Source organism: Dicentrarchus labrax, unplaced genomic scaffold (assembly GCF_905237075.1).
Source record: "Dicentrarchus labrax unplaced genomic scaffold, dlabrax2021, whole genome shotgun sequence".
NCBI lineage: Eukaryota > Metazoa > Chordata > Actinopteri > Moronidae > Dicentrarchus > Dicentrarchus labrax.
The window spans coordinates 23076920-23320712 of record NW_026136718.1 but is presented as its reverse complement, the minus strand read 5'-3'; the positions used below and the strand labels follow the sequence as shown (position 1 = coordinate 23320712).

The 243793-nt window shown below is 41.7% G+C and overlaps 6 protein-coding genes and 1 long non-coding RNA gene across 10 annotated transcripts; 4 read left to right on the top strand and 3 right to left on the bottom strand.

The window, feature by feature from the left end:
* The first annotated feature begins 309 nt into the window (after positions 1-309).
* Positions 310-2742, top strand: rasl11b (RAS-like, family 11, member B). Its single transcript, XM_051376310.1, has 4 exons — positions 310-641; positions 765-821; positions 938-1014; positions 1534-2742. The coding sequence occupies exons 1-4, from the start codon at positions 527-529 to the stop codon at positions 2029-2031; spliced, it is 747 nt and encodes a 248-aa protein (XP_051232270.1). The 5' UTR covers positions 310-526; the 3' UTR covers positions 2032-2742.
* A 953-nt stretch (positions 2743-3695) lies between these two features.
* scfd2 (sec1 family domain containing 2) lies at positions 3696-87204 on the bottom strand. Its single transcript, XM_051376289.1, has 9 exons — positions 86282-87204; positions 85868-86036; positions 77538-77665; positions 72296-72471; positions 48771-49065; positions 16101-16246; positions 11152-11286; positions 7259-7378; positions 3696-4108 (listed from the first exon to the last, which is right to left on the bottom strand). The coding sequence occupies exons 1-9, from the start codon at positions 87093-87095 to the stop codon at positions 4016-4018; spliced, it is 2076 nt and encodes a 691-aa protein (XP_051232249.1). The 5' UTR covers positions 87096-87204; the 3' UTR covers positions 3696-4015.
* LOC127350078 (uncharacterized) lies at positions 56316-58481 on the bottom strand. The gene is made up of 2 exons (XR_007880515.1): positions 57302-58481; positions 56316-57172 (listed from the first exon to the last, which is right to left on the bottom strand). It is a non-coding gene; the product is annotated as an uncharacterized LOC127350078 (long non-coding RNA).
* fip1l1a (FIP1 like 1a (S. cerevisiae)) lies at positions 87194-111760 on the top strand. Its single transcript, XM_051376299.1, has 13 exons — positions 87194-87826; positions 87951-88014; positions 89955-90010; positions 90498-90584; positions 90728-90843; positions 91008-91078; positions 93030-93132; positions 93237-93333; positions 97173-97227; positions 100077-100132; positions 100638-100824; positions 111272-111418; positions 111513-111760. Exons 1-13 carry the CDS (start codon positions 87751-87753, stop codon positions 111595-111597), a joined length of 1200 nt encoding a protein of 399 aa, XP_051232259.1. The 5' UTR covers positions 87194-87750; the 3' UTR covers positions 111598-111760.
* An 87-nt stretch (positions 111761-111847) lies between these two features.
* On the bottom strand, positions 111848-144642 carry lnx1 (ligand of numb-protein X 1). 4 transcript variants are annotated; one of them, XM_051376285.1, is made up of 11 exons: positions 144362-144642; positions 139749-140268; positions 122751-123004; positions 120894-121049; positions 118647-118855; positions 118138-118563; positions 116964-117098; positions 115250-115427; positions 113900-114146; positions 113035-113193; positions 111848-112869 (listed from the first exon to the last, which is right to left on the bottom strand). In XM_051376285.1, the coding sequence occupies exons 2-11, from the start codon at positions 140204-140206 to the stop codon at positions 112734-112736; spliced, it is 2358 nt and encodes a 785-aa protein (XP_051232245.1). In that variant the 5' UTR covers positions 140207-140268; positions 144362-144642; the 3' UTR covers positions 111848-112733. The 4 variants fall into 4 exon arrangements, with proteins under 4 accessions (XP_051232245.1, XP_051232246.1, XP_051232247.1 ...); XM_051376286.1 differs by having other exon boundaries at positions 122757-123004; positions 144362-144641; XM_051376287.1 differs by lacking the exons at positions 139749-140268; positions 144362-144642 and adding an exon at positions 133333-133504.
* A 67311-nt stretch (positions 144643-211953) lies between these two features.
* gsx2 (GS homeobox 2) lies at positions 211954-213715 on the top strand. Its single transcript, XM_051376312.1, has 2 exons — positions 211954-212692; positions 212929-213715. Exons 1-2 carry the CDS (start codon positions 212317-212319, stop codon positions 213267-213269), a joined length of 717 nt encoding a protein of 238 aa, XP_051232272.1. The 5' UTR covers positions 211954-212316; the 3' UTR covers positions 213270-213715.
* A 4184-nt stretch (positions 213716-217899) lies between these two features.
* On the top strand, positions 217900-236097 carry pdgfra (platelet-derived growth factor receptor, alpha polypeptide). The gene is made up of 29 exons (XM_051376282.1): positions 217900-218081; positions 220363-220438; positions 220520-220810; positions 221243-221503; positions 222008-222147; positions 223054-223216; positions 223897-224089; positions 224586-224701; positions 224881-225177; positions 225280-225546; positions 225690-225820; positions 225970-226138; positions 226270-226459; positions 226622-226737; positions 226889-227015; positions 227133-227329; positions 227978-228072; positions 228430-228562; positions 228866-228970; positions 229851-229961; positions 230329-230485; positions 231175-231335; positions 231643-231758; positions 232310-232432; positions 232528-232639; positions 232726-232825; positions 233035-233140; positions 233892-234127; positions 234220-236097. Exons 2-29 carry the CDS (start codon positions 220381-220383, stop codon positions 234365-234367), a joined length of 4419 nt encoding a protein of 1472 aa, XP_051232242.1. The 5' UTR covers positions 217900-218081; positions 220363-220380; the 3' UTR covers positions 234368-236097.
* The last annotated feature ends 7696 nt before the right edge of the window (positions 236098-243793 follow it).

Genomic DNA, 243793 nt, shown 5'->3' with positions numbered 1-243793 from the left:
GTTTACATGTGGGGAGACGTGTTGTAATGTTTCACTGTAAAATAAGGTTAATTATTGTGACATTTATGTTACAATAAAACTGTAAGACAACAGTGAAGTCGCTGTAAAGCAAAAAAACCCACATTTTTCCCTCTTCCTAAAGAAAGGCTGTTTTGTCAGGACACCCAGCTAGAGGTCCACCTGTTGCAGGAGCACTTCTTGCCTATGTGTGTAGCTCCACGTGTAGGCGGGGGCGCACGAGGAAGGGCGATCACCAGCGTCCAATCAGATGGGACCATCGCTCGAGCGCTATAAAAGCCGTGTGCGCCTCTCTCTGCAGCAGCATTCAGTCAGTGCGCTGTGTCTGTCGGCTGACTCTCACTACTGCGAGTTTATTTTACCTCTGCTGAGCCACTCGGGGAGTCATATAGGATTATCTTCGTCCTCCGTATCTGAAGACTTTGTCCGTGAGCCTGGCAAGAGTTTGGACAAGAAAAATAATCTCCATTTTATCTTCTTCGGACGGAATTGACAAACGGAGAAAAAAATGCGTCTCATCCACAACATGACGACCATTGCGGAGTATCCAGCGTCTGAATACTCGGCGCCCAACCGGGTTATTAAAATGGCTGTGATAGGAGCCAGCGGAGTTGGGAAAACAGGTGAGAAAACGAGTTAAATCCGCACTTTGCAGTGTACTCGCACAGCGTGGCGGTAGTGATTTATTTTCGCATTATTCTGTCATGTCACTGTGCTTACGTTGTTATCGCTTTTCTTCATTTCAGCGCTCGTGGTGAGATTCCTAACGAGGCGCTTCATCGGAGACTACGAGAGAAACGCTGGTGAGTAACTGCGCAGCACAGTGTTTGAAGATGATGAAATGGGTTTAACTGGCTCTGAAAGGATGAAACTCTGGGTGTTAAAGACTCGTTTTGTTTCCTCTTCTGTGTGTGTGCAGGTAATCTATACTCCAGAGAAGTCCAGGTGGATGGAGAGCAAGTCACCATCCAGGTTCAAGACACTCCCGGTGTGGAGGTAAGATCCTCAGACAGAAGACAGACACATTACAGTACTTTTCCTCTGCACTGACTGTCAGGCAAACTGAGCCGACAGGGTTCAACACATGAGAATCTGTTGTACTCCAGCAAAAAGATGATATAATCTAATTCACTGTCTGGCTGTTAAGGTCATCTAAGCCTCTCTCAACTGGGCACCGGTCCAAAGCCAAAGATGTGTGTGTTTTTCTCCTGAAGTAGAGCCCCCTAGTCTGGCTGTCTAATCTCCCATTTAGGCTAATGGATGTCTGAGGCCAGGGTAAATGATATCCTGATCTTGATCCAGACTCCTCAATCACCCACACCTCTCTGTTCTGGAGGAGTAACCCTATAGCTCTTGTCTGCCTCAGTCAGCATTCCAGTCATGACTAAAGATCAGTTACAGCCAGGGAGCGTTTAATCTGGTCTGAATTCGGCTTCTCTTTAGTTAAAAACATTAAATGTTTCTGAGTGTGAAGGCTTGTGTTTTAATCAGTCTCCCTTTCTCTTTCCTTCCTAGATGACAGATAATAGCATCAGTATACCTGACCATGTGACCTGCTCCATCCAATGGGCTGATGCAGTGGTGCTGGTGTACTCTGTGACCGACCGCCGCAGCTTCGATTTGATCGATCAGTTGCACCAGCTGATCGTTCGTACAGGCGGCGCCAATATGCCTCCAATAATCCTGCTGGCCAATAAGGCAGACCTGCTGCACCTGAGGTGCGTCGACTCCCAGCAGGGCCCTTTGCTGGCGGGCACACTGGGCTGTTCTTTCTACGAAGTATCTGCTAGCGAGGACTACAGCCAGGTGCACCAGGCTTTCCACAGGCTGTGCTGCCAGCTAGCCAAGCAGCCGCCTGCCACCTCCAACTCCACACACAACTCTGCCAGCACCGCCACGGAGAAGAGGCGCTCGCCCCTCATCCCCCGGCCAAAGTCTCCCAACATGCAGGACCTGAAGAGGCGCTTCAAGCAAGCGCTGTCTGCGAAAGTCAGGACTGTCACCTCTGTGTGAGGAGTTGAAGCTGAAAGTGGTCCAGAGTGGCCAGAGAGAAAGAAAGCATTGGAGGTGAAAGAAGACAGAAGATTTATGCTTCTACACTGAAGTCCTGTATCAGTCTGGCTGAAGAAGGCAGATGTGAAATGAACAGTTGTAGGTTCTAAATAGCCGGACGGGGATGAATCTTTACAGAGGTGATGACCTCTTAGTGGGCCGGTCTGTCCTGTCAGATACCTTGTGTGAGGAGAAGCAACGAAAAGGTTCAGGACTAGAAACCACACCTGAGGACACAGAGGCAGCCGTATGAGGCTGGCTGAGCCCCAGACTGCATATAAAACAAACTAAATCCAGCTCTCCTGGGAACAGCAGCTCTGAAGGACTCCACTGCTTATTTTTAGCTGCGTTGCCAATTGCGATGGGTCTTTATTCAGACTGCCACTACATGGCACCGCTAAATGCTGGCATTATTATAGCAGCTACTTGAGCCAGGACTCTGCAGCCGTGTGTGTCAATACATGCAGTATATTTTGTTTAACAGCATCCAGAACCATCTTTGTGCATGATCGAATGATGTGGGGAGGGGGGTTGTAGTGGGGAAGCAGACACATTATGTAGCATGTGGAGGTTATTATCACTGATGCACTTTATTAAAAGGAATAATCCAAAGGGCCTATTTGTTTGTTACAAATGCAGTTTCTGTTCACAATAAAATGATGAATTTGACAATGTCTATGGTTTCTCTTTTGTTTTCCGTGTGTATTTGAGGGCAGAAACAAACACACATGCAGACAGCACACTTTCCTTTCTTCAGTCTGTGTGATGCCCTTGGCTTCATGAGACTGAGATATCTCTGCTATTGTGAGGAAGATGACTCAGACAGAAAAAGGCAGTCCGACTTGATGAATAAACCCCTTCATACAAAATGCTTTGAAACAACATTGATGAATAGCCTTGATTCAACAATAGAGGCATGACTGTACAGTCATGAGAGGTCGATATAAAAACCAGTGCAGTCTTTCACCCCAGAAAATCAATTTAACAAATCTGTTGAAATGGTCCGAGCCGACAGCGCTGGCACAGTTCCTGTTTATATTGGGGACTCTTCTGAGAATCACAAGCTCCAAAAAGATGAGAAAATGATATCGAGCACATTCCCAATAAAACCTGATGTGTGCGTCATTTAGCGATCTGTACATTTACAATCCAGAACCAAATTAGTGAATCCTGAATACCCTGCTCCGATCTCTCTCAAGTACCTCAAAATACAGGATTTACTGAATTACCACACTTCCTGACCTCTGACAAAATGTGGGGGAATCTTCAGGTGTGCAGGTGGGTGAAATTACTGAGCTCTGGCTGAGGTGATTCATGTTGGAGAGAATAAAAGAAAGTAGGGAGAGTGTGGGGGGGTTGGGCCCACGAAGGTGTAGGCGAGTTTTAAGTGTGAGCAAATTATTGGGTTTAGCAGACAGTGTGAAACGACTGGTTAATTATTCTGCTCTTATTTGACACCATATGATGTGGCGAAGTGTGAACGGCTGCTAACAGAGTGTGTATTCTCTCCACCACAACAGCGCGCCTTCCCTCAGTTCACACGTATGGCCTGCAGTTAACGCCGCCTGGTCGAAACCGCTAACAACCGAGCATGATGGACAGAAAAATACTGCATCACAAGGCTGTGTGTGTGAAAAGATTTTATTTTTATTGACATTTGATACAAGCAGTACCTGAGTGTAATTTTACACATCTCACTTAAGTGGCTTTGGACAAAGTTCTGTTTGGGGGCAGAAGAGCGATATTGTCAGTCACACACAAAAATGTACATTTTCTTTACTGTCTCTCAGAGAAATAAACAGGATAGGAATGTTGCTTTGTTTGCGGATCATCTCCTTGATTTCCACTTGCATCTCATTTCTCGAGCGCGACTCACACCTGACGAGGTGTTGCGGCGCACATGCCCTTCCACGTGTGCATGCGTGCGTTTCCACGTGACGGCCTTTTAGAAACCGATATCAGGCAGCAGTCTTTGGGTGGTGAAGAGCATCTCTGGGATATCAGTCGGCCTCAGTAATCTCGTGGACAGAACCAGCACCTGGAACAAAGCACAACACACCCATTAAGGTTAAAATAGGTCACAGTGTGTAACTCGACACTTATAAATGAAGCAGACATGAACGTCAGGGTGAGTAATGTGCAGATTGGCATTCAACAAGGTGCATGAATCAGGTGCCTTGGCAGCTGCTTTATTGTCTCAATTTGATTTAATTACTTCCGCCAAGGAGGTTCTGCTTTGACCCTGCATGCTTTCATTGTTTGACTGTTCAGGTGGCGTGTTACCTCAAAAAGAACTGTTTTTTTTTAGAACAAAATCACACTTTTCAGTGTGAAACTATTTTAAATTAATAAATTATGTATTTGCCCAATTTTGGAGACTGTTTTAAAAAACTGCCACTAATCTCTTTTCAAACATGATATACACAATATTTCTGGCTTCATCTATCTATTAAAACGATGGCTTTTTTTTCATTCAGACACAGTTGTGTGTCGGTTATTGACATGACAGGGCCGTTATGAGAAGAACCACAATGCCGCCAATGTTGGGAAACAGCAGTGAGTTAAAAACCAATGACATGAAGGAAGAGCAGTTTTCCCAGCTCTCTCACAGGCTGCATCACTGATGGATTTTAAAAACTTATTTTGCTGTTAATGCCTTACATTTTGCCCCCAAAACCCCCCAAATAAATAAATAATTTATTATACTAGTTTCAACACTGCTTTCCAGGAAGTCCTTGGTACTGATGTTGGAAACAAACAATAAAAGAATGTAGAAGTGACTTTTACACATTTACATTTACACAATAAGGTGCATGTCTGAAAAGGCCTCTAGAATGCATTTGTGACCACTGTGAATTCAAGCTGTGCAGTCTCTTTTCTATGTAAAAGAGAAAACTACTGGCACAAACTTTTAACATTCACCTGTCAGGTCAACAGGGGGCGAGGGTTTGACACTACAAAGATTTTATCACTTAAAATTTCAATGAAAATAGGTGGAATGCTCTGCAATGCTCCCTTAACTTTGACTGACTGACCTTCTGTGCATGTGTCATTCTACCCGCTAGATAATATAATTTTCATAATCCACTCAGGTTATGAAAAATCGACAGAAATCCTAGCATTTTTTTCCTCGGAATAAATAAAACAGCGATTTTATATTTAAAAAATAAATAAAAATGCCTATAAAGATATGGTGGGCCAACTTTGGCCTGTGCACCCCAATTTGGGCATCCCTGCTTCAATTTGCCCACTTTGAATGCTTTCTAGTTTGAACAAGAAACCCAGTCCTGTCATGTTGTATAACAGAGAAGCTCTGTTCCCCTGCAGCCGTGTTGATTTAACTCTGGGTCAGCACCTAAAGTTGGCAATAGACCTGTTTGTAGTGGCAGGGACGGTATGTTTCAGAGGAATGTTGTCCGAGCGCGAGACCAAAACTTGTTTTCACTGTAACTCTTTAACAAGGTCTGCTCCACAGTCACCTACTTGCTTGTATACAGTATGTTGTGCATGTATGTGCTAATGTTGGTATGCTGGGGTCAGTCTGTGTGTCGGCCAAAGGGTTATTGCATAAGCTCGTCTTTATTCAGTTCTCCTGATTACAGATGGAAGGCTTTGATCCTCGCCAGGCCTTTCATTGCCTCTGGCCTCTTTCTCGAAGGCTTTTATTAAGACAAACCAAAATTACCCGGCCTGATCTCGCTCTTCTCCTTCCTCGTGCTCCTCAGAGAGAAAACATATTAATCTGCATGTCACTGTGGTCTGCATATATAATCAGCACTTAAACCACCCAAACACACAGGCAGGCAGACAGACATATCATCCCATGTATGCAATTACTGTGTGAATGCGTGTAAAAATCAGATGACGCTCTCACCTCTACACCTGATCTGAGCCAACTGCCTATGTAGGTCAGTGTTTATGTTCGTTCCCTCAGCCTGAAATCAGTCTGAAGGGGGTCAGTTCGTAAACCTGCCCCACGGGGGGTCACCTTGTGTGCCAGCAACAGAGTCTCTCCTCATCTTTATCTCTGAATTTTTTTTTTTAAAGGAACATATATGTTGTTGGAGTACATCTTAATGAGTCATCAGCAGCAACACGTGCCTTCATACAGACTGTGATAGAATAAAGGTTTATGTTATGGATGTTGATGATTCCTATACACATAATCTATATCTGCAATGTGTTTGATTGACTAACTAATAATACATCTTCAAGTTTAAGATGTATTATTAGTTTAAGAGTTTTTATTCATTTGAATTTCAAAGTCCGGCAAAAGCTTTAAGATCTAGCGTATTTGTTTATTTTTTTGCGTTTTTGGGGCTTTTTTGTCCTTATTGACAGGACAGCTCAAGATAAACACGAAAGGGAGGAAGAGAGAGAGGGGATCAAAGGGCCTCAGGTCGGACTCGAACTCATAGCCGCTGCAGCGAGGACCTTGGTACATTGGGCACCTTTAATATTACTGATGCATTAACATGTAGGCTGCATTTTAATGTTGCAGTTGTTCATAGTGGTGCTAATTAAGTGATCATATGTTAAAAAGGTGCGTAAAATCTAAAACGATCAAGGAACTAATAACTATATTTATCAAATAAATGCAGTAAAATATAATATTCCTATCTGAAATCGTAATTAAGTAAAGTGCGGCCTTTTGCAACTTGAGACGGCAACGACACAGTACAAGCAGGGCTAAGCAATATTAAAATACATCTAGTTTCAGTTTTGATATTTGTGCACTAAGCTGCATTAAAACTTAGAAGTAAGCAGTTCAATTGTAACATGAAGCAAGATTACTTTATAGTTCATATATGTTTTCAGTATTATGAGTCTGTCAAAAAGAGAAGAGACATTCTGTCAATTCTACTTTTAGTGCTCATTTCTGAGCTGACTACACCCTGATGTCTTGTCCATGTGCAGTTTAATCCAAAATGATCCATTAAATGCTTTCAGAGGAAGCTAAAACAAGAAAGTTACAGTGAGGTCTTGAACACATTCAGTAAAATTGCTCTTGCGCTTAGTTTCTTCCCTTACATCAAGCCCACAGGCCTTTTAATATGCTCAGTATTTATTTGTATTGGAGGAGTGAGAGAATATGCCAAGGGAAACTAAATCACAGCTGAACATTACAGAACAGAACGGGACTCAAACTCAGCCACGATTAAGCAGAAATGTACTCCCGTCCACTCACCTGGGTCCCCGGTTTGTGTGCGCTAACAATCTCTTTGATGAGGCGAAGCTCTGAGGGCGTGACTCCACCAACCAGGAAGAGGAAGAGCAGAGGGTTGTCGCTGGGATGTGGACGACTCACCTGCAGTTAAGACGGGACATTGTGATTGGTCAGTGTTGATTGATGTGTTGATTCTGTTCCTAATTATAGAACAGTCTGTGATAAACAACCCACTTTGTCCAGGGAACACTTAATCATTTCCTCTTCAAATTATTATCTGTGGCTCTCCATGCGCCTCCATGTTGAGTCACTGCTCAGCTGGAGACCTGTGATATTGTGGTGATTCTAATGATGGTGGACTCTGGACACAGGTTGCTACTACTCCAAACAGTGGAGGGACAGTCTTCTCACCATGGTGTTAGGATCGCTGACACGTGGACATATAACCAGGTGTACACTCACACACACACACACACACACACACACACACACACACACACACACACACACACACACACACACACACACACACACACACACACACACACACACACACACACTCATACAACACATGCAGAAATACAAACAACATGTCTCACATCACCTGTGTCAGAAAGCTCTCACACACCTCAGACTGGCACAGCAAAAACATTGTAAACTGTCACTTAAAGATAAATTTAACAGCAGGGTAGAGCCTCTGTCTTTCTGTTGAGCGTGATTGGCCGTTGGGGGAATAATGGCTTGGCACTATTGGTCGGCGAGCTGCAGTCAGGTCCCATCTGCCGCCTGTGAATGCTAACTGAGCAATCAGAGCTGCAGGGGGCGGACCCGAGGCAAGGGTGGCTGTACACGTGAAGCACCAGCAGGCTGGGGAGGAGCGTGTCAAGGATGATTCGACATGTGTTTTACGAAAAAATGTGAGAACAAATGTTTTCTAGTGTATTCTGCTCATGTTAAATTTTGTATTTTCAGATTCAGATTCAGATTCATCGCCAACGCACCGATTCCATGTGCATGATTGCTGGATCCGAAGACACAATGCAGCTACGAGTGTCTGAACCATGTGTACTGCCATGGGACAGACAGGGAGGAAGGGGCTTATGAAAGTGTGTAGAGATGAGGTGTGAAATGTGCCTCTAGGTGTAAGTGAGGAAAAGAAAAAGGTGATGTCCTGATGATAAAATACATTAACAGGTCTTCTTAGAGACACAGTTTTTTTAAAATATCAAGCTGTTAGTGAGCAACCTTTGTCTTATGCAAGACACTCACTGTACCACTGTTTCTTAACTGCTCTAGCCACAGGGTGCAGATTTTCTCTTAGACATCAGGTCACCCTCGTCAGTGGATTGAAACCCAGAACCTTCTTGCTTAACACATAAAATCACTTGAAATATAGTGGATTTCTGGAGCAACTATTTTATTTTAGTATTTTTTAGTAATGTTTACTATACTGAAAATAATAGTAATTAAACACACTACATTTCTTTACACTACAAGTTTTTTTTTTGACAAAGTTAACCTACTTGCTTACAACTAACTCAGAACAGACTGCTGGGTCACGGTTGGATTGGGACCCACAAGTTGAGAACCATTGCTGGTCTATCTGATATCACAGCTGATTTTAGGTGCCTCAGACAGATTAGAACATCTGGTTGTTGCCAGTGATGCTCACATAGTGTGAGAAGGTCATCTGATGTTGAACATTCCAATAATTTTCAAACATTTCATCATTGCTCGTAAATTATGAGATTACAAAGCAATGTGCCACAGTTTCTGTTGCACAAACATGCCTTCACAAGACCTTATTGAGCTATTAATCATAGTAAAAAAAGTGCTCCGTAAATGTGAGATATCCTGTGACTTTAGGACTTAAAATTTATATTTGGTTGCCGGCGTTACTCAGACAGAGCAACTGCAGTTGCATTTATTCATAAAGGAGCAGGAGCCAGATCTCCCATACAACTGTGGCTGTCTAAACAAAGACTAAACATAGGACACCAGACACAAACTCACACTCACTTGGTCATAATCCAGACTGCGGGGTCCAGTGTGTTTAATGACACAAACTCTAGAGTACACAGTGTTAAAAATAGAAGTTTAATTGGGTTGTTTTATTGCATAAAGGGTGTGCACTGCACTCCTATAGAATGCTCCAAGTTCAGGTTTATAGGTTTAGTCTGTCTGAGTTGGTGGTTCGTGGGCCAAGTTTCTTAATTTGTGTAAAACCAGGCCACAGTTACACAACCTGTCTAATTCCTCCCCCTGGGTAATCATGAGTTTAAGCAGGCCCAGATGTGGGATAATCAGACTGTGGATAGTGATCTGCTCTGCGGAGGATATACATTACCCACAAACCTTACATGTCTGTTGGAGGAAAACATTTGGCCAAAATATTAACATAATCCATAAATTCAGCCCTTTGTCTTCCTCTGATGCTCTCCAAACTTAGAAAAACTACACTGCAGAGGGATGAATGAATGAATAACTACACGAATGACAGAAAGAAAGCAAATCCCACTGCATTGTTCTGAAAGGTGAAATTTGGGTGTTTCTTATTATTGAAATACAATTGCAGACTGTCTGGCCACTGAGAGTATTTCTTTCTTTTCCAGTAATGTTTGTGCTCCTCAAGTACCTGGACCACATTGGTATTTAAAGCAATGACCTGGTATAATGTTTAAATGCATTAAATTATTGTGAATCACTTTGATTACAATTTACATTTGTTTAGCAGATACACTTTTGTAAGTATCTTAATATTTACAACTCAAAATTGTGCAAATGGAAAAAGTTGGATTTTATATAATTTTATATATATATATATATATATATATATATATATATATATTTAATATTGCACCCCTAATGAAATGTATTTGTCTGATTACTCCTTTGCCTTTCATAACTTTCCCATGTTAAAACTTTAGGCTTTTGCTGCTTCATAGTTCTGTTACTTCAGTAGTTAGATGTGCTCACACTGAAGGTGCCAACAAATCTATTGTTATCTGTTTTCCGAGTTATGCCACTTCTTTGACATGTAACCCACCCTGCAGTTTTGAAACAACCTTTACCAAACATCGATCGAACATATCGGCCACACCTATTCGGTCCTGGGAAAGAATTCCATCATTTTGAATAAAACACCTTTTTCACTCGGTGTCCTACATATTTCTAATATAATCTAATCTTCCCCAAACTGGGTATATATCATATGTAATTGGTAATTGGATGTAATTGGTTACCAGCGTGATGCAGATGAAAAAGCTGTTGGCCATAACTGCAGGGATCTATTTCTAGCTGCCATTATTTTTGACCAGACACCCAATTTAAGTAATTTTAGGTGGAAAGACAGCAAGAGATTATATTTTTGTCACTGCTGTATAGGCTCCAACTAGTTGGCAAAATGGGTAAAGCGCGGGAGCAAACTGTGTAAATGTGACATCAAATGCAGCTTGTGACTCCATGTGGAGACACATGGCTGTTTGACCTATAAAATGTGATCCTGGTGGAAATGGTCCCTGTATTGTGTTTCTTTTATCTCCTGACTGAAGAAAAACAAACTGTATCAGGTGAGCAAAAAATTCTAGGCTTTTGATCTATTGGTCATATTACTATAAGCAGTGCTATACATCAAAATCTCTGTGTCTAAGATTAGAACTGTGGTTAAGGAGAATTAAAAAATGATGGGTAAATACAAGATTAATTGACCCATTAGGGCAAACCCTAAACATCTGCAGACATGAGAGGCTTACTCAGCAAATTGTCAAATCAGGTCAACTTCAAACAATGGAAGACGGCACTTTATTGCCCACAGTGGGTAGTTGGCAAAGGTGGGGTTAAGAGGAAGTGACAGAGCTTACCCCATTACATAAAAACATTTGTGTGTGTGTGTGTGATTGTGAGCGATATCTGACCTTCATGAACATGCTGAAGCCGGTCTTGAGCAGGTCTGTGAGGCCTCCGGACATATGCTCAATGTCAGGACACTCAAGTCTGTCAGGGTGGAAGACTTCTTCCAGGATCTGCTGCAGGAATGGACGATAGGTAGCCTGCGAAACACAAACATAATAACACACTTGCACATGATGTTAACACCCAAAATCACCCACACTGACAACGCAGTTTTATTTTTATATATATAGATGTGGCAAGTGTGATATTTTACAGTAAACAATGTGTATATGAATGTGTGTGTGTGTGTGTGTGTGTATAAATATGATTGAAGAGCTGTTGGCGTCTGTGTATTTTCCACCGAGAGCCCTTCTTTTAGCCTCTGCGTGTTTTGTGTGAATGGACGGGGGTGTGAGAGACAGTGGAGTTATAAACAGCACTGGTCGACCAAATGGGCCGCTAACTCATGAGTCAGTTCAGGAAGAGGAGCTTGAACACTTCTGCAATGAGGATGAACAAATCTGCACTGTTGGATGTGGCTAAAAACAACACTTTGGTCTATTATGAGCGAGTGTTAAAGTGGATCAAACAAAGCAGGAATCAACATCTTTGATTTGAAATCCTGAAAACATTTATATAATTCAAATATAACTCTAGATAGTTTCAGTTCTTATAAACCCATCAACTTGTATTCATTGTTTTTAGCTCTAGGGAAGATAATGTCTGTCAGCTGGTTTTTCTGATAATGTATCCTACTGACTTTTCCCCTACAGCCACAATGAGGGTTGTTGTTGTCTTTTTTGTTTGTTCTAAGACATGCATATTGTTTTGTGTGTTTTTATCTGTGTTTTTATTTTTATTTATTGAGCTAGGAGTACATGCTGTGCACCCTTTATGTGTATAGTCTAAAGTATGTGAATTTATGAAGGAATACGGTTTACCATGTGCCTGAACCTTGTACTTATTTTGTGCTTAACATGCTGAAATGAGATGGTGAACATGGTTAACATTATACCTGCTAAACATTTGCATATTAGCATCGTCCCTGCAAGTATGTTGACGTTAGCATTTAGCACACAGCGTCCTTGTGCCCGAGTACAGCCTCACAGAGCAGCTAACATGGCAACAGAAGATAGTAGGATTGCATTGACCTTTGAGAAAAACACATTTGAATGTAGGAGGTCAGCCATATTTCATCTAATTTTTGATTAAACAGAGTGTGTTTGTGCTGAAAAACAGTCATAGTTTTTCTTATTAAGATAAACATATTGACACCATCATATGACATACCCCGCTTCTCCCAAAAACAGTCAACAGCACCTGGCTCACTTTTCCATAGTTATGAGCTGCCTCGTTTTCACAAGCACAATATTTCATCACTATTTCAGGTCGTATTGACAGTGAAAAGCTGGAGTTTCAATAAAATGCTGATGTCCTTGAAGGAGCTGAACTGCAGAGCCTCAACTAAAGCTTCAGAAATTCCTTCTGATATTCTTATAAGGAACGTTCCATGAAAAAAAAGAAAAAAACTCTTCAACAGTAACAGGGACTCAGCTTTTTCTGCCCAGCTCCACAGGACAGAGCACACCATTTATAGACCTCAAACCTAGCAGATCAAGAATTCAAGGCAGATTTTTTTCCATGGGAGTGAAGTTAGCTGTTTCAGAGAACAATAAAGACCCAGATAAGACTTGGCAAAGCTTTAATTGAGCACTAGCCTTAAAATAGACAGGCTGAATATCTTCCAGTAGTGGATAACTTCCTCAGGCTAGAGTTAGTAACACATCAAGGCTGTATACCAAAAATGTGAGCGAGGTAAAACATAACTTTTCCTTTGGATGTTTTCAAAAGAACATCTGAACACTCAGCAAAGACTCAATTTACCAAACTGTTGATTCAAGCCTTACACACATACACACGTGCGCACGCACGCACGCACGCACGCACGCACGCACACGCACACGCCATGCTGTCCAAATGCTAATGCATTTAGGTGTTTCTGCCCACAGCCATTTACCTAAATATGGAGTATCAGTATGTATCATTCTCAACTGATGCCTTACAGCCTCCCACTCCTCTAGTCCCTGAGGAGCAGCCAAATTAGGCCTGAGGAAATCCTGCTATCCACGATGTATAAATCATGAATTATATAAACTAATATTTACCTCTACCAACATGACTTTGCTGCATGGGTCTGCCTCCACAAACAAAGCTGGGAGTAAACACAATAATGATTCACCTTTGGCTAAATAACGCTCACACACACACATACACAACCATAGCATTGTGGGTATAAACAACCAGGCCAACCCACAGTCACGCACACTCCATTTTCATCTGCTATCCAAAAAAAAATAAAAGCAATACCATTAAATCACCACCACAAACACCCACATGATGAAAACAATATTAGAATTAGTCATATGAGAATGCCAGCGCTTACATATTCGTCTGTACACACAAACATGTGCACACACATACACACACACGCACATGTGAGTATCCATGTGAGTATCAGTTTTCCTCATGGATTTTCTTGGCATAGAGGTGGATGAACACATTAATGTTCCAAAAGAACAAGGTGACAACATCAAAAACACACACAGAGCACAAAACAGAACGGACTGGAATGTCTTTGGAACTAATGTGGTCAAAATTATAAGGACGTTGTACTATGCATCTCATTTAAATCCCTTAAAAACACACAGTGCTAAATGTAAATCAGCACATGCACTGTATTAAAAAAAGAGAGAAAAAAAACAATGGTGCACATGCTGTGTGTGTTCTCCTCTAAAGCTTTGGTGTAATGGCCATTGGAAAAATCCTAACCCTAACTCACACTGGTTGATCAAAACATACATTAAGGTTTTACCTGTGTGTGACATTCGGAGGAACATAAGTATATGCTGAGTCACTGTTGACATGTAATTATACCTCACTGACCCGAGCACAATACGTCACACAGCTGAATGTATAGAGCCATAGGTGTGTATGCCCATGTGCCATCAGTGTAAGACTTGGATGAATTATTTTCTTGTTATAATGGCTTCTGATTGGTTGTGTAACTCTCCTCTCCAGCTGTTACAGGATCCATCACTCAGACTTCACTGATGTATCTTTTCCAAGAAATTCTATAGTGTTCAGTTACTCACAGCGGGACGTGCTCAGGAAATGCACAGTTTTCACGCAGCTCTTCAACGAGTATACACGTGACAGTAACGCCATACGAGCGCTGCTGTCTGCTGGTCTGATGAATTATGACTGAAATTAACAGAGCGTGATTAGAGCCACTGAAGAAACTGTGATGTTCTCATTTATATTACTAAATCCATTTGGTATTGTCAATATAATTCTCCACTAAAATGAACAGTGAAAGCTTAATTACCGAAACTAATAGCAGACCGTGCTCAGTGGTACCGGTACATGCTGGGATGATAACCTATGCTCCCATTGACCCAGTGCAGGGCTGACGGTCTTATTTTAGGCTTTGTGAGAAAAATAAAACCAGGAAGTTAAATGACTTACAGTAAAAAAAAAACACAAGCAGTTCTGAACCATGTCACAACCTCTCACTTATGTGTGTCAGGTGAGCTCTGCACCTCAAGACCGCAAGTTTTCAATGAGAGGAGGACATCTTGACCGACAGGTATTGGCTTCACTGGTAAAGAGGAGGCGTGCTGAGAGAGGCTGATGGATTTCTGAGGTTTTTCAAAAACAGCAAGTAGCTGGCATATATCATGCTGTTCTCCTTTTATATGAAATCATTTTCATAATTCAGCTGGAGAGGGGACAGAGTGTTCTGTCCTAGTAGAAACACACTGCTGCTCACATGCATGCGCCAACACCCGTACAGTCACAGACAAAAATATTGACAAAGATGTCAAATGACACTTCAAATTTTTTTCTCCAGCAGACACCCTGGTCCCAGTCTCGGAGCTAAGCTAAGTTAGCTGGTTGCTATCTTCCCGTTTCGCATGCAAACAGATTGATATCAATCGTCTCGTGTACCACTCAACAAAAAAGTTTATACAAGTATTTCCCAAAATGTAGAACTTTTACTTTAAGGATGAATACATAGTGCCAATTGTATAAATGTAATATATGTGGCTAAAATGTTTGAAATAGCAAGAAAATTGATAAAAAAAAAAAAAAATGAATACAGTTCAAACATTTTATCTAACAATCCTGCTGAACACGAGAGATAACTCCTCCAATGAAAGAAAGGCTTTGCACCTCATGGCTTTGTGATGATTTACATAAGAATTGTAAAAAGAAAGCCTCAGTCAACACATTTCAAAGGAGGTACAAGAGATACAAGCAATAAGTACACAAAGAGAAGCACATAGAAGTCTGCAATTGAAAGCTTTTATTCAAGCTCAACTAAAGCTTTCTTTCATTTATGTCCATGTATGTGGATAAGAAAATAATTACAACCTCTAAAGAAAAACGCGGTGTCTTGAACTTTCATCAACTAACCTTTATTCTCCTGACCTATGATTCTCAGAAAAAGCTACCCAATCACAGCGAAGGACAACGGCAGTGAGGCTGCACTGTTGACTGTCCATAAGAAAAGGTAGGAGCGTAAGTTATGTAAGCCTTAAGAAACAGACAGTTTATGAAGAGGCTCTTACAGTTTACTCCTTCCCTGTGCTGTGTGTGACGCAGGCTTGAGAGGGACAAAAGCAACGAAGGCCAGTGGTCCCTTGCTAAATCTGTGCCTGTGTTACTGCCACAGAAAGAAAAATAGGTAGATAAACTATCAGGGATGGTACACTGTGTGTAATGAACAATGTTAACTAGATAGTTTGGCATACTTACGTATGCTGGGGAATGTTTTTGGAGCTGTTTGGTGGATTGCCCTTGATGTGTGTGTGATGTGAATAGACATGTTGAATTAGTCCACGAAGAGGCCACCACCCTGTTACACCCTGTGTGTTTTGATGTTGACAGTCTGTGTTTGTGTGTTTTTGACCTGGTGAACTCCATCGCTGGCGGTGTAGACGGAGCGCAGCTGCTTCAGGTGGTCTCTGGTGTGGCTTAAACCTCGGAGGGTCTCGAACATCTCCTCCACAGCAGTATGGGCTCGCTCTGTTGTCAGCTCTTCTGGGTTTGCACAACCTAGCAACGCACACATGAATGCAGGCTCTTACTAAATGAAAAGATTGTTGTAGAATCATATATTAATGTCTAGAGTATGACTTGCAGAGGAAAATCTGTGAGCAATTGTTGCACGTTCCTTCAAAACTGACCAGAGGAGAAAGCTAAACATGCAAGAAAACATTTGCATCTGCAAAAAATGGTGTGCAAGATGTAAGATGTTTTGCAGGTAATTTTCTCAGCTGGGTATGCATTGAAACCAATTATCAAGGTAAACGCATGGCAGCGAGAGGACAAGAGCTCCTTTATTCGAGCAGAAAACACTGCTGTCTAATCAAAAGCTAATGTTCCCTCATTTCTAAAGAAGTGCGTAGGGAAGCAAAAACCTGCTGTGAAATAAACCCCAAATGACAGAGCATAAAACAGAAGGACAGAAACAGAGAGGCTGTGAAAGAAGGAGAATTGTGTGTGTGTGTGGGGGGTGAGATGACTGAAAAAGTGTGAAGGAAGAAAAAGGAGGATGGTAGCCAAGCAGGCAGTTTATAGTGCTTTTGGCAAAGTAGGTCGACTCGCATATTCACTTCCCCCTTGTGCTGCTCAGGAATGTAGCTGCCTTCTGTTAACAAGACGGTCAGCTGTTTTATAAAAGATATAAAAGCAAACCTGAAGACTGTATCAGCACAGCTAACTCTGAGAGGCTCATTACAGCTAACAAGGACATTGATGACTCCACCATCAGCGCTGCAAATCAGCAAATTTATATAAGATGGTGTTGTTTTTTTGTTTTTTTTACACAGCAATATATTGTGTTTGAAAAGGGTAATTCCATATTCTCAATTTAAGCTCCCACTTCCTCCCAGTCAGACGCTGTGAACTGTGTGCTGGGATAAGAAGATTAAGCTACAGGAGCCGCTTCATGTCTTCTTCCTCTCATGGCTCTGTTGGTCCACTCTGTGATATAATAAAATACCTCTGTACATTGGCCTATATGTTTTATCTCTTTGTATGGGGCTGTGCACAACATCAAACATCTGGATGTATTGCAGCAGAATTATCAAAGAAAATTCATATTGGCAGTTCCTTGGAAGGTCACAAACATGGTATAGGTCATGCACATCATCACAAAACTTAAATTATATTATATAAACATGAAACGAATGTTAAGCTAATTAAAAACCATCAATAATAATAAAAACAGCCTGCAGCAATGCTAGCAGCTCTAATTCCGCTAATGTCAGCAGGGTACCGTGCTGATGTCTGTCAGGTCATTTTGACCATACTCACTTTAGTGTCTTAGCATGCTAACATTAGCTAATTAGCACTAAACACAATGTACAGCTGAAACTAAAATGTTGTCAATTTTGCAGGTATTGGAGAAATAAGAGTTTGGACCTGATGTTGCTGTTTGGACGGTTATGTCATCACTTAAAGGACCAGTGTGCTGGATTTAGTGGCATCTGATGGTGAACCATTTGAATACAGCTCAGCCTCCCAAGCGTATAGGAGAAACCACAGTGACCGCAAAACTTGTGAAAAATATGAAAGGCCCTAGAGCCAGTGTCAGTTTCTCCAACATGCTTGCTCGGTTGGTTTCAATCTGCAATTTACCACTAGATGCAATTACAAAAATGACAGAAGCCAAAATACAGGAATATATTGTAAACCATAGATTATAAGAAAATCTCCAGTAACAAATCTCCAATAACTATATGTTTTACTCTCAGTAAAAGGTAACTAGAATTGCCAATGCTAATGACTAATCAGTCTCGACTCAAAAGCTTATGCATGACTTCAGCCGCCATGAGGTTTCCACCAAACCCTGGAAACTCAATTAAAGCTCTTACTTCAAGATTATATAACAACGTATGAGCTCACTTATTATACAGCCCTACTTTGGAAATGAAAGCAAAGGCAGACACATAATATGTGAGTGTTTCAGATAAGATCTAACATTTATAGAACGTGGTAAAAAGATCCCTTCATGCACACTGATACACTGACCTTACCTGGAACATATTGTGAATTAATAAGATGTAAGAGAAGCTATGTCACTGCCAACCCATCCTTCTCTTAGCATAAAGACAAGATAACTTTCATAAGGCTGAAAAGTGAACATAAATACTTGCTTCATTTTATTTGGCACATAACATATGTTGAGGAATACATCAACGTCAGCATGGTTAGATAACGCACACCGAACAGCTCAACTTTGTCAGGCTTTAATCTCTGTTAGCTCATTTTCCTTTCCTTATAGACAATATCAAATTTAGCACGGCAAGTCTTTGTTTTGTGTTACCGTCTTGAGGAATGTAAAGTGTCTGGCCCGGTGGTTTGTTCTCCTGCGCTGCCCAGGCTAAGACGTAAACTCTTTAGAAAAACAGCAGGGCTATTTGATGGAGCTGAGCGTGAAGACTCAGAAAGATGTGGGTCTTATCTTTCCAGACACCCGCAGTGGAGATAGGCAAAACAAACTACAACTGATGTTTGTCTCTGAGCATTTATACTGTCAAAGAACCCAAATACACAAGAATATGGTAAAATACAAACTGCAAATAGGCTTAAAATCTATTTACAGTAACGCACATTTGGTGTGTTTGTGGCAGGAGTGCTCTGGAATGGCCGTGGGTTGGATATATTATAAGGTCTAGGTAGGAGGAGATGTGTAAATCTGTTCGAGTGCTTACGTGTCTGCTGCCGTGAGAGAGCTGGTTGACTTGCTGCCAAAGCATACAGTGCAGGCCCACGGCAAGGTCTAGGTCTGTGGCAGGCTGTTGGATGCAGGCCCCCAACTCACCCACCCAAACACACACCCACACCCGAGGGTATCTGTGGTTTAGATGTTGATCGTGGCACTGCAGATCCTGACGAGGAGCAGGACCAGGTGCTGATCCGGGAACATCCAGCTTGGCTATGAGGCTGAACACCTGTGTCTGAATTCATGTCACGCGACGCTGCCACGCCACCAACCATAACGGCACCACACCACATTTACAACACCACACACTGTCTGATGTCTCTCACGCAATATGTGAGGTGAATTCCGGTTTGTTCAAATCGAGTGCATAAGAAATGCTCTTTTAATAGCCACCTGACTGTCTTGTAGCATCATTTCTTGTCTTTGTATGATTACACCTCTTGTACAACTGATGGGAAATGGTGAGTAAGTACATGTCATTTAAGCAGCTTCGCATTCGTCTGATCCCAAATGCCATCTACGTCTATTTACTTCCCGAAACACCTCAGTTTAACACCTAGTTTGGAAAATTACAAAGTAATTTCTAAGACTGACTCATCATTGTGCTGCTAAGAGAGAGATAAGGGAGACAGAGAAAGTGGGGAGAGAATGTTGTTTGTTAGAAGACCAATAAGAGTCCAGGCAGGAAATGGTTGATTGAGGGTTTTCTTAATGAGATCTAACGGAGCCGGAGGTGAGCAATAAGAGTGGAACCGACCAAACAGAGAAGCACAGAGGAATGTATCACTAATGAATGGAGGTGGACGGGGATTAAAACAAATAACAACATAAAGAACTGCAGAGAGAGAAGTGATGCAAACAAAGACCAAGTTGAAGACTTAATGTTGTTTAAAGGTTGACTTGAATGTCTCATAACCAGCAATCTTCAGTGTGGAAAGGTGGATCTGAACAGGAAGTTTTGCCTTTAAAGGAAAAGGCTGGTGTCATTCTACATTTTGTTCCTGTTAACAAATTCCATGAAAAGATCAAAACCAACGATCTGTTACTCCGTCTGTCAGTACTTCCCATCTGTGGCCCTGAGTCCCTACTGAAGATGAAAGTAATTAAAAATCAATCAAAAGTATATGCTTTCATTTAAAAAACCATTTCCTATAACAACTGGGCATTGTAGCAAATGTAAGCGCACACCAAATGTGTGAGTATTTACGGCAGCAGGACGGCGTATGTGCTAATGCTCATGCTAAAGAAGAAACCTGTTTTTAAGACAGAATGTTGCCACCTTTATCTTTCAATGCTGAGATTAAAAGTGGTTGAAAGGCTGAAAAGAAATGTTCACTCTAGCATATCGTATTACACAACAATTAAGCCAACAATGAAAAAAAACAATCAAAGAAATGTGGAAGTAAGAAGGCATTTATGTTCATTACCACTGCCACACTGAAATATGGCCTCTGCTAAAGAGCACAGGGAACATTAGATTAGAAAAACACAGTCTGTTTCCTCAACAACCCTCAACAGACTGCAACAGCTCACCATCTATGCCTGACACCACAATCAAAACCAATCACTCTGTACTTAAGAGTGGAATGTAGACAACAAGACTACTTATAAATATCTCGGGCTTATTTTGAAACCTGATCAAATATTCTATTCTGGCCTGAGAAAAGAATGAGAGTACGTGATTTTTGAAGGAGAGAGAGAGAGAGAGAGAGAGAGAGAGAGAGCAAGTCTGTATGATCCTGTATGGACTGCTGCAGGAAAATCGCTCTGCTACTGTATTTCAGGATGAAAGAGGAGAGGCAGAAGTGGTGGGTTTTTCAGAGCTACATGCTTGTCATGCCCCTTTTCCCTTACGTGATGCTTGCTGTCACCATGGCAACCATGTCAGTACTAGGTCAGGAGGAAGTCACTTCCGCGTGGTGCTATCATGAGAATGACATAAGTAACGCACAGCTGTACTGAGGAAATATGCACATATAGGGTCATAAGGAGCTACACTGCAGTTACCTTTAGCTATTCTACTTAGGCTCAAGAACCAAAGAAGTAAATGGAAGAAAAAAAAATAAACATTGTGTGTTGTGTTGCAATGTTTATCCTCAGATGGATTAAACTACAGGAGGATGACATAACCCTTTCATTCTCCCCAACAAGCAGCCTTACCCAACATCAGACCAATAATTTAACAAATAATATTTAATTTACAAGTTTAAGATCAATATAAATAATATAAGCTCTAAATATGATATTTATTAAAACATATTACATTTGTTTGCACTTTTCAAAGCTGAGATGTGATGATTTGGAATTAAGAATTGTCCCATTAGATCATTTATGAGAACCTAATGATTACCTTTACACCATGAAGACCTCAAACAGCTAGCAGTGAAAGTCTGACTTATCAAACACCTTGTATTGCCTCATCTCTTCTGTTAAAAGTTGCATTTAAACACTTCACAAAGGCAAATTCAGCCTTCATGAAAAAAAAAAGAATTAGTCTGTATTCATATTCCACAAAACAGTGCGGAAACAGAAAAACATGTGCCTACTATTTTCTTTCCCCCTGGGATTCTGATTCAAACATTTCCTCTTATGCTCAGAATACAAACTGAGAACATGTCTGATAAAATGTTGCAACTAATACTATTATGCTGATATCATTTGTTACACAGATTTAGTCCAAGATGGAACCATTTTTGACCATAAGAGTCCCAACTTTCCAGCCATACTGGGGTCCCCAAACAGAATTGCATAAATTGGTTATGAAGTTCTGTTTAGAGACCCCAGTATGCAGAAATATTCAAATACATTAGGAAAAAACATGTTCTTTTTAATTTACTCTAGCTTTAAAACTGAGCCTGCTGCAGCCTCTGAAGCACAGTAATGTTGACCAAAGTTTGCACAGAGTGGAAGACAGAGCTGTGTCAAGTCTGATAAATTGCCTCAGGTGACGTCACTTACGTCAGCATCAGTTGGACAATTGAAAATAAAATCTCAACATTAACAACATTAGCTGCTACTACCATAACACAGCCAATCTCTGACAAAACTGTCAGCGGTCAAGTTGGGTAATTTAGGCAGCAGGTTTTGACAAGGTAGAAGCATAGGTGGAATAAAAAGAGACAATATCTCTGGTTCTGCTGCATCGATACTTTTTAAATAACTACTGTAAGTCTGACAATGTTACAGGAGTGCAACGATAAACTGAAGAAAAATAATAAGAATAGACGAAGCAGCGGTGAAAAATAATTGCAATAAATGGGAGAAACCACTGGTTCACTAGACTGAACAGCCTGTTGAACAGCTCCTTCTTAAAGACACCAAAGCTTATGACAACCGCTCAACATGTTCTATTGGCCAAAAGTGCCACTGATAAGGACCAACTAGTGCCAAAGGTGCCAGACACTCACTACAGGCAAATGGCAGCCGATGGTCAGCTCGCTGTGTCAGAGCCCTACAAGTTGTGACCGTGGTTGTCTGAATTCCGGTGTTAAGCCTTAATCCTCTCCAGAGTGGTCTGCTTGAGAGAAAACACAAGACCTGTTAATCTGGGCTGCTCCATAGACTATTTAGGAAGTGCAGAACAATGCTTCTCAAACTGATTTACACACACACATACACAGACACACACAAACACATACACGCCTCAGGCCCTCTAACCTAAACTCCAACCTCCTCCACTGATATGAGACCTCACAGAGGCCCACAGTGAACACAATGTGGGGCCAAGTGTGGATGTGTGTTTCATCACAGAATGAAGACAAGAGAAAATGTAAAGTGAGAAGGGCACACGCGGTAGCCACAGCATGCCAGGATCCTAAGCTTTCCCTGCTGCAGGAACCTGTGTATTCACAGTAGATGTGATTAATCACATGCTGGGGAGGGTGTGGTCTCAGCCCTGCCACTTATGAGGAAAACCTTTCATGAGGGATCGGCATGTCAGCTGGGTGGTTATTTTAGTGGATGGGTATGTGGGCTGCACAGTGGTTTGGCACCATGGTCCTCAGATATAGTCCTGTCTGAGTAAGGAGATCAAACAGCAGGCATGTAGGCCTCACCCACTAACGGGGAAACACCTTGTCACTGCCAAAGGGGATTTCTTCCTGTGTGCGTGGGTACGATAAATGAGAATGAGGGTACACGTGTGTATTGCTCTAAGTGGATCAGGGAGCTCTACATGTGTGTTTAAGTGTATGTGTGTGTTAAAAAGAGAGGAAGGTGGAGACAGTGGCTTGAATCACAGGGCAATGATCTGCTCAATTAGAGAGTGGCAGCTGCTAATTTACCCAGCTGACTTAAGGTCTTTTATAGCAGATTAGGTGGTAGGCTCACACACAAATACACTCACACTCGCATTCGTACAGACACAGTCATTTGTGTGAACAAAGTTGCAAACAAACCAAATCAAATTTGCTCAAATCTTGACACTTCTACAGATTTGAAAGAATTTCTGATCATCGTAATAAAGATGGATCTGATGTGAGGCAAACTAATCTTAACTAACCTTGGCTAACTAAGGAGTCACATTTTTCCCTTTTTCCTTTCAATGACCTAGATTCTCCCAGACAATAGCTGATTCATGACTGCAGTATTAACTGTAGAATTGAAAACTTTCACTATAAAAGAGAACTGTGCGTCTTGATGCTAACCCAGGGTTCACTCTTTGATATCGTTCCTCATGATTTGTATTTCACCTTGCTGTCGTCTACCATTAGTTGGCCTATCAGACCTGCTGAATTTCACTTTGATCCTCTGTAATTACAGTGCTGTGTGTTTCTGAGTGTGTATCTGTGTGTGCTGGGAATGGTGGTGTGTATCATAATCACGGTGGTTACAGTGTTTCAAGCATGGTTTTGAGATAAATCAGTGAAATCTGGCAAGGCGCGGAGAATGCCACTGACTCCAGACAAAGACAAAATTACAACCCTGCACGCAATGCAACATGAGTCCCCTCCTTCACATGGCATGATGAGGGGGAGCAGAGTGGAGGAGTGTGTAGGTGTAACAGTGTCTATAATGAGGGGGATGTTAAACAAACCCCTTCTCCACATCAGTTCTATTGTTGCTGTCTGGCTGAATGGTATGTTAGCTCTACTGTCTAATAAATTTCCCAGTACTTACATAACTGCATCCCAGTGGAACACCATGTGCTTATCCACACGTCTACAGCAAAATATTCTTCAGCAGATTGATTAGATACAAGGACACAAGTCATGCATACAAATGTAACACTCATTCTATGTGTGTGTGCGTATTTAAAAAAAACAAAAGATGGTCTGAATGTTCATCACCATGGAGATGCTTGGGGTAGGTACGTGAATATAAACACGGCTCTTCTCAGAATCCTTGTGTGTGATGGTGATATCAGTGAAAAACAAGAGTCTACAGCCATGTTAGCGGCTCTGTGAAGCTGCACTTAGGCACAACTGCGCTTTGAGAAAAATACTAATGTCATTAGTCATCCAGATCCATCATTCTAACATGCTGACGCGACAATACTGTAATCTGTACCATGATCACTATCTTAGCGAACCGTGTTAGCATGCAAATTTTAGCTAATTAGCACATAACAGAAAATACAGCTTGGTCATAAACCAAGAATTAGACCAAATAAAGTTTTGACCTCATGACGGCGCTAGATGAAAAGTGAAAGGATTACCAGATTATGAATGGGGGAATGGTGCATGAATGGCAACCATCCAATATTCACAAAAAGTCAAAAATGTTGAAATGTTGCTCTCACGCACCCAGCAGGCGTGAGAGCAAAAGTTAGGGCATCACCAAAGTCAGTAGGCTTCAACCTCTGGGAACCGTGAATGTCTGTATAGAATATAACAGCAAATCATCATAGCCAAATAATATGTTTGTTGTTTCTGCTGTTTTTCTATAGCTACATAAAGCTTAAACGGAGGGGGAAAAATACAACTGAGAGGGCTAAGAACCCTTAAGACCCCTCCTGGCGCCGGGCCCGCATATCTTATTAAGTTGTTATGGCAAACGTGTAAGCAAACACTTAACAACATTGTCATTCTTTTGGGGTATGGGACTGACTTTTAGTCCCTGGCGAGAGCTTTGTGAAATAAAAGGCTGCAGACAGACGCCAAGCTGGCTTTCTTGCTGTTGGACTAGTTAGTTATATTAGCTGGCTTGCTATGTCTTATGTTAATGCACTTGCTTGATGTTTGGTTGTGTTAGAGAAGTGGTTGACATGCTAGTTTTTGATTATAAGTAATGTAATCATAACAAATGCATGTGTACAGCAGTGTTCCACTCTGAAACTGGGTGCGCCGAATCATACATAGTGTTGCTTTAAGATTGCTTAAATATAATTTATTCATAATTGAATTTAATGTTGCTTTTACATGAAGATATTGGTTACAGCAGCTATAAAAGGCCATCATCATTAAGAGGCAATGCAGTACTTTAAATACTGTGTATTTGTATCAATGCAACTAAAATGCAATATAAGTAACCTGATAACAGGAAAGATTCAGCCTGAGATCAGAAACTGTGGCAAGCACTCATTAGTGCTCATGAAAGCGTAAAGAGCACATGTTTTGTTGGTAAAGTCCTTTAAGCAAAGCTCTGACAAGTGTATGTGCTCATGTGTACTTAGGGTGTCTGAGTTCATATAGTGTGTCACAAGGTGCTTATCTGGCCAGTCTACAGGATTTATGTTTCTGTGGTTGAGAACGTAGTTGGCATGGCAACCCAATGCCTTCACATAGACTGAAAAGACTGCTTGCACTGAATAAGCACAATATAGCTCATAAAATCTCAGGGTTTCTCTCTCTGAGTGTCTGTGTGCATTAGAATGTGTTTGTATTTGGGATACCTGTGCCTAAACACACATGAAGATACACATGTGTGTATGAACATCTGGCATGTATTTATTTATGGCAATGGGTTTTCCTGCAATGTGAAATAAGCAAGCTTTAATTACCGGTAACAATGAACATTCAGGGAGATTTGATAACATTTTAGGAGCCAATAGTATTTTATCATACAGTTGGAAGGCGATTAAACTGTTACGTAATGAAATGAACACCTCTTTATACAGCAATTCTTACATAAGTATGAAAGAATGAAATAACACAGCTTAAAGTGATCTTATCTGCAAAAACGTCAAGAAAACCTCAAGGGATATATAAGAATATGTTAAACATCAATTTCCTCTTCTTTGAGAAATCCATTGTGTAAGTGTAAAAGTGTCAGTTCCATTACAGCCACAAAGCCACAATGTTGTGAGGACGTCAGAGAAAACTACTGAGTTTCTTCAGTTTAATCTTCAGTTTAATCTATTGATGACCTCATCAAATAACATAACTCATTTTTATATTCATACATGTTGTAAACATCAAAAAACCATGCAACCATGCTCTCTCCAGTAGGTCAGGCACACTGAACCCAGCTGAACCTGCAGAGTGTTGCTCCCCAATCATACCTGCATGCATGTGAAAGAATGTCATTAGCACTGTGATGACTGAGTGTGTGTATGGGCCAAGCCAGGACAGAGAGTGCGTTTTTTAATTTGGCAGAATATGCTGCGGTGGTGTGTGCACGCACGATTAAGCTGTGTGCACAGTCCAACACTAGTGTGAATGTGTGCGTCTGTGTGTGTCTTAACCGGTAAGGGACAGTTTTCATCACTCCTCAATTCGCGATCATTCCTGAGGCCAGGCGTCAGCTGCTGCAGACAACAGGCCATTCCACAGAAACCGTGCTCACAGGGAGGCAATCGTGCTGAGTTGATGACCAGCTCCCTCTGCTACCCAAAGAAAGGCGGTGGGGCCATTCAGGGCTTTTGGCCAACTTAAGAAGACACACTGTGAAGCAAAGTAGGGTTATTCTGCCCCCTAAAGGACAACAGTCACATTACAGACTACTTGCAGCACAGCCTATGAGATTAGTAAATGTTATTTCCACTGACAGAGAGCCCTCTGTTGGTCAAAGGCAGACCAGCACACAAAGGCTCAGTCTTATCTGCCATTGTACAATCATAACCAAACATAAGGGACGATTTAATGTGTGCGTAGGGGAACTGTAGTTCAGGTTGTAGAGCCATTAATTCCTTCTGTCCGCATGTTGCTCCGTCCATGAGCAAGAACCTCTTGTCTGTGACCAAAAGCACTGAATGTACTATGTCTTTGGTGTAATGATGACCTTTCAAGTAAGTAACTCATGCTCACACAAAGTTTAAAATCAGTTTTGATCAATGTATGCTGGCACAACCATAGCAAAACCGTAATCATTGTCATACATCCACCTGCAATTAAATGCCAAACAAGCACTAAAAACAACTGCATCAGGTCAGAGATGCTGTATTATTCTGCCACTGAAAGTTGTCAGGTTGTACCTGGTTGACAAAGCCAATGTAGTCAGTTCTGTTTCTGCCACCACAAGCAGAAAAATGATTGACACAATGTCTGAATTTTCACAAATTCCCACCATCAACAGCACACCTTGCAATGGCAACACCATCTTAATTATCGTAAATAAGTCATTAACATTTAAATACCGCCATTGCATGACGAGACCGAATGCAAGATTGAGAGTAAAAAAAACTCCTTTATAGTCCTATACTCCTTTATAGTGATATAAATTATTTTACAGCACATTTATGGAAATAGTTAGGAGTTGTTAGGAGTTGTGTATGACTCCTATGCATAACTGTTGCTAAATATTTGAAGTTCTCTTATGTTTAACATGATTGATTCATAAAAATTCTTAATCCTACATTATGTAATCATTAAAAAAAGAAAAGATGCTCAGACACCTGCACTGATGTCATAAAGCTGTGTTTCTGTCCTAGCGTGTGAACAGAGTGAAAATTGAGTTTTGGTTTTCTTTCAGACGTCATCTTGAGATAATGAGATTACAAACAGTTGCCAGTTTTTTTTTTCCAAATGTTTCAATCTGTATCAACGTGTTCAAAATAAACATGGTGGTAACCGGTTCTGAACAGTTTCTGAACCAACGCAACTTCAATAGCACAATGTCTACGGGGTCAACAAGCCTAAAGAAAAGGGAGGTCAGAAACAAGGTTAAATATGAGTAAACAATGACTTCCTCCCTGAGGGTCAAATCTGCACCTGGGCTTCTCATTACTGCTGCGCTCTGAGCCTGCTCAGCACCAATGTGCACATGTGGCCCAGAGGAAACAAGCTCATAGCTAGTCTCCAACATTGCATCAAAAACACACACACACACACACACACACACATTATTGGAAAATGTACCGGCCAATAGGGGTTCAATGGACCACCTCCCCAGCTTTCATGAGTAACCATTGTGGCATTGCTTTCTGTTTAAGTATTGAGAGTCTTAGCAAAATCCAATCCAATCCAATCCAATCCAATCCACACACACACACACACACACACACACACACACACACACACACACACTGACAGAGGAGGTAGCTGGTTGTATTGTGTATTGTGTCATCGAGCTGTCTCACAATGTTGTGAGAATCAGTGTAATAGAACGTCCGCTCCATCTATCCACAGGGAGGGACCAGGATTTATTTATGACTCACTGACACTTTGATCTTCTCCAATTTCACAGCTCAAACAGCTTGTTGGCTGGCTTCCCTTCTGCTCCAACTCTGACACATCCATCTCTTACAATCAGCGCTGGTACAGATGACTCGCCTTTTCTGTGCCAGTATGCACTTTCATTTTATGTCTTCAGCTCACATTGCGCCTTAATGTGCAAGACCAATGTATGAGTCAGGTTAAAATAACCCATATTATCATTATTATAAAGCCGAAAGATATGAATGAAGGGTATCTGGCTTATAAGGTGCAAAAAAGCCAACAGTTTGGCACTGATTCTTCATGCGTTTCTCTTCTTTTCCTCCATTCGTGTCTCCCTTAGGTCTTCACCTGGGGCCCTGTGAGGCCCTGAGGAGCTCAGTCAACACTATGGGGAGCAAGACATTAATCAAAGGTAGAGCAGAAGGAGGTAGAGCAGAAGGAGAAGAAGAGGGTGGCAGGGAGGTCTTGCTCTCCCACCATGTTTTCTCCAATCCCTCCCTCAGTTTTAAGGATTTTAAATCTCTCACAGGCTGAGGAATCATCACCCTCAAAGTCCCTCCCTTGTGCTCCACAAGAGTAATGGATGGCCCAGACACATGTACAAACATACATAAAAACAGAACGCGGAGGAGACTAAACCGTATATATCCAAAAGCAGGTACAAAACATCCTGTGAAACATTTTTTAAGAGAGAAAGAGAGCAAGTAGTGATCTGCATGTGAATAAGAGAGTTACTGTTAGAGGAGAGGTCCAAAGGGGGCCCAGCTCTTATTTTGACAGTCCCTCTGTCCTGGAGAAAATGGCCTCTGTTCTGTTTGTTTTCCAAGGAGAAACATCTGAACATCTGTGGTGTTCCATGGAGCAACAAGCTGGGCTAGAGTTACAAGCTGCACCGGTGCACAAAAACGCATAAACACATGTGCACAGTCGGACACATAGAGATGCACACGCGCGCACGCGCACACACAGACACAGACAGACAGACAGACAGACAGACAGACAGACAGACACACACACACACACACACACACACACAAACATAAGGAGTGAAACATACACTAATGTAAGGATAATGGTAATCTGAAGATGACGTATTGTATCTCAACAGTAGCATATCATTTTTAAGTAATGTAAAATGTTGTTATCAGATGCTTTGTAAATATCACAAAACTTAAAAGGCAGCCTGAGGAATGTCGCCTAACGCCAGGACCTCTGGCACTCTAAATGTGAACATGTCTGTAAGTGTGTATGGCAGACATAGGCTCAAGTCCACCAACAGCTGGATGGACAACATCATTGTCTTCTGGCTGTGGCTGCAGTTTTTGTTGTATTACTACCAAAAAATTCAAGGCTCCAAAACAACTCTTAAGCAAATATTGTGTAAGGGTTAACATATTTAACTTGGCAAGAACATCTGGACTTCGTCACAGTCCTCCATTTCCAATAAAACAAATGTAGGCTTTAGGCTCTTTTTGCTGTGAGAAGTGTTAAGAGTTCAGAGATGATGGTGTTCAAAGAACTTCACGGCAGCCGTGGAGGCAAATGTGTTCTCTGAGAAAGACTTTGATCACTGAGAGGAGCTTATCTGCAGTCTATTCAGTTTCACACAAAACAGTGCAGTTATCAATGTTGTCACTAGGGTGCACTGTTACACTGCTCACTGAACCCTAACACACATAAAGACACACACATCAGCCTCCACTCCTAAACACTCTGCTGCCACGACTGAGCTGTTTTCTCTCGTTCTCCTGTTCTCCTGAGGGAGATCGACGTCTTTTTTTTTTTGGTCCAACTTCTCCATCTCAGATAATATAGCGAGGTTGTGGCCCAGATGTGAGGCACCAACTCTAAACCTACTAAAAAAACACAGCCACTTTCCCTCCTCCTCTGATCTGAACTTGTTTTCTTGTCCATTTTTAACTTCAACGTCTTCTCCTGTTCAGTGGTCCTCCTCTGCTGTGTTTTGAACTCAATCACTTATTGAAATAACCACAAAAACAGAAGTTAAACATTGTGTCTAAGTACACACAGTCAACATGCACACAGTAGACATGCATGTATAAATGACTGCAATATATGTTGTAATAGAGAAAACAAAGTACAATAGACCTAAGGCAACCCATCGACTACAATCATATAATTTCAGTGTTTCACATTAATGGGCAGAAAACAATGTACAATGATTGTCTTTAACCTCCTGAGTCTCCTCTTTTATTAAACCAGACTTTTGCATATTGTCTTTAAAACCACTACTCCAGGGACAATTTACACTGGTCCAATACTTGGGTGTGACATGTAGGGTTGTCAAAGTACAGCATTTTTCTAACCACATCTGGGAGGTGCTGCGCCTCACATAGAAATTGTGACCTGTAAACTGGCAATGATGGTTTAAAATAGAGGCTTGTCCTGCTTTGCAATAGCAGACACAGTACTAATAGACTATCATAGTGGACACAGGTTGACATTTGAGGGAGACACTGAGGCATAACAGCTGGACCCAACCCTTTGAGATAAAGACAAGGTACAGGAATTCTTAGAAAACATAATATGTAGGATTAAAGGCAACTGCCACGCTGTTACACAGATTCAAAATGTGAATATAAATGTTTCAACTTACTGGATTTTCTATTAGTTGTTTTATCAGGGTGAAAAAAGGTGGCATCTCATACATTTTAAAAGGTACCCTGTAGAGTTTTTGACCACTAGTAGAGCAATGTTTTTATTAGTGAGTCCCTGTGTAGTTTACGTTGTGCTCAGCAGCTGCAAAGAAATGCAGCAAGAAGAGGAGAAGTCCAGCGAAAGACAACAAGCTGGCAAACATGGATGTTAACGATGCACAATTTCAACTGTTTGAAACATCTGATTTGCAAAATTGAAGGCACCTTTGAAGGAAATGCGCTTATTTGGTTTGTCGCCAAGAATTATACGAGTAGATTAATAACTTGATCTTGTGGAAATACTATAAATATGTAGCTAACGCCAGCAGCTAGGTAGCTTAGCTTAGCATGAAGACTGGAAACACAGGTACGCAGCTGAGACTCTGCAGAGCTACTGGTCCCAGCCAAGAAATATTCCCCAACAAGACAACAAATTGTAATTTTTACATGAAACAACAAACCTCCAAGTCTGCGCAATTTACTTTTATTTAATCAGACGTGTACTATCAAGAGACATAATTAAAACAGAGCTGCAAAATATACTAATCCAACATATGGTTGAGCCGGAGGAGCGGTTGGCATGTCACTGAAAGTAATAATTTTTAACAGAAAAAATAAGCAGTTATCCACAGAAGAGTAGGATTTGTAGCATCCTCCGGCAGGAGAACATGGATAAAACTCAATGATTAGGTTCTATATATAGTTTCAGTCTGGATTGTTTTGTTAAATTGACTAAATTGTTACATAAATATTAGTGTTTTAAAGAAATATGTGTGTCTCAATTTCTAAGAGACATACATTTAACTGGATTCTGAACACTGACAAGGTCGTTATTCTAAAAAAGTAAAGATACATCAAATAAAACTTACACTAAATGTGTACAGTAAATTCATCGAAACGTGGCAAACTGACAAGGTCTGACCCAACATATTTTACTCTACAGCATACTGTTTGCTGTTAGTCTTTGCTGTTTGCTTGACATACTTTACATTAATCTGCCATTTAAAAAATATTCCAGTGAAAAGTGGAAACTGAATGTCCAACTAGACTCATGCTGCTTTATTTATGAAACTATAATAATGTCAGTTCCAAAGTCATCAAAAGCACTACAAGTGTGTGTCAGATCAGTGGGTGGAAGTGCTTAAGAAGCCTGATGGCAAATGTTCAATCCCACACACCAGGAAGCATGATAATGTGATAATGTGCATGGCAGCCCTGACTGCCCTGAGTATAGCCTGGCTTCTCCAAGCCCACGCCACCATGCTGATGAAGAGCTGGATGAGAGGCACGGCTCTAGGCCAACCTCACGGCTGGGGTTATCATTAATGAACTATGGAGCAAGGGTGCCATAATTTACGGCAGAATATCATTTCCTTTGCCAAGCCGGATTGTTTTCCAATGAATATCAACCGGATGCACTGAGAAACCCCCATACGACAAACAATCGTAAATGTAACTGTGGTATGTATGCATGATATCGGTCAAGAGTGATATGTAGACTCTGAGCACAAGATGTCTATGATAACTAAAATAAAAAAAGAATGAAGCGAATGTGGGATAAAATGCAGTTATTTGTTAAACTCAAATTCCATTTTTAATACATTAAAATCAAATCTTTTAATAATAAAGTCTCTTGATTAATGGCTACACTGCTAGAATGAATTTGTTAACATACTTCATTGCATACTCTCAACTCCTTCCCCAATAATGCATAATTTATTTAATTTGTTTTCACAAACCCACTGCCTGAAGTGCTGATCTGGAAACTTATGCATGGAGGAATATTTATAAATATCAACTCGTGAATTGAGATAATTATGATGTTTGAAAATGTCATGACTGTCATGAGAGAAGTGCAGCAAAGGCAAGGCACAAATAAAATCAAGAATGCCAAATACTAACTCATATTTACGCCATTAATTAAGAACACAATGAGTTTTCAGGGGTCACTGGTCTGGCTGCAGGATCACACCATTTTCAGAGAAAACCGCTTCATTTACCATCATATACTAAAAGAATATGGGCCTTGAATATCATACACTGGTTTTGAACACTGCAGTTCTTCACAGCCATTTTGTGCTTCCAGAAAACTCCATTTGAGGGTGCAGGAGAGGGTTTTCTGTAAATGTATACCTCCTGAATGAATAAGCACTTCCTGTTTCAGTCAGGGTTGGGGTTCACGCAGGGGGGTTAAACTCTGAAATCTCCCGTTCACTCCCTCGCTCTCTTTCCCAACTCTAAGAAAAACAAAAAACTACTCAAACAGTCGAGAGCAGGATTTTCAGTTCACTTGCAGACTCTTAAACACGCAGCTAAAATCTCACATACTTATCAAATTATAGAAAGGCTCTATTACACAGACTTTATTGGAGCGTACATCAAATTAATAGCCAATTTTACAACTACAAAAGAAACACTTGGTTCGCATTAAATCAGCAAATGTAAACAGAGAAATTTTGTTTCATAGGAAAAAAGAACATCCAGGAGATGGAGAGAGATAGAATAAAACAATAGAAGAGGAGGACAGGGCTGTTTATTTACCGCGTGCAAGCAACAAAAAGCTTGCTTTCAAAGTGTCCACTCACTAGTGAGGACAGAATTGCTCACACAACCGCAGACAAACGTCTGCTCGTACACATGTACACACAACCACACGCACGCACGCACGCACGCACGCACGCACGCACGCACGCACGCACGCACGCACGCACGCACACACACACACACACACACACACACACACACACACACACACACACACACACACACACACACACACACACACACACACACACACACACACACACACACACACACACACACACACACACATTAGACAGGAGGATAGATAGAGGAGAGGGTGGTGCAGCTGATGAAAAGACATGATTAACCTTTGATCTTCACTCTGTATCATGTGCGCATGTGTGTGTGCGTGCACGCAGGCATGTCTTGGAGGGTATGAGCGAGAGTGTGAGAAGACAAGAGAGAAGAGAGAGAGAGAGAGAGAGAGAGAGAGAGAGAGTGTGTGTGTGTGTGTGTGTGTGTGTGTGTGTGTGTGTGTGTGTGTGTGTGTGTGTGTGTGTGTGTTTGCCGAGTGATAACTGTGATATGTGCTAGACTGCTCCCCATGGGAGACGCAGATAGATAATGTTTGACGCTGTTCAGATCCTTTGATAATGGCTGCAGGGATGGAGCGGGGAGGAGGAGGAGGAGGGGGAGGAGGAGGAGGAGGAGGAGGAGAAGGCTGGTGGTGGTGGCTGGGTGTGTTTGCGTAAGAGTGTGTGTGTGTGTGTGTGTGTGTGTGTGTGTGCGTTTGATGGGTGGGTGACATGTTGGTTGGGGTGGTTGTGTAGCCTCTACCCTCTGGTGGTCCTTGGGTGCTGCTGGTCTGAATTACACGCTGAGGGGACAGAGGGGCGGACAGGAGAATTTGTGTTTGACAACAAAGCTGACCTGGGCCAATGCATGGGAACGCAGTAGCCTTGTATATGTACATATGTAGTGTGTAAGAAAAAGTGAGCAAAGATGGGAAAAAATACAGACAATGTGAGTGTGTGTGTGGGAAAATCTGAAAAAAGAGATTAGTTTCTATACGTGGTGGACAATGAGTTGTGTATTTGTGTGAACAAGTTCATGCATGACTGTTTATTGACTCTACAAAGCTATTACTGCATGGGCCGACCGAGCGAATACACACTGTGATTGTGAGACAGAGTTGCGGGTTTCATTTGATACCTGAAAGGCAAATAAATAACTTAGGCCTGCCAGATCCGAACCCAGACCAATAAACCGATATCTGAGACTCTGAGTCTGTTTACTGGTTCATCAGTCAGCACACAGCACAAGGGCATATTCACACCGACACATCTCAACCTGGACGCTCTTACAGTGATCTTTCCTATAAGATCTGATTATTTTGCTGTAGAAATATCTAGAGGACAAACTGAATGTGAGACCCAGAAAGAAATTACTTGTTTTCAACCACGAAGACATCTTCAATGGTCACAAGTCTCTGTGAAGGGTAAAAGAGGGGTGGGACGCAACAGAAAACAGAGATTGAAGCCACATGTTGAGGCACAGTACACACACACACACACACACACACACACACACACACACACACACACACACACACACACACACACACACACACACACACACACACACACGGATTGATTGATTAATCCGGAATGTTTTTTCTTTTCCCTTTTCTTTTTCCATAGACAGAGATGAGTTTTACTGAGAGGTAAAGGGGAAGAGTGAAAGATATTACAGGTTGTGACGGGAATCATGGGAACTGAAAACACAGCGGCATAACCCAGTCACACTTCTGAAAACATAAAAATTGCCACGGCAGACACCGTGAACAGTTTTTTTTATAGTTACTATCTTTTTGGTAGAATTAATTTTGTGTTGTTTTTTTTTTTTTCCAGAGTCACTAGGACATTGGTTCTGGAAAGAGAGTGCCTTTCGCTTCTCATTTCACTTCACCTTTTCATAGAGATCATAGGTTTAAAGGGGCATCATGGGAACTAAAAACAGGGAAGTAAAAACCCTATGGCATATTCAGGTGCACTCGTGAAAATATAAAAATTGCCACAGAACACACTATGAACAAGGACCATTTCCTAGAATGGAGTTCCAATGAAATATGTTCTGTGGTTTTCCAGAGTAATGGGGGCACACTGACTGTGTACATTCAGCTTTCTGCAGTAAACATCATGGCTACTAAAACCTAGTTTCTGAAGTAGAGGTAGAGAATTACAGGAATCCGACTTGAGCAGTAAGAGCTCTCCTGGGGAAAGCTGATTTCTTGGCCATGTATACACGTAACCAGGCGTCTCATTGGCCTTATATATATATATAAGTACAGTACCAGCACAACAAATTCTTAATACTCACTGGTGAGATGGCGTGGTGACACGTATCCAGGCGAAGAAGAGTCTTTGGATGCTAATACAGCTAGCACAAGCATGAACACGCAAGACTATTTAACAGTTTATCCAGCCACAACTCGGCGAGGTCTAAGGCAATCACGGCAGAAAGTCTATTTTTGGTCTGTGTTTATCTGAAAAACAATAAACACAATGATAGGTAATCCTGAAATGATACATTTTCTTTAACATGCCATAAAGTAAGAAAATACTTGGGATTCCCTGGTATTTTATAAAATGTATGAATTTGAAGGTTAGCAATGTCACTTTCATAGAATTGGCTTATTTTAATTTAGATTTGGAAATACATGTCTACATTAAACAAATGTTACCTTTCATCTTAAAAGTATTAACTGTGGCCATGAAAACTATATTACTGAACTGAAATGACAGAACTAAACCATCAATAAACCATGGACTCAATTTGTTATCAGATCATGCAAACCTAGAAAAGCTCACATCAACCCTGAAAGACCATCTGATTCCATTTCATAACAGTCTCCTTTCCTTGCAGTTCATCCAGTCCTCTACACACCATCTACACACCATCTACACACCACCTCTCCCACTCAGATCTTCTCAACCTCATTATTATTTTTCTTTTATGTTTGTGCATTTTACCCAGGTCCTCATGTACCTGTATTTCTGTTGTTGTTTTGCAGATTCTTTGGTTTTGTAAATACTGTTATCCACTTGTGTTAAATAAAAATATCGTATCACATTGCAGCGAATTGTTCCATATTAAAATGCATTGTGCTTGAATCTTATCTTATAATCATAGCCCATGCATCCAGATGCGTATCGGATCGTCCTTGAAGGGAGAGAAGCACGAATGTATCAACTGCTAAAAGTCACTTAAACTTAATCACTTAATTGTCCTTATTATCTGTTTTCTCCGATGTACCTCCTCTATCAGCAGCATTTCTGCTTTTGTTTTTGATCCCCATTTTGCCAGGCTCCCATAAATTCATCCCTTTTCATATATCATAAATATGTTAGATTGCTGTTGATATCACAGCACTCTAATTGTTTTCACAGAATAACATGAGATAAGAGAATGAACAGTATGGCAGACCAAAGGGAAAATCCTTTTCTTTGATTGGCTATCCCTGCTCAGAGCAAATTGATTAATCATGCGGTCACTTGAGAGGTGCTCCTAAAAGTTGTAAGTAACAGTTACTTAAAACGTTACTTAACACGGAAATATGTTATTCTTCACACTCTGAAGATGTTCTTTAGTCCTTGGTTGACTCTTTAGAGCATTATTAAGTGTAACTTCTTGTGTGCATGTAGGCGTTCTGATTCTGATATCTTGATTCTAAAAATATATTGCTGCACCACAAATTAAATTAAATTTACTTCTGTGGTACTGGAGTGCAAGCAGAGGCAGTAAGCTGTAAATAATGAGAACTGATGTTTTTCCCTGGAAATAAACCTGTGGCACAAACAGCTGGTGTATACGGGCATCAGTGAATGGACTGTAAGAGAAGGTAATCATTGCCATATAGAGCAAGGGGAGGGTGAGATAAGGTGGAGAGTCCCATAGACACAGAGGAAGCCTCCTATCACAGGAAGCTCCTCTTGCAAATGTCAGATCCTCCTAATCGCCCGCTCTACTTCCTGTTTCAGTCCCCTGAGCTGGACAACATCACACTCACACTCACACGGATACCCACAACCGAACGGGATCATACATATACTTACCCGTCCGGGCAGGCATCCTACACAAACATCACATCCTGGTGGGGTTAAGGTCCACATCAAAGTGGATTATAGGGTGGATGAAGCCATTGCTACAGTGAGAGCTAGCAGACATACCACTTATTATTTCTGACCTCGATATGTTGACCCCACCCATGGGCTAGGGAACATCTCCAAACTGCCAAATTCTCTTTTTCACTTTTGTGAAATATATAAAAAACATGAGATCTATTTAACAGTTGTTTTACAAGTTCCTGACGTCTTAATAATGTTATCATGGCTTTTAATTGAGGAATCTCTCTCTCTCTCTCTCTCTGTGTGTGTGTGTGTGTGTGTGTCATATTCCTGGCCTGAGGGCAGACAGTGTGCCCACAATAACCTCTGCCGAAAAGATGCACTGCTTTCAAAAATTGGGTTAGCATAACACAAATAACACACTGCACTCCTAATAACACACACTCTATCATACACACCAGCCCTATAGGCCCACACAAACTTCATAATCCCGTCATTCAAAATACACAACGGGCTAATCCGCTCCCACACATTGCAATGGAGGGCAGTCACGGATGGGTCGGGAACAGCGGCACCGTGTATCACAACGGAAAACATTTGGACTATAAAGCTTGCTAGTTTTAGAATTATTTAGATCAAGTTGAAGTGAAAGTGTGAGGCAGCTGCCGATGTGTGTGTATATGTGTGTGTGTGTGTGATCAGCCTCTTGACTGGTGCACTGATGCAAGGAGGCCTACCAGAGGGTGGCTGCTCCCACCTGAGAGACAGATGTCGGTGTTAAGCGTGCATGTGTGTGTGGGAGTCCATGTGTCTACACAGGCAGACAGTAGAGGCCTAGACCTGCCACAGTCATGCCATAAAATGCACATTAGTGTGTCTAATAGCACTTCAGTGAAACATAACATTCCACACACACTTATATATTCTGATTATGTGATAATTTAAAACATAATTCATTCATAATTCAACAGGTTGTGTTTTGTTTAAGCTCAGTTCTCAGTATGTTTAACACACTGTGTGATCCATTACCAAGATCTAAATCAGACAACAATAGCACCAATGTCGCTTTGTCAACATTCGGTCATAAATAAGAGAGTGTTTCATTAAAGGAGAGAGGTTGTGTGAAACTCTGGAAGCAATGTTACTAAGAAACTGTGAACAGTTCCAGCAGCAATATGTGAGCATAGTCTAAAGAGGGAAATGGGAGGCATGGAGGAGAGAACAGGAAAAGAAGAAAATGAAAACCATACATCCCATCTTGGAAATAACACATCCCCTACAGTGGATTTTCTTAGGATTTGCTATCACTACAGTACAGAGAGGGAAATTAAAGCATGGCCAAAAATAGTGTGTGTTATCAATTTGAAGACTTGAGTTTGTGTGTTCTGGTTCAGGGACGATAGAAAAGGAGCTGCCATAATACTGGGGGAGTATACATTAGAGGCGTGGCGAAGGGGCTCTGGCCTTAGGGTAAGGGGCGACAGTTATAAGGGAGGTGTGTGTGTGTGTATATGCGTGTGTTCTAATGTGTTTATTTTTGGGGGGGCTGAGTTTACACTGGCCTCACTACAGCAGCCCTTGCTGCAGACAGTCATTATCACCGTATATACACCCACGCCATGTGGATAGTGGTGATAACGGCAGCCGACGGCCAAAATGTTTCTCACCATCTGCGATACCGCAGAGGAAATGTTACAACAGCCGGTTCATTCATCCCTCCATCTCGGCCCATCAGAGAGAGACGTTTACCTGGACTGAGAGTGGGCTGAGTCGGATGTGATAGTGCTGAGCTCACAGACGCAGTGCAGACGGCGAGCAGCTGTCAGCATCAAAGCCCAGTGGAGTGTGTGTGTGATTGAGGGAGAGAGAGAGAGAGAGAGAGAACCAAGAAGATAAGATGAAATGATGGAGACACGGACAGAAAATGTGATGGAGAAATAGGTTCTGGTGATAGTAGGATTTAAATGATAACGTCTGTCTTCCTGCAACAGAAAGTTTATCGGACTGACTCAACTCACCTCAGCACAGCGAGAACCCTCATCTACCATGTGGACAGACTAACACCTTACATTTAGGGCCAGGTAACCTCTGCTGCCAGCATTCTGTTCAGGAAAAGTTCTTGTGAGACTGCTTACTGTCAAGAGAGTTAAGACATTCAGGACTTGTTAAATAAAGGAAATCGTTTTGTAAAAAGGCAGGTTTATATTCCTCAAAATACAGTGCTTAAAAAACTATTTTACGTTTTATTTTTTATTTTTATAAAACATTCTTATTGGCTAAGGCAAGTTTCAAACAATACCGATACTGATTGTAAAAATGCAGTTCAACACATTTGCCTCATTTCTGATGCTGTAGTTATGTGTTATTAAGTGAAAACATCTTTGTAATCGTGAGATACACAAAGATCTACTGCAGTTTCAATAGAGCCAGAACATTTTAAAATTCACAAAGACTGTATTATTTGGAAGCCTGCTGCACTATACTGTAGAAGTATTTCTTAAGGGCTGACAATGGCTTTGTATTTATTATGCAGTCACTTGTTTACTGGCGTTAAACTTGGTACTGTATGTGTAATGCACATCAGGTAGGTGCAAGGTTAGCATCAATGAAAACAGTAACACCTGCACACTAACTCTAACCCACAAAATCTATTCAAAAACATTTCAATGGATATCTTTGTTCACTTCCTGTCCTGAATCTGACAACAATCTTTAAAAGTATGATGGAACAATCATTGTGACTTGGAGACAGTTTGCAGGTGTTTCTTTTTAAAGGTGGTTTGCATTAACGTTTTGATTACCTGGAAATGAGAGATTCGACTTAAAAGTTCTTCCTTCTAAAGAATAATGATAATTGTCCATTGTGAATGATGATAAAAACAAAAACCCAGACATTTTAGATTGTGTGTTTGTAGCAAGCCCCCAAGACAGACGCTAGGCTGTAAAGAAATATAAGTGTAGTGGGTATTACAAGTTCCAGGATCATCATGTGAAGCAAAATGACCCAAAAAGCATTTTTCCGATTTACAATCATTGGAAAAGAACCAGCTGTAAAACAGTGGATAAATTCTTCTGAGTGTCGCAACCCCCTCAAAATAACTCTTTATTATCAGAATTTGATGCATTTGGGTTCTATAACATTTGGAAAGTCTGAAAGAACTGTGTGATTACATTAATCTATCCCATTCATGTGTGCGAGGAGCCAACAGGAAGTCAGAAAGCTCGGCCTGTGGAAGTCTTGGATGCTTGCATGCGCTCAACAGGCTCGGCTGGAGAAGGACTCTGGTACTCCTACTCTATTGGCCCAAGCGCGAGGAAGCCTGAAGAGCCATTTTTGAGGTATGCGTCCAGTAAGCACCAGTCATAGGAATAAATGGCATGGAACAGTCTCTAGAGCAATGATACCGGAGACCTGAAATCAGGGGTGCTGAGGGGCGCTAGCAGTCGCTTGCTTTCCTAGGTGCTTTTTTTGCTAATCAGTTCTGAGATCTGTTGTTTCTCTGCTGTTTCACTAATAGAAAATTGAGATTTATTTGAAGAATTAACCATTAGTTTCTGATAGAACTTACTTTTTCTTGGACCTCTATTGCAGGAGAAAGAAATCGTTTCCAAAAACAGCCATAGTTTGGACGGTTCGTGGTAATCAAAGTTAAATCACAAATCTGATGATACAGCAACAGCGAAAACCAAAAACTGACGAAAATATTATGTTTTCATGCCAAAGTAATCCAAGCATGAGTCTGAGTCTCATAGTGTTTTTCATACATTGCTTAGCTGAATTTTCTCTAACTGAATTATGTTTTTTATGCATCAACCAGAAACTAGGGTGCATGTCCAGAACCTGAAAGTATGTAAATGTCCCTGGGGAAACACCACAGCTCAGGCAATGTTTTACCATTGAACACTAGAGATGAGGCACGTAGACCATTAAGTGATTAAGAAATACATAGCAGGAGAACTAAGTCCAAACATTCCCTCTGAATGTGCCCCCCCCCCTTCAGTTTGTAGGCCTGTGTTTGGTCAGTGTGGAGGTCAGCTGAGGAGGAGGAGCAAGGAGATAACCCTAACTCTCACTGTGTCCATCACACTACAGGAGATACTAACAGACACAACAGAAAGTGACCAGACACCAGACCGCAAGTAAAGAAAGACTCCTTTCTCCTCATTCCTTACTATCTCCTTTTATCTATTGACTGGACCTGCAGTCCTCCGTAGGGACACTTTGATAACACACCATTACCTCCTCATGATTTACAACCACCTAAAGACCCTCAGAGTGGAGTATGACATGTACTAAACAAAGCAGAGTTACGGTATGGAAAAACAAAAGAACAGAAACTAAAGGGGGAAATGGGGGAGGAGAGAAAAATGTGTATTTCTTTGTCTCTCTGCTAGATGGGGGGGGGTTAAGAGGAGAGGGGTTGTAAAAAAAAATAAAAATAAAATAAAAGGAGGAGGAGGTAGAGGAATAGGGGGCGTTGCCGCTGGCTCAGGCCTTGATTAACACCAGGCCTCCTGACAGGAAATGACCCGGCCAGCTCAGAGCGCCAGGAGAGCTTCCATCTGGTGTCGAGGCCGTGGAGGAATTCTCCACCCAGGAGAAGTCAGAACCGAACAGAAGAACTTCAAACTGAATGAACACGTTTCACTTCCAGGAGTGCTAGATAAGTCCCTGTTCGTGCTCCTACAGGATGCTAATGCAGAAAGCATCGTTCTGTTCTAGTTGTTGTTTGAGGGCGTAGTCGCCGGAAAGCAGTGTAGAGCTGCAGCCATTTCCTCTACAAAATCATGACCACATCACAAGATTTTATTGACAGTCGATACCGCCAAAAGTTTACAGCTGGACGTCCATTGAGGAGTATGAGGGGAGTGTTCCTCAGATTCAATGAATGGAGGAAATTGCTCTAGTTGGGTGGGAGGGGGTGGAGAGAGAGCGAGGGGACAGTTTGGGGAGGAAAGCGGGTAAATTAGGACAGGTCATCTTTCACTGCTGGCTGGAATCCTAAACGTAAACAAGTTCTTCCGCACAAACAGATAAAACGCAGATATACTGTAAAACCAAGTGGCTCTGGTAAGAAACAGACACACGCACATAGTCAATCTCATACACTTATTCATGAATGTTGCTTGAGCCAAGACATTTGTTTCTACGGCCATCAGACTATAGAAAAAGCACACACAGAGAGGCCTACACATATACATAGAGACCTTCTTGAAATTATTTTTCTCTCAATCTAAGCCCTGCACAGCCTGTAAAGCAGGAACTTGTGTATGCAGATCTAAAAGGATGTCTTTCCAGAAAAGCCAGGGAGTGTCCCTGCAGAAGACGAGAGAGGCGAGCGGGTGGGATGGACTCCTCCGCTGACCCTTTTTCAAAGGGTCACAGACTGACCCCCGCCTGCACTGACGCGTGTGCAGGGGCCAGGGGCCGCTGTCTCGGTTTAGAGTCCCTCTGGAGCCTGGCTGTATGTGTGTCTGGTATGTATTTCTGCCTTCGCTTTGTTTGAATGAGTGTGCGTGCTTATCTGTTTGCAATTTTGTGTGGGATTGTGATAGTGTCCTTCATTCTACAAGCCTAATTCCCAGCAGAGATATAAGTGCTTACGAGTCTTTTATGATCTGCATTTCCTGTCATAAATAAGAAGCAGAGGAATTCTCAGCTGAGCGCTAACACACTCCATAAAACAAACAGAGGTGTAAACTACACTCTGGGCCAGATCTGTGAAATCTACCCGACAAACCATGGCTACTACTGACTGCACAATTTTGACAGAGATGATGTGAGTCTGAGTTATAGTAGTACAGGTATCATTTGTCATTAAATGGATGGTGAATGGACTGCACATACAGTATAGTCTTCTAACCACTCAAAGCGCTTTACACTACATTTCACATTCACCCATTCCCACACACAGCACACAGCATCAGGAGCAATTTCTCAAGGACACGTCGGCATGCATTGAGAGGACCCTGGTATCGAACCGCCAACCTTGTGTTTAGTTGACAACCTGCTCAACCACCTAAGCCACAGCCAACTAATACTGCATACAATGCAACAACAGTCTCTGGACAAAAATTTGTTTAAAACTATAAATGCAAATTTATCCATTCCAATGATTTACTATTTCACTGACAAATAAAAATGAAATTATCCACCAAGTTGCAAAGTTAAAGGCTTCATGAGTTCTGCCTCAGCTTTTCAAATGCATTTGCCAGTTTATCTATATCGCTACTTTGCTAAATTCTAGCCATTTGTTTCCTTGCCTCCCTGTTACCTGCTACCAAAACTGTCCCACCATCCTGTGGGTCTACATCAGTATAAGCCAGAGAAGAAGAAAGTAGAAAGTGTGATGGATACAAAGAAACAAGAGACCCAGTATAGAGACCCAACCACAGTGCTGACTTGGGAGCAGACTTGGCGGGGTGTGAGTCTGGGGGTCTGATCGTGAGTCTGTGTGTGGGCCTGCCTGTTAACCAGGCCTGTCTGGCCCGGCAGTGAGGAGCTGATGAGCCTCTGTTAATTAAAGCCTGAGCTCCATGTCATCAGCTTATCTGATGAAGTGAACAAAAAGAGAACAACGCCACTGGCTGCTTTGTTCACCCTGGGGTCTACAGTTTTCACCTCATACATGTATGTGTGTGTATGTGTCTTTGTGTGTTTGTGTAACAGAGGAGGAAGTATAGAAAGACCACCAATTAAAAATAATTGGGACTAATTTCATAAACACAGTGCAACAGGGGGAAATATATTTAATCAGGCGCGATCATTAGGCTAACTTATGCGCCACTTCCCCCTGCAACCAGGCGGGTGCTTTAGGGCCTCAGAGAGAGGGAAGGAGGAAGAAAAACAGGGTGGTAAAAAGGGAGAAAGAGGGAGAAATGGAAAAGGAAATTAAAAAAACAAAGAGAAGAAAAAGTTTAAAAAGTAGGCAGACGGAGAGTTGGTGGCCAGAGTTATGTGTGATCCCTTTCATGTCCCTTGACTGGCCCGTGTTGCCGTGCCAACCCAAACAGCGGCGTTGGGGAGGTCCGACTCTCCCACTGCTCCCCTCTTCCTTGCCCTGTGCACACCCCACTGACAGGATGAATAACAAACCCAATGTGTGTCTGAGGCAGAGAGAGAGGAACATGACATGAAACCACTGCAATTCCAGTTAAAATTCAAATCTCACATAAAAAGTTATTTTGCAACCTTCTTCCCTTCTCCTGTCACTGCTGCCACTAAATCACCATCATCACCATCTGGGGACTGGGATTTCACATTCTCACTACTGGAACTGCACACCCACACACTGACATAAGTGCAGACAAACTATGATCCATCAGCTAACTAGATGTCCTAGGGTGAAGAATTAGGAACATTTGGATTGGCCTGCTTTCTTTCTTGGCCCACTGTACCCCAATTCTGAGAGAAGAGAAGAAAAAATGAGACAGAAGAGGGAGGAGGTTTGATTCTGTACCAAAGAAAGACAAAATCCACCAAGGCTGACAGGAAACAAATCGAATGAAGAAGTCTGAGAAACACAAATTTTTTACTCTCTTACCAGCATCAATGTCATCTTTGCCACAACTAAATGAGAGATTAACAGTAATTGCTTGGAGCTATTTACAACCTGCACACATCACACACACCACCCATGTACACCACGGACTGTCTGGCAGCAGCCAATCAGACTCCAGGTTTCAGAAGAGCAGTGGTTTCCTTATCCAATCAAACTGTTTGTTCTCCATTCGCAGCGTTGCCCATGACCAATCCAGCTCTTTCCACATGTGGTGTTGGCTGTGGAGCGTTTGGTTTAAGAGCTCATTTCCCAGCCTCCAATAAGCGGAACCATTTTCTTGTATAAATACTGTTCAAGCCTTTAATCAAAGCCATATCCGAAGACAATAATGCAGACATACTGCACTGTATTGTATAGTACCAATGTTCTTTTCACATGCATTTCACACAGTGATGGGAAAGTTGCATTGTGTAAATAAATGCAGACATACAGACATAGCAAAACTCAACACGTCATATTGTGTCGAGCTGCAAGATGAAGGAATGTGGTGATATGTAATTTAAAGGGTTATTCTGTGATATTCTATATTTTTCTCATTGTCAATAAATCCAATGAAAATACCAAAACAAACAATGAATGAATCCTTCTAACAAGTACTGCCTGTGTAGCCAATGCCTGCTATAGCCAAGAGCTCTATTGTCCAAAAACTACACATGAAACACTTTAATGGGTACAATTGTTGTTAAGAGTGGCATGCTCCTTTATTGCCACCAACATGGCCACTGTAGTTTATTTTGAGTCAAGCCCAAATAAACCACCCTGATGGCCTAAATCCACACTAAGCACTGAATCTGCTGCTGAAAATAGTCCCCAGCAAATACATTATTTACTCCTGTTTGAGTCATTTTTGCTGTTTCAGAAAATGATATAGCCTTTTCAAAAAGATATGACTGTATATATTTGCGTCCCATTTTAAAAGATTTACATCTTTAGTAGGAACCAATGGGCTTGGATCTCAGTCACAAGCAAGGTAAAGAAGTCAGGAAGTTGTAAAAGACAGACTAACAAATTGTTGATTTGGGCATTTTATGGGATTTGTTGACAATAATGAAAATAGTGTGTATCATCTAAAGGCCTGGGTAAACAGGAATGTGGCACAGTGAAATTAGTCTGTAAGAAACATAAATTAAATATTTGGATATTTGGTTCTCAAGCTTTTCTCTGTTTTAACTGTTTTGTTCTGTTTACTCCCTTGTGGTATTTTGTTGTGCACCATTTTGTTCAATAAAAAGTTATTGAAGAGGGAAAATAAAACTCTCTGAGCTAACAAGCTTGATCATTGGCAATTAGCGAACTCGTTAGCTCAGTTTTGAGAACTAATGGAACGGAAGTCCACACTGTTTATTCAAAAGTTCTATTTCTACCATCGACTCCAGTCTCACAACTGTCTGCAAAGCATTGTGTCTCTTTGTACCACCTCTTTTGTGAAGCAGTTTATACTCTGACAGAGAGGGTCACATAAAATTGAATAATCTACAAAAGCTACCTCCATTTTGGACCCTTCAGCTCTCTGTTCCCTTAAATGTCAGCACTGTCAAGATGGCTCGCTATTCGTTACTGTTGTGAACTGCCAGGTCCAAATTTCAGTCAAAATAAACACAGAAAATGTACTTTTCCCCATGAGCAAATCCACTGGGCAGATTGCTGAAATTCCTCTGCATTGAACTGATTTTACCATGAAATTTTGCTGTCTTAAATGCCCATGGGACTTTATCCTTAAAATATCCTTCAAAATGAAGGTAAATGTCCATGTGATGGATTATGCAACAAACCAAACCAGCTGTCTGCTTTATTGTAAAAATGTGTTCATGGAAGTTTGATGCTGCACCACAGAACGTCACCAGGGCTGACAGGAAACATAGAACAGACAACAAATATACAGTACACAGTAGTCTGAGGAGCACCATTTCCTGAAGATGCTCTTTAATTAAGTTCGCAGAAGGAGGTATTTAGTAGGGTCGGGGTGTGTTGCATTAGCTTGTCCTGCGTCCTGTTCTCAAGAACTCACTCGTTCTTATTTCTTCTCTTTGGTTCTGGCATTCTTGTGTGTGTATATTGTTCTTGTGTTTCTGCACCCTGTTTGTACATGCACTGTAGCCAAGGAACAAAATAGAAGAATTTGTAAAAACATTGTTCTCATGGCGACCAGGTTTCATTCAACGTCTGGTTTCCATTTGAGTCCTTTAATTGGGGAGAATGTCACAATCAGTGTTTTGCTCTGGATGCAGAGAGACGACCTCCCGCCTCATGTTACCCCAGCCAAGCACTTCATCGACTGCCATAAAAACTCGCACACAGACACTTGCGCACGCACATACACACACTCAAATTTAAAAGCAGGGTGCACACACTACTGAATTCCTCTGAATAGGCAAGACATGCCCAGTTGTGCGCACACACACAGTTTTCTTTCTGTCTAAAACACACCTGGCACACTATGACAGGGTAATTTCCAATGAAGTGTTTATAACAGAGAGTCAGGTTTTTAACATGAGCCACATCTCTCAGCCTGTGCCTGCCAAGAGGCCCCTCAATTCCAAGCTGCACTTAGCCAAGTAGAACAGGAAGAGAGAGAGACAGAGTAAAAAGAGCAAGAGGGATCAACAATCTTTATTAGTGCCTTACATAGATTTACCAACCCTATATATAATATATGAGCCTATGTGTGATATGAGATGAAAACCCTAACAGCAGTGTATTATTTCAGGGTGTGTGCTAAGGTACGGAGCCGGCCGAAACTAAAAGTAGCTCTAATTATGAAGTATGTGGCAGGGGAGGAGGCCGTGTGTGTACAGGCTCAAGGTTAAAGACGCTATTACTCTGGGAGGTACAGCTAGCTGTGGTGCGGAGGTAGACGATTAATTCATCTTAAAGGCTGGCCTTGATTTGCTCTACCACAGTTACCAGCTCAGCCAAACCAGTCAAGACTGTAATGCTTCACAGAAGAACCAAAGAAACCAGTAGACATACACATGCTGGTGCCTATTGAAAACTTTGAACCACAAATAAAAAGTTTTCCTATCTGTATGCTGTACGGGTAAATATCATTGTCATGGAAGAGGGGCAGTAGATGATAAAATGAAGGATAATTTCTCTCACACACCTATGCACAAGCAAGTTCACACATTCCCACCCTCCAGTATTTGCATGGCTGCAGAATGTGTGTGTGTGTGTGTGTGTGTGTGTGTGTGTGTGTGTGTGTGTGTGTGTGTGTGTGTGTGTGCAAGCAAGTTCAATGCAAAGATAGAAGGAGAGGGATGGGGTGTGAAGACTTTGATAAAAATCCTCCCATTAACAGCACTGGAGGCTGACAGAGAACATAAACAATCAGCTGTTACCACTCTCCTTCTTCAATTTCTCTCTTCTTGGACCATCAGCAAATTTGGCAAACTGTGCACGCTCCTGGAAGTAATTATGAAACTGTGAACACATTAACTCTCTCTCACCTGTGAGTTTCTGGAGCAAGGGGCTGAGTTGGGGCTCTAGGGTGATGACCAGGGTGAGCGCTCCTATCAGCTCCCTCTCCAGCTTCTCCAGCTCCTCTTCCTCAGTATCCTGGTCTGTGGGCTGCGCCTCGTCAGCCAGGGAGTACAGGTAAGTCAGCAGGAGGATCAGCTCGTCAGGCCCGCATTCATCGTCCCTGGACCTCGACCCCGAGGCCGCGCTGTCCTCGCCTCCACAGGGCTTCATCAAGGGCAACAGCTGCCTTAGCACAGCAGGGAAATCAGAGTCTCCAAGAGCCTGTGACCAGCACATAACACACAGACATACATGGAAAACAGGCAGTTAGTAAGAAGACAGCAATTTTTGTACCTTCTCCTTTACTGACACGTAAAAGTGCAACAAGCTAGATTGTTACTGAACAAAATGACCAGGGGCCTGATATGGATGTTGATGTTGACCGATTTTACACACCAATGTCTGTTTACCAATGTCTGGTGTTGGCGAGTACTACTGCATATGTGAAAAAAAAGTTTTACAGCTTCAGAGAGAACTTTGCAAAGTCTGATTACATTTAAGAAAGAGATAAATCGGGAGGTGGGGAGTTGAAGAAGAAGTGAGTTTACCAGACCTCTGTAGCCCGCTTCTCATCTCTGCTTAAGGTTAGATAGATAGATAGATAGATAGATAGATAGATAGATAGATAGATAGATAGATAGATAGATAGATAGATAGATAGATAGATAGATAGATAGATAGATAGATAGATAGATAGATAGATAGATAGATAGATAGATAGATAGATAGATAGATAGATAGATAGATAGTAAGTAAATTGGGTCATCGTAGCAGCCAGGTACATTAAAATACAATAAAATACAATAGAATAAAATACAACAACAGAAAAGATTAAAAAAGATAAATAGGTAGGTAAGGTGCAAAGTGGCTTGAGGCTAGATTAGCCACTACTAGCATAACACAACCGAATCTTTGACTCAAGGGTCAGCAGTCGAGTTGCACTGTGGGTAAGCAGCCGCTTAGCTTAGCTTAGCATAACTACTGGAAACAAGGGGACACAGCTAATGCATGTTTGATATTGTTTGTTTAGTCAAAAACCGACCTGTAAAAATGGCACGTTGATTAATTCCTTAATTAGCTGTCCAGTAAATTGCATCATAATGTAAATAGTACTTACATCATCTGATATTTCATATTAATTAGTCGTAATTTTTTATTAGTTGGCGTCCATGAATCTGTTGTAAAAATACTGTAAGTGTTTAAATTATGGGCAGAGTGTGAGTGAGATCATCATTCCATTCACTACTTTTACAGCTCTGTGAGTTCTTGAGGTAACACTTAATTTTGTTTCATTCTTTTGTTGGATTTGCATGGGCACTGAACTGTTTTTGCACACACACACACACAATCCCAAATCCAACATTTGGTGCAATGTTTAGGTGCAGTGACCTGTTTTTGTGAGCCTGTCTGAGCAGGTCTGAATAGTTCCTCACGATGGCTGCGCTCTCGTCCAACATGCTGTAGATCACTGGACCGTTTACAGAACACTGGCCTCTCTCACAACAAGGGTGAGCTCATAGAGCTATAAAACAAGGGTGTGGAGCTAATCTGTCCGATGAACAGCATGAAAATTGAATGAAAAATAGGACTGTAAGGGGGAAACGGAGGCAGCGGGGTCACAGAGTGGAGGGAGAATGTGAAAAATAAAGCAGGGAAGAAAAGGAGTCGAGAAAGATACTGAGACATTACAAGAGGAATTACATTTGAGATGATAGTATAAAGGTAATGATTGTTGACAGAGACCAGTATGTTTGTGTCGGACAGAGCTACAAATGCCCCTGTGGATATATTTCATTTTAACGAGGGACTCCTCTGTGAAGAGCTTTGTGTTCCTCCCACCAAGACAAACAGGCTCTGAGAACGAGGGGCTTTGGACCTTGTGGTGGGCCCACTGAGGGGATCCTGTGCCTGACCCAGAAGAACTCTTCACTGAGCCAAAAGTGCATTACAATCAGACCCAGAGAGGGTGAGCCAAAGCCATAGAACTGACTGTCTGTCCCTCCCGAAGTAGTCGCTGAGGAGGAGAAATGAAGAAATGAAAATGACTGTCCCTCGTGGAGAGTGTTCACAATACAAGGTCAACATCAGTGACTCAGTTGATGTCAGTGATTTCCGTGATTACAAATATAAAGTTAAACTTTACATCACAGTTAAAGCCATTACTGCAGGGGCAGACATGGCTGAAGGTGACATCTGCGGTCGCAACCTCCCAAATATCCAAGGTATTAGAAGAACGCACTCTCCTGTTAGTCTTTTCACTCCAACAACTCCTCCCTGCCTCAGACCCCGGCCAACCACTCGCCCCTCTGGACCGTTCAAACACAATCTCACCACACATTTTTCATCTTAAACGTTGGGAAATCAAATACCTCTCCAAGTTGCACTCATTCGAACTGCCAAACAATGTTTAGGATCGGTCCCTGGCTTATTCTGCTGGTGGGCGGCAGTGAGGAGAGAAAGACAAAGGACATTAAGGGTTTCTTGTTGAAATGCAAACAACTAAGCACTTTCTCTTTCATCTCTCACTTTAGAACTATTGATCGCCTACACATCTGTCTGTACACGTGCAGGAGAACATTCATATGATCCCCGGGAGTTCAAAGAAGCGTGCCCACTGTCAGCAAGTTACACTTTCATTTTGACCAGACCTGGCCTGAGAAGTACCTGCTGCCATGCAACTTTAAATTGAGATGTTCTCAATACGGGTCAGTGGGGAGAGGAGGAGCTGAAAGAGGAGCTCTAGAGGGGCTCTATAGGTCCACATAATTTGTCAAGAATAACTTCACTCAAACCTGAACTAGTGTTACCTCCTGGGCCTCTGAGTATATCAGTGGTATGTGTTCTCAGTTGTAGCCATCCAGTTTTTTTGTGTATTGTTCTGCAACATGTGGTCTACTGCTTGACAGATTGCAGGTTGGTCAGCATAGCTGCCAGATAGTAAAAAGGTTGTTGGTTTGATCAAAGTTACCATTATGCAGTTTTATCTTGCTGCTACCTTGCACCAGCCTTGATTAAAAGCAGAAACATGTCTGTAATCATTTATGATCATTGTGGTATTTGAATATTAAAAAGAGGCTTGTGGGATATAACTTAATGTATTACCACTAAAATGAGGATTAAATTATTTTAATTGTGCATATATTTTAAAATGGAAAAATTAAAGTTGCCTAGAAAAGTGGTTTCATCCTCACATTTCAGGGCTATGAGTTGTGAGCATTTCAAACAAAGGGTGGGTTTTCCTTTGTTTGATTGTTTCATTTGAGGGATTTTAAGAAGGAAAAAGATTTCACAAGAAAAAAGCATAAAATAGAGAAAAGTCAGAGAAAAGTCGGAAAACATTATTTTGCCTTGCTTTGTCTTTTTTCTGATCATCTCACATTTATCTATGGACCACCTTGGAGATAAACTGAATCAGAATCTACCTTTTTGTCCCTAGATGTCTTGTTTAACATCTTTTTTGGTTCATGGCACCTTTATACAATTACTGTTATCTGTGCACCACAGTAACCATGTGTGCAAACTGTGCACTATACAGTATGTTGTATATGTTTTCACGTGTGAGAGGAAGCATGCACAGTAACTGGGTCCCTTCAGGAGATCTATAAAAACTGCTGTCAGCTGCATGCCATGGCGCCAGAGCAGGAAATGGAGGTCTTTGGTACAGAACTAAGACTTAACTGAGTAAAGCTGAGTGGGAAGACTGACTAAAGCTCTTTCCAGCAATGAAGCTAAACCTAACAATGCCCGACTCATAGCGCTGGCACACAGGCTCACTGGAAAGGTAGTATACTGTCCACCTCTGGGAACAGAATGGAGCAGAATACGGCATGCTTTCCATGGCACTTAGGATAACACAGATCAGAGTATTGCACTCAGATATTATGTGTTTTATTGTGTTAGATTCATTTGACCTTTTAGGTAGCTGACTTTGAAGGGCCACCAGTATTGAGTGGTTAGACTTTGTGTCATCTGGACCATCTACAACATTTAAATACTTTTAGGATTACAGGTTCATGCATCAATTATCAAACACTACATATATACATATTTTCTACTAATGCCAGTTTCCTTTAAATTGACTTCCTAAGGGTATCTTTTTGCCACAGCATTCATCTCACTTTCAAAAACCCATCTAACATTTTCCCCAGGAAACCCTACAAAAATACGGTCAATGACAGACCCGAAAAGAATGCTGCTAAATCCATGTGGCGTTTAAGGTCCACAGCGCAGATTTAGGGGGCAGTGCTCATGTTCTGAACTACAGAATTACTGCAGTAATAACAGGAAGCTAACGTTCTTATTACACACCATTACTGAATGCACTGGTCCTGCTGCCATGCTCTAATGTGACTATTACACACAATTATAGAATAACAATGGCATTGCTCTTTCAAAACAATGCTAATTTTAGGGCCTGCAATTACTCAAATAAAGCCATTACTTTAAATTACTAGAGAGTTTCTTATCATGACACAATATTTCCCAAAGAAAAGCTGACTTTGGATAAAAATACAGAACATAACACTTCTTTGTTCTCTGAATAGGCTTGGCAGATTGGCTGATGACTAAATTTGCCACTGGATTATTAGTATATCACTGAAACATCACTGGCTTCTTGCTCACGCCTTTGCACCAATCCTAAACTCTCTCTTGCATTATGCTCTGGTTTGAATCGGTATTCCAGTGATTGACAGATTACTTTTTGGCAATCCAACCATCCTGGGGTCCATAAAGGCTCAATCTCGCCCAATCACAAAGCCGGGCCAAACTCCGCCCCTGCCCGGCGCAGCCTGAACAGGAAACCAGCTCCAGATGCAAACCCTGGAGGAAGGTGAGTGTTTCAGATGCAGCACAGCGCGCTAACCAGAAACAGGCCTTGCTTGCCTCGCTCCCTGCCTGCACAATGAACCTTTTTCTGAGCCCGAGGGCAGGGGGAGGGGTGGGTATTGGAGGTGGGGGTCCTTATGGGAGCATGAACAAAGCTGGCTATAGGTCAGTTGTTCTAGTCAACTAAAAGACACCCTGGACAGGAGTCACCTTACATGGATGTCAGACAGCTCATCATTACCATAGCAACTAGAAAAAAAATCTTTTGGAAATGCACACATGTGCTTCATTTGCAAATGTGTAATCACATCCAATTTGCATTCACAAATAACAACACGCAAAGCTGGAAGGGATACAAGCAGACTTCCAAAAACAAAACACATAAATCTTGAAGTTAGAAGACAGCAACTAAACTTTGACTCTAAATTATGTACAGCAAACTTACTATTGATTTGTAGTAGAACAGCTGGAAAACAAACAAGTATGTCTTCGCCCTCAGAGTGACTGGCAGGATTTTGAACATGTAAACAACTCAGAGCAAACTCACCAATGCTTTGACAGACATTTTGTAGATGAGTGCGCCTTATCTGAGCCTGCCAGTGCACTTGCACACACAGAGAGCGTCTCAGCAGGGACATATGCTCATTGTAACCTGTGGTGATGACAATGATGAATCCGAGACCGGGTTCACCGGAAAATTTCTGTTTATTAAAAGACGGAAATTTGCCTTAAGTTGAGCGGGAATGGAAAAATAAAGTTTATCTCTGGCTCTCTTTTACAACCATTATTCTGTCTTGTGTGAAAGGTGTGGAGGTGTCAGTTCTTTAAAAAGGAGAGCGGAAACATGATTCTAAACACAAAGAAGAGCGAGTCGTCACACAGGATCACACATATACTAAACAGCGGAAGATGACCAGTTAATCAAATCACTTGCTAGCTTGAATTTCATCCCTTCTTATCCACATTTCTTTGCATTTCCCTCATCTTTTCTGCTGTTAACCAGCTCAAACAACAGAATAATGTGCTGCTTTGTTCATATCACCCCATAATTTTTTTGCAATGATTGTGAGGATTTAGCTTTTTCTGTTGCTCAAATACGAGGTGAGAGATTTGAATTGTACAAACTACAACATCTGCCAATAGTCAGTGGGTTACCTGTTCTCTTAAATATCCTGTGGTAAGTTATAATTTTTCAGATTTTCATGAAAAAAAAACTGTTTTTGATACGCATTTTCACTGTCATTAGATATTAGTTTTCATTTATTGTTAGTGGCGGAGTCAGCCATTCCTGTACTAGATGGAAACAGAATGCGTTTTTGCTCAAAGAATGTTTGTGTAAAACTAAACCGCACTTGTTGTTACCACCAGTGACCGCAGGTATCGCCAAATAAACCAGGTCTGACATCTTAATGATTACAACTTTCAGTCTGTCACCACTCTCTTCATCATTGATCGTTTGATCATCATCATCCTGATTATCTGATGACTGAGCAAAACACTGCTTGAATGCAAAATGAAAACAAAACAGGGTTTTCTTTAAAACAAATCTATTAATTAATGGAATGTACTGGATGTGGTCAACAGCATGACCACTACTCTGTGGCTTGTCCATCAGTCAGTCAACTCTTGCACGTCTCAGTTCAGAGAAAACATTCATTCAAAAAAACATAGTTGAGGAGCCAAGTTAAAGAAAAACACAAATAAAAAAAAGAAATAGCAAAAGATTAGACAATGTGATTGATTGGACAGATTGTTGTGTGATAGATGGAATGATAGATGGCATGGGTGGAAAAGCTCTTAAAGGTAAGGTGACCTCTGGTCTGGCTCCATCAGCCTGATGCCTGTTATGTTTGTGGGAACACCGAGACATAAATCTTTTGCTTTAAATGAGGCTTGAATTACCACACAAGGTGTGAGGTGAGTCTGTTTTGTTTCTGCCCAGCCGAGCGGTCCAGTCTGCACACTGGACTGTTGGGAGAGAAATCAATGGACTCCTGCATACGGACACGGACAGACCCACGGCTGAAGGTCAGCTTGCTGGAAGAGGGATGGACGGGCAGCTGCTTCTCTGTAAATACAGGCAAAAGCTCTCAATAACTTTTACATCAGTGCTTCTCCCTTTTACCTTTTATCCTCTTTAAGCCACTGTCTCCACATGCATCTTTCTGTCTTTTATCTGCACTTCATCTGCTCTGTGTGTCAAAGGTTGGCTTGGCTCAGAGCTTGAGGGCTATAATTTAGAGGAGACATGTGACCCAATCACAGACACAAACACACAGTCCCCGCACGCCGCCCTGTCACCACCAGTCAGCCACATGCTGGTCACTGTGGCTGGACTCTGTCTGCCCGGCACACGACACTCTGCCTGCTTATCACACTCAGGCTCAGACCTGCAGTTCCTCTGATACTCTGTTATCGCATAGCTTTGAATGTGAAAAAGTGTATCAAGGCAGTATACTCCAAGTGCTTAGAAACATAAGGGAATTAATGAGGCTTTATTTTTGTGACATAGGCTGCAACAGATTATGGTGTAATTCACCAGATGAGAGTTACTCTGCAGCCACAAACCCCAGGGCCATGTTAAACCCCCTGCACTTTTCTCACACTGTGAGAAACTGAATCATACGCATTCATGAGTAGATACACTCACTCTCTCTCTCTCTCTCACACACACACACACACACACACACACACACACACACACACACACACACACACACACACACACACACACACACACACACACACACACACACACACACACACACACACACACACACACACAAAACCCTAGTGCTGCCAAGGACAGTACATTACATCCACTACTAATTGACGAAGGAGGCTCCAGCAGGGAGAAAACATCCTGAGGTAAACAGACGGTTTCTAGACGAGGCAGAATGAAACAACCGCAATTTATCCGATGGGATTCGAAGCAAAACAACTGGCTTCGACATTTTGCAGTTGCTCAGTTTCATTTTCCACTGCAGCCAAACAGAAATGTGATACAGACATGATACAAGAGATCACATTTCTTCTCTTGCATCTTTTTTTTAATAAAGAAACATGTAGTGTGAAAGATTAAAGCAGCCCATCTGATTCCTGTTTCAGTCTCACACATGGAGAGAAGGGAAAAGAGGTAGGGGGGTTGAATAAGTTTAACAAGCACAAAGAAGGTTATTTCAAAATAAGAGTCTGGCTTGACTGGCTGGGAATAGGCTGACTACAAATTTGTTACAGTTTAGTGGCAACTTAGTGTGATCCTTTTCATGATTTATCTGAAGGAAAACACATTTTTAAGTTCATATGAGCATGTTTTCATAAGAGTGAGATAAAGTTTTAGCCTCTGAAGAGATGATGTTCTTTAATTCAGTTCCATGGCTTGTGGAGACTTTTAAACATTAGGGGGCAATGTTGCACCATGCCGAGCCCAGGTACCCTTGATCCCAGCCTGCATGGACTGTCTCTTTCCCTCCAAAACTCCATCCCTCCGTCTTGGAGAAGTCTTCAATAGAAAGGAAATGGACTGGAGTCAAAGAGCTGGATATTTTTAAACTATTAGCAGTATGTTAGGTGGCTCATGGCTTTATTCTGCATCGCTGACGTCAGCTCTATCCATGCCATCATTTCTTACCTGACAGGGTGTCATCATAGGCTGTTTTAGTGGATGCGGAGCTCTCTTATGGGTAGGTTTTCTGTAGTGAAGTTTAAATAAAACATGGAATTCGTCATGAATAACCAGGGAGCTGCGTCACTAGTGCGCTGTTGTGAGTCATTACTCTGAGGTACAGCTGGTGGGCTCTTTGTCTCTATAAGGAGGAGGGCTATGTATGTGTTTGCCAGGAAGTGTGTCACATATGGGGAGAGGCTGGGCTTCTTTTTCTGAACCCCACATTATCACAGAGGTCAAAGAGGTAACCGTATTTATGGGTAAATGAAAAAGACGTAATGCGCACATCTGTTTTAAAGGAAGGGGGTGCTAAGCCTAAGCAAGGGGCTGACTGTGTATTTAGATGTGCATGCGTGAGTGTTTGTGTGTGTGTTTTTTGTGTAAATACTGTCTACATCATAAACTGGACCGTCCTGCCAACCTGTGCATATCTCTATCATAGACACTGACAAACACGCCTACACACGACTGCTCTTCCCTAAACATTTATAGAACACTCATTACTGACACAGGAAATGGAAAACAAATAATCTCCCTCCATTCCCCTGAAAACGCACACTTGTACACACACCTGGGTGGATGTAGAGATGAATTCCGCTTAAAATAAGAAAGCACTGGAACATTTTATAACATTTCATAAACAAACAAAAAAAAAAATCCTGAAAGACAAACAAGAAGAAAAGATAAGAGAAAATAGGGAGTTAGGAAAGATGGGAATAAAGTTTGGGGATGATGGGAAGGAAATTAATTAAGACCTCCACTAAGGGGAGATCTTATCGATGCAGTGACGGTAGTATGAGTGTGCCTGATGAGCACACTTATGATATGACTCAGACCAATTCTCGATTTACCAGTCAATTATGATCCACACGATTATAAACTGTCTGCTAACTTGAGAGGTCTCTGTGTCAACAGACTTACAGAAAAGATTAAACATGGATCACACACCCACACCCACACACACACACACACACACACACACACACACACACACACACACACACACACACACACACACACACACACACACACACACACACACACACACACACACACACACACACACACACACACACACACACACAATGAAATAAAGGCATTATTGGGTAAATGCTGTGTAATAAACATTTACAGGCATGTTCACCCAACCGTTTTTTTTACTGGAAACCCCTTTTACACAAAAAAAGAGATACAAAATAGAATTAGGAAATATGGGTAGTCACAGTAAGGGGTAGTTGTGGTAGGAGGAGGAAACTTTCAAAATAAAGGTCCACATAAGCTAATAACAAGTCTCCTTTTACAATTTAAGTTTTATTCAGATGAGACATCAACCTTTTCAAAGGTTGTCATTACAGAAAAACCTGTAAGATTAAATATATTATTTTAACAGTGACATATCCCTCAGTGTATCAGAGCAGTGGGCTGTGAAGAAAACGCTCTTTCTGTGAGTTATCCAAGACCTGAGACCTGCACACACAGCAGTCCTCTGTCACACATACATACTAACGTGCCACTGCTAACACAGGTTGTATGGAAGCATGCCGGTCCCCACCAAAACAGTAAGAACCCAGTCTGACTGGAGCACACACACACACACACACACACACACACACACACATATGCAGACATACAGGCAACAGGAGGTATATGTGTTATGCTTGTGTTTACTAAAGTGTCATGAGGAGGGCTGGACACAACAACACGCAGCATAGAATGAAAGAGAGCACAGACATACAGTGATCCATCTGCAGACTGCATGTCTGCGCACTAACACCCATCGACCTGCATGAATTCCATCTGTTATAACACTTGGAATATCAGCAGGGTTTACTAGAATCTCTTCATGGCAATTCATTTGAGCACTGACCTACGTTTTCTGAAAGGGGCAAAGACCAATAGATGCAAACAAGGACGGGGCATAAAGAGAGTTAGGAGCTGGGATCAGGATGGAGACACGCAGAAAGGGTGATGAGTGAATGGCTGTGGTGTGTGTGTGTGTGTGTGTGTGTGAAAACAAAACGCAGTCCTGGTCTGCTGACACTGGTTCGACACACAGGCTGAAATAGAACAATACAAACAACATCACCCAGGGTTTCTACTGCACAAACATTCCCAGGCTTAAGCCCACAGCTCAGCTAAAAACACTACCAGGAATGGCAATGAGACTAGCTCAAGCCATTAATGGAGCATAACACCTCTTTTTTGTATTTACTTTACTCGGACTAAATACATAATTCTCTCCTTTATTGTCCCCCTTTTTCCCAGATTTCTTCACCCATCCCTCTCTTCTTCTTCTTCTCATTGCCTTCCTTGTGAAAGCATAACTCTGCTCGGGCCAAATCACACAGACTCTTAAACTCTTCTGACGTGATAAAAAATCCCCCAAGACTATCATAACTTTAAGAAATCATAACTTATATCTTCGACAAAATCAACACTGCTGGAGCTCACAAGTGCGATAACACATATCAAATTAAATAACAGCTCCATTGAGGCTTTTTGCGAGAAAGTCTTGCATGACTAGGGGCTGAGATAGCGTTGGAGGAGTGGAGGCATGGATGGATTGCAACACCAAATATAAGTTAAGAATGAACTAATTTCTCTACCATATTCCATCCCGCTTCAATCCTGACCTTATCTCTCTTGGGTCTAATGGACCACCTTTCAACTCCCAATGTTCTTGGGTCATAAACTGTGTTCCCCTCACACGCAAGCATCCTCCTAAACAAGTGAAGGAAACAGCATTTCTCTTACTATCTGACAAGTTTCGCAAGTGTACCTAATGTGAGGGACAAAAATTCTGGGTGTGATATTTTCAGTCAGCAGGGGGTTTCTAAGTGCTGGCAGCTGTTTCCAATGTGATTATCTCCCTGTCACCTTTGGGGTCCATATCCCAGGTGGGTCTTGTATCATAGAGAAGATAGCATCATTGACAAACCATGGCCTGTCATCCAAGTTAAGGATGACAGTGTGCCACAGTGTGTACACCAATGTTTGACTGGCCGCTGATAAATAACGGTTGATGTATGGTAGTAAATCCTCAGACTACCCCCCCCAACCTTGCCTTCGAACACCGTGAAAATGTCTCTCTTCCTCATCCTCTCCCATCATGTCTGTCCTTCCTGAACAGATGGTAAACACATCACTAATGCCTTGTCTGTCTGTTTGTCTATGCTGTGATGCAGCCCAGAGCCTAGCTGTTAAACAAGGACTAAACACATCCCGCTGGCAAAGAGGCACTGCTTCTCCAAACACCACTAAGACCGTGAGAATTACAGTGTCACTGTGCGCTTGATGGTCTGAGTGCTCAAGTGTCCAAAGTATACCACTTAGCTAATATTACCAATTTATATTTAAGCTTCACCTTAACCACTGAAGTACTGTACTAAAGTACAATTTTGAAGTACTTTTCTTGTATTTCCATTTCAGTACAAATAATACTTCTACTCCACTAAATTTCAGAGGCAAATAGTGCTCTGTTTATTCAACTACATTTGTCTGACAGCCACCTTTACAAATTAAGATTTTACATAGAAAACATATCATCTTTTAAAATATTATGCATTTTTAAAAAACAAAAACCCCCAATAAAATTTGAGCTTAAATTTAGTTAGTTAGTAGATTAGTTGATTAGACAATTAGTAAGAGTGTCTTTCAATAACTGATTAATCGTTTAGATCATTTTTCATACTAAAAGGACAAACATTTCATGGTTTCAACTTCTCAAATTAAAGTGAAGTGAAAATTTTGAGGTTTGGACTGTTTGGTTGGACAAAACAAAATATCGTGTTGAAGTCCTGGGAAATTATGATGAGTATTTCTAACCTCTTTTCTCTTAAAAACCAAACAATTAAAAGGTCCAGTGTGCAACATTGAGGAGGATCTATTGGCAGTAATGGAATATAATATTTATAGGTATATATTCATTAGTGAATAATCATCTCAGTCGTTTAGTTTTTGTTACTGTAATCACCTTCCATGAAAACTGGCATGTTGAATCACCGTGTTTTTACAGAAGCCCAGAACGGACAAACCAAACACTGGCTCTAGAATGGGCTTTTTTCACGAGTTTCACAGGCACCTCCTGTAGTCTCTCCTATGAGCTTGGAAGGCGAGTGGTATTTAATTGGTTGCAATCTGCAACTTCACTGCTATATATATATATAGCTAAATACTACACACTAGTCTTTTAAATACAAATTTGAATGCAGGAAGAATACTTGTAATTAAGCCTTTTTATAATGTGACATTGGTACCGTTTTATTAAGTAAAGGATGTAAATACTTCTTCTACCACTGGCTGACAGTGAGTAAGGCTATTTAATAAGAAAGATGTATTTAACAAATGAAAACAGACAGACAGAAAATGTGCAACGTTTGTGAAATGTTTATAAGACAGTAATACAATAGTATAATGACATGTTAATGGTTTTGAATGTCAAATCACTTGAGCACATATGGACTTACTGACTCAACAGAGAATGATTTGGCATGATGGGCTTAAATTCTAAAAATCTTTGTAGTAGTTTGGCCACCTCCACTGACGTTAATGTTAGTGAACAAAATACTGCAAACAACTTTTTTTTTTTTGGCTTTTTATTGCCTTTATTTGATAGGACAGCTGGAGACAGACAGGAAAGGGGGCAGAGAGAGAGAGAGGGGATGACACATAGCAAAGGGCCGCAGGTCGGATTCGAACCCTGTGCCGCTGCAGCAAGGACTCAGCCTTGGTACATGGGTCGCCAGCTCTACCCACTGACCTAACCGGGCGCCCATACTGCAAACAACTTTAACGATAATTTAATGCAGTGCCACATCTTGTTGCACTACAGCCTCCAAAATGACCAAATAGCTGAGTCAGCACCTCTTTGACACTCTGCACAAACTGAATGATGATCTTTGTAAATGTAAGACTTATTGCATTTTGTATTGTATAACATTGGGGCTCAGGACTTTGTGTTTATTATAATCAGTCGTGTACAAAAACATATAATGATATATTTAAACAACTGCTTTTAGCAAAAGTTTTGTCTATTCAAAGAAATTAAATAGAAACATTACAGTATGAGCACAGTCAGCCGACTGCAGACTGCAGTAATGCAAACTTGCAAAAATAAATATTTGATTCTGCAGTTTAACCTCTGTATTGTTATGTTTTAGACAGGATGTGGAGTAGTGGTTGGTGCAGTGTGAATGAGGACATCTGAACTTGTGATCCTGACAGCCAGATGTGCAGTATGTGTTTAATGCGTCATTTGAGTCAATGTTTCATTTTCTCAACAATGAACTCCTAATAGCCACAATACTCAGCTGAAAATTAGTTGAAAGCTTATGACAATTTCAACACAAACATGGCCACCAAAAGTGAACACACATTTATCAAATCATACCCGGTATAATTTATTATGCTTCTCAAACACTCAATACAAAGCATACAAAAGGCCATAAACGTTGTCACTGTCAGTAGCGCCCCCCCATGCTTGGAGTTATGAGAGGAGATGAGCAGATATCTCTGCTGTGATGTTAAGACACACAGCACTCAGAACACACAAACATCACAACTACAAACATGAAAGAGAGAACACACAGCATTTTAAATAACTCAGAACAGAAGAAAAAACAGTGGGGTGCAGAAGATGGAGAGTTAAGGGGCAGGAGATTGGGAGGAGGTGGTGAGGGGGCACATGGCAGGCGTACGAGAAACCAGTCTCCTCCATCCCTCCACCCCTCCCACCGCTCATAGTTAGTGGTTAGGCGTCGGTGCTCGTTTTGGGTTACTTTCATTCCTTTTCCTATTTCCATGAGAACAACAGTGGGACAAACAGGCCCACATGTGTCTCCAAATACACCAAGCTTAGAACAATAGAAGAAGAAAAGTGGGGCATGCGAGTTCACTCTAGATGAAAGCTAGAGCGGGAAAACACATGAATTAGTGAGGTTTTCCCTCACATGTTCTTAAATCAAGTTTTCCTATTGGATAAAATTTAGCGTGGAAGGCTGGAACAGCTTAGTTTTGGCTTCAGTTAGTACACACCATGACAGACAGTGGAAACTTTTCAACAAAACTCTGCAGGCCAATCAAAATTCACTGTTGTACAATAGCCCACATGTTCTAGTTATTTCAACACATTCTATGTATCTATGTCATGTGTAGCTCATTGAACATACATCTTTCTGTGTGCTGTACCTAGCAAACGTGGGTAATCGGTCTCTATTTGTCATAATTGCACTAAACATATCCAGTATTTTGGCAACTGTTCTGAGGCATTTCTCGAAAATCAATTTACAAATATTTTGTCGATGCGTACATGTTCACATTGGCCGCTCTGGTTTCAGTCTCTTACATGATGTTTCAGCATGTGGCTACAGTTCTTTGCACTGCTTTACCAGATACACCCTTTTGCCCCAAATAAAGGCTTCACACATATAATGAGACACATTTCTGCAAATCAACACAAAACCATAATCATAAAGATAAAAGGGTTAGGGGAGGAGAAAGACAAAAAAGCAAAAAAGACATTCAAAACCAAGCCAGAAAACACTAATAATATGGAATGAGAGGATGACAGAGGGATACTTAACTACCTCCAGACCCCAGCAGAGAGCCTGGGGGGCATCTCCCTATTCTTTGCACCCTGATGTCAATCATGTTATGAGGAGAGTAGAGTGGTCCATTCTCCCAAAATCCCTCAACAGATGAGTTTCATTTCTAGCTCATACACGATGATTCCAAGAACAACAAAAGGCAACCTTGCCAAACACAAAAAAAGAAGGGAAGCTGTATGCATTTTTTTATCCCCATAGCTCCTAACAAATGCAAATACCAGCTCAAGTTGAAAGCTGACCTCAAAACCAGATACAGCTAATGTTGTCACGACCTATAAACATTTAAACATTTAAAGTTAGAGCAGACTGGGGTCTGTTTGCTCTCGCTGCTCAAATCAAACACTGAGATGCTGCCGGACTTGTCTTAGATTGCTCTGCTATGAACCTTTCAAACATTTAATCACATAGAGCCTTCCTTTAGACTCAAAGGTCTCTGTAACAAACCAAAGGTCATAGGAAAGATTTGAGTTTTTATTACTAACATGACATATCCATTTGACACACCAGTTTCCAAACACTGTCAGAGGTGGTACACTCACTTAACTGGTAATAAAGACCACTCTGACCCTGTCACAGATACACATATGAAACAAATGGTGCGCTCCACCTGATCATACATTCACACCACTTGGATCCAGCCTGTTGAGCTATGTGGTTACACATAGAGCAGTGCCCCAGGGAACTATGGGTAATTAATGACAGAGCAAGGGTGGCAAGAGTCTGTCTCTGATTGACCCGGTTTGACCCTCACTGCTTAGTTACCATAGTGATCGGTCAGCCTCGTTCCCTTTGGGTGACTGGGCGAATCCCTGGGGCGACAAGGTGGTCTGCAGGGTGGGCATGAGTGAACAGAGGGGTGGGGGTAGAGAAGAAAAGGAGGTGCAGACTATGGTTTCAGATGGGTACAATTACACGCTAAAGCAAAGAGGAGTCCTTGTCCCACCTTTGTTCCACGACCTAAGGGGATCACTCCTACTTCCCCCACCTTACCCCATTCATCTTTGTTTACAGGATGCAATTCTTTGCCCATCCTTGGCAGTAGGGGGCACTACTAATCTACTGTCCCAAAATGTGTAGGCCAGCGGGAAACTGTCCATACAAGTTCTGAAAAATTACTGTCCACTGACTCACAAGGATGAGTCAACCGAACATAGAGAAACGAGACAGTCGTGTCCATCTGCAGAGCTAAAAACATGCTAATTCTTCAAGGGCTAGCTAGGGCTCATTTGTTACCGGTCACTAATATACTCTTCACCCATAACTGATCAATCACAATGGAATCATCAACCTGGCTAAAAATCTGTAATCTGGCTCTAAGGGGTCAATCGGTATCTAAAGGAAGACACTCAAAGGTCCTGGAATGTTACTCTGTCTCCATTTCAGATCAGACATACAGACACAAAGACACATGTCCTGTGGGCCGTGACCTTCCCTGGCCTGTGCTCAGCAGGTAGCGACAAATGACCCGATAGTTAATCTGTCCTTAGGTGGAGCTTTTCTACAGGGAACAGAGGGCCTGTTTGTGACAACAGGAAGTTGAGACACTGTTACAAGAATAAGCACATTAAAGGATGCACATGCATGAATGCATGCATGCACACATGGCCGCACACACACTTGCAAGCACATCTGGCTATAGTTTCAAATGCAGTTCATCATGGAAAAAATGGAATGTAAACAGAGCAGTGAAAAATGAAAGAAGGGTCACGTGCCAGTCAAAGGAATATAAAGGTATGAAGTGGTTTGTTGGCCAGCACCGTCTGGGACACTGGGTCATTGTTGGGTCTCTTGCAAACCCCGCCATCTTCCCTAATGGTCAGCTTTTTCTACGGCCTTCCTTATTAACAATCCAAGGGTGAATGCTGGGCATTGTGGGATTTTCCCCAGTCTGTGGTGTCTTGTTGGAGCATGCTCAAATGAAGTCTGACGCCAGGAGGCCAAGTCAGCAGACCACACTGACCTGATTCACTAGGGATGGAGAGTGTTAGTGGGAGCTCCAAGAAGAGCCCCCTCTGATCACGTTCCCTAGACCACCTCACCCAAACACTGCAAGATGACAATGCAGCTCTGTACAATAAGAGTTCTGAATTACAAAAAGAGTGCTTAAGTGAAGAGAGCAGTATGGAAGATCCCCAAGAAAGATCAACTACTTCATTCTGCACGTTTGGTCTGTGCAAGTGTGAGAAAAACTTCTGGCCGAGGCTGTGAAAAACATTCAGTTTAAATCCTGCAGAACCCTCAAAAACACACATTCGTGAGGAAAAAAACTCCAGGCCACATGAAAAATCCTCCTGACGTGAAGGATTTTGACTCCACAGTTAAACAGCCGCAGTAAACAATGGAAACCAGGACAAAAAATATCCGCAGATGCACATATGCAGCGAATGCAACTCTGACTCGATACAGAAAAATGCCAAAAGAAAAAGTCTGCTTAACATGCTTTTAAAAGAGAAAATGTTTAGTGTATTAAACCCTTATGAGCCCATCTTACTCCCTCAGCTTCAACATTCAGAGAGCTCTATAATTCTACAGCTATTAAAACCAAAGCAATTCCTATAAAGTTTCAGTTCACTGGGCTGAGATATAGATTTAGCAGAACATTTAAAATTCAGCACATGCAAATTACTATTGAGCTGAGAAGTGGAGCCACTGAGGTTTAATATGAGGCAACTTGATTGAGCCTTCTTGTGTTCCTCAACAGATTGAGCACAATCACAGCCAGCAGGATGGCGAGGCCACTGGGGATAAGTAATGCAGAAAGCGGAGCGAGCCAAGCACCTATCTGTCTGAGAGAAGAGAGGTAATGATAACAGGAAGTGAGATGAGTTGGTCTTGCCCTCTGGCCTACCAGCCCATCACCTCTGTTAAAAAGGTCCCTCTCTATAAACAGGCTCCTCTCTGCCTATTAAACAGATAGTACATTAGGCCAGAGCTGTGCAGAACAATGTAAACACAGCCGTCTCAGGGTACTGGTGCTGAGAGAGGGGGTTGGGAGGAAGAGAGCTTGAGATGGGGGCTATTCCTGGGTTTTCCTGGGAGTGAACTCCATCACTGTTCTTCTCTCCAACTGTAATCCTCTCCAACTAAACACAGGAAGGAAGAGATAGGTAAATAACTCTCTTCTGATAAACCCATCTTTCTTCCAGCTCTGTATTTTGTTCCAGTTTTAGAAGGGTTGTTATGCTACAAAATACAGTGGCGTGGACTGTAGCGGAGCACAGGAGTTCATGTTGTATGTGTGTATGTTAAAGTGAGGCCTATGTTTGGAGAACACATATCAAGAGATACAGGGTAAAACATGACATATTTAATGGGAAGTGCAGGATAAACTATAGTTTGGAGAAAAGCGGTGAACAGAAGGCATCAGGAGAGCCAGAGGGGCCACTTTCTTCAAGAGAAAGACAGGAGTTGATCCTGAACCTCCTGTGGCTCATTCTAAGAGCAGATCTGTGTTGCTCCAGGGTTGAGGGGACTACAGAGAAGATACACAGGGGCTGGATGAGGGAGAGTGTGGTACTGAAAGCGGATGGATGGGGAGACGGTCAGCCCAGGTCAGTCCAGATGTGAGGCTGTTAAACAGTGGGGAACTGTAGAAGGTCAGTGCTGGACATCTCAGGGCAGTACCCTGGAGTCATTCACACCCCTTTGTTACAATCTCCAGCAAAACACAGCAACACCCCCACCCCCCTCTGTGGGGGAAGCAGGGACACAGCAGAGATGGAGAATAAGGGGAATGTCTGGGATGTGGGGACAGGCTCCATACCCTGGGGAAAGGCCAATTACAGGCTTAAAGCCCCCCTGTCTGTCTGTGGCATGCAGCTCAGATAAGATGAAAGTTACTTGGGACCAATATCAACATTTTTCCTCCTGTCGCCATAAGAAATTATACGAGCCAGATGTTACATATATATAACTGCATGTTAAGTATTCTAGGGATTGGCAGTCCTTCTTACGGCTTTACATAACAGGAAAGGTTTTATTGTAAGGTTACTGACACACTACAGACCTGCAAGTTTGAGCATCTCCAGGTCAGTGTATGTCCAGAAGGGGTGGGGTCAAGGGATAGAGGTGAAGGGTCATGCACACACTGACACTGTACTGGGGGGGTTAATGGAGTATGTGGGTCACCAGGCTCCAAACTGGCTGTATATTCACTGACAATGACAGAAAGACACACTGCAACAGAGCAAAACAACTGAAAAAAAGCCTCAGGAGTCATCTTGAAGAATTATACATAACACAGCAGTACAAACTGCAGGATTGCTCAGTAGATTAAGGTGGAAGAAGTCCTCACCCGTTGAAGACTTTGGACTTGAAATAAGCCAGGGAAAACTTACTAAAACCTGACTCACATATATTATATTTCAAAAAAAGAGACCGATCCAAAGGGGACCCAAGGACATTTAGACCTCATCCAAATAGAACTGACGATAATTAGACTTGAACCAAAATGTGCTCAACCCAAAAAAGACCCAAATATAGAGAGAACACCAACAATGGCAGCAGCCTGATGATCCTCCAATTAAGGAGCAGCTGCAGTTGAAAAGAGTAGCATTACATGTAGTTCTTCTTGAGCTTGACAGTTCTCACTCTCCAGATATATTCTTACCAGATTTTATCAATATTAGTAAATGAGTAATAAGAAAGGAGTAACACATTAAATTGTTTGAGTTACTAGCCCAACACTGGTCACAATTTTATACTGACACCCAGATCCCGGACTTGTGGCATTACAATGGGATTAGTAATTTGGATACAGGTCATACCAGATCTGTTGTCATGTCTTGGTTACTAAGTGCACCAGCAAAGACCTCTAATTGGTTGTCCTGGTAAACCATTTTTTTTTTCATATTCCTGTAGATGCTAACCATTTCAGAACGAGACATGTATTTTTATCTTGTGTGAAGTTACATTATGAGGGCAAATGACAAACTTCTATTGTACATACATTGTTTGTTGGCTATGGAGTTTCACTTCTATACGTGAATGTCAAGGGCATTGAGTTTGAGTTCATAGCTTGATATTAACTTACATATTTCAGACTAAAAGACAAGTCTAATTAAAACACAACACAGAGATAAGGACCAGGCAGGCAGTTTGAGTGACTCATGGGAGAACGGGACATACAGCCTAGTGCAGCTTTCTGTCTGAGCAGTGCTGTGACCAGTAATAACTCGGAGCTTGAATGTTTGCAGAGGCATGCCCTGGTAATCCCAGCAGAGTAAAGCAACAGGCCAGGGTGAGAGAGGTTAGCTCCTCTCTACTGCATTGCTGTCATCACTACCATGTTCAGTGATGTGATCAGCAGTAAGGCTTGAGCACGTTCAAAAGACAACACTAGCCTTAAAAAGTCTGTCATTACAAAAATGCAACTTGTCCCAATTCAACTCTCTTTGGGAGAGATGTACAGTAGTAGTGTACATGTTTAGTTTGGTGAGGTAGAGGCTCTGACTGGGCCGTTGATGGGAACGTAGTGTGCCTGTGATGTTCTGGGAAGTGGTGAAAGAGTGGGTCTGTTGAGTTTTGCCTTGGCTGCACCACCCCTGTCCAGGACTGAACACGTCTAGCATACACATTCTGTAACTGCGGGCTGGAGCTGGACCAAGCCTGCTCAATCTGGGCCATTCAGGCCAAAACCCGGTTACATGCCAGACTGCCAGGGCCCAAGGCAGCGAGGGAGGAGGGTAATGGGTATAGGTGTAGGCAGGGTGGCATTGCCAGCCAAGAAGATATCTGGAAACCTCACACAAATATAAGTACTATATTGGGGAGGTAATAAATCCAGCAGTCAACAGTAAGTATCAGACTAAGCACATTTATATCAACTATCTATACTATATCCAACTAACATATCAATGCACATAACCACATCTGTGCCACAATCGTATTAACCTCCCAGCTGCAAGACCCTCACAGCCAGTTATATTGCATTTCAAGTAAAGACTGTCATTGAAAAATCTGAAAAAACACAGTTAACTTCCAAAGAGCTTTTTATGTGTTACAGCATATTTAAGCATTACCTCACGAGCAAAACACTACACTGCTGTTCAGGAAATGTCGTCTAGTTTGCAAAGTAGCTATTAGACTGTATTTTATACAAAGTGTGTGTGTAACTGTGGGTAAGGCATAAACTAGGCCCTGAACTCAAAGGCCCTTTGCCTCAAAACGGCTACTGCCCACTCTAAGGCCCCAATGCACCACGGAGGAGTTGGCCTGAATGAACTCACACTGCCCACCAGCAATGGAGCGTCCAGCTCTGCCCAGTCGTACCCACAGCAGCCCTCACACACTCAGGCAGAGCAAACACAGGCCAACCGCCAGCCAGAGCTGAAAGGCATTTCATCCCGCCATTTTGTAATGTAATTAACTTCACTCTGTCCATGTTGAGCCAAAGCAACAAAAAAAAACCTCACATGGAAATTAAATAAACAGAGGGGGCACAGAGGACACACAACTCATTTCCCTTAATACCTCAATAAAACTCAGGCCCGTTTTGATTGCAAACACCAACTCTCACATCATGCTCAAGGCCTGATTGTGAGATTTGATTCTTGAAGAAAGTCATTTTGAACCTGGGCCAAGTGCTATATATACCATCCTAATGCTGAACACAATAACAGTCATTATTAACCAGTCATCAGTTTAACGAGACCCAGTTCCACCTGTCCACCAAAAAGCCCTGTAGTCATGAGACCGAAACAAAAAACCAGTGGTGAGAAAGTTGTACTTTGAAAAATCCAGGTATGGTACACGACCATGGGGGAGTGGATCAAAGTGGAGTCATGAAGCAAATGGATACTGGAAATATAAGCCCTAAAGTCTTCTTCCTTTATTTAATAAAGCAACGATGGCCCCAGCTGAGGACCAAGGTTTATGAGGTTGTTTTCAAATTCCAATTTGGCATGGGGCACTGCTGCGAGCTTGTTTTATTTTTCCGTGATTTAGTTTAATAAGTTCCTAAATACTGCTGTCCTACTGCTTGCTTTACAGCTTCAGGAATATAAAGAGACTCAATGAAAATAGCAAGGTAAGAGAAGGAGGAAATGGCTTTCGTATTAGTTAGCTCATGGTGCAGAGTATGGCGCCATTTAGCTCGGTGCTGTGTGTAAGATATTTCCTAAAATATCCGCTGATCACGGCTAAGGAGCTGATGTAAACAACTGATGACTGGCTGGTCTGGCTTTTGATTTATTCTTACACTTTGCCCTCTGTCACTGTCTCTTCATCAGACTTGCTCTATGACCTTTCCACAGTCAAACAAACGTGCACATCCGCCTACGTCCACCCCTGTAAACTAGACCTCTTCCTTCTCTGAACTAAATAGCCTCTAAACAACATGATGGAAATCTGGCATTTTTGCAGTGTTTACTGGATCCGAATGTTTTCCCTACAAACACAACTGACCTTGTTTATGAAGGAGAGGAATCTGCGTTTTTTCCTGTCTCTGTCAGTTTAACACAACATTCTGGCCACCATCTAGTGAACCACAAGCACCCCCTTACCTGCTGAGCTTTGGTAATAAAATATTTACCCGAAGGCAAAGATGTGAAAGAATAATTACCAAGTTAATTACAAATTGCCAATGAATGTGCATTTTTTCTACTTAACTCTGTCAATGTTACATTGCTTAGGATATAATTTTAAAACAACGTGTGAATTCTTTAACGATCCCCTCCAGTCACGTATTAAGACCTATATACAAATAGTCTGCCTGGAACAATAATGTGTCTGATGTGTTTTATTTTCTGTAAAAAATGTATAATTCCACATTAAAAGACTCATTTGGACTCAAGACCTCATTTAAAATTCCAGAAGCTATGAATATACAACTTTTGTTTGTTTGTTTGTTGTAAAATCCATTCTCAGTGTATGTACACTGGTGGCTGCAAGTTTCTTCATCAAATGTGTATAAGTTGCATAGTGGACCAGTGTTTGGTTTGTCCGCTCTTGGCTACTGTAGAAACATGGCAGTTAAACATGGCGGCCTACATGAAAGGCAACGCGTGACATCTGTAGATATAAACTTCATTCTAAGGTAATAAAAACACAATGATTCCTATTTTTAAGTGACTTTATACTAATGAAAACATACCTCTGAATATTATATTTCTGCCCACAGATCCTCCGAAATGTTACACACTGGACATTTAAGTTATTTGAGCCATGTTCCTTAATATTACAAAAAAAAGAATTGATTGCATCTGAAATGTTGTTTTGCAGTTAAAAAAGTCTTTCTGCCACAGCTGGTATCACATTGTTTAAGCGGAGAATATCCCATTCTGAGAGGAGGCTTTTCACTTTTCATCGCGTGTAACACATATGGATAATAGGTTTGTGTAAGATGAGTACGGACCTGCAGCAGCAGCCTCTCGAACGCCAGACAGGCATCCCAGCGGGGCAGGCTGGGGTGGCGGAGTGTTTGGGCCGTGGCAAGGCCCAGCTGGAGCACCCCGCAGTGATTCTCTAGTGACCCCCAACTGCTCCGGAACAGCTGCACGTAGGAGCAAAGCTGCTCGGGGGTCACACGGCCTGAGAGGGGGGAAGAAGATGCTGTTATTATCTGGGGAGAAATTTAGAGCCATCACAAATGTATCAATTAATATTGGTCAAAATACATCATACAGTATGTGTAATCCACAAATGTACTCTGACTGTTGGCCTAATGCTCTTATGTGTGCCATCTGGTAAATAAATAAAAAATGTACAAAGCTGCAAGGGACACACACATAGTTATTCCTCCTGATGGGAAGAGCGGAGTGTGGAAACTGAATAAATAGACAACCTTTTTCCAAGCATAACAGCCGTTTTAATAACTATCATACACTCAGCTTAGGGCAGAGGGGAATGACTGATACCAAAACAGACTGTAATATTATCTTAATGAGCAAGAACCCCACAGGCTGGGAGAAAAAGCAATAGGGCTGTGCAGAGTGTATATGCGTGTTTGGCTGAGCCAGTTAGGAAGCAATATTCTTTGTATGTGCAAGCTTCAGGTGGAGTATATGACTAAACATCACTGTGTATGGGTCAGCAACACTGATAAGAGCTCCTGAGAGCCTGTTATGTGTGTGATAACAGTGTGAGTGATATCAGACATTTATAGAGGCAGCAGAGAGAGACTAGACTCCTCACACTGTTTGGGACCCTCTGTCTCCCCCCACGCCCCTCCCGCGAAGATTCACAGGGACACAGGAAGAGCAGCGTAAAGCGTGTAAGGAGCTAGAAGGGGGATGTGCAGGGTGGCCTGGAGGTACGAGGGGCTGTGTCAGGGGCTGGGATAGAGCGAGGGCACACATTAACTCCCCATAAAGCCTACTTCTTCATGTTGATGTTCTGAACCAGCACCAGATGTGGGAGTATTTCCTGTTGGACTACATGGCCAATGTTTTCTTTAGCGGGGCCAAACACATGACTAGAAGAGAAACAGACAGGCAGGACACAAAAATTGAGCAGAAAGCTTCAGAATACTAGATACAATATGGAGTCATGGCACTTAACAAATGTAAAAACAATATATTTTTTTGGATAACAAAAATTCTTTTTTGGATAAAAAAAATATTTTCAGAAAGAATAATGGAGAGAATCATCCAGGGAAGCTACTAACAAAAAAACTAATTTTCTTGGAAGCTGATAAGTAGACCTGACAACAAAATACATTCCTGCCCGCCTGTTGGGAAACTAGTTTCCAAGCTGAACTGAAAGAGTCAGTGTGCTGTGTGACATTCACTGTATGGGTATTATGAAGCAATTGTCTATAAGAGAGAATTAAGTTTCTTGCTGAAATTAAAGTATTTTTGAAGAATAAGCTTCAGTCCAGACATTCAAAATCCTGAAAAGCTCTATTGTGAACATATCCAGCCATAAAATCCTGGCATTATAACTAAGGTTCGCTAAGTTTGATGTGCCAACCATAATTCAGCACAGAACCAGGAAATACGTCCAAAGCAAGTGCCAAGCATAATTTCACCCAAGAATAGGCAACCAAAGAATGGCACACTGTAGGCCAAATATAATCAGACTTTACAGCTTGGGTAGATCATATGAGACTGAGTGAGAAAATGTAAGACATTGGAAAAAACAGAAAGAAGAACTTAAGACAAGAAAGCCATACAAAAGCCTGTTCTCGATTACACAATCAAACAGCGCTGGCTAAGCCTCAGCTCTTATCTATGCCACTAAACTTCCCTCAAAACAGTTCTGCGATTCCTCAAGCATCTTGTTGCCAGATGCAAAATGAATCTCAGGGAGATGATCTGTCAGCTGAGCTATGGTTTCAGACTACGGTGTTTCTACATTAACAGCAGTGCTGGAAAGGTTCTTGATTTCAGCCTCTAATAATTTAAGACTGTACACTGTACTTGCCTTTAATGGACTTTTCCATACCAGCTTTAGTTTTTAATTATACATTGTAGGCCTATTGTGTTTTTCCGTTCATTTCACTGACTTGAAAGATACACCATTAATTTCTGGTGTCTGAAAACACCAGCCAGTTTTTATATTACAGTTTAAACTGTGGTCAAGTCAATCAGCATATTTCTGTTCTGTTCTTAGTTCTGTTCACTGGTGCCCTACGCCCAGCGGTCTTCAGGTATATAAAATACTGCAGTCCTTGTCGCTTCACCTAAGATGATAGTAGAAACTTGAACCTTTGGGCCATTTTAATTGCTTTTATTGCAGGACCAGCCATAAAACAAATCACATTTTCAGTCCCATGCTATAAACAGTTTGAGCTGCTGCCCATTTTAGCCTGATGTGCAGAAGTGGCAATTGAAGCTCGGCCATGATCAAAGTCCTGAATAATGCAAAAAAGGGCAGGGGCCAAGAATGATTTAGTTCTGTTACTGGACTTGTATTCTTTTTTTTTTTTTTAAGTATATTTTTTGGGCTTTTATTGCCTTTATTATAGTGACAGCTGAAGGCAGACAGGAAAGGGGGGCAGAGAGAGAGGGGATGACACGCAGCAAAACGTATTTAAATCTTACGTTGGAGCTAGAGGAAGGGTCACCAAGGGTGATTCAACCTGTGGAACTGGGTGACTAACTGACATTGCTGCACATTGTATTCAATGTATAAAGCATGTTTTTGTGACACAGTTCAAAACAGCACAATAGCACATCCAAAAGACCAAGTTTTAATCATCACAAATAACATCTGATCTGATTAGAGACCTGTTCTTGTATTCATACTGTTGTTTCGTTTTCTGTTCTTACAAAACAATAACAAAAACGTTGAGAATGTGATTGAGAGGTTTGGACTGGAAGTGTCATAATGTAACAGAGACCCTTTAAGTTGTTTCATGATTTACATGATCCAACTAAAACACATTTGTTAATCTATGTTGTCATTGTTGTTGACAGTCTGCTACTGTAATTATTGCGGTTTTCCACTGAAATAAATGGCCAGACATTATGATAATATTTTCATTCATTTGCTTGTTGAAAGTTGAGAAAAAACTTTTAAGGCCCCAAAAGTTGCGTTCCATTTGTCCTAATAAATTACAGAATTATATTTATTAATAAAACGGAAAGAAAGCCATTAATCAATTAGTGTGTGCAAAGCCCTTTTGCCATTTAATACAACACATTCTGACTGTCTAAATTAAAAAAATATCTTAAATTAAGATAAAAAGGGAAAGATCATACAGTAAAAAATATGAATACTTATTTAAAACTATTTTCATATTACACTCTCCCTAATCTCACTGCCTGAAATGATGAATGCAATCAATTGTCTGCTTGAGTCTCACTCCTCTCTGCTGTTAAAGGACTGCACCACAGGAAGAAAGGCCCCGTCAACACATCTCATTTACACTGCAGTATCAGTGAACATAATATATACACAAACTGTATAACCATGTGACGCACACATATGCATGCATACATACATACATACACACACACGCAGATGAACAGATAAACACACATTTATGGACGATGAAACCAAAGCTGTCTAACTAATTCCCTGCTAAGAGCAAAAACACCCAAGATAAACACTGGACTCTGCACAACCACACACACACACACACACACACACACACACACACACACACACACACACACACACACACACACACACACACACACACACACACACACACACACACACACACACACACACACACACACACACACACAGCAAGGGAATTTCATCATCCAATTGTGCTATGAGAAACCTGACGGGTCATACTCAGGCTCTAAGAAATTGATTATTTTTTCTGTCTCTCTCTGGATGATCTTATCCTGTTGAGATGAAAACACGCCAAGTTGGGTTAGTGTGTATGTGAGAATGCAGGGCCTGGAGGATCCTGATACAGTATTTTCCTCCACTGATCTGCAAAAACCAACCAGAGTGAGAGTGTGTTGGGGTGCGAGTGGAAAATTCTGCGAGTGAGCGGGCACTGAGACAGCAGATAGGTATTAATGCTAAGCGTTTTGTGTTACCGGGTTTAGCTTGGTCTCATATGAGCAGAGCATGATGGATTGAGAACGCTGCTGGTGGTGCTGGTGGGCAGGATGGGAACTGTGTGGGGGTGCGCTGAGGAGCTCAGGGGGCTTCGTGGAATCTGGTCCTCTGCCAGTGGGGTATAAGGGTTCAGTGTGTGAGGAGTCTGGCTGTGCCCGCTTCTCTCCTTGCTTTTCTCTTATTCTTTCTCTCAGGGAAGACATTAAGTCAACAGACTGTCAGTCAGCAGGCGGGAGCAACTTACGCTACACCTTCTTCATACTTTCTTGCTTTTACAGTCACTCTCCATCTTTTTATTCCTTCTATTTCTGCAGCTTGAACTCCTGTTGTTGTGCATTTTTCTAAATGAATCCAGCCAGAGTGAAGCAGCCATCCAGAATTAGAAGGTCTGCTGTTTAGCACAAATGTGTGAAAGAAAACCTCTGTGTGTATGCAGATGCCTGGCAGAGTGTGTGGGGTGTGTGTGTATGTGTGTGTGTGACCTCCAACATATTACAACCTGCTTGTTAAGAGACAAGACCTTCTTTACCTCACAGATTATAGGAGCTGAGGGACCACACTGCCCCTCCCTTTTAACCCCAACCCTTTTCTGCCAGATGCTAACATGCATATTAGCTGTGTGTGTGTGTGTGCATGTGTGTGCGCAGTACAATTACCTATGTGAGTCAGAGGGTAGCATGAAGGTGAACGTGCATGAGGGCACTGTGTACTTGTGCATGTAATGACTTTTTTTTGCGTGCCTACACATATTTTTATCCCTCGCTTCATTAACAAACAACAAAAGTTTTCAAAAGCAGCGTGCACGTGTGTGTGTGTGTCTGTGTGAGTGAGTGGAATAGAGCCAACATGTGGTTCAGATTTCCTCTGTGGCCACATGGGCAAATACGGGGCAACACAGAGAAGTTGGATCTCTGTAGGATGCTCTATGGTTCTCCTCCAAAACACTATAGCGTTCACACACACCTTTTCTCTTTAAGAATCTTTGTTTTTACCCATGATGCTATTTCATAATGTTCATTCATTTTTATTTCCTGTGTTTGGTGTGAATTTGTGCTTTTTTAAAATAAAATTTTATTTTTTTAAATGGGAAACAAGATTGCATTTTGTTCCATGTGCGACATTCTGTTTCTTACCCATGCTCATCTTGATTGGCAGCTTCTCCTTGCTGGCTGTTTCCACTAGTTGCCGACGGACCTCCATCACCCCCTCTTTATGTTTATTGGTCAGCATGGCCTCCCATAGTGACTGTGCTGCAGTTGACCTGGTAGGTAAAACAATCAAAAAGGCAATTTATTCATAAGAGGGGAAAAACACTGTAGTAGAAGATGTAAAGTGATTTTCAGCACTAACAAGCTGAGCAACTGTTGCTGCTCCTGCCATTTGTTCAGAGCATGAAGGACTTGTGTTGTATAAACACCAAAGGACAACACGGACGTGATTGGGTGCTCGTCTCAGTGATAGAGAGCCTGCTGGTTTGGGAGTGGTGACTCCCCTATGGGACCCCTCACAGGAAAAAGCTGAAATTAGCAAAGGGAACAGCAGGAATGTTCTCAATCCACCTCAAATGTCTGTATTCCAACATTTCTCTGGATTGATCAGTGCTGTCCTTACATCAGTGGCAAAACAAGTCTGGAGACCAAGACTCCTCTAGATACCATCTCAGTCCCTCGTCTCATTATCCGCTAGGTTATGAAACACACTGATCCACATCCCTAATGGGAGATTGAGGACAAGGCATGTGTGTAAGACTATTACCATCTGCCATGAGCAGTGGAAACAGCTTCAAGTCTTTCCATGAAAGAATCAAAAGAGTGTCACTGAGGCATTTCATCATCAATAGCTTCACAGAGAGCGACACTTTTTCTTCTAAAATGTCTCTTATATCTGAATTCAAGTTACGAACATGTTGTATATCTCTGTCTCCATTGGTCTACTCTCTGATTTCTTGCCCTGTTAAAAGGCACTGACACTTTGTCTGCTGGATAAAAGGGCATCAATAGCTACATCTCTGTCCCTTTGACGGCTAGACTGACATGAGCGGTGATTTTCCCCGTCCTCTTAGGAGTGACCAGAAACTGAAGCAAGACAGACACAAAGAGAGAAAAGGGGCTCAGGACGGAGAGAGGGAAGGTAGGAGGGAGCTCGTTGACAAATCCACTCTGTTTTTCTTTTCTTTTTTTTTAAACTTTTTTCTCCTCTCGCCTTTTCTCCTTTCTAACTGCTGCCATGTGTTTAATATCAGATGTAATCTGTTCCAGACCTTGGGCTGGGGCTAGATGGGGAGGAGAGGGGCTCACACTGGGACGCCCGCCATCTTCACACTAGAACCAGACACAAAGACCGGCAAACACGACTCACCCAAGGACAAGAGTCTAATGTAAAAACTGATACAGTAAAATAAATAAATAAATAAATGACATTTAATTACAATCTCATGGTTTGCTTGAGTTGTGATTGAGACATGAATACAAGGTAGAGCTTTGCAGCAATTGGTCAAGAGTTATGACGTTGTTATGTAATTTCTGGAAAACACTTCTCTTAATCCTTCAGAAAACAACTCCCACGCACTTGATGAAGTATTAGAATGGCTACGATTACGCAAACCGTGAAGTTCCACATACTTGTCATGGCTGAAATACCAATAGTGTGACTTGGCAAGCCATGTGTGTGTTTGTATGCGTGCACATGCATCTGTATATGTTTGCATACAAGCCTTGTGCATCCGTGTGTGTTCTTGAAAGACGGAGAGCCTCGGTAGAGTGTGGATGAAATATGGTTCTAATTTAGCTTTTTCCCCCACAACAACCCGCTCTCCCCCTCCCTGCCCCCCAAATGGCCCACTCCCCCTGACACTGTCCCTGTGCCATTTGGTCAGACCAAGGTGTGGGTTTCAGCTGGAGCGAGGGGTGAGGGGTAAGGTTTATATCGGCAGAGTGTGAGACTGGCCAGCCAGGAACTCTGTTGAGTAACTACTCTACTATGGAAGAGAAAGAGGGAGGGGCTGGGTGTGTGGGCCACGTGTGCTTGGTCATCTGCGAGCGTTAAGTGCAGTGTGGCTCTGTCTGTTGAAAAGGATGCTAGATACAGACTGAAGGGGGCACTCTTGCACTTGACTTGTGTGCACCATAGTGGATGTCCTGCTTGGACAGGCTGAGTGGGTGTGTGTTTGGAGTGTGTGGGTGTTTGTGCCCAGACTAAATTCCACTAGATGTGTAATGAGTGCCGTACCATTAAAAGGCAGTTAAGCATCTAATACTGTAACTTAAAGGAAGATGTGTATAACACGTGAAAAAATTAACACATATGTACCCATTAAAAGTGATGAAATACCTCTGAATGTGTCCAGGTCATTAATGGGGTGAGGAGGGGGTTAGTATTCCTGGAAGTGTATGATCCAGCAGAAAAGAATTGTTCCAACTGTTCTGACTCAGGATTTCTTAAATTTACTCCCCATCCTGTGGGCCCCTCATCCCTGAGTCGAATATAAATGCGTACATGTGCACACACATTTCAGTGTTTCTTTACTCCCACTCAAACACATAAGCAAGCAAATTTACCTCAAAATTCGGTGTTTGTGACGTGGTTCAGAAGTGAGTCATAGTACATACATATGATTGATGAAATGTCTTATAAGCAGGGGTCTCAAACTCACTGACTTGGGGCCATCAAACTTACTTATGTATAGCAGTTTCTTTATGTAAAAATCATCATCAGCATCGTTCACAGCCAAACAACAAATGAAGGTCCAAAATGTATTCTCATCTTATCAGCCCTTTGCACACATATGACATTACTTTGCGAAAAAAAACTAAATAATTTTTTTAAAACAGAATTGTGTTTTTACTTTACATGGATGGAGAATGGGGGATGGAGGGATGGAAATGGCCCCAGGGGATGTCAGTTTGAAATCCCTGCTTTTAACGATCAGTTCCCCCAAGTTAGAAATTACATACTTTTTCATTTAATTTCATTTTATGTTGCCACTGCAACACAACAGAGGTGAATAGAATATTTTTTGTTGCGCGCAAACATAATTTTCATTATGTTTCAATACCTCTTTCCAGGTGTCCCATCAGTCTGTAAAAAATCACTAAAAATGCAGTCAACCAGGAGGGACAAAGAAAATGAGTGTAGAAAGATGTTCCAATGAAAATTGTGGTGTCTGAATTTGAGAATTAACTAGAATTGTTTTATTGTTTCTATAAAGGCACAATGCTGATAAAAGTTATTTTTGAATGTTCTGAGCGCCCCAAATGAAATTAAATTGAAAGCAGTTGCATTGCAGTGGTGGCAGAAATCTGGGACAAAGATATCTTAAATTTCTGCAAAGAAAATCTAAACTATCCAAATGGCTAGACATTGGCTTTAATTTTACAGTTCTACACAGCCTTTCACTTGGACAGCTGAGAAACATCATACAACTGACCACAGCTCATAAAATTTTGACACATTTCTTGGAGTTCGTCAGCATCTGTGCAACAAGTCACATCCACAAACTGCAGTACTCTCCAGTGAATATTAGAGCATCGAAACTTCACACTCAATTCAGACTGCAAAAGCATTCAGATTCAGATGATCTGTGTACTTTCCAACAGGTCTACGTGCAACAGATCCAGCCTAATAGAATTGTGCAAGGTCAGTCCCATTCCTCAATGAGTTAATTTATGGAGTGTTTTTAATGGGCCAAAACACACTGTCGGTTTCCTGTAAACATCCCCATGTACATGAGTACATGAGAGAGAGAGAGAGGTGGACCAAAACCAGACCTGGCCTTGAGTGTCTGTGTGTCCTGGCAAAGGGGGGTCAAATGACCTAGCGGATTTATGGAGAGAAAAAGAGGGAGAGGAGTTCCGCAGGAAGTGAGGAGAGGAGGGGAGATACATCTGTTATTACCGACCATGTTTTTTACAACTGTAGGAAATCTCCTTTAATTTACACTAGAGGTGTGACATGTAAAAGTGTATGTGTTATTTATACAGTAGAATTGTGTATATTATAACATACACATTATATATGTGTTATATACATATATGTACATAACATATGTAAATGTAAAATGCATACAGCTTGATTTGTAAAATGCACATGTAAAATAATATCTTCTTTTGGGAGAAGCTGAGAAATGAAAGGATCTTTACAGGGGGGGATATGGGAGTCTCTTCCTCCACTGATGTCTCTTGGCATCGTTTTTAATTTCAAATGAAAGCCAGCAGTGGGGGTTCTTTGAAGAAGATGGGCTGGAGGATGTAGAGTGCCATCTTTGGGGGTGTTTTATCCTCTTACTGAATAAAATGAACGTGCACATTTTCTCCAATAAGAAGCATGTTCTCTAGTGAAAATTGAATGACAGAGTAGAAGACGGCATACGAGACAGAATAGGTTTTGTTATCTCAGTCTTGATGGGAACACGAAGTACAAGTTGTTCAGGTGAAAGTAATCTATGTGATTGATGTACTGTGGGTTTCAGGATGTGATACCTTTAACACTGGAGAGGAAAAAAGAATTAGGCAGCGGAAGAAACAGAGACACAACATCTGAAATGGACCAGGGGACACGTCAGCTCACTGAATCCTAAGATATGGCTAAACCCCTGCATCTCAAAATGGACAGATATGAACTCAATTTTGCAAATAATTCAAGTTATCACTGACCTTTAGGGTAGTCTGGATAAAATCAGTGCGATAAATGATTAGATGAAAGCAACCGAACTGTGTGACGCATATGGCTTAGAGGGAGAGTTGGTTCTCATCTTTAAAGTGGTGGGAGAAGACTTCAAAATATTCAACTGAGACTATTTAAATTTTATCTTCACACTTTATTGCAATACTGAACACTAGAAGCACAGATTGGTTCTCACTTAGGTACGGCAAGCACATAGCTATGATTTCTATTAACTGCAAAGCAGATAGAAATCGAATATTGAATGACTGTCTCTACTTCCGACACGGTAAAAGGACTGCTATTAATTTTCCACACTAACATTTATCATCAGCTGCAGGTTCCACTGTGCTGAGAGTGGAACATGGAAAGCAGTTACTGTAAGGATTAAGTTTGTGTCACAATACACTGTAAGGAACGCGATGTTTGGCCAGAATCAATATCCTGTTCAAACAGACCTTGTAATCCTGAAAACATGCTCAATAGGCAGGCCTGTAAGGGAACTTGTACTATACTGTAAGTAACACTGGAATAGAGTTGATGTTTAGCCTATAAATCACTTGAAAGACTTCAAGTATAAGTAAGTATAGTAAAACAATCCCTACCCTTTAACAAACCACAATAGAATGAACGTGGCCTGTTTCCATTCCCCTTCTTTATTCTTGGTGGGGTAAAATCAGGGTTAGCTGTGCTCAGCTGTCTGTCATTTGCTCTCTCCATACTATCTCTGCTTGTTTTGTTACTTTTCCCATACAGCCTGCACTCAAATAAGCGTGCATGGCTTTTTATTCATGCTCATATTTCCCAGCTGAGACAGAAATAGGTGTTTTCCCTCCTTCCTGGTGGTACACAAGCAGGAGCTGTTGGGCAGATTTGAGAGGATGGCAGCCTTGCAGTGTTTTCTCGTGGCAGGGTGCGGTCGGTTACCCTGCCTGGCTCGAGCTCAGCAGCTCCTGAGGCAGGCCCAGAGCACCTTGGCCACCCGTACTCGGTTCTGCCCACATGCACACACTCTCGCCACAGGATCAAGGTCGAAGGCGGCCAGATGACGGGGGTGCAGGGTTCAGTCTGAGACTGAGGGAAACTTGGTGCCCTCTGCCAATGGGGTTCATATGTCCTACTCAGGATCACAAGGGTTGTGCAGCCAAGCACAGCAAATTACACAGACTGTGCTGGAAGGTACCTGACCACAAACACACATACACAGGCACACAGAACACTCCCACTGCCACTTTCACTCAACGTCCTTCTATATACAGCAAGCTGTGCATCCTGGCACAATTTAATGGCTTTAAAAAAAATGCCAAAGTGCAGGAGTAACAAAAACCAGCACAGGCAAAGTAAGCATGTGTATGCGCCTACACACTCACACAAAGTACACTTTCTCTGTGGCATGATTAGTAGAACCACAGAGTGAAAGTCAGGTTGCAGGATCAGGAGAATTCACACCAGGTTATGAAAGACAATACGAGCATAATTGCAAAGTAGGTGTGGGGTCTTGCCAGGAGAGCTAGAATCAACAACCACCCACAGAATGTTTAAGACACAGTAATCTATAAAAATATCCTGGAATTACTGAGGGAAATATCATACAAAAGGTCCAAAGTAGATACACACCTAATATTTAAAGGCTTGAACTGGTCTACACATCAAAACACACTGTGGTCTGAGCTAAAAATAGCTCAACAAATCATAGGTATATAAACATACAGTAGGAGGGAACTTATTATATAGACAATCAAACCACACAGAGCCAGTAGCGCCTAGAGCTTTGCACAGTTCACATCACGCAAAGAAAACAATCCATTTTAGAAATGTGTGTTTTTGTATCTTTTGCAGAATTTGGAGAGATTAACGCTAAAGCATGCATTTGCAGAGCCCTGTCTTGAACATATTGGAGTGATTGACATAAACTCTGCCTATGGTGAGCGGCGCACTTCAAGGCAGTTAAATAAAGTGGGAACTCTAGGCTTCTCTCTTGCTGTGCCTCGGCAGCACTTCAATCTCCTAAATATCTGTGATAAGGCTCAACCGGGCCATCTGCTCCGAGATTGCACACAGGCAATAACACTAATGCTGATCCTGTGGACCCCAATCAGACACGTACTCTATACAACCACAGCCCTATGCCACATTACTTATTACTGTCAGCTACACTCCTTCATCTGCCTATTTGTGTCCAAGCGCCTGCTGAAACCTGTGCTAGTCAGCTGTGTGTGCAACTGAGATATTCAGAACTACAGTGACTTGAGACATGTATTAGGGGGTGCATCCGGGGGTCAGTGCAACCTGCCCCTGCTGTGCTCGTATTATCTGCTACAGTACACGCTGTCCAAACACGGGGTAAGGGGTAAGACTGGTTCCATTACAACAGAACCTCCCACCTAGCTTAGAATGCTCTCCGCTGTATTCAGTGTATGTGTAAGCCCGTTTGTGAACATGGTCAGACATACTGCATGACAGCTCTGGCCACAAAACTCTTCTTCTCAGTCAAAGCCTTTTCCTCCTGCAACCACATGAAGGGGCAAAGCGGGAGTGGAACACATGATGTAGGACTAATCCCTGCCATGTACAACAGCCCCACCGCAGGCGCCTAACACGTGCATCTGCACAGCCAAGACTACAGGCAAGCTTCACTGAGCAACTGGCACAATGCTGGTCATGTGCCACTCAACTCACTCACTGAGGGCTGGTGAGTGTGTGTTTGTTCATATGTGTGTTTGGCCAGGTGGGAAAAGTATGTAAAAATGTATATTGTGGGGGTGTCAGTGGTAGGAGTTCCATTTTGGATCTGGTTCCAAGTTGGTAAAATAAGATTTGTTCATCTCTGGTTTAGGTATGATGCTGAGTGAAATAATCACAGTACACACTGTATATTTTTTATATTTATAGTCCATGAAATGCTGTCTAAACCCATCCCTATTCAGTGGACAAGAATTCATCCCATGCAGAGAGAATAAATATCCCATGGGGAGTTGGGTAACAAAACATTTGCTATGCTCCTGAGTAACTAAACTAAACTTAAAAAGGATTTTAACCATAACACACATAGACAGACAACTGTTCACACTCACATCCACACTCACAGCTAGAGGCAATTTAAAGTTTCCAATTAACCTAACCTACATGGGAAGTTGGGAGGAAATTGGAGCGCTCAGTGGAAACACACACAGGAACATAGGGGCACATGCAAACTCCACAAAGACAGGCCACATCAGGGTTTGTTATTCTTAAAAAAAAGAAATATATATATATTAAATTATTTGGACAATAAGTTGCAAACTTCCACTAGTGTGTTGTGCTCTCTCTCTGGCTGTATCTTATGCTATAAGTTATAAAAGAATGCATGAATGAGTGAATGACTGTGACTGTAATTATTACTGGGGTAAAGAGTAGGGCCACAGCTAACAATTATTTTCATTATTGATTAATCGTTTGGTCCCAAAAAAAAAAAAAGGAAAAGTGTCCCCAAAAACCCCCAAAGTATTCAATTTACTTTGCTTCTATTCTTTACTTATCTTGTTTTATTTACCTCTTTCATAGATGATGTGCACTCATATTTTCTTAATATTCATGTGTCTCCTCTGTTTAATGGGTCATGTTTAAGATTTTTTTTAAATATATAGTTTCAAATTATGGCTGAAAAGAAATGCAATAAATGATTGCCACTCATAAAAGTCTTTTCAAGCCAAGTCTCTCAGTTAGGTGATAACAGCTGTGTGTACATATATGACACCAATTAAAAAGAAAATGAATATTTCTCTAAATGAACTTTGGTTAAAACAATCATCAGAGATGCACTCACTGGGTCTGTGCGAGACAGCCAGGGGCCAGGGTGGTCTGGGAGTCAGGGGTTCGCTGCAGACTTGTGAGCTCCAGCATGTCCACCTGTACGTCTGTCACATGACCAGGTAAGGGTTCGAGCACAGTCAGAATCTTCTCCACCAGGTTGTCTCCATGGTGACCAACAGCTCCTGAGAGACAAGAAATGGAGAACTAAAAATGTCCAAATATCTATTCAGTATGTAATAACAACTGTCAGTGACACATCAGTATGTGAATCTATACTGAATAGCAGTCATAGGAACACTCTTTTGGCAGTTTTAGCTACAAATACTACACAGGAGAGCAGACAGGGTCATGACTGTGATGTGATTAGGGTTCTGCACTGTGCAGAATGATTTGGTGCAATATGATCCAAAAAGCAGGGAGAGTTCACCTGTGAGATCCATTGTTCGGTCCACAAAGATGATTGATGCTTTATTAGGGGCTGTCTTCCTTCGGTTTTTGGCTTGAGGGTGATTGGCCAGTTCCCCCGCTATGATGCGGCTCATTGGACCCACAGCAAAACTCTCTTCCCTGGTGCCTGTCGCCTCAAACACTGAATTCAAAACTGCAGCCAAGGACTTGATTTCAAGTTGCAGTTCAACCGGGAGAGAGTGCACGTCTACATCAACCAGGCTTCCAAATCTCTTCTTCTCTGGTCGTTTTGCATTTATTGACTCCAGATCAGGTGAGAGCAGGGGAAACAGGTGAGCAAACATGGGTGTGAGGAGTAGCTGCTGTGATACAGGGGCGAACACCACTGGGACATGCATGACTTCAGCCGTGTAGTTCATGTTTCCCATCCACTCGCACAGCTTTTCCTCAAACTGCTCAAACACAGGGTTGCTTTCCATTTCTGTCGTGACATTGTTGGCGAGCAGGTGCACGGAGTGAGCCACGGTGGTGATGACAACACAGTACTGGAAGTGACTGAGGGATATGATGTCTTTAATGATGTCGATTGTTCTGCCCTTCAACAGAGTGCTCACCACAAACACGGCTTTCGGTTCATTCGCAGCGCAGGCTTCAAAGCTCGAAAACTCTTTTAAATTTCTGGCTCCAGCCTCCAACAGGAGGGCAGCACCCCCGCTCCAATGTAGAGCCTCTGCACACTTGTCGTCCATAAAAACAACAGCTTTCTTTACCTTCGACAGCACCTTCTCCCACATCTGGAGCGGGAAGTGCGTGAAATCATCCGTCGTCAGCATGTCGCCAGCTGTCAGTGTGAGCTAAACGCAACGGAATCAAAGACACATCAGAAATGTCAGCTAAAGTACGTTAGCTCCCAACCAAAACAAACACACGAGTCTCTCAAAGGTGACGTGGCAATCGCGCGTCGCAGCATTAACACGTCACTCAAGCTTTAACTCGTTGCTATGGCAATAGCCAGCATCCAGCAACTCGCAAGAAGTAGATAAAGTGCACTTTTTTTTTTTACAGATTTATCGATGAATGTTTGGGTATTTCATTTTATGACTGAGTCTGTAGAATCCACTGCCATTACTATAAACGACATTTCAACGGCTGAAAATGAAACAAATAATTCAAAGGTTATATAACGTTACTCAATTCTTAAAAACGTTAAAAACAACGTTCAAACCTGTCCCAGCGGTTGAGCTAACGTTAGCTGTCAGTTGGCCAACCCAGCACGAGACAATTTCTGACCAATGACAGGGCTGGGTTTATGAGACATGAGCTCACTTCCTTTAGTTGTCTCCATAGAAACACCTTAAACTGTCAGTTGTACTGATACGGACAGGACCACAATAACTTTATTTAGACATCTATTACTATTAGCATAGCTATTATTTAGTTTGTTTGTTTGTTTGTTTGTTTGTTTCAAACGTCCTTTAATATATTAAAATGTCCTCATCGGAGTCAGACTCCAAAGTTGTCACCGAAGATGAAGATGAAGATGAAGAGGAACAAATATATCGATGTAAGTGTAAACCATTAACAGTAACGTTATAAGTTATATTAACTTAGGTTTAAACAGGTCAGCTGCATATTTATTTATTTATTGTTTATTCTCTAAATGTTTTAACCATGTCTGTGTGTTTAAGTGATTTATAACATGAGCACCACAGGTGACAAGGAAGAAAAAGAGAAGGTTCAGACCCCACCCAGGTGTGTATACTGTGTGTCATATTGTGTTTGGTCCCACTGTATTTGCCATGATCGCAACCTTTTCACTTTTAATATGAATACCTGTCAAAAATAATGTTATAGGCATAACACTACATTTCAGTAAAACCCCTGGATATTTATGATATGAGACTATTAATACTGTTTATTCACCTATCTCACTTATATAATTCTCCCTTACCTCCCTCACTTTGAACTAAGGTTTGAGAAGTTCAAAGCACACCGATTATTAGTGACAGTGAACGGTGAATATATTCAGAGTGCACTGTGATGGCATGCTCATATCCAATTTGAACCGAGTGCGTTACAGTAATGAACTATTCAGACATAAAAACACTTTTCACGGTACAATAATGACAGTGATCATTATAGTTGCACAATACATGTGTGCCTGAAATGTGCAGCCAGTCATGTGGAACATTAAGAAGTATTTTAATGCTCATTAAACCTGCTGCCAGACGAGCAGTGTTTATTTGTGAGCTGGGAAATGTGGATGTGAGCAATCACACAATCGGAGCGCTGACGATATCTGTGGTCTGCATTCTCCGGCCTCTTTGCCTCAGAGTAAATGTAGCATAGCCTGACAATTACAGTAACTTACTGTAACGCTCACCAAAGCTTCAACAATAGTCTTGTTTTTTGTGGAGATGTTCTGATACCATTTTTTGCCACCCTGATACGATTCCGATACCTAAACTTTGAATATCGGATACATGTGCATTAAGATATAGAGTATATTATTAGTTTTTAACAAGTGTATACTAGTAAGCCTGTATGATCGCTATCATTGTCGTATGGCCTAGCTCAGGTTAAACCCTCTGTCAGCGCCAGAGTCAGAGTATGGCGGGTCATGACTGCGCTATCCTGGGGAAAAAATGACAAATGGAATACAGCTGGGAAGTAACAGACAGAACAGAGACACGAGTACCCCCCGATACCCGATACATACCCGATACATTTTAGGCAGTATCAGAGGAATTTACGATACTTGTATTGGTATTGGAACAACTGTACTTTTTTGTGTGTGTGACTTTAGTCTTTTTCTGTATTTGTGACTTAAATTGGATGTGTAAGGTATTCAAAGTCAAGTGTATTTGTTTTTGGTTTACTTAAATCCCTGATGCCTGATGGTTAGAATGATCCACTTTAAGAATATGAGCAAAACATGAACAGTTGCTGAGCATAAGCTATCTCTATAAATAAAGGTGTGCCTCTTTTCAGATAGGTTAATCGTGTTTGCCTTTGTGTCAAGCAGTAACTAGCTGTTGAACTGTTTTTTTTTTTTTAATAATAATGTAATATCATTCCCTAAAAAAAACTATGAAAGTGGGCACTTAGCCTGTAATAAGGGTAGTCTGAGCTACCTCAGCTCAGCTAAAAATAGCTAGACTGCTCCAGCTCTCATATGTACTATTCACATTATTTTGTATTTTTGTCACAACACCTGCCAAATAAACTGCTTTTTGACATATTAGTGGATACTAGTATTGTTTTCATGTGCATCTTTTATGGGGTAATTTGAAAGCTGTCCAAGATGATGAGAAGTGACAATGACAGTGCCAATGAATACAATGATTTTTGTGCAACCATGCAGCCAAGCATATGACAGTATAACTGTTCACTATCCATCTTCTGACAATATAATGTTGAATGTTTCAGCCTTTTATTGTGTTTGTTTGCCTTTTGGGCATAATATGAATGTGCATTATTTGTCAGGAACCCACTTCTGTCAAAATACAGCTTTGAGATATTTTCGTTGTTTTGTTTTTTTGTGATCTATTTGTCTTGCATGTGGAGGTGCTATCTGAAATTAGGTTATCGGCTCTCAACTCAAACAGCAGTGTTTTTCAATGTTCAAGTTAATGTCATGATGATGGAGATAACTGTGTTGACAATGTGTGTGCCCTTTTGTTTTCCTGCAGTTCTGGGGCTATACCTGTGCATCTGAAAATTGATGCTGAAAAGACACATGCAGTTGGTAAGTAGGTGCTCTGACACACTGTCAACACATACAAACACATAAGCACAAAAACAGCCAGGAATGTCTTTGTATTTCTTTTGTAATTCATTAAACAACCGACTGATAAGCATTCAGCCTCCAAAAATGCCCAGTTCATGCATTTTCCTATTGTTAAAACAGCAAAGAAATGAACTTTTAACCTCTTAATAGTACGGCCTAATTTCAATATAGCTCTTTAATGAAACAGCAAGTTGACTGCTCAGACGACCCAGGGAATATTTGACCTTAAAAAGTGGACTTTTGCACATTCCTTACACCACCATCAACATTAGCTTTATCATTAAACTGAAGCAGTTTAATGATGTCTAAAAAAAATGTCCCATGGCCTTATTAAAAATGAATAAGTGATTATCTTCTACATTAAAATTCTTGGCAAATATACCTGTCACAATTCTGAGATGTCTCTTTCACACACCTTGAATAAATCCTGTCAAATGTTTCACAGTTGACAATACAGAGAGACCAGACATGGCTAGCATCCAAGACATCCCAGTGATGGCAAATACAGAGGAGACACCATGGGAGAAGGCTGGTAAGAAGTGGACTTAGAGCCTGTAGATGTGGGTGATTCTCTCCATGGCGTTCTCTCTGTGTGCATTTGTTGAGTGCAACTGTGTAGTCAATAATTACTGTATATGCAGACTTGTTCATTACTATTTTGTGCTTTGCTTTTAGGTGCTAACATCTCAGATTACTTTAACTATGGTTTTGATGAAGAAAGCTGGAACACCTACTGCAAGAAACAGTCGAAACTGCGTGCAGCTAATAGAAAACTATGCACTAAAATCATGGTAAGACAAGATGTTGCCAGATGATAAACTTAATAGGGAGAACATAATCTGAAAACATGAATCACAACAGATACTATTGCTCTTGGTTTAATTTGAACTAGAAATGAATTATGGGAAGATTAGAGAGCGATGGAGTGTGAAATTGTTGTTGTTATTCCACTCAGATCCAGAAGGGGCATCCTAGACATAAAGAAAAAGTGTCTGCTTATCCTTCCTCATCTACATTTGCTTTCAGGTTGGTAACATGTCTTCTACCTACTGTCTGTGTCCTCGGTACTCCACCCCATATCCCATTCCTCACTATAGCTCCAAGCTTCGAGCCTGGAGAAGCTGGCAGCTGGTTGTTTCACTTTGTTTGTGACACAACAACTATCAGGCTGATGCCATCTGTTTTCTCTGATCCTAAGATGGGCTCAGCATATTAGGGTTGTACTGGCAAGGGATCAAAAAGTGTTGAGGTAAACAGAGAAGGTTTCATAGAAGGTTTGTAGACACACGCAGAGCACTATGAAGGGATTTGTCCAAAAAATTACCAATTACTAAATATTTACTTTCCACCGCTTTCCACACTTACAGTGGTGGTAAGTAAATAAGTGCATTTACTCCAGTACTTAAGTTTTAACATACTTGCACTTACTCGAGAATTTCCATTTTATGCCACTTTTTACTTTTTACACCTCTACAATTATCCAGCAGTACAACTACTAACTAGTTACTATTTCTAATCAGCTAATAAAATTTGATGATAGAATCATACATAATGTTAAAATCTACAACTTGACCGGCCGCAACATGAAAATACTGCTCACATGTTGACACATCAGTAATTCTACTGTCTAATAAATACTTTTGATACTTTACATACATTTTGCTCTTAATATTTTACAGTATTCTTGACATGTTTTTAATGTGTAAAAAAAAAAAAGCAATATGGTAAAAACCCAACCTATCTAAATGAAATGGTTCAGCTCTGTGTTGTCAGTTTGCTCTGTTTAGTGCTGTGCGTATGGTCCTCTTCACGTTAATGTGAAGCATTTAAGGGGAAGTTTTGAGCACCGGAGCTGTTAGCCTGGGCCCATGGTGCTTTACAACCCAGTTACAGTCTCCCATCATTTATGTATACACTCATGAGCAGCAGATGCGTGTCATGATAGTAAATAGCATCCAGTCACAGCATGCATTTTGTGCTTTTATTTATGGGCCAGGTGCTGTATGCCTGTAAATGCTTTTGCTCATACACAACAGCACCTTTTTCCTAGCTCTCTCCTATTTAGTTGAACAGTTGTCGAGGAAGCTGACTGACTGACCACTTAATTAAAGATTTGTCCCTTATGACGTTCCCCTCCATCGGCAAGGTTTCCCCTCAGGGGAGGTCATGTGGATCTGAGCGCTGTGTGGCGTCATGCATCTCCCTGTTTGTTAGTGACAGTGCTGGACCGGAGGGGAACCAGGAAGTCATACTGTAGCATGCCAGAGACAAAAACACACTCCATTATGTAGTGGAAGATATGTTCAATGAGGCTTTGATACAGTGGCTGTCTCATTCTCTGAGAGTCTGAAATGCGATGCTTGCATAAGGAAACTGTGTGATGTTATTTTAAATGCTACTTCGTGTTGTATCAGAATGTAAAAGGAACTATGTTCTCCCTCTACAACGCTATTGTCTTAAAATGTTCATTTGGTGTGTATTTCAGAGCTGAAGGGAGCAGAAGAGACATTAAGGAGCTCCAAGCAATTCCCTATTGAGTTGCCATTAGATGTAGTTGTTATTGTTTCTGTATGTTTTTTGCTACTGTTGATTAAGTCCTAGTGACAGAAAGGGGTTAGTGTCCCATCTGTGTGTGTGTGTGTGTGTGTGTGTGTGTGTGTGTGTGTGCTCGATCGGGTTGGGGTGGGGGTTGGTGTGGGCGCTGTTTAGGACCGTAAAGGGTTGTTTTGTGAAGAAGGCGAGATGACCCAGATAAGGAGGTTTAATGCGTTAATGGACCTATGGGGGGTTGTAGTAGGGGCATGGGGGGTGAGATTAGGACAAAGTAATGTCCTGTTTTTAAAAATGTTATATAAATGCACATCAGATCCACATGTTGTTTAAGGTGACTATCTTGAAGTTAGGCTCACTTGTCAGTTTTTGCATGGATGTGATGTATTGTTGTATTGTACTGTTTATTATATGACCTGATCAACAGACAACAGTCAAATGCTACTAGAGATGTGTTTGGAGGACAACCTGGGCCCAGCAGCAGAGTGGAAGGGCATCGATGTCTAAGTGATGAAGGAAACAATACTCAGGTTGTGTGTGTGTGTGTGTGTGTGTGTGTGTGTGTGTGTGGGTGGGTGGGTGTGAAACAAAGACACAGTCACTAAAGTTATTAATACCTATGTTTACATTGCAGGTGGTTACTGAGATGTTCCCTGAGGAAAGAAGTACTTTTTATAATCTGCCCTCTCCTTCCAACTACAATTCTCTCTTTGCATTCACCCCTCCACAACGTAAGTATTGGTAAAAAGCAACACATGTTATATACATGCTCATTCACAATATCCTTACTTAATGGCCGATTATTCTTGCATTTTGCTCATCTGACAGACACTTTGATTATGAACGGATGATTTATCTTTTAAGATGCTGGGGGAGTAAATTTTAGTGGAATACGGAGATTTCGGGTGGAAAGGGCCCCAATAGAACTCCCCTGGGCCGCATCACGCATCATGCAGCTGCACAAATGACTAATGGCAATCTGACCATGTGTGTGTTTGCGAAGCTGCAACACGTGTCATAATAAATAATCCTGTGGAGTTGAAGGACAGAGGTGAACACTGGTGAGTGTGTGCATGTGTACGCATGCGTTTGAAGACATTGTATGGATATATGTCTTTCAGGCTGGTGTCTGTAGTGCCATCCAGGTGCTTTCGGTCTTTAGACTTCCTCTTGGTCTTTGTAGTGAATCAGATAGAAATCCAGGAAGGCTCCCTGGCCTAAGCTCACAGCTGAGCACATGCCATATCTTCATCTTCAAAGGTTCCAAAATAGATGCGCTGGTTTAGACCCCCTTTTTACCCCACACACACACACCCCCTGTGAGCCCCATACTGCCTGGTGAACCTGTGCCAGAGCTGCTAATATAACCAAAATATCAAACATCCTGCCGACTGCAGCTTTGAACAGTCAACTCCAGCTTTGAAGTGTATTTGCGTAGCTTTTTATCTAGGCCACTCCCATTTCTTTAAGTTATAGGGCCGGCCTCCTTTTGTGATGCAAATGTGTAACATGATAAAAATAGCCCCTGGTAAAAAAAATTGCTAGGCCAGCATATTGTGGCATGAGAAATGTGCTGAACAGACTGACTGTAGGGAATAGGGCAGAGGGAAAGAAGGGGTTGTTGTTTTCTCTTTAATTTTTTGATTTGTTGTTTTCATATAGGTCACATTAGATGCCAAGTGTGTTTGATAGGTGCAGATTTTGGAGTGGAACTGTGTCATTGCAGGGTTGTTCCTGTGTCATCTATCAGTGCAGCACAGCGCACAGCCAAGGTGAGGCTGTTTTGCGCAACTGGTTAGTGGGTCACTACAGTCAGTGTAGCAACACAGCATGTATGTGAGTGTCCTTCCATTTGGCACTGATACATTGAAGATCATAGCTGAGCAGATGTTCAGTTTTTTCAGAATTGACCATACAATTGCCATATGCCCTCAGATCAAGGTTATTGATCAGAACTACTGACCTCTATAGCTTTGTCACTATCTGATCTTTTGAATCGAGAGGAGGAATATCAGCTCTCACAAAATATGTATGTATCTCAATAAGAATTAGAAGACAATAAAAAAAATGTTCCTGGCTTTGCCATCGTTTCCAAGAAAACAAAACTTTAGTGCAGCAATTCCTGATCGATTACATCAAAAGTCTGCACCCAGTATTGATTTTAAGCTCTAGCCTTGAAAAAGCAAGCCTTTTTTCAAGAATCATTTGACCAGCAGCTAATGGCTATGCTCTTTACGGACGGCAGGGCAATCACAGGACACTGTCACGACATGAGGAATTGTGCACATCTGTCTGTGATGATTGCATCTCAGAGTACACAAGACACAGTAGCCTTTACCTAAGCAAATAAAACTCAGACCTCTACTGTAGTGCAGAAGGGCAGCATGTGGTTCGATGTGAAATATCAACTCCCATCTAAAACCCTCCAGCCTGTAGCTCTGTGAAACATTAGCATAAGAGAGAAAGCCACGCAAGCACAATTGGCCGCAATTAGCCCTCAGCCATTAGCTCTCTCATATGCTGCCAAGCATGGGATTCCAGCCCTCATCAAACACTCATTCGAGATCACCACAGGTAGAAGCAATTACTCACTCACGCTAACATTCATGGCATGTGTGTGGACAAGCTGGTGTTTACTGTGAATGCACGTGTCTGTTTGTGTGCGGACCACACCGCATTTCTTGAGCACAATTGCTGTGGGAAGGTGATGCTCCAGTTTTAATCATGCTTTGATACATACGTATGGTATTTTCACATAGTAATTTATTGTATAAACTCTTGGTGTTGTCTCCTGCAATCACTTAATCTATTTGTTGTAATGAATCCTTATCCTTGTTTGCATGCAGCACACTCCATGTTCCTGATGAATCACACTGTTGTCTTTGGGTTTGTTTTTCTTGAAAGGAATTGCCTGAGGTCGTCCCTCAGTGCTACACTTCAGGCCTTTCTTTTTCAGACTGTTGCATGTGTGTCTTCCCTTGGGCATCCAGGTGTCTGAGGTATCAAAGGCCTTGCTGGGTCAGTCTTCCATAGTGAGCAGTTCAGGCCCTCTCAACTCTGTGGGACTTGTATTTGAAAGGGAAGGAAGATGTTCTACATTTCACTGACAAAGCAGGGAGCCCTGCGCTCTTTTTTCATATTCAAGCTTGAACTTCCAACAGTCCTTATTATTCTTCCTCTAGTTTCAGCCATTTTTTTGTGTTCTCTATGTTGTTGAAAACTGCTCTGAGCCACTCTCACGTTAGGGGTCTTTATGGAAGAAAGAAGGGGATGGTATCCAGATGTGAATGTGTGTTTTTGCCTTGGCTCTTCAAAGGAATCTCTATATGTGTGTGTATGCGTGTGCACGCATTTGAATGTGTACTCAGTGCAGCCTATGTGTTTTAGAAGTGATTGTGTTGCTCGGTCACGTAAAATTTGAGCATTATAACAAGTGGGGCCATTAACTGTGCACCCAAGCGTTTGACTCGTTCTGTTTTATTGATGAAGGTAAAGGCAAGTAGGACTTGCCACATTTTGTTGCTCTGACATTTTGAGGCTGATCTAATTTCTCTACCTTAAAAGGATTCGCACCATAAATTATTAGGTTATGTTGTTGATAATGGGTGATGTTTTTGAATTTGTGGCTTGTGTTCCTGTTCTTTGTTACCATTATTCATGCTGACACATTGATCTTCCCACACTTAATGTGCCTTCCTGATATTTCCATATCCATCCAGCAGAAATATCTGCTCTGAGTTGGACAATATTTGCCTAACTTTTGCCATAGGCTTCTGTCTGTTATGTCTTATGTTGACTGTGTTTTACTCTAATGGCTGTCATTCCAAAATACATTTTGTTTGGATGTTTTTAGGTCATCACAAAGTAAAGTGAAAGGTAAATGATTTAAACCTTAGTGTTAGGAAAACATTTTATCTGATTCAGGAATATGCAACATGTGTTCCAAATTTGTAACTAGGCTAGGGTTGTTTGAGCAATTTTGCATGGATTTATAAAGTATAATGAAAACAAATTTTTGCTTACAGGTTATACAAGCCTATTAAACCCTGTCTCTGTATTAATGTGCCGACACCTGAACTGTCTTTTTGGTCAAACTGTCTGCTGATTGTGAAACAAGCTCATCTTCAGGAAAGGTGTTTGCAAGTTTGACGACACAGGGAGTTTATCTTTTGCTATTAAAGCAAATGAGCAAGTGAAAGATAGCTAATAATACTAAAATGAGGTTGTGTGTTGTTGTGTCTACTCCCTCCCTTGGCTAACAGGAGCTGGCAGTAAAAATGACTCCATTGCATTGGGAACGGGACATTCCAAATTAGGGGGAAAACCAGGGGAAAAAATTGAAAAAAATTGCAATGGGACATGTATTATATAATGTATTTTCATTGTGAAAAAGTTTTAGAAAACATCTGAACTGTATAGATGGAAGACATAATAATATAGATGAAGTGGGTAATGAACTCTTTCATCAGGGTATAATTGCATTATTTGAAATCGCAAGATCATTCCATATAAAGTCAGCCTGTCAGGAATCTTACTCAATAGTCATAGCCTTGTCTTCTCCTCCATGCAGCTTTGCCTCACCGACGAGAACCCCCTCCTCTCCCATCCCTTGATACTTTGGACAGGTGAGTCCATGAATTTGTCATTATGTGGTACCACAGAGGTGTGTATGTGGTGATTGTGGTATAGGAGCAGGAAAAACCGCAGGTGGGATGGAGAAAGTGTCAGGGAAACAGTAGGATGGCTATTCAGGGAGGTTTGGCTCAGGTGCAGGCACAGGTAAGAAACAAATTCAGCAAAAATGTGGGAAGAAGAGAAGAAAAACATTAGTCAGAGACTGGATGAAAGATCATTAATAAAGTGTGCATTAGTGCTGAAGATTTAAAACAAAATAATTGCTGTTGGACGCAGTAATTTCTGAGGCAGACCTAGTGTCTCTTGTTTGACACCAAAGGACAAACCGTATTTAGGTTTTCTGACATGACTGCATTTCATTCTGAGCTGGATCACTTTTATCACTGTGCTCTGTTGTTGATCTTGCAGCTGGACCAATGGCCAAATAAGGGAGAAAGCAAGAAAGCAACCTTGTTTGTCCCTGTTTATCAGTATCCAGGGCATCCCCTACTCCCCTCTTCCGATCTATGTCACAACCTGTCTGCAAACTCCCACATTTCAGCTCTAATTTACACTACTGAGATCATAAGTGGACCACGATGTACCAGAGGCACTCCTGCATTTTCTTACAGGGCCCTAAATGCATCTCCACTCCAGTTTTGTTTGCTGCCTAACTTGTTTCCCTTGGATTTTGTCTGTATCTAGCCTGTCTCATTCCATCTCACTGTTTGTCTGTCTCTCTAGCTTCCTGTTCCTTCATCTTTTTTCTCTTTTCTCAATCCCACTCTTTCCCTTTCTCCTAATTTGCTGTGTCTACGTGTGCCTAAATTCACTCTGTACTCAGTCCTAAAAGATGGTTTTTCTCACATCTCAGTCCATCTGCCAAATCCTCACATCCTTCAGGGACTTACTGTTCCTATGAACTCTGCCAACCATCTCCCGTATGCTTTATGAATCATTTCCTTTTAACTTTTCTCTAACACACACATGTGTAGTGTCTACACAGATAGTCCCAGCCTCTCTGTTGGTGCACAGCCTTTCCCTGGGGGATATTAGGAACAGCAGGTATTTCTGGCATGACCTGAGCCCTGGCTTCTCATGCTGTGAAGAGGGCCAAGGGCCCAAAGGGGTCCCAATGTCCATATTTAGTTTTTGAGCAAGAGTTCTGTTCATTTCTGCAGTATCATGCTGCCGCTTAACAGTAATGGTTTTCAGTCACATTCTCACTTTCAGTCTAAATGAAAAGAAAAAAAATTAAACCTGGCACAACTGTACCTGTAGCTGAAATTCACAGCAAACACTTTCCAGTGTAAATAGTTGTATATGGCTTTTATTGTGATGTTGATACAGGTTTTGAGTGATAATGACTGGCAGTAGTGTACTTTTTTGGCAGGGATTGAAGATAGTTTAACAATCTATGTTTGAACATCATCACTTTTTTTGGTCTATTAATTTTACACTATGTGACTGGTGAGGTGAAGAGCTCCAGACAAGGGGCCATAAGAGGGGGATGGATGAGTTATCATACAACTGTTGGAAAGAGGCTTAATCTGGGGGATAATAACACACAACTTAGTAGCATATTTTAAGTCCAACATGTCAGAATAAATAACCGAATAACTAAAACAATGCCAGAACAGATATTCACCCAACAGTCTAATGTTACAGCAACAATGTTGACAAACCAGAAACATATTGTAATTCAGTTCAAACTGATTTTAATAACTCTCACCCAGTTATGTGATTTGACAGTTTTGTTGTTTTTTGCAGGATTGTATTTGCTTGAAATGGTCCAGATCTGATGAACAGATGCCAGTTTAAATATATTTTTCAGGAAAATATCCATATAAAACAAAAGTATCATCTAGATCAATAGAGAAATATGGGTTATGATACTGCATAAAAATTGGTTTTCTATATTACCCAGCTCTAATTTTGCATCTCAAATCTATGCTTTTATTGTCCTGTGATGTGTGAAAATCATAATAGGAACTCCTGTTGCATTTTAAATGGTGTTAGAATCATCAGTGTGTATGTTGATGAAACACAGAGGCCACAGAGTGAGAGGTGTGAGCACTGCATAGTGCAGAGTGCTTTGACGAGCCATTACACATACAGTTATTATCCCCCTGTTAGGGCCCTGCTAGCAACCACATGTTCACTCACCCAGACTCATTCTTCCATTCACTCATTCTGTCTCCATTCACAAACAAGCCTCTACATCTCTTTGTCTCTGTTACACCAATATAAAAAATGTAGAGAGAGAAAACTGGCCAGGCCAGTGCTGACGTAGCACAGGGAATGATGGATCTGCTTACTACGTGGATTTGTGGCACGGTGTGTTTGGACTCACACCTGGAGGGGAGCAGTTCCATTGGATGAACTTCGTACACACCTTCAGTGCACTAGGAAGTTTTCAATTGGAAGCGGGTGTGGGTCCAGGCCACGTGGCGAGGCAGAAGATCCAGATAGTATCAGTAATATGCCCTCCATCCGTTCCTTGTGGGTTGACGAGCACACACTGCGCTTTGACAATGAGCCAGTCACTTCAAACACTTGGAAAACAGCTGTGTATTTGGAAAAGTGCTTTGATCATGTTGCAGACCCGTCCACTTGTTTTTTTATTCATTGATTCATCGGTAAATGTATTTGCTTGCTCTGTTTCTTTTTATTATATCAAGTTGAATGATAACTGGCAATACATGTCTGCCAGGGATAGATGTTAACAAGGAAGTTAAAAAATACTATAATATGTTGACTTCAGATGTCACCACAAACAGAACAAAAAGATCTAAAACAAAGAACTGTAGTCATGGGGTCATGTAGATATTTTATGTTTACTTTTTGTTTTCATTTTCAGTGGTCACTCTAAAGGCTCTGATGACCCCTCAACTTCACTGTGTCCAAGCTCATCAGGTACATATCTCCTTCTGTTAAAGTCCAGAATGCATGTTTCATAATGATGACTTTAGTCTATGTGCTGCACACAGTGTACCAGTGGCCCTGGAAACCTACAAATCTTTTTAGACAGATCAATGTACATTTACAGCCTTTTGAAGGTTTTCTCTGATTGTTTTCAGCACAGCATTTAATATATTTTATTTTATTTTCAGTCAAAAACACTTTTAGTACCTGCCCTGTATATTCTCTTTGAACTTCCAGCAAGTGTATGTCCTAAATATGTTCTTTGACTGAATGTTACTGTTGAAGTCTTGCCCTCAGAAGTTACATTTATCAAACATAAGTACTGTTTTTGAAGGATGTCAACAGAAAATGACATACTGTAATGTGCTGGTCTGAATACAGTGACTTGGTGAATGCTTAGTTTATGCATTGAGTAAATTGGAAACTGATTTAGTTGCCATTTGCTGCTGTCTATGGCCCTCTTCAGTCAGCTGTATGGCTCTGTTCTTTCTACTAGGTGTGTCACCCTCAATCCCAAAGACTATGACCTCCAGAACTGGATGGATTGAGACTGCCAAGGCCTGGGAATGCTACATATGGCAGGACAGGTGTTACATGAACACAACCAGAGCCAGAAAGCATGGCCATAATAAACACAGTAAAAGAAATAGAAACAAGAAGAACCCTCCCTCTTCATACAACAGGTGGGTCTCAGTGACTTGAAGTTGTAAATATTCAGTTTATTTAATGTATGTAATTCTCAAGTCTGTTTCCCTTTTGTATATCATGTTGCTGAAGCACAAGACCTGTGGCCTCTTCCTTCACATGTTGTTCTCTCCACTCTTGTCTTGGCTGCCTCTGTATAAATGCAAATGTCTGCTGTACAGCTGTGGCCTTCTGGATTGGGCAACATATAGTATATTGGTTCTGGTCCAGATATCCAGTCTGGTTTGGGCTCCTTCAATATGTGCATTTGCAGCCTGCCTCTCTCTCTGATTGAAAACTTCAGAGGAAAGACAAAAACAGAACAAAGAACGAGGAGGAGGAGGAGCAATCAGTCTGTTTGCCAGGTGAGACAGGAGATGAGTGCAGAGTTTGGTGTTGGCATCAGTGCTGGGTAATATTTCAGCATGACTATAAGGAGTACGTGATAGTCTGTAGCTTAAAGGACCAGATTTTGTTGGATCTATTGGAAGAATATGACAAAAAATATAATATAATACTAATTGAGTATGTTTTCATTTGTTTATAATCACCTGACAATAAGAATCGTGTTTTCGTTAGACCTTAGAATGAGTCCTGTATATCTACAGAGGGTGCTGGTCCTCTTCCTTGGAGTCTGCCTACTGTACTGTTCTACAAACACTGGCTCCACAAAGGGTCTTTCACATTTTTGTGAAAGGGGAGAGTGAGGCGAAGGGAATTCAGTTTGTTGCAGTCTGCAATTGAAGATGCTGCTAAATCTAACACAGTAGTCCTTGAATATGTAGCACCATGTTAGTTTTGTGTGGCACTGTAAAGTGCAGTATTTTCTTAGTGTCCATTGTTTCAGAGGGTGGAAAGTTGCAGCTGGGATTGTGCTCTAAATCTGTGAGTGGTTCCTCTCTCATATATCCAGCTGATAGCTATAATATAACCATACATGACTGTTGTGAGAAAATGCCCACTATTGCAAAAGTGCATTAGACTATTGTGACAGAAATCAAGACTTTTGCAGGGTCAGGAGAAATTATTGTCAGCATATGCAAAGCTGGGTGTTTTCTTTTGTTGTCTTTTTTGTTCTGGTGCAGTGAGACAGGCCAGAGTGCAGTCTAGATGAGGGAATAACTCGCTGTATTCGCCAGCTACTGCCAGGAAATAATTGAGTGTTCGCTCCTCTGCATGGAGCTGAGCCCTTCCTCCCTGTGGCTCACGGATGATAAGAGCCAATCTGATTTCCACTCAAAATTTTGCATAGTGCCCTACTACCCTACAGTCTGACAGCCGGAGTGCTGCCATACTGTATGTGTACTCAAACACTCATTCTAACATGCATGCACGAGCCAAATCCTGCCCTACATTTTCTCTGCACACTCAGTGTTGACCAGTAGCCAGCTGTCTATTTAATTATTATCAACTCAGGCAGCTGCCAACTGTAATACACGCAGGCACATCTTCCCTCCTTCTCAAATACTTCTCAGTTGCTTTAAGGCTTATACTCTATGAAAAGATGAGTGAGACATTTTGCTCTGCCAGAGCATTCCTCAACAAAACTGTACATGTTAGCTATCAAGGATACTCCTGCCTTTGCCCTTGACCGAGGCGCTGGACTCAGATTTGGGGTTGGGACTCATGCGTTGGGACTCATGCATTGGACTAATTTCTTAGTCTGTGTCTGCTGTTGCAAAAGCTGTAATGCTGTTGCTAACAATGAATTCCCATGTCAGCAAGTACTAGAGCTTCACTGTTAATGAACTTGCATGAAAATAAGTGCAAATGGACAAACTGGAATATCTCTTACTGTACTGAGCTCACATACACGGTTCTGCTTTTCAGCACTTCTACTTTAAGTAGTGAGCTTTTGCTGGAGTATTTGTGTGCAATAGATGACTGGATTCAGGTTATGTATAACAAGCTCAGAACAGTCCTGTGGGTCAAATGAGGGAAGTGGGACATGGGGACAGCTGGGAAGCTGTAGGCTAACTGAGGAGATAGGAAGTGTGTGAATCACATGTGCGTGACAGACACACAGGGAATGCACAGGAGAATTGTGTACTTACACCATAATGTCACAGTCACAAAGGACTATTCCTGTGGCCCAGAGTCCAATGTGTGCTGCTCACACCTTCTGGGCTCCGTCAATGTGTTTGCCCTACATTCTAGTCACATGATCAGGCTTCACACTGCGCGTGTCACACACACGCTCATATGTACAGGTTATGTGTTTTCTGTTACATTGATTTATGACTGTGCTCCAAGCTATTTTTAGACTGGAACCGGAGGGATTCATTGTGTGTGAGTGTGTGTGTGTGTGTGTGAAAGGGAGAGAAACAGATGGAGCCTTCCATGGCTGTGTTGCGAGCCACCCTTATTGTTCACTGGTGAGGTCAGTGCGAGTGTTACATTGTATTTTTGGGCTGCTGATGCAGGAGCTGTGCTCGGTAGCCCACATGTCCTGTGCTGAGTCACACACAGTCAGTGTAGCAGGGCAGCCCTCTAGACATCAGCTACTAGTTATCAGCTGCGGTTGTGACCGCATGCCACGGATTTACCACCACCGCTAAGATTCCATGAGCTTAACACTCACATTTTCACCCATGCATTTATCCAGTGAGTGATGTGCTGTGTGTTTCCCTCCCTTCTTGCCTCCAACACCCTACCTTTTCACTAATGGGTGTAGGCCGAGGAGCTGATTGGCCATTTGGTCAACACTGTGACTGCAAATCACATCTCTGGATGATAAATGTAGCACTCATCTTTCCAGCTGGCACTGCCTCACACTCTGTCATCACCTCTTTGTGCACATAATGCACACACTTGCACAAGACAATGGCAACACGCAACATTCCCTTTTTGCCATGGCCAATTTTTTACACATGACATTGGTTAATACGTTCAAAGAGATGTAAATCTCATTTAAATACCCTTTGGCTGGCTTGATTGTTGGTTGACAGAAAAGCTCGCACACATATGGCAGTAGGTTCATTGGATAGTAATTGAGTGGAGGAGTCCCGGTGTGATGAGGAAATTAAAAAGATAATTGTCTCCCTGCTTAAACTTGCACTAAAAGCTTCATTAGAAACTGCTGTAAGGCTAGTTTCAGTGTTAACAAAAGGTCTAGCTGACTCAGAATATGGAACAAGAACTGATAATTGAAAAAAGGCAGCTGTAATACAATGCGCTGAAACCAAATTAAGGCATTGCTAATTAAGAACAGCAAAAACATTGCAATAACATTTTATTGCCTTAAAACAAATTTGCACCTGTCAACAATAACAACCTCATTCAATTTGCATCAGTGCACAATGGAGTGATTTCCTTCCTTAGCTGAAAACAGAGTTACATTCTCATAAGTTTCATAAGTCTTGCCTGTAGAATCCTTAGTGCAACTTCGATGGCAGCTTTGTGATTTGGAGCAAGAGCCCTGTCTGTCTTCCAGCTTTTGTTTTAGATTTAGGAGGCAGAGCAAGATCCAAATTGCCCATTTCCTTCTACCGTAGGCAGAGAGGGGTACAGTAAACCCTGCCTTTTACTTGATTTTCCTCTGCTGCTTTTGTGCCTGATGCCACTTTTATCCTGGCTTCAGGGTCTGTCCTGGGGCCTGTATATTCTCCCACCTACATCTGTTTTTATTTTTACTTCAGTTACTTAGCCCTTAATGTGACATACTTTTTGTCTTTCTGCCTCAACTTCATGCATGAAACTCCTTTCTTTCCAGAGCCAATCCCGGGGTCTGTACCTAATCAATTTTAATGTTTCTTCCACTATGGCCGTGCACTCAATGCTACTTTCTGTCTTTATTAAACTCTGTCAATATTAAAAATACAGCATCACTTCCTGGCTTTGCTTTACAAACATAGTTGCCATACATCCCTCTGCATCTGCTTTTTCTTTTCCTTGCCACTGAAAGCCAGCAACAATTTACCCGCTTGCTTGCTTTGCCTGGGTTATACTCTCTTCCCAAGGGCACTGTGTGCTGGTTATCTCTTACAAAACATGTTTGTTTCTCACACACTCAGCAGCAGTTTTCACTTATTTTCTTTTGTTAGTTTAAATTGACCTAAGCCCCAAATTTTGTTAGATTTTACACTCACCCTCCTATGGAAATATTGGCTTCTAACTAGTATCTTTGTTCTGTCTGGCGTCTTTACACAATCATGCTTCCCTTACTAACCAATGGTGGTCCATTTAGCCAAATCAAACAATCTACGAAAGCAAGTGAAACACTGTATTGGAACAGTATTGGTGGGAAAAAAATACAGTTCTACTTAACCAGCAGTGTTCTTCCTTAGAAACCCAGGTTGCTGTGAAAATAAAATACAACATTTTCACTCAGTTAAATCTTATATTTATAAAATATTTATATCTATCTATTTATTTTATGATCCCTCCGTCACTTTGTGAGGTGACACCATACCTTGCTACAGGCCTGTACCATGCATCAAGATTAGTGGGTTAGCTCATCTTTTCTGCCTATCACCATGGTAACCTTTGTTGCACAACTTTAGAGAGTCAGATCAATCACAGACCAATCAGCTCACTGGAAAAATAACCCATCATCATTATTCCTACAGGATCCTGACATGGACATAAGTACTGACTTTATAATAAAGGGATGAATGATAAAGAGCATTAGATATTTTTATAGATCAGTAGAATCATTTTGCTGTTCCACTCTGGCTTTAAAACAGAGCTTCTAATAAATGGAGAGATGGTTTTTGACAATATAAATATATAATGACGATTATAGCTGCATTTTAATTGCGCAAAGCTTCTTTCATCCTGCCAGGATTCCTGACAGTGTTGATGCTTTTACACTCGTCTATTCCATCAGTGCAGCTCAGAATAACATGAGGTGACTTTGTGATGATAATTGGAAATAAAAAGGCATAGCTACTTTCCTCTCCTCTCTCTTCTTCTCTCTGCTTTGGCAGCAGAAACAGTCTGACATTACTTTAACTCTTTTATGTGCATCACATGTTCATCATCAGACAAAAAAAGCGAAATTATTTACTCTATACGAAAGATATATATAATGATTCCCACACTTATTTACAGCCTTTGCCTTACTTTGAAAAATATTTGTCAGGTTTCTGCAGCTTCTTATTGTATTCTAGTTATGCAATTAGATTATATTGTAAACATTTCACCTCATAGCTGTTATCACTTAAACCAAATGTTCTTGGGCAAAACGTATTATTTGCACTCAAGCATGCATTAAATATTGATAAATCCTTAGATGAAACAGCAAGGCAAGCCTTAGGTTCTAGTGAACATATTTAACCAATTAATCGTATACACTAATATATCAATGACAAAGTAGTAATGTACCAGAATCCTGTCTCTGTCCAAACAAAGAACTGAAATAAAAATGGTGTTGAGAGCAGACAGATTGGGTAAAACTTGTTTTGGTGCCAATCTGTGTGTTTGTGACACTAAAATTAGGATTTAGCTTAATTAACTTTCTTCAAATTCACATTAGTGTATTTTTAGGCTTCTGATGCACATTTAGGGAAATAAAAACACGGTAAGTGCCTTTGAGGATTGACTGTGTAGTTGCTTTTAGACACATAGCATCATGGGATGTGTCAGTTAACCAAATGAGGTCACATGAGTGTAGCATATTTTGCTTCAGTGAAACTTGGCTGCACTCGCACATCCCAGACAGCAGCGTTGAGGTTCCGGTCACAGTTTGTTACGTGGAGACAGAGACTGTTCCAAAAGTCAGGAGAAGAAGGGTGGCGGACTTGCACTTTATGTGAGTGAGAGGTGGTGCAATCCCAGACATGTCAGTGTGAAGGATTGTCTCTGTACCCCGGACATTGAACTGCTGGCTGTGGGAATGCGCCCGTATTATTTGCCGAGGGAGTTCACGTCCACCATTGTTATCGCTGGCTACATCCCCCCGTCAGCTGATGCAGCGGTGGCCTGTGAAGTCATCAGCTCTGCCACCGCTAAACTGCAGACTGAACATCCGGATGCGTTGACGCATATGACGCCACAGCCCTTCCCCCCTTGGCAGGTCAGACCACAACCTGGTCATGATGACTCCCAAGTATGTCCCTCTTGTGAGAAGGCAGCCTGTGCACACCAGGACAGTGAGGAGGTGAACTCCGAGAGATGCTGAGGACGTGAAAGGACAACTACAGGAGGAAGCTGGAGGCCAAACTCCAACAGAACAGTGTGAAGGATGTGTGGACGGGAATGAAGCACATCACGGGGATGAAGGGGAAAGACAGGCAGACATCTGAGAGCCTGGACAGAGCTAACCAGTATAACCAGTTTTTCAACAGGTTTAGATCAACTCCTGCAACGAGCCCATATGCATCTGGATGGTGGGGGAGGCGCTGTGAGGATCACATTCTTTGATTTCTCCAGTGCTTTCAACACCATTCAGCCTCTGCTTATGGGTGAGAAGCTGCGGGTGGTGAGTGTTGATGACACTATGATCTCCTGGTTTACTGACTACTTGACAGGCAGGCCACAGTTTGTCAGTCTGGGCAGTATCCTGTCTGACATGGTGGTCAGTGATACAGGAGCTCCACAGGGAACTGTGCTTTTTCCCTTCCTCTTCACCTTATACACCACTGACTTTCAGTACAACTCTGAGTCATGTCACCGGCAGAAGTTTTCTGACGACTCAGCTGTTGTCGGGTGTATAAGAGGGGGAGATGAGGGTGAGTACAGGACACTGGTAGACAACTTTGTAGAGTGGTCCGAACAGAATCACCTGAGGCTGAATGTCAACAAGACCAGACAGATGGTGATCGACTTCAGTAGGAAGAAGAGGATGCCTTCACAGCCACTACGGATCAGGGGGGAGGTGGAGGACTACAGATACTTGGGAGTGATGATCGGCAATAGACTGGACTGGAAATCTAACATCGAGGCTGTGTACAAGAAGGGGATGAGCAGACTCTATTTCCTGAGGAAGCTGAGATCCTTCAACGTGTGCAGCAAGATGTTGGAGATCTTCTACAAGTCTGTTGTTGCCAGCGCCATTTTCTTTGCCGCTGTGTGTTGGGGCAGCAGCATCAGAGCCAGCGACACCAACAGCCTTGATAAAATCATCAAGAAGGCTGGCTCTGTACTTGGTCTCAGGCTGGAGTCTTTTGAGTCCGTGGTGGAGAGGAGAATGCTGAATAAACTGTTATCCATCATAGACAATGATCAGCACCCTCTCCATCACACAGTGGTCGGACAGCCGAGCACCTTCTCTCACAGGCTGCTCCAGCTCCGCTGTCGAAGGGACAGATACAGGAAATCTTTCCTGCCACATGCCATCACACTGTACAATAACAGCCAAAACTCTGGTCATAACAATACAGTCTCCAAGCACCTTATATGTTTTATCTGTTCACTGCACCTTATATTTTTACTTTGCACTACAATTATACCGCTTATTTAAACATTTTATACATTTTTTATATTGCATTTTATATTGCTTTCTTGTGTCTAGGTTGTTCTCTTTACTTGTGTTGTTACTGTGTGTAATGCTGCTGCTACACTGCAATCTCCCAGCTTGGGATCATTAAAGTCTATCTATCTATCTATCTATCTATCTATCTATCTATCTATCTATCTATCTATCTATCTATCTATCTATCTATCTATCTATCTATCTATCTATCTATCTATCTATCTATCTATCTATCTATCTATCTATCTATCTATTAGTAGAATCTACATATTAATTGGCTCTAATATGTAAATATCAAGCATGATTATTACAGAACAGAATAGTACATGGGTACAGGAGAGAAGAGAGATAGAGGGTGAGACAGTAAAGCCAAATAAGGTTGTATTAATTTTAAAAGAGGTTTTTTTTTATATTTATTTTTTTTATTTGATCTACGTGAGAACAAACCCTTGCCTATACAGAAAAGCTGGTGTATTTCTGACCCCAAATTACTGCCACACTTGCACAGCCATGTTTCTTTTGGCGACCAAATTCTCCACCATATTCTAGCTGAAATAACAGCATGAGTCATTAGGTGTTACATTCTATCCCTCCACTCGCAGCTGCTGTTTATTTTTGTGGATATTACTTTCAAGTTAATTGTGTCAATCAGGAATTGTGTTTCATATCCGCAGAGTGGCTCACTTAATCATTTGGGTTTCTCAGTTAAATGACTGCAGGGATGGAGTAGGCAAAATTACCCCGCGGCAGGCTCAGGCCTGGAATTAAAGCTGTGATACTGCCCACCCTGACATGCCTGGGCACTAGTAATGAATAAAATCTTAAAATTTGAAAACAAATCCTGAGGCTTTTATGCTATAATTTACTCTTTCTAACAGTCTCCTTGGGAACTGTTTGACTGTGTTCTCAGTGTTATGCGAGGTGGTTGTTTCTGTGTTAAAGCTAATGGCTCTGAGCAAGAACAAATGCGGGCCTTGGGTCCTAATCCCCGCTGCTAAGAGCTGTCTCCAAATATTGAATATATTTAGCTTTGTACTTGCAACAACTCTGCCCCTTAAGGCTCCCTCTCTTTTCTGTGTTGAGCAAGTGAGTGGTAATAATTACACCAGCCATGTGTGAGCTGTTTGCTTAGGCAGCACAGTATCTGTACTTTTTCCGTTTTGAGCGAGATGATACTTCTAGTGGCCGAGAGAAATGCCTTCAGTGTGATGATTCTTAAAGGTCAGGTTGACTATTCTAAAACTGAAAATTGCAGACTGTGCCAAGGTGTCTGGTTTTAAGGTGAGGGAGTGTAAGAGAGAATAAAACAGTTGTGAATGTATACACAGTACAGTTTTCCCCTTTGGCAGACAGAAAGTTTTTTTCTCTTTAATCATACAAACAGTTTACAATATCATCTGTATTCATTGTATTCTCTATGGACCTCCTCTATAACTGGAGCCCCTCCCACTTATTATGATCATCCAATCTGAATTAGCATCACCTCCCCCCTGGAAAACTAAGCACAATTTACATAATGTAAGATTATCTAGATTATGTATTGGAGAAAACAAGTAGGTACTAGCTATTGTAGATAGTTAGTTATAGTCCCCATTGTGCAGAAGCAGGCAGAGCTGACATTGACATCTTCACTGAGCTTGTTTATCTTACATACCAACTGTGGAAACGTTTACATGGCTGATTAACTAAAACATAATGAAGTGAGAGTCTAGTAGTGGTAACGTGTAATTATGTAATCTCATTTCGGGAGGAGACAGTGCTGCAGCCAACCAGCCTCTGATTACTAGAGACGCCCTCTGAAGGTCACACTGTAATAGACTGCATCGTTCAAAGGAGGCAGCTACTGATATGGAATCCTATGCCTGTGGTTCCCAAATGTTTTTAAACCATGGCACCCCTTCATACACTTACGCTAAAAATGAATAAAAATGAAGAGTGTTAATAGGTAAAAATGCTTTTTTTTTGTCCAGTTTAAAAGTTGAATTTGCTTTCATTATGCATTTGAACTTGCCGATGATGCATTGTGTGTGGCACAGCTATTCTCTATGAAAAGCTACGGCTAGACTCTTTTTGTCAGCTCAAGTTAATTCGGCAGTGTAGAGGGCTGAGATGTATCAGCATGTTTGAGCTTTATTGTGCTTTATACAGTGACAAATATCTTGCTTGCTCTGACTTTCTATGACTGCTGTGCACCTGAAAACCTGTTGCCAAAAAGCATGTTTCTTGTTACTCTGACAACTGGCAACCATGAGCTGTTGTCACCAGCCTTAGCTGCGGCATAAGTGATTTCAGTGCTTGTTGCCTAGACCTTTTATTATGTTTGAAGACCTAATATTAAAATGTTATTTTCAATGGTGAAGTTATTATTCATTTGTAGTATGAAAAATGTAATTAATCTTGGCGCTTTGGACTGTCCTTAAGGAACCCCAGCATGCAGCAGCTCTCACTATGGGAACAACTGCACTAGAGTCTTTAGTTGAAAACGCACGGGTTGCACCAAAATCAGTGATCAATCCCTCCTCTGGTGGGTGTAGGTATAGTGAAATCAGCATATTCTCTCCACTGTCACCATGCCCCCCGAATATGGGTTTGCATGCATGTGTTTTCAGAGGTCATATGAGGGGAGAGAAGATGTGAAGTAATGATCAGTATTGTGGTCTCACAGGACTGCAGGTCCTACAGTGAATAATAGATTTTTTAGCTTAGAGGATACTGCAGCATGGCTGCTTGGGTTTAATGTAAAGGGCATGCTGTGACACTAGTGTTGGGCTCACTGTTACTCAAAGTCTTGGCCAGGGGGGAAGCTGCAAAGGCTCAGGCAGGCAAGCAGCAGGCACTGTGGTTAAGGTTTTGGTCCCTTGAGTTCTAACTTATCTCTCTCTCAGTGGAGAAAATAGGGAAAAGGCCAGAAGTCTCATTCCTGTGGGCCATGAGTTCTTTCTCCCTTTGCATTATTTCCCAAAGAAAAAGCCTTGAGTTTCATCAATAACAAATGGAAAAAATGCACTGCATATGTGTATGGTATTTTTCAGTACGAAGGAACAAAGGAGGCACAAGGACACTACGGAGCAACGGCACAAGCGGCGCAGTTTTGACAGATTCGGTGGAGGAAAAGAAGAACAGCATCAAGAAAGGAGGCACAGAGACAAAAACGAAGGATGGCAAAAATCATCATGCAGGTCAAACAGAGACACACACTCTCATACTCCCAATGAAAAAAAAGAACAAAAGGCAGACTTATAATGTGATTGTCATCTATGTCCTCAACAGCAGCAGTAGCAGCCGCAGGAGTCAGAGGGACAGTGATGAGGACAGAGACAGTCAGAGTAGACACAAACCCAAAAAGGCCAAAAAGTAATAAGGACAAGAAGTTCTCTGCTGATCAATAGAGACAAATAAAATCTTTCAGTCTCTCAATATATAATGAGAGAAACTGCCTTGTAACATTTTACTGTATGTTTTGTCAGAAAAGAGTTTAATTAGATTTTATTAGTGAAAGAGATGAAATGTATATATTGTGTACAAAATGTTTATGTTGCATCAGCTTTTAGTGTTGTTTTTGTTGAGTTGAAGTAAGGCTTTTAAGCATGGGATTTCTCACACAACTCTCTTTTTCAAATGACTTTATTGATCATTTAACCAAATGTACCATCAGATATACTACACAGGCCGAAGCGTGACAGACACAACCACAGAAGATGGGCCTCAGACCATCTACTGATACACAGAAACCAAGTCAGTTATTTTTTCTTAAAAGTAAGAAAATTAGTAAGGCCTCCACAATGTCACCTAATTAAATATTATTTTTTTAACATGTTATGAACACACTGATCCTTTATTTTTTTTATATATTTTTTATTCCCAGTGGTTTGATAATTTAGCCATAGCTTCTGAAATAAAAGAAAATAAAACTTCAATACAGACTACTACTTGGCAACGTGTCCTCAGGTCAATGGATGAAGATGACAACCACTGTCAGTACAAACAGAATGGAGCCTATATTTAAAGGCCATACCACAAACAAACAAAAGAAACGTATTACAAGTGCTTGGATCAGTACTTTTTTTAGACACCCAACATTTACAATAAAGAAATGTGAGTCCAACTTAACGCATACCCTAATATATAACTACTGGAATTGGCAACGTGTTTTGTCTCCTCTCGATCCACCCACCCCACTCACTGGGTGCTGTTCCAGAGAATGTCCTCTACACCGATAACGCCCAACATCCTAGTTAGAAGTGGCTCAGTCCTGGATCCTCCTAGTTCAGCGTTCTTGGAGGGGCAAGTTAACCTCTGGTAACAATCCAGTCTCATGTTTGTCCCTCTCCAAACTCCTGGCAAAGTCTCAGCTGTCCATCAGAAGTGAGATATCCATACAGCTACAGCACTATTCTAAGCTTCTCCCACACAGCAAGCTTAGGGTGGTCAGCCAGTCTAAAGCTCTGTCTTCCACATTCCTTGGTCAGTGCCATTGAATGTGCTGGAGCACTGCTACAGAAGGCTGCCCGGCCAGGAGACGATGGTCAGGGTGATTCTGCCCCGAAGCTCCTTGAGAAGGCGCACCAACGCTGTGTGGGTCATCCCCCACGTACTCTTCCCGTTCACCTCGAGCAAGATGTCCCCACACCTACACAGAGCGAGATGGGCATTGAAAAAGCTTGCTTAAAGGAGGATTATGTAAATGAACTAAAATAACAATAGTATCATATTTTTTGATATATGTGTTATTCCTAGACCAGTCTAGAACATTGCATTCATGGGCTGTAATATGTCATATAGATAAGCTGAATACCTTATCCTGCCATCGTTATAGGCTGGCGTCCCCTCCACGATGGAGCGGATGAAAAAGGATTGATTGCAGTTGACCTCCTCCTGACCTCCCACGATGCTGAAGCCCAGGCTGCCCGAAGTGCTCCGCCGCAGGACAATGTCTTTGCAGCAATAAAGATGCCTGCATGAGCCAAGGGAGAGATTAAAAACACTAATCTCTCAACTGCATCTTTAAATTATATATACTCTGCTGTATAGCCATACTAAGTATGTGTGCAGTAGCTAGACTGCTGGAACCTCAGAAGACAAAAGCCTGGTTTGCTCTTTGAATGAAGGTGTGACTTTTCCTCCCTGGAGATATCAAACACTGAGAATAGTTGGACTTCTGTATCAGTCTCATAGTGATAGCCCAGGGCTGAGAGAAAATTATATTCAAATCCTTATGGTTGCAGCACTGGTCTGCATTCACACAGTGACTCAGTATTTGGCTTTGACTCCTAATCAATGCACTGTTTGAGGAGAAACACAGTTTTATTTCACTATAAGCAGCAGCAGCAGTTGTTTATTGCCGTCAGCGCCCCGCCGTCCTCCTGACAATGCATTGTAGTAAGATAAATTCATATGTTACAATTCGAGGCAAAGTTTTTCATTCTCAGAAGTTCTACAGATATAATAGTGGTGAATATTAAAGCTGAAAAGTTAGTTTGAAAGTATAATGAGCACTCTCCCCAGCTGGCACTGTCAAAATTTTAGTTGGCAGCAGCTGGCAGAGGTCACAAAGACCAGTGTGTGGGGGGGTTTAAATTATACTGGGCTCAGACAAAAAGTAGTGGAAAAAGTAGAAAAATTGATATGGAGTGGAAACAGAGACATCAAGGGGTGCTCACCTGGGTAGCTGCAGCCATGACACCCACAGTGGGGAGTGGTCGTCATTGGGCAGTGGGCTCTTGGTGCTGTCTGTAGGTGAGGGTGTGAGACAGGGGGGCAATGTGCACTCCTGCAGGCTGTCCTCCGGAGGACGCATCTCCAAGACCTTGAGCACAACGGGAGAGGAGGTGTTCTTCAAGTTGGCCACGGCTTCGCCTCGCGTCACCCCCGTCAAGTCCACTCCGTTCACGTTTAGCAAGATGTCACCTGCGGGGAAGGAAGCGGACAACACAGCTCATCCTCTGCCCACGGGTTGCTGCCCTGATAAATGCTTTTTAAAAGACCTCACAGGACAGGGACTCATCATCTGCCTATTTAATATTCAACAACCTTCCTGCTACAACACAATGGGATGGAAACCAAGCGCCACCTGTGCTTTAAAAAGCCTCCTAGTGATGAAAGTGGTCCAAAGAAAAACAGACGGTCCAGCTTGCTAGTAAGCAGCTCAAAGGACACATTTGCCCTACGTGGATATGCAAATGAAAATGAATAGTCTATTACAATACACAAACATCTTTCATAACCACACAAACAGAGACAGCTGCTGCTGCTGTGTCCCATATGAATACAGTAATGTGCACCTTGAACCATGCACAGGACAAACAGACTCAATTTACTTGTGTTTTTATGAAGTCTTTATGATACTGTTATGCTCCGTCACATCATTCCTCTCACAAATAGAGCCTCAGACAGCGGGACTGAGTGTAATGACAGGTTTAATAAGGTGCATGGGATGAAATCTGCAGTCGGAGCTCACTACCCTGCCTTCAACGGCATTATAAGCTACAGACTGCTACTATCACATCCAGTTATTTGTGTGTCGCTCCATGTTTTGGTCTATTTCAGAGCTGAGTGACTTCATATAACAAAATAATTAAGTATCCAACAAATTCTCCTTTGGAACACAATATGTCCTTAGTATTGCTATGCTAGTGTTTGTTTGTGTTGTTGTTTAAGTGTGTTAGAGCCAATTTGCGGGGCACTGAACCACAGCCACAGTGCTGAGTTTTTCAGCTGGATGAATGAACTTCATAATGAAACATGAGTCTTAAGTGTTCATCAATCACTCCGTCTGTTATATACAAAGTATTCATCATCAAAGCCAAATCCACGACAGTTTGCCTGCCATAATGTGAGCTCCAGTAGACGACAACCTTGCAAAACTAATACTCCATCCACTAAATGAGCAATTATTTGCACGAAAGCTCTGAACATGACGTCCATTGTAATAAAAAATGAATAGTCTGATAATTATAAGATTGAGCGTGCAGGTAAGTAATGGAAAGAGACATCAGGGGATTCATTATTACCTTTGCGGATGGAGCCCTCCTGTCCCACCACACCGTCAGAGTCCACATTTGTGACGTAAATGGGGAGGTCCCACCCTCGGCTGGACATGCCCCCCGCCACCGTCATACCCAGGGAGTCATACGGCTCCTTAGTCAGAGTAACTGTCTTCTCATAGCATGCAGGCTTCTGACAAGAGTCCTTGACATTGGATAGAAGACAGACAGAGAGGAGGGTAAATTAATAATGGAAAAGCAGTGGGGCTTCTCTTTCCCCAAAACCATGTACTACTTTATGTTCCACTGCCATGGTCGACATTCATAATTGATGTTGTCACAGTGGCATCTTGGGTGTCTTTCTTTGTGTATCCACGTTCTTCTAAACACAATAACTCAAGACCAAACATGATATTAACTTAATTGTTACCCCAAGGGCACCTTCTATAGACTACATAATCTAATTGGATTTTTGAGCTACACATTTGCATATTAATAAGGACTGTTTTCTGTGGGACCTGAGATAGCCCCTTAATGGTAGGAGAGCTCAAATGAATACCACCCATGCTTTGCTATGGGAACAAGAGTCCAATGACATAGACATAGTTGCTAATTAATGAATGACCTCATTAGCATAACTGGCAATGTATAATATATGGCGGTTATTAAGATAGGACATCAGACAGCTCAAGTGTCTCTTCACTTTGTATCCACGGTGGATGTAAAGAAACTGATTTATTCGTAGACGTTGTGATGTGCGATTTGGTTTGGTGATCGAGGCTGTGTGTGGGATAAAGTGAGTGAGATTTTATTTATGGTGAGTGTGTTTGTGTGTCAGATTGGGGGAGAGCGAGGGAGGGTGGAGTAGTAATGAATAACACATGGACACATTGAGGTTGATGGGATGTAGCTTGTGCTGCGTCGCTAATGTGCTGCATTCACACATTTCTGCTGCGCTCACAGGAGGAGATCACTTGTGGTCACATGACTGACCCCAGGGCATAGCACTGACTATAGCTGTGTGAACACTATCCACACCTACACAATACATTGTGGGTTTTGTATTGTACACTACTGCAAGGTGTGCTACGTGTGTAAATATAATATAACGTAGGGTTTTTTTGCATGTTTTTTTTCCTTAAATCAGTGGTAGAGACTCTTTTTACTTACATGGCATCCTTCCTACAAAAAAGTAACTAACTCAGTCATAACCAACTTAATTAGACTGTATTTAAAGTAATATTTAGACATATTGAGAAATTATTATTGTCTTTCTTGATGAGAGTTAGATGATAAGATTGAAAAGTCTCCCTCCACTGTTGGCCTAATGTAAATATATAGCTACAGCCAGCTGCTTGTTAGAAAAAAATGGAAGTAAACCGCTCTCTGCTCTGTCTGAAGGTAATACCAGCACCTCTGAAGGTTACACATTTTATCTATAGAAGCCTGCTTCTCATACATTTTCTGCTTGAAACTGTGATTCTAAAGAAGTTTGCAAATAAAAAATAAGGCGAAGCTGTTATAGATGATGTGGATGCAACAATCCTCTGAGAAGGGAACGTTTGCCTGCAGTACTGCTTGAATGACATGCTCAGCTTTGATGGGAGAATAATACCTCCATGGATCATTTGCACCTGAAAGGGAATATTTATCATGGGAAAGGGAGATGGAGGAACAAAGCTACTCTCTGTGTATTGGTACTGTGTTTGTGTGTGCGTGTGTGTGTGTGTATGTTGCTCACCAGTAGTGTTTGTTCTATATCCACTGGGGAATATGGTGGGGGACCGTCCATGCCCCACGGAGCTTCTTGTAAGATGTCCGGGGTAGGCAGGCAGATCTGACGAGACACTATGAAGTGGACACCCTCCTCACTAGCCTGGAGGACATTAAGAGACAACACAAAGTTTAGACAAGAGTTGCAAATGATGCTAAGACAAAAGACATTTCTTTCAAGATTCAGAAGATTGACACCACTCTCATGTCTGTCCGTTAAATTTAAGGCCACAGCCAAAAGCTGGTTAGCGTATCTTAGCACAAAGACTGGAAACGGCTAGCCAGGATTTATCCAACGGTACCAAAATCTGTCTACCAAAACATGTAATATATGTGTGTTTTTCTATCTGGGTGAACCCCCCCATTAAGGAGATATTTGCAGGAAAACCATAGTCAGTCATAGTTCAAATTCATTGCCACCTAGTATTCATCTATTTAACCTCTCTCTCAAACTCTTACTTCTGAACTGCCAATCCAACTACACTCATTCACACATTCACATACAAGTGGTCCAACAGACACACAGACTGGCTGCTTCCCTCTCCCCCCAACTCATTCCTCTGAGCTTTCCCTTGGTCTCTGTACCACAGAGCTGACTCCTGAATTAGCCAGTCCAGCCCATTATTGCCTTAATTGCCTTAATTGGACTAATTTAATTTCTTCCCTGCCAGTTCTTAATCTCTGACAGAAAGTGCCTGCTCTGAGAGGCCATGTTGGCTCCACAGAGACCCAGAAGAGCCAGGCAGACTGCCTAGACAGGAACTTTGGGCCCAGAGACCCTGCATAGTCAGCCACAAACACACTGCAATTAACCACGATTAACCACAAACACACCACCATTGACTGGCATCAACCAGGAACCAGGGGCGGCCGCATGGCCCAGTCCATTAGGGAATCACCACAATTAAATACTATTAACTGCAGTGAGTGCAGACACAACAGCACAGCACAACACAATTAGCCTGAATCACCACAATTATCTTTAATACCTCAGGGACCCAGAGTAAGAACAGAACACAGTTGTTTATGGTCTGTAACAACATGTGGACTCATTTGACCGTCACAATTGAACTCTCTATAAACTGCTAAGACCTGCTATCTTAGTTAAATCAATCAGTTTAAAGAAGGTCCTGCTGACAGACCTGGATAAGCAGAGCAGCATGTTCCGGCGCGCCATAACGTAGATCGTGACCATTGATGGCCAGCACGCGGTCGCCAATACACAACTGTCCGTCGCGTGCTGCCAGGCCGCCCTCCAGAAGGTGAAAGATATAAACTCCGTGCTCCTCCGGCCGCCTCACTAGCTTAATGCCCAGCTGTTCATCTGGAGTGTTTTTATTCAGGACCACATGGATGCTATCATCCCTCAAGGGATGGTGGGGCCCGTGAGATGGGTGGCCCCCGGCGACATCGTGGCCATGCCCGTGGCCGTGTGGGTGGCTGTGGGAATGTGAGCGGTAGCGATGGTGCTGTTCTCTGAGCACGGTTAGCCGGAGGAGTTGACAGGGCTGTTTGAGGGTTGCCACAGCGTAGCAGTGGGGTACGTTGCTGATGTCAATGCCATTCACCTGAGAGGGCGAACAGAGATGGAATTTAAAACGAGACTTACAACTCTCTTACTGATTTGTGAAACAACTTTTTACTTTGATACCTTCAGGATCATGTCCCCAGGCAGCAAGCGTCCATCCCGAGCAATGACCCCTTCTCTGTAGATGTCCTGGATGAGGATGCGAACCAAGGGGGTCTCATTGCCACCGACAATGCTGATGGCCAGCGGTTCTGAGGGATCCGCCCGTGTGATCTTAATACTGGTGAGTTCACCGTCAGGGATCAGGTGATGCAGCTGAGGAAGAGCAAGCACTAAGGGAGAAGATAAAGAGCTGAGTTTAGTTATGAATTTTACTGTACAATGGCAAGAAAACCTAACTAAAAAAAAAAAACTTGACCAACTGCCAAATAAAACAGAGGGGGAAGTGGGAGAAAGAGACACTTCGAGGGAGAACGAGTATAGGACTGTGGTGGAGCGGTTCAGCAGTGGAACCAGCTGTCTCTACTCCCTCAGGTTACTAAAACAAACTTGTACAAGCCAAGAGGGAAAATGTACTTGGCTGATCATCCTACTCGATGTTTGTATCATTAGTCACATACATCTGTAGCAAATATGCTTGGGAAAACCCTCAATTTCAAATCTCCACAACTTTATTTTTTGGGTGGGGTGGAAGTACAGTCATAATATGCACAAACTTTGCACATATTCCAACCATTGCACGGTGAAACTGCAAATCAAAAAGGTCATATATCTTCTAGTTTTTCTTGAAAGAAGTAAAAGAAAGCTGCCCAATGGGTTTCATCAAAGTATGAATTCCAAACAACAGTGAATGCAGAGTTTTAGTTTTAGCCAAATAATAGGATTTCTATGCATATACACCTTATTTAACATTTTCAAGGAATAAGTACTGCTAGTTTTCTCTCATTCCGTTGTGCAAGCTCCCTTCCCCTCATGCCCAGTGGTGAATTACACTTAAGAGCAGAATGACACATCCTGGACTGGACCGTGTAAAGGTGGGTGGGGATCTTTGGTGACTATTTTGGCCAAGAAATGACAGAGGAAGATGTATTCCTCATCATACTTGTTTTTCTTTGGTTATGAAAAATGTCTCCCTCTCCTTATCCCTCAGTGGGTTGCCTCTCTCTGTGTCTCCAGCTCTGTAGGCTCAGTCATTCTTTCTACTCACGCTGCACTTTCTCCATTCCAAAGTCAATATTTTGTCGTTATCGCAGCAGATTGCTTCCAGGGTGGAGACCACATTAACACAGAGACCTGCAGCTATTATGTAACCCTTCCTTCTCTCCATCACACACCCTTTTAACCTGTCTTTCTTCATCCCGTCAGTTCTTTTTTTTCTGTCCACTTCTCCATCCATGGGGACATTATGCCTTTATTTGTTTCCCTATCTCCAGTGTCTTTTTCTGTATCTCTCTCTTCCGTCCATTTGTTCTGTATGGATCTATCTCTACTTCACTCGTCCATCCTCTCCGTCTATCTTTGTCTCTCCAGCGGCAGGCAATGAATATTTAATCTATTCTCTCAGCCTCCTCGGTGATGGCCTCAGAGAATAATCTGGTCCCTGATCATTCGTCATCCTTCATTCTTACGCAATACCACATTCATTCTCCTCTTCCCATAACGCTGCAGTTCTGCTTCAACATTATGCTCTCTTATGGTTGACTATATTTCCTAAACTTAACTATCACAAGTGTCAGGCTGTGGATACTACATTGAATATCTTTAGAGCAGATTTTCTTTATGACATGACATCTAGTGGATCTACCATGTCAAGAACACTGCTCTCCCCGGGGACTACTCCATCAAGTTGGTGCAAATCTGTTGACCCTAGCTGTGTAGGAGGGAGAAGGATAGGAGGAGGGGTTGCAGAGTTGGTGGGGAAGGAGATGGAGAAGGAGAAGATTGGGAGGGGGAGAATGAGATGAAGGAGGAGAAGAGGTGGAGGACGTCAGCAGCCTCGTCTCCAGTGACCTCCCCGATCCCAACCATGTCCAAAGTGCCTCAGGCTACCACTCTCCCTCCTGATCCGTCTCTAGTGATGCACCAGTGGACTTATGCAATCTGCAGCTGAATTATTAAAGAAACATATGCTACTGTTACACTGGACTCCCAGCCGTGTCACCCGCCTCATACAGCTGAGGGAACATCGCAAATACACATGTTTGGAAGCACGGACACAGGTTGGGCCCTCTCTCTGGAGACCTCTTCAGAGAATCATAAAGTGCAAATGCAGCAGTGACATCATATAAGCGGGGCAACACAAAATGCACAACACAAGCACACAAAACTTCAAAAGGAACAAAGACAAGATATGCAGGTCCTGATCCATACCTTCCTGTGGCACGCTGGAGTTCCTGGCATTGTCCCTCTCCTCAGACGTCTCATTGCTCACTGCGTTGCCACTCTTGGTCCTCCGCAGGACACTAAACGCCCGGTTCAACCTCCTGAAGGAACGACTCCTCACTGAAGATCGGTCAAAGTTTCTGACTGCAAAGGAGAAAGGGGAGAAAGAGAGGCCCTTTATAGATTACCTCACCCTCAACATGCCCGGACATGTCTGAATCTGCCTGCCCACAGCCAATCAGATGCCTCCTAGTGTTTGAGATCTGTATTGGTGTGTTGCCATAGGTACTGGTGAGAAGATAAAATACATGTACGATCCACTTTGTGATATCAGTGAGTTTCAAGGCTTACCAGATGCCAAAACAGCGCACAGTGCCTTGCAATGCTATGAAACAAGTTTTTAAAACTGTAGTAAGTTTTCAGCAATCATTTCCCCCTTTAACTTGATGATAGTGAAATAAACATTAGAATTACATGCTTTTTACCAAGTATTTGATTGCCCAGTGTAATTGCTGGATTAAATTGTATTGTATTAAGTATCCTTCAGAGTTTTTGATTATAACCGATGAAAAAACAATAAAGCCTGCGAACTTGTTCTGTCATTATTAAACTTTATTGTTACACTGGATGTAAACATAACTCAGTTAAAAAGAAGACACAGTGCTCCTTAAAGTCAAAAGTTGAGCCAGACAACCTTGTGTTTTTTTTTCCGGAGCCCTCTGTTCACCTGCGTGGTCTCACTGAAATTAATGAAGGGACTGTGTTTTTGCCTCCGGTCCATTCTTTTCTTCTGATGTTTATTTGTTGAGTTTCTTTCAACCGGTGGCTCTTTAATTAATAAACCCAATCTGAGTATAGTTACATGGTTGCATAACAGCAGTGATGTAACAAACCATGGACTCTAGTGACTACATCCAAAAGAAACCCTCCCGGAGAGACTGTTGTCTGGTACAATGCTTTTCTTAGAAAAGATAGACAGGTTACAGGAGGCTGTAGTGGAGAAGCAGCAGCCCCAGCCTGGCTGCATGGGGCAGCGAGCCTCTGCAGCGCCCCTCCCTTCCTCTCTCTGCGGGCCCGGGGAGATGCGAGGGCTCCTGACAGCCACATTATTCTTTAAAAGCGCCAGCCGCTTCTGGAGCTGACAGCTTGTTCAGCAGTAGTGGCGCTTGTGGTGGTGGTGGGCGCTCAGCCGGCCGGGCTTAAAGTGCTGGTACAGCGTCATTTGGTGTCCCCACTGCCTGTGAGCTCATGTTAGGGGGTGGGGAGAGGGATGGAGGGGCAGAAAGGAACACTCGTGACTGCTTCCTGGTTTCACAGGTGGGAGAAATGGAGTGAGAGGGGTGTTCACGTCATTGGGCATTAACACACACTTGCATCAGCTATATTTAACCCACCTCTCCTTCCATTTCTCCTTGACTGCATAATGTACCTGCCCTCGCAGTGACTTTCTCTCTCTGTTTCTCAACTGTTTTCCACAATGAGATTTTATGGATTGGTGGGGAAAAAAACAAGGCAGTAGAGCTAATTGGCTAATAGGATTTCTATCAGAGATCATTAGGGAGTACAAAGACTGTATTCAAGGTTGAACGAGCACCTTGGTTATACGTTGCAAGCCTGCAGGTGTAAATGTATGTATGATGTAGATCGCTGGCATCTGGTTTTGACTGGAAGACTATGTAACTGTGACTAGAGAGTTCTCTACTCTCTATTGATTTTCAATCTGTCATTCTGGCAAACACGCAAACACTCCCTCTGGCTCGCTCTCACTCTCTCATCAGGTAACTTCTGGATAACGTCATGCAGGACTGAACATGACCACACACAAACATCCTTTCGCCCACTCACACTCACTCTTCTTGGTGCTGCTGCGGGCAGCCAGGCTGGTCGTGCTGCCTGACTGGCTGTTGTCCTCCATGCTGGGGTCGAAGGCGGGGTTGACCAGACCGGGTTCGTCTGACAGGAGGGCCACGGCGGCAGAGGTGGGGCCGTCATTGGGCAGCGTGGCGATGGTGAGTTCTGATGTGCTGTCGGTGCATTCGCCCTCCTGCGAGCGTCGCTTCCTGTCCGCTGAGAGCCCATAGTGAGAGGCCCCTTTACACCTGCACACGGGGGGGCAAAAGATCAGTCTTAAACTCAGATTACCTGGTGCAAATACTGCTGGACATGTTGATGAAATGATGACACTGATGGTCAGACAGAGGATGCACAAATTCTACACAATCACTTATTATGGTGGAGTGAAAGTCACACAAAGACTGTTTATCTGACCTCAACACTCAAACAGCACCTCTCTGAGACACCGCACAACCTGTACAATAACAACAAATATTGTGGCAGAATATATTTCTTGGTGCTCTAACTTACAATGTATGCACATCTCTGAGAATGTACCAGAAATGTCATACTTCATGAAGGAAAAAAAATATATTTCTGTTGCCTGAACACCGTATTTGTGACAGTATCACATGTAGGATGGGTTTTCTCTGTGGCTGTCAGTGGGAGCATCCATGACAGATGATTGAATGCAAATGTAAGAAAACACCCGTTAGAGAGGAGAAAGGTTGGGTAACTGACACAACATTTGAATATAAAACAGAGATTGTCTCTCTCTGTGTTGTTTTTCTCAAAAACAAATCTAATTCCTACGTTCCAGATGTCTCCTCCCTGTCAACAACACCACAACCACAGCACATTTACAGTCCCTCTCACAAATACACAGATACACACCCGTGTACACACACTCATGCACATATTATGCTACATGCCATAAAAGGCTTTTCACACTGACATTATTAAATTGGGAATGTTTGTGTGTGAATTAAAGATATCCCAACAGAGTAGGGTGTTGTATTGTTGGAGAATTTCTCTCCATCTGTAAGCCATAAAGGCTTTGAGCTGACGCTTCATCAGAGGCAGGAATACCACTGGCTTGTCTCTCCGGTTGTCTCTGCGGAGCCATCAGCACAAACATTAACTGGGTTTTAATGAGCTGGATCAAACCCAGGCTCCACTTCAACAGTAGCTCAGAAAAACAAGAGGAGCGGCATCCATTCTCCTGTGCTGTAAGATGGGCTGGGTCTTACATGCAGAATATTAAGCCAAAAAGGAGGGGTTGAGGAAAAGCAAGGTAAAATGGTGGCTATCAATGCAGAGTCACAAAAGAAACAAGATTACATGCTGGTGAGCCATTTGAGCACAGGGAGGCCATTGCACCCCTTGGGGCACCACATCACTAGAAGCAGCATTTTGTCTCAATAACAGGGCTGTCAGTGTGGGTCATGCACATGTCTATATTTCACAGGGAAAATCATTTCATCCTGAGGTGGGTTCTATATCTCACTTGTAGCCATGAGACACACAGTTAGATATAGCATTACACAAAGCTGAAGTACCTATCGATCCCACTCTGAGCTCTGTGACATAACACTGCGATACAGTGCATGTGTCTCTGCATGTGTGTATCTGTATTACCTGTGTGTGGGCAGTGCCCTTGTGAGTTATTCTTGTTCATTCAGTTAGTAAATTGAATGCTATCAAGCATGTCTGTGCAGCAACATACCACTTAACTGAGTGAAGTGGTTGAACAGAGCAATATTTCAATCAACAGCAGAGGAGAGGGCAGCGCTGCTGTCTTGAGGGGGCAGAAGCTTCCCTTGTGTCACTCACTATCAATTAGAAGAATTAAAGCTGTATGCAGTTTGAGAATACTACTGGTACACATATAACTATATCTTAACACATTTTTATTTTTAAAGAATAGTTGCTCCCCAAACAAATATCTGTGTGCTTATTATACACAGACAAAATGTGTACATGTATGCATCTAAGTTGTATTACCTTTTATTCACCTTAACAGTGAAAATATGACAGAATAACCCACTAATGTTAATATAAAATATTATTTACTTGAGTTAAGATTTTATTGTCAACTGGCCAAAACTGAATAATATTTCTAATCTCTCCCAACCACAGAAAATGTGATGTTTTTTATTAACCACGCTAGCGGCATGACTCCAAGAATGGCAATGTGTGGTTGGTCTGTCAGCCCATTACTTCGGTCCGGACAGAAATATTCTCATATCAGAGGAAAAAATAATTGCATATTGAAAGAGAGATACTGATAAAAAAAAAAGTCATTACTTATTACTATGAGTCATACTCATTGTCAACCGGGCTAACAGGCCATGTAGTTCTAGAAACTTAATTTGGCTTTCAGAGAAACCACACATCCTTGTAGGTTGGTTGAAGACTTTCCCATTAGCATGAGGTTGACATTTTTAGGTTTTAAATAAAATATCTTGAAAACTCTTGGATGAATTGCCATTAAATTTACTACAGATACTGAAGTTTCCTAGAGAACAAATGTTAATGTTACTTTCCTGGTCCGGCAAAATTTCTGTTGGCACAATTCTTTGGTTTGCGACCACATATCTGCTTATCTTATTTAGCCAACGTTAGCATGCTAACGTGCTAAACTAAGATCAACAGTATGTATCATGAACGTCATTAAATTAGCATTGTGAGCATGTTATCACGCTGGCATTAGCATTAGCTCAGAAACACCATTGTGCTGCAGCATCACATAATCACTAACTTGGCTGTAGACTCTGTACCACTCTCCAGTTTACAGATAGATACAATAACAATCTCTTAAATAAAAACACATTACAAATTCCAGCTCTAATTGTCCTTATTGTTACACAACTTAGAGCTGCTGTGACCATTCCTGTGAAACAATGTCCTCGTTAACTTTAATTTCTCCCAGCTGGTTTTCATCTATATATAGATTCACTCCCTTCCATAGTCTTATGTAGCGGCTCCGACTGTAGACGCTTGACTGAACATTTGCTTCCTTTTTGTTTCCACACACGCACACACACACACACACACACACACACACATTTGATAGGCTCGCTTGTATAGGACATCTGGCTCAAGCTGACTATATGGAATTGGAAGCCTTGGACAACATTCCCCTGTTTCAGCATGGGTAGGGGAAAATGAAAAACCACAGTCAGTGGAGATGGGCAAATACCGTTGAATACAGGTTCATTCAGTTACATAAATCTTACAGACCACCCAAATCTGAGCAAAATATCTGTCCAAGTATTAATGAATGCACGCTACACACATCATTTGAGTAGGGAAGATCTTAAGGGGTTCATTTCTAGTACATGTACTGGGCTTCTGGAGCTCAGACAGAGGATATAAAAAAACAAAGAAAAATATATTTAGAGCTGTCACAGGGAACAAAGTTTTTCTTCCATTCCCAGAAACATAGAGGCCATCACGACACAGTGTCTCTGTGACAGCAGCACACAGCCATTGTTTAGAGTGCGGCTGGTTTATTAAAGGCTTTGTCTCCCGTTAATTAAAATCTCCTTCCTCCAGGGCACAAGAGTTGCCTTAAAAGCGTGGCCATATCTCACATGCTTAGAGTTTTAATGTCTGCCTTTTAATGTTAGGGCCACGGTCTGTGCTGTCTGAGGTTAAAGGCAGGGAAGCATGACAGAAACCCCTTGTCTCTCTCACCAGGGTGGTCCTGGAGTTTCAGAGCCAAGGTAAGCGGGCCAATTAAGTCTGGTACACTGGAGAGGTGCAGTGCATTGAGGGAGGTATTCTTGCAAAGACATCCACATACACACACTTTCCCTCCTTATTTTCTTTCTTCTTTTCTCGTAAACAAACGTCCTTTATGTGTATAATGATGGAACCTTGAGCGCTCACGCGAAGCGGCTCGTTTCTCATAAAACACCATTTTTCGGGGGGATGATCACTTAGCTTAGACGATGCTCATTAGCGCTGCAGTATCCGTGTCTCGGTCAGCACTGCCTCAGTTATCACATCATCTCTCTAAACCCCGGAATCTGTGGTGAGATAAGGAGCGAAGATGCCAAAACAACCCTTAGCACTCTCCCCTCCTCACTTATCCTCCTCCACCTCCTACTCCTACTTTCCCTCTGCTCTCTCCGGCGCAGTAACAATTACCCATGATGCTTTTGGTGACACGGTGGTCTTGCTGAAGCGCCCTGGCTGTGACACAAACAGCCCCGTTCTTGTGATGTGAAATAAACACCAGCTCACAACTCATCAAAGCCTGTGAGATTCTCCAATCCTCTTTAGGGGTGAGTGGATTATCCTTCCTAACCCAAATACTCTCTCTGCTCCCTGACTGCCACGGACAATCGTGTTGGGCCACAATCCGGCGAATTACCTCCGCTGAGGTGACAATTCCAGGTCAGGCAGTCAAATACAGAAACCGGGGTGCGTCTTGGTGCATATTTTCTCATGCAGCCGGCGTGTAATTATGCAAATGGTTTGGATTTTAAAACAGTTTATTCATAAACAAATTTTAAGTTTGTGGGTGTACAGCCGGCCTGACCTGCGTATGACCCACAAGTTTGACTAACTTTGCTCAGTTGAGCTCTTTCTCTTCTTCTTGCTTCCTTATTAATCTGAAAGCAGCAGCAGGCAGTTGTTCCTGACACGCTCCGACTCCGGCAGACAACTTTACTGATGCAACGGATGCTCTTGAAAATACACCTGCAACACCTAACATGTAAGAACCCGGGAGAAAAGGAGAGAATCTCTGGTTGCACCGTGAGCTCGGAGCTAGCCTGCAGGTTTTTCTCACTAAGAATGTGTGGAATAAAACAAGCGTGCGTATGTGTGATATATGGGAGGTTTCCACGTGTGACAAAGAATGTGAGAGAAGTGACAGCATGTGTGTTGAGTTTGTGTTTATTCTTGGAGCACTAATGAATATGGGAATGCTCATACGCTGTTGGCGCAATATTTAGCAACTTCTTAGTCGCCCACTGATATATCGGTTTGGAGCACAGAAACATTGTCTATGCCAGATCGTGAGCTAAAAACGTTTTTTAATTTTCTTCAACAAAGAACAAAACTAAATTTACCAAAAAGTTCAAAAGCCAGGGAGGCATATATGCTATCCCCTTCACTACCAAATTTCCTGTCACTCACTTAATAAATACAAACAATGTTCAGAAAAACATCTTTAAAACCCGTAAATGTTTTAAGGATTTATGCTTTACTCAACATCTACTCCAGCTGATTCAGGGATGGCACTCCTGAGAGAAAACTGTCTATCCATAACAGCTGTTGGATAAGACTCATCAAGGAGTACTTCGCTTTAGACCAGACTGAGCTGGGTAAGCACCTGTGGCTGTAACACGCACACAAACACACACACACACACACACACACACACACACACACACACACACTCACACACACACACACACTCACACACACACACACACACACACACACACACACACACACAAAGTAGCCAAACAAGAATGCTGGTGCACTATGGGGAGGGGTGGAGGTCATTAATTGAATTTGTGTTGATAAAGGCTTGAATTAAACATTTTTCCTTGATTAGATTATTATATCAAGTACTCCTTTATCACACACTCAGGTCACATGCCAAACACATAAAGTAAAGTTTGATTGGGAGGGAATAGACAGAATGATAGATAGATACATAGAGAGAGAGAGAGGAGAGAGCGACATAAAGACAGACAGAGTAATCCAGTTAATGATGAACTAGAGGAGTGTTAATCAGAGGATGCGCTGGTGTGTTGATTGGATCCGCCTGCTGTGAGGGGTAATCCCATCTGCTGCGCGAGGAGGGGGTGAGACCGCAGCTAGAGGGGACAGTTGCTGCAGTGGGAGGACATTTTTGGCTAAGCTTGTTTCCAAAGACAGATATGCTAAATTGAAGTAGGAGGCGAGGTTTAGTTGGGTGTGACTTCTTACAGCCTTTGAAGATGAATTCATGCAGAAACCAAAAGTGAATGTGTACAACAGCCCACACAGCACATAAATCCTGTCTTTGTGTTGCAACTTTCCTTTGTGCTCCTGTGCAGTGAGCGGTGGCTCGGCAGGTTTGGCATGCTTAATTCATCCGTGTGGTTACGAGTGCACAGGCCTCTCAGGCCAGCACTGTCGGCCGAGTCAGCCTGTTAGTAACGGCCCAAACTCTTGACTCATGCTTTTTCAGCCAATCAATATGTACGATCATCAGTCGGGCCCTGACCTCATGATCAGGGCTGGAAGAACATTTATGCAGCATTTATTGTGTCAGTATCTAGTTTCAACCAAGAGTTCAATCTCACTCTTTATGTCAGCAGAGAAGAAGAGCACAGCAAGAACTAGAACTGATTTATTCTCAGCTCACTGACGGAGTTGGATCTCAGCTTACTAATACACCTCACATATGTCCACCTCAACAGTAACTGTTCCAGCCCTGCAGTCAAATACTATGTATACATTTCTCTCACTGAAGTCCAACTGTAATTCCCTCCACACTACAGTATATGTACATAGAGAATCCCCACTAGGCTGCTGTCCCACATTGCTCTTGGCACCTTTTAGCCTATATTTCTCACTCTATGCCATGCTAGCCCTTGGCAGTGTCCTGTTTTTCCCTACCTCCACGTGGCATGGTACAACTGCCGGAAACACCGCCAGCACTGATCGGCCCAGCCCAAAGCCCTGGCACTCAGTGGGGCACTGCTCACGTGAGAGATTACCTCTACACTGCTCTCCTCTCTGCTGTCATTTACACTGGGCTGGCTCCTTGCTCTGCAGGGCCACTCATATGGAACCCCACCTACAGATTAGCTGGCCACAGGAGACTATGGAAAATATTCCATGTTAAACACCAAGCCTCAAAGACCCTAAACACCAGCAAGGTGTGGCAAAGGTTGACGGACACCTATTTTCACAATGCACACATCTTCAGTGATATGGCATAGAAAGTAGGGCACTTGATGTAAATGATTCAGCACAGATGTGAAACTGCACTGCATTGCGGAAACAAACATTGTACATTTTGGGTTTAGTATAATGCTTTTCTTATAAAACACCAAATTCAATTCGATCTTTAAAACCTCTCTGCATGCTGACACTAATACCTGTTCACCTTGCTGGCGTGCTGTACTTCTGCTTGAACAGAGACAAATCTGACAGGAAGGCTCTGCTAAAGTAAACAAGTTGACCTCCTACTCACTGTTCTGTTCATGAATAAATAAATACATACATTATTCATCTGTTCTTGTGACTTTGTATTTACACATGCATTGTGCACACTTAAATTATACATGGTTAAATGTGTGTTTTGGTGTGTGTATTTTCATGCACATTTGTTTTGCGTGATATGAGATTTATGAATTTGTCTGTTTGTGGACAACTTCACTGTGTCCTCTACATGTGTCCTTGCCCCATGTTTCCTTTCATGCTTGATTGTGTGCTGCGTAACACTGTTGTAGCTTGTAGACTTTGTCTACCCATGCATATAAATGCTCCCATGATGGATTCACTGAATGTGCCTCATACTGTAAATCTCATGCAAAGAAATAATTAAGATGATTTAATGTTATCTCCTTTAGAGTGCCGTGCAAGTTGTTCAGGAGGGTAGGAAGTAGGCTGTGAGTATGATTTTTATCTTTCAGCCACTCTCCCCCTGGCCTTGCTGTATTTCTGTCCTGCTAGATACAAGAAGACAGGGAGAGCTGCCTCACTACAGATCAGGGATTAATATTTAATCCAAACAAAAGTCTAATTAGTGAAGCCTTCCCCTCACTTGAAGTGGCCACAAAGCCAGAGAGGGGCGTGGTTCTCTCCCTTTGACTCGAGATGGCCCTGGCATAAACAAACTCGCATTGTTCCGACACAGTGAGTGCGTGGCCGCCGGGTGGCTAATCCTGTTAGAATGCGTCCATGCTGAAGATGTCCGGAACACTGGGAGTGCGCGCAGCTCTCGGTGATCAAACACCTCCTAGATGAGGGCTGAAAGGACGGAAGCTAAGCTAATCATAGTGTTTAAGACATCTCAGCACAGGCCCAGAAATGAACATAGATTAATCATTAATGCTCTACAGCACTGCACTGTGATTATCAGGGGAGGCCATGTGGGCTGGGGGAGGGAACAACCAAGGTCTAATGGCTGTTTGTGTGTCTGTGTGTGTGTTAGGAAATAAGGAATAAAAAATCACAATCTAGGTGCTCCCCTGTGTGTGCCAGTGCTGCTTTTTTATTGGCTGGTGCTGACAGAGTCAAACGGCAGTAACCGTATTAAGCATTTCATCACAGAGAAACATTTACACCCCCCCTCCCATATTGTTAACTCCATCTACACCCTGCATATGGCCAATATAGTCTGTGTACAAGCCTGTGCACACGTTTATGTGCCAGTAAGACAGATTGCAGCCACTCTCATTTTTCCCATGCGATATAAACTCACTGTGGTAATCAGGTAAATTGAAAGGTATCAGAAGAAAGAGGGGAGGAAAGCAGCAAAAACAAGGCAGGCAGAGACAGTGGTCACACAGGGGGGACGCTGGAGTCTGCTCCTGTCAACAGTATGGATAAAGACAAATGGTGTGCCACTGCACTCTAGCCAGGCAGAAAAACACCACGTCCGCGTTTGTCTGCTCCTGCTTTCTCTCTCTGTCATGTCATAATCAGCAAAAACCTCACTGTCACAAGCACAGAAACACGCACACACACACACACACACACACACACACACACACACACACACACACACACACACACACACACACACACACACACTGTCTGACTGTCAATACGTCACCCTCAGTGGGCAAAGAGAGTCAGAGGGAAATCTGATTATTTTATTTACAAACAACTCCTCGTTGAAGTGACCCACATACCGTCACCATGGCAGCCGTATGTATGGCCAGATGGAAGGCAGGCACAGAAAGCGACCTTATACCCTCCTGTCTCCTCTCATCTCCCCTCACCCCTCTGCTGTACTTCCCTGAACCGCTCATCCACTTAATTTCCATTCTTATTGCATCCTTCTCCTCCCCCAATTCTTTTCTGCATATAATCAAATGTAAGGATTCCATCTCCGCTACCTCTTCCTCTTCCAACTCATTTGCCTACATCGTCCTTCTCTTCCTTGTTTCTTCTCTCCTCTTTGGCATCCGTCGGTGTCCAATATGCATGGATCTTGGTGTCTGCAGGAGCTAAAGCCCCACTCAGTGGAGAGAGCATACAATGAAATGAGGGGATTTGTGAGGCGCTCCATTGTTCCATGTATTCATGCAGTATAATGGGACATTTCCGTCAGGCTGGAGAGAGAAGCGGTAGCCCAGCTTTGGGATCAGAGAGCCCTGGCTTCACACGGAGCTGCTGAATGTAGTCAACATGAACTCCCACACAAAGAGAGTCTGAGGGCCAATACAGAGCAGAGACACACAGCGCAGATGTAGAGGAGCCAACAACAGGATAGTCTGACGTGTAGTGTGGTGTAATATTTTGTTTGCTTGGTTCTGCTGAAATGATCAGCCAATTATTCAATGAGTTGATAATAATTTTGATAATTTATTATTCATTTAAGTCAATTTCAAGCAAAAATGTGTGTTTTATATCACTGTGAAGTGAATACTGTTGGTCCAACAAAACAAGCAATATAAAGATGTCACCTTGAGCTCTGTAAAATTGCGTTGGACATTTCTCACCATTTTTAACATATTTTAAACTAGATTATCAATATTAATAACAAAAATAGTTGACAGATCAGTCGATAGTGAGAATAAGCCTTAGTTGCAGCTTTGATGTTGACAGATCTTTCCATGGTGTCAAATTTGAACAACAATGCCAATGTGCTGTTCATCTGTGTGTTTATTATGATATAACTGCTGATGAAATATTAATTAAAAGGAATGGTTGTGAAATGTGCACCAACTGGTGTATGTTTTATGTTGTGTGTTATTTTATGTACTGATGGCGACTTTGTTTATTTTAAATACGATAAGAAGATGTGTATATAAATATACACTGAACAGATGCAATGTGAGAGTAGGCAGCTATGAATTTTTAATGCTGAGGTGAAAGTCTATTCCACAAACAAACACACCGTGGTTACAACTGTCCATATGCTTAGAGGGACTCACACACACACAATGTATAAAGCCTACAACCAAACGCACGCTGACATTTTGATCAAATCAATAGTAGTCACAGACACACTCACACATGTCACTGAAGAGGGAGAGAGAGAGAGAGAGAGAGAGAGAGAGAGAGAGAGAGAGAGAGAGAGAGAGATGCCATGCTGCAGTGCTGTAGCATCCAAACTGTCCTGGACAGCACAAAGCTCTACCTGCTGGCCCTACTGCATCCCAGCGCCACAACAACTAGTGACCAGGCATTAGAAAGCAATTTCATCATCATCTTCACACCAAACACTGACGTTAAAAATGTAAACATTAGAACACACACATGTACTGCACAAACACACGAACAAATGGCTGATAAAAGTGACAAACGTGCACAATAACATGAACAGCTGCATGGACTGTTGATGGAGGGGAGAGATGGGGTGATGTTGGTGAAAGGATGCAGGAGGAGGCTGAGTGTTTGTACTCACAGCTCAGAATAGAGGATGTGCAGGTTGCCCAAATTGTCAGTGTAGTTGGCCGGGCTGAGCCAGGGCAGGACCAGCAGCAACAGAGCCTTCATGGTCAGTGCTCGGCTCTTTTTCCTCTCTTTTCCCCCTCTTTCTCTCCTCTCTGCGCTGAAGCTCTCTCTCCACTTCTACTTCCCCCTCCTCCCCCTCCGCCTCCCCCACCTCCAATTCTCCGAACCTGGCCGTGCTGACCCCCCCACCTCCCCTTCAGCTTCTCCTCGTCTACCTTCCTTCTCCAGAGGCGCCCTCAGATCAGAAATAATCCTTCACTTCCTACCTTTTCTGCCTCTTTCTTTCCCCTATGCTTCTTCCCCCTCTCTCTACCTCTGTCTGTGCGAGCTTTGCAGTTTCTTCCTCTGCCTCAGGCTGGCTGCCTGGTCATCTCAGCTGCAGAGGCAAACGGGCCACTTGCCAGAGGTTGGAGACGGAGCGGAGGAGGAAGAAGAAGCAGCAGCAGCAGAAGCAGGTGCAGAGGAGAAGTCCCGTTGTGGCACAGGAGGAAGAGGAGAAAGTGCAAGAAGAAGAGGAAGGAGACCCATACAAAGGTGGCACATTTGGAATACAATTTGAGATGTGCAGCCCCTTAATCTGGTCTGGGCACTGGCGAGTTGTAAGAGGATTTGCGCTCGTATGCGTGTGTGTGCATGTCTGTCTCCCTCTGTGTGTGTGCGTGTGTGCGCGTGTGTGTATGTCAGAGAGAACAGCGCAGGCTGTGACTTATACTGCAGCAGAAACCACTGAGGGGGGGTGGAGATGGAGCAGACCAAAGAAAGACAGGGGGGGAGGTACCTGGTGCTGCTCTGATTGGCTCTGCTCTCTTCACACGCGTACACACACGCACAAACTCAGTCACACTCACACACGTACAACCTCTGCATTCACCTCCCCCCTGCCTGTACATATGTTGGTCCGTGAAGGGGAGGATAGGGAGGAGGGAGAGAATATGTTGCCTCCAAGCAGTCACCCCTCCTCCCAAATGGTGGACTGCTCCCGGTGCAGCAGATTGGTCTGATCGCTCAAAAGAATCTGCCTACATGTGTGGGAAAAAAAGACAGAGCATGACCAAAACACACCGGCAAATCAATATTCTCTGCAGTGATGGAAGCCTGTTATTCTGAGTGACATAAATGAAAAAAGGCAGGGACAAAAAATAAGAACATTTGGAATACATCTTTAGGGAATCACTGTCCAAGTGCACATTTCATTCATTCATTCATTCATTCAGTCAGTCATTCATAAGATTCCTTCAAACTCAGAATATACAAAGAGAGGGGGAACGATAAAGGGGGGTAGCAGGTCATACACAATAACAATAATAATGCAATTAACTCAGTCTGTCATAACTGCCTGTTCTGACAGGCTGTGCAGGGATCTGAGGTACTTATAGCTGGGAAGTGACTGTTGGGAGAGGTGTGTGTAGATGGATGTGTCGCTTGCAGCGAGATCCATTTGGAGGCTGTTTGAGGTGTGTATTTATTTCCTCTATCATTCCTTAATGTTTCTTTCATCTGTCCTCTGTTCTTCTGTAGTAAACATGAACAGAAGAACTTTGGAGGTGAAATACTGCAGCATGTATAATCTATTTTCATCCCATCCTGTCAAATCTCACCCTCAATCTCTCTCCAGTGTTTATATTTATTTAGCTGTTTTATTTTAAGCAGAATTGTATTTATAAAGCACAAATCTTAAGTCCCCCTACTCCTGACCTTTACTGTCATCTTTTCCTTCCCCCTTTTCCCACTTTCCTTTCCTTTTTTTCCCTCTTCTTACCTTTTTCTCCCACTGTTATCCAATTTCCATAGCGCTGAGCTGTCTGCTACCCTCAAGAAAGACACTTAACTGGTGTAAATACCCTGTCTGAATGAATATTTCATGGACGGAGGTAGTGTGGTTACAGGCTGAATTTGTGCGTGTGTGTGTGTGTGTGTGTGTGTGTATTTGCATCTGTTTGTGTGTGTTAATGCATGCATGCGTGCATGCTGAGGCACAAGTTATCCTGCGGAATTTGAACAGTATGCACAGCAACAAGACCACAGGGCACGCAGGAAATGGAAATGTAATTGGATTGTGACAGGATGCAGTTTGTGAACAGAAACCAGTCTGCCCCACAGGAGTCGTTTCATAACATGCACGTATACACATACTCTCCCCCCATTATTCCTTTTCATTGCCCACTCACTGCAACCAATTCCTCATACTGATGTGAAGTCATAGTTGGGCATTTTCAAAGATACAGTATATTTTGGGCTTGGAATTTTGCCTTACAAAGACAACCTAGCAAGACAGGTATTATTAAGTTTAAACCAAGGGACCTACTGTATCTCTATGTACAGTCATGGAATATTTAGTAAAGAAGAGGAGGTTATTGATGCTTTGGAAATGACCACATGGCAAATTATAAATACAGTGACTAGCCAGTGTATCAGTATCAGTATTAGAGGTGGGCGATATATATCGTTTGCGATAATATTGTCATTGTTGTTTTGACGATGTGCAAATTTCCATTATCGAGTATTTAAATTACTTTGCCAAAAATATTGAAACGCACGCTGAAACTCCTCACATCCACTTAATACACGGTGCAACAATGCTCTCTACAGCATGGCAGGATTCAGTCACAGGACTAGTGGGCATACGTGATCACATGACGTGACCTCTCGCAAGCATCCTCCTTGCAACAGTTTAGCAACGCGTTGTGATGGTAGAGAGAAAATGCAAGCACCTCCAGTCCCTGAAGCTACCGGTACTTCAGATGACTTAGTGCCGAGACGTGGGTCTACCTCTCTGGCATGGAAATGATTTAGTTACGAAAAGACTTTTTTAGCACAGCGTTCAGAGCGCTTCAAGTTGAAATCTGTTCAACTTTTAACACCGCTGGGCGCTCGGAAAATTAGTTTTTGAGCGCTCTCAGCGGTAAAAATGCGTTTGGTAGACACAAGCCCTAACTCAGACAATTCCAATCACATTTTAAAGGATATCGACTGATTATCGTTATCGCCCAAATCCCCAAAAATAACAAGATATTATTTTTTGCCCATATCGCCCACCCCTAATCAGTATGCTACAGTATTTATTCTCTTTTCAACACACTCTTCTTTAAGCCACAGATTTAGTTTAGCTCAACTTTGTAACATTTTAGCTGACGTTAAACTAACTTAGTTTGTTACCGCTATCTGAGGCCATTTCTTACGATCGTCCTCCCTCCCCTTAGGAGTAGAAGGCAGAGGTGTGATCCCATTATCCTGTTAAATGGTCCAGTGTGTAACATTTTATGGGATCTATTATCAGAAATGGAATGCAATATGTATAACTATGTTTTTATTAGTGTATAATCACCTGATTAAAGGAATCGATATGTTTTTTATATCTTAGAATGAGCCGTTTATATCATGGAGTATGCCATGTTAAACTGCCATGTTACTACAGTAGCCCAGAAGAGACAAACCAAGCACTGGCTCTAGATAGGGGTGCTTGTTTACACCAGTCGAGTCCATTAAATCCTATACCGGACCTCTATGGTGTTATTTTGTTCTGGAAAAGCTCTAAGAAGAGGGAGGACACCTAGTATACAGCTGACTCTCGCAGAAGCTTGAAAGACAGAAATAACCCAAAGTTGTGCCCATAATTCGTGCAACATCATGGTTCTAGGAATAACATTAGTAGCGAAACAGGTTAGCTTACCCACTTGCCAGCATGGCTGGCCTTATGACTTTTTCTCTGTCACAGTCTCTGTCTGTATTTCTCATACAAACACACACACAGCAAGGTCACATAACATAACATAACAAAAGTAACCGGTATTTAAACATTCAGAAAATTAAACTAACTGCCAGGAATTCTCATTTCTTTTTCAAATATTCACACAAGCTTTGAAGAATTCCTCTGTGGGCTTTGAAAGTGTACTTTCAAGTAAACAAGTAAATTTTCACAAAAAGAAGGAGAAAAAAAGAAAAAGAAACACCAACATGCTCAAGGCAGATCATCAGTAAAACATACACATGAAACTCTGGGTAAATTAACTTTCCTACAACAAAAAATATGAAAACGAGAGACATTCAAAGCAGAGAAAACCTGTTTCAGGCATTACTGGCAGTATCCACATGTAGCTACATGTAACTGGCTAAAAACAAGAAAATACCTGAGTGGGTGGGGAGGCCCTTTCAGTCTGCATTCTGTGCAAGCCCTTTCAGGACAAACCAGCGCGACATACCACAGATGAAATGATTAAAATTTGACTCTTGATTGCACTGGTTGTGTCCAGAATAACAATTTCTCCAACCAAAGGCCAATAAAGGTCATGGATGATTAGATGAGTATGAAATGAGCTCTGACCAGATGGCATGGCTGTCTCAGTCATTACGACTCCTGACCCTCTGCCAGATTCTGGGGTACAGCCAGAGACAGTGTATTCTGCCATCACTGGCACCAGAATACCAGCTGAAAGATATGGCCAGTGAAGAATGATGTCACCTACATAAAACACAGGTCTAGAAACATATATCTATGTCTAGATATGGAGGAGATGTATTTTGTTCTTATTGACCTTTTTGACTTTATTCCCATGATTTCCAATGCCAATTTCAGCTTCCATCATATTTAAGTCCCAATCTGTCTCAACCAGCAAGCACAGCCCAGTAATGTCTTACTGTTGTGTACTAGAAGGCACATCATACACATCTTGAGAATCAGACAAAATATCATGTAACTAAAAAAATTTCCATATGAGCTCACATTTTCAGTCCACTGACTTTAACATGGTATACTGTACCAACAGGTGACAAACTGCACATAATACAGGGGCTTCCATACATGACACAAGAGGTCCCTGGTTTGATATGCTATGGCCTTCACCAAAACATTTGGTAAAGCTTAGGGAAAGATCATGGTTTAGTTTAAAATGACATCAAAATTATATTCTGTTATGGTTAAGATCTTTCCATCATCGTTGGAATAATAACCTTATTTTTAGGGAATGTTTCTGGCCATGGTTGAAAGAGACCAATGCTGACCTTCGGTGGGAAATGGGAAGCGATTTCTAGTCTCTGTCCCAACATTTGGTTGATCCATCCAACCACTGCTGACTTTGTGACTCTTTACCAATGTCACACTACATCCTCCTTTGCTCCAAACAGACAAGAGTCATGATTACCACGGCAGCTAGAAGGCTTTGTCACTTGAACATAAACATACATTCTTTTTGGACACTTGCTGAATTAACTGATGCTGTCGTTCTTCTTGGGAGGACAGTCTCTAGTCACCAGATCTTAAGCGGACTGAATACCAGTGGGAGATTTTTGTGGGGATGTGTTAGACAGTGCTCTCCACTACTGTCATCAATCATCACCAAATGAGGGATTATCTTTTGGTGAATTGAGTTTATATTCAGCGCACGTCAAAGCTCTTTTGGTGGTCAAACCAGCATGTTACTAAGATACTTTGTGTTGTTTTTTCCCCTTAGTTTCCATCTGTATACAGTCCCTGGACCATAGTAAAGTGAGCAGAATAGAAATGTTTAAATGGGTGTTTCAGTGAAACTTTCTTCACATCCTCGTGCACTATGTGTAAAGTCGTCCCTCTGGACGTGGCCTCTCACCTCCACAGATAACACCTTCTAACTATGAGAGAGCAGCTGAATCCTTCTGGGAGTCGGCCTCAGAGCTCCACACCTCATTATGACATTCACACTACATGGAGGAAAATACTGGGAAACAATGGAGCAATGTAGAGAAAAAGAGAAGGATGGAGAAGAAAAGAAGGTGTGAAAAAAAAGAAAAAGAGGAAATGGGTATATGTGTAGGCGGTGGGTGGTGGGGAATAAGATGGAGAGAAGGGGCAGAAAAAAGGACACAACTTTTTTTTTGAGTTTATAGAGTTTTATACAACTTGAGGTTTTATAAAGTGCAAATGAATGGGAAACACTCACTGCTGCTTGTGTGTGATGTGTGGCGAGATGCACTAATTATCCCAGAGGCCTTTGGGCTAGGGGAGCGTTAATGAGCATTAATGAAAACACACCCAGACTGAGAGAAACGAAAGGACTGTCTTTTAATGATATATAAAAACAATAGTTGGGCCTAGTTTAGATGAAAGCCTGGATGGAGGAAGAACTCTTCACTTTGGAAATGGAGCTGTGGGTTAATGACGATGGGCAGAGGAGGGTGGGAAACTTAGAGTGTGTGTTTATTGCAGGTCATTGACGTTTTTACCAGAGAGGAAGGGTAAACAGGAGAGAAAGGAAAATGCTCAAGTATTTGCTCACATGTTTAATAATAGCACTGATTATGAAAATTGATCTAAAATACACAGCAGTGCAAATATTTCGAGACATAAACTTCTTTTGGCGATGAGAGTGTTAAACCGTGCTTCTTCTACCCTACCTGCTCTTGATGTGGTCTTCTAGTTCACCGCGGGGCAGTGTTTCAGTGCAATGGTCACTGAAGGGACAAGCCACAGTCAGCTTGTCCAGCAGCTTGTGCACCAGCAGGCTGGGCTTCCTGCAGCTCTGTAGCATGAGGGGTGTGCGGCACACGGGGCAGAAGTCGCTCTCCAGGAGGAAGCTGGTGAGACATTCTTGGCAGTAGGTGTGTCCACAGGGCGTGTCCAGCGGCCTGATGAGTGGCTGCAGACAGATGTGACAGACCAGGTCATCGTCCACCTCGTCTTTGTAAAGGTACTCGTGGTTCTCCTCCAGCTGGTGACTGTGGCCACACGACCCACACAGGTCAGGGGGCGGAGACAATAGTCCATAGGCAGAAGGGGAAAGAGGTGGAGCTGACGCTTCGGCCATCGCTGCCGTGGCAACTTCCGGCTGTGTGCTCTCCTCCTGGATACTCATTTGGATGGGCAGGCTTCAGGATGTCTGTTTAATCCAATGAGGAGGTCATTAGCAGCGGAGACCTGTGGGGGACAAAGTGAGGAATATGGTGTCAAAAAGGCAGTAGTGGAAGAAGCGCTCAGATCCTTATCAGATAACAACATTGTAAAACTACTCCATTACAATCAAAATGTACTTAAAGTATTAACAGTAAAAGTAGTGGTTGTGCAGTAAAATGTCTCCAGTAACTGATGCATTATTATATGTGACATTATGAGGTTGTTAATTCTGATTTATCAATACATTTTATTGTTATAGCTGGTCACAGTGCAGCTATTCTAAACTACTTTATATACGGTTAGGTAGATTAGTCCAGTGGTTCCCAACCTATGGGCCGGGCCACTCCAAAGGCTCTCAAGTTAAATCTGAGGGGTCTTGAGATGATTAATCAAATGGAAATACTCAAGTAAAGTACAACTACCTCAAAACCTTGAGTTTCCACCACTGAAAAAGCCAGAACAGAGAATTGTCTTTAACACGCATGAACAACAACAACAAACTGTCCTTTTCTCAGTTTGTTTGATTTCATCCGCTGGCACAGACAAGTGGTATCGAACTACAGAGATTTCTTCTCTGGATGCAGGAACATCAACACCCCTCATCTCAGCAGCAAGTGTAGAGACAGATAGACAGAGATAAGTCTCCAGCACTCACTCGCTGCACTGCATGGCAAACACACATCCGCTGTTAATCCACTGTAAGAGTTTGTCTTATTTACTGCTACACAGGTTCATATTGTGCTGGACATTGTGAACATGCCAGTGTATACGTCATACCCAAAACAGGCAGGCTCCTCGAGCACATGGACACTAACAGATGGGCTCAGTCAGACACACGTCACCTTGGCAACAACCATCTTGTTGGCACTCCACTAGCTTTATTTCTGGACCCACTATTGAGACTTGGCTGCTTTATGAGACACAACAGCAATGAAACTTGTGTTTGGAGTCTAAAAAACAGTGCTAGTTCTATTTTAATTGGACACATTCCCATCCTCTAGTTTAAATAATCATAACAATAGACTTTGATGTGCAATCCAATATGCTAATGAAGACAAATATGACGTACAAGTACATATAAATCCGCCAAGTAAACCACCAAGTTGTCAAAACAAACAGGCCAACTTAATTTCTTTGTACATAAGCCGTATGAAGATGGCACAGGGTGAGTTGTGACAGCCATAAAAGCTCAGTGTCAGAGAGGGAGAGAGAGAGAGAGAGAGAGAGAGAGAGAGAGAGAGAGAGAGAGAGAGAGAGCTTTTAATATGCCAGCTGAAAAAGAAAAAAAAGTGATTCAAAATTAAAGAAATGGGGGTTGTTTGATATTTTGTCCAACTCCTGATCTTAGCGGGGTAAAGGTAAACGTAAAAGGTCCATTGTCTAGGATTTAGATGCATCTAGCAGTGCAGTTGCATATCGAACTCCGTCACTTTCCCCTCCCCTTTCAAGCGTGAAGGAGAAACTACAGTGGCTGAGCAACGCATGAAAAACGTGAACCTATCTAGAGCCAGTGATTGGTTTGCCCCTTCTGGGCTACTGTAGGAAAATGTGGAACTGCGGAGTCTGTAGATACAAACAGCTTATTCAAAGATAACAAAAACACAGCAATCCGTATATTCAGGTGATTATACACTAACAAAAACATATTTATATTATATTCCATTTCTGCCATTAGATCCTCCTAAATGTTACACACTGGACCTTTAAGTTTGTTCTCTTTCTTTCCTGGGAAATGTTGGTGTTAAAAAACGGAGAAGATACACCACACAATAAGAAGAAAGAATAGAAGGATCAGAATGAACTCCTATTTATTTATTTCTGAAAATAAATGGATGACATCTGATACTTCATTCTGATACAGCTTGACTGAAACTCATTAGTCATAATAATCTGTGTTTGGAATGAAGATCACACAGTGATACAATACTTTCCCCCCACACAAATACATGTACCTACATGCACTTGGACACACACACACACACACATGCCTCTACACACCCACGCATACAGACAGACAGACACATTCAGAGGACACACCTGTGCCTGAGGAGCATCAGCTCTCTCTGGCTCATTCCTAATCCCTGAAGTGACAAGACAACACTGCCACATGAAGCCCTGTTGGATTGGCTGCTTTTTGCTCCAGAGAGACAATAACAGAGACCTGATTGGCCGAACCTTAACTACATTATACTGATGTTTTATTACATAACTACACCTACAATCCAGCATCCACACAAGCATGCTGCATTCAGTCCACATTTCCATTCCGCTTTTGATCACAAAGTGAAAGAAAAAGCAGTGTTTAGATTGTAAATTCAACACCGTATTCACAAAGTGTTTCCTTTGTCTTTGAACCAAAGTCATGTCGAGCTTTGGCTCAACAGGTTGTCTGTTCTCACAATCGAGAGCTGGGAGTTGTTTGTTTAAGATAGCCTATACCTTCTTCCTTACACATTGCAGATTAAATGTAAACAGGGCTGTTGATTCACTCTCAGGTTACTCTCCTGTGATCTAAGATGACTTGACGAGTTACTAATGATACAAGGCAGTGCCAAGTCAGCTCTTTTTTCTAGCGATTGAGTATTAAAAACGCCCCAATGAGAAGGTAACTGTCTGCGTCAGCACTCTGGCTGTCCACATTAAACTAGGCTGTTGCTATGTACATATGCACTCCTCATGTTTAACACTGGAGAAATCAAATCATATCTGTATCAGTCAAACAAACACGCCCTCAGCGCAGAAGGCGCAGTCAGCCAAATCAGACAAAGTTAGAGCGTTTGCATATGAGCATAGCACACTGGATGAAACCCAACACAGCCTTCTTTTACATAACCAGTTTGTTATTCATTGCAGATTATATTTTATGTGCTGCATACTGATATGTCATTCATATTACAGTGTAGTTTAATTGACACCAGAATACACCTGGTCATTGAAGTTGTAGTAGGTAAGGTCTCACATTGTAAAGCCCACAAACTGCTCTGTGATTCATGTGAAAAAGAAACTCATTTCCAGGGCCCACAATTACAGTACATAGTGAGTGCACCAGATAGCGAGTGGATCATGAACATATCAGTTCATAATCAGATCATAAAACATAAGAATAGCATGCTGATACTAGATCAGCACCACTGTTCCAGGCAGCTCGGTAAACATGGAGGCCCAGAAACACACACACTCCAACACACTGTTGTGTTCAGACATGTCCCTGAAACACTGAAGATTCCAGTAAGCCTTTTTTGTTGTTTTGCTCAGACATCTGTTCCACAATCAACACACACATTTAAAAAACACCAGTGGTAAAAAAAAAACCTGAAACACCAAGCATTATTGCTGCAGTATAAAAACTTTTCTACTGTATATGCATAATTAGGAAGTAAAATTATAGTGTTTATCAGTGTTAGACGATACACAACCTATCAAGACTCAGCAGCAAAAATAATGTATTATCTTTATTTCACTTTAATTTATAAATCTAGGTCTCTGGCTTTAGCCTCACAGATGTTAAATAAGATAACTTAATATTGTCAGTACCATATTTAGTACCACTCGTACCATTTAGAATGAGCATATGGGATGTATAGCGATAGAGCAATATAATTCCTGCCCTTTCAATAACCTCAAGATAAAGCTTGTGTGTGTGTGTGTGTGAGTATGTTTGTGTATGCCGGTCGCTCTCTGAGTTCATAACAATCTCCACGGTGAGCCTAAGCCAGACCTGACACCTCAGTCTGGGAGAACAGCTGCAGGCAGATGTGAAGCTCTATGAAGTGTCTCTAATATCAGAAAGGCTGACTGGATCAGCACAGACTGTACTGAACACCAACTGAGACGCTGAGATTACAATCACACACATAGGTAACAGTAAATCTACACATACAGCATAGTTATAGGCACTGTGTATCTCTTAACGCACATGTAAAGTGGAGGTGAAAACATACTCACACAAGGATTCAATGCAAATTAATTCTATGTAAACAACAGAGAGAGCAGCAACAGGCACTGGAACAATGTAACTACTGACAAAGCCAAAGTCCCACTGTTTAGAGCGTTTGAGACAAATAACTATGCTTCTGATAAAAACAAATCAACTTGGAGTGGGGGAAAGTGTACTTACGTGACTTCCTGAACAGCGATCACTTTCAGCAGTACAGCTAACCTGGACAGGTAAAGCCTCGCAGAGGGTGTAACATTAAACCATTCAGAGAGGAGGTGGAGTGGAGGGCAAAGGAGAGTTAAATGACTCAGTAAAGAGGACTTTGTCCCAGTCAGGGACTCTGCCGATTGGCTGCCAGTCCTCAAGTGGAGAAATTTTATCCAACTACAGGTCTTGAGGGAATTCTGCAACCCAAAGCGAGGAATACTGATCCTGTGTGAGCTCAGAAGCTGCTCACCTCTAACAGGCCAAGGTGATCAGGAAGTAGCAGGGCAGAGGGGCGGGGCCAGAGGGAAGGTAAACAAGAGAACTGCCCAAACCTGCTCTGGGAGTTCTGGAGAATCTGGAATTTCCTATAAAGTGGAGTCGACATGGGAAAAGGAAGAATGGAGCGTTATAAAAAGTAGTTGAGACATTTTTCAAAAGTCCACCAGTACCAGTAACAGGCACTGTTTTTCTGGAATGAAATACTGAAATGTCAAAAGGGCACCTTGAACTACAAGTTCTGACAGGGCCTCTTTTATATCAATCTATCTATATCACACAAAACATTTTATGTACCTACATGATTGATATCCTGCAGACCATTTGTGTAAACAGAAGGACTGTGCTCTGCTCTTTAAACAGGAAGCCCATAATCTGAGTAAATGATAGCATGTCTTTAGATAATGCTACCGTGTACTGCAAGTATTTTAAACCTGTGTATAATACAGACACTATAATACGTATTGCTTGTATAGGGCCTTAGTTTTTTGTTGTGGTTTTGCTTCTCTGTGACAATAGCTGCTTTTGTTAAGCTGTGCGTGTGACTCCAGCTTTATACAAAAACAGTTGTTATCCTAGTTTTCAGATGTGGTTTTCCTCTTGGCTTTAACTACCTCACAGTGCTCTTTAAAGCCAGAGACTGTGAGCCACAGGTGCTCCAGACAAACACACTGCCGACACAAAATGACGGTTCCTTATGAGTCACTCTGTGACGCAAGCAGAGCTGAATCATTAGTTATCCAATATGTGAAGTACTTACAGTTTTGCCCACATCGATACTCATACGATCATTCACTATAATATAGACTACTTTTTTGGCTTTTTGGTCATCATATGTAATCGTGCTGTCTTGCACACAGTACTGTATAGGACCCTGAAATTAATTCAAATCCCACAGAGAGCATTTCAGAACCTGAGTGTGTTGCCTGCCATATGTTATTTACTTGTATTTTGTCCTTAAATGATGAAATACAGTGTGTTTTTCCACTTAAAATCTCCTCTCACCTGCCTTATCATAACAGAAGTTATCTCAGGACACTTTTCAAATAGAGCAGGTCTAGACTGTACTCAAGGGGCCTTTTTCATTTCTTTGGTGGGGTATGGATCTCGAGAAAGATTGTTGAAACATGCAAGCACACCAACACAGCATCCAAAGCACAACTGTGTAAAAAGTAGTGAGAGATAGTTTTTTAATTTGTTTTTACAAAACTACAGAGACCAAAGAGAGCACTGTAGGTTTGTGTGGCTGTACAGGGTGGCCTGGTAGCTCCATGTGCCAGGGCTGGGCCCTTGCTACGGCGGCCATGGGTTTGAATCTGACCTGTGGCCCTTTGCTGTGTGTCGTCCCTGCTCTCTCCCCCCTTTCCTACCTATCTTCAGCTATCCTATCTAATAAATAAAAAAAAGTAACAAAGTAAAACTAAACTAACAAAGAAGGTAACCTTAGCAAACTTTTGTTTTAGATCTGTGTGGCTATAAAACTCCAAGACAAGTGAAGCTCACTGTTGAGCCGAATGTGCAGAGCTTTCTCGACCAAAAGGACCAGAGAGTTCACAGAAAAACAGAAGGTATAATTTCAGATGTAATTATTACAGGGGTGCATGCAGCCTTGCAGGTGTTTTGTTAAGGCCATTTTATTTCAGTTTCAGTTCACATATCACTCATAACTCTCTTGCAACAAGCATGTTGTTTACAGTAACAGAAACCCTTCATTGTGTTTGTGATTTCTGTTTTGATTCGGAGAGTTAAAGGTATTTTTCATATATTTTATGCTCACTGAACAATCAGGCTGAGTATATAGTCTTTTCATTGGATGAGTGAGGGTTGATGAACAAGAAACAGTGGAGCAGTTCTTGGTGACCTTTACAGCTGTCATATCACTCCCACTTCCTTTCCACATGACTACTCTTCTCTTCTCTTCTCTTCTCTTCTCTTCTCTTCTCTCCTCGTTTCTCATAATATGGCAGGATGTGCTAACTGGCAGGAAATGTCCATGAAATAGTTCTTTAGCTAAATTATACGGTGTGTTTTGCTACAGTGATTCAAAGATTTTGAGTTCCTTGGACTCTTAAGTTCTCTTTGAAGTGCTGAGTTGAACCTGCATCCTGTTTCATTTCTGCTGAGTCTTCAGCTCCCTGCTGCTGGAGTTTATCTAAACACTGTGGTGCAGGTGAAACCAATCTCCCCCTGTCTCTCTAGGACACTTTCTCTCCTTTCTTTTATTTCTCTCTCGCGCACACACACATACGCTGAACACACTTTCCTGCTCACTCTATCTCTTCCCAGCTTAGCTGTGCTTCACATTCTTCTGACACACTTTCCTCTAAGTCCCCGGTAGTGACTTGAATTCAGATGGCAGATGAGAATGTGAAAGAACTGGCTGATACACAGGCAGGGAATATTTCACTTTTAACTCAAATTTTGATATACCCTTCATCAGTTTCTCTTTCTATTCATTCTCATGTGGCAGTGAAAGGTCGGTCGTCTCTCTTCCTTCCACACAGCATCCATATTTCATAGTACCAATGCAAATGCTCTTTGTAACATGAATATAGAAGAGGAAAAGGGAGATAGAAGGTCATCAAATAGAAGCCAACCGAGCTGGCTCCACCATCAACACAGAGATGGCCTCCTTCTCGTCCTTCTAATGTGATCATTGAAGACCGACTGTGTGTGGGTGCAGGTGTGAGTCTGCAGATGCATGCGCTTGGGTGTTGTGAGCGTACATTTGGGGGTCAAGAGAAAGGCAAGGTTTGTCAAACACAAGAAATATATGCTCAGCCTTTTCAGGCTCCATCTGTTTAAACCTGTTTCAATCTGCCCTCATCAACAGTATTTAGATAAAACATTGCCTTGAGACTTTTCTGTACTCAATAATCATATTGAACTATGGTACTGCTTAACTGGAGCCAACATTTGGAATATATTTATATTCCTCTACCTTCACTAAGCCTGATTCTGGCTGTGCCTTAGTTATTCATTCTGCACTCAGATTTGTGGGAAGTATGACAATGATTTGTAATTCTGTGTTAGTCTGAATCAAACAAGAGAAGACTGCAAGGATAGTGCTGTCCAGAATTAAAGGGGAATTCCAGTATCTGTCAAACTGGTTTATTTTCTCATGTTCTGCAGCATTATGACAATTGGTCACCACCTCTGTAGAAGAGATTTGGCAAACGTAGGCCATGGCAGGAACAGCTCTTTCTAATTTACTGTGATAGAAGCATATGCCATCCAGTTGTCCTGACTGTAAATTAAACCAAAAGCAAACGGTCCCTGGGAATCCCTGTGGCTATTGTAGCAATCTGCATACCATAGCAGCCACTTCCTGGTCAATGTTCAGGCTGACTTACCAGCTGTATTCATGCCTCCTGGTTTGTTTGGTCTATTAGTGTGAGGGTGTGGCTCACATTCGATTTAGCTTTGTGTGTATGTTAGATGATAAAATGTCCACAATGTACAGTTTTTAGTCATAGAGGCATTTGATATATTGGCATACTGAATATATTCACATCAGCATGTTAGCATTGTCATTGTGAGCATATTAGCATTTTTAGCCACACATTTAGTCAAATTACTGCTTTAGAAGTACAGATACAGCCTTGTAGAGCCACTGACATTATATGACCAAGAGTTGTCTAGTTGTGGCCATTGCGTCACAACTGTTTTGTGCAGTTGTGTTTCTGTGCAGTTTTTGCCACAATGGCTACATGGATATTTCTTACTTTTGGTCTGACTAAAAAATAAGTGAGATGATTTCTCCTCTCCTTCTAGATGCCCAGATCAATGTTGTTCTTGAGTCAGTGTTTCCTTAGTCATAACATGTACATTGGAAGTGGTGAGTAAAAGGTTACTAATATCACCAACCTATTGGGCAAGAACATCATTCCAGTTAAGACCAGTGTTTGCCTTTGCAGTAATTTAATCAGACCAGACTTCTAGAAATGACTGAGCTCAGATTTTTTTCATCCATGTTACAAGATATGGCTATTTTTAGATTTAGTATGTTGGGGAGGTTTACCTCAACTGGGTTAGTACTGTAGACAAACAAAAGTAATGCTTTTAGACTTGGTTCCTGTGTAATTATTCAGCAACCTGAATGAAAAGCACTTCACCCTCTTTGCACCGCAGGCAAATGACGCACATTCATACATGGCTGAAAAAAGAAACAGTCCTCTTTCCTTCAATCCCAACTTCGCCATCTATCTGGTGGTTTACCCTCAGAAGACTTCTGATACGGCTTTTTCTTTTTTCATCTCTCTTCTTTCTATTGTACCTCTTCTCCTTTTATTCAATCTCAGAAATAATGATTCCGTTTCACCTTAGCTGTTGTGTATTTTTCTTCATGAATACATTTTCTGAGGCAAACACTTTCAATTTCCCCTGGTAATCTTCAGCTACCTAATTCAAGGTGGCATCTGAAATACACAAGTGCTCCTGTCTCATATTGGTTTCGTTGCTCTTTCACTCACTACAGTAATATAATGTGGCTTTCCATCACTCCCAGAGCCACACATATAAATTTATGCACTTCACTGTCACATACGCACACCAAAATTGCCACACATCAGACAGGAGCTCATCCATTAGTGTCCGCCTTGACACCAGTGGCCCACTGCCACCTACATAAACCCCACCCTCCTCTATACACTTCAGTCGGGAGCCACACTCTGAGACAAAACTTGAGAATGGGAGAGTTTTGGGGCACTTTCATCTAAGTTGCATTTGTCTTTTATCACTGCTTGTCTCATTTGCACAGAAAGGCAGGCATGGTGATAAAGTAGGGCAGTCGATTTTAATTTTCCCAGCTCTGACAAAATAATATGGGGAAATAATGACGTATTCAATAAGTCATTAGTCTAGTGTCAAAGGGGGCTCCACTTTTGACACAGGGAAAAGTGCCTGAATGGGTGCAGAACATGCATGCCTTTGTGCTCATGCAGATCTGACAGCTGCTCTATAAGCAGTAATCACTGGTGTGAACATCATCATTCAAAGTGCATGAGATGGATAGTGTTATTTGTTATGCTATTTGTCAAATGTCACAGTGACACCAAGCCAGATTGTAACAAAAAAGGGAGACATTTGTGGGACAAGAGGGACAGATGTTGAGCAGAATACAGAATGAGAAGCGAGGGAGAGACAAATGAAAGAGGGCAGAGAGAGAGAGAGAGAGAGAGAGAGAGAGAGAGAGAGAGAGAGAGAGAGAGATATGAAGCGAGTGGTGTGTCTGGCTCAGTTTTAAGCGTTGAATCGGTGGTCTGAGTCTCAGGGGGGAAGCAGAGCGTTGCTGTTCCAGCAGGTAACACAGTTAACGCCAGCTAGCAAATGAAGATGAATGCACTTAATCTCTCTGCTGCCAAAACTACACCTTAGCATTGAGACAAACACTCACATGTAGACACCTAAAGGTCCTTGCACACACACACACACACACACACACACACACACACACACACACACACACACACACACACACAGCAGCCATCAATCCAATACAGGCGTTGCTGCTAAAATGTTTACATTTTACATTCATTTCAATATTTCTGCCACTTATTGAATCAAAATTTTGTTCGGCACTGCTTATAACAACCTGGATATGTGTGTGTGTGTGTGTGTGTGTGTGTGTGTGTGTGTGTGTGTGTGTGTGTATGTATTTGTATGTGTGTACCGAAGTGTGTTGAAGGAAAACTAGAGCAGGGCCACAGATGCTTGACAGCGGGACAGGCTCATTATCCTGGTCCAGTGTGAGAGGCTACCAGCGACCCCTGCCAACCCCGTATGTCACTCAGAAGTTGCCTCTGGTAACGGCGGATTAGCCTGATTGGCTGTGGGTGCTGTGACAGGAGGAGGCTGATTAAAATGTCTTATAGTGTGAGAAATAACATAGAGGATATGTGCAATTAAATACAAAAGGTTTAGATTTTATCAATATGACTGATTTTATGTAGGTGAACATGCAGTATTCAATAGTTCCTTTTATCTTTCCAGGGTTTTTAACAACTGCGAAGATCAGTCACTCTATTTGTTGAATCCCCCATAACCCTGTTCATATCCCAGTCCCCAACAAGCCCTCGATCTCCCAGCAGGACCTCCTTGCCTCTGAAGAGCAGTGGAAACACAGTCAGTCCTCTGAGAATGGATGACAAGAGGAGAGCATCCACAGTCTAATTTTCCTTGACATTTATGTCAGGATCTGTGTGGCGACTGCCTCCCTGTATCACCTTCACGTCTTCTCCGATCAGCATAACCATCACCTGAAAAATGTCATTTCATCTCTTCCAATTCCCATTCTGTCCATCTTTCATAATGTTAGTAATGGTTATGTAAAAGTTGGGTCAGTTGCAGTATACAGTAAAAAGAGGCCTGTTAGGGCCCATGTTGGTCTTGCTCCAATCATTTCATAGTATTTTGGAGTGATTAAATTGGGCTTATGATGCAACAGTCCAGATGACCAGGACTTACAAGAATGTGAACAGACGGAGTCATTCATCAAAGCCGTAATCCTCTCATCCTTTTATTAGACAGTCATTCCACTCCACTGCTATGCAACCCTGAATCCACATGCATGAGCACCTAGCATGGAAACACGGTCAGTGATGATCCGAGATGATGCATTAAAAGCACAAAAGCAGGTACCAAAGCAGAAATCCTGCAAGAGAAGATGCTAGGCTGAGGGCCTGTTTCTCTTTAGTGTTTCTGAAAGCAAACATCATTTTGGGAAGGACTGTTGAGCGCTGAATGAATTAAGCTTCATAAATATTCACAAATCTCTCCTCCTCTCGCTCTACCCTACTGTGATCGCTTAGCTGCACGTCCAAAAAGCCTTAGATCTTTGCAGGCGCTAACTTCCAAAGGGGCTCTAAAAAACTTATTAGTGTGGTAAAACTCAACATGTTTATTTGTTGAGAAAAATATTCATGCATTCACAATGAAACATAAAAACTTGCTGTACCAAAACACATTCATCTGAGATCCTTATTATGAGATACAAGAAGTAATTGTTCTGTCTGGGTGTTCTGACATCCATTTGTGATGGTCATCATTTCTCTCCACCTGTTGCCATGGAATCTAATTTCATGCTTCTTGACACAATCTATAGTACATGCTTGTTGTTGCCACATTGATACCTGGTGCTGGTTTGTTTTCTGCTCCCCTGTTTTCTGACTGATTGTTTTGCATGTCTGTGAAGCCTCCTGCTACTGCTGCAGTATTTCTGTGTTGTATTGATTTTCAGTGTACACTGCTTGTCTCTGCGCATTGCTATAGTGGAGTCTGATGTGTTGTTCTGGCCATTGCCCTTACTGCTCCAGTCACAGCAGCTGCTCTGCTCTTAAGCTGGCCACCGGTGGGTAACTCGGTCTTTGATGTGAAGCATCTTGATGGCTCTCATTCAGCCTCTGGGCTTAGCTTTACAGCTTCACATTGACCCCGCACAAAAGCCATGTCAAAGCAGTACTGCAGAAGGAAGGATATCATACCTTTGTTTGTAGGACTGCGTGTACACTATAACACCTATACCTGTATTACTACACTATAACTACTTTTCATACAAGTATTATTATTAAATGGAGAGTTGTACTATATTTGAGTAAATGTACAATGTACAATGCACCTTTGAGGTTGTGGTTGCATATATATGAATCAACACCTCTAAGACATAACAAAACCATTTACTGGAGGATTTAATATGCTATGCTATGATATTGTGAAGGTGCTCATGATATTGTGCCCCTCCTGTAAGCCTAAAGAACACACAGACCCATCACATTAGACCCATTTGAGGATAATCTATAAACTCTATATCTATATCTATATCTATATCTGAATGTTTAATTCAATTTTCATGTGAGAATCTTGCCCTCTTTTCTTCAGCGTACAGCTTTTTCACAGGCTTTTGCAACAATGTGTCTTTGTATTCTTTTGCGTTCTATACAGTTTGTGCAGTGTTACCAATATCTGTAAGACACACACGATGGATACGGTTTTCATAACCTAAGGGTGACATAAGATATTCGAGCGGCACGGCCCAAGCTTCTGAGAAAAGCTTAGCAGAAACAGGGTCAGAGTCAGATAAAGAATAACAGTTTTTGAATCTGGAGTTATTATGATGCGGGGGAGACTGAGTAGGAGAGCTGCTGTGTAGTAAGAGAGCTTTCACATCTCAAAGTGGAGAGGAAGCCGACATGGCTAATAAAGGGAGGCAGAGAGGACGGGCAGAGGAGTGAGAGACTGAAGGCTTTTAAGCTAAATGAGTAGTTTACGGAATAGAGTAAGGAGATGGTCAGACGGACGTGAGAAAAACAGAGCCAGAGATTAATAGTGTAAAATGACTCCTCCACTGGCAGGAGAAGGCCAGGAGTGACACTTAGGTCACACTTGGAGCCTTGCCTCTCTTTCTGTTCCCCCCCCCCCCCCCCCTCTCTCTATCTCCTCCCTCTCCTCTGCTCTTTCCAGCACCAGCTCCTTTCATCCCACTCCTCCTCATCCCTCTCCCTCCCTCCATCCCTCGACCTCCCCTGCGGCTGTCCTGTGACGTTGAGCAGACGTGGAGGTTAGCATCACTGAGAGGTTGGAGGGTAAAGCACACAGGGGGGCTTAGGGTGGGAGGGGGCTCTGACATAAATAGAAACTGACCTATCATGAACACACACTGGCAGCTACCAAACATTAACGCACGGGCAGATGGAATTTAACCAGTGTAAACGCACACATTTCTGTATTTAGTAAACGTTTCAGCATTAGTATAATCTCTTTTCTGTGTATTTTTGTAGGAGGATTAAAATAAAATGCCAACTACTGTAAGCTTAACAGTGTATAATGTCCCTGGTGATTTAGGGAACTGATTTCCTCTCCTCCTAGTCCCTTGTCAGTCTCTCTTCGACGAGTAGAGGTGTAATCAGACATCTCGGGTTTGCCCAGCGAGTCTGTGCTCTGCTTTATCTGCCAGCAGCCCTGTGCTGCACAGTGACAGAGCAAGGTTGGTACAGAACAAAGCCATTTAGCCAAACCACTGGCAGACAAGACAAGAGAGGACACACACGCACTCATGTAGACCTATGAGATTGCACACAATGGATAATTGAGGAGAAGGATTTGATTTTCAGCCACTTCATATGTTTTAGGCCACCCCACGTTGGATGGGAATTTAAAGCAGTTTATTAATGTCAAAGTAAATGAAAGAGTGAATAGAAAAGGGGGTCCTTGGGCTGGTGGTAATCCCATTTAGGTGGCTCCTAATCCTGTGGTATAAATGGAATGAGCAGGGTAGATTGTACTAGATGCTAATTATGAAGCGTATTGACTGTGACACAGGCCTATTTTTAAACTGAAATTGTTACATAATTAAGAGCAGATCAATAAGTCAATTGAAGGAGAAAGAGTAACAGGGACATAGCCCACATATAAACATGTTAACAACCCCCAGGGGAGCTGTGTACACGCACTCTCCTTTCATCATCATCAAGACACACATGAAAACAAACATTATGCAGAACTCCCTGCTTATTAATATTATGCACTGAGCAGCCAGAAATGAATGGTAAACATTAATTTGTGTGTCTAAATATTCTCTGGCTGCTCATTGCAACACAAGAAGGAGCAGTGAAGTGGCCTCAGACCAATAGAAGTGAAGCAGTGAACTGGTGAGGTGGGAAATTATGTACAGATTGAATTCATTTCAATCTCTTTTGTTATTTTTATTAGAAGAAAAAAGCATCTGTGTTTAGTCATTATGCATATTATGCTAAATTATTCAAATGAAAGCAATGAGCAACTCCAGTTTGTTCTGTGTAGTAATGTTTCACTCATTTGAAAATTGAGTGTTATTGACAGTGTATTCCAGTCAAACTGTGACAACAAAATGATTATGTAAGAGTGGTTGTGGTGAAGAGGCAACACATCACAGTTGTAACACAGCATGTGGTTAGTTAGAGGTGCATGGTGTCATGTCTTGCTGTTCATCTGAGTTGCACAGCTGTAAGCAAAGCTTTATTGAGGTTTCTAGTGCTTTATGTATGCAGTAAAAATGGATCTGAGTTCTTATGAGCCTAATGCTGCAGCCTGAATGCCACTGAGACAATATCCATTGAGCTAATACATGGCAAGGCCTTAATCATATTAACCTGTAAAAATTAGCATATTTTTGCTAAGCTAGCTGTTAGCTTATAAACCAGATATGTGTTAATAGTTTGTTTTAGAGGTGCTGATTTAGATCCAGGCTTCTTGTCTCCCTCTGTTTCCGGTCTTATAATTTAACAGACAGATATGAAAGTGGTATCAGTCCTGTCATCTAACTCAACACCAGAAAGCACATATGTGTATTTCCCAAAATGTCAAACTATTCCTTCAAGATACAACAACAACAAAAATGTATTTAAGTAAAACTGGATAAGCACACATTTTCACTTTAGCACTGACATACAGAATGGTACACATGGTGTTTAGATTCTATAGAAATAACAGCTGTATAGTCTTAAAGACTGAGCTCTCTAGCACTCTTCTAAGGATGATCTGAAACATTAACAGCAGCTGTAGTTTAAACTTAATGGATAGAGCTGGGATTATCTTGCAGACAGCATACTGTATGTTTGATGCTGGCTCTACATATTTGATATCTTAAACCCAATCATATAAAAAAGTAAATGAACCAGCTGGTGATTTTTTGATAGCACATGTATACAGTAGCACATATGCAGAATTCATGATAATTAATTTGAGTTAAAACATGCAGTTTAGCCTGTTTAAAACAGCCATGTCAGTCAGAAGCTTGCTGTGGCTTCAAAACGATGAAGTTAGGACAGAGTGGTAGTGTTACTGCTGCTGGAGTCATCAAGATGCAACTTCAGCCAGCACACAGTATTTAGCTCTAATGAGCCTCTGACTTTGAGGCACATCAATGAGGCGCCTCATTCATAATAAAGAGCTTCAGTCCCGCGGGCAGCAGCTAAATGAACTGGGACCGAATGCAGGCAAACAGTTTAGCCTGCTCCCTCAGCTCTGCGAGCATCGACTGTGATAATTAACTGCACAGCTATAACCCAGAGAGGCCTGATCATACTGTAGGTAGCTTTGCAGACACCGGAGATCCACATGGGCTGGCAACATGTGAACATCTGATGCAGTCAAATCAGGTTAGGAGATGACACTCTTGTCCCCCCGTTATGACCAGCCTGTGAGTCAAACCCGGGACAGAAAGAGTTAGATGAAACAAACAAAAACTACCCTCTTCCTGTTATGCCTGTGAGTAAGAAACGGCTGATTACATCTCACCAGGATTCAACCCTCAAAGCCCATTAAATAATAATTTTACAGAATACTTGGGAGACAAAGTCAGGATTAATCAAACATGCAGCCATTTAAAAATAATCTTACACAACACACAATTTATATACAATGCCCTGTGGATCCCGAAATAAATTCAGTGTTTTGTTGCATACTCTCTCCAAATCCCCTGGGAAATGATCAATGGATCAACTCTGCAATTCTAATACCCGGAACAAAGCACACAGGGGGATTAGCAATGTTTATCATCATTATCCTAACAGTCCCCATCCAAATGAAATGAATTCCAAGAACTTGTCCGTGCATCCAGTGTTTAAGTATGGACATATACAGCACTAAAGAGGCTATCACAAACACCTCAGAAGCAGCCATGATGGATGGCGTACGTACAGGTCAGTGCTGACACTGATTGATCAGCCTCTGAGGCCAACAATCTGAGTCACAGCCAATGTGACAGAGATGAGGGGAGATGTACATGGAAGAGCCAGAGAGGTGCATGACAGAGCATTCATCACACAATAGTCACATGGAAATGTGGATTTTGAACACCCCCTTTCCTTTATTTCTATTCTGGTTCTGTGTTGGGTTGTGTAACATAATGACAGCGTAATTTTAGCCAGAAAGCACCTGAAAATTAGATTTCAATTGCAGGAAACCATCCAGATTAAATGCAGGTCAAATAAGACAATTGAATAAATAAATGATAAAAAACGTTGCTCTGCCTGTGCACAACTTACACAATGTACAGTATTACAGACTGCTAGTCTTTTTAAAGTAAACCTCATTGCAAAGACATTACTTACCTCTATTGTATGCTGGCCTGTTGAGGAGACATTTTACAGTTGTCATGACTGGCCAACTCAGATTGTGTTGCTCCAGGGCTGCATTGCTGACAAACTACCACCAAATGTTACTCTACCAAAGTCACAAAGTTGCAGAAACAGGCACATGTTGTTTCCATAAATGTGACTGTATCCAAAGTGGTAACATACACCCAGTACTGATCAGCAGTTGACAGCAGTTTAAAAGGAATGGATTTACAGTAACATTAGTTTATTCAGGATTAATTCAAAATCATCTAAGGTTTTATATAAAGGACACATCCTTTAATTAGTCCTTGAAAGTTATAATAATATAAGATGAAATCCAACCCCATTTTTGATACTGTTCATGGTTGGCATTTTTCCCCCCATCAGTCATCATTCAGTGTATATTCATTCAATAATTAACTTTTCTATATAATGCTTTTCATTGTTAGCAGGGATTCTGACTAAAAACAGCACTGCCTTAAACAGCGCAGGGGAAATGTTGTTTAAGGTACCTGTTAAGATCATGTGCCAGGTTGTTAGATTTAGTTTATGTGATTTACAGACCTTCCTGCATACAATTTCATATATTATTTCAAGACTTATATAACTGTACATGTTCAAAACCATGCATTAGCAATCAACAGTTTTCTTACTTTACTTCTTTTCATTCTGACCTGAGCTCTTTACTTTGGTGACTAAGAACCTGAATCTCTCTGCCTACCATGACTCACTAATGGACCACATTGTGGCGTTCACTGAAGTCAGGATAAAATTGCTCCATTAACAGTTTTAGAAATGGCAACCCTGCTGTGGTTACTGTTATTTTGCTCCAAAAGCTCTTACATTTTAATGTTAGTACAGATTTTCAAAGGTTCTGTTTCTGGGAACATCTCAGTGTGAGTAATTCATGATCAGAGTTGGAACAAGTTTGACTTTGGCCCTGATTGTACCCACTGTGATATCTTAATGTATTAACAGCTGAACACCCACACATTCTCTGAGAGCATATCCTGCCTATACATGAATGGATAAAAATATAATGATGTGGTGCTGATAGAAATATTAAATATAATACATACATAACATCCGTCGCTATTGAAAAACCTCTGTCGCTATTGAAAATGGCAGCAAATGGATGTGTGTTGTTGGACAAGGCTCAAGCTGCTAGAGTTGACTTAGAGTTGGTGCGTGAATCGAATTATAATAAACCTTGACTTCGGTTATGGCATTCATTCTGAGGTTTAATAATGATTTGTCTGCAATCTGAATGAGCATAGTATAAATACATTTAATTCCATCATTTCACTGATTTACAGAATCAGTTTTGCACAAAGAAATAAAAGTTTGGGTCCAACATGAGTTTTTTAATAGTCTTAGTGAATTTAATATAATTGGCTCAAAGCTGGTGTCAGAATCAGGGTCTGTGGTTAAATGGAACAAACGTATGTGCCAGTAATATTGGTATGAGGATTAGCAGAAATGTCATCAAGTCCCTTGTGGGATTCTATATGTGTAGTGTTATTTTTGCAAAGATGTGAAATTTGATTAAATCATTTCTACAGTAATACAGTTTGTCATTTTAATAACATCAGTGTTTTAATTTACCACTGCTGCCATCTTAGTTTAGAGTGTTTGTATTTTAGAATTTGCTAATTAGCACAGTTGAGGCTGATGGGATGTTATTCATTTTTCAGTTGTTGAGCTATTTCAGTCTGGACCAAACAGGCTGACTTACCATTTGAGTTTATGTGTGCTTTAGTGGAAGATCTTACCCAACAAATTAGGAATGAATTAGCAATTAATAAAACTACCATAAAATAATGGCCAACAATGAATGAACATTTAACTTGCGGTCCCAGAGCAGTTGTTAGTGTTTGTCTATGTGAGCCTTCCCACGTTAGGGGACTCCACCTCTTTAACATATGTAATCATATAAAATAAAAGGTTACTTCTCATCTTCAAGAATAGGAACATTACCCTTGTTTGTCAATGAAATACATATGGTTAAACTGTATCTCAGTCAACTCAATTACCCTAATTCCTCATGTTACCGTAATGCATGCATGTGATCACACAAACACACGTTTGTGTATGACCCAGCTGCCATGACCCAGTACACTACTGTTCTGGTATTGTAAACTTCGTCTGTCAGGATGATCTAGAACATTGGGGACACAACTGTTTCCAAAAACGCTGTCCAGAGGCTGAGAGATTCAGGTCAGGTCTGCAGACGGAACAAGGAGGTCTGAATCTGAAACACACTGGACCAAAAGAACAGAAAGAGACACTCAGGTTGTGCTCTCCTGAAATAAACCAGTCAAGTCATCCTCACTGCAAAACCTGCACATATTTTATTCCAACCTTGATTTCACACAAGTTACATATCTTCCTCTTATCATACACCTTGTGATGCCCCCACACATACTCACATGCATGTTCTGTGTATATGACATGTGCACATATGAGCTCCTCCCACTTCCTCTGCTTGACAGCACCAACGATCCGTTATTATATAATTATCATGACATTTGAGCTAAAGCACAAAAGGCCTCTCTCAGCTTTAGTGTAACAAATAACAGTTAAATGTATTAATGTAATAACTCTTTGGATGGATGAGGTCGCCTCCATGCATTTCCTTCCTTCTCTCTTTCCTTCCTCCACACAAACACTCTCAGTGTTTGATTCACTTGATTAACCCTGAGTGGAGGACACTGTGCCTTCACAAGGGGGGTGGTTCAAATAAATATAGACTTATACAAAGAGAATACACAATTACAGTCAGGTCTCTGTGGCCACTTAGGCCTGAAATAGCAAGAGCTAGGCAGCAGTGGGAGATTTATGGAGACCAGAGCCTTCACCTTCCTCCGGGCTGGGAGCACGGACCGAGTCCCAGACGAAGGGCTCGTCACTGGGATGATGTTCGTTCAGGCCAGAGGGACCGTAATGCATCAACAGGAATACTGTACAACAGTGGTTCTTTATCATTCATATATATATATATATATATATATATATATCCTCCTATATATGTAAATATGCTTCTATATATGTAAATCCTCACCCAGCAGCTACGCACAGGGATACTGGGTGCAGAGGGGTGTAAGCACACTTGTCCGTAAAGCTGTATTTTTGCAAAAAGTGTGTGCCACTTCACTATCTTTTTAAAACAAAGTTTGTCCCTCCGATGCCACAGTATGAATAATTCTATTTCTATTTATTTGTCTGGCTTTTATCTCTGTTAGACATATGAATCACCCTGGGCTTGTGTCCCCAAGCGAGTGTGTTTTTATCTGCCCGTTGTTCTTACTTTTCCTAAAATTTCTTCCTCTCTCCAGTGGTTTCTAATCTCTCTCATCAGTGTTCGCACTCTCTTTCTTCCTCCCAGTCATAGTCACCCCCCTTAAGTCTGAGCACCGCTGGTAGTGGTGGGTATTTCGGGGCTGTCTCTCCCTCCTTCTTCAAATGTCATCCTGTCATGTTGTCACGTGGCATTTGGAGCGAGTCCTCAGGGGCCGGGCTGTTTGAAGTATTGATTGAAGTGCCCTCGTCCCCTGAGTGCCATTACGTAACAGAGATGCAAAAATCCCACAAAGTCACTGAGAGGGAGGGACAGAGAGAGCATAAAGAGCGATAGAGGAAAAGCAGGGAGGGAAGGAGAAACGGTAAGAGATGGACAAAGGAGAATGAGACTGAGGGTTTGAGAGGAAAGGTACAGCTGAGGGGTAGAGAAGTGTCAACTGTAGATGAGAGGAAGGCAATATCTGAATCTGTGGCCCATCCATCAAAAAATGGTAGAAACGAGCAAACGAGCATCATAGATCAAGCAGATGAAAACAGGCCAGTAAAAGAAGGTATCTTTACTCCATCATTATTGTAGTGTCTTATCATGGGATCATGATGTGTTGTACAGAGACACAGAAAGAGAGCAGATTTCCTTGCAGAAAGAGATGAGGAAAAAGAAAGTGGGCTATGGTTCTCAGAGGGATAAAAAGCTTTTTATTTACCACAAGTGCAGCAGTGTACAACAGAAAGAATCAATAATTTGACAGTCGAGAGTTTATTGTTTCAAACAATGTTTGTTGACGGGTGCACAATTCAGGCTCCTCCAAACTTACATGCTGATTGGGAAGTAAAGCTGCTTGTAAGCGTATGAAAACTGATATTGTGTAAGATTTTGTACAATCAAGGACAAATCATTTATTTTGCACCATTCACATCAAAAATGGTGTTAAGTGGGTGATAGGAGAGCAATGAGTATTTTACTCATGCTCATGGTTGCAGTGGATATTGTATGCAGGTAGCAATAAACAGTGATGTTGAATTTACCTGAGATTGCAAAACCATTACTGTTGATGTACAACCCTGTCAACCCTGGTCATCAGACTAGTGATTTGTCAGGGTAAAATCTAATTTTCAACAGATATAAATTTTCTCCGGGGCTTAGATAACTAAAACACTTGGTTAGGGTATAGGAAAAGATTGTGTAAAGTTAATGAAATCAAAAGCAGATGCAGATTGAAAAACAAAGAAAAACAGAAGAATGCAGAATCACACATCAGATTAAGCCAAAGACTCATTTCTGATTTTTATGATCTTCTTTTACTGTATCTTTGAAGAATACAAACAGTGTGTGCATACACTGGCAGTCATATACAAACATTTACATACATCATATTAGACGTTTCATTTAATATCATGATGGGAGACAAAAATGCCCAGGACGTGGTGAAATAATCCAGTTGGAAGGATTTACATTGAAGATGCTGATGTCCACGCCCTCATACCCTCAGTGCACGCTCACACAGACACAAACAGGGAGGATGGTCCTTGTTACACAAGGTCTTCATTTGACACGCAGGACTCCCCGCCATGATGTACGAGCCCTCTTCAAAGGTGTCAGAGATGAACGTCACTGCGAGGACAGACTCAATATGTGACCTTTGATCCAAGTCAGACCCTTGAACTGCAGATTATTCTCCTGGTGCTTCAGGACTGGCATGTGTGTGTGTGAATGTGTGAGAGTTCTTAAAAATGTGTCTGCTTCTGGATGTATTTACCTGCCTTAAATGATGTAAAAATGCATTTTTTCCTGAAAGGACACTCACTCAGTATTTTTGTTTCATTGACTGATTTTGAATTTCTATCAGAGATTTCTTTAGGTATATTGGGATGACTTACTTTTTTAAAAACAACTACCCAAAAATCTGAATATAAAACCATCCAGTGTACACTGTTGCAACAACAACAATTGCTCACTCTTGCCTTGACTCCACTCATGAATCATCTGCCCACTATTCCTATTTGTCTTATGATTCAGAAGTTTTGGTTTCGTCCTATCAGCAGCTTGTTATTGGAGGAATGATTTTTGTGTTCTAGACATCTGTACCTCTCCCACCATTTATTTTCCAACATTGGGGACATCTTGTCCTGCTTTTTGCCTTTGAATAAACAACAACATATATTCTCAATACCAAATTTTTTTGGGTGGGGTCTTTTATTGTCTTTAACTGAGGTGACAGCTGTATAGTGACACAAAAGGTGGGAGGGAGTAAATGGCCACAGGTCAGAGTCGATCCCAGCGCTGCAGTACGGACTCAGCCTTGGTACATGGGGTGCCAGCTCTGCCAGGTGAGCTATCCAGGTGCCCCAATGCTGAGCAGTACTGACCTAATTTTGGTCTTCTTTAAAGTTATATGCTTAAACTTTTGATTATATTAAACCCCATTTTTGTTCAATGTATTTACATTCAGTAATTACATCTCTATATAGTAAGTTTTCTTTTTGGTAGTGTCGGAGTCTGCCATTCCTGTGCTGGATTCATATTGCCTTCCACAACACGAGGAAAAACAATGCACGCATAATTTTATATCACTGATATCAGCCTCACGGTTCACTGTTTGCTCTCTTTACATGGTATTAGAGCTGTATTCAATCGACCATGTCATACTGCTGCTGTTTCACTTTATACAAGAATTGAACTGGCAAAACATGAGGTGGCTTTTATTGAGAAACAGCCACAAGAAAAAACGTGTTTGTCACCCCGGTTAGCGCTAACCGCAATTGTTCATCAAAAATGCGTCCACAAAACAAGACATGGTCATTCTTACCAAGTGGCTTCTTAAAGAGCTGGAGTATAAAAGTACACTACCGCTTACCAAGAACTATATCTGAAACCAAGAGGATTAAAACTTTAAGATAACTGCACACTGGCCAAATAAGCTACAGTGCTGACACTTCATTGGCCGTCAGGTGAGGGAAAAATCCAATTTTCTCTAGCCTCTACAGCCAGTATCCTGGTCTTTTCTCTTTCTCAGTACAACTGTGCACTCACACTACTTCATCCAAAGATTTTTTCTCATTCTTTTATCTCCATCTCAGCATGATATTTCAATTCTGGCTCCACTTACAGTAAGTCTTTGATTGTTTCTGGTACACTGCAGGTTGAAGAGAAGAAACATCTCTGTCTGCTTGTCTCTCTGTCTCATTTTATGCCTGCTCTTTTCCCCATGCTTTTATCTTAACAATGTCTTGTTGGCCTGCTGTCTCTACTCCAAACAGAGAACAGACCTTTCTCATAATTAACTCCAGTGACTTTCTCCTACCCAGAACCCCTCCTCTGCCAGCCAGCACACGAGGGCCAGGGTGGTTCGTCTTTGATTTTATGAGCCACGATGTTCTTTGAAAGGCATTTGTAAGTTGAAGTGAAAACACAATGCGCCTTATCTACAGCAAAGCTAAGATCACTGTAGCTAAATGTCATCTGAATGATCTCCTGTATGATGACTGCATGACAGGAGGCCATCAATGAGAGTTTGTTAAAGGGTCCTGTAAAAGCCTTTCCACTCAGGCAGTAAAACCGATTCATCTACCTCCCTGTATGACTGTGTGACTTTCTCTCTGGAGGAAGAACAAAAGGACTGCTTCCATTTATAGGGCTTTTAGAGCGGTGTACTGTCTAATTTTACCTCTGGAAATATCAGCAATTACCCGAATGCCCTTCATGATGAAAGCTGGACTCAGTTTTGGTGGCATTGTGTTTTAGCAAAGTTGCAGTCAAACAGTTTTGTGACAGCTGCAGCCAGTGGTGTGGGTGTTGTCGGTGACTGATTTTAAAAGGGCAGCTTATATGAATGCCAAACACCCCTCCCGTTGCTTTCTCTTCATGATGTTTGTTATTAATGAACCATAGTATCACACCTCGACCACATGAGGACACCTCTGGGCCCAGGAGCAGCTGTTCGCTTATTTCTCTACCTGGCTGCAGCTGTAAAATCATAAACTAGATCCACATTAACAAAACCAGCTTCCAGAAAATGTAATTTACAAAGTGATGTGCCTAATAATGTAATGATCACAGGTTATTACCCAGGATTGCGCTTCTGTCTTTGAACTCCTCTTCATCATCTTTTATTAACGTGTCTTTAAGCTGCGTCCTGCTGATCTCAGAGATAGGAGCCAGCAATAGCGCTCCCATCTATCATAGAACACTTATGTAACATCCCCCACCTCCCATATGTATATACGCATCTACGCTCTTGTGACGGAGCGGGGAGGAAGGGTGTTGGGGCTGACGCTGAGGGACTTTCTCATGAGTGTCAGGACTCACTTTGAAGATTAAGAGGGGCGATATCATCATCGTGCCATGCACATAGGAGACTGGAGCTACCGCAGTGCGACTCCGCGGCAGGAACTCAAGGCCATCACTTCAACAATCAGCACACACAGAGACACACACGTGGCTGTTGGTTCATGACTCAATATTGACAAGTTTTGTCTAGCTTACATTTAGAAAATTACTCTGTGCTGCCTGTCACCATGAAGAAGTATCTTCCAAATGCAACAAAGGCAGTGTGCCGTCTCAGTTTGTTGCTAAGCAATACCTACCTGATACCTGCTGATTTAAGCTCTCAATCCATCCAAGTTTTTTTTCACCTCTTATTTCATCTGGCCTGAACAAAACTCTTAGAACATAAAGGAATTACTCCATGAGTTGTGGAGACGCAACCACACGTGCATTCACCAATGTGAGGTCAGCCAGTTGACTCCGTATGGGGCTGACTCGGCTGACCTCCTGGCTCATGGGTTACCATCCATCACAGTCCATCCTGCCCAAGGTGAGTGTTTGTGATCAGGCGGCCTGCAGAGCCACTGAGACAGCCAACCGTAGAGAGCCTCAGCGGTGAGGTCAGGGGTCAGAGGTCACGCCTGTTCCCACAGTAGCAGAGGGGGCTTGTCTCTGTTCACTGTCACCTAATCAACACACTCATGGCGTTTGACCCCCATGAATGATTGAGGCAGAGTAATCCTTGTTTTAATAAAAGCAAATGGAAGAAAGTCTTGTAAACAATGTTCTAAGCAGATTAATTCCAATTTGAGAATTGCCACAGTGCGTGCTATGGCAGCTCTGTAAGCCCACATGAATAACTGAAGTCACCCAAAGTGCAAATGTTATTTTTAGTATGAGGATGACACCGTTTCAATCTCTGACACCACTGAATCTAATAAGTCACTGTAATGACTGAATGGCTAATTAGTCCCCTAATTGACTGTCTAAATTACTAAAACTCTGTGTTACTGAGCTTTGCTGTTGCTGACTGTAGACCAAAGAAGATGGTGTCGCTCTATAAAAGCTTCATAATCCCCCTGGTCGAGGTCTAACTCTGGACTAGGAACCAGGAATCGTGATGTGAGTGTGATAGAGTCTGACACATGTTTGCACTGTTGGGACCCCAGTTAATGTTGTAAATACTCTAGAGTAGAGAAAGCTGCTGCTGTTGACTGGGGAGAGCAGCAGCAGTCACTATCTCATGGGATAATCTGAAGGGGCCAAGCTATAGAAAGTGTCAGAGCCAATGTTGAAGGAAATGCATCTAAAAGACAGAAGCCTTAAAGAGGATGGGACCTGAAGAAGTGTTCTTTATTTCTGTGCCCCATTTACCTTCCTCTTCCCTACAGTGAAAATTGTTGCGCTATAGGTTCCTTTCTCACGTCATTTCTTTATACACAAGGATCCAAGGTCAAGTTAGGAATTATAAATATCCAACTTCCGGTTACACTTAATGTGCCTGACCTAACTTATGTATGTTATTTAATAAAATTGTTCACTTTTAGTTTTACACTGGACACGAACAGTGGTCTTCTGGGTTAAAGTCCCGTGTTTGTGTGAGTCATAATTTTTTGAGGCGGAGCGCCACTGACCAAGCTGCAGTACTTAAAGACTTGACAGGGTAGAAACTGAGTTCTGTTTCACAAGCAAGAAAACTTTAAAATCACACTGATATTTGTAATAACACACATTTTTAAAAATTCTGCCTTGGGACAAAGCCTCATTCAACAGTATGTGCCCTGGTTTACTCAATATATTTAGATAAGAATGTTAATTTTTTTTTTAAGGAATTAACTAATAAAATTGCTTATTCAATATTTATGCATTAAGCTGCACTTAATAAACTCCATTTCCCATAGGTCTAACTGCGTGTTCAGATAGGACACCAACAATTTTAGAGGTGGACACAAAGTCAATTGAAAGGCAATTAGATGCAAATTTACTTGAGGCTATGCAAATTGACGCAAACACAAATTCACACCTTTAATGGGGAATTATAAATGTACAGTGATGAGAGGAAAAAGGAGAGAAACTGGAAGTAAAGAAAGAAAGAACCAGAGTTTCTGGTGAACATACAGACACGGTCAGTGTGTCCATTGCTGTTGGTACATTAGCTTTTTGGGCCAAATAAACACAAATGGCCCAGGGGTGGGGCAGCGCTTTGCTTCGTTTGGATAGTTTATTCGTTTGTTTTTTAGACAGAAAGGATTACAGCTAAAAATAATTTTAGTTGGTGAATATCATATTGACAAAACCAAGTTTCAAAGATGGAAGTATACCCATTCTGTGAAATGTAGTTTTATATACTAACAAATACATTTCTATTTTACTTTGTTAAAATCCTGAAGTTTCTAATATCAAGTGTTGTAATGGATGCCAATCTATCTTAATTCATCTATGTTATATTGACATACAAAAGCTAGTGGAGACGCTAGCCTGGGGGCTAGGACTTGGGCTCGCTGTAGCATCTGAATTGCAATTCTCACTTTCCAACCCACATTTAAAAACCCCTGAAACCTGTGCAGTATGATAAATGAACTGTTCACTTACTCCAATACCATCACAGCACCACAGATAATTTTAAGGGAATTGTTCTAAATTAAATGCTATGCTTGTCTTCAGTAATGAGTCTTTACACATCTTTATTGTATTACAATAAAGTGACCATGAAATCCTATTTCTCATTATCAGGCTGTGTGTTGCCTCAGTTTCCCTGTGCCCAAAATTGGGATTTCTTTCTTCTTCTTTTTTTTGGAACAGAAAATCTGTTTCTCAGGGTAGCACATGCAAACATCAAGCTGGGTTGTAGCAATCAGATGCGGGGAAGTGGTAATAAAAACAAAATTGGAAATCAGTGCCAAAGAAAACTACATACGTGCGAATAAGAATATTGGCTACAGGGACGTCCACCAGCCCCAAGCTAGACACTATTTCAATATGTCAGCTCACCAAGATGAGTGACAGTGCTGGGGGCACAACCCAAACCACCTCAATCAGGAAAGGCATGGCTAACAATAGGCTCTCTGCCTCAAGAAGAGAAGTTTCCTTTTGTTCATATAAATATTTCTTTGAGGTGCATATTTCTTTTTTTTTCTCTTTGTTCTGATCTCTGTGCTCCTGCTTCATCCTCTCTTCCACATACAAACTCTCTGCGTACAAACTCTAGGTGCAGCTGAGGGGAGAGAATCTATCTTTCCCATCAGTTGAGAGAACTCCAGGAGTGTTATTACTTTGAGCCAAGCCATTAAGCTTTTACCCCGGAGCGATCGATGGCAGATGCTGGAGGGGTTGTTTATCTTTTGTCTTCTTATCAGAGCGGCAAGGAGAGGTGGGGGCACAGAGAGGGAGAGAGGGGTGAGGGAGAGATACAGGCGGAAAGGAGGCAGACTGACAAAGAACGAAAAAAGGAAGGGGAGAACACCTTGTTCCAGTAGAAGCAACAACTTTTACTTAGAATTCAGCGCGTAGTCCGTATGGCGCCTTTTGATTTTTCCAGAATTCATGTGAGCAGCTTGACACTTCTGATGTGTGGGATCAGTGATTAGACAAGGTTATGTGAAAGGCTCACAGCCTACAGGGGAATGACTCAGTATGATAATCAGATGATCTGAAAGCCCTGCTTCATATCATTAAGCTTGCCAACGTAACGGGTTAGCTACATTATGCAACACTCAAAGTCTACCTGTATGTGTTTGGCTTAATATTTTATCTGACGCAAACCCTTCATTAAGGCACCTCCTCTGCTGTTTTTGGCTCTGAATCACATCAGCTGGCTCCAATGCAATGAGAATCACTGCTAGAAGGTGACTTATGAAAAGGTGGGAGGCACACACACACACACACACACACACACACACACACACACACACACACACACACACACAGGAGAAACTGCTTTTCCCAACTCTGAGATGTGTGAGAAATCCTGATGAAAGCAGCGTGAGTTGCTACTAACGAGGAAGATGGACCGAGCATGAAGTAGAACGATGAAAAACAGCTGTCTGGGGGAGAGGTTTCCCCCTCATTCTTTCTCCTTCTGTCTCTTGTCTCTGTCTTGTAAACACACTCAGACACACGCATACACAAACTTTCTCCCCTTTCATCGATACTAACTTCAAAGCCCTCTTGTTAAAATGTGTTAATTTCTCCTCATAAATAAAATAGAAACACACAGCGAACTGGATTTACGGTGAAATAATCTTTCTGATTATGAGATGTGGTTTTCATCCCATCTTACTTTCTAAATCCGTTTACTCATCTACTTCTATCCCCTTCAGTGCAGGTCCTCAATTAATGCTCTTATTCGTCCTCTCTTCGTCTCAGACTCTTTCTCTTCTTCCCCTTCTCTCTGGGTCCCTTGCCTCATTTAATTCAGAGCTAACTTCATTATAATTACCCAGATGATTCTGCATACAGGTGTGAGCAAAAATGACTTTCAAATCAGCTAATTCCTTACAAGCAAGTGTGTTTTCCTCAGCGTCTGGAGATGGTTTTGTTTATCTGATACAGCAAATCCTCACCGGGGTGAGACAGGTTGGGTGCAGATGGTGCAGTCACATAAACCATATAAATTATACAGAGTCAGGATGCTTGTTTTGTTATTATGGATTCTTGATGCTTCCTGTAAAACTATGTATGTGCACATACATGTTGCATATCAGCCTCAGTAACTGGATGTGGTGTTTGCAGTGCTGAGAATGTACATTTTGGTTTGCGCAGGAGGTGTGAATCACATTCTGTTTACCTGGCCTGAACAGTGGTGGTGTGTGCCTGTTGAAAGGGCCCATTGATAGGCCCAAAGCCTGGGCATTTCCTGCTGAGCAGCTGCTGACAGTGCTAACGGCGCTCTGGGGAGCTGCCTGTCAACAGCTTCCACTCTCCATAAACCAGCAGCCTCAAGTATCAACAGCTTTTGGAGGTGAACAGGGGTCAGTATGAAGGTGAGGTGGGACCAGTGTCCTTCCACTGGAGCATGATTGTTTCCACTCTGTAGTTTGAGTACAGGCCATCACAAGTCAGGTGTCTAGCTCTTAATGATAGCCTTCACAATACCATCTCCCAAGTTCGGCATGTTTCATATCAGGATATACTTGCGCTTATGTTGTGGTCTGTTACCACAGGAAATACAGATAACCTATCATGCATTTTCTTTAAGTTAGGTCAGTTTCATTAGTAAAAGATAAGCTGCATCATTCCGAGGAAGTGTTGCCATGCAGTTTGATATTCACTGAACACCAGAACCATGTTTGCGGTGCCCTGTTATTTGATTTTAGTGGACTCCTGCCACCCAATCAAAAAGAATATTCAAGTTCTAAAGTTAAGACTTAAGACTATATAGGTTGTTCAAAATATGTTAAGTAAGTAATATAGAGAGAATATAGCGGATATATGGATTGTCCCTAAACTCATAATCCAAAATAGTTAATGTAGTTACTGAGCTAATTAACAGTGTGCGTAATCAATATGCAGTTTCTATTCCCATTCATTTGGCTGATAGTAAACTATCGCTAAGTCTTATCATGTAGGTAAAGTGATTCCACTGATCAGTAAAAATATCTATTAGGCCGCATCCAGAGAGACTTTAGCTCATGCAGCCTTATTTGAATAGAGCCTGTCTGGTGGTGGCACAGGGTGCCAACGCAGGGGGCTCCGACAAAGAAACGCAGGGTCATCTGTTAAAAAAAACAAGTTCAACTTTAACCACAACAGCAAATATATGCAAGCGCACATTCCTGGTAGATTACTTTGTTACATGAACGCTGTAGTTCTACTGTTTACCTCACGACTGTCGGGATGGAAGACAAAATAATGTGCTGCGCTTTTCCTTCTATAAAAAGTCTAAATGTCTGCTGTGAAAATCTATCATAAGGCAGCCACATTATGATATTTCCCATCTTCAAACTTCAGCCCCTGAATTGCGCTGCAGCCTGTTTGTGTTTTGTGTTATTTTTCAGACTCAGTCATGCCATACCTGCCCAGTAGGCATTGTCAGAAGTTCCCTGCCTCTGTTAAATCACCTGACTGCTCTTGTGATCAGCCACCTGCCCGCACAGCTGCTGCTCCTTTGCTCATTAGCTCCCCAGGATATACAGAGGGCAGTTAGCGTTTTAGTTGGCCAGATTGTTTATGTTGTGTAGCTGCTGTAGGGTTTGAGACATTTTTGTTTCATTGTACCTGTTGCCTGATCTGACTGCCTGTTGCCAAAGATGTCCGATCTGATTTTGAAGTTGTTTGCCTGATCCGGTCTTACTACCTGTACTTACTAAAAGTCTTAGACTTAAGTCTCCTAATTGGGTCACTGGGGCCAGTGCTTACCGAGGTTCTCATCTTAATAAAATCACACTATTGGAAGAAAACCTGTAAAGGGCCTCTGGTCAGATCCATTTGCTGGGATTGCTAGTTGCTAGAAAGGACACTAAAGAACATAGACCACTGGGAACATTCATTCAGTTGATGAGGAAACAGCAAGCAAGTACACAAAACCAAAAACCTGTGAACAGATGTGCTTAAGGCGGGAATTAGGAAAATAGTTGAAGCAGAAGATTAATAAATTTAAACCTTGAAAAGCAATAATGAGATATTGCTGTACGTGTATCCTGACTTCAAACAGTATCCTTAGTCATATCTAAAGAGAGGAAAAACAATGTAGAGGAATAACAGAGGCAGCGTGTTGAGAGACGTGGAGCACAATTTGATTGGGTTATTGAGGAGCTCAAGTAATGTAACTCCAGAAGCAAAAACAGAGAGTGAATTGAAACAAAGTGCAATAAAGGTCTCCAACCTACAGTGACGGGAGGGGAGGGAGGTTCAGCTGAGCTTACACACTGAAACACTAAATTACTAAATTACATATTGTAACATATAGTTCAAGAGTAAGCCATGCACAGGTTTGCCGTTATCAGAGGAGGCTATATTTGGCCAATATTTTTTTTCAATATTTTTATATTTAAAGTTTTTAAAAATATTTGTTTCATATTTTATTTTACATTTTCTATTTACTCTTCTTGACCTGCAGTACTTTTATTTTATCTTTCCTTATATTTTCTAGTTGCTCTGTTTATTGTAATGTACCAAAAGTAATAATAGTATTATATTATAATAGTATTTTTGCTAAAATTGTATTACTGTTTGCTGTTTAAATGTCCATATTTTCCCATCAAAATGTTTTATCTTATCATATTGTAAAATATAAAACTATTTTCTTATCATAATTTCTTAATACCAGAGTAACATCAAACTATCCAAAGTCTCTGATGATTCTCATCGCCACCACGTTGGTTTCATCATAATCAGTATAGCTTTCACAGGCATGCTGTGAGCTCAACTGACCTCTCTGACTTAGCCTGGATGGGAAAGAATGATAAAAGTGACTAAAGTTAACTTTCTGCCAGTTGAAGTATTCCCTTTGGCACTTGGACACTTTATCAAGTTAAGTAATGACAAGAACATTGGACATCAGTGCTTTGTTCATCCCTCGCACAGAGGCACACAGGTAATGTACCTTAACTATCCCAATTTTTGAAGGTAAGAGATGATGCAACTTGATGCAATGTCAGTTTTTAGCATGCAACCAAAAGCAATATACTTTTGTAAGGAGGAAGGAGGAGATTTTAAGATTATACCTACCAGTATGTAGTAACTCAGAAATTAGTGACAAAACAAAAAATCCATATTTTATATTTTAGATAATAAGCATGTTTAATAGTTAGACACTCTGGGATCTTTTTAATTATTTGAGAAGATTGATACCACTCTTGTGTCTGTACAGTAAATATCAGAGGCAGCAGCTGGTTACTTCTGATCAAAAACTAGCCAGTCGACAACTGTTCTAACAAGCCAAACATCAAGCAAGTGCAACAACTAAAGAAAACTAAAAGCCTGTCCCACGTTTAGTCTTGTCCAACAGCTTCTCTCTCCTTTTCTCTCCTTAGCTTCCTCTATCGTCCTCTTAGGTCCCTTCGCAGCAACATTTTGCAGCAGTTACTTTACTGTCTATCAGGAAACTCTTTAAATCACAGAGAGGACATCACTGGCATTGACTATTGATTAAATATTGAATTTAAAGGTCCAGTGTGTAGGATTTAGTGGCATCTAGCCAAGTTGAAGAACCGACTGAATAATACCTCTCGCCTTCCAAGCGTGGACAATCTGTGGTGGCCACAAATCTTGCAAAAACATGCAAAACACTCTTTCTACTGTAGAATCAGTGTTCAGTATGGCTGACTCAGCTGAAGAGGATCCAATCCCTCTGATAAAAAAGGCTCATTCTAACATAATTAGGATTTAATGATTCTTATTTTCAGTTGATTATACACTAATGAAAATATACCTATTAATATTATATTCAATTTCACCTAAATGTTACATACTGGACCACTAAAATATTGATTAGTTGGGCATACTAGTAGCAGCAGAAGTTAAGTGACAATGTGCAAATACAACTGGCCTGTTTTAGGGTGAGCTAAATATGCTTAGTCTTACATGACACGTTTGTAACACATGGCGTTTATGCCTTGCTGGATGGAGCGCTTTAAAAATGTACCTACTTACCTAGGCACTACCACACCACTAGTCTGTAGTCAGAGTTTGACAACACTAAACATGGTGGTCACATGACTGCCACAGTTTTCGTGATATTGCCACAGCCTGCCACCTTGTAGTTGCTCTTTCAGGAACAGCTGTGTCCTGAGTGCCAGCTGAAATCCCTGTCAGACAACCCAGAGTTCAGCCTGTCTGACCACTGACACACTCCCGCTGGCTGTTCACCCTGTCACTGCCCATGACCCTTATCACTTATCACCAGTCTGGTCAAGGCATATACACACAAAAATGCATAAACACTTCAAATACACACAGATGGCCTCTCTGAGGACCACAAGCACATTTGTATAAACTCAAAATCAGTCACACACACACACACAAACACACACACACACACACACACACACACACACACACACACACACACACACACACACACACACACACACACACACACACACACACACATTCACTCTTTTACTTTCTCCCACTTATAATTCATGTTGAATGACGCTCTTTGATCAAACTGGTGTTTACCAAACCATCCAGCATCTTCGCTTATTTTCACGGTATTAAATGGCAGCGAGGATGGCTACGACTGCTTCCCGGCTTAATCATTCAGAATGTGCAGGTGAATACATTGAAACGATTAGTGTTAATATGGGGTTATGCTCTGCATCACTCGGCTGTCCGATAATGGGAGACCTGCATTCAGAGCATCCTCGTGCCTAAAAGGATAAAGATTGTCTGTGATCCGTCACAGTGCCTCAGCGGGTCTCTGCCTGCTCATTTGCTCATTATACCATGCAGGGTGGTGAGTCTGAGTGTGTGTGCTGTGTTTTCAGAAAAGTTATTAATAATGTAGTCGGCAGCCAGCAGCCACCTAATTACTATAACCCATAGACCTCGAAGCAGTGTTACTCACATTAAGGCTGGGCATGTTTTAGCCTATTACATAAGCTGTGAAAGTTAGAGGATTGTTGTGTTTGCTTTAATCCATTGTAGAACAACACAGACTGATGTTGCAACAGCAGATATGCTTTGTAAGCAACGTAATGATGTAATTTACTTTTAAAGGTACCACTGTTTATATCATGTATGTGCATGAATGGGCACGTGCACAAGCATATGCCCTCATCCACCCGGACTTTCTCCCTACAAATGGTGTGCAGTACAAAAACATTCCCCACAAAACATTGCCAGTGAATATAATCCAGGCAGCAATCCATTTCCTTTTAAAACATAACTAGCTAAAGAAATATATAAACATCATTTTGGGGAGACATTGTTGTTCTGTAAAGCTATGATATTTAACATGAACAGAGGATTAATCAACTTTGTGCTACAGAAAGCCATATGAACAGGTTTTTATTCTGACCCACCAATCATTCTGCATGCGTTCACACAACTGTGTTGTGGGCTAGTCCTGCCCGTGGTGGTGGGCTTTAGATAAGAATGTCAGTAATCTCAGCTCTTCTTATCATGCTGGCACAATAACATGACCCTAATCCTACACTGCAGTAAATACATTATTTAAAACCTATATTTGTACTCCAGCAAATCTATGAACCAACAAGTTATCTTATCACATCATGTCTGCCCCATGAGGACTTCAGTTTCCTGCCTTTTTTGTGTGACAAAAACTTGTAGAAAATGTCACTGTGTCATGCTCTGCCTCTGGGCGTTGCTATAGGCATGGCAGTCTTATCTGATATTTCATCATCTTGGCAGTGGTTCCTGCTACCTCTACCCACCTTACTCATCCGTGTAACAAGGAAAATTAGTTAAGTTCAGAACATTTTTGATATCAAAAACATTTTGAATCCATGCTCTGCAGGTCAAACTTGCGGCTCTCTCTCTTGATTCTGTGTGTACAGATGTGTGTGATGCTGAAAGGATTCAGTCCTCAGAGTTAGACTACTCTGCATTTGAAAGATGACCTGCTGTCTGGTCAGTTATAGCTTCTGCTCTTTAAGGGCTTACACAGTTTTGTCCCTTCTCCACTTGCTCTTTCCCCCTCTCTTTCCACCCTCTTTCCTCTCAGATGTGTGCTTCAAAGTGCGTCACAGATCCGGCTGTTTATTCCCAGCCTTCCTCCAGGCGTCTCTCCTCCTGAGCATCACTTTCATTTGCCACAGCGGCTCTGATGGCCTGTCAACTCTGCCACACATGTCTTGACGAGTACTGTATGCGTACACCTACACATACCTAAGGAGAAAGGACTGTGCAAATACGTAGATGACTCACCTTTTATATACAGACAAATTAAAGGAAAAACCTGAATGAATGAGTGGAGGAACATGACAAATGCAGAAGCTTTCATGAGAGGGCATTGAATGGTTTGATGAGAATGAAAATGATGTGAATCAATTGAACACCAGAGGGTTCCAGACAGTAGGAGTTGTGTGTTGTTTTATTCTTTGAATTGTCACCCATCTGTATATTCCTGTACTAGCAATGCACACACATGCAGAATGGGCAAGGCAGGGGAGGAGGGGGTGTGACAGAGAAAAACTGCACACACAATAAAATGTGCTCACATCTGCAGCTGTACTTATCCCAGCTTTGAAGCAGCCTTTGCAATTTGCTTGTTCTGTTGGGTGGAATGCCCTGGGCACAGCTGAATGCATTAATTACATATGCACTGCTATAGATCCACTGTCCAACCCTGCTGATTGCCTTCACCCACCACATGTCAAACCTAATTGCAATTGTTAACCTTAAAGTTGCTCTCATAAATGAAATTGACAATCTGTCAGAATCGATTAACTTGGGTAATAGACTGGATTGTGTAATTTCCTTTACCTTAACACACCTTCCACATTTCACATGACCGCTGTGCTTCGACTGTGTGTAGGCAATCCATTTAATGATTAATAATTTGGACCTTTTTCAAGTTTAGCCAAGCTCTAAAGCTGAGACAGCAGAGTCTAAAGGTCCTCATCTTAAACACATGTCAAATATTCATTCCTCTTTTTTCTGAGTGCTGTCTAGTGACCAGCAGCTTGGGATGTCTGAATATAGCATCAGTGATCTTGGGATGCTGCATTGCGTAATAAGGTCCAGAGTGTAATCACTTTCATGATTTAATAATTTATGAACAAATGTTACACAACATGCTGAATGTCTCACGTAATAAATTCACACACAAGTGTTGAGCTTTTAATAGTTTAGATGTTGCGTTAAAATGTTGACGCTTATTTCTCTTTGTTATGGGAACAAACAGTACGGTATAAAATGTGGGTAATATAGAGAAGCTTCTTTTGCTCCCACAAGTAGATCCAGTGTGTGAGAAAGAAGCTGGATTGATGGAACTCCATGTTCTGCAGTGTATCACACATCCTCGCTCTTGGCAACATATGAATAATGTAAAAAATTATGCGTCAACACGGTTCAATATGCAGATCAATTACAGTGTAACTTGGAGGGAAACCACTTCAATCAATGGAGAAAAAAAAGAAAACACAGCTCTGATATTCTAATAATTTGTCACAAAAATGGTCTTTTCTCTCTCTCTCTCTCTCTCTCTCTCTCTCTCTCTCTCTCTCTCTCTCTCTCTCTCTCTCTCTCTCTCCCTCTCCTGGTCTCTCTCTCTATCCAATCCTCTATTTCTTTCTGACTCTTGGCTCAGACAGGCGACGGAGATATTGAAGCTTATATGTATAAAAAGGCTCAGTGTTTAAAAATGTAAAAACAGGAAGGAACCCCTCAGGGCACTGAAGACAGACATGGGCAGCCATCTTACTCATAGTCCTGGCTAGAGCTGACAGAATAGTAGGACACTGGTATGATGTACAGCACATGACAAAGAGTCTAACTACTGACATGAAATATGGGAGTCTGGGTGGCGTGCCAAAAGTTACTGCTCCAGTTCCATATGGACAAACGACTGATCGTATTATGTGTTTGAAGTTCCTTATGAACAAAAGCTTATGTTTTATAGACACATTAAAGATGCTAATGATGAAGACCGTCATCCTTAAAGACTTCAATGGAGGATACCAGGATCCTTTAAGTCCTTTTGCAGGGCTTCAGTTTACAGCTCAGCTATACATTGCTCCCTACTATTATAATGTATTCCAAAAGTAATTAGATTTGTGGATATTAACTTATTATTTTTGTCATTTTTAAGGCACAAAATTTATGGTGGTAAACCAAGCTTGAAATTAACTGCTGTTCTGCTCACAAAAACCTTCTAAATAAAAAGTCATGAAAGAGATAATAAAGTTTGTAAGGCAACATATTTTTGTAGGGATTATATCCTGGCAGAACTTTCATTTCTTCCTGAGGGTTGTCAGGTAACTCACAATAAGCAGAGTGATATAATGAGCAGACTGATGTGAAAATACTCAACTCAGAGAACGAAATAATGATAAAAGAGAAATTTTACGACTACATTGTCAGCGTGACAGATTATCTTGCTCCAGCAATTTCCAAGGCTGTGGAATTTGATTTCCATAATATACAAAAATAATGGCTTCTTCTTTGGGTAGGAAAATGAGTGTTAATATCTCTAGTTATGCTCACAGCTTACAGACACCATCAGGAATAATAGAGTCGGAATGCTTGGCACCATGCTGCTCTTTGTCTTTTGTAGCAATCCAAATCTCATGTTTTATGAAGGAAATTCTTAACTCAAGTTTCAGGTCCTTTTCAGTCATGCTGCCTTCAAATTGTACTTGTGAGCTTGTGGTTACATGGGAAGATCTGTACACGAACTTGTGAATACCATAAGAGTTTGTCGACCCTTCTAGCAAGCTGCCCATTTGAAGGCATTTGAAGTCCATGTGAAGTCACAAGTCTCAAGTGGTGAATCTTGAATTAGTCGTTTAATCTCTGAATGCTGAAAAAAGATGACACGGTATTCAAACATGCTCTTTTCAGAGATTTTAATGGTGTTTAGGTAAGTTGCTTTAAAAATGTATTTACTCATTGAAAAAGTTCCTACATTATCTTTCTAATTACTCGACAGAAAATGTAATGGTTTCTTGGCACAGTTAGCTCTGTTAAAAGTTCCTTTGAACAACTCCAAATCCTCTACACCCAAGTCACGTCATTATTTCACAGAAACAGAAAGTGAAACATTGTGGTCTAACAAGCATCCAGCCTATGTTTTTAATGTATTTACAGCCAGCAGTGACAGTAAAGCTGCAGGGTTCTCAAATCCTCCAACTCTGAGCAAAATCAGTGATTCTGGGCTGAAGGCTTACTAGTAGCGAACATTAACAAGCCGCGAACAATCAACATATAATTACATTAACTTTGGAGTTCCCAGAAGTCGCATTACTCCTCTGGTGGAGGTTAGCCGCCTCCCACACCTCCAGTCCCTGTGCCAAGCCAATGGACCAGTCTGTCAAGTGAACTCAAAGAGACCAAACTGATAATTCAACTCTCCATTAAATTCTTAGTAAGACAGCGAATATAAGCTGACAAGCTGAGAAGCATTGATCTGTCACCCCAAATGGACTTTCTGGATCTTATTACAACACCCCTCCACCAACGCAGCCCCCTGTGTTGTTTTAACGCAGGTCAATTTTTTATCTAAATCCCCGCTTATTTAGATTAATAACTGTAATGTAATAACTGAATTTCAAATTGTAAAAAGCTAACCACGTTACTGTAACGCTTTATTAGGTAGTGCTTGGTCAATGCCAGGTCCAAACACAACTTTTTTGGGTGTCAAGTCTCAAATCTAATTGTTGTGTCTTAAGCATTGACAGTATATATAATTGATAGAGCTTCAGAAAATATATATGAAATATAAGATAGGCTTCGAAAAGTGAAGCCAACGTAGTGTCTCAATCGCTAGTTTCACATCTTCTTCCATACATTATGATATTCATTTAGTAAATTATGGTCCAATTTAGAGTAAAATAGACGAAAAAGCTGCGTATGCATTTGGGTGGGGTTACCTTTTGATTGACTCAGTGAGTCCGTCAAACGCAGCGCACAAAACTCAAAGTAGGCAGTGCTGATCAAATACACAGCAAGATTCTGTTACTGTGTTTCCTATTTTTCACCTAAAATCGTCTCAGAAACATTTGTTAGTGTGCTGTTTAGCTGTAACACGAGTTTATATACAAACTTTGGATAAGTGTCCGCTAGTGCACATACAGTACAAACCAACATCCATAATGAAAGAAAACATCTACCTACACATTCAGCTCTACCTCAAACTGTAATGAATCTCTGAGCGCCGTTATCAAAGGATGGTGTGTTCATGGCGAGGCCTGTGCAATGGGCCGAAAGGCAGACTGAGCCTGCAGCGTCTCTCTCATCCGGGCGGTGTCGTCTTCGGAGACAGAAAGGAGCACGCTCAGTCAGCCGTGGCCTGGAAACAGACTCTGAGGTTGTGATGTGCTGAGAGTACTGTATTGTTACAGCGACCAACCGACCCCTGAGGACCCCAACTATCTCACTCCTTACATCTGCAGGAGCACAGCCAACTGAGAAATACAGTAGAGATTTAATTGAAAATAAGATATCAAACTTGAGTTTTACACTCACGCAGGCTTATTAGTTAGGTGTATTAGTCAGATGAGTGCACAAATCCACTGATGACGAATAACCTTGGTGATAACCAGGGGATTAATGATTAGTCCATCTCTCTGTTATTGGAAACACATCTAAGGGAACATTGATATTAATGAGCAGCCATCCCAGTTAGTTCCTAATGCATATCACATGGACCATACTGCAGCATGCTTCCTGCACTAATGGCTCACAGGGCTCTTTTATCTCAGCTGTGGCCCTGATCCAGATGATGTAAGAGCTCAATTGAAATATCATCACGGGAGAAAGCCAAGCATCAAAAAACAAGGAGTGCCATCTCCAAAACAAGCCTTAAATATTAATATCAGTGATGCCACTTACGTAAGCCTCAGCACCAGTGGGAAGGAGGTAGACACGTGTGCATGAGGAGAGTAGGAGACATTTGATTTTACAAGCGCTGTTATATATTCTCTTCTGGTTTGAAACGTCTGAGTCATAACGATCAGCAGACAGAAAACAGCGTGCCAGATCGCTCCAATTCATCCCTCTGTCTCACTTCCCCAGACTCGGTTATTATATTTTAAAGGCAGAGACAGTAAATGACAATTTCCTTTAACAATCTTAAAGAATTGCAGGTTTATAAATGAAAGCATTGGACAGGGGCTAGCAGATATAGAAGAGATAACATTAGCAAATGAGTGTATTTGTTGGAAAGGTGAGGCTGAGTATGTATCTCAGGAAACAGTTAATCTTTCCTAAGACAGAAAAGGTTACCCAGAATCTGCAGATGTCTCAAATATTTACGTAAGGTGTACGTAGACATTCAATCTCTCTTTGCTCTTTGCTTCCTCTTTTTCTTGCCCTGTGAATAGTTTACGTCCTTCCTCTGAGGTGAAACACTGGGGAAACATTATAAACAGTTTTATTAGATGTATCAGGGGAACCTAAATATTTGTATAAGGGGATGGGCGAGAGGCCGATGTATCATTCTTGGAAGAAACCTGCAGAGGGCACAAAAATGAAATTCACTATGCTATGAACATTTCACTGTTACTCTTTCTTTATTGATATGATATTTGAAACACTTGAAATAACAATATTATATAGCCATACTAGTGGGATGGCAATGTCAGCCTGTCAGTCCGCCACTGTGGTTCAGTCTAAATATCATCAACTATTAAATGGATCGCCATTAAATTTTTTACAGACATTCATGGTGCCCAGAGGATGAATCCTAATGATCTTGGTGACCACCTTAACTTTATATACACTTTCATTACCGTATAAGCACCTGAAAATAAGAATCGTTGGGTTTTTGTTACCTTAGAATGAGCTGTTTTTATCCGCCATTTTGCCTGCCATGATGAACCGCCATGTTTCTACAGTAGCCCTTAATGAACAAACCAAACACTGGCTTTAGATAGAGCCATTTTTTGGTGCGTTTTGCGGCTACCCTAGATTTGGAAGGGTAGGGTGAAGTGAGGGAGTTGCAATCTGCAACTACACCGCCAGATGCTACTAAATCCTACACACTGGACCTTAAATGGCAGGAATACCCCAGTAGCTCTGTCAAATCTTGGAGCCCTACCACAGCAACCTAGGTTTAAGTCTGGCCCGAGCCCTTTGTTGCACGTCATCCCCTCTCTCTTCTCTGCTTTTCCTCCCTATATTATTCATATTATTCATCTCTTAACACAACAAAATTATGGCAGAATCTTCACAGATGTTGTAACATAATATTACATCATCTCTGTCACTATCTGACTCTGTCCAGATAAATATTAAGCATCATATCTTTTAATCAAAGATTTTTTTCAAATATGTTCCATCCTAAAAGTTTCATCAGACAGAAATCATTCAAAATAATATAATGTTTGGTCTCTTTTATATATACAGTAGACCTACGTACTTCTAGATAACTTGATTTAATTGCTGCATCAAGTACTCCTCACAGCTCCTGATTGTGTTTTTTTAACACTTATCCTACCTATTTGATCCAACAAATCATGTGCGCTAGATTGTGCCATGTTCAGTTACTGTATTTATGTGCCTGACGGGCTGTACTTATTAATCAAGTGTGTCCCAGTGAGCCTTGATAAACTTCCACATGCTTTCACTCTTAACGGGGCCTGTGGCATTTGTGCTGTGGCACAACTGTAAACACAAGGCATAAAATCTCTGTCTTGCCTCCCTTTAGTGCCTTAAATACCTCTGTAGTAATCCTCTTTAATCAGCAACTGATTATTTTATCATCACTATTTAACATGCTCTCTCCTACATAAAGCAAAGCAAAGGAAACTGGGACTTTAAAGATAACAACACCCTGCGTTTACCAGTTCAGCTGTAGTAATGGATACACTGCCATCTGCACCTCAGGGATAATTTGATTTGCCCTGACATGGTAAATTACCTTGCTACAGCCTGTCCATTTTATTTGCTAATTCAATTCGGTGTCACTTAACACCCAGAGTCCTGCCTTCGACAAGGCCCCAGAGGCACAGGGATGCTGGTTTACTGTTACTGTGGGTACTTCCCTGGGCTGGTGTGCTGGGCAGAGATGACCAGGGTGAATTGAGGTGGCCGGGTTCTGAACTTTACAAACACTCTGACCAACATGACCTTGACATGGAAGGAAAATCTGCCACAGCGGCAGAAATACATGCTGACTTCATTTGTGGTGTCAAGGACAGTTGAACTGGGCTGGCCACAGCTCTTAACCTCACACATGAACACAAAAGATCACATGTAGATGAACGCAAATGCACATGCATATACATAGCAGTTTATGATGCCCGCCGGGTTAAAGAAATGAAGCTTCTTTCACTACCTCTCCCTCTTTTTTCAGTTGTCTTCTGAAACATTTGAGTACTTAAGACACAAGAGTGGCAAAATACCTATATATACCATTAGACCACTCTATAATTCATCCCTTTGACATAGATATCCTGAGGGAAGTGATCTAAGATAACTCTCTGTTTATATTTTCCATGTATTAAAATAAAGATGTTCTCTCACTGGCTGCTGACCTTGTTTTTCCCACCACAAATGATACTTTATGAGCAAACTATGTCATTTTGGTCCCTCTGCATGAATATGTAGAGAATTTTTTTCTCTCCACCCATGTTGAGATATTTGTTTAGTTTATATATTTTGGACAAAGAGTCTTAACCAAGTGACTAAGATGCTCCAACGAAAAGTTTTTTAGTCAAGATTACTTTTCCCTTCTCCTTCTTCTCACCAAATTTTTGTGTTCTGTCTCTTATTGTTGATGTTTTTTGAACCCAAAGCCCACTCCTCCGAGCTTTCCAGTAGACTAATATTTGTCTTTCCACCTCCTCCCTCAGTCTGAACATCTGGACTGGAGCTTTGCAAAAACACAAACTTCCTTGGCGAGCCTGCGTATCTTTTGATGACTGCATACATAACTATCGATAGTTTACCGCGACCATAAACACTCCCCTCTGGCCACCAACACATGGCGGCGCAGCTGAGTGGTGATTTTTGTCAATTACAATATTTATCCAAAGGAGATGAAGCACTTGTTGTTGTGGTGTAGCAGTGCGACATGTATTTGTAGTGGACATTTCACTGACTGAAACAAAGTTAAACAGTCTGGTCATATGAGTAAGAACCAGGGAAACAACAAAGGTCTGGGACTGTGATGTATCCAGAAAAAAAAATGTATTGCCTGGTTGAATTTACCATCACATGAATTTACAGTTTTGAAACTCTCGGTTAAGATTTGTCCAGGAGAAGAAGAATCAGGGGGGCAATTTTATTTTTTTGCAGTGAAAGGTTTGATTGCAAACAATCACTGATTATCAGGTAAATCAATAAATCCCCTGAATAGCTCAGTAGGAAGTTCGTCTTAAAAAGTTTTCTTTGCTGTTGGAAGCTTCATCCCTTGATTTTGATAGGATGGTCTGCAGGAGGCTGATGTTTTTGTGACCCTTGGGTGTAATCAGATTGGTGAGAGCACTGAGGAGGAAATGAATTACACACCCAAGCTTTTATTTTGTAATATCTTTTTTTCCTGTTGTACTGCTTCTTTGGCTGAGGAAGCGATAAGAGAGATGAAGAGGGAGAACAGAAATGAGCATGAGCTGCTCGCGAACGTGCTTGCACTGTCAATCAGTATTTAAGTCCATGCATGTCTGTCTGAATGTCTGTACCACTGTGTGCGTTTCTACATGTCACCAAGTCAAACAGCCTGAAGTTTGGTCCAATTTTCTCTGTGAGATGGAAGTCATTACAGCTCTGGCTCACTGCTCTGATTGAAGTCTTTTAGTCACAATGGGTTGGCGTGACTTCGTCTGAGGCAGGGTCAGCGGAGGCTGGCTCGGTAATCAGGTGGGATTCAGGAGGGGAGATATGTTCAATCAGGCACATTCCAGCTACACTCTGCAGGTCATGAGACTGAATTTCATGAGCAGCTCAATGTATGAATGCTGGTGTCAATCACAGACACATATTCAGTATACTGAACTGTATACATGCATACATGTATGCCTGCAAATATGAAGTACAATGTAAAATATCATACAGGAATTTAGTAGAATCAACTCTGATTTGAAGTTTGATTAAATTTAAGTTAATTCAATTTAAAATAAAAATAAAATAAAAATAAAAAATTTGAAGACTTTTGACTTGGATGAATGTACAACTTTAAAACTCATTAAAAAAGAAACATGATCAGCATATGAGCAGATTTAGTGAGACGCCTATTTTTATAGTTAATAATACAGATATGATTTGTTGTGTCTTTAGTATTTATTAAGTTAAGCCATGGTTGTTCCTTTTCATAATAATGAAAACAGTGCTCACCATGATGAAATATTGAATTCAGTTAAGTTAGTGATGAGATGTCTTTGCACCAATTAAGGTGTAAAAGTAAGAGCTACCACAGCTTCGAGTCAAATGTCTTTTTAAACAGAGAAAAATGTGAAGCAAAAATTACTGTAATGTTTGTCAGTGTGACTTCTCAACATTAGCAAACTTGTTTCCTTAAGTTTAGTGGACTTAACTCAGTTGGTTTTACAATTTTATAACTTCAATCAGAGAAGCTACATTTCCAAGTTGAACCAGCTTAAACTGTTGCAGTGTTACAGTGTAGATATGTAAATATATATGTATATATACAGGCAGAGGGAAAGAGACTGCTACTGTGCTTATGTGGAAATAGCTGTGTGTTTCTGTAGATGGCAGTGTAGCACAGATTTACTTCAGCTCCTTCTCTCTCTCTGTGTGTGTGTGTGTGTGTGTGTGTGTGTGTGTGTGTGTGTGTGTGTGTGTGTGTGCCCCGACATATTCAAGCCCCTGATAACCAAGATAAATCCTTTTAATGGAAAAATTCCACATATTCCTGAAATAGCAGCAATCTATCTCACCATATTTAGCTCACTTTTACATAAATGTACAAATGCAGAATGCTCATACAAATAAATCGCTTAACCTGATTTGATTTCTGTCCTTGTAAATTGAATTGTTCCATTAAGTTAAGAGCTTTGGTATAAATATAGTAGAAATACAGGAGCATTTGTGCATGTGTGTATGTTTTAGAAGACGATTGATGGAAACTGTGGATTCCTCCTCATCCGCTACACAGGACTGTCAGGAAAACAAGCCAGCTCTTTGAGGAAGAATAAATCCAAGTACTGCATTCATTTGCATTCATGTTTCCAGTAAATCTATTCCTCTGTATTCCTCAGACAGAGACATCTCTGTGAAGAAGCATGAAGTATGCTCAAGAGTGGTCACAAGAAAAGAGAAGAGTGCAGGAAAGGGATGAAACACAGAATAAAGGACCAGATTAGAACAGAATTGGCAACGGAAATAGTAAATTTAGCAGATATGGTATTGATAAGAGAGAGGAGGTTGGATTGTTAGGAATGCTGCCAGGAAAGGCCTTTGACACATATCGTTGTGTTGTGAAGGGAGAGTAGAAGAGCAATGACTTTATGTTGAAAGAAGGAGACGGATGTGACCCGGCGGTTAGTCACGTCCCCTGTGGGGTCCTGGGGGGGCCAGCAGCGTCTCTTGCTTGCTTTTTCCTCCTTGTCTTCTCCTCTCTCTGTCAGGCCTCTTGCACTCTTGTCCTCTGCTCTCCTTCAACATCTGGAGTCTGTTTAGCATCATCAACGCCAGAGCCCCCGCCATGACACCTCTCCTAAAAATGCCTAGGATCAAGACTTTTTTTACAAGGCAAAAGGAATAAACAGTTCAACTAAAAGGTCCGTGTTTTCTTGCAGTGTGTGGCATCTAAAACTCTCCTCTCCTGTGGTTTCCCACTATACAAGTCTTCATTTGTCCTCATTGCATTTATTACAAGTCAGATCTAACCTCAAACTTCTAAATCATGTCTTACTAAATGCTTTGGCATTTTAATAGGAGCAAAATCAATTGCTTTAATGAAAAACATTTCCAGTGAGGTACAGCTCATTGTCATTGCCATTATGATCTCTAGCCATTATGATCTCTAGTCACGATTTCAGTGTTCTTACTGAAACTAAGCTACTGTACGTTGGTTCTGGTCTTTCCTGCTAGTTGACAACATTGTAAATGAGTCATGTTTAATTGGGAGATTTTACATAAGCCGTAAGCCGCAGCCTATTAGTAGGTAGTATGCATATGTTTGTGTGTGTGTGTGTGTGTGTGTGTGTGTTCAGTGTTTACTTGGAGCTGTCACAGTTCCCCCCATGGCCAAAGGATTAGAGGTTAGCAAACACCTCTGTGAAAGTGTTTGACATCAGTGACCACGATGACGGATTTTCATGCTGGTCAGTCAGCAGATGAGCACACCATTCATTTTCTGTTGTCAGAGAGATGACCTCTGTGGCCATCCCCTACACGCCGGCTCATGGGAAACAACGATGTCTGGGGGTCTAAAGAGGTCTGTGTCCTGGTCAACAGCTCAAAGCAGAAATGCTGTAAAAACAGGGGCGTGGGGGGCAGGGGGCTACAGAATGGGTTGTAGCTTTTGGGTTTGGGGGTGCTGACAACTGTAAAATGTATTATTGAGTTCATATGAAGCATACGTGTGCCATGTGTGTGCCAAAATGCCTAATGTGTTATGCTTCGAGTTGAGATGTGTTTCGAGTCAGCTTATGCAATGAAGAGAATGTGTGTACAGTCTACTAAGTACCTCTGGGTGTAGAGTTTGAGCATGAAACTGCTGTGTGTGTGTGTGTGTGTGTGTGTGTGTGTGTGTGTGTGTGTGTGTGTGTGTGTGTGTGTGTGTGTGTGTGTGTCTACGAATGGAGGCTTGGCTGTGGGGGTCCACATGGGAGAGGGTGGGGGTTCCTGGGCACCATGCCTTTAACAGTGAAACATCTCAGAGGTTGTCCGTCACAAACCTAATGAGTTCAGCAGACAGAGCCTGGATTTTGGCTTTTGGCTTTTCCCCACTGCCCAACAGCCATAAAACACTGCATGTTTGGAATGCAGAACATGGATTTTGTAGACGAGAACAGCAACACAGAGATCACACACAAGACAGAAAACACTGCGGCTTACACAGCGAGGTGCTCAAAGCAATTTGAATATATGAAGTGCTGTTATTTTGAGCCGTAGACTGTGATGTTTGTTTGCACACAGTCTTGTGAGCATGGATTCACATTACACTGGTTTTGTCAGGATTGCAGAGTGATACTGAATGATTCATAGATTGGTGTAAGTGACGGTGTTTACAGGAGGTCATACCAACAGACCAGTCCTCCTGACCTTTAACCCCTAACCCACAGAGGCTAAAGAAAGGGTTAGTTTACCAAATCAGGAGACAGAGAACAACCCGTGGACCGAGCATCACTAACACCTCATTGAACTGAGAAGTTAGTAGACACGAGGGGATTTAGGTGGCAAAAAAGGACTGAAAGAAAGGCAAAAAAGTGAGGCAAACACTCAATAGGTACAAAATGATAACCTAGAAAGGATGTATTTATAAAAAATGTGAAAACAGGAAGTTATAAAAGCGATTGGCTCAACAGAGACAGAGAATGCAATGTCTGTGAGAACTGTTAGCCCCGCAACAAACCATGTCAAATTCCCCAGCATGTGTCCATTAAAGTCCCTTATCTTGGCCCACCTCCTTCACACAGGGTAGAGTTAGGTTACTAAGCTGACCTCCCACATGGAATCAGCATACAGCAGAGGCAGGGCTGATGACTGTGTTTTACGGTAAGAAAGTTTACATTTAAATCCCTCCATCTTCACCTACAGGTCTAAAAGCTGGAGCCCTGGCAAAGATTGGGACAGCGAGTTCTGCAGTTATCCAACTAAAACGCTTGAAGTTGAGTTTTATAATTTGATAATCTCTATTGTCAAAGCACGTCATCCAAACTCTCCCACTTCTGTCCATAAAAAAGGCGTGAAAAAGTCATTACTGACTGGAGATGAGTTTTTCTCTGAGACTGATGGTTTTAATCTCACTGCAGGCCAAACAGCAGGTCAGGCTGATCGAAGAAATGACAGAGATTATTCTGAGTGTCGCAGAGGTCGTTGTCATTTGTAACCGGTCTCCATCCGCTGTAATAGGTCACCTCCCGAGGAGCAACCACAGGCACACAGCCCAACACTGTCACCGTGGAAACCAGACGGCAGCAGGGGGGATTAGACAGGATGAGCTGTCACGTCTGAAATGAATACAGTGGTTATATGAAAGTGGGCTGCCACTGGTGTAGGAAAATGGTTGTCAGGGGCCAGGTGAGCAGACAGTCTCATTAGGAGTGTGTGTGCGTTTGTTGTTACAATGCGATGTGTGTCTGAGGATTTATGATAGATTTCACACAACGTATTATAACTAAATTCTAAACATTGACATCTAGGACTCGAAGTTAAAGGTTAGGGTTTGGAAAAGGTACTAGTAAAATATCTAATGTTAGATTCCCACCTTAAACTGCATTCTAACTTACTTGGCAGTATCTCTAATAATTTTCCCTTAGTAAGGGGGATGTCTGTCTGTGGGCAAATATAAGGTGCATTTCAGTAAATCTTCCTTTGGATAGATTTCTCTGTATGGGGGATCAATGTATGGAACTTCTTACCCACAGAAATAAAAATTGGTCATGAATGTGATCATTTTAAACATTCAAAATATTGAATAAACAGATAAATCAAATGCATGTTAATTTCTGATTGCAGCACTTTTGTTGAAGGATATGTTCACTTTTTCTGTCATAAAACAGAATATGAATCCTCCTGTTCATACTTGCCATTAAAAGTGATGGGAGACAAAATCCTCAGTCCTCATTTTGTGCAAACTTACTGTATATGCAATGGATAGTCTGAAACTAAGATGAGAAGGCTTCAGCAGAAGCAATTTAAGTAGGCATCTTCTAAAGTTTAAATTTTTTAGTAAGAAATTCCCTCATGTGTGCTCTGCTGCAGTGGAAGATCAGTAACAAAAAGAAAGACTTTTGTACTAAAAAGAATGTAGCTTTGGAAGATAACAACTTAATTTGACTAATTTGCAGCTAAAGCCCCAAAATAGTTATACATACACTTTTGAATACAGTTTTGTCTCCCATTACCTTCATTGAAGGTGCATTAGGAATAGATGTTAAATTAAAATTAAAAAGCTCATTCATCTGAATGTTGACTTCAACGATTGATATCAATCTAATTTCACTTTACTATTCTTAAACATCAGAGGAGCATTTAATGGTTATGTATTATTCATACTTCCACTCATGCTTAACACTGCCTCTAGGAAGTTTGCCAGTTGCTACTAAAGCAGCATTAATAGGGAAAAAGCTTTAACTTGCTTTACTTTGAGTTTTTTTTTTTTTTTTTTTAAACTCTACTTTGTTTTTTTAACTTAAGGCAACATAGTAACATCCTTAGTTATATCCTGGATCTAATACCCTTCCTCCGATTTGCCTTGTGGTCATGTCAAATGTTTTGTTTCCATAAGAACTTACCAAAAAATGTTTGTTTTGCTTACAAAAACTTTCACTAATAAAACGGAGTGTGTGAGAAAGCAATAGTGAGCTGACATGGAGATCAGGCTGACAGCGTCACAATGGCTGTTATCTTAGTGGGACTCACTGAATGAAGGGCCCCAGAGGTATAACCCCCCCCCCAGGTTAAAAAAGACATCACATTGTCATTGGACTGGTAAATGAAATTCTATTGGTTCCCTCTAAGACACAATTTATCGATTCACCGACCACACTCCTGACTAGGTCAACAACAGCACAGCAGCTTATAGTCTCCCAGCTATAAACAAGTGAGGGAAATGCCACATAAAAAGTCTATTACAGCAAAAAATATAACATCATCCAAGGCCAAATACATAATTACTAGTCTTTGCAGGCCAAGGGAGACAGTTGGGGTACATCATATTGTTTATAGATACTACAATTTGTAGTTGGAAGTGATTCATATTCCTGCATTTCCACATGCCAGAGATAGAGGGCAGTGCCCTCTATCTTAACTCTACTCTTTTCAAGTAGAGTTGGTCCCATAGGAAGCACAGAGCAGAGATGAGCTTGTAGATAAACAGGGATCAGGGAAATGGAAAATGGTCAATTCAGAATTTTTACAGTATTATATGAAAAAATTTAACATTTAAAAAACATTCCCACAAGCTTCAATATCCAAAAAAAGTGCTCTGCAAAACATTATCATATCTTACCCAAGCCTTTCCTGATTCTCCTCTAAATACTGCACAGTGCTGGGTGGAGTATCCAACCATTATCTTGTTGTAGTTTGCATCTCTAAAGTACTTTATTGACCTATAAATGATTACTCACCGTAATTGGCACTCTTATACTTTTGTCTCCTTTGAAGAGCGTCTTAAGAATAGTCTTGAGTGTGTCTGTGTCTCTCTTGAGGAGTTAAGAGTGGTGCATTTTTTTGTAAGCTCCCTCATTTACCCTGAGAGCGTCTGCAAGCTCTCTGCTTGTGCTCAAACCCATCAACAACAATGCTGGACTTTGATCTGAAACTAACATGGAACAAACAGAGGTTTGACCGAGAGAAGGGTTGTTCCATTTCAAATGCTGAGACTGTCACTGTTGACATGTTCTGCTCTGGAGTCTGATCAGATGTGGCTTTTTCACGGCAAACCTGCTGCTTTGTTATTTATGTTGGACCTGCCTTCAAACAGTTTCACTGATCACTGACATAATGTTCTGTTTGTCATTTATTTGTGGAGTTTTAAACTGAGCTTCCAAACTCAATAAAGTGTAGGTAACTCAGCTCAGTGTTGGGTCAGGCGACATAGGATGGGTTTCACCTACAAATGACCTTAACTGACAACCAAATCCCCTTACAGCATCCCAGCGAACAGATTAGCAATCAAATCCCCCTCTGTGTGCCACCTTGCCTCTTTCTCAGACAAGACAAATGTGTGAGCATGACAGCCAGTGACATAATAGGGTTTTGCACGTTTCTCAGCTCAAGTGAATGAAGTGTGTGTGTGTGTGTGTGTGTGTGTGTGTGTGTGTGTGTGTGTGTGTGTGTGTGTGTGTGTGTGTGTGTGTGTGTGTGTGTGTGTGTGTGTGTGTGTCCTGCTGTAGGTGGCTAAGATTACTGTTCCAGTCTTGATTGGATAGAGTTGCTAGTCTTTTGATGTGTCAGCCAGACGTTCAGAAGAACTCCACTGAGTGATTTATGAAGGTGCTGGAACACACACACACACACACACACACACACACACACACACACACACACACACACACACACACACACACACACACACACACACTCACTCATTGCCTCCCTGCAGAGAGGCACAGTAGTAGACAGGAGGCGGGCCAGGCCTGTGTTGTTGGATGGTGCAGACTAAACAGTAAACAGACACCTTGCTGGGCAGAGTCAGAGTTTACGTTATTGCCCTAGTGAAATGCCTGAAACTCGAATCAAAACAAACAAAATCTCACAATTTTTTCCACACTTCATAATCCTTCATATTCAAAAACAAAAAAGTGGGAAATACCCTTTGAAATGTATCCCCATTGTTATTTATAAACATGTGAGTGTTTGGACTGTGTCTTCAATTACAGAAAAATGTGTCATGCAAGAATAATGTCATAAAATAAATGGCACACTGGCAGAATCTATAAGCTGTAAGTGTGTGTCATGTGAAATTGTGTTCAGTGTATCTGTGTAATTCTTGTGTGTGATGTCTGTCAGTGGAGTCTTTGTGGTGTGGGCTGTATAATAGGAGAATCTGGCTTTATAAAGGGACCCTCTCTATGGGCTCTGGCCCACTGCCAGCAACCCCAAATGCCTCTTACTGGCTGTTGGTTTAGCCGTTGATCCCTGGAAGTGGCGGTGGAGGATCGTGGCCATATTGGTGCTCATATAAATCACAGGATATGGTCGGTTTTACTGTGGTTGATTTTTTACATCTCTACAATGGACTCAGGCTTTCTAACAAAGCTGAGATACTTTTTACCCATACTTAAAATAGTCCTCTGTCTTCAGATCGGGCATGTAAGCCAGCAAGCCACAACACAGATCAACATCTTTAATGTTTCTTTCGTCTCTTTAATGTTTGTTAGTTTCAGTCGAGCATATAACACTCCCCCCTAAACAAAGTCCTCTCCAGTATCCCTCTTATACATTCACGCTCTAACCTCCTACACACAGCCACAGACAGACAGGCGGGCACAGACACAGAGGAGCTGAGATTATAGCTGTTGGGGCTCATACTCTCTAATCAGAAGCAGAAGTGAAGATGTTAGTTGCAGCCAAGGAAAGCTTATGTGACACTGGCTGGTACACAGAACATGGCAAATGTTTTATATTCATAGATGGCTTCCTTTCTTCCCTGTGCTGTTTTATTGTTTTCTGAGTCCTACATGCTTACTGCTACGGACAGACTGATGAATATATATTTTGGAACAGACTACAATGGACAGTCAGGACCGCAGAAAAAATCATTGGTGCCAATCTGCCCTCTATTCAGGACTTAGACATGTCCAGAGTCAGGAAATGAGCAGGAAACATCACTGCAGATCCATCTCACAACCTGTTCCAACTTCTCCCCTCTGGTAGGTGCTACAGAGCAAAACGAACAGACACAGGAACAGTTACTACCCACAGGCCATCACTCTGAACAGTTAACTCCAGACACAGTGCCAGGAACGATCCCTGTGTAATAACCCTCAGCCATCCACTGTAGCTGTAAATGAATCTATTTTTCATTGTTGAAATTCAGTTTCTTTTAAAAACATAAATTCACAAACAAAACTGATCTACGCATGCGGTTTATATTGTATATACTGTCATATCCACCTACCTCAGGTATATAAAATACCTGCACGAAAATATTTATTCCAGCATCCTTTGTACTCTGCACCAATGAAAAGTCTTGTAATCCTCAGTGGAACATGAATATCTGACCCAAATTTCATGGTTGCCCATCCAATACCAACACATTTCCTTAAAAAAATAAAATAAATACTCACTAGACTAGAGGAATCACTAAAGCCGGTAGCATTCATCCTCTGGAGACCATGACAATCCATCTGACAGTTATTAAGATATTTCGGTCTGAACCAGTGTCAACTTGGACCACTTGGATGGCTAAAAGGTGATTCAAAATTGTGGCATCATTACATAGTTTGTCCATCATAGTCCTGTTTAAAACTCTTTGAAGCATGTGTGCAGCTGAGCTCACAACTCCAAGGTTGAGTTTGACCTCTGACTGCAATTCAACTTTAAACGTCTTGCTTCCAATATGTCTTTTTCAAAGCTAAGATTAATACCCAGGGTGAGGCATATTTGAAAAAAAAAAGTATTTATATATTTCTATCTATATATTTTAGGATATAAAAACTTCCAAATCCACTGTGTGCAGCCCACAGCACATTTCCATACTTGGGGGAAAAAATCTCCAACTCAAAACTTCAACAATAAAAAATGGCAGAGGTTCACAGATAAAATGGGAGATATCATCCCATCTCTTCTCATCAGGCCCGCAGGCTTATCCCGCTTGTAGAGCTGTTTCGCTGTGTGAGGGCGGCAGATACACCACCCACAGCCCCACCCTCGCTGTAATGAAAAGTGTTATGAATGTATGTGTCTTAATTCTCTTCTACTAATGTCTGTGGGTGGCAAAATTAGGGTGGGCTGTGCTGGGGCCACTTAAATAGAAAACCGTGTCCAGTTTAACCGAGCTGCTCTAAGCCGATTTTTTAAGGTCACATTGGCACCAATGGGGGATTAGTTTGGTTCAGATCAATGTCTGATTGGGATCTTTCTCTCTGCCATTGCCTCCCTCTGTCCTGGGAGAATGCAGCCAAAGTCTTGCGATTTGTACTTGGGGAGAAGAAAGGCTCTCCCCTCCCATGGAGGACAAAGACACACATTAGCTCAGTTTTGCTGTTTTTTCTCCTCCAGCAGTAAAGCCCCCAGCGAAAAGGATCAAACGTATGAAGACATGACCAGTGATGGCACCCCACTGCAGCTGCTGTAGCTACTGTTGCGCTGCATGTGTGTGTGTGTCCAATATGTGTGTAGAAAAAGAAGAAAAACAGGTGGCATCAACAGCCTGTGCATGCATATGTTGGGAACTGTAAACTTTTTTGCCTTGTGAATTTTGTCTGTATGTAAGGAATTGCCCGTGAACAAGTGGCATCCACATTAGTGAAATGTTTGTTATGTTTCCCACAGAACTTTAAGACAACTTCAGCATTGGATTTAACCTTCACTCCAGTCAATGCCATCCACCCACTGAAAACCTGCATTGTTTTATACAGTGAAAGATGTTAAACTAATCCAGCCACACAGTTGTTTTATAAAAATAAGAGCTGAAGTAGAATTAAAAGTCAAAAGAATTACTTGAGAAAGAGTACCAAAGTATGCATCGGAAAAAAACCCAATTAAGTGACTAAAATGGCACAATGCTAACTTGATCCACCTTTACATGAATCTTTAGGTAAAGATGATAAGGGGAAAAATTTTATCAACATAAAAGTCAGTTTGTGATTGTCACATTGTCATCTCTTAATTAGATAATTTGTATATACCAATATATACCAGGATACATTTCTATTATTCAGTCTTCAGAGTCATCACAAAATTCCCTTACTGATATATTATAATATTCATATACTGCATCAATATCAGCAAGCATGTGTATTTGTTTATTTGTGATTTGGCCTGGACCATAATTGTCCTGTCAGAAAATCAATTATTATTACATTTAAAGAGCCACAGCAGGGTTCAGCTGACCACCAACCTCTTCAAAGTTTGAGAGGGAAAGAATAGAAAATGCACAATAGTGTGTGTCGAAATGTCAAACTCCAACAAGTGCAATTTACTAAAGAAAAACATATTAACATGTAACAAAGTTTTCTTGATTCTAATTTAAATCTGCCTCCACATTTATCTGTGAGCTAATGGACAAGTGAAGAATATTATAAATGCACAAGGCTTTTATCTTGGAAGTATTAATATTGGTTTTATGTTGGTGAAGAGAATACAAGAATACAGTAGAAATACTAGAAATATCAGAGCTTTTACTTGCAATGTTTTGATCCAACAAGGGTCTTCCATAGGCAGTTACTTACACAACTACATAGCCTATTGTGAGATGACATCACAATGAACATGCTGAATCTCATAACATCACATTTGATGCGTAGCTGTGATCTGAGATGAGCAATTATTAGAGTGCTTTTCTGAAATGTTGCTAAACCCATATTTGTTCAGACAAAGGATTACAGTTCATCAGCGGGCACAAAGCATGGAGAGATAATTGCTGGTGTACATGGAGAGTAAAATGTTTCTTTGTTCATCTATATCTCTCATTACAGTTCACTGTATCATTATCCAATCAAAGAGGAGACCAACCAAACAAACAGGGCAGACCATAATTGACAGCTGCATAGTAATCTGTAAATCCATCTGTTCCCCCACCAAAACCAGCATCATTATTTAAATAAAAGAGCGAATCAGAAATGTGTCAGGTGATTTGTCTTTCTCTTTTCTCTGTACACACATTATGTGATTTATGCTGACACAACAGGCCAGGCATAAATAAACTGGTTTACACAGAGAGGTTCCCAGCAAAGCCTGAAAATAAACACAGAAGGAAGAGCACACATCGAGGAATGTCAACATCAAGATCATTTTTGGAAGCTGAATAAATCTGGATACATTTAAATTTAAATGAACTGTGCTTCTTTACATCAGATTTATTCTCAAATGATGGCTGATGGCAGCAAAATACCGTTCCCAATTGTCACCATTTTTATTTGAAAAACATAGAGAGAGTACATTGTCCATGCACTTTTGAATTATTATCTGCTGACACAACAGTCTCAAGTGACTTCCTACAAGTGTACTACAAGAATCATTGTAGTACTTCGACTGCTGCTACAGAATAGACTTTCCTCCCCTTTAGTTAACGGCCATTGAGAAGCCTCAGCAGCTGGGAGTGTCTCCTTGTAGTACACTGGTGAGGGTTAGTTAAATAAGGGTCAGAGGTCAACTCTGACCCTGGTAGAATAGGTTTAATTGACATAGAGCCAACTACCGCCTGTAACATTTGTCTTCTACTATAAGACTAGAAGAGTGTAGGTCTTCACAACAGATGGTTTAGCACCTACTGCAATAACACCACAACTGTCAAATGCAACCAGTGGAAATGTGCAATGCTTTCAATTAAGTTTTTTATAGTATAATGTAAGTTTTAAGAGTATAGAATAGTGTAATAGTATTGTAACCCAGTGCCTAACTGTATGAAGTTAATAAGAAAACAATAAATGGCACAAAAAGTCCAAACTTCTCTATTTGAACAATGTTGAATTGATCTAGAACTACTTTAAAACCATACCTTACCTTCCTCTCCCCTCCAAAACAAAAAAGAGTTGAATCTCACTCAATTGTTGCTCCCAGCTCTCTTACAGTCACTTTATACATGAAAAAAACAGTTAGACATATAACTGCAAAGAATCTGTTGAACATGTGCTGATAGGTTGTAGAAAGTTCAGTGCAGAAAGAGAAAGACTGAAGGACGGTGTAAGGGATCATCAAAGGTCTGTTAGAGACAGGAAACAAACAATCACAGGTTCAAAAGGCTTTATTCATCCTGTATTGTCTAACTAATAGATCATATCATATGAATTCATCTGCAGATGCGCTGGTTCAAGATGAGACTCAACATGTGGCCTGCAACAGACTGGGTCAGCCCTGTTTTTTAGCTTCATAATTGTTGATTCCTTGCAACCCCTACCTGCAGGTTGAAGTGTTTGCAAGTGGTATGACTGTTTGACTTGATTGCTGTTATCGTTTTTTTCAGAGGAAAATTGAAATAGTCACAATTGTATATTGAATTTAATAGGTTTAGTGACTTTATTGTTTTACACTAACAAGTAACTACAGCAGCAGTTGGCATCGGGTGGAAAGGGAAGTAACGTTAACATTAGAAGAAAACAATAGGAGAAAAAGCAGGTTTGTTTATTCATTTAGTCCACTCCATATATAGTCTCGTAAATTGCGCCTTTGTTTTCCCAGGAAATATCTGCCTGCTGGCAGATAGACTTCTATAGTGAAAGTAAAACTTATAGGGAGCTAATCCTCAGCATGGATGGTGTCATAATTCTATAGCCTCTAGCAGAGCAACATTAGCTTTTATTCGGAGTCATGTTTGTGTTACACTGGCAAATATAAATCCAACCTAGTGGCTAACTTTGACTGTCTGCCAATGGAGCTGGAAAAACAGGTGTAAAATGGTGTTTTATCATTTAAACAGTTTATGCATTAACTCTATCTCAACAAACAAGAGAGCTGATTAAGTCATGTGGCTTTCTGCATCACTTCTTTTTTTAAATGGGTAAAGACAATAGACACAGTAAACATTCGGCAAACGTCTATGATTGTAGGTAACTGAGTAAGCCCATGAGGATCGATGGCACATGATTAAGGTTAAGTGTTGTAGTTTCCTCTGCTAACTCAGTGTTTGCTCGTGTAATGTTGCACTGAGCCTCACTAAAAGCACGCCAAATAATATATACAGCAGCTAGAAGCTTGCTGCTGGCAAATCTTTGATTGTCTAATTATGTTAAGCGCCAATAGATGAAATGGTCTGAGAGGTCATAATGAGAGGATAGTTCTGTGTGTGCTTCTGTGGGTGAAAGTGAGAGAAAGTTACAGAGAGGGAAAGATGAGTGAGCAAATTATATACAGATTCAAACACAAGAGGAAGAGAAAATGAAATGAAAGAAATTGAAAATGTATAAGGTGTGATGTTGTAAACAAGATGTATTACTTATACTTCTGTGGTATAAAATGGACTCAAGGTAAAATAATTTTGGCTGTCTTCACTTGGGCTTAATAAATTATGTATTATTATATTACTTGATGTAATAAATATACATGATCATCATTATCAAGTAACAATCACTAAGCCAGAGGTGGAAAAGTTTCTCTGGGTTTGTTTGTTTTGTGGTAAACTATGACAACACTGGATTAACAGTGGATGAAAAAAGCTGTGTGTCGACATTGTTTAACCAAACGTATACGTTTATGGGCCTGGGAACACCTACTGTACATCAAACATGCAAACTCATTTGCAATAGCTAAGTTAGCCCTGCAGATTCAGAGCAGGACATAACAACCAAAGCCATAGGAGTTTTTATCCCAGTAGTCATGAGACCATACTCAGTGATGGACAACTCACACACACACAACAAGTCCTCCAAACTAAATGGAAAAACATTGTCTGTAAGTGCCTTCCAAAACACATACTTTAGGCACAAATATGACTTAATTGCAGCTAGAAAAAGATGGTTAAAAGAAACCAACATCAACTGAACCGCAGCCTCTGGGGTCAAAAGAAGATGCCTTGGACACCCAACCCATTCTGGGCAGGAACATGGCCAATGAATACTAGCCTTAAATGCCCTTTTTTCTTAAAAGAAATGTAATCTTTGATTTTCTCACTTTACCAAAAAACTACTGAACTGTGACCCCGAACCACAACTTGTATCAAACTTTAAACTGTTATGCATCTAATTTGCTATGCAAGCTGCTGGACACATTTCTTCCCCTTTTCTCACTGAAGGGAAAAATATGTTTGTTTTACTCATGGGTTAGTTTTTGGGTTTGAAAAGGAAAGATTGACAGTGCACCTGTGGGCTGCCAACGAAGGAGTGACCCTGAAAAAGAGAGGGGGAAGAAGAGGGGGAGTGGCTGCCTGAGAGGTTCCTCGGCTCTGCAAACCACTTCAGTTCTCACTTGAGTGCCTCTCTTTGGGCCTTAACCCACACAGACCCCCACCTAACTGCTTCAGATTGAAATTCCTCCACTCGGCAAGACCCTGCGCTCCCCTCCTCCCCCCAGCGCTCGGCACACACCAAGGGGCATTCAAAACGCATTAACACCAAATCAATGGGAAACAGTGAAAAAAGCAAAAAAAGAAAGAGAAAAATCTCCTTAGCAACATAATCTAGACGGCCTGACGAGAGAAGTGAAAAGAAAAGAAAAAGAGAGGGGTGGTGGTGCCGTTTAGGGAGGGAAGAAGAATTGGACACAAAGGCTGGGCACACAGACAGGAACAAAATTGAAAATTAACACAGAAGAAACTGTTCCTTTTTTCACGGGAGCACAATCAGCTACATTAAACCAGAGCCAGGCCCCTCCTCCTCGCCTGTCCTTCCCTCGCCTGTGGATAGAGACTCCTGCAGCACTGTGGCCTGTTTCAGAGAACTGTGGAAGGTAGTAACCAAAGACAAATGTTTTCAAATTACCATTAAACATGTTTTAAGTTGCACTAAAATTTAATTGAAAGAAGACAGTTTGCATTAAAATACTTTTTTGAAAACTTTTTTTTATCTTCTTGCGTCTTAAGTGGTTTCTGCATGAATCTTAAAATATGTGTGTGCCTGTGTCTGTGAATGCTCCTGTAACTGGTGTGTGTTTGCAGACCTTATCTGCATGTCCACAAACACTTGCTTGGGATTTAAACTGTCTCGTCTAGCCTTTAGACAAACACTCAGGCTGGCTTAATGAACTCAGGCTCTATGTCTGTGGCAGGACAATGCAGAAGTCCCTGAGAGAGGCTGCCAGTCTCTGTGTGCACTGAGACAAGAGACACAGGATGGTAAATTCATTCTGACTAAACTGAAATAACAACAAAAAATTCAAATATGAAAAAAGCCTATTCTGATAATGCGCTGAGGAAGCACATACACTGTTACTGCCTACCTGTCAGAATTATTATGATGTGTTAATTTGTGTATATTGGAGGGCAATTAGCATGGATGAGGAACTCTGGCCACCAGCAGCCCTGTAAATGACCTCTGACCTCCACTACATGATCAGCCCATTGAGAGGAGGGCCTGCTTTAATTAGGAGGTCATTAAGAGCCAACCTCAACACACCATGGGACCACATAAAGCCAGCTCTCACTCCCACCTGCAATCACAAAATCTGCACTCAAACACAGCTGACTATTCAAACCCCAAACTACCTATGTCTTTTCATTTCAATTTAAGTTCATTTCATTCATGCAACTACCTGAAATTGTTGAGCTTGTGATCTATTTAAAATTAAACTCATGGTTCTACCAATACAAAGTATTTAATCCTCAGTCTCAGAATACAAATGTTATATTTGAGCAGCTTAGGCAAAAATCACAAGACAAAAATGAAGCAAAAATAAACTGATATGTGATTGGCTGACAGGTAAAAAGGTTACACTCTGGTCATGCTTCAAAGGATGAAATATAGAGGAAATGGAAATTTGAAAAAAAGTATGAAAGGCGGGTGATCACCAGAGAGCTGAACAGAGTCTGAAGAGGTGAAACAACAAAGTCAGATAGAGTATAAAGGTGAGAGAACATAGATGACAAGAGAAAGAGTGATTCCAGACCCCTTTTATTCACGCCTCTGATTTCACACTCGCACAAAGAGCTTTGGGGACGTTTCATCCTTTTCACATTTCTTCTGCATTTAGTCAGTGTTATTCTGCAGTGCAGTGTCTCCTATATGGGAGAGGGAGCGCTGCCCGGAGAGGAGTCAGCTCCATTCACAGCTTTATAAATCACCTCAGCATGCGCAGACCGTGGCCAATCGGCCAATTACGCCCCCCTGACACACCGGGGCTGATAAAGAAGGCCCAGGACAATGGGATCACAGGCCAGATAAACGACCCTTTAATGAAGTCGCCCACAAAACAGGCCAAAACCGCGCGCCCCACTTACGTATTCCATCATGCCGTTGCCCTCACATTTCCTCTTGCTCAGCCGCCACGGCAGGCACAGCTGGGGAGAGGGAGACACAGAGAAAGAGAGGCAGAGTGAGAGAAAAAGGAGAGAAAAATGACTCTGTGCTCTGACACTGCTAAGCCCCCCACCCAAGGCCCCTTTCAGACTTTTGGCCGAACAAAAGCATCTGTTGCCATACTGTGCCGCTCAGACCCCCCTTAACACACACGCATACTCAAGCCGGGTGAGGAGCCTCGCAGGAGCTAAAAAAGGCAGCACTGGGCCGTATGCAGCTGAGGCTGCTCACCTTGTGGCACAACCTTTTGTGCGCCCCATTCCAGGAGCTTCTCCATCCATCTTTGTGTCTCTGGGACAAATAGAGAGAGAGAGAGAGAGAGAGGGAGGGAGAGAGAGAGAGGGAGAGAGAGAGAGAGACAGAGAGACGGAGAGTGGGAGAAACTTTGTATGACAGAGTGAGAGAGAGGGGCAAAAGACTGCAGCTGCAGGATGAATAGGAGAGAGAATGAAGGGATGAGGTGGGAGTGAGAGAGAGAGAAGGGGGCAGCTGCAGGGTGGTCCCACCCCTCTGTCCCTCCACCTCTAGAGTGTTGTTTGGCTTCTCTTTTGGATTCAGAACACAAACAACTTCACGCTACGCGCTACAACAGCAGACTGCTACTGTAGCACTGCTGAAAGTGCACACACGGATGAAAGAATGTTCACTGAGAAGAACAGAGGTGTATATGTATCTGTGTTCCACATGTAAACCATCAGCAGAGAGGAGACGGAAGAGATTTTGAGTTAATAAAACCCCTCAACATCTACTTTCCCCCTTTATTTCCCCTGAAGATGGTTCAGTTAAGTTCAGTTCAATTTGATTTGTACAGCACCAAATCATAACAAAAGTTATCTCAGGACACTTTCAAATAGAGCAGGTCTAGACAATACTCCTTTTTTTATTTACAGAATCCTAACACTTCCCATCATGAGTAAGCACTTGGGAACAGAGACAAGGAAAAACCGGAACCTCAAGCAGTCCCCGGCTCTACGTGGCCGGCCATCTGCCTTGATTCAAATCAGCTTCAAATCACACTTTGTCTGACAGAATCCTATACTGTATATTCTGTATCATTGCTCTTCATTGAAGATATAAGATGTTTACACTGACTGTTGCATAGCCAGTCCATCAGGTTAAAACACTCATGATGTCTTGTGCACCCTTCTATATACATATCCCCCAAATTCAGCTTATTGTTTGGTACCTTTGGAAACTTTGGGATCTCCACTGAATTTAAAATAAAGTTCTCTGTGTGTGAATGATGGGTTTGTCTTGACTGACCCACTGGCAGGCAGCTGCTTGTCTGAATGGACACATGAATAACGGTGAGCTGGAGACACAAAAAATAATGCAAGAACTGTATAACACAAACAACAAATATAATAAAATAAAATGTCATTACAAAGGTTTATAAATAATTTACTTTGAAAGGCCATACCACAGTGTTAGAGCCATTTATACAGTTTATTATGTATAAGAAGCTCTTTAGTTTCATTGCACAATGCTTAATTAGGACCAATAATGACTGCAGTGATTTCTGACTTCTGACTGGTTAAAATATATAACATGTTCTCTGTTGCACTTACTGTAGTTAAAGTTATGGAGCCTGGAGAGCACATTAGTCTTTGACCGTGCTTGATGTCCTTGACGTGGTTTTATGTGTTTTGTTACCTTTTTTATTTTTGTTTTTTGAAGTTTTTCAGTAAATGGTTTCATTAAAAAATATGGACTACAGAGCACACACCAATTATATGCTTGGGGAATAAGGATTTGGCTTCTATGCGTTGCTCTACTTATTTATTTATGGTAATTAGACTCAGTTTCCCCCTTATTAGATACACATAGCTAAAACTAATGCAGTCTAATACAACAGTAACTATACTGCATTATACAGAGAGTGTTTCTGTTCAAATTTGGTCGGAAAAAATCATAATAACACCTGTCAATGTAAGGCAATACAGTTCAACAGCACGGCAGGCTCCAAAATGACTGTATAGTTAAATTAATACCTCTCTAAAACCGTCTGAACAAAAACTGAACATTATAAGCCACATAAAGGGAGGATTTATTGTAGGACTGTTGTCTTAGACTGAATTCGTGTTTGCTATATGTGCCTAGTAAACCTGCAACTGAGTGTATACTGAAAATACATTTTTCTTTCTTTAGCTCATTATTTTGGACTTGGTAAGAGAAAACATAATAACACATAAGACTTGCCTGCTACTTTTTTCATTAATTTAACTTTTAGAAAACCACGTACATCCAAATTTGGTGATTTTTAATTTTTCAGGAAAGCTAAAGGATTAAGTGAGTGAGATTTTTATTTTTTGTTATTCTAAAGCACAATAAAATCTAAATAGCAATTGCATTACGGGAAAAATGCATTGTAACAAAGCTTAAAATAAGGCTGTCTTTCGTATCTCGTGAAAAGTTTGTAGATAACATGGTTCTCACAGGACAGCAATGAAAAGCTGAAAACAAAACATAATGTTATGGTGGACCAAAAAAAATTATATTTATTATTTATTTTAGTTTCTTTACCAATGACAGTTCAAATATTGCTTTAATTGCTTTCTTTATAATCATTAAAATGAGAGAGCTATGGGCATTTTTTTTTGGAAGAATAAACTGATGATTATCACAGCTGAAGGTGCTGGAAGGGTGTCACCAAGTTCAAATCCCTCCGCCCATTCCTCCCTTCCCTGGAGGAGAGTCACGGTGTCCAGCGGTCGTCCTCTCCGTCATCGGACACCACGGGCCGAACCTCAGGCCGCCTCACCCCGACCCACTTCTTCGTACTTTGGAAATGTAACCTTGCTCCTGAAGAAAACTTATTATGGATTAAACTAAAATACTCTTTCATTAAAAGATACTTTACTTTGAGATAAAGCACCTTTGTCTAAAATCCTTCCCTTCATCACCACGAGGCCTAAAGCCTTTTTAGTGAGGATCCTCCACTGAAGTTCGTGTGTGTTTTTCTGATTTATATGTAGATCAGGTCTCATCCAAAGATGAACCTACAGTATCCTCACTGTAGAGATATCTTTTCTCCAGCCACACAAACATCCCTCACTCACACTTAAAACAAATTTACTCTCTTGGGCATTGTCATGCTTCAGAATGAGACTTTTAAGAGTGTGTTTAGCATTCAGGTTTGGTCATTCATTCCCCTCTGTCTCCGCCAAGAAATCTTTGTTCAGACGCTCCTCTTCAAACCTTGGAGTGTCAGGAGGGGCGGGGGGATCGATTTGATTCTAATCGGACCATGAAAAGAACATGATCTAACTACTTTCAGACCGGAGTATATTTAGGCCCACTCCTCTTTACACTCTCCCTCTCTCCATTCTCCCCCCTACTTTAGTTCAGGCACAATGAAGCTGGCCAATTTAAAAAGCTTTGAATGTCTCGTCAATGACTTTGTGAATACAGGGTAGAGAGATTTGGAGAGGAGGAGAGTGAGAGACGGAGTGAGGAAAGCAGGGAAAAAGAGGGGGAAATGGAGGAAAAAAAGGCCAGGGAGCAGACATAAAAATTCCAAGAGTTGTTTAAGCGTGGGTGGGTTCATTTGCATGACAGCGCCATGTGAATAAGACTGACCTCTTGGACCGCCCCAGTGCTAGGCCGAGCTGCAGCCTGACGTGCAGGCTTTGACCCAGCTCATTGACTCTGAATGGATACTCTGTCAAAGGGAGGGACCTTGCAGCTCTCAGCCGGACAAGCATCTGCAGACCTCCTGTTTGACACCCAGCTACCTCTATTTCCATCCCTACTTCCGTGCACACACACACACACACATATATATAGACACATTCACCAAACCATTAGGCAAATCTCCAAAACTCTCTTATCAACGACCCCCAGGCCTGCAGGAAGAATCACACACAGTGAAAAGATGAAGTAAACATCCATAGAAACAGCTAAAACATTTGCAAAGAGCTTTTTTTTTACTTCTTCAGAACAAACACACACACACACACACACACACACAGACACGACAGGTGCAGCCAAAGCTCTTGCACGTGCAGGCCCCATCAACACGCTTCACTTGATAGCTCTATGATTTACTGCAACAGGCAGGTGAGAGGACATAGAGTGGACCAGGGGGGTGACTGAGCGATGTAGTCTGCATACAAATCTTGGTAGCTGCCCCGAACTCCCCCTCAACCCCATACAAAGTTGTGACTCTGTGCAAACACAAAGCTCAGTCAGCTTACAAACACCCTCTCCATTTATCTGGCTGGCACAGAGTTGGGACGATGCAGACAGGCGCTCCTGGCCCTGACCTCCACCGTCTAGATACGTTGAAAAGGAAGCCCACTGCACTTGGAAATGCAAGCAGCGTGAAGCAAAACACTTCATTTCTATGAATTAACTTGCTCTCAAAGAAATAAAAAACAGTGTCGTGCAATGAATGGCTGATAATGACAAGGGTGGTGCAGATTTTTGTTTGAAAAAATCTATGTTTGAGCGCTCTAAATCACAAACTAATTTGTTCCAGCATCCAGATCATCAAATTTCAGCACCTTTGTCTAAAATTTACTAAAGCTTGTTTTATGACATGCAGATTACAGAAGCAATTCATGTGGATTTCATGCCAATGAATGTTGTTGTGGACGCTCCAGGTAGGACAGGTAGGAGGTAGAAAGCCTACATGGAACGGGCTGTGCAGGTGGTTGAGGTCATGAACAACCTTAATCATGTGGTAAAAATCAGACATCTTAAATATTGATTTCTAATCATTTTTACTACTGTATGGCAAGTTTTACTTTTTATTCTTTGCATTGTGTGGAGTGGAAAAAAGGTTACTGTATGCTAAAGATTCATCTTTACTTAATGTGACTTTGTTGATGTGGTAGAACTGAGGCAGACAGAGTTTATGGGTGATGATGAATAAAGTTACATTTAAGGTTAGAAAGAAATTTCTCTCAGCTCTTTTTCTCATACTTTGACCACAATACGTTTAACCCAGTGGTGGGAGTACTGAGCTCTATTGAAATAAAAGTAGGAATACTAGAATATAAAACCATCAAAAGTACTAATTATACAGAGTGGCCCCTTTAATACTGTTATATTTATCATGTATATTATTTAAATATCATTACTGATGCATTAATGTGTTTTTTAATTATATTTATTTAATTTATCATGTTTTATAATGACTAAAAATAGCTGACAGATAACTGGAGTGGAGGAAAAAGGACAATATTTCCCCCTGAAATGTAGTAAAAGTACAAAATTATTTATTTTTAAAAAAAGGGGTACCTCCAAATTGTACTGTAAATACATACAAATATACACAGCACTTACATTCCACCACTAGCTAAACCATATTTAAGGGACGCTACCGATATATGAATGTTTGATTTTCTGAAATACCTCTCCTGCCCCCAAACTTGTCATAGTATAAAAAGCACACAGCAGCAGTAAAGAAAGCAACAGTGATTTCCCTACTTTAACATGTCAAATGTCTGCTGAAAAAAAGGGTATTGGTGTAGATTTAATTAATACAATAAATTAATTTTTCTATCTTGTCATGTCTCAATCAACGGTGCAATTTGTTTTGAACCGTACTGACTGAGTATAAGACAGTAAGTATAAATAAACATAGAGACAAAAACCTAAATATGGTCTAAAAAACTTCACTTTTAAGACCCAGATCACTTTATAGATTTAATTTATTCTATTTTATTTATTCATAGATTTTTTTATTTGTTTCTTCATAATGGATTCTATTTGTCTTCCTTTTAGGAATAAATTGCCCAAAGTCCATTAAAACAATGTGAAAATAGGCTTTCAATCTCTGAAACTGAAATGGGGAAAGGCGCCTCCGAGTACAACATATAGCATTTAAATATAAGTTTAGATTTAAGACATTTACAATGACTGATATTCCATATCCTAATTTGACTGCACTAGCTTACTAAACAAGTATATTTAGCATGTTGTATCATGAAGAAAACTCAAAATAGCTCAAAATGGGACATTTACACACACTGAAACAGAATCATATGAATTATACAAAGCTGTAAATATCACACATTCAACAGAGTTCTAGGCTGTGTTCCTGTGGAGGGCGTCTCTGTGCCGCTGCTATACGCCTGACGACTCACTGAGCTGGAGGTTGGATGCAGCTGCCCAACCAACTCCAGCCAGTTCATGTGATGCCCCAAACTGCACAATTAGCTGCCTGTTGTATAATAAGCTCTGCTAGGCTTACACCTTATGAGTTTCTCTGCTATCAAACCTTGTGATGCCCTCCACTGATGTCTAATGTTGGAAGAAAACAGAAAATGTGCATATTTACTTTGAAATTATTTTGAAAATGTCTTCCTGCAAGTTTTAGTTTTAGTCTGAGCTCTGTATGTGAGAGTTACACAATTAAGACCGCTGACAGTAAATGACATTCTGTGGCTGCCTGCTGCCAATTAACATATATAAATCTGATAATCCTCTCATAAAGAGAACCACACGCACTGATGGGAAGGAACACATTCACGAGAAATACAAGGAGGATTTAAATTACATTGGCTTGTGTTTTCGCAGAACTGTGGAATGAATATAAATGAACACCGAAATGACAACAGCTGTAACGATGATGGCGACAAAAACAGAGGAAAAATCAGATCGATGCTTTCTTCATTGTCCAAATGAGCAAAATAAGCCTCCAAGTCTCAGACTGCGGCTGGATCTTGACAGCTCACTCTCTACCTCCCTTTAAACTTGTGAACATCTTGCAATAAATCACATTAGAGGAACACATCCATAATAATAGATAGAAAAAATGTGTGGGCATCATCTCAATTAAGGAACATGTAAGCTATTCCTATTAGCTTGAAAGCCTCTTTTTGACCTTAAAAGCGGGAAACTAGGATGAGGTTAGAGCGACAAGCTGCCCGAGAGACACTCACAGGCAACAGTGAAAATCAACATAATGACAAGCTCTACTCAACATGACACTTTTCCTAATCAATATTAAATCTGAAGAGAGTACACACAGAAAAATAAATCTGAAATATTATTTATTTAAAAATAAAAGTCCCTGTTTAAGCAGTTTGGACCCATGAAAGCCTTCAACTGTCCTCATTGGCTACATTTTGCATTAATTGTGGAGAACAGCAAAATGGATGCTATAAAACTAAAAAGCTTCATGTTTGTTTCCTATGTGCTGATTTGGATTAAGGGTTTATTTTGGGGTGTTACTCTTACAGGAAAAGTTCAAACATCCCATCAGGCAGTGGGGAAAAAAACAGTGATTGACAGGTATAAGGTGCTGGTAACATGCGGATGAAACATTTTGGTTTGTTTGCTTCTTCACAGTCTGATAAACAGAGGACAGAGAGATTGCGGTCCATGTCTATTCATGGCCCCGGCCGACGACAAAAGACGCGGCCCGGACACACATTCCAGTCTGCTTCCGCTCCAGCACACAAGCTCAATCCCGCGGATTTCCCCTTTCAAAGGGAGAAAAAAGGGGCTACAATATCACCTCCTTTAGACTGAGGGAGAGACTGGTCGGGGTAACCCGGTGGAGGGACTCCTGTCATTCACTCCTTGAAACATTTCCTGATTTAGGTTTCGCGGGAAGTCAGGATCTCTCTGTCGTGAGCAGAGGAGGGGTGAGAACCTTTCAGGTTTGGTTGAGGTTGTTCAGGAAGGAGAAGATTGGTTTCCTTCTATAACTGCAAATGTTTTTAATTTGTGAATTTGAGCTTAAAAAAAAATTGTCCGTGGTAGGAATGTTCTTTTTGTGTAGATGTGCACGTTTTCAGGCAAAGTCTGCAAGCGTCATTCTGAATCCAAATAGTTCTTGTAAAAGGCCAATCATTAAGGAAGATAGAGCAGCATCTTGATCTTCTTGGGAACCAGTGAGGAGCACAGTAATGAGTCCTTACAGCTGATAACTCCTGCGGGAAGAACATGCACTACAAAGTGACCAACAATGGAATAGCTTCCTATGACAAAAACGATGGAATAATCTCAGGACTATTTGACAACTCAAGCAAGAAAAGATTGAAATAAGGGCTGTTCTGTGCTGCCTCTGTAATGGCATTTGCTTAGTCTTTTGGAAACAACAGAGGAGGCCGAGGGACAAATCAGGGCTCGAACAATAAGCTTTGATAAAGACATTTCTCCCGGGAGCTTAACCGTGATCGGCGTCACTATCAGTCGGTGTTTATCTCATTTTCGAGGCTCGTTAATTGTGTGTGGCCATAAAGCGCAGACGCATACACATGCTGCGTTGAGTGTGGACATCCAGACACACTCGTTGGCGCAGGGGCACACTTCAGTCTGGAGTGTCTGGTCTGAGCAGCTCTGTGAGACTGAGAAGCGTCTCCCTAATTAGAGGGAGCCTGGTGCAGGACATCTCTATAGGCCATCAACAGGGCCCTCGCTGGCTTTGTTCAGCAGCCTCTTCTTACACTGAGCCTGTCACTTTACTTTTCTATAGGACTGAGGGCCGCGCTCCCTAACAACGTTGTCTGTTCCCAATCACAGAAACAGTTTGTGGACATTTTTTAAGGACAGAGCTGCGACACACCAGTCCTATAATGAAAGAGAAGTTGTTTCCTGATTCATTTTTTGCACCAAACTGTAAACGTTAGCTTATTGATCTCAACTGGCAAACTGAAGAAGCTCATAAACTCCTAGTGTGCCGCATTAAAAGGGACTGCTTTCCTTTGTTTATCAGGCTAAGTTGTCACGCGTTTTAAAATGTAATTATTTCCAACTCATTTTTGCATAGAAACCTAATTATTCACTGAGATATAAATTAGATTCCACATTCATGGAGACTATGAACCCCCTAAACTCCTGCAGGATGCTATTCACTGGCAAGTCCTCTTTCTCTCCCTCGCTCCCCTTTTCTCTGCAAACCATGAGACGGAGAGTAGCCACTGCAGCTGCTATTCACATCAACCAGATAATTGTTAATGAAAAGTCATTGCGTGGCATTATGTTGTCCACAGGATCATTGTTCATTTTCCCCCATCGCCATTGAGATCTATATGGAGGACCAGAGCGTTTCCTTTGAGTTTTGGTATTCAGGATCTGTTGCCTGGTAACTAATAAAGGGGCAAATCATCCACTGTATTGGCCAAGATGGGCCGCAGACTGGCCCTGCACAACAATGCAAGGTTTGTAAAAAGGCGTTGATACAAGTTAATGACGCTTGTTCAACAAAACATTAATGGACTTCTTCACGGTATAATATGGCATGGGATGCGATGTGAATGAGAGGGGGGAACTTTAGCACTGCACTTTAACAAGTTTGTGTGTTTTTACTACTGGGAGGAGCTGGCACACACACACACACACACACACACACACACACACACACACACACACACACACCTTTTCCCCCCTCTTTGATGCACTTACTGCACACAGACTCTCATACTAGAAATTTTGTTTTCCACTGAGGGGAATAAACTAACCGACCTCTGAGGAGAACCAACTTTTTACTTTAAAATCCCCTGTTTAAATTTAATTTTCATGTTACTGAATAGGCCTGTGATTAATTGCCCATCAACATGATTTGAAAAGGGGGTGAATAGTGGAGGGTAACCGCTGCACTATGAAGTAAAAGGCGCACCACACTGGAGAGAAAGAAGAGGCAAGTGAGAGGTGGGGCCCTGAGAGCTTTACACATTTCTGAAATTCTCTTTTTTTTTATCTAACATTTAAACAGTGAGTGATATTGCCCATTTGTTGAACAGGCTTCTTAACCGAAGCGGACAAAAAAACTGCAGCCTTGTCACCCCGAGCAGAATAAAGGGAATCAAAGGATTTTTCCCTTAAATGGACTAATTTTCTCCTTGAATTATGAAAGTAATGGCTAGGTAACAGCCTGTGCTCAGTACCCGACGGCTTAATGCTTCCTAAATCCTTCCACGTGGCTCCACTAGTCCTGGCAATTAGGCCTCATTATAGCCTCATAAAGGATCTCATTTGTGGGATTACTTAATAGACAATGAAATTTTATCGTGCAGAATTATGGAAAAATAATATTAGAGCTCGCATGGTGTGATGAGGGCGCGCGCCACGCATCATTCCGCTTGGTTTGCTCTCTCTCTCTCTCTCTCTCTCTCTCTCTCTCTCTCTCTTGTTTCAGACTGTTATCTGTACCATAACAACTCTGTGCGTCTTCCTTGTCAAACGCTGGATTCACTTTATTATAGCAATTACTGTCTGTGTGACAGACATGTTGGGTTTGTGTTATCATTATTGTGGTTGGATTTTAAAGACTTTCTAATTCTTTCAAAGACTGCATTTTAACTCCCGTTCAATGCGCACTTCAGTCGCCTGCTTGCTGTAATCACTTGCTCCATAATGAGGCGGTTTGTAGATTTTTAAAGGAAAAGAGCTGCAATATAAACAAAAAAGGGACTTATTCAAACTTGGGATGCCCAAAAGGCCTGTTCAACTAGTTTTTTGTGTGTGTGTGTCTCTGAGGTCAGTGGAGAAACTGACACATGTTGTTGTGTTGGACCTGGACCTACTGACGGCTCGCCTCTGTCTGAAGGTCCGAGGCGTTACTTGGCAGATGAAAGCAGAAGCTAAACCTACCGGTGACCCGCCTGGGGATCAAACTCGCTAATTATTGTCACAAGATGAGGGATTAACGCATTTCTGAAATAGCTGCCTGTTTACCCCAGCACAGACCAGCCATTATAAACACTTTCTAATTGAATCCTAATCGCCATCAAATAACCGCAGCCCAGACTCGCCAGCGGTTCATAATTCTTTAATTGCTGGAAGTGTAACCTGGACCAACAGGATTCAAAGCAGTATGATTAGGCTGCGAAGCAATTAGTGGCGTGCTCAATTCCTTAAATCGCATTTGGTGAAAAAATAAATCGACTATGGACTAAAAAGGTCAAGTAAATCATATAGCTTTCCTAAACATGTCAGAATTATTGTCATTCATTTTAAAGAATAAAGGAATTTTAATTGATCTAAAAATGAAATAATGATCAAATCAGCTTTAGTCAATTTGAATCTTAAACGGTGATTATTCACTGTAGTCTGTATTATAAACTACAGACAGAGTCCAGGTTATTTCTGGTTCAGTTTCCAGCTGCACCTGCTCCAACAGGTTCTTCTATTAGCTGCTTCTAGTTTATCTGATGTATTTAATGCGTGTTTCTATTTTTAAGTTTAATAGTTTAAAATAGCAGGTGTTTCCAAATTAAATTTTACAGTTTCAGATGGATATCTGACCAATTCCTATAAAACCCTGTCAATCCAAGTTCCACACCATAAATACATAATTTAGCAACATTTGTGAAATATTATTTTTAAGCTTTATTTTATTTTGTTAAATTGTTTTAAAATGATGGATTTGGAGTTATTTTGTGTCTGCTGCAGAAAGTCAGTGCAGTTCATAAATATATATATATAACTAAATATTTTACTGTGGCTGGTTACATTATTCTAGTGCCCAAGACTTTTACTAAATTCGGGGATAAAAAACCTAAATCTGCAAGTTGTGATTGGAGGCCAACGGAGACATCACGTGGTTTGGGTCGCTGACAGTATAAACCCTTGGAGACGGGTGCGCACGTGGGTGACGCTGCAGGGCCAACCCTCTTCGGGGTCCCTTTTGTTGAACCATCAAACATAAGCACCTTTGGAGATCCCGAGGGGTTCAGATGAGAAACAGCTATCATCTTGTGCACGGAGTGATCACTTATCAGCGGCGCAACCATGTCGAGGTCTTTTTACGTTGATTCTTTAATAATCAAGGATACGGTGCGACCTGGACCAATCGAGCATCCAGGACAAGAGTTCCTTATTCCCATCAGCATGCACTCTCCGAGCGTAATGACGGTCACCGCTCCGGTGTGCCCATCCAGGAAAAACGGGACTTTCTGTGTTTGCCCGCTGTGCGTCACGTCCCACATCCACTCTTCCCGCAGCGGCATTCCCATGCTGAAGAGTCAGTTTCCAGGAGCGGAGGCACAGTACTGTCAGAGAATAGCTCACCAGCAGTCTCCTGCACTCGCGCACCCGGGACACACACCTGTCTGCACGCCCACCTTCAGCGTCACAGATCCCAGGAGATACCACTGTCTTTCTATTGGTAAGCCACCTGTTTGCTACAGTCTCAGCTGACAGCTAGGAGCACTGCTCGGCACCTGTTTGAGTCTTCATGATGTACTTTCAGGCAATTACATTAATGTCAACACTCCGTGTCAACTTTACGCACAAAGATTTACGCGCGATGTTTTGCTCCATCTGAATCTTTGACTGAGTTTAGACCTGTAGCCTTCTAAAAGTTAAACGTCTGACTTAAAAAAATGTTTTTCTCTCCAACAGGCGCCTCCGAGAACAGCCACATACAGAATGGCAAGAGGATGCGCACGGCTTTTACAAGCACGCAACTCCTGGAACTTGAAAGGGAGTTTTCCACGAACATGTATCTTTCGAGACTCAGAAGAATCGAAATCGCCACATATTTGAACCTGTCAGAGAAACAGGTGAAAATCTGGTTTCAGAACCGCAGGGTGAAGCATAAGAAGGAGGGGAAAGCCACCCAAAGGACCGCGCACAGCGGTTGCAAGTGCACAACCGGTCACACAGACTATTCAAGGTCAGAGGACGAGGAGTCTCTATCTCCGGCCTCTGCTGAGGAGGAGAAAGAAGTGTCACCCATCTGAGAGCGTCGCGACTTCCCAATTCCCACTGCTGGCACTTACTGTTACAGTTCTGGGTTAGGGCATCACAGCAACCTCTGGGCCAAAAATCTCCCGCATGAAGAGTGTACTTTTAAAATGAAATATGTGGATACATGTTTTAACGCCGTTGTGAAATATTGGGAAACGTGACCTATGTATTGATGTATTTTGACCCCTTCAGGGTTCTCACCTATACCCAGGTCTAGTTAATTATCCTCAGTAAATGTTTTCAATTATTGCCTGATATCCCATCACTGTCAGTGAGGTTGTGTGGTAATGAAAGCCCTTAGAAATAGCATAGGCCTAACCTGTGTGGAACCTGTACGCAACAATTTGTAAACTATGTATATCTGTATTTATTGTAATAAACATGAGTTGACCTAAGAAACTGTCAATGTGTTGTCTTACTATGATCAATGATGTGTTCACTCACAAAAACGAAGGACTTAACACTGGTAATATTTTTATTACTAATAAGTATTTGAAAAAATATATAAAAAAATATATAAAATATATATGTATTTTTGCATCTATGCAAGTTGAGATACTATATTAAAACGGGCCACAGAAATAAATGTCCTACATTTTGCAATGAATATAAATACCTTACATAGACTATATCATTATGATTATTAGCAATTTGTCATCACATACTGATTGCCAGGAGGCACTGGCATATAGTTGTGATATAGCAGTAAAAAAATCTCCTACTATATGAGAGTAATATATATCAATAGTATCACCTGTGTAATGTAATGCTAAATTGAGCTTATTTACATAGATGTACACATGAGTGGACAAAATACTTGAAACACCTTTTAATATAATGCAATCAGGTAAAACACTAACTCCAGTTTAAAAAGTGACAAAACAATTGGATCAGTTCGTCTGAGTCTCAACAAAAATGATAATTTCACTGTTTTGTATTGGATTGCATGGGTTTCTGTTTTTCGGGCCACTCCGTGTGCACATCGACTGAGCACAGTTGTCTTCCACTACAGGTTTTACAACACAACCTTTCCAACTCTTTTCTATCAGTTGACAGCTGTTATTATTAAGCTGTCATTGCCAGCTATTGGTCTATTCGACTGGTAGAGCCAGGTTTTTTTTTTTATTAATAAACATTATATAGCAGAGGTCCATTTAAATGATATAAGCAATTTAATTCTAAAAGGATGGAGTAAGCTATATGAAAGTGTAGCTGTAATTTCTCCTTAGATCGGACCACAAAAGGGTACCCGATAACGCCCCTGGGGAGCAGCCAATAGTCCATTAATGTTCGCTTTTGAAAAGATTTTGGTTGTCCAAAGCGAGTTTAATTGCGTTTTCGGTCCCACGTTGGTTGATTATGCTGCTTTTGCTTGAAACCACAGAACAAGGATATATAGAAGTGGGCAAAGGCTTTGACAGGTTAGATTGTCCTGCCTTGGGACTCGCATTTAGCCGGAGACCCCCGACGGCTGTGTGCTCAGAGAGCTTTGAGAGACAGCTACAGGGTTCCTCCGAGCGACAGAGAACGATTTAGTCACTGTTTCATTAGGCACTATTTGAACCTTTCAACTTATAGTGAATTAAAGGGGGCACGCTCAAATGGAAAGACTCTGAGGGGGGATTACGTGGGAGGGGCCACTGGAAATTAGCTGACGCCTAATTTAACTCGTTTCTGTCAGAGTTTGGGATACATTCCTAATTGAGAGGGGAAGCAGGTGAAGTTTTGGTCCCACGCAGACCCATTCAGAGTGGGAATAAATAGTGCCCCTTTCACATCCCGCTGCTGATCATATATTATTGGGGGAAAGCCACCTAATGAATATATACTGAAGTTCCTATTAATCGAATCAGAGTTCCCCTTGCAGGTGTGAAAGATCAATGCAGCATTTTAAAGCGATGGACAATAGAATAAACCGCAGTTTTGAGACAGACCCTTACTCTTTCAGCTCTGAGAGTTGATCGATTTGTCCAGGTCTCAAATTGTGATCATACTGCTTTATCAAACAAAATGAATAAAATAATGCAGAGTGTGCAGAATGTAAATTTCAGATGAAAGGGGCTATACCTACTAATGCAGACAAACGAGAGCACTCCAAAAGACGTCAGGCCTCGGCCACCATTGAAAATGTGGCAATTACGCATGACAAAAGACAATTAATAAGAGCGCTTTTCAGCCGGTTGCAGCTGCTGTCTCATGCGGAGAGACAGAGGCGAGAAGAAGCTGAAGTGCCGGTGTGGACAAGAGGGGAATAGCGTTGTCTTTTCCCGAAGAGCCACATATTTTGCTGCTGGGGACCAAGCTACAGTGGAAAAGATGTAATATTTAGGCTACTGGATTGGGTTTTTGTAAATAATTGGGGGTTGGTTTATAAAAACTCACCTATACTTGGTTAATGGCTGGTTACTCATGAGCTCTCCACAAGGCCTTTGAGTTTCTCTCCAATCCACTGCTATAGATAGATAGATAGATAGATAGATAGATAGAGTCAGTACTGGCTGAAAGATGAACGCTGACTGGTACAGACACGTTTCAGCACGCTGGACAGCTCCCACAGGGACCGCCGCCCCAAGGCCACCGACAGCCTGTGGAGTCATCTTCAAACACTTCATCATTCATGTATATGACTGCAGGACGAGCTGTGTTGTATGTGGACGTGTACTCGGGCCTATATGTACTCTTAATCATGGACTCGCAAGTTTGAGAAAGATATGAGAAAATAATGTATCAAGATATATTCTAGATAACAAAGTGCATCATCCGGGAATAAGCTGGACTCCAAATGTTTATATCATGTAGAAGTTTAAGGAGCAGCTTAAATATTACGATTTTAAACGTCAGGCATGTCAGGGTGTAGTTACTGTCGGATATAAGGCCTAATTATTAAAGGAAAGACGAACCATGTGTGGAAATGAAATCAATTAAATTTGTTAGTCTTTAAAGTGAATTTACCATGACTTCTATTTGATAAGTCCCATTTGTACGTAGGTTATACTGTAAGTCACTTATTTTGATACAGGTTATTTTTTTTCCAAAGCCCCCTGGTGGACAGTTGGAGCAGGACGGGGTCACCATGAAGAAGATGAGTAACGTTGGTAAAGAGCAGTGTTTAAGCGACGATGTGAACATCCTCCAGCCAGAGCCCAACCACCATACAGCACCTACATGTGATGGCATAGTCTTTTGGAACAATGTAAAAAAAAGTCTCATCATCTTACAAGGACGAGAACACATGACTCAGAACATTTCAGTGATATTTAGCCTCAATCATTTGGAGAAAGGAAGAGAAGTGCTGACAGGGGAATGTGACTTGTTATGTTCAAAGGGTCTGGGGCAGTTCACTTTCTTTTAAGTTTTAGTGTTTTAGATGTTCGCCTTTTTTCATATAAAATTCATTCAAAACATAAATTATAGATTTTTCAGCAAATGTTGGCACTAAAACCGCCTCTTGAAACTAATTGACCTGTAATTTGATATGTAAATTCAAGGTTTTTTTTTAAGCTAAAAGTGTTAAAAGAAAATCCCTCAGAAGTGAGAACCACAACCCGGTTTGAGGTGAGTTTGGCCTTCCGAAGTTGAGATCCTTTGTTTGGAAAACAAGGACACTGTTCTTTTCGGCAACATGTGGAAGTAATTGCGCCAAGCGGCTGCATGGAGCTGGAAGGGGTGAGGAGAAGGGGAGAAGGGGAGAAGGGGATGAAGGGGGGTGATCATCGGCCCCGGGGCTCTGCTCCGTGCAGAGACACCGGTCTGACACCCCTCTTCAGTACCCAGAGATAGGTGATTCACAGGGGCCCTTTATTCTTCTGTTGCCCATTAGGAAAGCCCCAGGGTAACGGAGCTTGAGTAAAAAAGGACTCGGTAAACAGCTGACGCATGTGTGCCAGTAAACAGGGGTTAGTTAGTTTCTGTGGAGTTGAAAAGAAGAGAAAAAAAAGAATCCCCCTGTTAGTGTAATTTCTTTTCACAAAATGTAAGGTGTGTGTGTGTGTGTGTGTGTGTGTGTGTGTGTGTGTGTGTGTGTGTGTGTGTGTGTGTGTGTGTGTGTGAGTGAGTGAGTGAGTGAGAGAGTGTGTAAGAGAGGCAGAGAGGGGGAGGGAAGATGGCCTGTGATATGATGGTGTTAGAGCGCCCTCTATGAGTCACGCGCTCCACTGTTCCTCAGTTTCTGACTGACTAACTGTGTCCATTCACTGAGCTTCCATGCTTCGCGCAACAAAAAAGAGATTACATTTGCATCGTAATCTCATGATAACGTTTGTTAAACTGGACTAGTAACAGTTAAACTCACAAAACAAGAACATTTGTGTGTAAAGAGTGAAACATCACCAGATGCAACACAAGTTACTCAAAAACACACTAGGGCTGCTCCTCTCCTCCAAAAGTTCTCGTATCCAAATAAAACCCCATGAAAATGCCAGTTTCCCTCATTTCGGCGGGGATATTCATCTGCACTCCCCCCCTAAAAAGAGACTTTTACTTTGAAAAGGGGTCCAGCGCTCGAAGGGAGGAGAGGGGGGGTGTCATTTCCTGAGAGTTATTTACTTTGAGCCAGATGATTTTTCGGAGGGGGGCGGAGGGGAGGAGGGTGGACTGTAACATTGAATCAGTTACAGGTCGCTTAGCTGGAGCGCATTTGAGAGGACGGTCGCGGATGCGGACGGAGGGTCGCACATATGCTCTCACAGCGCAGGATCTCTGAGGATTACAACCGCTGCAAAGGACCCTTACTGCGCCTTTTTGAGCGACCAATTCACTGTGGATATACTTACACGAAAGGAATATAAAGAGGGGATTACTAAAAGGTAATTGAAAGGTTGTTGGAATCCAAAAGTTGATTGAAACGATTTTTTCTTAGACTTTTAGAAAGTTTGGGTAGTTTTTTTTTATATAAAACAAAGCGTGGGGAATCTAAGATAGAATCAGATTCTATAGGTCTAATAGGACTTTAATTGCAGACTTAATTAGTTTATCCAATTATTAGATCATCCTCCTGTTATGGAAAAGTATCTTGAGAAGTTTTATTCTCTAAAAAGAGAAAAGGCTCTGCTGCCATGCAAGTTGTATGCAATTTCTGCATCAGGCAATGCATTGCATATATTTTTAGATTAGATTTCAGTTCCCCGTGCACCATATGGCCTCACCGCTGGACGCCGAGCAGGGAGATGTCGCTGACTCCGCTGGATAAAAGCGCTCGGTTTCGGCCTCACAGCTGGAGGTGTCACCTCGAAGACTGAAGGCACCATTGTGGGATGCTGCCTGGCATTTAATGTGAAACACATTGGAAATTGTACAGCACATTGTTTTCTCGTTTGGTCGTGGAATGTGGGGAATTAAAAATGGAAAATCGACACTGGAGGCACTGGTATGAGTCCTTCAGAGCTGCAGCTGAATGGATTCAAAGAGGGGGAAAAGGAGTGTGTTTTGGAGCCAGGACGCATTCTTCATTAACCACCTCTACCCTGCTGTGTCACAAAGGGATCTTGCATAGGAATACCGCCTGTGTTAAAAACTGCTCAGACATATATACATAAAAGATTAAAACTTTGTAAAAAAAAAAAAAAAAAAAAAAAGAAAGAAAAAAAGTGCGTTCGTGCCTATTGCGCAATTGTCGCCTTTAGATTCTCTTTTTCCAAATCCTTTGCACGGAGCTGAACCGTATCACCATCCGTGCAGGGCCGAAAGTTGAAACAAGCCTTATCAGCTGTTGCTCAAATGTATCCAGCCCTGCAGAGCGATGCATTTGCTCATCTGCCACAGCAGTTGAGTCCCTTGCTGGGAGCGGGGAAATAAAAGCAGAGCAGGAGGACATGTAAGCAGTCTGACTGCCACTCTAGGCCCACTTTGTTTTACGCGCAGTCAGTGGCTAGAGGATCCTCGCCAAGCCCAGGCAAAAAAAAAATCCCTTATTGAAATTGTATGAGACAAGGCGTGTGCACAAACACGTCAAAAGAGATTAGGCGTTTTGTCAGCTGATTCCCACACGAATATGTACTTTTGTGCGGAGTGGGCCCACTAATTATAGAGTTAAACAAACCCAGGTTGCCCACGGATAATTTAGTCCGTTTCGGATGAGCCAGAGCGCACAGCCGCAGGAAGCTATGCAGGGGCCAAACGTTTTATTGTTTGGGGACACTGTCCGCGGAAGATATTGAGTTCACAGTGAATTGGTAGAAACAGAAAAAACAAAAAAGTTAGAGGTCAAATTTAAAAAGGGTTTACAGTTAAATCGCTGCTGAAGTTGAGATGAGGTGATTTTAGGGAGAACAGCTATGATTTATGGAAATTAAAAGGTTTTGAGGCGTTTGCTTTGAGTGAGCGCCTCTCAAACTGTGTGGCCCTTGATGAAAAGCCCGAACCAGCATCAGACAGACAGACAGACAGACAGATAATGGAAGACAGACAACAGGGGAATGTCCGCTGGAGAGCCTCCTGACAGTGTGATGAGTTGTGAGAAGTCTAAGCCTAAGAATGTCTTAATTAGGGTCCTTTAGACGTTTTGCTTGAAATATGGTCGCATTGAACAAGAAAAGAGCCATTAATGTGTATTTGTTGAGGCGTGTGTTCTATGAACAAAGCAATGAAAAGCCAGACATTTTCTTCAATCAGACGAAAAGAAAAAACTTTAGAAAGGCGAGAGGGCAAACTGGAGATGATGAGATCCAAGAAGGTTTAGTGCTCTCAAAAGGTGGACTGTGTCGCCCTCTACCGACAATCCTCATGTTGACTAGGAGCCCCGTCTGTCCCCTCCATCCTGTACACAGTCCACTTATCCTAATCATCACCTCGCGGTTCATGTAATCCTGTGATACATTTCAGATACATAATATCGACGGTACTGAGGTTAAAATAAATCTATATCTATGAATCTTTGTGGGCTTGTTAGAGACAATAACTGCACACTGACTGGGTCTGACAGACATTTAGAAGTCAATAAACAATCGATTTAGGCAATTGATCAAATAGTTATGCTATCAAATTGGATTTAATGCAGAGACAGTGGTACGATATCTTATCAGGGAGGGACACAAACCCAAACATTTGCTTTACTTGTTGACTAAATAACTCGCCTTTCTGTCTCCACAGGCCTGGACATCCATAGCCATGGATGGGGTAAAGACTTGTGTCGTCTTTGGGGGCATCTTGGTGGTGCTGGTTTCAGGTAAATATGGAGCAGTGTGCATACATTGATGTTGTTGTTTTTTCCACACTGCCTCTAATGTTTTTAAAAACGTCCTTTCAGTTACCTCCGGACTGTCGCCACCGACCATCGTGTCTAATGAAGGAGAGTTCATCCTGCAGCCCAACTCCGCGTTCAACATAAGCTGTACCGGCAAAAGAAACGTAACTTGGCTTGAACCACTGCCGAAAAACACCTTAGTTCACCACGGGTACCTCACGGCGACGCTCTTCATTCACAACGCCACCGTAGAAAACACCGGCTATTACATGTGCACCTATCAAACCCTGGAGGACGACCCAGAGGACGACCCGGTAGAAGAAAGTGAGGCGGGGATATATGTGTTTGTCCCAGGTGAACATTGTTTTTTCCCTAAGTGTCAACAGTCATGGATATACTGTGTGTGGAAGTTTAAAGAGAGACTATGTAACCTTTGCACAGTGGGATAATAGTTAATGCTATAGTAACACAAGTAGAGTATCACAGTATCAGAGGAGTAACTCAGTAATATAATGTACACAGCATTATCTAAAGTTAGCCAACAGGAGCTAACATTAGCCACAATAAACCTGAGTGTATTAAAATCAACAAGGGTGAAGAATACAGTTTTTCATTTATAATTTTTTTTTGTTATTCTTGTTTCAAAAGTCACCTAGTCTCACATTAAATGTATGTAGAGTAAAACTTAATGTATATAGTAATTATGAAATGAAGCAAAATGAGTCACAATAATGCTTTTTAATCATTATAAGCTGTGACCTCATTCCTTTCTTTGCGCCCCTACAGATGTCCAGGCTCCGTTTGTCCCCGAGGAGCTCGATAACATGTTAGTCCCTATGGGCACAGCCGGAGTCCCCATCTCCTGTCGCGTGTCAGACCCACACTCTCCCGTCACCCTGAGGAGTGTCCCCAGTGGAGAGGAGATGCCTGTTTTCTACGACAACAAGATGGGCTTCTTTGGAAGCCTGTTGCCTGGGCAGTACCAGTGTGAAACAGTTGTGAACGGCCAGACATTCAAAAGTGTCATCTACACTGTGGAGACTGAGCGTAAGTCAAGACGAATGTGCATATAGTCACCATGCAGTGTTGAGGAGGGGACATTTCATAGATTTGGTGTTTTTTCACTGAGTATATCTGGATCATCACCTCATGTGATTGATATGTATTCTCTTTAGGAAATGACTCAAGTTATTATTTTGCACGTTTTTCTCAAAAAGCACTAAACTGATTTGAAAACTGCACAGCTGGAAACACTCCCCAAGTCTGTTTACCATGAGAGTTCTGCAGTGTGATCTCACTGCATGAGAGTCATGACATTATGTCATTATCACAGTGGGGAGATGACTTAACGTGCCTGTTTTCACTCTGTGTGTGGGTGTGTGTGGGTGTGGGTGTGTGTGTGTGTGTGTGTGTGTGTGTGTGTGTGAGTGAGTAATGACGACCTACTGAGCCACCACTCGGTGATAAATGAGCTCATGGTAATCAAGTTGTCACTATCTCTGGACCTGTGAGATGATGGTGCTGATATCTGCTCTCTGGTGGTCCCTCTAGACCCTGTGGTGATGGAGGACTTTGACGTGGAAGTAAGAGCCAGCGAGGAGACGGTGCGAGCAGGGCAACCTTTTAACATCACCTGCGTCGCTTCCACTGGACTGGTGTTTCAGCAGCAGTGGCTCCATCCCAAAAAGCAGGCAAGATGCACCCCTTTTCCTTTCTGTGAAATTTCAGTTTAGTCTCCGCTATGGCTTCACCCATAATACGCTTTAACTTCTCAGCCTTCCTGCCCTATTTCCTTCAACATTATGTCATATTTCCATGTCATTTCCTACCCAGAAGCACTGAGCCTTAAATTAGCGAATAATGGTTTCGGACCTAAACGTAGCAGCGGTGGAAGTGGAATATAGCTCTGAGGACGGCCCTTAGTGGTTGCAAAGTATGTGTTAGGAAAGCAGCGACTGAATGTTGTGTCTTCATTATGAGGACGTCAGCCAAACAGCTCCTGCTGCAGTTAGCCCCCATGCAAAAGTGACGGGAAAGTTAAGTTCAGGACAAATGGCTCGAGGGGAGCAGGCGGTTCAAAAGAAGAAGAAGAAGAAAAAAAAGGGTAGTAAATCCTTTGACCCCAGTGACCTTGAGACTTGTAGGACAGATGCCATCTGCACATGACAGCCAACTAAACATTTAATGCTTTTGAAGTGTTCCCTGCATGGGTTCAAAAGAGTTTCATGTGCAATTTATGTTTGTTTATATTTATTTTCAGATTCTTAATCTATACAGCACGTTGTCTCCTTTTCTGCATGGGATTCCTATAAGCCCTTTTCCAGAGACGGTGAGGGTAGGAACACAGGAGTCTTGACTCCTGGTTTTGGTCTCAGTTGCAATTACAGGCTTTTAAAAAGCTCTGTGATCCTTATTTATCTCCTGTGGCCTAGCAAGTGTTTTAACCATTAGCCTTCAGCAGCGCGACACTGATTCTTATACATTGTACCTGTAAAAACTGAAAAACACTGACAGTTAAAAAAACAAATATCTAATTACCGGGATTCTGTTTTATTCCGATGAGTAGGATCTCAAGCCTTGTGCTTCTGTTCTTATAGGCTGTGGATGCAGTTCAGATGAAACAGACCTATCCTGACCGGGTCATCTACACCCTCAGTATCCCACAAGCCACCTCTCAGGACAGCGGCATCTACGAGTGCTCCATTACCCACGAAATCAGTGGAGAGGTCAAAGTCAACACTGCGGCTGTCACCGTCTTCGGTAAGTCTTCTTCTGCTCAGAAGTGTTTTCTGGATTCCTTTAATGAGTTTCCGCAGAAGTGTAATAATGTGAGTGAGTGCTCACACCACTGATTTATACCCTCTTAATCCAAATTTAATATTCTCATCATCATTCAGTTAAAACTGTCATGGTTTCACATATGTGCACAAGGTGCTTTGAGTGGTGTGTGGAAGTCATTTTCTACCATCCGACTGTAAAGCTTCACCTCTGCTTTCAACATCAGCTGCTGTGTTTTATGGGATGGCTTCAGCAGATGTGTGTCAGGCCTTCACTTCACCTCAACCCCCTGTCTCAATCCTTAAAGTCTTAAAAAGTCTAAAATCCAATAATCAGAATCTTAAATATGATGACGTTACTTGTATACAGTTTCATTTTTCAGTCTCGCTTGTAAATGTGTTTTTGGGAAAAATTTGTATTAATTGTGCTTTACACCTACAAAACGAAACTGACATGGAACCAATACCAATTTTCCTTATATCCTGCCAGTATGGACATTAAATAGGTCTTAAGTTGCATTCATAATGGTCTGGAAAAAGTCTTAAATTTCGGAAACCTGCAGAAACCCAGCCTCTGTTTTTATTCACTTAATTAATTTTTCTACCCATTTTCATCCATGGTCACCTGCTTATTAGTTTTTTCTCTTCTGTTTCTCCCTTCAGAGGAGAATTCCTTCATGGCACTGGACCACAGTGGGATTCTAGCTACGGAGTTTGTCCCCCTTTTAGAGGAGACAGAGTTTACTATCCTCATTGATGCCTTCCCGGCCCCCAAAGTGATGTGGCTGAAAGACGGCAAAGCCATAGCAGGGAACTACTACGTCCTCACCAAAACTAGCCACCTTGGAGGGAATCGGTGAGAATAAAGATTGTGATGTGTTAATGGATCAGTAGATGAGGCTTTTCAATTTCATTTCTGACAGCAGTTACTCCATTTAAAATGAATAGTTTGACATTTTGGGAAACAAGCTATAAATAGCTAGTCTGGCTATATCGAAAGGCAACATAATCTGACTACCAGCACCTCTAAAGCTCACTCATTAACATGCTACCTACCATGCTATCTCATTTGTTGAACAAAAAGTGTTTAAATGACAATTTGACATTTTGCGGGCAGTTGTGTAAAACAACAAGCTGTCCCTCCTGTTTCCAGTCTTTATTCTAAGCTAAGCTAACCACCTACTGGCTCCAGCTTCATATTTACTATATAGATGTGGTGTGAAGGTAGCATTGATCTTCTTATCTAACTCTCAATGAGAAAGCAGATTTGCATATTTCTCAAATTGTCAACTACTCCCTTAAATAATAAAAGTTGGCCTATTTGCAGATTTTTTTATTTACTCTTCTTACAGGTATCAAAGCATTCTGATATTACGGCAGCCTCTCGAGAAAGACAACGGAAATTATACCATCACAGCCATCAGTGGCTCCCGCACTGCTCAGTTCTCCTTTACCCTCAAAGTGAAAGGTGAGAAAGATACTGTAGATAGATAGATAGATAGATAGATAGATAGATAGATAGACAGACAGACAGACAGACAGACAGACAGACAGATAGATAGATAGATAGATAGATAGATAGATAGATGGATCTAGATCTCATAGATTTGTGATCTATGACTCAGTGCTGTACATGTCTTTTTTCAGCCCCCACCACAGTGATGTTCCCACCATCCTCAGCCCCTGTGCTGCTGCCACAAGTAGAGGAAATGGTGGTTCCCCTCCACACTGCTTTCACCTTAACCTGTCGGGGAGAGGCAAAACTAGCCTGGGAGACACCGCTGTATGTGCCCGAGAAAACACAGGAGGACAACAGCGGCCTGTTTGTCACCACCATCACTGTGGACAGTGCCACTGGAGTGCACACCGGTTACTACACATGCTTCTACAGTAGAAACACCACTGAGGATACAGAGGACAGGAGCATCTACATCTATGTACCAGGTATGGGCTACACAGCGGCTTTGAGCTTGTGTTTATTTGTTGTTTGACTTTTTATCTATTCTTATTATCGGGTCTGATATAATTAATTTTACTCCAACTCAGATCCAGATGTTCCCTTCGTTCCATCGCCGGTGCCTTTTGGCAACCATGTCCTGTCTGACCATGAGGAGATGGAGATCCAGTGTCGAGTGTCTGATCCCAGTGCTAATGTGACCCTGGTGAACGTTGACACCCAGGAGCCTGTGCCTAGTGTTTATGACAGCAAGAGGGGCGCTTTAGGAGTATTCACAGCTGGAACCTACGTCTGTATGGCCCTCATAAATGGAGAGGAACACTACAGTGGGGAATACATCGTCCATGGCTGGACAGGTGTGTGTTTGTGAAGATGTGAATATGTGTCAGACGACGTGTGTAGCGTGACTTAAAAAAGCTGATCTGTCAGCTCCACGTTTTCTTTGGTAGATCTGTGCCACCCGACAGGCATTCTGACCTTGTCACTTATTGTATCTCAGGTGGCACTGGGCTGCATGTTGAGCTGACAGCCAAGCGGACAGCTCTGCTGGTGGGAGACACTATCACAGTCACCTGTCTGGCTCGGGGATCTGAAATTCTGGAAGACCACTGGAAATACCCTGGCAAACTGGTGAGGGCACAATTCATCCAATGCAGCACAAAAAGATAAACAGATTTTGTGTTTAAATGTCAGTCCCCCAAAAGTTACTGTGGTTCACTAAGTCCTATTCTGAGGTGGGTTGAAGGACCTGACAGTACCTGTTTCTTTATGTTTGACAGGCTAATCGTGGTATGAAAACAGTGCATGAGAACAAGAGGGATCAGGAGATCCTTTACACCTTGACGATCCCGCAGGCCTCATCCAAAGACAGCGGAATCTACTCTTGCTCCATCACTGATATTATTAGTAATGAGAGCCAGACAAAGCAACTACTTGTTCGTGTTTTTGGTATGAAAGCTGTATTTAGTTAACTTGCAGTAAATAGCATGTGGCATTATTTCATAATCTTCAGAAGCATCTCTTTCTTGAGGTGATTAATTATTGCTGAATGTCTGTCGTCCTCTCTTCTTTTCTAACAGCAAGTGAGTTTTTGGCCGTTCAGCCGGAGTTCGGAGAATATGAATCGGCCGAGCTGGATGAGGTCCGGGAGTTCAGGGCCGAAATCAACTCTTTCCCCAGTGTTCGTGTCACTTGGCTCAAAGACGGCATCCCACTCAGCGATGTGACTGCGGAGATCTCCACCAGCCTCCGGCAGCTCAGCGAGACCAGGTGAGGCTCCCGTACAAGGTCAACTAATGACAGCAGAGTTAATGACAAGCTCAAAGTTAACATTCCCACACATTAGCCGGGCCTGTCATTAGGGTTTAGTGTGTTTGTGAACTTCTATGACTGCGCGGTTATTGCAGTTTCTTCTTTTGTTGCTCTGTGCAGCTACATGAGTGTTCTTACCCTGATCCGGGCCAAAGAGGAGGACAGTGGGAACTACACCATAAGAGTAGAGAATGGAGACCAAATTCGTGACGTCGGATTGATCCTGGAGGTCAAAGGTCAGAGAGAGCAATGCCCCAAGTCCTTCATTACCTTTATTTCCTTGAATACTGCTCGCACAACCTTTTAGCCTCAGTTACCGTCTATCTTTTTATCACATATTTACACACACTTTGCTATACTTACCCCGCTCTGCCTGGACTATTACAGTGCCTGCCGTCATTGTGGACCTAATGGACATCCACCACGGCTCGGCCACAGGCCAGTCTGTGGTGTGCATTACCAGAGGGCAGCCCACTCCTGTGGTGGAGTGGTTCATCTGCAAGAACATCAAACAGTAAGTTTCTTAGTACAACATACATATACAGCCAACAGGAATGCTTCCAGACTCAATCTACATACATGCAGTCACTACACATTTGTTATATATCTGTCTTCCTTTGTTCCCATTAAGTTGTGCCAATGACTCATCTTCCTGGGTGCCCCTCCCTGCCAACTCCACCGAGATCACAATGGACTCACACTTTGACGAGGACAATAACCTGGAGACCCAGGTCATGTTTGGTCACCTGGAAAATACACTGGCAGTGCGCTGCCTGGCCAGGAACGAAATGGCCGCCGTCAGCAGGGAGGTCAAACTGGTGTCCACTGGTAAGAACACACACACACACACACACACACACACACACACACACACACACACACACAAACACACACGCATTTTATCCTTTGCTGTTTCCTCTAACCTTCCTCTTTACCCAGCTTTTAAATAGACATTTGATGTTGTTGTTTCCACCTTGTTTTCTCTGAAGCCCCTTACATTCCTGACACTCAGAGTGTTAGGGAGTGTGTCCAGGGCTGTGATAGTGCTGTCAGTGTTGCAGCAGCTGTCAGATGATGAGTTTGTGGTGAGACAGCTGATAGGGGGCATGAGGAAGGGGCTCTTATTCTGACAGCTAAGTCAGGGAAGCAAGAGATCGTAACACCATTTGCTCATTCCAGATGAGCCATATAGCCCTAACCTCACCCCCTAACTCTAAGCCCACTCCCCCTAATCCAGAGCCTGGACCCACCCCCCACTTCTGTGTTATCTTCCCAACATACCTTTTGTTCTTGTTATCTGGGCACCCTGCAGATGTAATTGTCTCTTGGGCCTGACAAACGACATTCCTTATGCAGTGTATAAAACATGTTCGAATGCAAGCATTTCATTTGTCATTACAACAGACACATGTTGACACATGTGATCAATGTGCTCTCCATCTAACATGTGTGACCACTGGCTCTACTCCTGAACAGGCCCTCACCCAGAGCTGACTGTAGCTGCTGCTGTGCTGGTGCTCCTGGTCATTGTCATCATCTCACTCATTGTCTTGGTTATTATCTGGAAACAGGTATTGCTGCCATCATTCTGCATCCTCACATATTCACTCTCTCGTCTATACTTCTGCTTTATCATTTGTTTATGTATTAGGTGTATAATGTATTATGTATTTTTTTAGAAAATTAGCAAAATCAAGCCAAAATGTCAATTTTCCATGTTTTCATATTAAGACTGGAGTCTTAAAATTAATGATAATAGTGGTTTATGACAACTAAACAGTGCTTGGTTTGCTGCTCTGACTGGTTAAAGGCTGCTCCCTAAAACTGTCCCAAAAGCCAATTATGAGATCCAGTAGCAAGTCCAACAATCCCCAGGTCTGACTTGACAAAAATAATGAATTACCTTTCATATGTGTTTTGTCTTTCAGAAACCACGTTATGAGATCCGCTGGAGGGTCATAGAGTCTGTGAGCCCAGACGGCCATGAGTACATCTATGTGGATCCCATGCAGCTTCCCTACGATTCCAGATGGGAATTCCCCCGTGACAGGCTTGTGCTTGGTGAGCTGACTGTAATTTTTCAATGTGCTAAAGCTGTAGTCTTGTGCCAGTGGCTCTGCAGCCTCCCTGCAGAGATGTTCCAGTCAGGATGTCTCACTCTGTCTTTGAAGTGAGGCTGTTAGAAGCTAATCTGGCTTGGGCAGTAGGGGTTCGCTGGCTGGGGTTCACTCAGTGATCAAGGGGACGTTCAGCCACTGAACGAGTCACACATGAGAAGGCAGAGTTGTCCACTGTGTGTGGATGTGTTTGTGCAGGTTCTTTTGCTTTTCTTTGTTGATTGTAACTATGTTGTGTTTTTCTCAGGTCGTATCCTCGGCTCTGGAGCCTTTGGAAAGGTGGTGGAGGGTACTGCCTATGGACTCAGCCGTTCCCAACCTGTCATGAAGGTGGCAGTGAAGATGCTGAAACGTGAGTTTGACAGAATACAACTGGATTACAATTACACAACATTAAATCCATGTTACATGTTCTTTATGCCAATGAAACTTGCTAGTTAGGGACTATCTAGGGACTGGTTAGATTGAGGGGGAGACGTAAGACGAAGACAGTATGTGAGGTGAAAGGGAGAGGTGTATGCCGCTGTTCTAAAAGCAATGGGATGGTAGTTATTGTAGTTTGGTCCTCTGATTTGGCCCGCGTATAAACAGCAGGTGGTGCAGCAACTTTAACTAACTTTAGACTCAGTGTAACTTGCACTTCCCAATACCATTATCTCAGAGATCCATTGCTAACAAACATCCATAAATCTGCTTAGAAATCATAGACAAAAGATGCTCCTTATAACTGCAGAACTTGCCTGAGAATCATCACATTTTTATGTTTATTTCAGCATCAAAGTGACAGTTGTCTGTACATCAGTGAGTACATTACAAACAGGAATTGCTAATAGCTAATTTGGCATACTTTAATTGCTAGATGGGGGCTAGACAGTTGGTTTTTGGGGGCTTTCAAAACTCCCACCATAAACATAGAAAACACTGCAATAATAAAAAAGTACAAGATGTTAGACCTGATAAACCATTTAACACTAAAATGTTACTGAAAAAACTGAAAACGTTTAGCAACACCTGACCTGACAGTTGATTTTATTCAACTAGTGCTGAACTTTGTACAAATGAAAAAACAATGAAAAGAAAGATACTCAGGAAGACACTGTTTTAGGCCAAGACAAAACAACTAATAACAGACTTCAGATGAAACAGGTCTCGGTTGCATGTGTAGTTGGTTGGTTGGTTTGTTTGTTTGACAGATTATGTGTGATAGTCATGATTGCTGTACCCTCTTTCAGCCACAGCACGCTCCAGTGAGAAACAGGCCCTGATGTCTGAACTGAAGATCATGACTCATCTTGGACCACATCTCAACATTGTTAACCTCCTGGGGGCATGCACCAAGTCAGGTGAATACTACACACAATAATAGGCAAACACACACTGTATAATAACAGCATAGTTTAACCATTGTTGCCTCTCCCTTGCAACACACAATAACACACACAATAACGCCCACGTTCATGCTGCCAAAAATGTGCACGCTCATACACACACTCATTCAGATTTGGCCTTTGTGCACATTTACAGCTCTAACAGCCAAAAAAGATTGACAGGCCTGTCTCAGCTCTTGGTGGGTGTGGGATTTTAACAGGCTTTTTATGGGAAAGTGGAGGCTCGCTCTCTTGACTGTGCTTTTAGCCTTTACGAGCCTCTGATAAGATTAGCCTGCAGACTGACGCCGATGCATGACTTTATCTGCTGTGTTGTTCCCAGGCCCTATCTACATTATCACTGAGTACTGCTTCTACGGGGATCTGGTCAACTACCTGCACAAAAACAGGGAGAACTTCCTCAGCCTGAACCCTGAGAAAAATAATAAAAAAGAACTGGACATCTTTGGAATCAACCCTGCAGACGAGAGCAGCAGGAGGTACCGCATATATGTTTCTAAGCTTGCATACATGCATTTACATTTTAAACCCTTTTATCCTGAATTATGCTCGTAATTCAGACACTTATTGTGTTTGGCAGCTGTTAAAGAAAGGACAGGGACACACATCAGTTCACTTTCCCTTTGCCACTCTCAAATATTGCAGCCATCGTCACAACACTTTGCACAATTGTCTCACTCACATTCTCCCCTACCCCTAATCGGTAACTCTATCGCCATTTTCTCCATGGTTGAGGAGATTGTCTGGCGTCTTCACCTAATCAAATCACAGTCTGAAGTGGTCTCAGCTTTCAACCTAATTTCATTGTACTGGAGGTACCTGTTAATTCTGATCCGCCCAGACGTTCATGGTGAAACAGCAGCCCTCTCTCTCCCTCCGAGGCTCATCTGTGTTGATGGATGACTCACAGTGACCACACCTCGAATTGACCATAACATGATTTAATCCTGGCTACCATGTTAGACTCAACCACATCTTCCTCTAACCCCAGCCAGAGGGAGTGAGACGATTTAAGGACACACAATAGGGGACTGAATAAGATGTATAACATCATGACAATAATGTATTATCACCATATCTCTATATATGGCTCAATATTCCCATAACCTGTCCTCGCCTCATCACTAACAGCATACCCTCTTTGTGTCTGTCTTGTCTTTGTGCACAGTTATGTGATCCTGTCCTTCGAGAGCAAAGCAGACTACATGGATATGAAGCAGGCAGACAACACTCAGTATGTGCCAATGCTGGAGATGAACAATGCCTCCAAGTACTCAGACATCCAGGGGTCTAACTATGACCACCCACCCTCTCAGAAAGGATCAAGCGGTACGCACATACAGTCTCTCTGTCCTCCTTTTCACTCTCTCCTCTGAGTTATTGGCGTGCACTTGCTTGGCTTCAGTGCTGTGTTTGAGTCAGTGTTGGTTGAGGTCCACCCTTGTCAGAATTTAGGACTGGTACAGCCCTGTAATTATATGGAGAGGATAATTGTAGCACACACATAATAATGCCCTGTTTCTCCCTGCCATTAGTAAAAGCCAGGTTTGAGCAGCCAGTACTATATTTACATACATCATGAACGTATACCCGTGGACCGCCTCATGGTGTTTTCTGTGTGTGTTTTCTAAACCAGAAGGTGAGATGGACAATCTGCTGTCAGACGACATGAACGAGGGCCTCACCACCACCGATCTGCTCAGTTTTACCTACCAGGTGGCCAAAGGCATGGAGTTCCTGGCTTCCAAAAATGTAAGTTTAGTCCACAGAGGGACAATGAATGAAAATATTTTCTTCCACCGACAGTACTGCTGAGGTTTGCATACCACATAGGTCCTACATCCCTCACATTCCCCTGCTTCCCACTGGTGTCCTATATGATGACAGCTGTGCCGGCCAAAGGGGACTGTGGAAATCAGCAGTTGTGTGATAAGCAGTCCCTTGAAGGCTGCTGAGCCCACTCAGGAGACAGGCCAGGGGCTGAATATAGTAGCAGCACAGCCAGGGCTAGAATTACCAGGCAGGGACACGCTGCAGCCAGAGGCTATTCATTCAGCTTCATAGTTATTATCCCTAAATATCCAGTGGTCACAGCCATCCCTCCAACTGGCATGTTTACACAAAGACCATGCTTTATAAAGCAATACGAAATGGCATTAAAAGTAAACTCGGCTGAAATGAAATACATACAGGAATAGATGCAGGAGTGGAATTGGTGGAAGTGGATGGAACTGGGAGCTGAAAACAATCACGTATGACGCAATAAGCTGTTAATCACCTTTGCTTTCTCCCTCTTTTTGCAGTGTGTGCATCGGGACCTCGCTGCCAGGAATGTGCTCCTCTCTCAGGGCAAGATAGTGAAGATCTGTGACTTCGGACTGGCCCGAGACATCATGCATGACAACAACTACGTCTCCAAAGGGAGTGTAAGTCTCCATTCATGCATGACTGTTGCTTTATTATTTTTCCCTATAATAGTTTAGCACATTAGATTGAACATTTCCTCTCTGTCATCACACAGACCTTTCTGCCAGTGAAGTGGATGGCGCCAGAGAGTATTTTTGACAACCTGTACACCACTCTTAGTGACGTTTGGTCCTACGGCATCCTGCTCTGGGAGATATTCTCCTTAGGTGAGCCCCTTGCAAACACCTATTAGAGAAAAGACTTGAGACTGGAGTTGGTTGATGAACTCATGAGAATCTGTTTCGATCTGAAGGTGGCACCCCGTACCCAGGGATGGTCGTGGATTCAAGCTTCTACAACAAGATCAAGAGTGGATACAGGATGTCCAAACCAGAGCACGCACCTCATGACGTGTATGTGATCATTTGGCAAACATGACGACTGTACTATTGCTGTGCATGACATAAACCTTCCCTAACATGTCGTCACATGAAGAATGCTCAGAAGAGTTTGTTTCTGAACTGTGATACAGAGCGGCTGACATGAGTCTTGGCAATATTGCAAGGTGGAGGACAGGTCGTACAGTTCTCTGGTAACAACGCCTGTTTTTGCTTTTTGTCAGCTATGAGATGATGATGAAGTGCTGGAACAGCGAGCCGGAGAAGAGGCCTTCTTTCCTGGGTCTGAGTGACACTGTAGCTTCTTTGCTGCCCTCCAGCTACAAGAGGGTGAGTCTCCTTGTGACCTCTCACATCCCCAGACCTCTTCAGAGTCTTAACACCTGCTTTTTAATTTACCACCTCTCATTCTTGACCCAGTGATTAGACCTGCACATTCTGTTCTTCTCTTTGCATTTTGTGGCTTTTTTTTTTTATCATCATCAAATTGTCCTCTCTCATGCCTCAACCTGTAGTTTCTTGCCAAGCAAAGTACAGGTTGACAATATTTTTAATACACTCTTGAAATAACAAACTGTTTATTTAAAACCCCTTCCACTTCCTCTGAGAGTGCATTAGGAGTGTTTCTGCGGCCTCTCTGTGTTTCTGTAAAACAGAAACCTACAAGTGATTAGTGTGCAAACGCAGCAGCTGAATGTCAGAGTGGCTGGCCTCAGTCTGGGTAATGACGCAGCCCCAGTTCTCGCCTCCACCTCCCAATCTTAATTACCCCATTAAACTCCACACCACACATGGCACATCAAAACAGCTTTACCTCTGCCTCTTTCACAGAGTTTTAATGGCTGGAGGCACAAGGAGGAACCAGCTCTTGTTTTAGCACCTCAGGTTTGTGTGATTTCCAGTTTAGATCACACCATCCAGCTGGCAGCACAACTAGTGATCACACTCATACCACAGTTCTCCCATGGCTTTGTAAAGCTTTAGGAATTCTGTGCCCACACTGTGCGCTGAACTGTATCATCATGACTTCTAACAGCGTTTAATTCTAATATATCCTGTGTGTAATGTCTATCTTGTGCAGCATTATGAGAAGGTGAACCATGAGTTCCTGAAGAGTGACCACCCCGCTGTGACTCGGGTGTGCATGGAAAACGACGACGCCTACATCGGTATCACCTACAAGAACCAGGGCAAACTGAAGGACAGGGAAAGTGGCTTCGACGAGCAGCGGCTGAGCTCTGACAGTGGCTACATCATTCCCCTCCCTGACCTGGACCCTATATCTGACGATGAATATGGAAAGAGAAACAGACACGGGTAAATGGAACCAAACGTTTACCTCTTGTATTCTATACTGTTTATACCACACTGGAGGTAGCGCTAACCTGTCTTATTCATGTCCCCTGCAGCTCTCAGACGTCCGAGGAGAGCGCCATTGAGACAGGCTCCAGCAGCTCCACTTTTGCTAAGCGCGAGGGTGAGACTCTGGAGGACATCACGCTGCTGGACGAGATGTGTCTGGACTGTAGTGACCTCGTGGAGGACAGCTTCCTGTGACAACTATCCAGCCTGTGGAGCAGAAGCAGCAAAGAAAAGGGGTGTAAGGACACAGGAAACTAGAGAAAGACTTGTAAATCAACCAAAGACTCTGCTGTCTACCCTCTAGCCCCTCCATTCCTCCTCCCTGACTGCCCCTTCAGAGGACAGAACAAAACCACTTCACTGTCTGGATGAGTCCATGGTGACAGTATGGTACACCCTTTCCTACTCCCTGGACACTGCCCCCTGTTGGGCTGGAGGAGTGAGTGAGCATGGATGAAAACGTGACGTCAAGGACTCAAAAAACCACAGAGCCTGCGTATCGGACCTATCGAGATAAAACAGATAAAAAGATTGTTTAAATTTGCAGAGCTTTATTCTATCGGGCATTGTTTTAACAGCAATATAAGCAAGAAGGGACAAACTCAACATGTTGGTCAGCAACTCTAAATGAACACCACAGGATATCATTTATATGATACATATTTAACCACTACAGATGCACTAGACTAAATGAGTCCAATACTAGCAACAGCATTGGCAGGTAAACTCACTTCACACTCATCACCTGCTGCAAGAGAAGCACCTGATGCTGGCACAATCAGTAGCAATACTCAGATTTAAAAGCACAAAATCTGGACTATGTGCTTTTTTTGTATATGACCATATAATGTTCAATGGCTAAATACGTGCAGTAATTCAAATTTATTTTTTTACTTCATCATTATGTAATTGTATTATTTGTGAATACTGAGTAGATAGCTGTTTGAATGGTTATGAGAATAGAGCTTTTTTTGAGTTGCATGCATCTTTGCAGTGTCTCACCTTTTGCCCGAATACAACATAATGTTCTCAGATGTCGACCCCGATAAAGTCTTCATGTCATGTGGGCTCTGAAAAACGAAGTGTGATTGTATTGTAAATAGCGCCAGAGTTTTTTTTATAAGAGAGAGTTATTGGGATAACAGTATTTTATGTAAACACATATTAAGCTTCTGCACCCTCACTTGCCCCAGTGAGGCCAATGCTTTTGATGAATGCATCTCAACAAAGGAAATATAACTTATTTCCCTCAATAGGAATAACATGAAAATATTTGCCATCATAGTGAATTTTTTGCAGATCCAAAAGTGAGAAATGTTCATATTATTTCATATTATGTATGAGATGAATAGTAATACATTTAACTACTACATAAATGGAGAAACATAACACGTCAGTAAACGTGGCAGTAGAATGAAAGAATATATCCAATAGGAGTACTTTACTAGCAGGTTGTGTCCTCCAGTCTCATATTTTATCTACTGTCCTGAAGTCTATTAGCAGGTTCTAGTTATACCAAGACACTAGATGGACTAGAGATTCATGTTGACCTGATGTTATACATCAGTTATGTGTAATCCAGCTGTGCCACTGCCTCTGCCTCTCTCTGTTAACTGTGATATAATCTGCAATCAGCTGTTGCACTTTCCTTTTTCTTTCCATTTTGGTTTGGATGTTGCAGAAGAGTTAGCCAGGCTGAGCAAAAAAAAAATAAAGAAAGAAAAGTCTTGCTTTGGCTTTAGATGTAAAGCAGTGTGGATGTGAATGTTTGTGCCGCAGGTGAGTGATGTGTTCTTGACGGTACAGTATCTGTAATTATAGGTAATCACACCCAATATGATGATTTAATACTATGTTTCATTATGTTACATCATGTACATTCAGATGATTTATATTTCAATAAATGATTTATAAAGTAAAATAAAGACCCGTCTCTGATTTTGAAGTGTTACACAACCACATAGAAATGACATAAGTAATATAAAAAGATTTATGAGGTGTATGTCCATGTGGCATGAAGAAAAAGACAAATAAAGAAGTGTATTTTTTGTCCACAAGGATATAAATGCAATCAAATATTCAGTATTCTTGGAAGAATAAGAACAGAAATAATAATGGAAGAATAATGACCATATAGAACTTAGATGAACGGTATTCTTTTTAGATATCTGGCAACATAACATATTTGTAAATAACATAAATATACATAATACAAGACTGGAAAATGCCTTCCATATGTCAGGGCCTTACATATACACACAACCACTGGTAAAAGAAATACCCAGATCATTTAATTCAGTAAAAGTAGTAACACAACAATACAACTATTAAACTCCTGCATTCAAATCCTACTTAAATAAAAGTAGAAACATTATCAGAAAAATGTGCTGTAGAGTAGCAAAAGTAAAAGTCCTACTTGTGTAGTAAAATGTCTCCTCTGACAGATATATGATTATATGTGTCATTATAATACTGATGCACTCTGTTATAGCTGATCTCTGATCCAGATGGAGCTGGATTTAACTACTTTATATATTAGTCCAGTGGTTCCAGGTCTAGGGGTCTGTCCCCTCCAAAGCAAACAAGATAAATCAGAGGGATCAAAAGATAACTAAGTCGGTCAAGAAAAAATTAAACTTTAATTTAATTTACTTTTTTACACTAAAACATTGGACACGCTTACCTCCTTGGGCCTCCAGAGTCAGGCTTTAACCCTCATCCTAACAACATATTTAACATACATGGACTACCAACTACCGACAGCAGACAGTTAGACACAACCATCATAGCAAAATGTTAACTTATTTCTTCTCATAACATAATTACCGTAGTTATGAAATTAATGTCATCTGTAAAAAAAAAAAAAAAAAAAAAGAAGCAAATTGTGTAGTACTAAAATAGATAGAGCACATGAGCAAATCTGTCTTTCTCTTCCAAAATGACACAGTGCCCTTACCCCCCTGATAGTGTGTGATACTAAAAAATTAGGACCTCGAACACTTAATCTGTATGTTTTAATTTAATGATATAAAGTCATTAGAAACTAATTGACCGACAAAGTCATGAAAATTTGTAATGATAGAATACAGCACCCTTGAGATATGACAAAAAGTACAGCTGTTAGATGTATGTGTATTGGAGTAAAAAGTATATTAATTCCTTCTGAAATGCACTGAAGAGAAGTATAAAGTAGCATAAAATGGAAATATTCAAGTAATGTACAAGTATCATAATTCGGTACTTGAGTAAATGTACTTTGTTACTTTCCATCAATGCACATGACTAACATATTAGGCATATGTGCATAAACAACCAACACTAATACATTAAACTGAAATTCAGAAATCAATATCATTTGATTACATCCAGTATGCAGAGTGAGCTGTACCACTGATACAGATGTAATCTGAAAGACCACCATTAGAGGGCACTAATCTCAGTACCAGGCTGCCAACAGACAGCAAACAATCATCAGGCCATAAATATGCTGCCCTGCTTTCTCAGTGTCACTGCTTTGGTGGCGGTTTGTGGTTCAAGTTTAACATTATGGTTAACAAGCTGAAAATCCCAAGCAAAGCTCCATGGTATTTGCTGGCACCAACAGTGTGAGTGAGTGTTCATTACCGAGTTCTACCACTAGAGGGAGGTAGCGTCTACATAATGCAAAGTGCCTTCAGGGTGGGCGATCAAGCGGGAGGAGAGGAAGGTAAGCAGGATGTCAAGGTGCAACTGATTGGACCCTGCAGGGGTGGGTGGACCGTCACCCTGAACTTAACCACCTCTAAAAGTGTCCTGAAGGGCACGTAGGAAGAAGAAGGTACAGCTTTATGTTCCAGTAGACCACAGATGCATACACATGTGATTCATTTGAAACCATCATGAGGCCAACCTTCCCAGGGCTGCAATGTAGTAAATGATGTTTGTTGACAAGCTATTTAACTGCGACTTGAACTGGAATCATAAATCCATAAATGATATCATGTTAAGAGGACAACTATTTGTTTGACAATGCATTTATCACTCCTATAGTCTTATTTTATAACTTTACCCACATATGCACAGTTACACAATGTCAACAACAGCCACTATTGCCTTATTTGTTAAAGTAATTCAGTCTTGTTTCACTGGTTGTCCTTTTTTTCTTCTGTTTGCTCAAAGTGCTGAACCCTTAAGGCCGGCCTGCAATAGTACAAAGCAGGGTCAATATCGGCTCCACCCCAGGGCAGATTGCAAGACTGGATGGACAAGTAGTGATGGTCAGTTGAGATGTGCTTGCGGCTACTGGCAAACACATCAGAGTGCAGAGAAGCAACAGGTTCATGCAGGGTTTGTTTTTTTTGTTTTTTTTGTTTTTTTTGCAGCAAAAATAAATTGCTAGGGAAACAGTTATAAAATATCTTTATTATAAGCTGTGGCACCTGGGCCAAAAAAATGAAAAGAATGCTTACATCTGGGGCTCAGTGAAATGATTGAGAGAGTCTGTCAAAGTCAGACATTAAGTACGGTGTGTCAGCAGGGGCTTGCAAATGGAACAAATTATTTTTCACAAAAAGTGCACATCTAAATGTGTCAGAAAAATATTTTCTAGTAATATTTTTATTTGAAAAGAAGTGACTGTGCCCAGAACAGCTCCACGGGTGGCTTTGTTCCTGACTAAAATGAAGTCCCTGGTGGTGTGTGTGGATGGAGGAAAGAGCCCCTCATAATGATAACAAATGTCCCCTTCACTGAACTTTGCTTAACGTGAGACATGCATGCAAAACGCCTACAGCAATAAAATAAGTTTGCCTGCTCCATTTATAGAAATTAATTCCACAATAATGTGCTGTACCTGAGGAGAGTGCTTCTTTACATTCTTTCACAAATATAAAAGGCCGACTTCAGTTCAAAAAAATAAACTAACTTTCTCAGGCTCTGTTACAAAAAATGAAAATAGAGATACTTTTTGGGGCTTTTATTAACCAACTTTAATAAACTACACTAAAAACTACAACTAGGTGTGAAAAAATATGACGAGACTTTAGAAAAAAAAACTAAAACTAATTGAAACAATATTACTTTCAAAACTAGGTAAAATAATATATACAGTAAATGTCTTTGTCAGTTTGTTCAAAACACAACAAGAGGAGGCATTGGTGCATATGTGTATATAATGCGGGTGATGGTGTTTGAGGCAATGTCAACATAATTCATCCTGTGGGGGCTTGAATGTGTGTAGAAAATTTCACGGCAAGCTAGCTGTTGAGACATTTCACCCACAAATGTCAAGCCACTAAATAAAAAGTCAGACGATCGCCAAACTCATTAGGATTCATCCTCTGGGGACCATTAATGTCTATACAGAATTTCACAGGAATGATGGTTGTTGGTATATTTCAGTCTGGACCAAATTCTCACACGCACACACAAATACGTGCAGTAAAAGCAAAGCAAATCAACCTAACTACCTAACCTAACAAATGTGCTAATGTGAAAAGATAACAATCTTGCTGAGGGGAGAGGAGGGCGAGACAAAGACACACATTATTGACTGTGTCAACACTTGTTTATTTATAAAGTGATTTGGTGTGCTGCTGATACACTTCACGCTGTTTTCTTCATTTCGCATGCTAATTCACCGAGCCTCTCAGGACAGTTATTGCCCCGTGGTGTTTTGGCTTCTGTCAGAATGTGTCCAAGGGGGTATACTCAAACCAACCTGGAGTACAAAAAACAACTGTTGGGCAAGGTAGCACACAGAAATATGTCACAAATCATATGATTGGATTCTGGTTGACCCTGCCTCTCCACAAGAACAATTCATTTCTTTGAGCTGCTAATGGCGGGCTGCATAGCACGTATGTCGTAAACAAGGCGCAAGCCAATAACATGTGGTGTGGTGCATCCACTAAATGATTTGGAAACCAAACTGACACTATATTTGATTTAGAATGACAAATAAAGATCTCTTTTAACAATATGGAAAGACTCAGTGAGACCTTGCCAGATCATAAGTCATGAGAGAGATAGCGGGAAATTTGATTGTATCATGTTTTACTTTGTAAGAGTGAAAGCGAATCTGATTTTGATATATTTGGCTGCACGAGTGAGTGTGAGACAATTAGATTAGCAATCTCTTTGGTTTGTTTGATATGTAACATCAGTCTCCTTCGTGAAACTCGACGCCTTGTTGCCCTCCGTGCGGTCTCCATCCTCAGCTCCTCTGGGACTGCAGGTCCAGGAGTAGTCCAGGGTTTGGATGGATCTGCCGTAAAATAGATTTGTCTCTTGGCCGCTGTGTGTCCTCAAAGGTCGGTGTCCCATTTCAAGCCTTTTTTCCGAGGGGTCTGCATGTGCTTCCCAGGCTTTCTGTATAACAAAGGGGGCATCATATCGAGATTAAAACACCATCTTTGTAAGAGATACTGCCATTGATTTATCACAGTGGATGGGAAAATAAACAGCAGCCAGATTATATAAACAGTCCTTTTTGCCTAACCTCCTACAGTAAAAAGACACACACACATATACAGCACATAAATGCTGTAGGAAGACCAAGGACCCATTGATCTCGACCTCTAATTTATAGCTGTAATCACATAGGCCTTGTTTTGGGGAACTTGCTACAAGCCAGGAAAACATGCTAACTCATGACTGTGAAGAGAGTTTGCTTTCAGGAATCATATGAGACCCCTCAAGGCTGGGGCAGTACAGGACTCCAAATAGCACTTTTAAGACTTCCTTTTATATTTACTCTTTTATGTTGCCAGGCCAACTTTTGTTGGGTCACATCTTGCTCCTTGATATTGCAAGGCAAACAGAGTGATGGCGTTGTACCCATGTACGTGGACAATATCTCATATGGTTCTTTGTTCAAAAGTCCTTTCTTGACTCTGAACCATCTAAAAACTGAATTTCTCATACAGATTTTTATTTTGTCTTTCATCTTCCTTGTTACTTCAGAGGTTATGTTGTATATGTCAAAATAATATACAATACACTTACACAAAAGGCACTTTCTCTGTCTTTGATAGTCCCATGTCTATCCAGGGGTGGAGGTCAGCAACCAGTGACGTCATACTATTACTTAGCATTTGTGGAAAACATGTTTGTTTCCATTTCAGTCATTTCACACAAATCAGTCATGATTATCTTATTTCTTTGCTTTAAGTTGAATAACTAATGCAGGGGTCAGCGATATTGAGTATCAAAAAAGCTGCTTTTAGCCCAAAAAATGATTTTAAAAAATCTGTCTGGAGCCACAAAACATATTTGAGCATTATGATGCAAATTTCTCACCCCAGATCAAGCATACCACTAAGCTGGCAGCGCTGGTGGGGAAAGCAACCAAATCTGTATACGGACTATTAAGTTATCTGTTTTCCTTCTCTTTTTTGGATTTGAAATCCATAGCTAGCCGAGCTAAGGAGACACAAGACTCATATCCACTGCTATTGAGGTTCACCCCTGAACTAGTGACTCAAAACATCAAATCATATCAAATATTACAGATTTTTTAAAAGCATTTTTCAGATTCACAAACCTAAATTGTACAATAAACAGCTTAGGAACCATACAAATCAATTTAACCAAATATTATATGGGTCAGCCTATTAGCCACTGTGTGAATGACTGTAGTTTTCAATATAATGGTAATTATCCACAAAAGGGAAACTAATGTGAAAAGATGAAAAGGTTTGACAAGCACCTCTTGGTCTTGGGCTATAGTGGTGATTGTTGAGGATACCAGATACTGGGCTATTCAGTTCCACTGTTGCCTACACCACTCCAGCCACATAGTATATTTAAACATTAATGTACCCAGTCTGGTTCACATTACAGTATTTCCTCAATTCTGAATGACCACACTAAAGTAAAAAGGTTGTTACCAAAGGTGTGTCACAATGTACTCTGACTGAAGCTTTATAGAGAGAAATAATCTCCAGTATGCTCTTTGGACAACTGTTTGCTGTGTCTGCCCGAGGCCAAATGCACTGAAACAAACAGACTACCACTGACTGCTTCTTCCAAACTTCTACAAAGCAACCAGACTCATGGCATCTGCATCACCCCCTCACCCCTCCCTGTCCTCTCAAAACACACACTGGCATCTTGGAAATTTTGGACAGAGTGATGATTGTTTTCTTTTCATGAAATTATTATTTATTTATTTTTACTCCCCCCCCTTCGCATTTCTCTACTTTATAGCTTTTGGTCTGTGCCTCTTGTTGCTTCCCGGGGGTTTGACCTGAATACAACAATGTTTACTCAAAGCAATTGTGCGTGTGGCTTGTTTTTTACTTGTGAGACTTTTTTTTCCTTTTTTTTTTCTTTTGGGATAAAACGTTTTTTGTATCGTATAGTGTCGTCTGCAAATGTGTGTGTGTTTGCCCTGGTGTGTCTGCTCGTCTGTGGGCATGCATGTGAGAAAACAAAACCAATGTAGTAGTCATGTGCTTTTTGACTTGTGGCCTTGGCCTGGGGATGACACTATTCCATTCATGTGACCAGTGACAGTGGGCTGTGTTGGTACTCTGTAGGAGCCTCAGGCTTGAGTGGGGAAGATATACTCTTTTCATATGCCAGACTGAAATAAAAAAAAAACTCTCTAAAGTCACTATAGTGCATCTGTCTCCCAAACCATTTCAAAGAATGATATGCCGTCCAAGTGGTGTGAAGCAAACATATTAAAATTCTCAGCCTCACTTATTGCACATATTTGCCTTGTGTGCTGTAAGCGTTTTTGAACTGATCTTAGTGGAGATGGTTTTACTCCCTCAGTAGTCTGGCAAAGCCAATGCAGATGCAGTTGTACTAACCCAGCTCAGGCCACACTCACAACAAGCCTGTATTTATCTGCAACATTTTTTAACCAGAAAAGAGTGCAGAGTCTTGTTTTTCCCAGTATTATTGAGTAAAGAGTGGCACTAATTTTAATGTGTTATTTTATTCTCACATACATTTTATTGTGAAATCTGTGAATTATTATTTTTTTTTCAGAATTCAAAGAGCAAGTGAAAAAACAGAACTTGATGCCTGAGTTAAACAAAATATTTACATCTTTACTACAGACAAACAGTATGTCTTACACAGTCCCCTCAGGATACTGCTCCTGTGTGTGTTTTTTTCAAACTGAGAGTTTGGTGTCAATTTGCTTTAAAGGTTAAGTACCCTGACCCTGTGGGCTCAACGCACTGCAACATGCAATATACACTGGCAAATAGACAAAACAACAACAAATTAAGTAAAATCTTCACCAATTTCACAACACAAGGATGCAAATAAAGAAATACTTTAAATACTTTACAGAAACACTGCAATTACAGAAACTGTATTTAGTTTTTGTGGGTTCTCTCTGTTGTTTTCTGCTTTTGCTTTTTTATTTGCACATTTTCTAAGTTGAGCACTCGGGGCTACCATAGTTTAAAACCTTTGGTCTGAACAAAATACACTATCACTTGCTTCAGTGATCAAAATACAGACTACAAGTGTGGAGCCGAACCTTTAATATGAGTGATTAGCAGGTTGTTGGTTCCTCTGTCACAGCTGTTGAACTTTTAATTTTCTTGCTCTGATTGTCTTTGCATAACAATTGTCTTATTGTCCATATGAGCAGTGATAGCCCATATGAGAAGAACTGTG

Coding starts and splice junctions, on each gene's coding strand:
- scfd2 (XM_051376289.1), bottom strand. CDS start 87,095: ATGCTGACGACGGATGATTTCACGCACTTCCCGCTCCAGATGTGGGAG. Junction 86,037..86,281: donor CCGAACAATGGATCTCACAG/GTGAACTCTCCC, acceptor CTTGTCTCTCAG/GAGCTGTTGGTCACCATGGA. Junction 72,472..77,537: donor GCCAATCAAGATGAGCATGG/GTAAGAAACAGA, acceptor CCCCCCTCTCAG/GCCGTGTGACCCCCGAGCAG.
- pdgfra (XM_051376282.1), top strand. CDS start 220,381: ATGGATGGGGTAAAGACTTGTGTCGTCTTTGGGGGCATCTTGGTGGTG. Junction 224,090..224,585: donor AGCCACCTTGGAGGGAATCG/GTGAGAATAAAG, acceptor CTCTTCTTACAG/GTATCAAAGCATTCTGATAT. Junction 231,759..232,309: donor AGTTCCTGGCTTCCAAAAAT/GTAAGTTTAGTC, acceptor CTCTTTTTGCAG/TGTGTGCATCGGGACCTCGC.
- gsx2 (XM_051376312.1), top strand. CDS start 212,317: ATGTCGAGGTCTTTTTACGTTGATTCTTTAATAATCAAGGATACGGTG. Junction 212,693..212,928: donor ATACCACTGTCTTTCTATTG/GTAAGCCACCTG, acceptor TCTCTCCAACAG/GCGCCTCCGAGAACAGCCAC.
- lnx1 (XM_051376285.1), bottom strand. CDS start 140,206: ATGAGTATCCAGGAGGAGAGCACACAGCCGGAAGTTGCCACGGCAGCG. Junction 118,856..120,893: donor CTCCAGCGTGCCACAGGAAG/GTATGGATCAGG, acceptor CTTCTCCCTTAG/TGCTTGCTCTTCCTCAGCTG. Junction 118,564..118,646: donor CTGGGGACATGATCCTGAAG/GTATCAAAGTAA, acceptor TCGCCCTCTCAG/GTGAATGGCATTGACATCAG.
- fip1l1a (XM_051376299.1), top strand. CDS start 87,751: ATGTCCTCATCGGAGTCAGACTCCAAAGTTGTCACCGAAGATGAAGAT. Junction 88,015..89,954: donor AAGGTTCAGACCCCACCCAG/GTGTGTATACTG, acceptor GTTTTCCTGCAG/TTCTGGGGCTATACCTGTGC. Junction 97,228..100,076: donor TCCCTTGATACTTTGGACAG/GTGAGTCCATGA, acceptor TTTCATTTTCAG/TGGTCACTCTAAAGGCTCTG.
- rasl11b (XM_051376310.1), top strand. CDS start 527: ATGCGTCTCATCCACAACATGACGACCATTGCGGAGTATCCAGCGTCT. Junction 642..764: donor CAGCGGAGTTGGGAAAACAG/GTGAGAAAACGA, acceptor TCTTCATTTCAG/CGCTCGTGGTGAGATTCCTA. Junction 1,015..1,533: donor AAGACACTCCCGGTGTGGAG/GTAAGATCCTCA, acceptor TTTCCTTCCTAG/ATGACAGATAATAGCATCAG.